A 288,358-nucleotide genomic window follows, 5' to 3' on the forward strand; every position below is an offset into this window, starting at 1 on the left:
TTCTGAACTTCTAGGTTTATTTGCCTAATTACTTCATGTTACATAGTTCCTTTCCAGTGATGGAATAGATTTATGTGGCTTGCTCTCTCCTGCTAACATATTAAACCATTTTGTGTTGTGGCTGTTAGTAAAGACTTGGTTTCCACACTGCCACTTTTGAATTAGGTCCTATGCACCAACAAATAGGACCAAAATGAGCATCTCTCATCCATCTTAAGTTTTTGCTTTATTTTGCTTTATCTAAAAAAGTCTTTAATGCATTTGTAATCAAGTTTAAAAGAAAAGTCTCTACTTGAGTAAGTAATCTATGAAAAACTAAGCTATACTGAGGACTGAATACTGCTTCTGTTGTCTTATATAACCAACAATATACTTTAGTTAACAGTTTCTTCCTGAAACAACAAAACTTCTAAATTATTTTATAAGGGTGTATACAAACTGCAGAAGTGCTATGTTCCGTAACATCATTTCATAGTACTTTATCTTTAGACCAAATCATTCCTGCATCTACAACCTGTAATTTAAAACCATTTACAATTCATTGTTAAAGATTCTTATTAAATATTCTACAAAAAGAACAGATCACTATAAATAACACATCCATATGTCTTTCAGAGCACAGTTTAAAAGGGAACAGCACAAAATGCTATAGAAAAGTAAAAGATATACTGATGCTTTCAGGACTGACTGTGAAAACAGAAAGTCAAGCACCAAATATGCCCAAAGAAGCTTCCACCTCTTTGATTTCTTTAGGAGGCTCTGTTCTTATGTCAATGAGCTGCAGACGTGTCCTTAGGGTTTCTGTGATTACCATGCTTTATTTGGCATCAAGTAAAAACAATTTACAATATACTTTTTCTCCTCAAAAAGGAAAATTAAACTTATATCCATGTGTTTCTTTATTTTCCATGCATTACAATTTAAAAAGTAAATATTTTATTTAAAATTCAATAAACACAATATAGTAAATTAAGATATTCAAAATTCTATCTCATATATATGAGGTTTATGTTATATAAATATGATGTTTCTATTTTATATAAATAAGATATAATATATTGAGATTTTAAATTGAGGTTTGTATCCATAGTACTATTTACTACCTTTGATATGTATAATGCAACAAAATGATTGTTTCAGAAAAGTCTCACCACCCTACAGGTACACTGAGTCATCTCTACAGAAGTTATTGTACTATATGAAGTAAACAAAAGAAATTATTAATTTTCTGAATAGAGTCTCAGCTGTCATATGAACTAGTATCCACTGAAGTAAGTTTCATTGCATTTTAGAAGGGGCTCCAGGCAAGATATCGATGCTTTTCTGACTCCACTTACAGAGTCTTTTCTAGTTGCAAAAGAATGTAAGAAACTTCTAATAAGAGCAGACTAATTGTTCCATCTTGTTCACAACTTTATATGCAGCTAATGACAGGTTTTGAAGGAAAATTAGCAAGCACTGGATCAAGTAACATTGTGATAAATTATCTTTTTTTTTTCTGTGCAAGGAGAGAAATACATATCTTAAAACCTCGTGATTGACAGATCTTATAATAAGTTTTGTCTTAGCTGCTGCTACTGCATTAGAATCATAGAATCTGTAGAGTTGGAAAGGACTCATCAGGGTCACCAAATCCAACTCCAGTCCCTGTGTAGGGCAGGCCAAGAATCACACCATGTGGCTGAGAGCATCATTCAAATGCTTCTTGAACTCAGGCAGGCTTGGTCATTATCCCTGTTGAGCTTATTTTTAATCAGCTTTTGCACCTATCAGAATAGCAGCCTGTGCCCGTCAATTTTATAGGCTAATTATATGCTGGCTGCAAGAATTTATTAGCCTTTTCAATGTTTAAAAATCAAAGGCCAGATTCCATTTCTGTGATATTAACTGCAGTGATCAAAAGGAAATGTAAAGCAATGCCAACTTTATTTACTCTGAGACAGAAACTGAACTGAATTGTTGTTACAGGAGCCACGGTAACTCACACAGGATCAAGCTCATAAACTCAACGTGTCTTTTCTAATGGGCAGATGCCATTTCCTCTGTTCAGTTAAAAAATCCCGCAATGTGGAAGCCTGCGGCCATTAGAGGTCAGTATTAGCAGGGAAATTGCTGAAGTGCCCAGGGCACAGGCAGACGGGGTTAACCGCGGCTGTCCTTGGGCTGTGGGAGCTGATAGGAGGCCGAGTGGTTTCGTCCCTTCCCCTGCCTGTACCGCCAGCACCCGGGGGGGCCCCGGGGGTGCCGAGCCACATCCACCCACTGCACGATTAACTTGTTAGGTGGGAGTTTATTTTAACATAAATAGAAAAAAGGCATTTACTCCCACTGCTTGATTCGGATTAACCTTTTGACTGTACTCTCAAACACTGCCTTTGTGATTATCTGAACAAATTGACACAGGCAGGGGTGCAGCAAGGATGAGTTCCTATAGGTTTGTATTGTTTATTTTTCTATTTTCTCATATTTAAAAATTGAATTTGCAATTTTGGAGGGTTTTTAACTTAGCTAGAGTCAGACAGTTGTGATTCTCTGTGTAAATTTGCATAGCTCATGCAGTCCATGAGTCCATGAATATTACTTCGAAATGAAGGAAAAGCGGGAGGGGAGGAGGGGAAAAAAAAAAAACCAGTTGGAGGCTGAACCAACAAAGAACTCATCTTTAGGAGTTCATGCAGCTGAAGAGGAGGTAGCAGGGACCTCCTTTACCATTAACTATTTTAACACTGAAGGCAATCTGTCATTTTGAGTAAATTCTCTTCTGCTTCTATAAACACAGCCGTAATCAATTAAAGACCTACTTGTGAAGGAGCTATTGTGTGCAGTTCCATTCAGACATTGCTGAGTTGTCTTTTAGACAGCCTGTGGGGAAACACTGGTAAGGTGATGGGAAAGTTCAAAGTGCCTAACTTTTCAATGTGGATTTTGTTATTGAGACTTCTCTCTTTCTCTTGTTTTCCTTAGTGCTTATCATAGAAAGGTTGAAAAATGTGTGATATCTCTCTCTTCATTTAACTTCATTTAACATGTTCTGCCTGGGAGGTCCTGCAAATATTTTAAAAGGTTCTCTAACATAATTTTTAGGGAACCTTTGCATTGCAGCAAATCAGTTACTAATTTGAAAGTACTAAAAGAACAAACAAACCTTATAGAAACTATACATACATATACACATATTTGTAATAGTGCACATGGGCTCAGTTCCTAACACATTGGACAGTAGTCCAATGCAATCTTGTGCAGTGAAATATAACCTGATATACAACAGTGTGAAGATGAGAATGAATTGCTCTGACGTAAGTCCTTAAAAAAGCCAGAGTTCAGTTTCTTACTGAAAAAAAACAGCCAGAGAGATCATTCCAATGGCTCAGATTAGTTTACTTTCTTATTATCCTTCTATAGCACTTGATCACCTGTGCATTGAGAGTCCATGAATGTTACCAATCATTGCTGAAGCAACCAAAATAAACAAGGAGATGAACTTAACCTTGGTTACTTTATTTTCTTTCACTTTTCTCAATGAGATAAAAGGTAAGGTTAAATAGAGAAGTGAGCATAAGGAGACAAAATTCTTACTTTTTTTTATTAGCTGTTTTTCCCTGAATATGGGCATGGATTTTAGGGATATAAGTGCAGACAGGAAAACTGAAACACAAAAAAAGCTAAACATTTTCCCCATTTCTTTGTGTTTGCATTAAAAAAATAAATGTTTTCACTGCATTGTCAGATAGGGTTAAGAGCCTCACAGAAAAATATATTTGCATCACTCTCTGGAAATCCATAAACACACTGCCTGGGAAGTTAAGAATGGCAGTGCCTTATTCCAAGAAAAGTCATTTAAAATTATCATTTGGCCAAGCAGGCTTTTGGTATGGTGTAAATTATTTGAAGGGATCATGAAAATAAAGAAGTGTGAAGATCATAAAGAAACTAAGTTTTTTAAAAATGTAGTGAAAAATCATGGATTATGTGATAGAGATTTCTCTTGTCACGTCTTAGCATCTACCAGTTAAAAGGAAAATGAACAGTAGCTTTTTCTAGAGCACACAGTGCAGACTGAAACCCAGCCTGTACTATATAGTAGTGCTAGCAAGCAAACTTTCTAAACTTCATTTTTCTTTGAATGGCAGCTTTTTGGAAGTTATACAGGAGAGCCTTGGTGCATATACCAGGCACTTTGTAGATGAGTCAGGACACCTTAACTAAATCTATTCATTACTCTGTCCCCACGGGGACAGGTAAAAGCTGCCAATTTGATGCTGGTAACGTGGATGCTGCATTAGGGAATTGGCTAAGCCTGCTGAATTCATTCCTGAACTTTAGCAGCCACAAAGAGTATTTCTCTGTCGTCTGTAATTGATTCAGAGCCAGGCTTCAAAAAGACAAGCTTCCTTTTGTGTGCCATCTATACCAGGGTCTGAGGACACTCAGAGCTACAACTCTTGCAGTTATTTATTTATTTTTTACTATTTCACAAGAAAAATCTTTAAAAAGGAAAGAAATAAAATCCAGAATGTCATAAAATCATACTCCTGAGCTTTCAAAGATGCATATTTATTAGCTTTATGATCAAATTCTGGTCTATAGTTTCAGAAAACACTCATAGTCAGTTTATTATAATCTGAGTACTTAATGTAAGTAGAGTGTCACTGTTTAGAGATTAAATGAGGTCTGCAACCAAAACAGAGAAGAAACATATTTGAACAAAACCAAAACAAAACAAAACAAAAAAAATTCCAGCACTTCAGCTGAGTACAGTATTTATTTTCATCGGTTCATAGTCAGGTTAGATTTCTCCTTCCTTTGAAAAACAGGTTGCAAAAACTTCTGAAGACTTCTCCCATCTTCCCCTTACCCATTTGGTGACAAAGTTACTAATATTACTCATCATTACTTTAGGTTTCATATTTGCATGTTCTTCATCTACTGTGCAATACATTAAAGATTTCATGACTCTCGATCAAATGTTTCTAATAAGGACTATGAAAAGTTAAACTCTTCATTATTATAATCAGTACATCCTGGCAACATTCTCAACCCATTCTGTTGAAAATATTCCAGAATTTACATGTAGACTCTTAGATAATAAAACTTCTGGCCACTCCCAGTACATTCTTGTAAAAGTGGTCTGCCTATATAAAAACAGTTTTAAAAATATCACAACACTGTCACAGCTTCTATTTCCAGTTTCCACCCTAGAAGTGACTTTTAATTTGTTGAAGCAGGTATCATCTATTTGAACATCAATATGTTCCTTTTGTCTTTTCCTTGTGTTCAAGTGTATCCTATTAGAAATGTATTTTTCAAAAGGCTCATTAAACATACAGGCTTATTCACATGAAAGCACATAAGTGCTACAAATGCTTCAGATAGAGTTAAGAACAGAGAAACCTGTGTGTGGAGGGCTAATCATAGTTCAAACCCAGTGGTTTTAGTGGTGAAGCCTTCCTTCTTCCCACCCACTCAGCAGGGGTAAGCAAAAGAACCCAGAAAGGGTGAGGCCCAGTCACTATAAATGTTCATATGTTTAATGAATGTGCCACAGCTTTCACCTTCTAACTGTAAGGCCTTCTCAAGCAGACCCCAAATTCCTGCTGAAATGAAGACTTTCTTTCCTGGACTAGGCCTGGCATTCCTGGGAAACAATGGCCCTTTTCAAGTAGTCTCTGAAATTTCACAGGTGAAGGGAACAGGGCAGCCATTTGATCCTATCCACAAGGAGCCTGCTAGCATTTTAAAAAGTGAAGACAGAGTCTATCATGGAAGTACTGGCAAAATTGGTTACTGACAGGAAAAGGCAACCAAGAGCTTGAACCTAGAGTTCAGGAGACCCCTGTGAAGGATCAGTTTGTCTTCTACCTTGTGCTATAACTTCTCACAAATTTTCTCAGACGAGGGCTACACAGCCCACAGAGCTCAGGAGACAGGTCTTCAAGTTCTATCACATGCCTTAGAACAGTGGATTTCATGGTTCCTTTAGCCAGAACTTCACCTTGAGAAAGTACAAATTAAAGCAAGCCACTGCTGGGATATATGCTGTGTATGAAAACACTTGTAAGTAATACATGAATTAAGGCTTTTGAAACATGCTTTAGTTGCCTTTTTTCAGAAAGACAAGCATATCACAGGAATTCCAGTTGATTGGTTATAACATTATCAAATTAATTAGAAAATATTCAGAAGTATATTTAGAAAACTTAGGGAAGGGATGCTACAAGTGCTAGGTGTACGTAGTTAACACTGCAGACTCAGAATGTAAAAAGATGAGATTTGTACTTAACATATGAAGGATAGTTTTTCTATTTTAAGTCCATATTAAGTCTGTGGTTTTACAACATAGGTATTTATAGCAATTTCATTGAGATGCTTAAGCCAAAGTGGACTGTAGTCACTGAGAAGAATTTCGGAAGGAAAGCAAACTTCATAACATGCTCTTTCCTATTTCCATGCTTCCTTTTCTCTTCTCTCACAGCCCACATGCATATGGTCTTTTTTGATTCTTGTTGGCAAAATCACTGGGGTGGAGGTGTTTTTTGGTGCTCATCGCTCTGTAAAGAGTATACTTTTCAGTAAACATGAATAAGCATACTGCCCTACCTCAGAACTGATAGTGAAGGCTAGAATATTTCTAAGCCTATGCTGCAAATTCTTAGCAGTGAGTTTTGCTGTGGTGAGGATATCAGCAACATCATCAGTGGTGCCTACATTACCACTGCTGAATACCTGGAAAATTATATATATTTGGATTTGTATTCCTTGAGCTCTTCTCAGCATATTCTGCCATTACTAGGAAACTGCATTTAGCTACCTGCCTAATTTCTCAGACACAAAAAAAGCTGAAAATCACACCCCAGGTTTCTTTCCCCATTATTGACAGCTGCTTACACTAAGGCTTAGCAGCAGCCCTGAGAGAGACGGTGCGTGCAGGCAGGGTAAAGCAGGGTGCAGACAGCTGCCAAGGAATTGCTTCTTGGGTGAACAAGAAACAAGGGAGCTCTGGAGTGTGCTCACAGGACTTGTGCTGAGGTGCTTTCCAAAGAAAGTGGGTCAGTTGTGCCACCCTCACAAAGCCTGGTACAGTGTCCTGCAGGGAGAAGATTGTTTTACACAGGGGCTCCACCCATACTGACAGAGACACAGGGCTTATTGGCACAGGGAAGGACTAGTTGGTGGCCAGCTCCCCTTGGGGCAAGTCTGACTGAAAAGTCTGGAAGCACTTGCAGAGGTATGTAAGGGAAAGAATGATGTTAGAATACTGGGGTTTTCTGTGGTATGGAATGGAATGTAATAACTACAATATTGGGAAACACAAAGGGCTTTAGAATGACCTGAATAGCTCTTTTGGTACTCTTGGTCTTGCTTGGTCTTGCACAAGAAATCCTCAAGATATTTCCATAACTGTCACACCTTGGAGATCCCTTTCAGTTTTTCTGCAAGCCTCCCTTTTAGTACTGACTTTGAACTGTTGATGCCTTGTGACTCTGAAGGCGGCAGAAGAAGTACCTTGCTATTTGGGGTATCGTTAGTACCATTCAGTGCCTTTTTTTGTACACACTGAAGTTGTTTTTTACTCATTTACTGGAACTCTGTTTCACCACACTGCTGTTTGAGTTGGCAGCATTATACTTTTTATTAGAACAAATGTAGGTCCAGAAACTGATGAAAGAGAAATAGAAGGTTCACTGTAGTCTACTCTTTTTAGAGAAAATAAACATCATAGGATGGTTTAAAAAAAATCCTTTATATATCTTCCTGATTAGCAGCTCAAATGTAAATGGCTCCTTCTTACAGGCCAGATTAACCAGAATGATTTTGCTGAGCTTCACTTAAAGAAACCTATTTATGTCTTTATTTTTATTGTTTCTACAAGTTCACACTACTTCAGAACATTTAATTGATTATATGTCATACTTTAATGCTATGTGTTTCTGTAAGCCTCATCAGAGAATTAAAGCCTAAGGATTTTAGAAATAAGCTTACTGCAAGCAGGTTTCCTTTTGCTTTCCCCTTTACCTTGAAAGTAGTGGAAAAAAGTGGGGGATTTTTCCTTAAAAGAAGGGAAAATAGTTTAAAACACTTAAAAGGCTACATTCATGGCTTTGCAGGAATTACATCTAGGAATAGTAACATTTGTGTATAATTGATGATATCAGTACTAACTTTGGAAAGTGTTGTGTATTGGTATTGGTGAGAAACACAATGTCTGTCTATTAGCAGATACTTTGGATATTTTTCCTTGCATCCAAATGCAGCTATTCTCATTTTTGAGGGCCAGCCACTAAGGGACTAGATTTGTGTGAACTGTAAATAGTACCAAAATAGCCCCATGAAACTCAGCCCACACAGAACTTCAAAATGCTGGGGATGGGAGTTTGCTGCTCAGACCTGAAATGTGCCCTCTCCTCCCCACCTCCTGTCCCCCTCTCCCCAACAACTGGAGAAGTAAATAGAGCCATTCATACAAGAGAAAGAGAAAGAATTTTTGAAAGTTATAAAAACCTCCCAGTATGTAATGCTACCTCCTACAGTGCTAACCACCATACCGATGATGAAAAAGCTGCACTCTGCATGTGCCTACTAGCAGCTTTTTTACTTTATATTAGTTTCTATACATCCATAGAGGGATATCCCTCCAAAGTCAGTGGTAAAACTAACATTGGATCTAGCTGCCATCAGGGTTCTCCAATCACATTTTAGAACTTAAACATATATAGTCATTTTTCAAACATATGACTAGATATGCTGCCAGTATATTGCACTTTGGTTGTCTCTCTCCCTTTCTCTTTGTATATTATTTGGTGTGTTATTCTAAAGGTACTTTGAATCATGGGATAGTGTTTGCCTGCATGTCTACATAGGCAGAGCTAGGCTTAATGTGAACAACAATGCGAATTTTAGTAACATTGTCTTGGAGAAGTGTCTAGTCTAAGATTGTATCAACCAGGGGTCATTACATGTTGTTTTGTTGGGGATGTTATAACATTTTAGCCATAAGCAAACAGAAACAGGTTCTGCTCACAAGACCTGCTCTTCCTACTGAGGTTCTTTAAAGCTTACACTGCCTATTTTTCCTTTACTGTTAATAATGCCCCATTATTTCCTTCCTTTCCTCAGTGGAAGCCATGCAAGAAATCACTGCTGATGCTGGTGAGGTAGCATCTAGGGTGAGTAATTAGGGTCCTATTAACATTTACCAGTTTTGCTGGATATCTCAAGATCATCCAAAACTAGATTTTTGATGACCTGTAGCAGAACACACAGGACTGGAGACTTTCCTAGTTAAGAACATATTTTTGAGGCAAGTAATTTTATTCCTCTTCACAGCAGATTCCATAATCTTAACCCAGCATAGTATTGGGTGGGAAAGGTAAGAAAATGTATGGTATCTCCTCAAGTAAGTGCTAAAGGAATGAAGTGCTCATTAACATGGAAGGAAGAGAAGGGAAGAATAATGCTTCCTTCCTGTCACACCTTCAGCATACAACCAGAGTAGGTATTATCAAGCACATATAAAATTACTTTTAATGACAGCATTTCATCAGGAATGAATATTTTTGTCCTGTTGACTAATTCCCATTCAGATTTGTACTGGTACATAACAAGTGGATTCCTATCCACAGGTCAGGGTTGGATATTGGAGCCTTGCAAAAACAATCCCCTCAGAAAACAACAAAAGGAAAGGGGAAGGAAAAAAAAAAAAAAAAAAAAAAAAAAAAAAAAAAAAAAAAAAAAGAGATAAGCATTTAATTACACCCTGCCCAGACAATAGGCCTAGAAAGGCACAAGCAGGATTCAGCTGATTCACAGAACACTTATCAGTTCCCAGCATAAAAGAAACTGCATGATAGTTAAGAGCCCCTCTCTTTCCAAAATATCTAGTATAAAATTTAATTATAAAGAAACTAAAAGGAAAATTGCATTACCAATAAAATAAGAAATTTGGAATCTTATTATATCACCAGTCATGCTTTTAGTAGGAATATAGTGGTAAAGGCTAAGCAAATGACAATCAATTACTACATTTCTTGCAAGCTTCATGGAACAAGAAGTACATTTTCCATATGACAAAGGTACCTTATTGTACAGTATTAACAAGATCCTACATTATGAGCAGTCCAGCACTGAATTATGGAGATCTGTAATGTACATCATCCTAATAGTCAAATACAACCCTATCATCAGCCATTTTGCTTGTTGAAAACAAAAAAGTGATTCTTTGTTAAGACTGAAAGCTTTCAAGGTTGAACAACAAAGAATTAAGAAACATGCGAACATATTTTCATTGTACAGAAGGCATCTCATTCACTGCTTTGTAAAATAGAATTCCATAGAAGTTAGCAGAGATATACCTAATTCAAATTTGTGCAAAGTTACTATACAAGTCGTATGTTATGGAGTTTATAATCTGCTTCTTTAAATAAATTTGTGATGTGGGTTAAGCGGAGTCCATGTAGCATCCCAGATTAATAATTCTGGTGTATGAATTCTCATTAAAGAGGAGTGACAAATATTCACAAAATGAAGTTTTTATCCAATATTCTCATTTAAATTTATGGTCAAATAATAACTCTGTTCTCAATAAGACTTTATTATGCTTTAATAAGATAATGGTGGTGGCTACTGTTTTTAAACGCCTGAAAATGAAGCAAAAAGCAATCAGAATTTTCAGATAAGGATTTTTCCATGAAACGTATTTGTTTTTTATATAAATATCATTCTTTTAATAGAATTTCAGCTATGTTTTTTATGACACATACTATGAAAGTTAGAATATCAGCTGTGGATGAACACTTAAGAGTGCCCTTAACTAGTTTTTGCTCTCTTAATACCATATTGGAAGGTTGCTGTAGTTTTGTAATCATGAATGACACCTTTTAAAGTAAACATTGTGTTGAGAGATAGACACATAATGTAACTCTGAAATGCATCTTCTGACATTCTGCAGATCAGGAATTCAAAATTAGGCTTGGAGTTTCTTCTGACTCAAATCAGTAACGTTTCTATTTGATTATCTCTCAAATTACATAATCTATATTAATAAAATATGGTAATTGGTTTCCAATAATGTATGTAGGAAGCAAGTTTCTAGAAAGATTATAATCCAAAATTTGCTATGTAATTACAGCACTTCTTTTGACTCAAAGTCAGAAGTCCATAGAGGATGGATTATATGCGCTGCCAGATACTTCAAATAAGAGAGTGGCAAAGAACCAAATACCCTAGTGCAGAGCAAATAAAAACTGAAGTGATGCATACCTTTCAACAAAAAAGAAACAGAGAGGCTTCAACATAGCACATTTGAAAGAAAACACATCATCATTATAACCTTTTGACCACATTTTTTTCTCTGTAGTTAAAAAAAGAAACAACAACTTTAGTTACTGAAAACTGCTGTCAGTAAATTGGAACTACACAGCTAGTGAAATAGAAGAAATGCCCCTCTATTGCTATTTTCCTGTGATATTTTTTTAACTATTCTATGTTATTCTCTGGAAGAGGTATTTTGTAGCTCTTGAACCCAATATTGTAATTTAATCTTAAAGTAATAGGACTTTCCAGGTTATGTTTGGCATCACCTTAAGAGCCACTGAAAACTGCAGAAAAGCATATGCCTAAACACTTTTATTCCATTCACTCTGAAAATTCACAAAGGTAATGTCATGCAACTTTAAAAAAAAATTTAAAAATGAGTGGGCAAAGGGAAATAACTGGAAGTCTGTTTGACCTCTGAAGCAAATGGGATTGCTGGCTCCAATCCACTGAATTATGACATCAAGCAACAAATGCCAGGGAAGAGGTTTTAACTGAGTGAGGACTGGGTAGCATGTTACTCATTCCTTTTCTCTCCTCTTCTTCATAAGTGTAAAGTATCCTCCCATCCCAGAAGGGAAAGCTAAAACCTGCTTTTCTAGAAATATAGCATGATTCCCACAGCCTCCTAGGTCTTGCAAAAACCCTTCAGGAACCATTCGCAAAGGTCAATTGAAATGGGAAATTCAATAAGCTTCTCCAGATTCACTTTTCTCCATACTTCTAAGGGAAAATAGAGCAGATGCCCTGGGAAATACTACTTTCTGATGCATTCTGTTCATTATGGAGTTCCCTTTAGGGAGCACTCTGTGGGCAGCCCAAGCTGTAGAAGAATTTAGATTCCTTTTCCTTTATCAAGTTCCCATCTGGGGCTTTTATAGAATTCTTTGTTAACAGTACTGCAAAGCTACACCAGGTTCTGGTACCTGGGAAACAGGAGAGTTGCTTGACATAGACAGGATCAGAACATTCCCTTAAAATCCATTTTAAAATGCCATAATCTCCCTTCCACCTTTGTCGCCCCATCCCCTTCATTCAGTTAATGAAAGTGGCCAGAATTAGAGAAGCCACAGATTTCACTGTGCAGTGTAATAAATGGCTTAGATGAGCAAAAACCTTCCTTTATTTTCACAGTACATGAATGAATTGCTGAGGATCTACTTGTGTCTGCACAAAGTGGGGAGATGTAAATGCATCTTCACTTATAGAGGTGATAAATCTGAACTTAGTCTTGTAGATTCACCTATTTTTACTGTTAGAATTTAAAATTGAAATTGGTACACTTTGAAATTCGTAAACTTTCAAGAGAAAAAGCAACCAAGAATTCAGAGAATATAATGGTAAAAAGGAATGTGAACTTTCCAAATTATTTTCCTAAATAAATTTTTCAGTATTTGAATGCAGAGGTAAAAGTGGAGTGACACTGAAATGCTCCAACAAAAGTTCATTTGTACAGCTTACTAGCCCACTATACCTTTGTAAAAGATATAAGTGTTTGTAAACCATGGATGCTTGAAGAGAATATGTATATTCAAGATTCATAATGAAAATAGACAAGATTCATAATGAAAATAGTTTAATATAAGGTCCTTGTACTCTGTCTTCTATGAAGTACCTGTTGGAGTGAGTCCAGAGAATGGCCACAAAGATGATCAGTGTACTTCTCCTGTGAAGACAGGATGAGGGAGAGGGGTTCTTCCCAGAGATGAGAAGCCTGCAGAGAGACCTTATAGAAGCCTTCCAGAACATGAGGGGCTAAAGAAAAGCTGGACAGGGACTTTGTAAAAAGGCATGTGAGGACAGGACAAGGCAGAATGGCTTCAAGATGAAAGAGGCTAGACTTAAATTAGACATTGGGAAGAAATTCTTCACTGTGAGGGTAGTGAGACACTGGTACATGTTGTCCAGGTAAATTGTGGCTGCCCCATCCCTGGAAGTCTTCAAGGCGAGGCTGGATGAGGCTTTGAGCAACCTGATCTAGTGGGAGGTGGCCCTGCCCTTGCAGAGGGGGTGGAACTAGATGATCTCTTCCAACCCAAACCATTCTATGATTCTATGGCTGTTTTGATTTTCTTCTGTATAAGATAACAGACGTTTGTCAGCACACATGCAAACACATGGACATGAGTGCATACTAAATAAACAGTCCTATAGGGAGGCAGAACAATATTTCCCTGGCTGTAGAATGAAGCCGAGTTTTACTGGCAAACTTCAATTATGCTAGACAATAAAACATTTGTAAGTTTTCCTGCAGACAGTCTGGCTGGCAGTTTCACCAGCTCTAATTTATTTTGAATAAATAATTTCCTGGAATCCCTGAGGAGTCATTTTAGTGCACTGGAAAAAAAAACCTGGCATGGCATTAAATTTGTTTTCCATTGTTTTGAACCAAAACTACTTAAAACGAAAGAATTAATAATGAAAACACAACCTGATTTCAAAGTTAGTACCTCATAATTGTCAAATCTCCTCCCAGTTTTACCCTTGTTTTAGGCATTAATAGCTTGTGTTTACTTCATCTTTATATTTAAAATCATGCCAAATACCATCTGTTTACAGTTTCTGTTTTGTGTATTATTTCTCAGGCAGAGAAACCATCCAGGCTAAAAACTCCCATATTTCTGCAAAGTATATTTAGGCTTTGTTTGTATTTCAATCCTACTGCACATGGATTATTACTTGTGATAATTACACGATGGTGATCAGATCATTTTCAAAGGCAGTACATACTTGAAGCAGAAACAGAATTTTAAAAAAGCAGTGTAAAAGCCAACTCTAGAATATGTTAGAAGCCAACTGTAAAAATATAGACAGAGTCAATTAGTTGAATCAGTTTTGCTGCCATCAGCAAAAAAAAAAGAAGCTCTAGTTTCCACAGTTGCTGAGTACATTTTCTCCATGATGCATGTCACAGTTTCTGCCAGTGGACTAATACATAAGTACCTATTGCACTTTTATGCAGTTCTTATTACTTTGAATAATAATATATAATAATAATAAATAATAATAATAATAAAATAAATTTATAAATTATATATTTATATATAAATAAGTAAATAAATAATAAATAAATATAAAATTTGGACTGGATTACAGGAAATTACAGTGGAGAACACTGAGTAAATTTAATTGTGCATCTCACTACCTGTATTGTCCAAAATATTTTCTACAAGTTAGTATCAATGTGAGGAAACAGCCTGTAAAACTGCAAGGTTACTTTGAGAAGCAGGAAAAGGCTTCACATACATTTTGTGTGCCTGGGTATTGTATATGAAGACTAGTTCAAAGAAACAGAGGATCTTCTTTGTGTAGAAAAATTGCATGGCCCTCTGTTTCCATGTGATCACTATTTCCTATTTGTTCCCAATAGGAAACTATTTCCTAGTTTCAAGTGCAAAATCAGCATTACTATCATCAGTGCTCTGGCAGAGTGAATGTTTTCAACACATTTGGATGAAGACGGATGACAAACAGTAATAGGCTTTTGCCTGTGCCCTAGTAAGAGAGCAGTTCACCTGCCATTGGATACTGCAACATCTCCGTCTTTTAGTTGGCACTAAGAGTGAAAAAAATATTAGTAATAGGAAAAGGTTCTTCCTTCTGACTACAGAAATCAGTCAATGGTTTGGCACCGTGCTGCTTCCAGTCCTTTACAGTCAGCGACCATTAATTCGATTTTAACTTCATATTAAATGTTATTTGCATAATAAGCTTGTATTTCTTTTAGGTTACAATTTAAATTTACTATATTCAAGCTTAATTAATCCTATAATTACTCAGGTGTGTTCCTGAGACAGCCAGAGTATTGAAATAGAATTTCCTCTCCCCATCCATGAAGTGGTCACCTCAAAAAACACCCAAGTAGCCTTCTTCTGTTGCAGCAGTTTTCAGAGTCAGTCGGAGATGTTTGTAAAGCAAACTTTGTACTCAGAATTTGTTCTCATCTTTGACCTGGCTCTATTAGCATCTTCCTTTGATCCACATTGCCTAATTTTCTGACTTTTCCACCCAAAATTCACATGTCTAAAGATGCATGACTTTTTTACAACTCCTGCAAAACTATAGTAGATCTTCTGGTAAAGAGATGATTTTATAAAAACATTTTCATTTTCTAAAAATTGCTTTTTTTCAGAAGTGTTAGTATCGATATTAGTTTATGATTAGGATTCTAAGTTTACACAAGTTCCTTGGGACTGAGAGTTCTTCAATTCTGAAACAACTCAAAGAGGTTTGTTGCCCTTTAAAAAAGATATTATTTTATTGTTTTATAATAAAACAAACAATTGTTAGGAAGAAAAGAAAAATAAAATGGTCTTCAAGATAAAGGCCTCCAAAGATGAAGGACAGAGAATTCTGGACAGTCTCTGACTAGGCAACAAACATACTTTTGAACCTGAAATCATAACTGCCAGAAAGGTCACAGGTTAAAGGCATAGTCTTATTGCCAGAATAAACATTTCCTTTCTTTTTTTTCTGCTCTGTGAGAAGAGTTTCTGAAATAGCTATGAACAAAAGCTTTTACTACAGTCTATGCGTTTCTATTAAGAAAACAAAGAATGCCATTAAAACAAAGGCCATTAAAAATGGCCTTGAAAAAAGCAGTTCTTCGATTTAGTTAAACCTTTAAAACCTCACTGGCATAGAATTTACTAAAATTTGGGTTGAAGTTTGTCTGAATTAGTAAGTCCATTTTCCAATTCAGGAGGATTCTTTTTTGTTCCCCCTCAGTTCACTGTTCTGTTATTTTTTCTTGTTTTGTTACTTCAGTCTATATAAGATATAATGCATATATAAGCCTATGTATTCTTTACCTTATAAGATTATTTTTTCACAGACAATAACTTTTTATCCCACATTGTTAGAACTTGTGTAACTTATACGTTCTGAGACCTAAAAATAGTTACGTATTGTAATCTTTATATTATATTCTGCTTGAACTGTGTCATTACCCAGATATTAAGAAAGGTTAGAATGCTGCTATGAAATAGTCTATTAAAAGAATCTGAGTTTCTTAGAAAAAAAAAGGATATATATATATTTATATATATACACGTCTGTGTGTGTGTATTTAACACTTTCCAGTTGGAAGCAATTCTTTTGCATTTACAACACAGTCCTAAGTACAGGGAATTCAATAAAAACATTCTCATCAACTTTAAATAGATTTTGGATTAGGCCTCTGAAAACAAAAAGAGATGCTAGGGAAGTCTAGCAGTGCTGTTTGGCTAAGTATGAAATCTTTTAGAAATAATTTTTGTTTGCCTGAATATGCATAGTTTTTTTTTATATTCCATGCAAAACTACAGAGACAGACAGCTAAAGCCGAAATTTTGAAAAATTCAAGACTAAATATTTGGATATAATTATCCTTATATACTATCCTTATATATTGTACTAGCTGTTTATTAGTAAATCTAAGATCTTTTTAAAATGCATTGCATTATATTCTAACTAGTGCTCAAAACTTTATTTTCTGGGCACCATGTATAAACTTTTGACAATTTTATTCTATTTTATGTTTCAAGAATTCTTTTGTGGAATAATACAAAGATATTCCATAAGTAATTAATAGAAAGGCTATTAATGGCAAAGATACCTGTTGTATTTTTTTCTGAGACAATGAACGTGCTTTGAGGCTCAATATCTCCTTGGGATTGTACAGAGGGAGAAAAAAACCCTCTACTGTTTATTCTTAGCCTTTTGGAAACAGTCAAGTACTTGATACACAGTGAAGTATATTATGTGTGCCATTTAATTGCTGATTGGGTAGAACAAAATTTCCTTCATTTCTATAGGCACAAAATCTATCACTGCTGTGATAAAAAACTAACCTAGAAGAAGGTGTTGAGACGTGGAATGGTGTTTCCTAGCATACATTGTGCAAGAGATGACACTGAAATTACAAAAATGTATAATCTTTGGCTGGATCTTTAATCTTTATAAAATTTTCTTTTTATCAGAAATGCAAAAATATTCAACAGAATTTACTTTGTCATACAATAAGCTCTCACCAGACTAGGTATTACTATGAGCTAAGCTGTGAGTTCTTCATGTTGTGTTAAACACTTTTACCAGAAATGGACAAGACAATAGAAAACCACTTAATTCATTTCACTTTTCAGAAAGGAAGATTTTGGTTAGATATTTGGGAAGATCATCAAGTTTTAAGAACTTAGAGAAATACCACATTTCCACCATAAGTAATCAATTAGATGGGCATTCCTTACCAATGAAATAAGTATTAAATCTCTTCTAGATTCCTCCCACCATATGGTAAACTTTCACATTGAGACTAGAGGGACAGAAAATATAGAAAATAATGAAAAGGCCAGTCATTAGCACAGAATGCTCTTCCCTGCTTCTTATTTGTGTAAGTACTTAAAGAATCTTTAAAAATAAAATGCTTTTCTTACAGGAATTAATTTGGGGACCTCTTTTGGCCTTTTTTTATGTGATGAGACAAATCATATGGATGGCAGACTCCCTTGTGGCTTTGCAGAACATAACAACCTCACTAGTAGCAAAAATGCCCCTGGCAGAAATGAGATTAGCAAAAGTTTCTCAGTTATGTAGCTAAAGAGGATGATGTACCTAGAAGTTCTGGTTGGGAATCTTTGGCAGATCTCTGAACTGAAGCCCCACTCCCTAATTTTCTAAGCAAGACCTTAACTGGAGATTTGCTGTCATCTTTCCATAATGCATAGTAAACATACCCAAAGGGAAATAAGCTAGCTAATATATCTTTGGAAGTATAAAACACATAAATTAGACAGCAGACCACAGTAGATGCTTCATTTAGTTATTATAGTTACTGAAATGCATTGTTTAAAACTGCAAAATAGAGACTTTGTACAGTTTGTTTAGTGGCAATGGTGCTTGTCACTCAGAAACAGAAACTGGGATCATGGTAAGATCTCTCCTCAGATGGATTTTACTGCAATGATGTACAAAGATGACAGAGATATTTCTGAAACTAAAAATTACAACCCACAGGAATGAGAGGGTTTAAAAACCCTGGTGAGATATAACATTTTTCAAGAACAACAGATTACAACATTTTCATTCTTTATTTCTTTGGATATTTCGTTCAATGTCAGCTTGTCATTCATGCATATAGTAAATTAATATGCATATTGTTTCCTTTTTCATTAAGTCTTTAAATTCAGCAGATGAAAATGTCTTTCCTCTAGAAATAAACTTGATTATAGATGACTGCTGATGAAAAGTAAATAGCCAGGTTCAATGAGGAAAAGTGCTGAAAGAACTTTTGAACTCTGAATCTTTATTTCCAGTTCCCAACCCTTATGGAATTAAACACATTTATAGTTTGTTAATTGCTTGCAGAAAGCAAGCTTGTTCATCCTCTTCTGCTCCACCTCTTTCATTTGCTGGTTTAGCTACTGAGTAGAATCTAATAAAAAGATTATATATAAAATAATAAAAGATTATATATCTGTGTATATCAAGCAGATGTTCACTGGCAGCAGAAAATCACTGTCTGGTGTGCAGAGTTTTATTGTGTTTATAGACTGCACTGAGAACACTTACTCTAAAAGCAATGTTTTGTGTCACTATATCTGTATTTCATAATAAAGAACAAGTGCCCATTTCAAGTTATGGATTACCTCTATTGTCATTCCATAGCAATGTGTTTTACAGATGTCTGCAAATTAATTTTAGCCTCAACTCCTTTTGCTTCTGAATCATAAGGAAGTACGATATGTTATCTGTCTGGTATTTAGATATTAAATTTTGTCTGAAGAGCAGTTAGAATCCCTCTGAATTTATTTAAAATTCTGGTATAAAATAAAATCTCTGGCAGATGAAGACTGACTGATGGGTCTGATAGGCTTTCAGCATGTTACTTTTAGCTGGTGGTGATGTAGTAATGGCACTTTATTTGCTGTGAAGCCAACATCTGACTCTTAACTCCATGTGAAAACTTAGAGTTTATCAGCTCCTCTATAGCACTTCATAGCATTCTGCCCCTCTGGGATCATGGTGTCTGTTATTATTGAGAGGGACAGTAATGAAACAGTGGTAGCACTGGGAACCATCCTTTCAGACTGTCTGACACAAGCACTGAGTTTTACATTATCTGCTTCAGTGAAGCAGAAAGAGGAGACCATCAGGGAGCTGGCTGTGCTCCCTGATTTTCTGTTCTTTGTTTTTGGATGCACTAGTGCAACCTCTAGACTGCTCTAACCTCTGCCAGCTGACAAGACTTCCCAAAAGATTGTCCATTAGGACAGCTACAAAAGAACATGATATGTCTTAACCTTTCTCTCACCTGTCCTGTGTCTGCACTGCCTGTGATGGGAGGGCTGGTAGCCAGAGGCAGTGTCATGTTGACACCCATGAAGGAGTCTTTCTCAATGCTGGAGTAATCATCAGCATGGGAAAATGGGACCCCCATCATGTCTCTGTTTAACACTCCAAATTGTATTGAAGCTGAGATGCTCTGTAGTGTATAGCTGAGTATATAAAGTTTAAATCCAAGCATTTTTTCCATCGAATTATTTACCATGCTTATTGTAAACAGAAACACTATGTTCCATCACACAAATTCCAGTGAGCTGCTCCTTTAAACAATGGACATTGCCTTTATTTTATCTTATTCATTACAATTGAATACTTTGTCAACCACAAAAAACCCAAACCCTAGCCAAACAAAACAAGCAAACAATTGAGAGAGTGATCACCAGAGAAGTGGAAGATCGATATATGGAAATAAAAATCTGTGACGTTCTGCTTTAACAACTAACATGTTGAGTTCGTATTTTGAAACCCATCTTGCTAGGCTATCAAGCCTGTACTCAAAGCTTGGTATAAATGAACTGCAGACACTGCAAAATGCACTCCTACAAGAGATGCTTGAGAAACAGTCTGCTGAAAGATGCCCAGCACAGTTATTCACAAGTGCACGTGGAATCTTCAGCTGACTGGAAGTGCCAATTTACAATCTAGTCTTATTCAGTGGTTTAGCATGTGAGTTGATAAGCTATTGGGGCTGTGAATGTGCTCTCCTTACTACTACCAAATGACACAGAAAATATATTTGAGGCGTACCTTGGCAAATGAAATAGAAATGTCCTATCCCAGATATCTAAGTAGTGGCCAGATTAGTTCCTTATTAAGCACTGATGTCTCTATTGCAACCACTTCTTAAATCAAGACAGTTTTATTGACTGTCCAGAACCTGGGCTTCAAGCTCAGCTCTACCAAGATCTTTTTCAGCATATCTAAGCAGTATCACAGACAACAATGGTTCAGGGCTGCTGTGCCCTGGATCAGCTTTAACTCTTTCACCAATGTTATACGTACTCTGGTACGAATGTTTTCTCTCCTTTCAGTCTAAGCTCCCAAGTGCCCTTTACAATGAATAGGGTAGCTAATGAGAATAACAGCTGGCATAAACTAACTTAGAATCATAGAATCATAGAATCATAGAATCATAGAATCATAGTATCGACTGGGTTGGAAGGGACCTCAGAGATCATCAAGTCCAACCCTTGATCCACTACCATTGCAGTTACTAGACCATGGCACTGAGTGCCACATCCAGTCTCTTTTGAAATATCTCCAGACACGGAGAATCCACTACTTCCCTGGGCAGCCCATTCCAATGTCTGATCACCCTCTCGGTAAAGAAATTCTTTCTAATATCCAACCTAAACTTCATGCTACCTACAAGCTAACTTTAGCTAAGGGACTTGTTTTAGTACAACCACTGTATTTTCCTTATTGAGGCAGTATGGTAAACACTTTTTACTCACATCAAGTATCAAGGAATAGTTACCTCTTAATTCTTCTTGGCAGAGATTTTTAGAAGATTTGTAGGAAATCATTTTCATAGCCTAGATTTTATTTCACTTAGTGAAATCACAGAAAGATAAACTGTCATCTACTTTATACTGTGATGTTTCAGTTTTACCTAAGCCCTCAATTTATAACAACAGCTGGATTTATTCCTCAAACTCATTTGTCTTGATAATGACAACTCTTTCTCACCTCTTTCCTTTGTAGAGATGAGAGAAAAAATTGTCAGATGGACACAGAACAAACACCGGTTTCTTAACAAAAGAATAGAAACACTCCCTCCCCCCCCCCCCAAAAAAAAAAGCTTATAAAGACATATAACCTCTAAACAAGAGTCTTCTGCACAAAGCAGAAGTGCAGGAAATAGACATAGCCTTTGGATTCCATTCCTTTCCAGGGCAGAGATAATTTTTTTCATAAGCTAAGCAGGAAACTCTAGAAATAAGTGTTTTTATATTCAAGTGGATTTTGAAGTTTTTCCTCAGTGAAGGGCAGATTTCATCTTATTAGGCTGCTCAGCCACTGCCAAGACCTTATTTTAACTTCTGCTTCTAATTCTATGTGCTCCGACAGGATTTCTGCAGAGCTAATGGGTAGAATGGAGTTGTGGACCTGCTTTTTAACTCATCTTACTTCAGAAAAGCATTGCTGGGAGCCCTGGCCACATGTTCTCTACCATGTCCATGATTCCATATGAAGAGGATACTGAAGAGCATGTCTCAACTTAGACCCAGAAGATCAACTTTAGGGATTGGTGATTCACACAGAATTCCTGGCTCAGCTTAAAACATGTTTCATGAATTAGCAGGCACTTCAACTTGTTGCTGCAACCAATGGAGGATGCATGGTCTAATGACTGAAGTCATGTGGAACTACCTTTTCCAGTGATTTATTGCAATAGCTCATTACAGCAAGGAACAGTATAAGAGATGATAGATGTATTTTTATAACCTATTACTCAGAGCAAATCCCACATTATCCTCCTGTAGCTACTCCCTCTGGCCATTATTTTGGTGTTTTGGCTACTGTTCTCTTTTGTTCCCACCTGGTGACCTGTTTAATTTCTGCCACCAAAATACCTTGGATAATTTACCTTTCCAGCTGGCTGACAAACAAGCAAGGGTTTCTCTTCTCCCTCACTGTCCTTTTAGAAAGGATAGAAAGTGTGGCAATTAGGTACAATGGTAAATAAAAAGAAACTTCAGAAAAATGTGCAAAGTCTTCATTTGTCTTTTTCATGGCATTTCAGAGAAGCAAGAATTGAATCCAAAAAGAAAAAATAAATATAAGGGGGAGCATCTAAAAGTTTCCTAAAGTACTCTATTCAAAGTTATGTTAAAACAGCAAACTGTCATTGGGTAGTGTAAAAAATCTCACTATAAAATTAAACAGCTGCTGCTTTTTTCTCATATGCCTTTTCTGTCCTGGCTGCCCATCCAAATTTGAGTGCTTCAGAGTGGGATTTTTTATACTTGGCACATTTTGGGAACACTGACGCATAAACTGAATTGTTGCTATGGTGGAAGACATCCTTGACTTCTCTCTGCTAAAACAATAGCTCTGTGATGCTGACACTACCTCATGGCTGGCTTATGATGAGATCAGCAGGTTTTACTTTGGGTTAAATGATTAAGATTTTGGGAGTGCTGAAGTGGAAAGTTTGCTTTACCTTTTTGAAATTACACATAGGGAATCTCTGCCAGGCTGTATGCTAGACCACTGACATGGAGTCCTTGCAGCCAAAGAATCACTTCACTGCATCCCACCACTTACCACATACAGTTTCCCACCCTGTCTGATTAATAGTGTGCCAGCACTACAGGGCAGCCTTGTTCTTCTCCAAAGTTGTTACACTCCAGTGGTTGCAAGTTTCTTTCAAAAGTGTCAGAGTATAAGACACTATAAATGCCACAATTTGTTTTGCTACAGGAGTCGATCCTGTTGATGTGTTATCCAAGAGGCATATCAAAGCTGAAAGACAAACTTCTTTAGCCAGGTTTCTTTCGCTCTTTCTGTCCTTCTCCATCAACATCCGTGATTTCTCCTTTCAGGACTTGTAACCTAAATATATCAGCAAGTACAGGATTAGCCCAGACAACACCTTTAGCTGTTCAGTGGCTTTTATTCTCCCTCTCTCTTTCACCTAGCTCATTATTCAGTTTTGTATTCCACTGTTGTCTCTGTTACTGATCTTGTCCCTTTATGCTGTTTTTGACAGTTATCCATGGGCATTCCTTCTACTATCTTGCTGTTCAGGACTTGGCAAATGTTAAAGCAGCCCTCTTTCTGCCCAGTTTCCATGCAATACCAGCTGTGCCTCAGATGAATTAGCCAGGTGAAACCAAAAGCTCCAAAATACACCAAGCTTTCTGCTAGCATTCACACCCCACTGTAATTTGCATCCCACAATAATAGTAAAAAGGAACACAAAGTAAAAATCACTAAATTTAGAGAGAATACTAAGCTTTTATACAATGAAGAGCATTAAAACTATTTATTACATTGTATGACACCCTATGTAAATTTGTTACCAAAAGAATTAATAAATAAAATAATCACTAAAACTCAAGTACAGACCATGAGGGAGCCTCTCATAAATTCAGCATTTACATTATTGACTTCTAATTATGCTTTTTAAAAAATAAATACAGTAAGATTTTATAATTTATATAATTTATATAATTTTTATAGTAAAATTTATAAATTAACTGGGAAGAAGGAATTCTTTCTTTTGCTTTTAAATCAAAGATGAGGAATGTTCTGGAGAAATACAGTACTGATTAATACTGTGGTTCTTTTTCATAAATTAAATCTGAGCATGTAGGAATTGTAGTTTGAAATACATCATAAAGAATGTTACCCTACTGTGGACTGCAGCTGCTGTATTTTTCTGCATATTTGCAGCTTCCGTAAATTTTCAGCTTCTCCCAGTCAGTTTGGAGATCCTAGGGTTCCACATGAGGCTGCAAAATAGTTAAATACAAAAAGTGACATTACTTTCCATAGAAAAGCAGACTTGAATATAAAGCAATAAATAATGCAAACTGTGTATATAGCGTATGGAGCTGATGATGATCCAAAAGACATTGCTGCTGAAGTTAGAGCTGTCTGAAAAATTGCAGTTAGTGTCCTCTGATCATATAATGATCTAGGAGTAAATTTGAAAAGAAAATATAAATTCTTCATTGACAGCCCAGTTCAAATACATGAATATGGCACATGGGACAGCAATTAGTGAACAGAGTCACTATTATCCTCTGCAATCGTTTCCAAACAAATGAAGAAAGAAGGCTGAGAAAACATATGGCACATATATTATAAAGTAACCTGTTCCATTCTTTAGACTTACTATTACTGCTTTTGACACAGCTACAGGAAATAAAAAGTTACTGGAATGCAGACCAGGAAAATGTATTCCCAGAAGGCTTTGCAAAACTAGAGGCTGGAATCCTTGAGTGGAAACAGACTTTGCAAAGCAGTCTCCCATTCACTGCAGCTTGGATAATCAGCTCAAATGCAAAATGCATTCCACAAATGTGGCCATGCTTAGTAGCTGTGCTTTTGAGATACTTACAGAAAGAAAGAGAAAGGAAAAAAAAAAAAAAGAAAAAGAAAAATATTCTAAAAAGAGGGAAGTATTCTTATGCAGGACTGGAGTGTAGACTAGCAAAAACTGTTTTTCAAAAGAGAAAGCACAAAGTCAAATAATTTCATTCAAGATTTGATTAATTTCTTTACCTTATTAGTGCACTGGTAACCTGAATATAATATAATATAAAATAAAATAATATAATATATAATCTATAATAATAATATATAATCATATATAACTGTATATTATATATAATTATATATTATATATAATTATATATTATATAATATATACAATAATATAATATATAGTATAATATAATAATTTTTGCAAATTATTACTATTCTAGCAAAATTAAAGTTCTTTATATGGTCTCACACTGAAGCATATATGAAGACTTGTTAAACACATCAGCAAATATATATCTGAATTCTTTAAAGGTATCAGTGGTCTGCTGAACAGCTACACATGGCTGTGTTATGCTTAAAAGAACCAGTCCAAAAGAGGAGATACCTAAGGGCAGCTGTAGGATATTCTATGAACAGCTCTATTGGCTGAAGAGAGCAACCCTCAGTGGCTGGTCCCAGCTATGCTTTATCAGGAGGCTTCTGCTCCCCAGGAGAGTATCACAAAATGTCTAACTTTGCCAGAACTGATCTTGTCTTTATACTGGAAATTCTATCTCAGTACAAATTGTGGCCCTGATGCTAATTACTCTTCAATTCATACATACAGGATTATGAAGTTGTTCAGACACAGAGTAAAACAAACAGATGATAGAATTTGCTGTATGCATTTCCTATCCTGCTAATGTGGCTCAAAAAGTCGAATGAAACTGGTTTGTTGTGATTACTGTATGCACAGACTTAACCTTTCCTCTAGAAACAAAAGGAGAAACAGTGACAAAAGTATACTGACAAAAGTAACAAATCTTCAAGGTATTGTATCAAAGATGTGGTCACATCGAGTTCTGCTGACAGAGAAAATCACTGCAGGTGTTGCACTCCAAACCCAAGCCAAAGTGGCTGAACACCAAGTAGGGCACTGCAGGAAGGTGATCTCAGCGAGCCAGGGGCAATGAGCTCTGCCAAGGGCATAAGCTCTCCCCTGAGATCATCTGCATCTGGACCAGGGGACACAACCACAGACTGGTATTCCCTTAACTGGCATCTCCAGCATCTCTTTAGTCATCTTACTGGAAATCTGCCTGATATACTTTGATGTGAGAGATAGGCTGCCAGGCTCACTGTTACTTTGCAGTGATGGCCTATGAAATAAGATCAAGATAAAAACCTGCCGAATTTAAACACAGTCTATCATCTTGCATTCATCACCTTTGCTTCCGAGATCTCTGTGGTATCATAAATACACACAGAAGTATTCACAACTTTAAAGCAAAAGTCCCAAAGATCCTACAATGGAGGAGGCCAGACAAAAAGCCCAGGAAGTTCAGTTACTAGAGGGTGAAGATTGATAACATTAGGTTTCCTTAGGAGGATTGTAAAAAATAATTGATTTTAAAAACATGTATATGGCACAGAAATTCAGGTATTCTTTCCATTGTATTTCAGTGCATTACCGTGAGGTAGGTGTGTTAAACAGAAAAGCTAAGACAGGGAATTGTGGTCAAAGGGAGCAGTAATGAGAGATATTAAAGAATAGAAAACAGAATGGAAGAAAAGGAGGGTGTAGGTGAAAGCAAATTTGGTTTTGAAGAGAAAACCAGGGGGAATGATATGGAGGGAGGTGGGAAGTCATTAAATGGTTTCAGAATGAAGAAAGGAAAAGTAGTTAGAATAGAATATTATGGTGATTATTTTGGCAGGAACACCTTAGACTGAAACAGGAAAGAACCTTGCCAGAGCTGTCAAGGGTATTATGAGGATGAAGCAACAGCACAGGAAAACAAAAGAGAGCAATAAGACCAAGTCTCCAGAAACCCATCACACTGGACATAGTTTAGAATGCTTTACTGACATGTATCCTGTGTCTTCTGTGGCTAATGTGAATTTATGTCAGAGCAAAAAACATTCTTCAGTTATATTCAGATTTATGCTTTTATAAAAGAAAAAAAATGTCATTTTAGTCCCACTGCAACACTTTTGAAAATGGAAAGAAAGACCTGGAAAAGTGTGTATTTCTGCAGTTAGTGGACTAACTGCCAACAGGATAGATATATATAGGTTTCCTAATTGTTTAAAGGGACAAAATGTGACCATGAAATACAACAAAATATTTTTTGGAAAAAAAGTGGTGAAATTTCACTTGTTTGAAATTGAGGAATGCTAGTGACAACATTACATATTTTGCCACTGCATCAAAATTAGTAGGTTAGAAAATCTGATGCTTTTGCCTGTATTTCTTCCATAATTTTAGCCAGTGCAGCTGCAGAAGCAGCCTTTCTGTCTAAAAATTGAAAGTCTGCAGGAAGAAAAAACTACAAAAACTCACAGCCAATAATGAACATGTTGGACATAATCCTAAAAACATGCATGCAGGTAATTTTAGTTGCACAGTGAATGGAAGTTACTTTCTGGGATTGTTTCTGTTGCTGAAATTCCTCCTAATGTACGAAGGAGTTTAGAATCTGTTCGTTTTTTCTGCTGTGTGCTGGCAGTGTTTTAGTAAGGGAGACACTTAAGAAAGATTTGAGACAGGAGCATAGGAATCCCAAAGGCGTAATTAAGAAATGGCCAAAGTACTGTAACAATTAGGATAGCAAGGTTTGTTCTATAACTAAAGCTGGTGACTTCTGCAGCAGCTACATAAATGCAGAGAGCCCTTTTAAAATGTTGCTCAGTCCTTTCCCTCCTTTTTGCAAATGAATAGAGCTATTCATTTCAATGGAACTTTTGTCTGTGTGGGTCTAGAAGGCTGTTTGAGCAACTCATACAGCTCCAGGTAGTAAATGTTTGTAGAATCCCAAATGTTAGACAGCCTGTAATACTAATCTGAATGGCCTCTGTACAAAATAAAGTGTCTGAGTTGAGATAATCTGCTTCAAAGACTAAACCAAATTAAATGATTTGCCATACCGAATGATTGGAGATTTTTAATAGATTAGAAAAAAGAATCAAGGAAGAATTCATCTCCCTTTGCCTGAGCCAATGTACAGCAGTAGTGGCAGAGGTGGAAAAAGGCTTATGACTTCTAAGTGTCAATGTCAAAAAAACAAAATTAATGTAAGGAAGTCAGTCATTAAAGGTCTGATATGGTCTTCACTGAAACAAAGGAAGTTATTAAACTATATGCTTGTACACTGTCAGATGCACACTCAAATGGACAATCTAACCCTTTTGTCAGATTATGCACTTTATTTCTAAAGCTTCAGTATCACTTATATACAGGATTTGGTTAAAAATGCTTTAGCAATCTGAAAAGACATGCCAAGGATTAACACAGGACACCTGTAAATGTATGACATTTATTTGTCTAATGGTATGCTCCTCACAAACTCTGCCTCTCTCTCATCTAGTAAAGGTTTCTTCATGTTTTCAGGGCTTTGGATAACTCTCTCCCATCTATCCATCATTACCTTTATTCATTTTGTGCCTTTCTGGCTCCATCTCTTTTGGAAGCTTCTACACAATATTTTCCACTTCAGTTCAGGCTAGGCAGGGGTTTTTGGTTTTGTTTTTCTTTTTATAAGAAATGCATTTTCCAATTTTTAGGAGTTATCCATGAGAATAGTTCCTCCCTGATATACGCTTCAATAAAGCTGATAATTAGTGAAGAAGCAGAGACAACTAAGGAATAATTTTAAAATTGAAAACAAAATCCCATGACAAACCATAGCAAGGTCTGCTTAGTCATTCAACTCATATGTTGAATGAACTTTTTCTTTCTGCTATCTCTAGTTCCTAATACAGTGCTACTCTTACCAAGAAAAGTATTAAGAGTACATTTTGGAATTAATACAACTCTTGAGATATTCCTTTGCATAGAAATAATCCCCCTGATACTTGATTGCCCCCTAAGGAGGTATATTTAAGACCCATGGAGTACAAGATTTGATATCTGCATGGAAATAGCAAAAAGTAAATAAGAATTTTGGGTTTTTTACTGGATCTTGATTACATCGGTACTGTATGTGGCCACCTCTTTCCAGTTTAAGAAGGTACCTCTTTGCAGTGAGAAATAACACTTTTTATTTGCAACTGGATTGCTGGATTGTAATGAAAAAGGTTTAACAAGTTTAAGTTTCTTCCAGCTGTCTTCATAAGGACTTGTCAGAACATTCCTTGAAAAGAATCTAGAGAAATTCAGGAAATAGAAATAGCTTTAATAAATCATAGACTGAAATCTATGAAAGCTGAAACTACCCAATAATATACAGCTGATGGAGGAGAGGGAGAGAGAGTGAAGCAAAGGACAGTGTATGATTTGGGTCAAAAAAGCTTTTTGGAATATAACACCTCTTGTGCAAAATGATTCAGAAATGCAACAATTATTTCAAAAATTGTTCTATAGCACAAAGCTGACAACACAAAACATCCATACTTGCCACAGGTGATCAGGTCATGTTTTGCCTGACACCTCTCACAATGAATTACAGCTTCTTTGGCTGTGTACACTTTCATACACATCTGTTTGTACTGGAGAAGATATACCTATTTACAGAAATGTACTTTAAAAAAAAACAGAACAGTTTTGTTATAAAAATAATAACTTGTATCTTTTAGGGATGCATTTTGCCTGAAGTTCTTGCTTTCAAATTTCCTCATTCTCTTGTTGGCTCAAGAACATCTTACAAAACAGGAAACATCAATAGTTCCTAGTGAGAAGCCGAAGCTAGCTCACAGGGTACATAAGAAGTGTGAGTGCTACAGGTTTTTCTGGACCTTGTTAGTCCCATTTGCACATTACTGAGGGAAAAGCAATTTGTTGCTGGAGCACTTCAGAATATCTGCTCATATTGAGAACGTACTTTTCAGATTCTCTACAGGTATGCTCAGAATATGAGTAAAGTTCTTAAGATGTAGCTTTAAAAAAAAGACTCAGTAAAAAAAGGCTCTTTATAAACCTAGTAAGAAAACAAAACTCAATTTGTTAGTCAGTCAGATTCAGTTATCCCCACATAACCCCACTGAACTTGCTCCATAGGGTCACAGTGCTGCAAGTCAGGGCAGAGCTTAGCCCGATGTGTAAATTTCAGGAAGAACAAACCTTCACTAGAGAGCTCAAAAGAATCCTTGTGCTCTCTAAAGGAAAAATATAAAGGGGTGCTTGTTAATACTAGTCAACACAGTCGACTTTCTGGAAAAAGAAGGGAGAATTGGAAAGAACCTGTGGCCTTCATACTCAGTAAAATGAAATTTCTTCAAGAGAAAAAAATAGCCAACTAGAATTTTAAAAAACACTACGTGCTCTGTACATCTTTATAATTGTACAATACATTCCTATGGGATATACTTGCTGCAGGAAAAATCAACAACTTAGTAACTGACGCTATGGTGTAGTGCTCTTAACTCTTCAGCATATTTTTCCTCTTTAATACAAAATTTAATCTTTTCAGAAATGGACTTGCAGGGTAGGGGTTTTTTTATTTATTTTTTGTCTGTTTCTTAACCAAGCCTTACTTTGTGCTCATATTATGTCTCATTATCTGTGTGAGTCCTGTTTATTCCAAATCCTAGAAATTACTTTAAACTGCCTCCTGGTACCCATCATCACTCCAGAGGAAGAAACAAGCATCCTGCTTGTGTGTATGTGAGAAAGACAGAAAAAATGAAGAGAGGTCTTTCATATGGCATTGAGAAAAAAAATCAAATGTGTTTAAAGAATATTGAAGTCTTTTTTGTAGGTATCTGAAGGTGCGACATAAAATCACAATGAATGGTATCCTATTGGATTTAGTAATTAGCTACCCTCAGAAAGAAAGCCCATGCTCTCACCATATCAGTCATTTGGTCTTGATTACTGCCTGGAAAATATTCAGGTGAGATCCCTTCCTAGGTTAAATAGTACAGTCCCTGGGCAACCACGGATTTACTGTGCAGGACACTGGACCATGGACAGAGGTTCCCATTTGTTGCAGGTGCTGCCCTTGCTCCTGTTTGGCTGGGAGGGCTTGCTGGCAGGAGCTCTGCAGCCTCACTCCCTCCTCCTGTTCATCTGCACCGGGTCAATAGCCTCCACAGTGTTGTAACATGCAGAACGTAGCTGGGTTTCTACACTCACGTGGAGATTCTTTTCTTTCCCTTCGCCATTTTGTCTCAGTGTAATCATAGCATGACGTTTGTGAGTACTGCAGAGAGGGCCAGAGAATTTAGCAGTCCCTGACTGCCTAATTGCAGTGAATGTCTCATTTTTAAAGAAACTGTGAAGTATACAATACATACATAGACCTTGGACTGGCCAGGCAAAGCAGAATGTGACCCAGTGTTTTGTTAAAGTGTTGCTCTCTAAGGCAGCGTTCTGTTTTCACTTTAGTAATTCTTAGGTAATTCACTATCCAGTTTCAGTGCTCCTGGCTCTGAAAAAAAAGCCACCTGATTTTTTTTTTTATTATCAGTAGTTTGTCACTTTAGCTTTTGTAGAATGTGTACCAAGAAAGACTTAATGATCTGTGTACTTTTAAAGAATTTTGTCCAAAGTGCAATATGACTTTTACAAAAACAGTATACTGTTTACAAAACAGTATATAGAGAAATCATAATCCATCTGTAAACACTTTGTGTAAACACAGCCATTTATTACTTCATACTGAAATTTGAAATATGAGAACAAAGCAAAGCCAAATAAAATAGCCACACCAGAAAAGAACATCTGGAAAATTCTGTGAAAAGATTCCCAAATATTATGAATTAAGCATTTTATGGCTTTCCTTACAGCTGCACAACCTCACACTCAGCAAGACAGGAAGGACGATATAAATATTTCCTATTCAATCTTAAGAAGCAGAAGCCTATGCCATTTACTGGAAACATTAAATGAAATTCTGCAAGATGGCATACTCAAGAAAGTTTAACAGCTTATAAAGACTAAAAATAGGAATAATAAAAAGCAATATAGAGTGGAAGTAATTTTAACTCTCATTTTTAACACCTTCTTCACTATGGCGACAGATGATTTTGCTAACAAGTGGTAAAGACCTGTGGAGAAGATGATGCATTTCATACTGAGACGTCATAGAGACACTTTTGCAAAAAGTGATTTTTTAAAATTGGGAATCATAGAATTGGCTGGGTTGGAAGGGACCTCAGAGATCATCGAGTCCAACCCTTGAACCACCGTTGCGGTTGCTAGACCATGGCACTGAGTGCCACATCAAGTCTCTATCACTAGCTTGTGGAAAATGAAAGTATTCATAAAGATGAGGAATATTTCTGTGACTTTTAGTTTTGGTAAAAAACCCTGTGGAATTAAAAAAATAATGACATATACCTTCTCCAACACTTCTTTAAACAAACCATGTCAATATTATAGGAAAAGAAAAAAAATAAACAAACCACCAAAGAAAAAACTAGGTTGAAATAGTAAAAATGCAGAAGTCATTTACATTCATCAGTGAACTCTTTCAGTCAGTTGGGTTATGGACCTCTTCCAAAGTTAAAGTTTGTAATGTTTAGGAAAGAAAACCTTAAAAATGTAATGAAATAGCCCAGATAAACTGCTTCACAATCAGTAACTGGCTGCTTACACTAAAATATGGTCTGAACCCCTGAAGCCACTGTGAGAAAGATTGAGACTCAAAGGCAAAAATTTCTAGCTAGAGAGCAGACACTACAGGGTGAAGCATATTTCAGGAAGATTTTTGTTGATAAAATTCTAGCTTACAGACTTGCTGATTTGTGGATTAGTTAAGTAAATTAATAGAGATAATTAATAAGATAATTCTCTTATCACGCACATAACATTCCTCAATGCACTTCCTAATATCAGCACAATAATTATTTTCTTTCTACAGAATCTGATTTGAAGTTTTTCTTGTTCAATGCGTTGCTTACTTCTATAATGTAGGATTTTGTAGTTAGGTATTGTGCAAATTCTATAGCCACAGTCTACATTCAGAGAAAGGAGCTGGAGCTTAAACCAAATATGATATCAATGAAGGATGCTGTGAAGCCTCTCTCTGCAGTGGAGAATGAAGAGTTGCTCATGAAAACTGTTCTTCTAGAGGACCCCTTAGACATCACAAATGTCATAGCATTTCCCATGTGAAATGCCATATGCAACTGCACTTTGAGTTCTCCTTCATTACTTCATGAAGTGTCCTTCCATACTTAAGGGACACTTAAGCAAGTACATACTTGTTTCAAATAATTGTCTGGAAACTGGAATGACATCTACAATCTTTCCAGGCTGATGCACAGTCTCTAAGAAAAACTATAATGGAAAACAAATGCTAATGCTAGGGAGATGTTCACCAGCAGACAAAAACCTTTCCTTATGCTAATGTATACTCTCACCTATAATTTTGCAGGTGTAATTTACTTATAAGTAAAATACATCACTTTTTCCTCAATATAAAGCTATTCTGTAATATATTGGTGTTTCTAGAGGTGACACTAAAATGACAAGCAACAAGAAGAAAATTCCGAACTATCAGAAAGTCCCAACTTGTAAAGCAAAGGATGGATATTGCATTTACAAAAACTATCCTATTACCAACACCACAAACACACATCCCTGCCAGAGAATAAGAATCTTTCTTGAAAAATGAAACTGATGAGAGATTCACAAAAGTATACATCAAGCAAAATCAAAGATCAGCAGGATCAAAATAATTAAATGCACAGTGCACCAAGTATTTTTCACTGCATATTAAAAGCGTTCATATAAATGAACTGCCTGACATGACACAAGCTGGGCTGGGTCACTGTCCTTTTCATCACAGAAAGGTGGGAGAGAACATTCATAAGCGGTTACCAACACACCAAGAAAACCCAGCCTTTGCTTCCTACCTCTGACTTACTCTTCCTTGTTATTGAGGTACAGCAGCACAGTTTCTGTGTCATTTATCCCACAGGAGGAATGGAAACACTGTCAGTGACAGTTATATTTAAGCCTACAAAGAACCATTTGTCAAAGATGCAGATAATCATGACACCTTTGTCACCAGTGCTTCATTACATTCCCTTTAAATCTTTATACATATAGCATGGGTTGCAGTTTCATGATACTGAAATATTTCAAATATCCAAGGTGAGAATTCTATACAACGTACACAGGACAATGTATATAGACTATATAAATTGAAATTTTCATGTTTTCAAAAATAGGGACTTCCCTTAGCTGGCTCCAAGATTTTTAATACTTCGTGGTCAGGGTAGAGAGAATCACTGTCTGTATTTGCAGTTCAGCTCAGCTCTGAAGTAGCAAATAAACTTTGCTTGTGGCTGCTTTCCAAAGCAAACAGAGCTTTTATCTCTAATTGAAATTTTTATTGAAGCGATAAATATCACATCTAGTATTTATAAATGCCTTCTTTCCTGCACTAAAATGGACTATACAGAAGGATAATTTGGGTAATTAGCTCAAAGCAAAAACCAGAACCGAGGAAAATTTGTACATAGTACATGGGTTGGAGAGGTGATCAGATCTTGTGCTCTTCTGTTCACCCTCTTAACTCTACAGTCTCCAGAAAATGAAACTTGACTCATCTACAGTTCCCCTGGGAACCTTCCTCTGGCATGGCTCCTTTTCTTCCATTCATGGTGAATCTCCTTGTTAAAAGTTGTAATCTGTCCTGGGATCTGGTTTCATATATTTGAGTCAGAAAAATACTACTACATTCTTCTATTTAATCCACAATATGTGATGTACTATTTTTGTGATCCTATCAAATATATTTAACACCCTAAGAAAGGTATTGAGATCAACTTTTTGAATGTTTAACACTTACATAATGCTTGAACTCTTTTGTATATAGAAAGAGCATTTAGTTGTATCCTTGATACTCCACACTGGTAATACACAGTTCACTGTTTCCAGACATTCATGGATGGGTTCCAGATATTTCTCTGACACATAAAAGAATTTTATTTTATTGGAGTACCCGCATAGTAGCTGGAAGCATTTTTCAACAAAGGACTTCACTCAGGATGATATATTTGGTGAACAGGCTTTCCACATAATCCTTCACAAGCCTGTACTGTACTACTGTATACTGATAACATACATGTGAGAGCTGCTGGACTCAGCACAGATGTTCTACCAGCAGAAGTATTTCAAGCTGAGAAACATATTGCGATTAATTGTGTATTATTAAAAAAGAAAAGTTTTATCTATCAAACCACTGAAAAGTGTGTTAATGTGTCTACTGTTACTGTGAGACGGTAGTGAAGTTGACATAAATGTTACTGTACTATGAAACTAAAAAGCAAAATCCATGTTTTGCGGACAAAGAAAAAAGATTTTAGAGAATGCCAACTAGAACTTCTTGGTATCTGTTTCTTTAACGAAACAAAACCAGGCAGTTCATATGCAGGCAGGCATTGATTTGCTTGGGGAGACAGATTGTCTGAGCATATTTAATTTTGCAGTATACCTGTTCTCTCACTTGGGAGAAGAGCTGTCTAACCAGCAGTCCTGTCACACTACAGCAGTATCAGCCCCTGCCAAACCACAGCATCCAGGAAATTAAGTACAGAAAGATACTCTAGATCTGTTTGTCAGTGACCTTATCCAGGTCATTTACAAGGGCAAGAAAATTTTCAGAATCCTAGGATTTGGAAAATCCTAAGATGTTCCAGCCCTTTGGGTCTCAGTTGAAAATAACTAAAGATTCAGAGAATGGGACATAGTATAGTAGTGACACAGCTTTCCAATAGAAAACTTTAACAAAGAACATTAATGAAAAGAGGGATTCTCCTTCTACTAACAGAGCAAATCACATCTCTTTCGTCATCCTGTGATTAATGAAATAAGAAATTATCATTGAATGTCCTACATGGATACACAGAAAGTACAAAAGGCATTGGCTCATTTCCTCTCTTTTTTGCAGAATGTACAGTTCTGTTGTCTTTTTTGTCTTTTTTATTATGGTATTGCCAATTTTGAATGAAAGAGCTTAAAGATATATAAAAAGATTTGGATGGAAATATAATACCTGCACTTCTTGTAATTTGGTATTTCTAAAAACCCAGACTACCATGCTTAGCCTTTTTTAATTGAAATCTTCAGTTAAGCTCCAACCACAAAAACATGCCTATACTATCATGTGGATCCTAGCAATTACAGTTTGTTCCTATGATCTTAACTGTATAAAATCTCCTAACAGTTACTTTAGACAAAACATATTTCTATGTTTCTATTAAACCTTTTTAGATTGCTTATTATAAATTTTATTATTTCAAATAAACAGGTTGTTATTTTAGAAGATGTTAAAAAGCAGGTAATTCTAATAAGTTGATAATATTTTATTGGCTTTGTTTTGAAGAATGCATTAGTATTCTTAAATTCTTAAATTAATGCAAGTGTCTGAGTGAGACCCAGCCAGTCCAGGCTGTTTACGTCCTGCCCATATAGGTATTTCCTCTCTATGCTGCTCTAGAAGTGAATACTTAGTGCTGTGAAGTATATAAAGCTCCACTGTCTCTGGATTCAGCTTGTATGCATTGAGATTTGTTGTCCTTCTGCCAGCAAATATTACAGACCTCTGTTGTTAGGCATTTAATAGTATATGTTATATTTCCTTGGTGCTTACACTTATTCCTTACAGAGAACTGAGCTGAATTAATAAAGCATTAAAGAAAACCAGAAAATTGTAATTCATTCATGCCACCATGCTTTGCTAGGTCACGATTCCAAGTTAAAATTGAATCAAAATTAAAATTAGTACCACTCCAACATTGGATTAGTGTTCACAGGTCCAAAAGCAGAATGTTGTGTCAATACAGAAGATACCCAGGGCCTCTTCCAACAACATTAATTCTAATATTTATGACAGAAACTTACCTTTCTTATGAAATTTGTATCTACTCACCCCATTTTTCCCTCAGGGAACCTATTCTCTTGTTGATGACAGAGTTGTTTAAAGAGAGATTTTACCTCAGAGTAAGTAAACACAATCTGCACTTGATAGCTGTAATCCAAGAAAGTAGGGAAGGTTTCTTGGTTTTGGCAGTCATCTTTTTAGAGGAAAAATGCATATATTTTTCTTTGACAAGGGTGCTTGTATTATCATTGCTTACACAAGGAAGTGCTTGAAAAAACATGAATATCAATGAACAAACCTAGGAAAAATAAAGCCATACTTTCTCATTCAGAGTAATATTTTCATTTGCTAACTTGTATTCTTTTTTTCAGTTTAACCACTGTTCACATTTTTTTTTTGAGTGTTCAGAGCTGTTTAACCAGATGTCCACGTGTCATCCTAATAATTTTTTTACTTGTATTACCATAAATCAATCTGGATGTATTTATTTAGACAAGACTAATCTGTAATGCTTTCTTATCGCTCCAAATGACAGGCCTGAATTTTGCTTCAGTATTGTAAATAAATTCAGTTTAATGTTATACTTTAACAGGATAAAATTCCATACATGACAAAGTGTATGTTGCAACACATGAAGGAAATTATTTTGAAATAGCAATGTATTATTTCACACACCTGTTTAAAGGTTTTCAAAGTATTGCCTTCTGTTTGAAGTTGATTCCTGCCAAAATGAATTCAGTTTCTGTTTTTTACTTTGGTGTAAAGATCACAGAGGTAGAATTCCATTGTCCCATCCCACTAAAGACTGGCTACTGGAAACTCCAATTTCCTGACTACTAGTGAAATCATTCTGATCCCAGAATGTATTCTGGGTCAGTCTCTTTTCTTAGGACAGAAAGAAGAAACAGAGGTCTGTACAAAATTATGGTGAACTTTTTTGTGACTGTGATTTCTTATTCCAGCTGAATTATGGATCCATGCCTAACAGCAGCTTTCACATGTTTAAATGAAGATTTATGAAACTGGCTGAGTTATGTAGGAACATAAATATATATTTAATTTCCAGTATCAGAAAGCTCATCAAATGGAAGTGCATTCTGTTGGTTTCTGATTCTAGGAGTTTCTGAGTTCCAAGTAATTATATCTGATTTCTAGGGCAATCATGTTTAAACATTATGGACTGTGTTGATAAACAGCTGAAAATAATTAATTTATATGCAAATAGGAAGCAGTTTTTCTGAAATTTTCATGGTTCTGACTCAGATGGTTTTGACTGAGAATTTTGTTGTCCTCATTCTTTAAGCAACAAATCCCATTAAAAATACTAGGCATTTGGTGACACTTGAATTCAGTTGTCTGACATGTTTGAGACAGAGAGACAAATGTAGTGGTAGTCCCAGAGTACTGCAGCACAGTAATGACCTATCCAGTCAAGAATGCTGCAAGAACACTGTATGATAAAGTAGGCACAAGAGATTTATTAGGCCAGATCCTAAATGCAGTTTACCTCTTAAGAAATAGCTCTGTTTTCCTCATTAAGCAAAGTCAGGAGAAGCAGTTTCAGATGGTAATTTGGTTAAAACATACTTTCCCACTGTAGTAGCTGTTCTCTTTCCTGTCATGAGGAAAAATGTATTTCATTTTGTCACTCTAGTCGAAACAGAGCAATAGGGGTGTTCTGTTTTCACGTTTTCCTTTTATAAGAAAAAGGAGCTCTAAATAAACTGCAGAACAGAAAATTTTAAATACATTTCTCTTAACCTTTGACACGTAGTCTACATATTTCTCATTTTCAAAGAGAGATTTAATCAATAGTCTTCTTTGCCATGTACTGGTAAATGTCTGCATAATTTGTAAGCCACAGGCATCCAGGATGGACTGAAGGAACAAGCAGTACCTGGTTAAGACAGAAAATAGCAAGTGTTTATAAAAGCTACGATGAAGGTTTTCATGCAGCATAGCTTATCAAACTGTGAAAATATGAATGGGTGCTCCAAGTTTTTTTGGCTGCTGACCAGGATAAATTGTCCACGCAGAGGAGCTGACTGCAGGTTAGATATGTATAGATAAGAGAAACATGACTCAAGAGAGACCAGCATGTGGCTTGAGAGATTAATCCAGCATTTCCTGAGTTATTTGCCCCTGTGCTCTGCTCCTCAGTGAACTCTACTTTTTTCTACTACCTTCTCAGTTAACCCCATGTTGTGCTGTCCTATGGGTTTCCACCATCTACAGCTGCAAATGTTAGCACATCCCTTTCTTCAAAATGCTCTCTTGTTTGAAAGACATTGTTGTAATTGCTAAGAAAAAAACCCTATCAGAACAAAAGGAGGGAAAAAGGTTCAACTATATAATCACATTTTTCACTAAAAATATTCCCTTGGAATCCCAAACAAAAATATATAATGTCTCCCTCAAGCACGCTTCCACGAGTTATTCCACACAATTCTCACATTTGATCCAATTAGTGGTCAGTTTGCATCTTGGATGATCTTTCTGCATTCATCAATTCTTCACACCCTCCACTGAATGCCCCCTGTGACCTTGGCAATCAACCCATTGCTGTTCCACACTGTTCTCAAAGAATAACTTGAATGAAATTCATTTCAGATGAATAAATTCATTCAGTGAGAATGAGTTTGTTGAGCTATCCTGAAAGGCTTCAAAGGCTCTGTTCTCAAGGATACTCCTTGGTATATTAGCTTTTCTCCCTGCTTGAGTATGACTGAATACCTTTATATGAAGAAAGTATTTTGGCACAATCTAGTAAGAAACTGATTTTTTAAAAATACCATGGCAAAATTATATCCTAAAACAAAATAAGCAAACTGTTTGGGTACCATTCATGGTACAGTAACATGACACACGAGGTACTGGTGGGTTATTTTCATTGTCATATATTTAAGTTGTTCTTTTATTGTTTATAATTTCAGAAGCTAGTTGGCAATCATCCATTACTGCTTCCAATCCATTAAACATCTCTAGAATATTATATATAGCATCCTTAAAGGCTGCAGTACTGTTGCACAGAAAGCACTAAAAAATAACACTACCATAAAGTTTTGCAGCATTCAGGACATGATCTACTCAGTGCTTTTGATATTACAGGTATACAGAATTGCAAGAGATCTTCCTTGTAGAACTCACCCCTCCTTAGTGTAATGAAGCATTATGAGCTACAAAAAAGGAGATTTTGTGAGGTCTTATCTCCAAATGTGAAGGATTACACTGACTTGAAGTCTAGCCTGCTGTACTGGTTATTTTCCATTAAGGTATTCTTAACAACTTTCCTAATTGGAATTTCCTACTTATTTTTCCTGACATAAATTAAATATTCTTCTTGTAAATTAGAGAGGGATGGTCTTATGATTTTACAGTCAAAGTATATAAAAACAATGAACTCTCTAATGAACTTTAGTACACTGAAAAGAACTTTATTTACACTTTAACATAATATTTGATGACCTTTTCCACAAATCTTTAATTTTGACTTTTCTTACATATAATTCCATTTTCAGCTGGGCCAAATGCAATATTTTTTCTCAGCATCTTCTAATGTTAACCTGTGGAAAGTCTGATTTATGGGTTTTTATATCTGGTTAAACTCAATTTATTAATGCTAACATTTGCATGTACATTAACTATACACTGGTATCTCCATCAGTGTGACATGCTGTCCCCTTACTATCACATCTTTTACATAGTCTATAAAGTAATTATCAAAGTGACAACCTGCTCCACACACCTCCACTTACATGCCTGTGTCATCGCACATATTGTCACTATACACTCAAAGCCTTCTGATCTGTGAAAGAAACTTATCCTTTTCAAATCCACTGCATCTGTTTCTTTCTGCTACTTAATTCTCAAAACAGTACAGTTGCAAGGCACTTTGACTCCATCAAGGATTTTTTGTTATGCATTTGTACTTTATATGTTTTTTTTTTTAAATTTGTAGAAACAATAAACAAATCTCATTTTATTAGCATCAGAACCAATTACTGCTACTTAACATATTTTTAGTGTAGTTCTGTCTTTCAGAGTTCATGCTAATAACATGGTTTTGTAGATGGCTGCTTTGCCATATGCCTGCTGTGCTTCACACAGCCATTTTAAAATGCTGGTTTTATTACAAACAAATCTGTTGTCTGATGAGCACTTTTCACTTGTTTTTATGATCAGTTCATATTTCTTAAGGAGGTGCTTTTTTATCTCATCAGATGCAAAACAGTATTTTAAGATACCCTTCAGAACTGGCATTCCTCTGTTGTTGCAGTAATGATCACAAAAAAAAAAAAAAAAAAAAAAAAGAAATTAAAAAAGGAATTGTAATCCCCTGTCAGAAGGACAAGTAAAAAGGAAAGGATTTCAGTAGGACTGTCACTATTAAAGCTCTATTTTGTTTCCCATATTAGCTCATCCACTTCAATTTCAAATATTTGTTTTAAACCAAAAAGGGTTTAAACCGAAGTATTGTTCTAACCCATTATGGTTAATATACTCCCCTGTGGAGCATGTGTAGAAGATATGTTATACCTTTCTCACACAGTTTTGGGTGGCCTTCCCAAGTGACAGAAAATTGCAGGTTTGACAGGTTAGAATGATAGAATCATAGAATGTTAGGTTACTGTTTAGATACAATGGTTTGCTTACTCTGTGCTTTCCAAGCACTAAATTTTTAATTTCATGAAGATATTATAATAAAGATACCACTTAGTAGAGGACTGGTAAGAAATAATCTTTCAGCTAGCATGATTATATTGTTCTTAATGAAAACCACGATGAAGTTTTTTGTATGGCTACATCAAATGGGTCTTTTTTTATTCGAAGAGGCAGGAGTTTTTTTGATGGTTTTGCTTGTTTGTGGGGTTTTTTTTGTTTTGTGTGTGTTTGGTTGGTTTGGTTTGGTTTTTAGAGAGAGAGATGTCCACAGCACCTTGAATTCCTGCAGGCTTATTTAAATTACTGGTTACTAAACATTAAACTTCAAAAAGGATGTCCTTTATTTTAGCTAAGGTTAGTTGGTGAAAATTATACATTTGAAAGGTGTGGAGTTCTATATTTATTTTGAGCTGAATCCACTAAACCACAAACAAATGGTTTTCTAGTTTCCTGCTTCTAGAAAATCAAATACAAGCTTGCAACTACTTGAATTATGCACCATCTGCTAGAAAATACATTTGCTTACAACCTTCAGCAGGGGTAAGAGGAGCTACAAGTGGTCTGTGAAGTAGAACAGCTTTCTTTAAGCTTAAATTATTTCCAAGTTATTCTTCTTAAAAATAGTCTTCATGGTGGTATATTGAGGAATAGAAAAGCATTCATGATGTGCTCCCACTATCAAAAAATTTGGCATACAGCAAGAATAGGGAATCATTCTATTAATATGTTTGATTTGGAGCACATCTTTGGGGAAAACAAATTTTGATTTTGTTATAGCAGTTTATTTATCTCATTGAAAGTTCATGGAAACAGTCAAACCACATAAAATTGAGAACAAGCACTGTTATTTGTTAGCAGTTGTTTTCTTAGCTCGGAAAGTTGAGAAAAGAGTATTGAATGTGAGAGAGTATTTCATGCTTATTTCAGCAAGTCGGAGGAAGCATTCTCAACAGCACAAAAAGGCAGAAAAATATCCCATCATATCTAGAAAAGCAGTTGTATGCTTGTTTTCTGTTGGACACTACTGAAAACCTTCATTTCTATTTCCCATGTGATTAGCTTCCAATATGAAAACTGGAAAGAGCAACTTTTCTCTCAGTAAGAAATATATTTTTATCAGAAAAATATTTTTACTTACAAGTAAAATGTTTCAGGACCTTTTTGCAATCCTTTTAGATAAAGTACAGGAAGTAGATTATATTGCTAGAAACACTGTAGGCAAAATTATTTTTTAAGTAAATACAAAATCCTGATATTTTCAAAGTGGTTAAAATAAAAGGCTGAACTCAAAATGCACTATACTTTCTTTAATTAGTCTAGTGTATATATTTAGGATGTACATATCCTTCGGTTGATGTGTACTGTAGCTAATGGATGATTATTTCTGTCTGTCATACCACTTGGATATATATCTATATTCAGATTTAACTGCCATCAAAATAAAAGTAAAAACTGAGAAAAATAACAGATTTGGAAGCAAAACTAATGAAAGCTAGATCTTCTTTTTTTTCCTTTTCCTTTTTTTTTTTTTTCTTCTCCCAGAATACACAGCTATAAACATTCATGGAAGGATTAGTAGAAATAAGCACTATTCTTACCACATGCTTGATTTTCTGTTACTGTGATTACATCCTATTTCTTTTATTCCAATGAATATATTTAATGTCACCAAATTTATGGGACTGTCTCATACAGATACCATCAAAATGGTTGAGGCAATTTACATTTTCTCTTCAACTAAATTTTTGCAATCTTGCATATTAGTAAAAATTAGTAAAAATATTCAGAAATCAGAGACAAGGAATATTGATCATGGACACTGGAACTGAATGCACCCTCAACAAGTTCTCTGACTGTGTGGTGAAGTCAACATGCTGGAGGGAAGGGATGCCATCCAGAGGGACCTTGACAGGCTCAAGAAGTGGGCTTATGGACTTCAGCAAGGCCACTTGCAAGGTTCTGCACCTGGGTCAAGGCAATCCTATGCACCTACAGGCTGGGAGGAGAAGGGATTGAGTACAGTCCTGAGGAGAACAATTTGAGGGTGATGGTAGACCAGAAGCTTAACATGAACCACCAGCATCCACTTCTAACCAAGAAAGCCAACCATGTCATGGGCTGTAGCAAATGAAACGTAAGCAGTGAAGGGAGGTGATTCTGCCCCTCTATTCTGCTCCTGTGATATCTTACCTGGAGTACTGTGTCCAGTTCTGAAGTCCCCAGAATAAGGACATAGAGGTCCTTGGGCATGTCCAGAGTAGAGCCATTAAAATGATCAGAGGGCTGGAGCAGCTCCCCTATAAAGATAGGCTGAGGAAGTTGGGGTTGTTTGGCCTCAAGAAGAGGAGACGCTGAGGTGACCCTACAGCAGCTTTTCAATATCTGAAGGGGGCCTACAAGAAAGTTGGGGTAGGGTTTTTTGCAAGGGTGTGTATCGAGAGGACAAGGGGCAATAGTTTAAAACTCAAAAAGGGGACATTTAGACTAGGTATTAGGAGGCAATTCTTTAGTATGAGGGTGGTGAGACACTGGAACAGCTTGCTGAAGGCAGCTGTGGCTGCCCTCTCCCTGGAAGTGTTCAAGGCCAGGTTGCATGGGGCCTTGAGAAACCTGATCCAAGGTGTCCCTGCCCATGTAGTGGGGTTGAAACTAGGTGATCCCTAAGGTCCCTTCCAACCCAACGATTCTATGATTCTATGATCATCTGAGAAACTCCAGCATTTTAAATTAGTCTGTTCATGTTATTTAATGTCATTCATGGAATTTAATGTTTTGCGGTTTTTTTAGCTTGTGAAAGGACCGAAAATTCTTTGATTTTATTAAACTTATTTTTAAACTAATAAATTAATATTGTATCGTTATATCTGTCGTAATACTGTAGCTCCAGATCTTGCAAGTCTTAATTATTGCAAAATACAAGCCACCAAGTGGTCCTGTTCAAGATGAGAGACTCAAAGTAATGCACTGAGAGAACAAAACAGTTATGTATTAGTGTTTTGAAACAATAGTTTAATTCAGAGAAGAGTTGAATTAGTTTATTCATCTGAAAAATCCTGAAAAAAATGACATCTATTAAAAAGTCTTGTTTGTAGAAACTGCATTATCAATTGAGAATATGCTGTCACATGAAATTTCAAACCATTTCTAGTTTGCATAAAATGCTGCCTCTGCCAATTAGATGTGTGTCAGTCCTTCAGCACAAAGACATTATACCATGTGAGGTTCTAAAGCAGAAGACAAGACATTTCATGAAAAGAGCACTGGGTTTGCCAGAATGAATATTTAGTTATTCTTTAGGTTATCATTTGTGGGCTTTTGAAATAACAGATGTTAAAAAAGACAGAAAGGCCTTCTCTTGGAATTAGAGAGGGATACAGATGATTACAACACAAAGTACAACAAAATCATATATTTACTGCTCAAAACCAGCCACAGAAATATATAACAAATATATACATCCATTTTGAGAGTTACAGCAGATGTTCACCCATTTGAAGACTAACAGCTTTCGCCAATCCCTTAAAGCTGTGCCTAAGGAAAAAAACAAACCAACAACAAGAAAACCCACAACCAAACAATAAAGTCAAAACACATAAAGGAATTTTTTCTATATAGATGGATCCCAATTCCCCAGCTACTTCACCTGTGGCTTTTGGGTTATAGAATGACCTAAAAGAGCTGAAATTGTTCACAAGATGAAGGTAACAGCTTTTTAATTTATTCCAACCATTTTATTACAAGACTTTCCAAAATTACCAAGCTGCAGGAAAAGCCACCTCCACCCCATCTTCTTTTTAAATGTCACTTCCAGGGAAAAAAAAAAAAAAGAACAATTGTTCCAACCAGGTTCCTCTCCAACCTGACAAGATTCAGACATACATTCCCAAGTGAGAGCTGTGGACATTGGAGCCCATTGTTGTGACTAGATGTGAATTTTCCATTAAACAGACATTAGCTAAAATTCAGAAAACCATCTGGAGAGGGAAAAAGTTGAGAAAGGACAGCACAGAACAGGTTATTAACTGGCAGGGCATTCTCTGCAAGGCAGTCAAGGTGATGAATGCACTCAGGAAAAGAGGGGGAAAGCACCCCCTTCCTAGGTGAATACTACTAACATTTTGTATTTCATCTGCAAAAATGATGGTCTAGCTAAATCCCAAATCACCCCAGGAACCTCTCTGCACCTTCAAGTAAAGTGTCTGCAAGGCAGGAATTAAGATTTTATAGACTCATAGGCTGCTTTGAGTTGGAAGGGACTTTAAGTATCATCTAGCTGGGCTACATGACAGCTTCAGGAGGAAAATATTTGCCTAACTATTCCAAAGATAAATACTGACAGATTTTAAGAATTAAATCTAGTTATCCCAATGTTACTGTGTGGTAAAACAATAATGAGGGAGTCCACTAGTGTTTCATTTCTTGCCACCTTTTCACTGAGCTTATCCCTCCCTTGTAAGAAGGAAGCCCTGAAATTAATGAAAGTATTTCAGGAATTAGGTAAAACTTGACATACAGAGTGGCAAAGCTGTACCTATTCTATACATACTGCATGCACACCATGGAAAACATATTTGTAATCATATTTGTAATTTCTTTCATTCAGCTATTCTTCCATGTCCCTGCTTCTCTGACTCTAGTGCTCAAGTGTGCTGAAGCAGTCACTTTGATGCCTGTTCATACTAAAGGCTGGCTATACAGAGGACAAAACAACCATCCACAGAATTTAGCCAACAATCCTCTTCAAATTTTTAGAGACAAAGAGCCATTTAAAGAAATGGATTTAGTGTTGATAGTGTCAACAAAATCAATAAATAGATTCTCAGAAATGAAAATATGGCAGTAACCTCAAGGAGAGAAAAGAGTTTTTAAATCTTTCTATTATCATTTAAACATATTCAAATTAAACATGATAGGTAGGTTAAAATGTGCTTTAGATTTAATTGATGTCTAGTCACAATATGCTGTATAAATCCAATTCCAGTCTCACTTCCCTCCTCCCCCCCTCCAAAAATCTTCAATTTCTCAATGCTCAATGCTCCTGTTCAACTTGTTCTTGGATATCTAAAATAGTGACAATTGAATGACTTGAAAATTATCTGCTTTACAGCTGAATATGAGAAAATTACTTAAATAACTTAAGAGCAATAAATTTTTTCAAGAAAGAAAAAAAGGAACTTTTGGAGATGTAGCTCTAGGAATACTGATGGAATTTTCTTATTAAATATATTTATATGTTTGGATTTGTACTTAACTAGATTAAGCTATCTTGCCACAATTGGTTATTTTAAAGGTCAAGGAGCAATACATTTCCATCTACAGAAGTGAATAATGATTGAATAATTTTTAAGCTGTTGCTGTTTGGCTGTTTTAGTGCCTCAATGCTGGAATTTCTTAAAGGGACAGAAGAATCTTCAACAGAACCTGAGCACCACCCTGCCATCTTGTATATTCCTCAGACTCCACACTAATGCACTCCTTAGCATTTGAGTGCTAAGGAAAATATCTCTAAAGAGTTGCATTTCAGTATAATTTAAATTTCATCTTGATACTGTGTCATCTTGGCCTAACAATAGAATTGTCTTCTGTGACTAAACTGCAAAGTGCCTATCTCTAGTGAGACAGCTGTTTGGTCAAAAAACAACTGGAAATTTGATTCACACCCTACTTTTACTTTATATGAAATCCTGTCCCCTCTGGAAATTAAGGGAAGCTTGACTCTATCAGGTAGAATTTAATATCTGTTATTAAAAGACAGCTTTCTTATTGTATGCTGTTGTCTGACACCTTTTTATAAAATTTATGAGATACATTCACAGTTCTCAGTTTTACAACGCTCAGAGGGACCAATTAGAAATATAGAGAGTTAAACAGTAGTATTTTGCCACTTAACCAAGGAAAACTATTTTGTACTAGATGTATTAAAAAAGAACTTTATGACAATGAATCTGCCAGTGTGAAGGAAGGCAAAGTAGGATGGTTAAAATATAAAATCTCTGATACAGTACTGTTCAGTTTTGTGTGGTTTTAAACTCCTAGCTAAACTATTCATATTATCTAACTCAACCATATAATAATTTATCATTATTTCCCTTTCTAGGTAGTGAAAGAAACAGCTATATTTGTTTATACTTTTTCTACTGATTTACCTATGAGATTAACTGTGCAGTCCAACAGAATTTCACCACTTAATGACTGACATAGAACACTGTAAAGCATTTAATTATTCTTTGTGCTGGAGATCTTCTAATTTACAAAAGAAAACAAGTCCAGTGCTATTATTTAGTTACATCCTAAAATGGTTCTTATACTCCCTGCAATTACTTTATTCTCATAGAATGGATGAAGTCTCCAGCAGGGTCCATGCTGAAGATGCACACTCTCGTGACAGTAACAAGTACAGGTCACCTACCAAATTCAACTTGCTAGGGCTTCATCTACGCTGTAATTGCAATGGAAAAAAATGGGTTTCCTAAGCCAAGAGTTTGCTACAGAAAAACAAACAAAACTCAGGAAGTAGCCAGTAAAGGCTCTTAAAAAGTGCCACAGACTTTTAGGGGGAAAGCTCAGATGAGATAGAGTTCAGAATATAGCAAAAAGTTAAAGACAAAATTCATCAAACATCTTGTCACTTGTCAAGTGGGTCTATTTGTAATGTGCCCATACCTGGCACAAATTCCTGTACTACATACCTGTACTACAAATTCTCTTGCTTCATTTTTTAAGTGTGACAAGCCAAAATCAGAGATCAGTATCAGTTTTGGTCACCAGTGGCACTGGCTTAACACATCATAGGCATTAGACAGCTCAGCTACCCTAGATAAGCATTTGTAATGTACCCATACCTGGCAGATTGCTTTCCTCCCAGGAGAAAAATGCAAGATGTTAGTATTTCTACTAAACAGGAAAAAAAAAAAATTCCTAGAGAAGTAAGCTTTTGGACATGATCACTAGCATAGTTCACTTCTCTCAGATCCTCCTTGTGCTAATGTTCTTATCAGGTTAGTTTTGTAAAGTCAAATATTCAAAGAACTGTAGAAAGTATTTTTTCAAGCTCACTTTTCCTCAGAATGATTCCTCCAAAGGGGTTATGAAACCTCATCATTCACCACTTATCTACACTTCCCGGTTTCTTTCTCTGCTATAAAACCTGCTTCAACCATTTTGCCATAGTGCGGTACAAGAAATGTAAAAGTAACGATCACTGAAGTGTGTGAATATTTACACAAGCTGTTTCATGCTGATTAATTACATTTTTCTTTTTCTTAATTAAAAAATCAGGAATTTATGTGGTAACTTTTCTGCCAATAGAGAATGTTGATTCATTGGTTTAAGTTTCCATGAAAAAAAAAGCAGTTGGCTCAAACTCAGGCATTAGATGAAAACAGGTAACCTCTCAGTGAGAAAAAAATAAAAACTCCTCTCTCTTCCTTCATGAAACCTTAATTCAGACAAGTAAGACATGTCAAAACAGAAGTCATGGAAATAAGCAGTACTAAGTCCAGTGGCCAAGCATGTCAGTATATACTGTCGTGCTTGTGCACTTCTCTCAGCAGTCTGATCTGGGCTAAGTATAACAGCCCAGCATGCAGCACTGGGACAAAGCAGAAATAACAAAGTGTTACAGCCCAGTAGGGAATGTAGTTTAAGGATTCATATAAGAGAAGTAGAAAAATGGGAAGGACTGACACAGAACAGTCTATGTGCCAGAAAACGGAGTAGTCAAGAGGAAAGGTACCTACAGTGTTCATGTCAGAAGAGGCTAGCCAGGCCTCCAGTCAGCATGGTGGCTGATTGTTCATTAGCATCTTGAAATATGATTTCAGTTTAAAATTCAGTAAAGCCAAGCTAACAAATTCTTTTCACTGAATTGAACAGTGAGTTTGAAAACTCTGAAGTAATTTGAAAAAGTAAAAGAAAATGTGGAGCTGTGGATATCCCACAGGAAACTTAAGATAGCAATACAGTGACAACAAAACAACAAAACAGATCAATTTATCTTCTATAAAACTGCATAAGAATTTCTTATATCCTGTTAAAATTACTTCATATTATTCAAACACCTATAATAATAATTATGCAAATCCAGCACAGGGTAGTTAAAGGAACGAAAACCAGTTTACAGTAACACCTTTAAACACAGAAACACAAAGGGTATGAAAATATTTGTCTTTGGGTCATTTAATCTTTGGAATTATTTCCTTCCTTCCAGTTAGAAATATAATACTGGTCTGAATGAAGCCCTGATGCAAAACTGAAAGCAAAGGAAGCTGGAAGGAAATTAAGACCCCAAAGGTAAATGACTGCAATGTAGAGAAGAAAACATAAGATTTAGATTTACTTCTTACTCTCCAGTCAACAGAAGGAAGTGCATGGGTTTTTTCTACTTTTAGCCCTCAGATTTAAATTGCATACCTGATAAGCAAAAAAAAAAAAAAAGTTTGATATGATTAATATTAAGTTTCTTCAGAATCTAAAGAAGGTGGTTATGCTTGAGAGTAGTGGCTGTTAAGTATACTAAAAACATCACACAAAAATTTAGGCATACACAGAGGATAGCATGAACAGTGAAGAAAAATGCAAAATAAAGGAAGTGTTGTACTACAAATTCTCTTGCTTCATTTTTTAAGTGTGACGAGCCAAAATCAGAGATCAGTATCAGTTTTGGTCACCAGTGGCACTGGCTCAACACATCATAGGCATCAGACAGCTCAGCTACCGTAGATAAGCATATTCTGCTGTGAAGTCCAAGAGGAAAAAATGAAAAAGGTATGTGCTCCAGAGGTAGCAGGAGGTAGCCTGCCAGATTAACTTGTAGAAAAGCTAGGAAAAAATTAACAGGATAATGATAAAGTTATATATAATTGTGTATGGAAGCTGGGATTTAACTAAAGCACTTGGGATTTGTGAGCCTAGCAGTGTTCTTAGAAAAAATACTCTCTCAGTACACTAAAACTAAAGATAGAATTGGCTGTTGTAAGAGAATATAAACCCCCACCCTCAGCTTTTTGTTATGAGCATTATTTTCATAAGTTTGCTTGCTGCATTTATATCTCAAAAACGGAGATACTGGTATAGTCATACTGATACATATATATGTGATCAATTGCACTAATTAGAAGGGTACCCTGTAATTAAGATTTTAATAAAAAAAGAACACAAATATTCAGCTGTTGAGAGCAGTCCAAGAAGTAGGTCTTATTACAGAAGTAATTCAAATATTTTGCTACTGTCCTGGAACACCAGAAGTGTAAGTACTTTCTGTTCAACTTTCATATCTTCCAAATAGTCCAGCATACAGACATTTTCTGGTTTTAATATTGTTTCCAGATGTATTCTTGGCTAGCTTTCTTCTTCTATTTGGAAAGATCTGAATGACCTGAACCTTGGGAACACAATTATATGCTGAGATAAAGAAAATGTTATTCTCTGAATAAAAAACAAAGGATTGTGAAACAAAGATACACAGTGACTTTACATCTAAGTTGCTCTTCATCCACAAATTAAGAGCAGCAGGAATTATTCCACTCATATTTTAATTTCTATGCATGAACACACTCCAATATATTCTAGGGGTTAATTAGATGGCTTCTGATTCAGTCTCACAGTAACGAGCATCCACTGAATCACAGATTAGCAGTTGTCTTATTATAATGTTCTATTTTCTTGGAGAAAAATAGACTAATTGGAAAAAATACAGTTGAAGTAAATAATGACATCAAAGCAAAAGGCTTTCCCTTTCAACCATGGTAACTAATCTCTTTAGTAGAGCAAGAAGGAAATATTCATATTATTAATGTGTATACTATAGCCCCAGTATGATGCTAGTGTGTGTGACACAAGCTGTTCTGTGAGTAATGAAATCAGTCTGCAACAGATCTACCTGGAGTCTGCTTTCAGCCCAAACCCATAATTCTTTGGACCAATGACAGAAGCTGGAAGTGGGCAGCAGGAGCCAGGACAACTAAACATGGCAGCTCCCAACAGCTGCCATTCCCCAGAGCCCCACAGGAGCCTCCTGGCCAACCTGCCTCCACCACAGTCCCTTCATTAATGATCTGGATCTGAGTGTACTCTCAGTAAATTTGCAGATGACATCAAACTAGGTGGCTTTGTCAATCTGCTGGAAGGTAGGGAAGCCTTTCAGCGGGACGTGGACAGGTTAGACCAATGGACCAATGTTAATTGTATGAGGTTTAACAAGGACAAATGCCAGGTCTTGCAGCTGGGTCATAACAATCCCATGGTTGCCCAAGCTACTTGGGGAAGGGTGGCTAGAGAGCTGTAAATTGGAAAGTGATCTGGGGATCTTGGTTGACAGTCGACTTGACATGAATCAACAGAGTGCGCTAGTGGCCAAAAAGGCCAATGGCATCCTGGCTTATATTAGGAACACCGTGGCCAGCAGTAATAAGGAGGTGATCATCAGATCTGTACTTGGCTTTAGTGAGGCCATATCTTGAGTACTGTGTTCAGTTCTGGGAACCTCACTTTAAGAGAGAAGTGCTGGAGTGTGCCCAGAAAAGGGCAACAAAGCTCATGAAGGGCTTGGAGCACAAGTCCTAAGAGGAGCAGCTGAGGAAGCTGGGGGTGTTCAGTTTGGAGAAGAGAAGGCTGAGAGGAGACCTTATGGCTCTCTTTATCTACCTCAAGGGAGGTTAGAGCGAGGAGGGAAACAGCCTCTTCTCCTTAGTAAACTGTGATAGGACCAGAGGAAATGGATATAAGCCAGGGGAGGTTTCGGTTAGATGTTAGGAAATATTTTTTCACTGAGAGAGTAGTCAGGCATTAGAATGGCCTGCCCAGGACAGAAGTGAAGTCACCATCCCTCGAAGAATTTAAAAGGACCTGGTCTTTAAGGACATGGTTTAGTAGATCATGGTGTTGGTCATTCTGTGATACTTCTCATTCAGCAGTGCCTCAAGCCTTAACAGTGGCTATTTTCAAGATTATTTGTACCATTCATATTTCAGTTGCCATTTTATGATTACTTTTATTTTATGCCTTTTCCTTCATTATTTGGGCAATCTATTCCAAACAAAATTAATTCAAGATAAATTACCTATGGATGAACTGAGTTTGAGCCACTTGGTGTATTAGAGGAATAAAATTCTGAGAACAGGTTTCATCTTCCTGATGGATACCAGGTTGTTTTTCAGAATGAGTGTTCACTGGGAAGAAACTAGTCCCTCATTGCTCTGGAACCAGCAGTCTTGCAGTGATCTCAGAGGCAATTTGAGTCTCTAGAATGATTGTTCTTAAAACTCAAAATTTCTTCCTCTTTTGATGATGGAGTCTATGGGTCGGTTCTTCACAAAAGAACCATTCATGTGCACCTCTCAGAAAATTGTAACTATTTAGATCACTGACTAGTTTTCAGCTTCCCTTATACATGACCAAATATGAATTCAGTGTTACATAAACATCTAAACTGGACCCTCCTCAGCATTCACAAGTGGAATATTAAAATTACTTGATCTCTTCAATTTACAACTCGAGACACCAGGTTTTTAAAATTAACTTGAAAACTTACAGCAATTTTACTTTAAGTGCATCCAATTACATTATTAAATTACCCTATGTATCACTGATTTTAATTGATTCAAACAAATATATTGCTACTTCTAGTGGAAGGCTACTAAGGAGTCAAATACAAAATACAGATTTTCACATCTCATTTAGCAATTAATGTTTTCTTTTCCTTAAGGGCAAACATTAGCATTTGAACACCATAAAGGTAGTTTCCAAGCACTATTACAGTAATACAAGCAGTATTTAGCTAATTAGCAAAATTCACAGAATTTGCTTTTCCATGCACTTGAAAACAAATCAACTCAGATAATACTGCTGATGAAAGTGAGCATCATTATTCAACTTGCTATACAAATAGAGTTGCATTGGTCAGGTAGAATTTGAGAATTGCCATGCAGAAATCAGACATGAAGAGGGAAAACATTTTTTTTCATTCTTGAGAAGGTAAATCTGAAAAAAACATGAGCTACCCACCCATATGGAATCTTTGTCCCACCAAGAAAAAGGTCAGCAGTCTACAGTAGCAGCCTCAAGTACAGCTCATTCAGAAATGCTTCTCAAGTATTTTTTGTTTGTTTGTTAGTTGGCTTGTTGATTGCTCTGGGTTCTTGGAGTCACTTTGGCATGGGGAACAATCTTTTCAGAAGTCAAGAAAGAAACATTTACATCCCCATAAGGAGTTGTACATACTAGGAACTACAGTCTGTCTCCTTTTTTTGATAGCAACTAAGACAACCTTTCACACCCACCACATCACTGCGTCAAGAAAAGTTCAGCAAGAGTTTGAGATGATAGGAATATTTGTCATAGCACTGCACTTCAAACCAGATGCAGGGACCGATAATAACTGAGGTCACGTATCAGCCAGGTCCTGTAGCATTTCATCTGGCTGTCTGAATTATTGATGCCAAAAAGAGAAGCATAAAGAAGCAAGGAGAGTGGTCTGCATTGGTTGTTTCCTGCACTTGCAGCTAGGGTGTTATTTTGGTTTGTCTTCAGAAATGAAATAGGTTGATGTATTTTCAGTAGGGTAGGAATCAAACATGCTAGACCAAAAAGTCAAAAGTGAGTTAGATATGTAATACATCAACGGTACTTGATATACATTTCCTTGGTAGTAGGTACCAGTGGGTTCTAGTGGAGCCTGTGTCTGGAAAATTTGACTCCAGGGGATTAATTTTTCATACTTATTTTACTTTCCTGTTGCAGAAGTTTATGCTTTCGATTCTCTCACTCACTTTATTTATTCCTCTAAAATATCCAGATAGCAGGTCAGGAAAAAAATGTTAGAAACACATACTAATTATGTAGTACTTTGGAAGACTCCCTTTCAATTTTCTGCTATAAACAGGACAACAAATGAAGCTATTTGCATTATTCATTATCAGAAAGGAAATAATTTCTGTAATTATTCCACATATACTGTTTTTCCAAAGTTGCATTTTAACTGCATAAAGTTACTACAATATATGAGTTAATAATTTGGTCACATGACTTCTGTAATGTTATTTCACAGCATTGTAAGAGTAGTTACAATCATTCTTAAAGAGAGAATGTGAGCCCTTACAGTAAGGCCTGTAAACAACACCCTTCTGGGACACAGCCCATTGTTTTGGGAAACTAGTAATCTTAAATTCCAACTCTAAGTTACAATGGCTGTTGGCATTCCATCAAAGTGAAGATTTTGTCTACAAGCATAGCTATTTTAGCTTTGTCTTGGATTATCAGAACAAACAAACTGTTTATCATCTGCACAAAAGTTAATGGGAACAACTTTCATCTTGACAATGTTTAGAGAAATATGTAAGCTTTTTAATCTTTTATTTGAATGTCTGGGTTTCTTCAGGTCTTAAAGTGGAGTTTTATAGCTAAAAATAATCTCTAGTCATTTTGTAGAACAACAAAAAGGTTTTGGTTGGAAGACCTTAGTGATCATATAGTTCCAACCCCTCTTGCCATAGGCAGGGATACCTCCCATTAGATCAGATTTTTCATATTCAAAAATAGATAAAGAAGCTAGAACCTCCAAAATAATTTTTTCTTTTTAAGGAATTCATTCATCTCATCTAAAGCAAAGGGAAAAATCTTCCTTTAGTTATTTATATCCTGAATATAGCTCTAAACATGTGCAAGTCGGTAGATTAAAGTCAAATAACACCTCATAGTAAACACAGTCAAAATCCTACAGATTACTCACATGCATATTTGTATTTTTTTAACTCAAGCATGATTTTTAAGTTGATTTCAGTGAAATTTTGAAAAAGAAACAGTGAAAATTTGCAGACAGCTTTAAATCATTAATGGTATTTTAAGGCAACACACATTATGCAAATTTTCTGTCACAGACAGGGTTTATTCTGATTTGACTGAATCACTCTCTGGGCATTCCACTTCATATCAGATATCTGAAAAGAATCCAGAAGAGATTAAAAGAACAGGCTTTTCAGGTGTGTGGAAAGCTTTAAAGAACTGGATTTATTATCTAAAGAGAAGACTGAGGAAAGAAGCAATAAAGCTCTCTCTAAAATTCGCTGAAAGAGCAAGGGAGTAAGTTGCTCCACATATCCACAAAGCTTTTACAATGCGCAAACAAACTGCAGAAACAAAGTTAACTTTGTTTCACAAATCTGAAACTTCCACTTGCTTATTCAAGATGGCCATAATAGTATGCTCCCTGTGTCTTATGACTTATTAACAAAAGTTAGCAGAGCTGAATTAGCATGAAACCTATTCAGTTTCTTTGCCTGGTTAACAGGCTAACACACCTCCTACCCATGCACACCCATCCTGGAAATTTTATAAAGAGTGATATTTATCTCCATTACTTGACTGTGTACACCCATACTCCTGATTATTAGAGATGTTTCCTGCATTGTCTCTGAACTCTTATATTTCTGTAAACTAGAAAAGTACACTCTTGTAAAGGTAAAAATAAGCATCTTGTAAAATATATACTTCACTGCCAACTTTATAGACCAATGTACTCACTAGTAAAGCAAAACAATAAAAAAGAGCTAAGTCCAGAAAAGATTTTTTTTCATTAGCTTTATTCTGTACCAAACACATCATCGTGCCATTCCAAAAGAGAAAGTATGGATTCTAATGGATTCCCATGGGGGGAAAATGACAGAAGCATAAGTGAAGGAACTAAATAACCTTCATTCCTAGAATTCTTATTTCTTTACTTCTGTTCTAAAGAGAAAAATGAAGGATAACTAAGGTCATACACTTTGTCTACCTGAAATCTCTTAGTGCTTGTTGAAATGAGATACACTACAGACACTACAGTCTTCAACAGACTTGAAATAGCAAACTATGGAAAATTAATTTTTAAGTACCAGATTTTGTTCATACATTTTTCTTTCAGTGATTTATTTAAAGTAGTTGAAAGACATAGCAGTGGTTTTGTAGTAATGAAAATTCCACTTCTTGTAGCACTTGTGTCTTGGCTCAAGAGTTGCTGATTTGCTCCAAAATATATTACATAATAAAATGGAATTTCCAGACAGAAGTCAGTACTTTGCAGCTAACCATGTATCAGGGGAAATCTCGTCTACACTTTGGCTGCTAATTATATGCCATTGGTTCTGGACAGAAATTCTTTATGGGTTATATTTATTTTTTGTTCCTGTGAAGACAATTTAGAGAAGACTCTATAGCATACTTCAATTTTATTTTCCACATAGTTGCCATTGTAAAAATCTATCTTCTACTGAGACAAACTGTTTCCTAATGGAGATGTTTCAAGTGGTTTTCCTCAAGGGTCAGTACTTCGACTAGTGCTATTTAACATCTTTGTTGGAGACATGGCCACTGGAATCAAGAGCACCCTCAGCAAGTTTGCTGACAAGACCAAACTATGGTGAAGTCAACATGCTGGAGGTAAGGGATGCCATCCAGAGAGACCTTGACAGGCTTCAAAATTGGGCTCATGCAAACTGCCTGGAGTTAAACAATGCCAAATGCAAGGTCCTGCACCTGGGTAGAGGCAGTCCCATACACAAATACAGGTTGGGAGCAGCCTTGAGCAACCTGATCTAGTAGATGTCTCTGCCTGTCGCAGGGGAGTTGCAACTAGGTGATCTTTAAGGTCCCTTCCAACCCAAACCATTCTATGATAATTAAAATATCTAGCTACATGTGCACGGTCATGGTGGCTTTCAAACAAACCAGAATGATATTATTGTAGATATAATTGTTCATTCACATTATGTTTACTTTTGCAATTCTTTACTTATGAATTTCTATTAAAAGAAAAAAAAAAAAAAAGAACAAAAAAAAGTACCTCAGGGTCTTTATGTATGAAACTAAGGCATGATATTCTGAAAAACTTCATTTTCACTTGTAATTAAACTTAAAAGGTCTTCTAAAACTCTGATAAGTTTTTGAAAGCTTCCTTTTTTTATAACCAGAATCCTGTATTTGCTCTCCCCAGAAGTGTAAACCAAGTGGAAGAATTTTATTTATCTCAACTCTAATCCTTCCTCACATCTGAGAAATCTATTAAGCAGTCCACATGGTGTTGCCTGAAAAAGGTGAACTTTTAAACAACTTTACTGGACCAAAATATTTAACTATAAACTTTACTTAAAAGTAAAAAGCCCACAAACCTACAGATTTTCCATACATGTTTCCAATCTGTCTTTTTCTCTCTTGTTCCACCATAAAGCTCCACTGGAAGAGCAATTATGCTGACAGCAGTGCAGAGAAGAATAAAATGCCTATACTTAGTATTTGGTCATGAATTTTAAACCTGAACTGAGCAAGTGGTGTCATCTCAGGAGGACGAAAAGCCACCATTCCCTCCTGGCCATTTCATGTTTTTCTGTCCCCCGGAGCCTACTCCATAGACCATCAACCTACATCTATATTGAGATCTGAGAAAGAGATTCCACAGATTTTGTTTAGTCAACAGGCCATCTTCTGGGCAACTAATTCAAGAATATCAACGCAATTCCTCCATGAACAGTCCTGTCAGTACATGAGCAAGCTTCCCAAAAAAGAATCACACAAAACTTTTCATATTTTTTCTTTAAAAAACCTTTCAAAACCATTTCAAGAAGGTTTATCAAATATTGAGACTGAGTTCAATTACTGAGTGAAAAAATGAATCTATAACTATTTTTGAACAGCAAATTAACTACTGATATTTTCATAAACTAAACTATAAAGACCACACAACTTCTTAACTGCATATAAATGATTACATTTCTTTTTGATTTAGCTATGTTTTTTCAATAGCTAAAATGTTAACGCCATCTTGAAATACAAATTCTGTGATGTAATATTTTGAGACAGATAACTAGCCAGTCCAATTATGGGACATTTCTTAAGTGGACAACAAGTGAAGTGAACTTGTTATTTTTTCAGATGTGACAAAGTGAATACCAGGTATCCAAAGTCAGTCTACTGTTGTGTAAACATTAAAATCATCTGGAAGCCCAATGGGAAATAAAAGTTAGTCTGCTGCAAAGAAGCTTGTTTCTGAGGACCCTGACATTCATTGTTTCCATGACCAACAATTAAATAATCAGGGTAGTGCTTTATACATTTATATTTCTAAGTACAGGGAATGCTTTCAGCTGAAGATTAGACTTTTAAATAAGCTTTCTTTTCCAGTACCATTTGAGAGCATAATTTATTGTGAAATAGCAACTTTTTATAGTGTATTCAAAATCTATAATTTGATAATATTTTTTTTAAAACTCAAATTCTGACTTGCTTCACAGGCGCATGTATGCAAGCAAGCTGTAATATTCACAGCTATATTTAGCAAGACGTACAAAACCTTACTAGGACATATCTTTACACGAGTTTCTACCTAATATGTCTCTACACAAGGTGGTTTTGCTGCTTTTATAATGGAAAACTGATGAAATAATGTCGCTGTCTTGATGCTATTTATCTCATCTAGATATGATGTTTAATTTCTGTAGTAGAGACTTGGATCAACTGCCATTATTTTTTTCCTGTATTTCACATCTGTATTGTTTTCAAAGATTTAACTTCTGTTTCGAGGATTAAGAAACCTCTCAATGTTTGTTTTTTTTAATGATAGCCCACTATGATTCCTGAAATTGTTACATAAAATTACATATGATGTTTTCAATTATCCATTTTGAATTAAATCATTAGAAAGTGTTTATTTCTAATGTTAACTTTTGATGAAGCAGAAAGCAAGAATAGAGGAGTTGGGTTCATACATCATACCTCGTCTCTACTGGAGGTATAATCAATCTTTCCACATGGTTCCAAAGAGAGGTTATTAATGTTGATGGAAAAATAGCAAGTTTCACTAGAAATTAAACTGACCTTGCTATCCTATGCTCTTAAGTTATTATATTTTTTTCTTCTGAATTCTCTCACTGAACAGTCAGCTTCATTGCAAGTAATAAAGACACATGTGTAGCATCCTTGTAGAAATTATCTGCATTAGCTCTCATTCGACTTAAAGCTGCATAACTTTATCTGTTTTGCATTCTGTTTATCCTTGTGAGAGCTGTGGTATCTGCCATCTAAACTTGTCTGTCAAATCCTCTCAGCTACTCCTTGTATGAGCTTGCTAGAGACATCTTAATGTACTATGTCCTAGCAAGCTCCTCCTCTGGTCCAGGCAAGCTTCCAACTTTTGCCTCACTATCCAAGTAGAGATCTGCCTATACAGCTCTGTTTCATTATTAATACCACCACTTTACATCATCCCACTAATCCAAACCCATTTACTTAAATAAAACAAAATATAAACCTAATAGCATACCACTCTTCTAGTCACAAAGAAAAGTTCAACTTAAGAAACCTGCAGAAATAGCTACAAATAGAATTTACCAGTGTTCTGATAAAAGAAACATGAAATAAACATAGCAGGATAACTTTACACTCCTTCACAATGAAGTTTCTAATAGCCAGATTTTAGTTTTATTCATGCTGATGTGAGTCTTCAGCAATTCTACTGTTCACAGATAGCTGCTCTGGATTGTCCCTGCTGTAGCCAAGATCAGCATAGAGCCTTTGAACTCCACTCTCTGGCTTAAAGTGGATGATAGGAAGAATGAAGTTCTGTTATTCTAAGCTTTACGCCTTTTATTAAGTCTATCTTTTTGGGGAAATTTATTCCTTGGATATCACTTAAATTACTACTATTCCTTTCCTTGGTAATTAAGATTTACACCTAGCAAGGGAAACAAGCAGTGTGCTGAAACAGCTCTTTAAAATATTGGAGGTAGTAGATGTTTAATTTTTAGAGGCTCAAGAGTACAAATGTTTCCCTTCCTAATGTTTCCCTGACATTCCTGTTGGGTTTACTACAGCCACATGGTCTACACAGCCATTTACTGTACACTGCAATATCTATTGAAGCTGATAGACAGTTCTATCACTTAAAGAAGTCTGCAGAAGAAAACATATCTGCATCTGGGACCACACGGCTACTTTCAGTTTTTCATCTCTTTACTACAATCAGACAGACTCAATTGCAAGAAAATTTTCCTTCTCTTGTTGAAATTCAGAAACATTTAAGTCAGCACCACTGTGGTTCTAAACTCAGCTTTCTGCTTGGTTATTTGTTCTCTGTAACTACTGGATAATTCAGGAAAAATGTGAAGATCAAATGCCTTCTCAAGGGCAAGTAACTTGCATGCCAGTGTGCTGAGCCATCACCAATGAATGCTCTGGATTCTATTAACACAGAGGCCATTTTGTAGCATTTTCTCTAAGTATGTAGCCTTACAAAAAAGCCTTATTTCATGGAGCCACATTTTCCACTGTGTGGAAACTACTAAAAACTTAGTAGTTAAGCATAAAAACTTTAGCTTGGAAAAATGAAGAATTATTGTAAAGCTTATAATTTAGGGATTGCTAGTTAGATCATAGAGTATGCTGCTGGTAAACAATAAATATTAAGGATTACAATAATGCATATTTCTTTGTTACTGACACCATGAAACCAATTTGGTGCTTGCAGTATGGATGCACAAAATGATTAGACTATAGGATTCCATTTTGACGCATGGCTTCATTAACTGGGTATTCATTAATGTTTTAAAAAATAAAATTGGTCTTCCTTACATGAATGTGTGACAAATATGGAATAAAGGATGTAACACCATATTGGTTTTAGGATAACAGTATATAACAAGCTCTTGAAGAAAGCAGACTTTATAAGCTTGTGTCAGCTCATAGTAAATGTTTTGACAGAAAGCTTCCAAACTTATTTCTCAACAGCTTACTTTCACATAAATGCATAAAAAAATCTATTATATAAAATAATTTACATAAGGAACCACTCCCAGGTTAACTGCACATTATACCAATACATCTTTGGGCTGACCCAAACTTGAAAGCAGTTGTAGTAAATCTGCAGCACATACAAGATGTTTCAAACTGTTCATCTAGAAAAGCCTAGTTCCCATTTACAAATCAAACTCTGTAGCGTTCACAAGAACTGTAACAGAGGAGATCTAACAGGTCAAATAGCAGCCCTCTCCTACTACACAGAGTTATGGCACAATTTCTTTGTGTAAAGGTGACAGAACACTTAAGTCTCTGTAAAGAGACTTGCATTTCTCAGACTGAACATACAACGTTAAGTATGCACATAAAACATTGGAATCTACTGAATAGTTTTCTGATGGCTATTGTTCAGTCACTACTCATATGCTGACAAAAAGACAAATACAAGCTAAAACCTAATAGGAATGAGATAACAAATGATAAAATCCAAAAACACTGACTAGATCTCTAGCACACACATCTGAACACTGCTATTAGTGATCACTTTTAGAAATTATAGTTGCTTGTATTCATTAGTCCTTGAGTTAGATGGCTGTTGGATCTGACACTGTGCTTGTTTTTTAGAAGTCCATATGAATGTTACAAAAGCATTCTAGTTCTTTCAAAAGATACTAGAAAAGGAATATTATTGATCAGTGATCATACAGTATTTAAACTGTAAGCCCTTAAGTTAAGTTGCTCTGCCTCTGGCTACTGCATGCTTCCTCAATAGACAGGAAATCTCTAGTTCCCAAGTAGACACAAATGGTCCTGATAGTAGACAGAGTTTCAGAATGAAAAAAGACCACCTGAGAATTACCAGTTCAAGCAATCAGTTTTCTGCCTATTGTGCCTTGCTGTATAATACAATATAAACATGACTTCTCTTTTCTCTTAGCATTTACATTTCAGTTCATAGTAAAATCTGTTTCCTTATTATGAAAAAATCTTATTAAGATGAATTTAACACATTACTTTGGAAGTGCTATATGTGAGTGATAAAAGTAGATCCAAACCATGTGCTGTTCTTCTTTCTGTTATATTGTTTAAAAGAGCAATCGTGTTTTAACCACTGAAGCCAACATTTTTTTTTTTTTTTATTTTTTTTTTTCTCTTTTCCGGGTTGGAAGGGACCTCAGAGATCATCTAGTCCAACCCTTGACCCACCGGAGCAGTTGCTAGACCATGGCACTGAGTGCCACATCCAGTCTTTTTTTAAATGTCTCCAGGGACGGAGAATCTACCACCTCACCGGGCAGTCCATTCCATAGCCTAATCACCCGCTCCGTGAAGAAATTCTTTCTAATATCTAACCTAAACCTCCCCTGGCACAACTTAAGACTGTGTCCTCTTGTCTTGTTGATGGTCGTCTGTGAAAAGAGTCCAGTTCCCACCTCGCTACAGCCTCCTTTCAGGTAGTTGTAGACAGCAATGAGGTCTCCCCTGAGCCTCCTCTTCTTCAGGCTGAACAGCCCCAGCTCTCTCAGCCTCTCCTCATAGGGCCTGTGCTCGAGTCCCTTCACCAGCCTGGTTGCCCTCCTTTGGACCTGTTCCAGGACCTCTACATCCTTCTTAAACTGAGGGGCCCAGAACTGGACACAGTACTCGAGGTGTGGCCTAACCAGTGCTGAGTACAGGGGAAGAATCACCTCCCTGGACCTGCTGGTGACGCTGTTTTTGATACAGGCCAGGATGCCATTGGCCTTCTTGGCCACCTGGGCACACTGCTGGCTCATGTTCAGTTTCTTGTCAATGCAGACTCCCAAGTCCCTTTCTGCCTGGCTGCTCTCCAGCCACTCTGTCCCCAGCCTGTAGCGCTGCATGGGGTTGTTGTGGCCAAAGTGCAGGACCCGGCACTTGGCCTTGTTGAACCTCATCCCGTTGGAATCGGCCCAGCTCTCTAGTCTGTCCAGGTCCCTCTGCAGAGCCCTCCTGCCTTCGAGTTGGTCCACACTTCCTCCCACCTTGGTGTCATCTGCAAATTTGCTGATGATGGACTCAATCCCTTCGTCTAAGTCGTCGATAAAGATATTAAACAGAACCGGGCCCAATACTGATCCCTGGGGGACACCACTAGTGACCGGCTGCCAACTGGATGCAGCCCCGTTCACCACCACTCTCTGGGCCCGGCCCTCCAGCCAGTTCCTAACCCAGCACAGGGTGCTCCTGTCCAAGCTGTGGGCTGACAGCTTTTTCAGGAGAATGCTATGGGGGACGGTGTCAAAGGCTTTGCTGAAATCCAGGTAGAGCACATCCACCACCTTCCCCTCATCCACCAGACGGGTCACCTGATCATAAAAGGAGATCAGGTTGGTCAGGCAGGACCTGCCCTTCCTAAACCCGTGCTGGCTGGGTCTGATCCCTTGCCCATCCTGCAGGTGTTGTGTGATTGCACTGAGGATGATCTGCTCCATAACCCTGCCAGGCACTGAGGTCAGGCTGACGGGCCTGTAGTTTCCCGGGTCCTCCTTCCGGCCCTTTTTGTGGATTGGCGTGACATTCGCCAACTTCCAATCGTCTGGGATGTCCCCCGTGAGCCAGGACTGTTGGTAGATGATAGAGAGAGGCTTGGCGAGCTCTTCTGCCAGCTCCCTCATCACTCTTGGGTGGATCCCATCCGGTCCCATAGACTTGTGGGGGTCCAAGCAGCTCAAGAGGTCACTGACTGTGTCCTTCAATATTACAGGGGGGCTGTTTAGATTTTTATCACCTTCTATAGGCTCCAGAAGCCTGCTGTCAACAGGATAACCTGTCTTTCTGTTGAAAACTGAGGTAAAGAAGGTGTTAAATACCTCAGCCTTTTCCTCATCTTTGATAACTATATTCCCACCCATGTCCAGTACAGAATGAATGTTTCCTTGCCTCTTCTTTTGCTATTGATGTATCTGTAGAAGCATTTCTTATTGTCCTTCACAGAGGTAGCAAGATTCAGTTCATGTTGTGCTTTTGTCTCTCTGATTTTCTTTCTACATGACCTGACTATATTCCTAAATTCCTCTTGAGAAGTTAGCCCTTTTTTCCATAATTGATAGGCCCTCTTCTTAATCCTAATTTCTTTCAGAGTCTCCCAACATTACAGAAACTGGCAGAAATTTGTTATTTCTAAACTGGCGCTGTTCTGTCCCATCTCACATGCTGTGCCTGCTGCTCTAGGAGATGACCACAGCCCCCAGCATAGCTGCAGAGAGCCTCTAAGAAAAAAACCCAGCCTGGGACTTGGGTGTCTTACCAATTCAGATAGCCAGGCTGCTTAAGACTAGAGAAGTTTGAGTTAGTAATAAAAGATGACCTTTGGCACTATGTGGGCCAGTAATCAGGAATGCGGTATTTTCAGTTGATTTCCTATGGAAGGACTACATGGTCATGCTACACATAAGTGTTCAGCAGAGGGGTTTTGCTCAGTTCCTTCTCTCCCTGGGAACAATGGCTAGAAGCTGGAACAGGCAGCTTTAGAATGCAAAGCCCTAACAGGACATACTGAAATTGTTGCTGGCAGAGGACAAAGGAACTTAGCAGCTGGTTGAAGGGAAGATGCTTGCTTATATTGTGAAACCTGAACTAAAAATAAAAAATAAAAAATAGACTTTCAGAAGTCATAACTCCCATCAGTCCACACTGAAAAGCTTCTGTTAGTAAGGAGTTCTAACTCTTCCTCATCATCTTTCTCCCTCTCTCCTATCCTGGGAGCAGGAGTTTCTCATCCCTCATTCTTTATTCTATCCTGAAGAAGGAAGGTTACCTACCTTCCCCACAGGAATAATTCCAGCTTAACATTTTGCTCTATCATTGGGCTTTTTGCAGTTATTCTAATGAATTATGCTTATCACTACCAAAGCAACACGAAGTATCCACTTTCTCCAAAAACCAGAGAACTGGAAAATGGGATAAGCCACTTCATACTTTAAGATTTAAAAACCCTTTAGAGATTTTGGAATTTAATGTGTTTGCATTCCTCCTTAGATACAGTTAAATATAAAAAATAATTGATGGTTAGGAGACACCTATGCTTGAGAGATTCTTTCAGTAGGACTTACCCCTGCTAGAAAATATTTCTCCTAAATTGTACAGTTTTCTTATTATTCAGGGATTTATATGCCTAAGATATTTTATTCTCCTTTCAATGTTCCTTTCACAAATTTTTCCACAGTTCATGTTGAGATTACTGCAAATACTGGAGCTTTGCCAGCACTTTTCGTCTTTTCTTTAAAATGAATGCTTCTATCTTTGGTTATTTTTCGTTTGGTTTGGGTGGGGGGGGTTGGGTGTGGGTTTTGGGGGGTTTTTTTTTTTTGTTAATTGAATGAATTCAGCATATTCAGACTGTCACTAAAGGAGCTAAGCAGCCTTAGGACTGGACTATAGTGCTTGCCCAGACAAATTCACATTCCTGTCTGTAAAGACCTAGCTGGAATGTCTAGCATCAGAATTTCACATTTTGTGCAGTCAATTCTATTTCACGTACTAAGCCACAAACCCATTATAGTTGAAAACAGCAGAAAGTCTGTTTTAAATTAGGTGATGCTAATACAGTAGTAGCAGAAGCCACAGAAAAAGCACAGATGTATAGAATATAAGTACATGCAAGGCAATCATGAGTTGAAATGCATTCTAAAGAATTAAGTCACAGTTTTTACCGAGGAATACTAATAAAGCAATATATTAATTGAACAAAAAGGCAAGGTGGTGATTTACATTTCCTATTTGCTGAAGTTCTACCAAATATGAAAGTAAAAGAAACAGGTAATCCCAGGACACATACTAGAAAGACATGCTATATTAGAGCAAGATATGTCTTCCTTTGTACAACTGGAAGAGACAGTACAATAAAAGCTGCTAAAGAAAGTAAATGAGGCTCACAAGAAACATGCTCATTTGCCACAAATAAAGCAAAAAAAAAAATTATGTACAAAATTAGACAGTACTGCATTTTGTACCTTAAATCTTAACTGTTTAGGAGAGTAAAATTACAGTCTAGATCAATCTTGGTTTTATGAATGCTAGCATCTTCACAATTTAAGTCTGCTGCAGTTTCAGAATTTTTATGTCAATAATAATTGGGCTACTGAGGTACTAAAAATTTGATTACATTAAGGAAGTTCAAGAGGATCTAGCAAAGTCTAAAGAAGCTGTAGCTAATAAAAAAAATCTTGATGAAATATTGGAGAAAAGACCATTTGCAGTTTTAAAATAATTTTTGAAAATCCTAAAAAGGTAAATGTATCATGCACATTATGAAATACTACCACCAATGATGCAGTATGTTAAATTACATTGTACAGTCACCAGATGGCTCAGAAACATTTGAGAAATGAAATGTTTTTGTTGAAAAAAGTTGGTTACATAAAGCCAGTATCTACTTCACTCCTTGAAAGGTGCCATAAGGTATTTATCATAAGTACTGACACTATAGACAGCACACTTTGCATTAACATCTTTTTCACATCCTACTATGGAAAAGTCAAAGGAAGAATTCTCAAAATGGTTCATTTCTTATTCTGTATCCATCATCCAGTTCTTTCCTCCTCATGTCTCTCCCTTCTAGTAATTTATTTTACTTCTATTTTTTCCCAGTTTTTTCTCCAATATTTGCTTCTACACAAATATTTTCTCTAATATTTCCTTCTATACTGCACAATGTATTTTAAAATCAGTTCTTTTCATAGAAATATCTATTGCAGACTTTTCACATCCACATACCAATGTAGTATGTTTATTTCAAATTCATGTGAGACTTTAAAGACAGCCTGCCTTATGATATGACTAAAAGTCAACATAGCTGTCCTGGTTTGGGCCAGGATAAAGGTGGTTTTCTGTTTCTGTACTTTTGCTTTTAGCTAAGTCCCTTGTAAGTAGTTGCATTTGCTGAAATTAACAGCAAGTTTCTCAGACAGTGTATGTGCTTCTAGGACTGATAACACTTGATGTTTATAGTTACTGCTAGAGACTGGTATGCAGGGCCAAGGACACTGCCTTCCTCAGCTCTGAGGAAAATATTTTACTGTCCAGGAGGACACAGAGGCCCCACCTGAGCCCTCCTTTGGGGAGGAACAGACAAGATAGATGCCAGAATTGACCAAACAGAGTATTCCATCCCATATACGTCACACTCACTATAAATTTGAGGCATCACGTGGGCCGAGCCAGATCTTTTCCTGCTTCCCTTCCTTCACCCGGCATCCTGGAAGGATCCTGTCCATTCGTCTGCCTGTGCTCCTGATCCGTGCCAGCCCATATCTGTGTGTTCCTGCCTCCGGTTCCCAACTGCTGCCGACTCCAGGAGTCCAGCCTGGACTTTCCCAGGGCTGCCCTACAGCCTCGGTGGTGACGTGAGAGTTATTGGGGAAAGGAGGGAGGAATGTGGTTTCCATTTTCCTGTATATTTGTATATATTTAGTAATTTTACCTATTTATCACTACTGTTTCATTAAAGTTGTGTAGTTTAGTTTCCAACCCATAAGTCTCTCTCCCTTATTCTCTCTCCTTTCTCTATCAAGGAGAGACAGATTAATAGAGAGCGTCTGTTATTCGGTTTAATTGCCGGGCCAGTGTTAAACCGTGACAGATTTATTGGCGCCCAACGTGGGGCCCGAGCTAATTGGCTCGAGTCCAGTTTAAATTTTGACTAAATTGCCTGAACAGTTTGAATTCCAACTCCAGTGAAAGAATGGCTTTCCTGAGCTGGAATCAGACCTTGTTCTTTGGAAATTTCACAGGGTTGGAGATTAAACCAATCGTGCCATATCTTTGGTATTTAGGGTATGCAATCTGTCTTTTTGCAGCTGGAATTGCTGTTACTTTGTGGTTTGTCTTTCGTAAGAGCTGCTTAAGAACCATCATTGCAATACTGTCCTCAATACTGGTGTATATCATGGTGCATGGTGCAGTAGTGTTTCATACAGAGATAAAAAACTTGGTTGGTAATTACACTCCCAGTTTTAATTTGGAAAATTACACCATTCCATCGTATTTTGGGCTGACTCCACCTGATTTTAGTAACAGTAGCATTTCATCTCTCAATCTTTTAGTGGGTGTTGTTAATCTCTCTCATATATTGGTGAGGAGTAACACAAAAACCACAGTAATGAGATTGAGTATGCCTTTTCGGAGGCCGAGAGTTGCTGTTCGGAGAGTGAGAGCTGCTCCTCGTACAGAGAGCACCCCCACTCCTGCCTCCCCAGCCGCTTCTTGCCCCCCCTCACGCAAGGGCACAACTCAGATAAGGCCGGCCAGCATCGCCAGTGTTTCTGCTTCAGCTCCAGTTGCTGTCTCTACTCCCACAGACACTGCTGCTGCTCAGAAAGCAAGCCCTGCTGCTGTTACTGCTGCAGATGCCTCAGCCTCTCCCCCTCAGCCCACACAGTTACTTGTTAATCCTGTAACTAGGAGAAAAGGAAAACAAGGGAAATCAGAAACGAGCCGTAACCCTTCCAAGTCTGAACAAGATGACCAGGTGATAGAGGAAATAGAGGATAATGGCTCTCCTCCCAGACCAGGTAGAGCAGCTAGTGCAGAGTCAGATGAGGACTCAGACTCAGAATCTGCTCAGCTCTATTCCATGAGAGACTTGCGTACTCTGAGAAAAGATTTCAGCCGTTTTCCAGGTGAACCACTTCTCTCTTGGTTACTCCGATGCTGGAATGAGGGGGCTGCTACCATAACATTAACTCAGAAGGAAGCCAGGCAGTTGGGATCCCTGGCCAAAGATGCAGGTATTGATCGGGCATTTGGGGAAAAGGCTGGAACTACCAGCCTGTGGAAACGACTCTTGTCAGCTGTAAAGGAGAGATATCCCTATAAAGAGGAAATAGACTGCCCACAGATCAAAGCACGCAACCTTGGAAAAGCTATCAGGTATCTCGAAGAATTGGCTGTGCGAGATCTGATCTATAATAATGATGACATTGAAGATCCCTATCACGTACCATGCCCTAAACCTATGATGCAAAGGTTTGTGCATGCTGCACCACCACCTTTTAATCATACACTATCAGTAATGCTATGGGTTCCTGCAGAGACAGATACAACTGTGGGTGATGTGATTAAAACTGTACGAGAGTGTGAAGATGCTGTCATAGCCCCTTGTCGGGCCTGGGTCTCAGCTATTAAGAGAGCATCTGAGGAATGGCATTCACCCCCTTCTCCTCAGACAGACGGAGGACGCCGCATTGCAGCCATTAAGAGGAGACGCCCTCCTATGAGACAGAATCGAGAGAAACAGAAATCAGCAAGAGGGACCCTATGGGTAATCCTGTGTGAGTGTGGGGAGGACATGAAAAAGTGGGACAAAAAACCTACTGCTGCCCTACAGGACCGAGTGATTGAGTTGATAAGTAAGCCGAAGGCAAAAGGAGGTCCTTCTAAAAAGATGGCTGCTCAAGTGTCCAGTGTGGAGTTACCCAACCCAAAAATGCTGGTGACTCAAGATCCATGCACATCAGGTGTGAGTACTGGGGATGCAAGCTCCAGTAATGCACATACTGACAATGCTGTATGTGCTCAAGCTTAGAGGTGCCCTGCCTCCAGCCAGGTGGAGGAGAGGGACAACCGAATCTATTGGATTGTGTGGATTCGATGGCCTGGCACATTAGAGCCACAAAAGTATAAAGCCTTGGTGGACACTGGTGCACAGTGCACCCTAATGCCATCGAATCAGAAAGGCACAGACTCCGTCACTATTTCTGGAGTGACGGGGGGATCTAAAGAACTGACTATTGTGAAGGCTGATGTGAGCCTCACTGGAATAAAGTGGCATAAACACCCAATAGTGACTGGTCCAGATGCTCCGTGCATCCTTGGCATAGACTACCTCAAGGGAGGTGATTTCGAGGACCCGAAAGGGTACCGCTGGTCCTTTGGTACTGCAGCTATTAAGACTGAGAATGCAGAATGGCTGCATACTTTGTTTGGCCTTTCAGATAAATCCTTTGTAGTGGGATTGCTGAGGACTACAAACCAGCGTCTGCCAACTGCTACTTCAGTAGTGCATCGTAGACAATATCGTGTCAACAGAGATGCTGTGGTCCCCATTCACAAGCTGATCCGGCAATTAGAGAGCCAAGGAGTGATCAGCAAGACTCATTCGCCCTTCAACAGTCCTGTATGGCCAGTGAAAAAGCCAAATGGAGAGTGGAGGCTGACAGTGGACTATCGTGCCCTGAATGAGGTTACACCACCACTAAGCGCTGCTGTGCCGGACATACTAGAACTTCAGTACGAGCTGGAGTCAAAGGCAGCCAGGTGGTATGCTACTATTGATATTGCTAATGCATTTTTTGCTATTCCTATAGCACCAGAATGCAGAGCACAGTTTGCCTTCACCTGGAGAGGTGTCCAGTACACTTGGAATCGACTGCCCCAGGGGTGGAAACACAGTCCTACCATCTGCCATGGACTGATCCATGATACCTTGGAAAAGGGTGGAGCTCCAGAACATCTACAATACATCGATGACATCATTGTATGGGGTGACTCAGCAAAGGAAGTCTACGAGAAAGGTAAAAAGATAATTGAAATCCTTCTAGAGGCTGGTTTTGCTATTAAAAGGAGCAAGGTCAAGGGACCTGCACAAGAGATACAGTTTCTGGGAGTTAAGTGGCAAGATGGACGTCGCCACATCCCAATGGACGTGATTAACAAAATAACTGCTATGGCCCCACCAACTACCAAAAAGGAAACTCAGTCCTTTTTAGGAACTGTTGGTTTCTGGAGAATGCATATTCCTCTTTATAATCAGATTGTGAAACCTCTCTATGAGGTTACTCGGAAGAAGAAAGACTTTAAATGGGGCTCAGAACAACAAGCTGCTTTTGAGAATATTAAACAGGAGATTGTGCAGGCAATGGCCCTTGGACCAATTCGAACAGGGCCAGACATCAAAAATATTCTTTACACCGGAGATGGAGGTGATGGTCCTTCATGGAGCCTCTGGCAAAAAGCTCCAGGAGAGACTCGAGGCCGACCTCTAGGATTTTGGGGTCGAAACTACAAAGGCTCTGAAGCCAACTACACAGCTGCTGAAAAAGAGATACTGGCCGCATACGAAGGAGTTAGAGCTGCTTCGGAAGTGATTGGTACTGAAGCACAGCTCCTCCTAGTGCCACGATTACCTGTACTAGGTTTTATGTACACAGGTAGAGAATCTTCCCATCATGCTACCGATGCTACCTGGAGTAAATGGATTGCTTTACTCTCACAGAGAGCTAGGATAGGAAGACTTAATCGTCCAGGAATTGTAGAAGCAATAACACATTGGCCAGAAGGCAAACACTTTGGAATGCCACCAGGAAAAGTGGTAAAACGGGCTGAAGAAGCCCCACCATACGACCAGCTACCAGAGAATGAAAAACAATATGCTCTTTTCACTGATGGATCCTGTCGTCTGGTAGGAGGCCATCGAAGGTGGAAAGCTGCTGTATGGAATCCTACACGACTAGTTGCAAAAACAGATGAAGGAGATGGTGAATCAAGTCAATTTGCAGAGGTAAAAGCCATCCAATTGGCTTTGGACATTGCTGAACAAGAAAAGTGGCCGAGACTTTATCTCTATACTGACTCATGGATGGTAGCAAATGCCTTATGGGGTTGGTTAAAGCAGTGGAAGCAAAACAACTGGCAACGTAGAGATAAACCTATCTGGGCTGCTGAACTCTGGAAAGATATTGCTACTAGGTTAGAGAAACTTGATGTAAAAGTGCGTCACGTAGATGCCCACGTACCTTCATATCGAGCTACCGAGGAACATCGAAACAACCAACGAGCAGATGAGGCTGCTCAAGTGTTCCAAATAGATCTGGACTGGGACCATAAAGGTGAACTGTTTTTGGCCAAATGGGCCCACAATGCTTCAGGTCATCAAGGCAGGGATGGAACATATCGATGGGCTCGTGACCGAGGGGTGGATTTATCTTTGGACTCTATTTCGCAGGTTATCCACGATTGTGACATATGTGCTGCAATTAAGCAAGCTAAAAGGTTGAAACCTCTATGGTATGAAGGGAGATGGTCAAAATATAGGTATGGGGAGGCCTGGCAAGTCGACTACATCACATTGCCTCAAACTCGCCAGGGTAAGCGCTATGTGCTTACAATGGTGGAGGCAAGTACAGGATGGCTGGAAACATATCCTGTGCCTCATGCCACAGCCCGGAACACTATCCTGGGCCTAGAGAAACAAGTCTTGTGGAGACATGGTACACCAGAGAGAATTGAGTCAGATAATGGAACTCATTTCAAAAATAATCTCATAAATAATTGGGCCAAAGAACATGGTATTGAGTGGATATACCATATCCCCTATCATGCACCAGCCTCAGGTAAAATTGAAAGGTACAATGGTCTGTTAAAAACTACCTTAAAGGCAATGGGTGGTGGAACTTTCAAAAATTGGGACAAGCACTTGGCAAAAGCCACCTGGTTAGTTAATACCAGGGGTTCCATCAATCGAGCTGGTCCTGCTCAGTCAGATCTTCTACACACAGTAGATGGAGACAAAGTGCCTGTGGTGCATGAGAAGAATCTGCTAGGGAAAACAGTTTGGATTTATCCTGCCTCGGGCAAAGGTAAACCCATTCGTGGGGTTGCTTTCGCTCAAGGGCCTGGACACACTTGGTGGGTGATGATGAAAGATGGAGAAGTACAATGTGTACCACAAGGGAATCTAACACTAGGTGAGAATTCCTAATTTCTGTTTGTCTAGTTTAATCAGTAATGCATGGACTCTTTGGGAGTCATGAACTTGTATCCCACCATAACTACTGTTATGTGAACTGTTGCATAAACTAACAGTGTTCTATGAGTGTTTTTCAGGATGATTTTGTGGTGATGAAACCAGAACTAGGTTCATCGTCTGGCATCCAGTAACTTCCTTGAAATTACCATCTGCAACCTGCAACTTGTGGACCATGGACATGAACTGTGAAGACTGGTCCTTCTTTTGAGAATCTGCTACAATAGATGAACATCTGCAATTGTAGACTGAATTACTTAGTGAATTTTAGCACTGAGAGATAGTAATAATTTGTGTATAGATATGTTTAAGGATAAGAGTTAGTAATGATTAGAGTATGACGCAAATGGTATGGAATAAGGGGTGGAATGTCCTGGTTTGGGCCAGGATAAAGGTGGTTTTCTGTTTCTGTACTTTTGCTTTTAGCTAAGTCCCTTGTAAGTAGTTGCATTTGCTGAAATTAACAGCAAGTTTCTCAGACAGTGTATGTGCTTCTAGGACTGATAACACTTGATGTTTATAGTTACTGCTAGAGACTGGTATGCAGGGCCAAGGACACTGCTTTCCTCAGCTCTGAGGAAAATATTTTACTGTCCAGGAGGACACAGAGGCCCCACCTGAGCCCTCCTTTGGGGAGGAACAGACAAGATAGATGCCAGAATTGACCAAACAGAGTATTCCATCCCATATACGTCACACTCACTATAAATTTGAGGCATCACGTGGGCCGAGCCAGATCTTTTCCTGCTTCCCTTCCTTCACCCGGCATCCTGGAAGGATCCTGTCCATTCGTCTGCCTGTGCTCCTGATCCGTGCCAGCCCATATCTGTGTGTTCCTGCCTCCGGTTCCCAACTGCTGCCGACTCCAGGAGTCCAGCCTGGACTTTCCCAGGGCTGCCCTACAGCCTCGGTGGTGACGTGAGAGTTATTGGGGGAAAGGAGGGAGGAATGTGGTTTCCATTTTCCTGTATATTTGTATATATTTAGTAATTTTACCTATTTATCACTACTGTTTCATTAAAGTTGTGTAGTTTAGTTTCCAACCCATAAGTCTCTCTCCCTTATTCTCTCTCCTTTCTCTATCAAGGAGAGACAGATTAATAGAGAGCGTCTGTTATTCGGTTTAATTGCCGGGCCAGTGTTAAACCGTGACAATAGCAAATGAGACAACAATATATTATTCTTAAAACTGGTGTATACTGGTCAAGGAGCAATGGTTTTCAGCTGGAAGAAGGTATATTTTGACTACATATTAGTAAGAAGTTTCATAGTGTGAAGATAGTAAGGCACTGGCCAGTGGAACTGTGAAAGCCCCCTCCCTGGCAGTGTTCAAGGCCTGGTTGGATGGATGTTTCAGCAACCTGGTCTAGTGGAAGTGTCCCTGCCCATGCAGGGGGGAAGGAACTAGATGATCCTTAGGGTCCCTTCCAACCATTTCATGTTTTTCAGTAAATTCGGTAAATGAAAAATATTTCCTTTACAAATATCACCATCATACATCCATTACATAGTTTATCCTTGCTCATTAATCATTCTACCAAAATAAATCTTTAAGAAAAGTGTAGGTGAAGCTAGAATTTGAAATTAATTAGTCTTTGATGTTAAGAAGAACATGTCAGTAATAAATTTATCAAGCACAGCCTAAAACAGTCAAAAAGCAAAGTCTGTAGCATACTAAAGGACTAATAGAACAATGGAATATATTTTTACTACCTGCCATTTTTCACTTTCTGTCAGCTGCCTCAAACTGTCAGCTGGGGTAGTTTGGTAATAGCAATGATGAAAAAGTGTCCTTTCCTCCATCCCCTTTAAAGTATCAGCTATTTAGTAATCTCATAGTAAGACAATACACAGGTAATGTCTCCCAACACACCTGTAAATAATCACTGGAAGCAGAATGTATCCATATAATTTTTAACATGGCAAAGCAAGCATCCTAGCATCCTTATTTCATACACATTGAAATAAGAAAACAACCTAATAGTACATATTAATCAAACTACTTATAAGGCACAGGTATTGCAAATAAATGTGTTAAACTAGAGACCCAAAGCATTCATTCTAAAAGATGCATTCATAATTAAATGGATGCAAAAAAGAATAATGTTTTTTTTTTCAAGATGTAATTAAAAATACAACCCAATTGAGTCTGCAAAAGCTGATGCTAACAGAGAATACAATAACTTTCTATTAGTACACTACGTGAGTGAATGGCTGAAGGCAAAAAGACTACCTAGGCATTTGCTTGGGAAAAAAAAAAAAAAAAAAAAAGTATTTGCCATGAATAAATGTAGAATGTAGTCCAGAAAATTAAATGGTTTTATTATTTATTTTTTACACCAGAGGATGGACTTCTGGAACAATCTTTCCATTAAGGTAAGAATTTAACTTATCCAAGGTAAGGCTTGATAAAATTCACAAAAAAAGACTACTTTAAATGTTGCCTGAGACACCAGAGTAGACTTTGGGAAGTTCCCTCTTGTAATCTTGTGGTTTGTGATCCGTGTTATCCTGACTTCTATGCATTCAAACATTTCGCTTGCCTTTTGAAGGCTATAAAGGCCCTTTATAAATTATTTTAACTGTACAAATCTAAATGCCAACAGTTCTTCACGCCTCAAATGACTAAGATGCCTACAGTAGCTGGAGGAAGCAATTGTCTCCAAAAAGAGGACAGTAAGATGGCTATCCTGTAGTTGTTGATTGTTGTCCCTGACTTGGTGTAACTGTGACAATTATGACCTTTTATAGCACCGCCAGCAGGAAGAGATGAATGAGGTTTTGCCCAGTCCTATTTCCACACCCCAGTTTCCCCTCAAAACCGTCTGTGAAAACTACACTGCATCTCATTTTGGTTCTTTAACGAGGGAAACTTGCTATGTTGGAATTTGTGGACTGCTGTCATACTCTTTCTCCCACATGACACTTCTGTGGGATAGGGCTTTATCAAAATACACAGTGAGAAGGAATTAAAAATGTCCCTGATGTGTTATTAAGAACACATGCCAGCTGGTGAACAGTATTCAAGCCCTTACACTAGCTGACAAGTGTCACCTGCTTTTCCATACTCAGCTAGACTGAGAAATACAGGGAATCAGTAACAACCTAACTTAGTTACAACTACTGTGTAAAGTTGCTTTACTTTCATGCCAGGCATTAGATATATTTAATTTGGAATATATTAACATTTCTTGATTCTCATTTCTACAAACAGAAATTAGCATTTTAAAGAAAGATTGCTAAAAATACTTATCAAACTTAAAATTTTCTTGAGGTTTTCAAATTTCTTTACCTCTCATGGTCAGAAATACTTTCCTAATGTTTTAATATTTGTCCTGGTTAATCTGCTTTTAAGCATTCATTTTACGTTTCATGGCAGTATAAAGTAAATGCAGGAAACAGTACATAAAGACACAATTCTGGTACTGTAATTTTTTGTCTTAAGCATCTCAATGACCACATTCCTTTGATATGCTACAGTAAGTTTTAAAATGCTGCATTTAATACTAAGTCTGGCAAGCCACAATTGTAGGGCTTGGTAGTGTTCATTCTGGCTTTGCAAAGTGAGATATCAGTGGTATAAGACCAATTTGCCATATTTAGCACAAGTTAAACTTGCATCCTAGGTGAATGGATAGTCATATAAAACCACCTTTCTGGAAATAGAAGGATACTGTTTACAAACTAGAATTACTGGTTTTAAAGCAGTCTGTGCTGAATATAACAAACTCAGCTGGCTTTTGCTCAGGGAGATGGCTTTTTTGCTTCATAACAGAGCTTTTGTTTCAGAAGCTGGAGACCCTACCCTTAGCTTACCAATAAATTAAATGAAGCAACTATGTGTAGATTTGGTAGCGTGTTTGGCCACATACCTTATACAGTATGGTGTGGCTACCTGCGTACTACCCTACAGTAAAGATTTTTAAAAAATCAAAGCATTCCCTTTAAAATATATACAAACTCCAATTGTTCCATAAAACACATCTAGTCATCCAGAAGGCAGATCTGTACCATACTATCTTTCATAAAATGGCTTGTCTATCCCATTCTAAAGCAAATCATTGGGGGGTTTTCTTCTTTTCTTGTTGGTAAATGGGTCATACTCTCTATTCTTAATGCCATATTTCAGTTACTAACATTTCCCATCTCCCGCAATAATTTTAATCTTTCAGGGACTAAACTTCTTTATACTAGAGAAGTTTCCCATTTCAAGTCATTACTATCATTTTAAGTCACTTTGCAGTTTAAATATATATACCCACCCTGGGAATACATGTAACTATTTGAATGGGGAAGTATAAGTCAATGTGAGGAAAGGTTATGGAAACAGTCCTTTGACATTCAAGTTTCAGCCAGTGTTCCACCAATATAACATCTGTGAAATCATTATCTTGGAGATGAAATAGCATAATGCTTGAAGCATTCAGCTTATTCAATCTTACAGTCTGAATTTATGATTTATAACAATTACTGATACTAGTAAATCTAAATAGATGCTCCACACTGAAAACCTTTTGTAATAGAAATAGCATCTTTACCAAAATATTATTTTGGTAGATATATAATTTTTTTGCTTCCTTCTCCCTTTCTCCATCACAAACCATTTTTCAAATGACAAATAAGAAAAACAGCACAAGCAAAACTAAGTAAGAGCTCAAGAACAACTTCCATTTTCTCACCAAATTGTTTTTTTTCTTCAAAAAATAGTGATAAACTTTATGGATAATTGGTATTGGTTTGCTTTCAACTTAGAAAAAAATAGAATTGAAGTACTAGAAAATTATGAAGAGTTTACCTGCAGCTTTCCACTACCCTGGCCAATGTAAAATGGCAATGATTTATTTAAATGATAACACCAGTATGCTTTAAGAAAATATAACTGAAAACATAGAATATAAATGTACAGAATTCACTTAAGATTGGAGTTGAATAATACAGCACTGAACCAGTAATGAAGGATTCATTTTTCCTGTCAAAAAGTGTGAAGTTTATCACATTGCTCCATAATTCACCATAAGGATACCAAGAGCCATATGCTAACAAGAAGGCAAAGGCTTTTAAGAAAAATGGCCTTCACCTCTCTTAGAATTAGCATTTCAAAAGCAGATAGAGAGTTTAAATGCCTAAACTACACTTCAGCTTTTCAAACAGACAAAACACAAATCTGTTGAAACAGACAGGTGCAACATTTCTAAACAACCTCATTCTTCCCCTTGGTGGCTGTACATCCAAACCCTGCTCATAGGTCCAGCCTTTTTTACAACTAAGATCAGCTATAAACTCAGCATTCTTTTTTTTAAATCCTAAGGAAACAGTCTTTCTTCCTTCAGTTATAATTATATGGCTGTTCATTGCCTCTTATAGCAATTTTTCAGGTCCTCTGCAAACTCCCCAGCTGTTAGCACTGAGCTGCAAAACTTTTACCACCTGCATATGGCCGCTATAATTCAGAAACTAATTCCAGAGAAGACCCACCAGCACTTCCCTTCAGAAGAGTTCAGCTGAACCAAGTAAGTCCCTCATCAGGCCTATTACCACCTTTTTATAAAGCATAGCACACAATAATTTGTGATCAAACAAATGACACAATGCACCTTTCATCACACCATGGGTGAAAGACAGTGCTCAGCTGTTGTTAACTTTAAAACGATGTGGCTGCTGAATTTAGTTTGCTTTCATAGTGCAGCAGGATGTTTGATACCACTCAGCCCCCCTGGATGTGCTTCCTGGCAGTACCACAATAGTGCAGAATCCTTTGAAGTTCTCATATGTGGAGCTCTGCAAGGCTTTTCTTCAACATGTGCTTAATCAAGCCGAGCTCACTGATCTCTGTTCTTTTCACTTAAAATGAGGCTTTTTAAATGTCATGTTCAAATATTTGCTGGATGAATATAAGAGCATGCTTCTGTTGCAGGCAACAATGCTTTAATGCAGAATGAATTCCAGGGCAGAGTTTTCTTCTTGAGACAGGTCATATTTTCCCAAGACATGGCCTTTACCAGTTTAAGACTGTTTTCTGGATTTCTGTGTTTTTTTTAAACTTTTAAACTCCCCAGACATAGGTTTGGCATAGACCTGTGGAAGGTTGGCAAGAGCTTTAATTTTTATTAATTCTTGACACTTAAATTTTTTTCAGACAAGTTATTGAAAGCTTTGGATCTGACATAGCCACTAAATTACACGGAATACACAGTTTTAATCTGATTAAATTAAAGTAGCAAATATTTAAGAAATTAGGAGAAACACATTTTTTTAAAGTGAGAAACCTAAAAGCGAGAGAGGAATAACTGAATATCTATTTTTAATGGCAATTTTTCAGAAACAAAATAATTCCTGCATTTTTTCCTGCTGCCTTCTCCATAGAAAGAAGGCACTGTTTTACAAGCCAGACCACTGTGCCTTTGGGGACAGGAAGTCAGAAACAGGGAAACTCCCTGTTGAAGGGACAGCAGCAGCATTCCTATGCCTGCAGCCCATTCCTGTGGCTCCCACAGCTGGAAATTAAGCAGAAAAAGTGGGCAATACAAACTTGAGGTCAGGTTTCAAAGTTAGTGGGCTGTACTAGCTTGACATGTTTGAAACCAAACTGTGCCTTTTTTTCATTACATTTTTGATTGTTTAATAGTTGTAGGTGTTTCATATTTTATAAGTATCTGCTGTGATAGTGTACTACAGCTCTCTCAGCTTTTTAAGCCTTGTTTGTGTTCCTATTTCTCCATGCACTATTATATTAAATTTCACAACGTGACCAGTAGTGTAAGGGCAACTAATATTTCATATTGTTCATATGGTTATTATATTTCTAAATAAATAATGAGATGCCAAGATATCATCTATTTCCCATTAATTTTTATAATAAAGAAACAGATCCAGAGTTTTCTTGGGCATTGAAGACAATCAAAGCAGATAACATGTAAATTCCTTACAACCTAAGGTAAGCCATGGGGGAAATGACACATTGGAGTCAAAATAGTTCTGAAAAATCAACCCAACAGACATGAACAAAATGACAGACCCACAGGCAACTCCAAAGCCAGCAGCTCTACTGCTTGTGAAGTCTGCCAAGAAGCATAACATGCTGAGGTATTTCCAGCTGCCTGTTCATTATTCTCATTCCTGTCAAAATGAATATTTCTTGCAACACCATCATTCGCAAACATTCACTTTAGGCTCCAGAGGTAAACAGGCCAAATTCAGAGCTCTAATAATCTGACAGAAGTCCACTGAAGTCAATAGTTATGCTTGTTTATATTCATGACAAAATTTGTCTCAAGATCTTAAAATGTGGGAAATCCTGATCCTATTCAGTCAGGTGCAATTTACCATGGGTTTGTATGAATTGAAGGGATTATGTCAGAAGTCAAAGCTGCAAGATGGAAGCTCATCTTAGATACTATCTGAGATTGTTCTGATGGATTTAAGCATCAACATTTCATCAGTCTTTTTCCCTGGGCATTATCAGCACAGGCATAACTGACTGCTGGAGACTGAATGTCCATTTTCATTTATTAGTTCTTCTTCCTCAAAGCAGGGCACTGCAGATAAGCTTTTCTCACTCCCTTCTTCCTATAGCTCTTTTCAGTTTTTTCAATACCATGATTATTTTGGGTCCAACAGAGGAGTATCTACAATGAACTTATCCGGGTTTTTTTCAGCCACTTCAACTCTTATCCAACTCAAAATAATAGTAACATCTTTATGGTTTATCTTTGTCTTAGCTACCATAGAGATGGCCAAGAAATATATATTGTTTCTACTTTTCATATATAAAAAACACCACTTAAAATAATTTCAGAAATGTCTAGCTACCCTGTAGTAGCTGGAACTATCCCTGGGGAGGAAAAGATACATGTATGTGCACACACAAATACCCCAATGAGGTTCACAGATACAGTTATATACCTGAAAATTAAGCACCTGCCAAAATACTGGTAGGATCAGAGTCATAGATGGCTTGCAGATGTCGGAATAAATACAGAATCAAAACGGTGTGTATGGTCATGATAGGCTAGATGTTCTATCCTAGGGGAAAGTAAAAGACAAGATTGCTATATATCATCTGAAATGAATTTTGATTTTTTTACATACCTAAAATAAAAACAGATCTATAAAATCCCATTGGTATAACAAAGCTCAATTTTGAAAAGGCTTTTGTCTGTAAAAGTGTTGATCACTAAGATGTATCTTCTGGAAGACTGAAGGATCATGAGCAATCTAGGGATGACAGCAATGTAGCTAAATAATCAGCATTTGGAGTTTAATATATTTTTTTATCTCCATTTCCTGGTCTCACTCTCATATTTGATTATAATTTGATAAAGAATTTGTAGACTAAGCCACATAATAAATTTTATAAAATTGCTACAGTTATCATCTGGAATCAATCTGGATATATATAAATTAGCATAAATAAAATAAACATTGTTTCCTAGCCTTTTCAGATTCTGCAAAAATAAAGTGCAGATGCTATAAGCATATCTGAATCTAATAAGACACCTGTGGGTGTCTTATGATGATCTCTGGTTTCAATATTTGAGCGCAGCACAAATAAATAGGCATATTTCAACTTTCATTATTTTGCCCACTGTATTTCAGAATTCTGCAATTTGTTTTATAGTCATTTGACAGTACTACATTTTGAAATGTTCAGATTTCATTCAGATCCATTGTTTGCTCGAGCAGTCTAATCTCAAGGCATTACGTATAAATTAATAAAATATATTTCATTATACCCATAGAGATTACAGTGCAATAATAATAATAATAATAATAATAATAATAATAATAATAATAATAATATTTACATCCTCATATTCTGTATTAAAATTTCCATGACAAGTTTAATACACATGTAATTGAATTATGGACTCAAAAGCATCTGCTAGAGATTTTTATCTGGTAAAAAATTTCCTTATTGCTGTGATAATTTAATAATCAGTAGCCTAGTACTTTAATCTTGAGAGTCTGGATCACATAACTCATGAAATAGTATTGTAGTGGAAGAAGCAATGTAATAGAGCTTGCATTTCTTAAACTAGGAATCCAAACATGAACTTTCATACTCCTATCTTTTTATTGCCAGTTTTACAGTACCTAATTAAATTAATACTTACAAATGGATGCATTTTAATCTGGAGTTCTACATTTTGTTTCTAAGGATCTATTCTATCTTTTTCCAGTTTATTGTTTCAATCTTTCTCAACTATCACTATGCTAGTAGACCTCATTACTATTTGCTTCAGTCCAGACTGGTTAGAAATGAATCTAATTATTTTTTAGTTTGGGCAGTGTGCCTGGCAGACAGCAGGGTTTGGACACCCACTGCTGCTTTGAAGATACATGCTGAAAGAAAAACTTGTCATTTTTCTGAGAAAGTTAATAATTTTCATGGCATTGACTGAAAAATAATCACTTTCTCTATAAAAAAAAACCTGAACAAATCAAAACCCAAACAAAACATAAGCAAAATATGGGCAGTTGAGATTATTACAGGCTGCAATAGAGTTATTGAAGCATTGTGAGCACCCGTTCAATATGTTTTTTAAAGTGTTAAGGGGAAATAAATGCCACTAAGAGTGAATGAAGTAGCAATCAACATATTGATCATTTAGTATAACACACATCATTGGGAACAAAAATGGAATAACAATTTCAAGAATTCATCAAATAGGACAAAGTATATGCAGAGATGTTCTGGTGGTCCTGTATTTACTTATTATTTTGTGACTCTCACAAAGCTGCTATATTCCCCTCTGTTTGTCCTAGTATCAGAAGCATATACTCACATTTTATTACATTAAACAAGATTAAAATAACATTTTCAGGAGACTTGCCTTTAACATCCATACACATGTACAAAAACATGTAAATGTACTGCCTTTGAGAGAGGAACTTCATGGTCTGCAGAATTCTGTGCCTGTGGACAAGAAGATCAAGGCAGTTTGGCAGGTTTAGTGCAATCCTGGTTTCATTATTTCCTGTCACATGAACTACTCAGTGCCTTCTGGGAACTGCTGTTAACATGCACAAACCATTGCCCTCCTGGAACTGTTCCCCAAGACTTTGGTAGGGATTATGTACTGAAAGCAGACTCACATTTCAAAAGGGCATGGACAGCCCTAAACAGGATTTTCAAAGCTTAAATAATTAAAAGGCATCAAATAAAATAAAAAAGTTTGCTGTGTCTGTTTTGAAGCAACCACACATAACCACTTTTTTCAAAGAAGTTACTTTTTTCTTTTTTTTTTCTCTTTTTTTTTCTGTGATTTTACAGAATTACGTCCAACAAAAAATTTTTATATGGCACGGTAATGCATGTAATTCAGTTTCCATCCCCAAGTACTTTTAAAATGGACATTATTTTATAAACTGAGGTGGATAATGAGAAATACTTGAGCAAGTCGGCCAGCATTCTCATATTCCAAGGCAGTTGTCATTTGACAGCCCCGTGAGTCCTTTGACAGAATGTGATACTTTGGAGGAATATGAGTTAAATATAATGGAGCTTAAATATTTATTGAACAATAAAATACTAATGCATTTTTTCTTTTATTTTTATTTATTTATATGCATATAGTGTTTTAGTCCTCATCTTCTCAAACTTGGGCAAGTGAGAGGGCAGGCATGAGACAGGGAGCTACCTGGGCCAGGCCTCCCTGAAATGTTCCTATTTTTTTTTCCAGTGCACTTACCTACAGAACAGAATAAACTTTTTTTCTACTCTGGAGTACTTTCAGAACTGATTTACTTGTGACGTGTCTATGAGTAGGAAGAGGAAGTACAGGACTGCCATGACTAGGCATAAATTAATTTGCTGTTAGCTATTCACTTTCTTAGTTCTCTCACTGTCTTAATTTCCCCCACTTAAAAGCAACTGTGCGGGTGGTAGCATCGGTGTTGCCAGAAACTAATAAGCATATGACAAGTGTGTGACGCATGCAGACCATTAGTCTGTGCCTGCACTGCCTCCTTGTGTATAAATAGGCCACCAGGACTACCCCAGTACAAAAAGCCACAAAACAATGCAGAACGAGGACTGTAAGAGGCCTTTTATACTTAAACAGCTGCGTTCTTAATTTGTCACAAATCATAATTACAAATGGACTGTGGTATGTAGATATTGGCCCACTGCTTCAAGAACTGATTAAAGCAGAACTGATCAGGGAGACTCTGTCTGATACAAGATAAACAGTTGGCAATGAGAGTAGCTGAGCCTGTCCAAGCTGCCCCCTGCTAGTTCCCCCAGCCCACATATCTGTTTCAACTGATCTGCAGCAAAACAAAGCCTCAGATAAACCATAAAAACAAATGAATGGAAGAATGAGATAGGTATCAGTAAAGGCAAATATTTGAAAGCTTTGTGTTGCAAAACCATGACAGACTTATAATTAAAGGTAAGATTTAGTTGGCTGTTAAATAAATTCAGAAACGGCAATCAGTATGTAGATTTTGACAGTTCTGGTGTGTAATGGCAATAGTTAAAAACTAGACAGAAACTGAGAAACTAATCCCTACATCAAATAAGCATGTCTCGTTTTCAGTTGTCTTGAATGAGGAAATTCTGGTAAATGGACTATAACACCTTAGTATGTCATATTTTAGGAGACATATTACACATTATTCTCGTTGCTTCTTTTAATTTTTTTTCTCTTGAATTATAATTATGTTTATAACAGATTATGATCCCAAGAATAAATTCATGGAAATGAAAAAGCAACGGTAGGTTGCTGTATCAATTACACTGTGCTATTCTATAAAATGCCTGTAGGTGAGCCTTGAAAGATGAGGGAGTTTGTCTGAAATTAGCTCCAAGAACTTCAGCCGAATTACCAAGCTGAGCTGGCAATGCTTCATGATACTTGATACTTCCTGCTGCTTGCTGAAAAGGATGGAAATGTGCTGTTTATATGCTGTAAAATGCTACTTCAGCAATATTTTTCATTCTACTAAGGGAGGTACAGGAAGATCAAGCTATTCTATGAGACAGTCATGAATAAAATCCAACAAAGTCAGTGAGGCCAGAAAAAATGGCAATTGCTGCTTTTCTTCAATGAACTTCCTAGGCTGACAGTGTTAACATTTTTTAACCAGAGGCTAAACACATAGCACATTCCCAGAACAATTCCAGTCAGAAAATTTTCTGTTCACAAATGTGTGGTACTTCAGATCCACAGACCAAAAAGAAACTAATGTCCTAGTCTTACTGTATGTTGCAGCTCCTCAAATAGATAAACTGTACCAGCATCATAACAGAGATCACTTTTATGTATATTAAATCTCTGTAAAGCAAGAAAGAACTTCATAGATAATTAAAATTTTGTGCAATTATATTTATCAATGAAAAGAACAAAGCTAATGAAATGTGCTCCTTAATTGCAGCAAGATTTGACATAAATGCAGGTCAATTACTTCTCTCATATAACACCATAGATGGACACCAATAAAAAGGAGGGCTGGGAAGTAGAACACACAAAAAAAGAAGACAGCTGTGTGATACGGAGATGTGCATCAAAGTAGCAAAGGGTTAGGAGGCTAAAGGACAGAACACAGCCTCATCTTGAGGCAGAAGAGAGACTGGACATAAACAAGCAATAATTTTTTTTTTTCCAATGATCTTGACCTCCATTATGACTAAGTAAACAAAACCAAGAGAAAACCTGAAAACAATGCATTAGCTTCTGATATAACCAGATTCTTTACCCTACCTCTGATGCACAGAGTATCTGTGAAGGTTTTTTATCCTTGTTTTCCTAAATCACAACCATAACCAGACCAGGAACCAAAGCAAACATGAAACAAAGAGACTGACCCGTATCTCTGTGGCTCATAAAAATTCAACTGAAAATTCAGGCTCTCCAAGTGAATTCCTCTCAAGTCCAAATGTAACACATAGATAGGTAACCAGTACTTATAACAAACCAAAAGATGGTGCATTCTTACAACAATAGCAAGCTGTGCAGTGTCTGTAAAAAGCAAGACTCTTGAATTTTTTTTGCCTTAAACACTGAATATAAACCCAATCCTAAACATTGCTTTCATTGCAGCAAGGTGATGGATCCGTACAAACAGATTGCCTAAGCTGTAAGGTAACACTTTGCACCATATCTGAATGAATACAATGGCCCATGAAAAATTCAGAGCAATTCTCATCCTAATGAGCTATGCAGAATCCAACAATTATCCAGCATGCTCAGGTTTTCATTTCCCAAATGATACCTCTTAACTCAGCCCCAACCCCTTATTTCACATGCATACATATGGTTATTAAAAAGAATGGTAGGCTCATGATGCCATTAAACATCCTATTCCTACAAGCTTTGCCAAATCCTGATATAAGTGTGGGTCTTGAAAATACTATTTTTCTACCCTGATATTCAAGCCAATCTTATCCCTAGCCTTCACTGTATTTAGTACTAAAAAAGGCATTGGCCACTGATAAGTTGCTTTGTATTACCCAGCAACATGCCAATCTCCTGAATTCATCTGCTTTAGTGTAACCTTAATGACAACTGTGTGTAGACTTGGCAGATGAAAAAGATAGAAAACTGAAAATAACATACTAGATCTTGATGATACCAAGTCACTTTGTACCATGATCAGATCATCTGAGTTGTATATGAAATATATCGCTGAGTCCTCACATAAACCTCTCCTGTTGACAGCAACATTCCTAACACTGTAAAAATTATGGGTGAGCCAGGGTTTTGACACTTCTCTAAACCTAATCTCAAAACCAGTAAATCATTACAGAAAGAGAACAAATTACATCAGTTTGTGGCATTGCTAGTCTCTTTCATGCCCCTAAAAGCCTTTCAGAGATTGGCAACAAACTGGATTCTAGATTGTAAATCTGACCTCAACCCTATTCAGAAGACCAGACACTTCAGGGACAAAGAACAGTCCCTGGCCCATTTTATTGATCAGAGTCAGTCTAAATATTCCCAAACATTAATCCTGAATTCCTATACCTCCAATTCTAGCTCTTGCATTATTAATAGCTGCAGGATCAATTACTAAGGGAAACCCCAACAGCTTCTATTCATATTCATATTCAGATTTTTTTCTTTATGGAAACACTGTAGATTATACTGTACGTTATGTTCTTTATACTAAGTGATCTCTTCCCAGAACCCTACCCTTAACCTGTTTAAACAGTAAGAACACTCTCCTAGGGCAAATATTCCTACAGAGTCTGGCAGAGAAAAAGACAATACAAGGCTTCTAGCAGTATCTGCCCAATTCTGTACCTTCTGCAGAGTCCAGCACTAATTTGTAATTTATATGTTGGTATCTACTGACATAATATAAGACAGTATAAGTGTCCGATTTACATTTGTACTGTTTCTGTGCTTACCTATGGGGTACCCTGTAGAACTGAACTTTACTCAGGGCTGCAAAAACATTATATTAAATAACCTAACCTCAAGTGTATCAGAAGCCCTATTTAGATCTACAGAATGAATTCCAACTGTAAATAAATAAATATATCTATATATCTATATATATATACCACTATCTTATAAGAAATTAATTTTACCTGTTGATGCATTACTTTCCTAACCCTTTAGCACTGAACTTATTCTCAGCCTATAGGAGGCTAAAGCATTGATTTCTGCCAATTGGTATACAGCACTGTCTTCTACCAATGCATAATTCCTTCTTATCTTTTTAGAAGAAGAAGCTTCTCATAGGTTCAAAATGCAAATGGAAAATGCAGCAATTTAGAATTCAAGTATCACCATTTAACTAATTTCTAATAATAGCTTTCATTTTAGGAAGGACACCAACTTCTGCAGGAAACTGCAACACAGTACATCAAATTCTATTAATACCTCCCTCCTACTCGTCTTTGGCAGTCTTGCATAGTTGAGCATTACTCTGTGTTTAGGACAGTTACGAATCTCAGAGCATAAAGGTGTAACTTGAACACTGGCTATAACTTGAATGAACTAGCACCTAAGGTAGTAGCCTGCCTAGTTAAAGGCAATTTTAGTCAATGATTTCTGCTAACACACTTCACTTTGGGGAAAATTTTACAAAGGTATCATACCCTGAGCTCTTTGCTAAAACCTTCAGCCTAAAACTGTCATATCTACATCCAAAACAGATAGCCTACAAGTTTCCATAGGACTGATAGAGCTGAAGGCACAGGCTTCTATCAACACAATTACTGTCTCCAAGGGTCAGCGGGGTCCAGGAACAACCTAGTTTCTTAAGACTTCAAAACCCTCTGCCCTAATCCTGTCTCAATTCTTTTTTGATTTCCTTACTGTTAATAGTGACATGAATGCCTACAGGGAGAGACTTAATTAGGTATCAGTTTCTATCAACAGCAATCTCAGAAGAGTCAAAAAATTCAAATTAAAAAATAATTTCGCAGACTGTGACAAAACCTCATATATAATTATGGGAAAATAAAGGCTAATTACTGTAGTATAATGCTATAAAGAGTAATGGGTTTTCTGACTGAGACCTCTTCAAGCTTCTGGGAGGATGTGTCAGATCCACATCAAAAGTTCTTGATAATACATGAGTGTTAAACCTTGACAATGAAATAAAATATGGCATGATTGCAAGACATCCAAAGAACATCTCATTTACAGTTACATTTCATTATGGTGGACATGGTCTGAAGAAGGTGAAAGCACTGCTGGTGCGAGTTTCTTGTAAGCTACAGTGGCCCAAGGAAACATTCCCTTCTCCACAGTTCCTAACCCCTCCCCCTCTCTGCCCCAAAATACAACAATGACCCATCTGTGCACATACAAGAGAGTTATTCCTAATATTTAAACATGGACTAATCTGCCAACGTTGACATAACAGGGACAGAACATAATGAATGTCACAGTGCTTAGTCTTTCTTTTCAGTAAAACTGTCTTGAAGAGTAATGAGGAGCAAGAAAGAACAAACCGCTGTGGATCACAGCTGATTTTAAAAATAACATTATTCACTTCTGCTTTTGTCTGAAAATGTTTTCATGTTTTAACCCTCTTTCAGATTGAAGAACAAACATATTTCTCTTGAAAGTACATCTAAGTACTGAAATTTTCTACCAAAAATATCCTAAGAATAACTTCATGGGATTCATAAAGCTTATCTATGATCTAAATCGTTATCTATTCTTTGGCATAATTTCATTGCACCTGGTCAAAATTACTTCCCTCTGAAACACCGTCATGCAATTAAAAAGATTACAAAAAATAATTAAGAAAATCAGTTAAATGAAAATCTGTAGTCCTTAAGCATGGACTTTGACAAGCTGCAACATATGGATCTTCACTTAAGCAATATGTAACTTTTCTCTTTTAAATGAACATTCTGATGGTAATTTATTACATGTTTGTGTGGCTTGATATGGCAACACATGAAAATGAGCTAATGTTAAAAAATGTAGTTATTCTACTACAATTAACAATTAGCATTATGCAGAATTGTATATTAGTATAAGCATACTACTGCACCTGGATTAATATATTTTCCTTCTGCTGCCTTGCAGGGATCTAAAATTCTGCCAAATAGTTAGGATTTTGTCCTGTTTGTTCTGCTTCAGGTTGATGTAGGACCACAACAATCAGGGATATATTTCCACAGACACTTTGGGGGCTGAACCGCATCTAATAAATTTAAGTAACCATAAAGGCACTGTATTAAAATAATATTATCTACGTAGCTCTTTTTAACCACCTATCTGAAATGCTTACAATTTCTCTCGTGGGCAGAGCCAGAAATGCTTCTTTTCACTAGGATGCAGTTTAGCTGTATTCATTTAGGCTAACAGGAACGGTAAAAAAAAAATAATTGTCAGAGAGGAACTGTGTGATAGGAGACTGGAAATTTCAAGAGTGCTGGTGACAGAAAGATGTGTAATTTGAAAGCATCAAGGGGAAACTTAAAACTTCATAGCATGAGATTTTCCAAGGATAAATTACTAAGTAAAAAGAATAAATTGCCCTTGGGGTTGTCTAGTGACAATGTAACAAAGGAAGATGAAACATCAAGGAATTAACTTGATCTGTTCTAGGCAGACTACAGTAAACGACTGGGGACAACACAGACTGCTTTGGCAACAATAATAGTAATAAAAATGAGTTCTTGAGAATGAGGTTATGGTTTAAGACAGACAAAATAGTAAGAGCAGTTCTGCAGGAGTACACTTTGATACAGAACAGCAAGACAGCCGTGGAGCTTTGCTGTTCCACAGCTGTACAATGGCTACTGCTTCAAGTGCCAGAGCAACTCTGTGTATCTCTTGAAAGGGCTAAAAATTGGTTCAAAAAATCCAGGACGTATCTATTAATACAGGGCAGTAAAACAACATATTGTAGGAAAGGATAAGACTTCTAAAATGTAACCTATAAAAGTAAAATCTAAACTTCGTGTTTATTGATTGCTGTAAGACATTCAAGGAGACAGATCTCAATGAAAGCAAATTTTAAAAATTTCTATGAAAATCTGACCATAGTTTTCCTTATTTCCTGAAGGACCTGCGGGTCTGTCCCCGTCACTGACTGCTGCACAAATGGGACAGCAGGACAGGAGGGTACTCGGGGAGGAGCTGTGAAACCTTGGTCCCCCCATTTCCAGGATGTAGTATGGCAGGAAATGGGGACGGCTGTTTGGTGGCGGACTCCATCACTCCGCTCTCTCCTTTCGTAAGAAGCCACCTTAAAGTGAAGTCCCCGGAGGTCCCTCAAGGGTGTGTGAGAACAAGTTGCGCCCGGGAGCGGGTGTGAGGTGGTCAAGTCCTCGGGGTCGGACCTGCCACCGCACCCACGCCAGCAGGCAGACTTTCGGGATGCCCGAAGGGCCACCCTGCAGCAGGCCCTCACCTCAGCGCCCCAGTTCCTCTAACGCATATTTCTCCCCTCAACCATTCCCCTCTCTCCCCCACCCGGCGTCCCCCACCCCCGCTTCCCTCCCGTCCCCCGACTCCGTCCCCACTCTGATGGGAGCCGCAACGCCGAGACGGCAACTGCGCACGCGCCGTGGCGCGGGGCCCGCTGTACTGCGGAGGGGCGCGCAGGGGGCGGCGGTGGGACTGAGGGAGGTTCGGCGACCCAGTGCCGGGAAATCCCGGCGCAGTCTCCCGCACTGCTTCCATCCTGAAGCTCCCTTAGAGAATAAGGGAGGGCCGGAGGTACCGCGAAATGCCGACGGGCGCCGAGCGGCCGGTGTCCCGCCGCCGGGGCGGAGGGCGGTGCTGTGGCCGGCCGGGGGAGCCGTGCGATTGGCCTCCGCCCGGCGGCTGGCTTGTCAGTTGGGCTCTAGGGGTGGCCCTGGGAGCGTCTCGCCCAGCCCTCTGACGGTATGAAGCCTTTAGGGGGAATGTGGCGCTCTTTGCATTTTGACTGAAGCCCCTCATCTCCCTTCAGTCTGAAGGCAGGGCATCGGGGAGGACGGGTCGGAGGGACCTGCACAAGGCCGGGCAGAGAGGGAGGGGTTTGTGAGAGAGAAAACCCCCTCTTGGCATACCACGTATGGCTCTATAGGAAAAGTAATCTCTGGGAATATAGTGGAAAGGACGGAGCCGGTATAAACTGAAGGCGCCCGGGTTTAATTCACACTTGTGGGTGCCTAACATGGAGATGCAGAAATGGTCCACAAGGTGGAAAACGAGACGATGGCCCTGGGACTCGGCTGTAACTGTGCTCGTCACCTTCGTTATCTTTCGGGCTGCAGAGGTCAAGGGAGGTAAGAAAGCAATGGGGAGCTGGGGAGTCCATTCGCCTCTCTCCTTCTCTTGGGGAAAAGGACCCAGGTCACGGCTGTGGGCGCGTTTCAGAGGAAACCTGTCAGAGCGGCTCCTGATGCTGAAAAGCCGAGAGAAGGCGCGGAGGCGCTTGGGGCCGTCTCGAGGCGCGGAGACCCGCTGGGAGCCCCCGGCAGCGGGGCAGGAGACGTCTCTCCCAGGTGCCGCGGAGGGATGGGCTCTCGTTCAGCCTCAGTGCTAGATTTTGGATGTGGCATTAGTGCAGTAAAGGGGATGCACTGGCGGGGTGAGAAGATGAAAGAAATACTTGTTGAACCGAGTGGTTTCTTCTCTTTCACCGCTAGTTTTGTGGAGTGTGTGTCTGATTTTCAGATTTGTTGAGTTTACGGAGTCCTTACTATACTAAAGTTCACCAAGAGAACCTAAATGGTTCTAGTGTCTACAAGTGTCTACATCTCGGAGGGGCGAGGGAAAGGGAAAGTTGTAGAGTGGAGACTGGGAGGTGGAGGCTCTCCGCTCTGATTTTCGCCATTCTCTCTCTCTTTCTCTCTCTTTTTTTTTTTTTTTTTTTTTTTTTTTTTTTCTTCTTTTTTTTTCTTTTTTTTTCCCCCTTCTTTTCTCTCTTGAGGAGAAAATATATTTGAAGGGCCCTTTGCCAGCCGTTGAGGAAAGCACAGCTCCTCCCGGCAGCGGCGCCCCGCAGGTGGTGTGCGCAGCGCCGCGCCTGGGATGCACTGGCGGGGGTCGGGGTGGGGGGCTCGGGGGGCTCGGCCTGACGGTCGTTGCGGTCCACACGGGCAGTGTCGGCGCTGGGTCTCCTACCGAAACTTCGTTCCCGTTTATCAGCCTCCCCGTGAGGATCGAGTGGTCCTTTAGGCGACCGTGGACCTACTGGGCAGGGTGCAGCCCGCGGGAACGAGAGCCAGGCAGCTGCGCGGCAGCTTCAGCAGAAAGGAATCGCTGCCCCCCTCAGCACCACCTCTCTCGTCCCCCACACTTCTCCGCTCCACACCACTCCCCGGCACGACTCAGCTCTCGGCAGCCCGCCGCTCTGTCCCATCCGGGCGCCGGCGAGGCCCTCCGGCTTTTTTGAGATGTGCTCGGACATTCGCGGAGCTGCAGTGCATAATCGCCGTGGCGGGAGCGCTTTCCCCTCCTACCGAGGGTGCAAATTTTGCCTCTTTCCCCCTCCCTGCATCCCTCCCTCCCACCGGAGCCCCAGGGACCATCTACGGTCCAATCTGGCCGGGACTGAAGTTTTTGTTTTTTCTGTGGGTCTGACATCAATGAGGGGCTTAATTCTCGGGCAAGAAAGGTTTAATTTTTATGTAATGGCTATTTTATGGAGGTGTTTCTTGATCTGAAATCCCACTTTATGAATCATCAGGCGTTCTAGAGGGAGCACAGTGAGGTGATCAGTTTCCCATTCAAGCCCTTCATACCTAGGCACAACCTTGACGGTATCAGATCAGTCAGGGCTTCTGCCCCCTTCTGGCGTCATTTCTGACAGGGATTGGAAAGGGTCAAATTTCATTCCAGTTGCAATTCCACAGAGTCCAGTGGAGTTGCACCCAGATTAAATTAACCTCGAAGACCTTAAAGGACTCGTCTCCTCGTTAGTATGTCGAAACCAAGTTTCTTTGGGAAGCAATACTGTTCACAATAAGCATGGTGCATTTCTTATGCCACTTTTCATGTGACCATTCACAGTAGAAGTGACTTAACTAAGTAGGATTTCTACAGATTGTCTTTACGTTATGGGTTGGATGAGAATTAAAAAGTTAACAGAGTTTTTAAACCTAGGCTGCCCAGAAAAAATCAACTGAATTTATCTGGTGCTTACTGAGATAGCAACATTAGCAGAGTAATCTGGTTTTAGTAATTATTAAAAATTAAAAAGCTGTATTAAAAATGTTTTCCTCTGGTCTTATGTACAAAGGACATTTCAGAAACATAAAACTGCAGGCTCTGTGTAGGTGCATGCTGAAAAGAACTTAGTTCCTGAACTTCTCTGAAAGTTGCTTAGAAGCTACAGGGAGCTGTGTGTTTAAGGCTTCATCTGTTATTGAAGTCAGTAAGAGTTTTTCCATTAACTATGGAGGGAGTAGAATTTGACCTAATTTCCCTAATGGAGCAGAAGGAAGATATTTCTAAATCATCTTTTATGTACTCTAATTCTGTTTAAAGTAGTTAAAAGATAAAATGGGACATAATTATTCACATTTGAAAGTAGGAGAGGGAAAATACCAAGGAATAACATAAAATATATAGCTGCTACAGCAGCTCAAAAGTATAATTAAATAAAAATGCTGGGTAAAATAAGAATCGTTGCCCTTATAAACTGTGGTACATTAAATCCTATGTTATTCAGTTGTTTTATTTCTCAAACTATCCATATGTAAAGAAAATTACATGGTGTATTCATATGAAGTGTTAGTCATATAGCAGTATAGCAGTGTCTTCTTTTTAAGACAGCAGAATACAGTCCATGTACAGAAACCTCAAAAGATTCCTAAAATTCCTGACTGTTTTTCAAGTCTCTTTATTTAACACAAAAAAAAAAAAAAAAAAAAAAAAAAAAAAAGAGAGAGAGAGAGAAGTCTGAGGTGCTTTTCATAGTACCAAGAAAGGCACTGTGAAGATCTGAATGAGCTCCTGAGTTATTTCTTCTTTAGACAGAAAAAGTTACAGAAGTGAGAAGCAACTGAATGGTACAACTAGTGACTGTGTCAGCTCACTGCCGCCAGCTCTTAAGGAGCTCTTTTTAGAAAATATTTTTGCTTTATGACTTGGCTAAAGTAAACAATTTTCAGTTTTTTAAAAGACATCCTTTGATTTCCTTTCCCTTTCCTCACCTTAAATACTAAATCTCTTGGTAATGTATTTGGAATGAATAAACTCATTTAGACAAAATGGCATGGCTTCAACACTATAAATTTTTTTTTGTAAGGGCCTGGCATCAATGCACTATTGTGATGCTGATTTAAATTTCATGAGCAAGAAATGAAAAATCAATCTTTTTCTTATTTATAAGCCTTTTCCAGAAAACAAAAATCCAGTTCTTAGTCTGTGTGCAAAAAGATTTAAGAGTCATTACTGAACACCAGGCTGTGAAGCTATATATAGAAAACACACTTCGGAATTTATGTGTAAGTAGCAAGTAGATTTGTTTTTAATATAGCATAGATACTTTATACAGTCATCTTAGGAAATACAAAGGTTGCTTGTGCTTCCCACACACAGGTTTGGAAACTAGTGGTCAGAAGGAATGCAAACTGGGCTCACTAGTGATGGCAAAAGGAGGGTTTTCTTTGTGGGTATACACTTAATACTGTTACTTATTTGTAGTTGCTCTGGTAAGTTACAGTGGGAAAATACTGATCTTTTTCTTTAATGAAAACTGTTTAATGTATCCAGCTAGTCTGAACCTGTACAAAAAGGTGTTTTAAACTAGAAAAGTTTTAATCTCTTCTCAGAACTGATAGTGATGCAGACGATTTCAACTGATCAATTAGCTTCCAAGGTTTTCAAGGTTCCTTTAATTTAGAGTGAAATAATCTTGCATGTTAGTTTTAGTTTAACAAAATGCCATTGATCTTCAGAAACAGGTGTTTCTGATATTAAATGTTCATCAAATGATCAAAAATTATTTAATTTTACTAGATTCAGCTAGTGGTCTTTGCTGAAGTTTTTCTGAGTCTCAGGGTTCAGCAGGTGAAGTGGTTCAGTCTTCCAGTTTAGTGCAAGAGACACCTGTGTGTAAATGTCCAGTTTGCTTTACAGTTTAGTTTTGGGGTCTTTTAAAATGGTTCTAAGATAAAATTGTTTCACTTCAGCAGCAGACACATGACACAGAAAAATGACTGGGATTTGTTTTAGATTCTCGAGAGAGAATTCTAGTGAATCTTTGCATTTATTGGAAGGAGACTTCACAAGAATCCCAGAAAGGACCATTCAGGCTGCAGGAAACTGTATTTTTACTAGCTTTCAAGAAAAGAAATTTCTCAACTTCATTTTTATGTATATATTAGCAAATGTAAATGTATGTAAGTAGATGTAGAATGCCCACAAATATTGAGTGCTTTTTTTGGATTTAAATGATGTCTGTGCCTAGCACCTATTATTGGAATGTCACTAGAAAAAATAACTTTTCATATAATACCTTTCCGGATGCTTGGGTACTTAATTGTATCAAGGTTGAATCATAATTAAAAAACCCTATGACATTACTACTAAAGTGAAGTTATACTTAAAACAAACTGGAGCAATTATCTCTCCCAAATTTGTTTTGTACAGTGGTGAACAGTAGGGTTTCTATCTGCCAGCAAGATTAGGAAGCTGCTTTTCTTTTCTTTGTAGAGCTCTCTACTTCTTTTCAGAAGAAATCCTTCCAGTACTGGTTAATTTATCATTGTTCTAAGTATTTGTTGGTAATAGAGGAGAATAAATTATGCAGAACTTGAGACAAATCTCTAAAGTGCTAAGAATGTAGTCTCATGCAGTGATAAAAATTTGCCCTCTGGATGGATACAATAGAGAGCAGGGACTTAAAAGGAATTAGGTGAACACATGTGCCTGTTGCAAGGGTTCATAACTGTACTATTCTCTTAAATACTACGTTTACAGACTGTAAATGTAAGGATTAATTGTTGGCCCTGTTATTAAAATAGTAGTAGCACCTGGCAGAACTTTAATTATTTTAGCACATTATCACACATTAGGGATTGTAAAACCTTTGCAAATTCTAGGTCTGGGACTTCACTGTATGTCCAAGTGTTAATGCATGCAGTATGTGAAATAGAAGTTATTTGGCAGAGCTGATCTTATGGAAGTAAAGTGATTTCTACAAAGTGAATTGAAAGATGTCTTGTAAAATATGATTTAAAAAATTAAGATCCTGATCCTGCTATTAATTAATTATGTCACTGACAGCTATGGTATGAGTTAACTTAGTTATGAGTCGTAGCATGGTAATATTGTTAAAGTATTGCTGTATTCCTAAATTTTACCTGCTCAGTTCCTTATCTGTGCATTTACTCAAATTATTTTAGTACTCTGATAGGTTATCATATAGATTATTCATAGTTTGAAAAAAAAATTCAAGGTTTTACAACCTTTCTGTCTGCCTTGGTAGAATTTCTGCTAGTATCAGTTGGATGTAGAATTGGGTCTGATATCCTCACATTGCTCCCAAAAGGGAGGTAATACCTTTAACATCAGTTAGTACAGTGAGTTTTAACATCAGTTAGTACAGTGAGTTTTTAATTGTTTTTCTCTCAAATTAAATAAGGTTACTTTAAATGGCACCATTTGTAAATTTTGTCCTTAGCTGTGTTTTGCTTTTTTTCTGTTCTTATAGCTGAAAAATATTCAAATGTTGCACATTGAAAACTCTTATTTGTTAGAAGATATTTTTGATGGTATTATTTCTGAGTAAATACCTTGATTGACAAAGCTTTTAAGTGAGCTTAATTTCTTTCATGTTTAATTGCCAAAGGAACACATTGTCTCTTGCGGTAGCAGTGACCATTTTTAGTTCATGGGTTTTTTTAGATACAGTAATAGAGACAGGATACTCCAAGAATTTAATACTTGTTTTACTGATTTTCACAGTTGGAAGTTCTGTCTCTACAAAAACAACTTTTTGAATCTTTAGCAGAGGTCTCAGCATAGACAGTTGGTCTGCATTTTTAATATAATCTGCTGTGGTGTAAAAAAGGAATAATTGCACAGAAATATAGAGACAGTTGTTAAAATATTGTAAACTGATGGGTCAGTACAGGTCTTTACCAGCTGATGAGCTAACCCAATCTTTTGTGGGTAACAAGTGAAACATTTTATGGAATCATGATTAGGTCTTTAGTGTCTGGTTGTAGTCAGTGTTGCTGAACAAGTGATGAAAGTATAGCCTATCTAGTCTGAAAGGTTTTAAGTAAAAAAAAATCACAATTTGTCGTAAAATATATAAAGCAAATATGAAAAGTCAGTCTCAAAATCTTACTAAAGATCTGACTGTGTAGCTGCATATAGACAAGTTTTCCACTGGTTTCTGTATGGGCTTTAAGTGTTTTTTCTGGTGTTTGTTTTTCTTTTACCCTGCAAGAGTGTTTGAGATTGGTCTTTAAAATAAGATACATTAAGCAGTTGGTGGGTATCAAATTTTTGCCCCGTATATGCACAGACTGTCTTTATTGTCTTTGAAATACTATTACACATTTAGTAGGTTTTGCATCATAAGGAGTCAGTGAAAGATTTCCAAATAACTGGTGTGGAAACAGAAGCAGCCAGTTCTGAGCAGTTCCACTCAAGTTCTTTTGTGGTGACACAGTCAGTCCTGCATGCATCTGGATAATCTCTAGTTCTTGTAATCATGAAATATGAAAGCACAATAATAACAGATTCTGAAAATGTCATCAGCCAAGATCCCCATTAACTAATTAATCTAAAAGCTAAAATGGAAGAAAATGTATAAGACAAAATGATCTAGAAGTTTCTCTCTATAAATATATACATGGGCAATATATATTCAGTCAATCTAAAAATTTTGTATTTAGGTACCAAGAAAAAAAACTACAACAAATAGCTTGATTTTCAGGATAACTATGTAATTAGTTTAGGAAGCTTAATCAATTTCATTTTTGAACTTGGAAGATGCTCTGTAGCTCAGTTTTGCAGCCCACAAAACAGAGTTCATATTACCTAGTTCTGTAAAGTTCTTTGGTTAACATCTATGAAAGGAACTGGAACCTTCACAAAGGAGACTGCAGAACCAATGCTTTTGAAGCTTGCTCCCATAACAGTCTTCTGTTACATGTCTGGGCTCAGTTGAGAGTTGGGAGGCAGGGAAGTCTCCCACTGCCAGTCTCAAAAGCCTATGAGATAGTGCAGATTTGCCCTAAAGCTAGAGTAGGAAATGCTAAGGGTGGAAGAGTGTCTGAACCTTTTCTGGTGTTCAGACACTTATAGCAGAACTGGAGAGAATCATTGCTTGGGGTACAGAGACTGGAGCCTGCAGTGGAAAGGCATCATAATCCTTTCTAAGAACTGGAAAGTCATTGAAGCATTTTGGAGATAACATGCTTTTGAATTCTCACTCTTGGATTTTTACTCCTGTATTAATGCTTAACAGATGAAGAACACAGTAAAATAATAATTACAGATAATAATAATAATTATATATATTTCTATTTTAAGAACAAAAATACTCCTACCACATTAGAAATTGATTTCCAGTAATAGATGCATCTTCTACTGTGCCCTGAAGGTCAACAGACTAACAGTTTCATAAATCCAGATTCTAATTCTGCTTTTAAAGACTTCCTTATTGATAATTTGGCAAAGTGACATCATTTATTACTCTTTCAGCTCTAACAAACTTTGGTCTAGCCAGTAAACTAAACTGCTTGCTAAATGTTGATAGAATGAGAAACCGGACTAAGAATGGGAGAAGGAATGCAAGGAAGGGAGAAGTTGCTGAATCAGCTTGACATGGTATCTAAAATAAGCTTACACAGAAGAACTTTGACACAATCTGTATTTATTACTGTTTCTTGTTTATTATTTGGGTTTTTAAAACAAAGCAAACAAACCAGCAAAAAACCCCTCAAAACCCCCCAAAAACCAACAAAACAAAATGAAAAAAAACCAACCCAAAACTAAAACTAAACCACAATACTACAAACCAAACCAACCAACCAGCCAAAAACAAAACCCAGAAGAACCCTCTCAAAACATTTATTCCTTTTTCTGGTCTGGTAGGTCTGTTCTGAGTGGTCAACAGCAGAAGCTGAAGACTAGTTAGCTCGTCATATGAGTTCTTGTTTATGAAAATATTTAAACCTTTTAAATTCATTAAGCTTTAGAGAGCCTAATAATTTCAGCTAGAAACTTTCATAATGGTAGTTTTTTATCTTTACCCCACTATGGAATACATGGAGTGTCCTTGGAATAAGCACGTACACCTGTGAAGAATGAAAATTTTAAGTAGTGTAAATAAACTATACAATGGTAGACTATTATGCCTTTAATAGGTAACATAGTTGCAGAAAGCTGTGGAATAAGCCAATACCTTCTATTTAAGTTCCTAAATATATAGCTAGAAACCTAACCATAGATACCCTATTTTAAAAGTCTTGAACACAAAGAGTCCCTTCATCAGTATCCACCAAATATGCACATTTTAGCCTCCCAGGATATAATAGTTTCTATTCTTTACATCATCTGTCAGAGTGAAATAAGACTGGATTGAACTTAGAAAAAACTCTCCATTTAGAATTGAAGATTAATTTTTCAACACTCTTAAGTTTTAGTTTTGCAGTGGTTCCATTGGAACAGATTACTGGCAAATGAAGCATATTTCTATGGAAAAATATGAAGTAAAATAATAGCAACTTAGAAACATCAGTCTTCCTAAGTTTCTCAAACAGTTCTTTTTACTGGTGAAAATTAAGTGCTTTTCTACCCTATGGTTGTATCTCACCAGTTATGAGTTATTGATTTTAACTCTTACAGACTATTTGTGGTCTTCACTGATAAATTTCACTTTCACATTAATTAGAAAAAGGGCATTGATGAAGAATTATGATAACTCTAGAAGTTATCTGTTTATTAAATCTGAAAAATGTATAATACTTTTATAATTTTTATTATATAGTACTGTTTATTATATCTGAAAAAGGAAAAGCCACAGTTCCAAAGTTATTAACAATGTAGAGAGGAGTTGCACACTCAGTTTGCTAAGGTAGATCTATAGTGTAAAGAATACTGTCTCTTTTTTCCCCTCAGGTTTTGTTACTATTTGCATTTAAAGTATGCCCCCAGCATGTAATGTTGTAGAGAAACAAGACATCCAGGTGCCTCGAGTTGCCAAAGAGTGGGTGTGAGTCCACCTGTGCCTGGTTAGGGCAGGCCCCCTATTGGGCATGAGCAAGACCAGGGGGCCAATAAAGGTGGGACACACACCCACAGAGGAAGCTCACTCTTGTGCGAGGCAATGGACAGATCAGCAGCTCATCAAGCCTTAGGAGCAAGAAAGGCTCTTCCTGCTACATAATGTGGGGCCGTCTTGTAAATTATGTATGGCAAAATGGCCTTTAAATAGGGAAGGATCATTGTGTCTGAGCTCTCTCATAAAATTAAGAAGCTGAGATTGAGGAGTTACCATACTAAAATATAAATAGGATTTCAAATTATATGCTGTATTAGGTGTCTGAACAGAAAAAAAAAATATTTCAGTCTAAGTGAGTCATCCCCTGAACACTTTCTATGGGAAGTTGCCTCCACAGTCACTTTCCTGTCCATCCTGCAGTTTCACTTTGAGGCCTGACAGCAAAGTCCTTCCTTCTGAAAATAGAGATGACTGTTTCCTCCATATACCCGTTCTACAATAAAAGTCTGTCTTGAACTATTTAGTCCTTGGCCACTAGCACCTTTAACTGCTGCTAAAAATGCTTCACTGAATTGCTTCACAATTCATAGAAAGAGAGAAGATTTCATGTTTGTATAGTCTATCTAAAAAGTTTCAGGGCTATGTTTGTTTTTCACTGCAGCTTCTAAGTGGCTTTCAGCATGTTTTGTGTAGAAGAAAACTCAAGGTGTGGGAAATTCTAGGTAAGGACAGTTTATGACTTCCTTGGTCATTATGACCATTATGACTTCCTTGGTTATCTCTCAAATTCACTTAAAAGATCTCTCAATTCAATTAATAATATATTCTCAATCTGCATAATCTGAACTCTACTGAGGACTGTGCAATCCCCTGCTACTGTGAATCTCAGCATTCCATGTATTATTCAGATCTTAAGAGGTTAAACATTTGCCTATACTATTGCTGTAAATTAACTGCTTAGGGTGCTACAGGACACAACATTCTACTTACATGAAAAAAATACAGCTTTATTGTCAGTGTATGTTAATGGCCTAACATTATACCTAACATTTACATTAATGTCACTGTCTAGATTGATTTGAGTAAAATTGTGTGATTTAAGTAAACTTGTTATATAAAACTTCTTTTGGTTTTGGACCATCTCTACACTTGGTCAGTAGCTAAAAAATAGTTAAAAAGCATCTATTGTGAATCAAAATGTTTTCATAAATGCAAAGTCATTAAAATAATTAGCCTCCAATGGGATTGTAGGTGGAAGGATAATGTGTATAGATTTTATCTTTTTATCCAAAATTATTGCTGATGGTGTAATCTCAAATGGTAATGCACTGTTGATCCATCATTTTTTGTGTTTATTTTTGATGGGCTTTATCACAATGCAGAATTTTAATGGTGGCAGCTGATGCACAAAGGAAAAATTTTATTGGCTCTCATTAAGATATCAAGTTTTCCGTGATCTTAGTTACAGATAGGATACTGTCTGTACATGAACTGAGAAGATAGGAATAAACACAATTTGGTTGCCATCAGCAGTTAAAAAAATATGTTAGGAACCAGACCTGACCATTCCACTGCAGATTTTCTTGCATCTGATACAACTTGTCTGTGTTTTATAAGGTATATCCTTTTACCTGAAGTTATGTGGTCATATGCAAGAAGCATTCCTTAGCATATGGAAATGCTAAGTATTTATACTGAAACAAAGGTCATCTTTAAGGCGAGGAGGCTTGCTATTACATATTGAGTACGTCATCAGGACAGACTGAAGTCCGAAGGACTTCAGTTTCTGTATTGTTGTAGAACTTCTCAGTCCCTCTTTTCTTAGATATCATAACTTGCATTTTTATGGTACTGGTGAGCCTCCTCCATGGGCAGTTTCCACCAAGAGAAAGGGAGAGGCACATTATGTAATAGATTTCCGTATGTCAGGAAGTTGAAGTGAAGGAAGTCCTCTGATCTTGGATAATAAATGGTGGTTATATTTATAACATTATAACATATCAGAAATGAATCTGCTGTTTTCACCAGCTTCTACTGAATTCCAGATAAAGTCACATTGAATAATTGTAGTAGTTGTTCGGCCTAATGCAATATAAAAGAATCAGAATTTGATCCCTATGTATAATATCAACATCAGTATTAATAGAATGATAAATTACAGATTTTATTTCAATTTAGAGATTGTCAAATGAAATGAAAGCTATGGTGTTTTAAACTGTGAATATATGATCAGAATGTCTAGATTTTTACAGAGGTCCTTTACTAATCTATAAATGCAGTTTAAAAATATATATTTTTAACAGATGTGTTTTTTTCATTGAATAAAATGCATTGTCATAGCCTTTAAAATACATGTATCATTGTATATTTAAGAAATATGGGCTTGGAAATGCTAACCAAAATTTGAAGTAAATTTTTAAATGCATTTTCCTCCTTTCTAAACAAAAAGAAAACATATGAAGTGTTCCTCATCTAGTTCACTTCTGCTGTTCTGTCCTGACCTAGAAGTGTAAAAGTGGCATCTAGCATCCAGTTTACAACTACTTAACTCCACTGAATTCTTTTAATTTCCAGTAAAGATACACTGACAGAAGTTAGGTGTTTCTGTTTTGTTTTACATATTTTTTTTCTCTTTATAATTAATATGCTTTCACATGTATTTTAATACCATTGAAATCAGCTTATATTTTAAGCTTCTGCCAATCCGTCTCCACCCTTCCCTCTGATTTCTACTTAGTTCCTATGTAAGAAAGCTATAGGTAAAGCAAAAGAAGCTAAAATACCACTTTGGAGTTAAATTTACTATTGAATGCTACAGATCAAATCCATACCAGTATAAACATTGAAAGCTCATTGGGTGAATGGATGTACTTCAGTAATATCACAGTAATGAAGACCATATTTGACTACAATTTTAAATTTTGCAAGTTACAAGTTATTTCAAGTTTTAAGGTATCACACCACTAAATTTTTTTGTGCTTTACCTTCTTTATTTTTGAAAATCAGGAACTAGCAATGGAGCTAAATGACTAGCAATTCAGATATCTTTGAAAGGCAGTAGGATGATCAGGCTCCTGTCTCTCACAGTTCTGTTTTCTAAAGAGATATTTTTTAAGAATTTTCCTTTGCTGTTCCAGAAATCCCAGCACTTTTAAACCCTTCTTTGGCTACAATTGTATAGTCTGCTAGAGGCACTGAAAGTCTCACAGATTTCTGAAGTTTTTTTTGAATCATTTGAATTATCTGAACATTTTGAATAGGCTGTTAACCTTTGCAATATAACATTTGGTGGGAAAAATGATCCCCTGCAGTTGATTCTCTATCAGTGGAAAAGTAGCATCATGGAAACTTGCTTTTTTATAGTAGACTGAAAGTCAGGAGAGCTTAGTAGGAAAAATGCTGGTGTACATATTCTTCTTTTCAAAAGGCTATCTTGTGGCCACCTCTGGCCTTCAGGAGATGGCCTTCAAGCAGCCGCACAATGTAGCCATAAACATCTGCAATGTAGTGACCCACTTTCAGGGTCTGGATCTTATATTTTGGCAAGTTTGCGATGACAAAGAGGCCTGAGTTTTCAAAGATGTCTGAGTTTCATAAGGAGAATTAACAGCACACGAGAACTGTTTGCACGATGCTTATTTTTGGTTGCTTCCTTGCCATCCTAAATCATAGTACCAAATCGGAGGAATGTAAAAGCTGATTGATTAAAGAGAAACTTGGAATTTTCTAGTGACTGGTTCTACATCACTGGTTTGCATTATTTTAGGTACTACAAAAACAGCCATCTGTTACCAGAAAAAAGAATATGGCAGTTCCTTCAATACAGGAGTAACTTTAGAATGGTGTGTAATACCTATCAAAAATAAATTATATTAATTATAATCATATAGTCAGTAATTAACACAGACGTAAGACCAATAGTTTAGATTTTGCACACTATTGAAACTTTACTTTTGAGGATGTTCTGGCTGACTGGAAAAGGTGAAATATATCCCCATTTTTGAAAAGGGAAAAAGTAAAGACCCATGGAAGTACAGGGCAGTCAATCTCTCTTGTGTGCCCAGCGAGGTCATGGATCAGATAGTCTTGAAGGCTTTGCTAAGGCCCACAGAAAATGTGGAGGTCGTTGGTGGCAACCAGAATGGCTTTACCAGGGGCAAATTGTTCCTGGCAAATTTGCTGGCCTTTTACGATGTTGGTCACACTGTTGGTGGACAAGGGGAAAACAACAGACGTCATCTACCCAGACTTGTGCAAAGCATTCAGCACGGCCTCAGGTGACATCCTGATCCCTAAATAGGAAAGATCTGAATTCCATGGATGGACCACTTTGTGAATAAGGAATTGGCTAGATGGTTACACTCAGTCAACATCTTAGTGGTCAACAGCTCAATGTTCAAACTGAAACCAGTGATAAGTGGCGTTCCTCAGGGATCAGTACTGGGACCGGTGCTGTTCAACATTTTTGTCAGTGACATGGACAGTGGAACTGAGTGCACTCTCAGCAAGTTTGCTATTGACACCAAGCTGTATGGTTTGGTCAATGTGCTGAAGGGAAGGGAGGCCATCCAGAGGAACCCATGTTAACCTCACAGAGTTCAGTAAGTTCATGTGCAAGGTCCTGCACTTGGGATAATGCAATCCCAAGCACAATGTCAGGTTAGTCAGAGAATGGATTGAGAACAATAATGAGGAAAAGGACTTGGGGGTGTTGATTGGCGAGAAGCTCATCATGAGCCAGAAAAGTACGCTTGCTGCCCAGAAAGTCAACTGTACCATGGTCTACATCAAAAGAAGTGTGGCCAGCAGGTCAAGAGAAGTGATTCTCCCTCTCTTTTCCACTCTCTTGAGACCCCACATGGAGTATTGTGTCCAGTTCTAGAGCCCCCAACACAGGAAGGACAGGGAACTGTTGAAGTAAGTCCAGAGGAGGGCTGCAAAGATGATCAGAGGGCTGGAACACCTCTCCTATGGAAACAGACTGAGAAAATTGATGTTATTCATCCTGGAGAAGAGAGGCTTCACTACCTAGTGGGCTTTCGGTACCTGAAGGGAGCCTACAGGAAAGCTGGGGATGGACTTCTTGTAAGAGCACATAGCAACTGATTGAGGGGGAATGGTTTTAAGCTGGAAGAGGGTAGATTTAGATTAGATATTAGGAAGAATTTATTTCCTGTGAAGGTGGTGAGACACTGGTATAGGTGTCCCAGGGAAATTGTGGATGCCCCCTCCCTGTCAATTTTCAAGACTAGATTTGTGTGTTTGGGCTACCTGTGCTGGTGGGAGGTGTCCCTGCTTATGCAGGGGATTTAGAACTAGAATATCTTTAAGGTCCCTTACAACCCAAACTATTTGAATCTGTGATGCTTGAATATAATTTTTTGAATCTGCAGGATATGGTAAATACTGTAGCTGTCATTCAAAATGTGTTAGTTTGTAGCAAACATTGTCTACCTGGCTTATATTTTATAATACAAATAACTGGAAAGAATGAGAAATCAGGAAATGAGAAGTTGCGTGATCTGAAAAAAATAAAAGAATATATTTAAGACAGAAGAAGGTTTGTGCATTGTAAGCTGATTGATAAAACCTTAGGGTTTTTTTTAAAGACTGTACTTGGTGTTATTCTAAGATAGATAGGTTTAACCACAATATTGAGATCTTTGTATTTAGAAAGACCTAAAATGGCTAGGAAGTACTAGTTAAACTTCGTACCTGTTATAGACAGTGAAAATACTAAAGTGACTTCTGAGGTACTACAGTTGCAAAAAATAGTACCACTGCCTAGAATTGTATAAATAGTAAGAAATGAAGGCTGTTTTCAGGAGTGGTTGCAGTTAAGAGTATCGCTTTCTCTATATTTTTACAGTCTCTTTGTTTACAAAGATTTGTTCAAATAGTTGAATACCCACACACAGTGGATTTTGGACCTTAAATTGATATTTGTTGACACTTAAAATGAATGCTAACAGAAAATAAGTTAGCTAATGTTAATGCCACAGTGCAGTTCAAAGACATGAAAAAGGGTCAGACATACTAAACATGCTTATCAACCTTGACAGTGAAAGTAACGTAAAACTTTGTCTTTCTGGATAAAGTGCTCATGAGTTTGCTAGTATAAAAACAGCATAATAGTCCAAAAGAAAAAAATGTCTCTGAAAAGTCTTTTTACAGATGTGGTCTGTAGGGAGTATCATAATGAACACCTTAATTTTTTCTAAGAGAAAAAGGCAACCTGTGTTCTCACGCTGGCTCTGTTTAAGTGCTTGTCCATTCAGTACTTGGCCCTTTTGTTCTGGTGAACTTTCATGGATTAAAACTTTGTTGTTGAGTGTATATCCATATATACACACGTATGTTGTGGGGGGAGGCGACCTTAGGGGTTTGGCACAAAGTCAAAGATGAGTCCTCACAGAGGTATGATCGATGCTTTGAGACCTTATTATCTACAAAACCCATTTATATACTGTTTCAGTGTCCACGCCCCCTCCACCGCACTCCCAAAACTACCTGCTACAGGTCACCTGGTGCCGTTCACACGCAGCAAAAGTGAATCCTATTGGTGCAGGGGTGGGAGCCACTTGTTTTTCACTTCGTGCCTCTTCCTAATCTAGCGTCCAGGGCAGGGACTTGTAACTCTGATCAGTCTCAAACATGGGGTTGTGCATGCAGCAGTGCAGCACGCCCCTGCCTTTCAAGCCATCCCCCTACACACACACACAAAACCTTCTATCAATATCAGTGCAGTAGCAGCTCTGGATTTCAGGTTTGAACTGTTAGACACTGAGCATAAATGCACCTGGTTGTACTTGGGTTATAAAGTACAAAACAAGTTATTTTAATTTAACTTGGAAAGCATGAAAGACTGTGATTCAGTGCATTTAGTCTTAGCTGGCAAAGCAGTTATATTTTTTCTTTTCTAATTGGATAAGAAATGAGAGTAGCTTCTTCCCTATAACTTTGAGAAAGAAATCATATATAATCCAAATACATTTTAATATCATCAACAGATGAGTTTGTGATAGCAGATTATCAATAACTGAATGCTTCTGAATTTTTTGTGCAAACTTTTAAAAACAGTTCCCCTTCTTGGGAGTCACCCATTAAAATAATGTTTTGTAAGTTTCAGTTACCAATCTTCTTTGCATTTGGGAAGCAATGGTTTTCAGTAATTTGTAGTGCAGTAATCTGAAAATCTGTTCATTACTGGTACACTGGATGGGGTGAACTATTACATATTTAAAATAAATTATCCTGTTAAAATAGTACTCAGGTGTAGGAGAAATGTTCAATAAATCAAAATGTGATAGAGCTACTGCTATGACTACACACACTCTTTTGCAATTAAATGAATATCCCTTTTTATAGGCTGCATTCTGTAGAGATGCAGGATGAGTAATTTCTTTTTTATATTTTCTTCTTTGTCAGCTGAACCCGTTGATGTGCTGAAAGCATTAGAATTCCACAATTCACCCGAAGGAGTGTCAAGAACAGCAGGATTTTGCACAAACAGAAGGGGTTCAAAAGGATCAGATGTTGCCTATAGAGTTTCAAAAACTGCACAGCTGAGTGCCCCAACACAGCAGCTGTACCCAGGTAAGATTGAAAAGCTATTACTTTGGTAAATTATCTTACTGCCTATGCTTTTATGGTTTCTAAAGAACCACATGTAGTCCATCAGCAGTACTACAAAACACCTCTGTTTTCCCTTGAGTTGAGCCTCCATACGAACGACAGGATGTGCTCTTTACCTATGAAATGAATAATTTTTCATTGGCTTCTATCAGCAGCAGAATTGGCCTTTAAGTCATATGACCTGTTCTTTCATTATGCTATCTGATGGAAAACTTTTTTTGTGGTTTGGCAAGTATCCTCCAATTTCAGTATTCCATTTAAAAGCAGTACTTTCTGGAGCAGTAGGAATTTTGAGTGTAGCACTGTGGCATTGTTTCATTTCCGTGGACATGACAAAACAAAAAATTTAAATAGACATTCAGATACAATGGGATAGAAGAATAAACTGACTTGGAATCACTGATATTTTCAAATTTTAGAACAGTACTTACACCCTCTGCTAAAGTCTGCTGAAGTCTGAAAGGCTGGAGCTTTATGTCTGAAAGCTTGTGTACAACTGCACTTCCTGATGAATGAAATTGTTGCATAGAGAGGAGGTCTGGGAGCCACAGTAATAACAATATGATTCTTGAATGCCAGAACAGATAAACACCTCATGTTGATTGGTGATATCTAAATTTCTGTAGCCTTCTGTAGCCTTTCTATAGCCTAAATTTCTGTCTGCCTGTCTAAATTTAGGTACTTTTCCTAGTAATGCTTTAAGTTTCTACTTCACAACTGGAATGCATTTGATTTTTATTACCAGGCTGTTGCAACACTTCCGTGTGCAGCAGACAAATAAAAAGAATTGCTCAGTCAGAGAATAAAAAGAAGACACCATGAAGATTTGCTTACTACAGGAAAATGTCATGCTATCCTCTAGTTCAGTAAAGGACCTAGAAGTTTTTATTATTATATAGGTTATTATGGGGCTGACTTCCTTTTGAATCTTGTGAAACAGGTATCCTCTTCCCACCGCATCTTCCCACCCTCTTCCCACCATTCATCTTTCGCGGAGATTATTCTGAATGACTTTTGGGTGATAACGTCCCTTTTTCTTAGTGCTCTTTGGCAGTGGAAAAACTAAAGATGATATCCAAAACAGGACCAGTTTGTGACCATATGCTAGAACTAATTAGGAAGTATAGGTATTTTTTTAGCTACTGTAGCATAAAGAGAGCTATGAATGGGAAAAGCTGGGAGAATCAACATCTCTGTCTTTTAAAAGTGGATCTAATAATATGTACTAACAGAATAATATGTGTTGATTTCACTGATTGGAAGGAATTGTGTAAATGTGAAGATAACTGCTTAAATTTTCCTTGTTCAATGTGCATATATGCCTCTAGTTATCTTTTACAGAAACATATAGGAATGGCAACTCAGATACACACAAAATTTTTCTGGTGATTTTTATTGTAATTTTTTGGTTTTGTTCAACAAGAAATTTAAAAGTAGGTGAGAAGATTTTGATTCCAGTTATGTGTTCAAGAACATACACATAGCAATAACTATAATAAAGTTTTACATCTTAGAATGTAATTAATTTTTTACTTTTTCAATCAAAAGTGTGTTTGGAGGAAATTTACTTATAATTGCACAGTGTAGCTGCAAGATAAAACATTTGGGAATATTATGTCATAGCCATGATAATAGAAACTACTTACCTGAGGCACGTTACTGATTTTCAGTAATGTCTTAGAAAGCTTTCAAATTTTTCTTTTATAGGATGTTATCTCTGGGAAGAGCACATAGCCAGGCTAGCTTAACTAGTGTCACCTGCCTTAAGCATTTTCAACATACCTTTCAGATTAACAGTGCAGACAGGGCACTGTTCAGTGCCTTTAAAATGCTTTATTTGGCTTTTGTTGACAGTCATCTTTCTTCTTTTTATGTCATCTTATGTCAGTTGTGTTTATTGTGACATTAGAAGGCATAATGTACACTTTGATTCAGCCTCTGACCTATCAGCTTTCCTTTGACATAGCAAAGCTTGACCAAAGGCTCAAAAGAGTAGACGAAATGCTTCCTATTTTTTGGTCTTTGATCCCTTCAAAATAAGATGTCAAAACAAGCCTTACATCGTCTATATTACTACAGTGTTTCAACAACATTCTAAAAAAAAAAAAAAAAAAAGTTAAGGCACATAAAACAAAGTTGCAGATAGTAAGTGTTAGACCATCTGGTTTAGAAGAGTAGTATGTCATTTAAAGAGCAAGTATTTTAGCTAGATTTTACACATTTTTTTTCTGAAGACTTAATGCCATGAATCTCTTGTCTTCATGGAAGACTAGAAAATCCTGAAAGAGTTTTCCCACAAGACCTACCTCGGAAACAATCATATTTTCTCCACAAGAAGCAAATCCCAAATAATTTTTGATTTTGAAGTCTTACATATATTTATTCATTAGAAAAAATGTTATGTATATCATATTAATACTTACTGGATTATATTATTAAAATATTTAAGACTTTCACATCTAATGAAATGCAGTTTTGCCACCAGATTCAACAGGAGCTGTACAAACCTCAGGCTTTCTTTTATAAACAAATTATATCCATTTTTAATTTTGTTTCTTTTTCTTAGAAAACCTCTGTAACTGTTGAAACAATTATTAATATATATTAATACATATTATTATATAATTATTAATACCTCAAAGAGAAAGCATCAGGGAATAAATGAAAATTAAATGTTCTTTGATTTTGCCTAAAGCTCCTATTAAATAAAACTAGTTACATTTTTTTTTAATATTATGCAGAGTATTATTCTAGAAAGACTCAAATACATATTCTGAGATACTAAATGAGGGGTTTATGAAGGATGATGAAGTACCTGGAAATATTTTCTATAATACAGATACTTATTTTGTTTAGTGAAATTGTAATGCACAATTTTAAACAAGAAGATTGATAGAAAAAAGATTAATAGAAAAAACTAGATAATTTCAGAAATTAGAGTAAGAATAGAAAGAAAAACAGGGATAAAAACTTTTCCTAGTGTCATTTTTAAAAATTATTTTTTGAGAATTAAAAAAACCAAACCAACAGTTTTTATGTGCTTATGGAAAAATGTAAACCTTTAAAGAACGGTTTCATCTTTTCTGAATTTGTAACCTTATTCACAGGTGGAGATTTCCCAGAAGATTTTTCAATATTAATGACAGTAAAACCTAAAAAGGGTATCCAGTCCTTCCTTCTGTCAATCTACAATGAGCAAGGAATACAGCAAGTGGGTGTTGAAGTTGGTAGATCCCCTGTCTTCCTGTTTGAAGACCAAAATGGAAAACCTGCCCCAGAAGACTATCCTCTTTTCAGAACAGTCAACATTGCTGATGGCAAGTAAGTATTAAATTTTAAGATAAAAAATTATACTGCAGACCACAATGTAAGTGGTTATGTTTTTCACAAACAGTTATCTTAAATATTTAAACAAATCAATAACAATTTCCAGCTATTTGGACTGCTGTGGTACAAAACTGAAGAATCTTTGCAGCAAAAACAGTTCCAGCTTCAAGTGTTATATACAACTACAAATAAAGCCAAGCCAGCTTTCTTTTTTGCCATTTCTATACATCAATAGAGAAGAATCATCACAGAAGTTAAACCCACCAAAACTAAACCTATTAGGATTCTTCCTGTGAAATATGTAGAGAAGCTGTTTTCAAAAACGACTCAATGATAGAAGGGCTGTCCAGTCAGAAGGTGATAAACAGAGTGAAGACAAGTTGACAAGACAGCATAGAATTTTTCCTATCGTGAACCAAAACAGCAGATAAATAAGATGTTTTGAGTTGTCTATATATACGGAAGTCAGGGAAGAATAAACTGGATAGTTATTCTGAAGTGTCGTAAGGATCTATACAGCACCCTCAGTAAAGGCAATTAATCTCAAACACCTGTTAATTCATTATTGCAGTTGTTATTTTTTGTACCTAACTTACCTTTTTATGAATGCAATCATTCTCTGGGAATGTGTTTGTAAATTCTTCCAAAGGCTTTTAATTTATTTGCTACAGTCCAGGGAAAACAGCCACAGTCTTCAGAGATGCGCAAAATGTAAACTTATTAAAGAAAAAGAAAACATATAAGTAGAGAAGGAAGTTCAAAAAATCAGCTACAATGAAAAATTTTTATAAAGCATCAAAGGATTAAAAAAAAAAAAGAAATAATTGTCTTCTAGCCCAGATAAAGATTTCTTAGATAAAGAAAATTTTTTTGTTGTTGTGCATTTACTTTTTCTAAATAACAACATGGATTTCAGAATTTCACCTAAAATGTTGATGAACTGATAAAAATGAAGAAATTAAAAAGAAACTTGGTTTGTTAGAATTTCTTGGAGGGAGATTATACAGCTTCTAAATCAAATGAAATCAATCCTATTCCTGAAAGAGGAAGTATGTTCCAGTTACTGGAAATAGTAATAAGTGAGATAAACAATACAAGAACAATAGAAGAGATTAATTTTAATCCTATTTTATATCTCCACAGTGAGCTATGTTTTCATGTTTTCATTTTATACATTCTTTGAAAAGGTAAGATGAAAAATTTCTTCAGACTCATCTATTTTATAAAGGAACTAGGACAAAAATCTTCATCTCAACATGAGTTATAATTAAAAAGTGTAAACAATGTCATGTGCCTGAGGATGCATGGACACTTTGCTTTTATAATGATAATGTTTAACCATGTTCCAGAGAAAATATGGAATTAGAGTTCTGTCTCAGGGATACTGTTTAGCAGTCAGATTGCATTAGCTTTCACGTGTTCCTTCTGATATACAGAAGCTCTTTGTAACAATAATCTAAGCTGTCTCTCTGATTTAGACAATCTCATTTCCACAAATGCCAACTAAAATAATTTTATTCCAGCCTTTATTCTTACCAGTCACTAATATGACATACTTTGACACTTTTTGCCCTGGTCTATCAAAGATTCTTTGATGTTTTGTTCCATATTAAGCTACAGAGTGACTTGCTTTTACTGTTTGATAGTTTAGTTGTCATAACAAAGAGAGACACTAAATTAATGTGGTCTGTTATGATAAAATCTCATAAGGAACATTGCATAGTTGGGCAAATAGTACAATACTCTCAGTAAAAGTACAATAGTACTTTACTCTCAGATGTGAAAAGAACATGGTAAAGTTTTGGGGATTGATCACAGAGCAAATAGTAATATAGTAAATAACAAAGTATAAACTGCTGGTTTAAATATATTTGCACAAGCAGTTCCTTATATAATCTGGAAAATCAAACCTATTCATAAGATGAAAATTGCCTGTCAGACTGTTCAATCTTATGAAATGTAAACAGTGCACTTGGGTCTAATTTGGGTTTACTAATACTCTCTGAGTAAAAGCGTCGGAGGTGGTCAGGTTGAACTTCATCTTATATAGGATACTTATAATGAGCTATGGATCTGATTCTTCTGTACTAAGAGACATATGTATTGAATAGTCAAAACATTATGTCCACTTGTGTATATATGAAAGAAGGAAATAAATGGAGACATTCAATCTTTGTGACCTGATTGGTGCACAATCTGCAATAAACTGTCTTGGTAAGAAAACAATGACTTAGCTTAAAAAACATACCTTTCTTAAAATTATGGTTTTTTAATAGGTGGCATCGAGTAGCTATTAGTCTGGAGAAAAAAAGTGTTACAATGATTGTTGACTGTAACAAAAAAACTACTAAGCCACTGGATAGAAGTGACAGAACAGTTGTGGACACCAATGGCATCACTGTCTTTGGAACCAGGATTCTGGATGAAGAAGTTTTTGAGGTAAAGATCAATACTGAACAAATGGAACTGAGTGATTTCGTGTTAAGTGCTTAATGCAAGTCAGAATAATTTCTTTAGGGCAGAACCTGGTCTAATGTAGTAACTTGGATTTTTAGAGTGTTTCTATTTTTGGAAGATATGAAACACTGTTATTTAACTTATGTTGTATCTGGAAGGTGCTTGCTTTTTTTTTTTTTTTCTGCCTAAAATTGAGTTACTTGAGATATTTAACATAATTAATCTGGGAAAGTTGGATAGCAGGATACTAAGTAATTTTAATTCTACCTCTCTTAAACATTTACAGGTATTGTGCATGCTACCCGTATTTTAGAGAGAGGGGAGAAGGATCTGGAAAGTTTTCAGTGTATTATAAATCTCTTATATTGTTTATCCCACTTACTACTCTTTCCAGTAACTGGAGCATACTTTGGCAATAAGGACATATGTTTCCATCACTTAGTGGCCAAGAAGTACATACAGAAAGGGTGAAACGCCTCTAAGGAAGTATGTGACCGCCAATCATGAGGCCTCTCTAGGTGGAATCCTTATGTCAACCATTATTTTTACAGGCTAATAATGAAGCTTCTTTAAATCTACACTATTAAGCTTCCTTTATAATATTGTTATACAACAGTCAAAAATGCTAAATTTAAATTTAAATTAAAACTGAAAAAAAAAATACAGACCAGTAGGTAACTTAATTTATATGCTGAACATTTGTGCTCCATAAATGTTCAGAGTTAAATGTCCTAACTTTAAGCAGGGTTTAAGCAGATTGAGAAGCTATGAACTTTGAGTGTAACACTGGCATTGTTATCTTTCTTTTCCATGGACATGACAAAACTTGAGACTTTTGAATGGGATGATTTAATGTGTCAACCAGTATGGTATGATTGGAATTCACAGCTTAATTTATATGTAGTCTCCAATACAGCTTGCACGTCTAAGGGACATTATCTTCCATTTGAAGATGAATTCCACAGATGCCATATTTCACAGATGAAGTGGTGTGGGACAAGGATTTTCGGTCTCTGTGTGGGATAACTAGTTACTTTCAATTTTCAATTGTATTTATTAGGGCAGAAAACAAGTTCCATGATACATGTGTTTGGCAATAAATGGTCAAAATTTGTGTAATATGAATATACATATGTAAAAATAATTCAGAAAAAAAAAGAAAGAAAATTAGATAAGCTGATATTTGGTTAATGTTTTACAGGTGTTTTTAGAATCTAAAAGATTGCCCAGAAATGTGGGTAAGATACCCAGGTTTGTTCTTGCTAAGTTTGTAACCATTTTAAAAGTTGCCAAGGAGAGAAGTGCATAATAACTGAATAACCGGTGTTTGGCTTGTACTCAGTGATATTGCCAACTAAAAAGATGTGTCTGGAGTTTCAGAGGTGCTGAAATGGATGTACAAGGCTGTTTGGAAATAAGGACTGTGGTTGATGACTCCTGCATGAAGAGAGATAATTGATTTTAATCATTTGCACTGAGTAACACATTGAATAAAAGAGAAGCATTCTAGGGGGCTTTCATCTCAGTTTTTGACTACTATTTGACAATGAATTTATTTTTTTTTTAATTTTTCTTAATATCCAATCTTATCCTCCCCTGGTACAACTTAATGGCATTTCCTCCTATTTTATTGCTTGTTATGTGGGAGAACAGACTGATATCCAGCTCACTGATACCTCCTTTCATGTAATTGTAGAGAGCAATAAGGTCTCTCCTCAACCTTCTCATCTCGAAAGTAAAGAAACCCAGCTACCTCAGCCAATTCCCATAAGACTTGTGCTCCAGTACCTGCTCTTTTGCCCTTCTTTAGACATGCAAAGAAATCATACAGCTGTCTGTAAAGTCAGTTCACAGGCTGTATCTTGATGTTCAGCACTGAGAACAACAACATTTCTACCACTTGTAACATCGCTGCACATTTCTGTATTCCTTCAGTGATTAGGTTTTCTTTATTTAGAACTCTCCAAGACAGATTTTCCCTATGACAGTTCATGCCTTTATTAGCTTACATGTAGGAAGCACATAAAAAGAAATGCCTAAGTGTATAAGTGACCCACTGGATTTTGCAGCATATTGCATCCATGCATCAGAAAGGCTTGCTTTTCTCTTGTGTAGTAATGATGGTTTTAGTCATGGTGAGCCAATGATTTGATCCAGGAACTGTGGAGCACTCTTCAATCTCCTTAAACTGAATGGAAATTACGAACACGTAGATAAATATAATGAAGTCTTAGGCTTCAGTGACCTACTAGTTGAAGGTGCCAGAGTTTTTTCTGGTCCTGAGCCATTCATACAGCATAACACAACTACACAAAAACCAGCACTGACAGTCTCAGCACTGTAGGAAATTAGGTAGTTCCTTTTCCCTTAGAGAGCACATCTAAGCCTGTAATTAGTTTTTGTATTCTCACATGAGTCATAAAGAAATACTGCTGCACAACATTATCCTGACCTCATGACAAACTGATTGTATCTTTGGAAAAAATAATTACTTCTTCAGTCATATTGCTCTAATATATTTGCATGGATTATTCACTTAGAATCCTTACAACAAATCTTGCTCTTACGAAAAATATTTCACACTTTAAAATACTGTTACATCGCAAAGGATAAAATATTATTCTTTCTGTGTTACTGTAAATTTTGAATACAGCAAAATTTAATGAAATTAAATTCTTGGCCTAATACTTGTTCTTTTTTTCCATTCCTGATATTAACTTCTGTTTTCTAGGCAGTTCTCTCACCTGTGTTCAGATTCTGGCACTCTGACTGTGGCCAACAGAAAAATATATTTCAGTACACTGGGGAATTTTAAATGCACACATTGTAGTCAGTTTGACATGACTGCTTTGGTATGACTTTCCTGTGCTGGGGATCAATAATGTCTAAGTATTCTAGGTGTCCAGAGATCAGGTAGATCACCACTGAAAGAAGGAATGGGCTAATTAGTGTCTAATTTGCTGTCTGTATATTCACAAACATGGTATTACTGGTTAAGTTCACCTACTAGTGCTAAAGCTGAGAGACGATTTTTAGTAATGCTCTCAGAGAGTTATTCTGGTTTTGCTTTAAAAACAAGAAAAATAAAATTATAAGTATTTTTCCACATCTTGTTTTATATGAGAAGATTCTACTTTGCAGCTGTCTGCTGCTCATTGCTGAATGTAATTGCTAATATGAAATTTTATGATATTGTGCTCAGTTAAGAGGGAAATCAATATGGTGTTACAAACAAGATATTGAATGCAAGCAAGCATTAAGCATCAGCTACGTACAAATGCTTGAGAGGCAAATGATAAACTGTGAATGTGTCTTTAATAAAACTACGCTGTCTGTATTAATAACCACCAAATTATGAAACCTTCATTTGCAATTCTAAGCACTTGCTCACTAAAGTGGATCTATTAATATCAGTAAGACAATTTGTGAGTGGTTATTTATGAAAGACTGACAGTGTACCTCAAACTTTCACATATGTAATCTGAAATTAATATTTTCCGTGTTTTCAAATACATTGTGCAAGAATGGTTGGTTTGCAAGAGCTTGCTTCAAAAAAGGGAATTACTAAAATGACATAACAAAATTAAGAAAAAAAAAAAAGAAGACAAAGTTGCTCAGATACTAGTACATGGCACCTAGGAAAAGAATTTCAAATTGTAATGTTTTTAGCTTAAATGTTTGTTAAATAGCACGGATCTTTTTATTCTTTGTCAGTTTTAAGGATTTTTCAGTCCTCATCTAGTACTGTTGGTGCGAACAATACAACAGTTATTTGTAATAACTATTTTATAAGTCAATAACTAACAGACCCTTTACGCAGATATTTCCCTGTAGAGATTTTTTCCTTTAGAATTCTCATCATACCAATACAATGTTTTTTAGGCACTATGCAGTAAATAACTGTAACAAGGCAAAACCTCATGTATATAAGACTCTCATTTAAAGCCAATGAAAACTTTAACTGCACACAATTTATGAGATTAAATCTGTGCAGTAATTCTTGTTAATAAACAGTATCAGTTTTGATACTGTGCATTATCCCATTTACATGAGAAAAGCATTTACACACTTACATGCAACATAGGATTCCTTTCAATAGTCTGAGCGAGCGACTAAAGGTGGAGTAATAGTACCTTCACCCCATATGATTTAGTTTATAGATCCCTTCAGATGAATTACCATCCCTCATACATCTGTAAGCATGGGAAGTCCAAGTGTACAGATGCAGAAAGGCCATTCATCTATATGCATACTCCATGAAGAAGGATGGGAAGAGTTTTTACTGACTGACCAAAATTACTTTATGGATAGAGTAGAATAAGGAAGCTTGACCAAGGGCACATAGTGTGAATGATGTGTCTTCAGTATCCTGTTTCATACTATCCTGTTGAGTTGTGCTACTGTCTAATGCAGAGAGAGACAAAATGGTTCCCATTGTAATTGTTAGTGTCCCACTGAATCTTTAGTGTGGGTCAGACCAAAAGTAATGTTTAAAACAAATGGGACAGAAACAAACTAGTTTCCAGGCAAAAATATTTAGAAGTAACCTCATAACTGTCAACACCAGAGAAGTGGCCAACTTGCAGCACTGTGTGGAAAAAAAGAACCCTCAAAAACAAAAACAAAGATTCACATCCAATAAACAGTCTTTCCATTTCAGAGGCACCTGATATAAATCCAGAATTTTTACAAGAGCTTTCTATTTGCTTCATCTTGCTTTTTTTTTTTAATCTGAAAGAATGTTTTTTTGTTTTTTTATTGTTTTGTAGTATTTCCAAACTTATGCTCAGTGAAAAAAAAGTAAATAAATCTGTTTTCTTTATTTCCCTTCCTTATTTATGAAAGCAAGAAGGGAGAAAAAGAGCAAAGCTCTGGTAATTCACTGGAGTTCAGGTTCACTTTCAGGGAATAATCCCATGAAACAAAGGAATGGTCATTTAACTAATCTGTTTGTAAGTACATTTAGAATTAACAGCCTGGGCTCAAAAAATACTGCCTGTTATTTTAGCCCCAGCAAATTTTAAAATAGGATTTATTATTACCTTATTTAATATTGTGTGTGATACATTTAAGTGTTAATGAACAGGTTTAAAGAATGAGGTTTCAGAGATAAATGACAATGAAACAGATTTACAGGTCTTTTACCAAGAATATAGGATGTTCTTAGTCACACGTGTGTGTGTCTGTGTCTGTGTGTTATGCACGTGTGCTGTATATAAGGGCATTGTCATAGGAAATAATCTCAGACAAGAATTGGAGTAGACTTTGGTCTGTGAACAGGTATGCTCCGAAGGTTAAAAATTATAATTGATAAATCAACGTATTTCTTAATCAAGCTCAATATATAGTAGTTTCAATGAATGAATAAGACATTGGTTTATATGGAAACTTTAACTTGTACAGATTCTGCTTTCACAATTTATTACTTTTACAGTGCTTCAGATTGGCAGGCTTTAAATATCTTTTTCTGTTTATATTATGAAATGAGCCTGGGTTATGAAATATTGGATTAAAGGCCCCTGAAATTCTTCAATATATTAAACATATTTTGCAGCATTTCTTTTCTAAATTCTATAACAATAATATCCAGGCTGTCTAGACTTTTGTTCTTTGGAGTCTATGGTTGTACTATAGCATAACTAATTAGAAAATGTTGGCACAAATACTCAGGTTGGGGTTTCTGCTGATTTACTGGAGAATCTGCTCTGTAATCCTTAGGGTGTAGCCATCATATGAAAATGAAGGATACTGATAGTGTGCTCCTGAGGTGATACAGTGCATGGCAATGGTTTAGAGATGCTTTAACGCCATCTAGGTAGTCATATTTTAAGCCTTATTATCCTTATAAACACATAAGAGGTACTTACTTTATCCAGAATATGAATCAGAAGGATGGTATTTTGATAATATTAACTCTCCCACTCTAGCTGCGGCAAGTCTTTCTGAACCTCTAATATATAAACTTGGTATTGCAGTAATTGCTGCATTTTTTTTTTTTTTTTTTTTGGTCAAGCTGAAAGCAGCACAATAAGCTTTCTCCTAATAAAATCATTCTAGAAAATCTCAGTAGCATCCCAGTTGTGCAACTACCAAGATCATTTGTTCTTTAAAATTATAATTTTTTTTTCAAATGTTTTAAATTATTTGTGAAGTTTGTTTCTATGGAGAGGGTCCTGCAGAGTTTCTTGTGTGATGTCTGTCTGCTGTTCCCTGAAAAAAAATCACTAGATCACTTTCACCTGGCACAGTTATTTTATTAAGATTTTTTGAAAGTGATAACCCAAGAACTTGTCTCTACAGCTGTCTGAGGTTCTTGTAGAACCTTATGGAGCTAGGCCATACAATTTAAAAACTGGAAAAAAAATCATTAATTTCAGCACTTATTCCTGCATATTGTGTGGTATATTCCTGCATATGTATTGTACAACCTTGTAGAGATTCATGCTTTTTAACAATGCCGGCACGTGGTAATAGAGATGTCCTTAATCATAGAAACTGGTAGTCGAAAAAGAGACTGTCCATGGACCACTTTATGGATTCTTCTCTGGTATATTATATCTGAAAGCATTAGTAAAATTACATAGTTAAAAGCGAAAGAGAATGTTTCAAAAAGAGAATGTTTAAGAGTTTTTATAAAGTCACAGTTAATAACAGTAACATTTATCATTAACATTTATTGCTTAAGATATAATAAATTAGTTAATTCCTTAATTCTCAGGCTCTCAATTATTGACATAATTGAGAAAAATCTGATACCATGTTTAACAGGAGGTTTTCCCTATTCCAATTTCTGCTGTGTAATTTCAGAAATGCTATAAATACATGGAATCAAATAAAAAAATGCTACTACAAGGCTAACTAAAGTAATCATTACTTCAAAAGAAAATCTGTAAAACTGGAAAGAGAGCTTGGTAGTCTACTGCTTTTCTGCAAATTTGGTCTCCATTTCCTTTTTTTTTTTTCTTAGTCAGCACTGTATTTTTTCAGTTTTGAAAAACTTCTTAAATCAAGAGGCTATATATTCAGTGCAGATGCCCCACCTTGTGTGTTACTACTCAGTGGGGTATTTTTTTCAACAAAAGCTGGAAGTGTACATACAGAAACCTTGTTCTAGAATGTCACTGGGGAAGATCTGTGAGATTCTCAGAGGAATTTTCAATGACTGAATTCACTACACGCTTCTCTTTCATAGCTGGGCTGTTCCTTGCTGTAGAACAGTTAATTTGAGTGAATGTCTGTGCAGCTGTTCATAGCCAGGTATTCATCTGATTTGAGCGTATTTTCCTTGCAGCTCTGTAGCTTGGTTCTCTCCATTTGCTGTGGCATGATACAAAACAACACAAATGTTTCCTCAGATCTAATTAGCTCCTTTTAATAGTCCAACAGGGTTCTATGAAGTGTAGCTTATTTGGCAGAGTACCTTTTAAGACAGTGCTACAGAAGTAGTCCTCCTGTACAGTGTGACTTAGATGCACACACTCTTCAATGGATAAAAAACTGATTGAATGCCCAGGTCCAAAAAGTTGCGTTATATGGAGCTGAATCCAACTGGGAGCCTGAGAAGTCTTTTCCAACCATGGTGGTCATAACAATTTCATAGGGAAGGAAATAGAACTAATCTATATAAACAGCTGCTGTTTGTATTTGTTTGTTTGTTTGTTTGGTTGGTTTTTTTGTTTGTTTGTTTGTTTTCCCCTCTTTGTGTACTTTACAGAGTACTTCTGCGATGCTCTAATGTATCTGTAAATTTTACTCTTTTCTCCTATTTCCTTCCCCCTTTTCTCTCACCCTTTTCCTTTCATAATTTTATCCTGGAAGACTTCCTTTTTTCCTGCAGTTTTAATATAAGCATAACATTATGCACATGTTCATATATGTATAGATAACTCAGTGCTGTTTTAGAGACTGATTATTAGAGTTACTATTAACCTGTTACTCTGCAGTCATTTGAGGTTCTTAGGACTTGTGCTGGTAGATCATTAAGAGCCTAATTTATGACTCAAAATTGTTAAGCATGGCTGGATTAAGGCCATGTAGTTTATTTGTGAAGAACTTTATATAATTCTTTTCAAGTCTCACAAAGTCAAGCAATTAAAATCAAAGAATGGGTTTGTGAAGACTTAAGTCATTCTGTGAAAAGTTCCCAAAGAGAAATAATGTAAACTTATCTCACATATACCTTGATAACTGAATCACAATAAAGTAATCCATAATAATATATGTGGGATTTCATGTGCTGAAATGATTGACCTGATCGGAAATAAAGTCTCTTCACTGGTAAGTGAAACAGCACTTGCTGCCAATAACTCACATAAAAATACACAAAGAAACCATTTCATTAGCAAAGATAAAAAATAGAAAATCACTAATTTACTGGAAATATTTTTATAGCAAGTTTTTAAGGATAAAGAAGAAAATCAACATTGTGAAGCCAAATGTAAAATCAATCTCTTCCGTAGTAAACTTCACACACGAGTAGCCAGTAGCAATTTATGCATTCTGTGCAAGACCTTTGAGGGCCTCCCTCTCTGTGGGCCCATGAGAGGCAAATGGGTGGGGCTGGGAAGTGCAGTCAATGGATCAGGAAAAGCTTTAGCCAATTTAGGGGCATTTAAGCCAAGTGGTAACAGCATGCTGAGTGCTTCTTGCAAGCACACAGTCCAACCAAACCCAGTGCCAAAATTCCATGGCTTTCAACATCAGCACAAAGCTAGCTCCAGAGTACTGGCAGTGTTCCCCCACCTGGCTTCTCTCAGCAGATCATAATTGACAGCAGTAGTTGCAGGAGCAGATCTGTATGGACATCTCAGAAAGCCATATATGTCCAGATTCATATAGCAAGACAATAATCTGAGCTCAACAAGGTGAGGACAGAGTTCCACACATCTACCTCTAATGGTTACTCCAAAAGACTTGCCTCTTTTGTCTTTTATTTGTTAATTCTTTCTAATTTATTTCTCTGCTTCACCAAGTCTTAATTTGGATGGTAAAAGAGGAAGGGCAAAGCAATTTGAAAACACTTTTGGGGGACATGGCTAATGCATAGCCCAGGCTGACAATGACTGTAAGCACTCGAACTCTCAAAGCACTCAAACTCTTGAGGGAGTCATACAATGAATCAAAAGGGGGATTTCTCCATATACATAGCAGATTTTGTAAGAAGGTGCCCAAATCAGGAAGTATTAGTGAGCTAAAGAAAATAGAAGAGAAGGTCCAGAAGTACTGGCAGAGAAACTTCCAGTAATTCTGGAATCTGAAATAAAAACATTCCAACTCTACATTTATCTGAGACACACCTGAGTCTATAAAGTAAAATGACTTGAGAGTACTGCAAAAAACACCAGATAGTTGTTAAAAATATATTCTAGAACTAGAAAAATTATATAATTTTAAAATATTTTTTTAAGTTTGAGGGGTTTTTCTTCTGCGATCCTTCTTTTGGAAAGAATAAGCATTACAGATTATTCTTTACCAATTAAAAATAGTCAATAATTTTGTTAATTTGTTAAAGGATTCTTTTCTGAGAGATGTAAAACACTTTTTAAAATATTGAAATGATTGTGAATTTTCCCATCTGTATGTTTCCATCAGTTATAATATTTTCTCTTTAAAGACAGAGCATGCATAGGTATACTTACAAAGTTACTCCTTTGTAACCATTTCAGTAGAAACCAAGTAAAATTAGAATGAAAGTACATAAGCTTTCCTCTCTTTCTGGAGAAATAGTATGAGATTGAAGTCAGTGGGTTTTGACCAAGAACAAGTGCTAAAATTTTAATTTCAACATACTCTATAGCAGGTATTTACATGGTTCGGTTTTTTTTATTCCAATAACTCTGTCTCTGATACAATCTTAATTTATTTTATTTTCTCCCGTCTTTGAGAGTACAGATGTGATGCAAACTCTTAGAATTATACTGTTGATTACTTGCATACTGCTGCATGCTGGTAATAACAAGTGCCCTGACTTGAGTCTTAGGAATTTAGACTGGTTCCCAGTGAAGAAATAAACAAATAGTATGAAAATGACAAAATGGAATTATATCTTTCCACCCTTCATTTCCAAACTAACTAGACAGCATTTTAAATCAGAATTTAGCATCTAGTTCATTTGGTATATATTTGCATTGTTTTGCCATGTGAACAATAGTTAGGATGTTCTGCAAAATAATGGGAGAAATGAAGAATATTGTTTATAACCATGAATGTTAATATAATATCTAATAATGTAATATCTAAGTATTATGTGCCTTTTTTTTTTTTTTTTCTGAATGAAAATTCTTTACTTCTGATGAACTGTATACAATCTTGGGTTTTGTTACTTAATCTGGTTATTCTTTCCTGCAGGGTGAGATTCAGCAGCTGTTGATTATAGCAGACCCCAGAGCTGCATATGAGTACTGTGACCATTATAGCCCAGATTGTGATTCCCCAGTCCCCAATGCTGCTCAGGCTCAAGATCCTCAAGTTGGTGAGGTGAGTACTCATCACATATTACTAGATTTATAGCACATATCTATATGAAAGATATGGGAGCTATGAGTATTCTGCAACTGTAAACTTCTGCTGGAAATGACATTTATTCTAATGAGCTGTATGTGATCTGACTGGTTATTGTTACTAATTGCTCAGATCACCATTAGAAATGTACTGAATTATTATCAGATGCCTGATTTGAGGCAATTTTGAGACAAGTTTTCCTAACTACATTATCCTTTCACTTCTTTTTACTGTTTATTCTACTGACTGAAATTATTTCATCAAGTAACTAAGGTCTGTAGGGCCCAGAATTATTTCAAGGGGCCTCTCACACCCATTGTATTAGAGATATAGTTCAAGATGTGCCAAGTCATTATACGTTGGCCTCTGTCATTAGGCAGAGGTCTTTACACCAAAATACACTTTGGAGTCTGGTCTCTTCTTAAGGACCCTGTTGGACTCTCTCTGTCTCTTTGCCTGGCTATGTATGTCAGAACAGAGCAGGCTGAAAGAATATTTTTTATATTTTCTAGGAACGAAATAAAAGACTGTAAAATCATAATATTTGTTTTCTCATTGAATTTGGAAGAATTTTGAACTTTTTCTTGGAAGCTTCCCCAGGCTTTGCTGCTATGGGAATCTGCGATCTGATTGTTTTTGTTTCCTGTGTGAAGACCTGGGAAGTTTGAATAGGCTAGTGCTTTTCTACTTTGAAATAAGATTGAAGAGTAATCAATCTAATAAACTCATCTTTGTGGGAAAAAGTTGTTAAAATCCTTGGTCTCTTTCTTGAAGAGGAATATATCTAAATACTTAAAACAGTTTTAATAAGTTGGGACTTCTGCCATGTCCATACTCATATTGACTCTAAAGCAGAAGACAACCTGGCTTAGAGAGATTGGGAATATTTGTTTGCTCTGGCCATTTCTGATGGCAGTGTTGATTTCTGAGCATTAGTGTAATGCATGTGGAACAAAGCTTGGAGTCCAAAGAAATTAGCTGGGGTCAGAGTGTAGATTAAATATCTCTTAAAGATGTTGAGGAATTAATGCTTATGCTTGATTATTAGCAGGTACTATGTGGACTATTAAAGTGTATTTCAATGTTTCTAAAGGGTGTAGAATAGGAATAAAATATCCCAGGGATTACATAATGAAGTACCAAATCTCCTGCTGTCAAAGACTATGCGCTCTGGTGGCACAGCCGGCTAAGACACAGTACTACAATGCCGAGGCCCTGGGTTCGAGACTCCTCAGAGCCTCACCTTGAGGGCAATGAGAGCTAGTGGCACAATGAAGGTAATACAGTGCTCCAAGATCAAAGCACGCTCAGGACTGAGCTGAGCCTCTGCTTCAGGACTCACCTTTTATTGGCCCCCTGGTCCTGCTCATGTGCAGTGGGGGCCCACCCTAATTAGGCACAGGTGGGCTTGACACAAGCTCATGCTCACTCCCTGGCAATTAGGGGCACCTGGTTGCCTTGTTACACTACATGTGATAACAGTTTGTGGGAGGATGTAATGAGAATAAAAAGTAAAATAAGTAAAATCAAATTTCTTAATTTGTAATGAAACATTTAAAATTAATTTGAAAGAAATTTAAATGAGCTAAAAGATTAAAAAAAGAATTAAGAACTGCTGTTTCTGTTTGCTTCCATTTATTACTCTAAATGGTGATTGAGTTACTTTGCTTTCTGAACTAAGACACAATTTCCTCATCGCTATCTGTGGATTTATATGTGTAACTTTGTGTGAATATTCTCAGTAAAGTCGATGGATCTCTTTAACATGTTATCCAATATTACTCTGAAAGAATCAGCAATAGTACCGGTATGATGACTTTGCAGTAGAATAAGTGACAGGCTGAATTGCCCAGAATGGAATTTTTTGCTAAATGCTAAAAAAGCAACTTGTTAAAACAGGCTGCTTCGTTATCTTTTGACATGCTGCCTATCAAATTGCATAGATAATTCGCTTTAAGGAAATAAGTTTTAAAAGTCTTATTTAGGTGCTGAAGGAGGTTACAGATGGTAGCAATGCTGATTTTTCAGGATTGACTGCAAAACTAAATAAACCATTGAAAGATAAAAATATAATTCCATATTCCATATTCCATACATAAACATATTCCATAGGGCAAAAAAGTAATTTAAAAATTCCTGATTGCATATTATGAATACATTTCAGGCTTGGTAGTGATATCTGATAGAATTTGGAGACTTGGGTCTTCATAAAGTTTCTGCTTTCTCAACATATTATATTTGAATGAAAGAAGAGGTGTTGTATTGCAAAGATAAAGTACCTGACAAACAGATTCAAATCTGGCTACCCTATTTCAGAAATCACTATAAATCAAGAGCTAACACTGAATTAGCTTTTTAGTAGTTTTTTTGGAATTTTGCTAGCAACACAGAATGAGTGTAAAATGAATGCTATTAAAATTTGTCCTTCATGATATTGCAGAGTAGTAAAATGATTATAACACAACTAAAGGCAAAATTAAACACTACAAGTAAAAGAACAAGATGCAGAAGAAACACAGAGGACTATGAAAATACACACTGCAATCCAGCCTTCTGTATAAAAGAAAAGCCTTTTGTTTGCAGCAGATTGTCCTCATCAATAGGCTTCATCTGCTTCTGTATCAGTGAAAACAATTTCGGGGGTACATGGTTTACCAAACTGGGATACTAATCAAGCTGAAAACCAACATGAAAAGATTACTTTTTAGCTAAATTGTTTTCCTGGTTTGGCGTCCCATGTTTACTCAAACTCTTGTGATAGAAAGAGTGAGAACAGTGGCCTAAAGCTAGGCAGGATTGTGTCTTTTGGTGTCAGCTTTGGTCTAAACCAGCAGAAGCTGAAAATATTATTGAACAGTAGCCTCAAAAATTTCATGTTATTAAAGTAGGGACAGAGTTTGTATAGTGAGAGTCAAAGTAAAACTGGCAAAAAATATGCAGTGCATGTTTTTAAACAAAGGAATAAGAATACAGATGTGATGTTCTTCTCTGTATGAAGCTCTTTGAAACATACACTGGAACATTACATACCTTCTTGGTGTTTTGTCACTAAACCAAACATTGCAAAAATGGAAATCAATCAAATTTGGGTTTGTCTCAAGACATGAAAGTTGCTTCAGAAAGCAACTGTTGCTTAAAGAAATTGCTTCAAAAACTTGCACTGAATATGTAGTTGCTTCTGGAGGAAAAAGAAAGTGTATCTGATTTTAGAAAATGCTCAAATTTGAATACAGCAAGGGAAAATGAGTTCTTCCTAAATGGAAGTCATTACTTGATGAGCACAACTTTCAGTTCTCAGTAATTCCAACCAAAGAAAAGTAATTGAATGTGATTTACAAGAATGAGGAGGCTGACAGATCTTTTATGGAACATATTGTATCCTGAAATACATTCATAAGGTGTTGCATGTTATTGTCTTATGTCAGAAGAGGATTACTAGAGAGTTCAGAATATTTGGTGCATTAAAATAGCTTTTGAATAAGGATAATTAATTGGGGAACAAACTGTCCAGGAACTTTAGAAAAGAACTAGAACAGTACATTAGCATGATTTAAGCCTAGTGTAAAACTCATTTTATCAAGAAAAATCTTCCTATGGCCAGCAAATTTTGTAGAGAAAGCAGAAAAACTAAGGGGCAAAGAGCTACAAATAAAATGGTAGGAAGCAGGGAGAGGAAAGAACAAGAAATACAAGTTCTTGTACTAGGTTGTTAAGTTTCCCTACAACGTAACTCAATGACTGGCACCAGTGGCTTCAAAGAACTAATTTGTAGGATGAATTATCATGGAGCTACTGGTGCTAGCCATTCAGATACATTGTAGAGTTCATGAAAGTAGTGGCAAATTAGCCATTTGCCCTAACAATGTATTTGAGAGGAAATGGTGTTTTATTTTGTTTATGTTGTTTAGGTTTTTTGCTCTGTTCTGCTAGTTTTTTCAGAGTTGTTTTTTTTATTATTATTTATACTGAGCTTTAGGGTTAATTCAGTAATAATTAATTTTTTTCATGCTAAATATATAATTAGGTTTTAGGGGTCAAACGTGGGAATGAAGTTATATTCTGAAATTGTCAGGATTACTTTTCCTAAGGGAGTTATGTACCTGTGCTTTACTTATAAATGCCTTGTGAATGGTCCGACCTCTATCTCGTTTTCAAAACCCTTTCTATTATAAATGGAAATGTGTTGAATTCAGCCTCAGTTCAGTCACATCTGCTTGTCTAGTCCCAGATAAATCACATATGCTTCACAGAAATTAGAGCAGGGAAAGATGTAGCCAGTGTTCATTTTTCTTGATGTTGGGCAGTATGTTTTCTGGAGTATCGTAAGGTCTAGTTTTCAGTGAATCCAGCTAGCAGGTTTTCAAGTCTTCTCTTAGAAAATTCTTGTGCAAAAAATAAATCACACTTTGATTAAATGAACTTACTAAAGGTGCAGTGGCCCCCAAAATATATGGACCTGGAGGCCTCATGCATCTGTTCAGATTAGTATGGTGTCCTTTCAGGTGTTTGAGTGATCAGAAAGACTAGCTTTCTGAAGAATACAGGAAGATAATTAGTTGCCTACTTAATGTTTAATGTCCTGTTTAGAGATGTACTTAGCTAACTTGGCAGGTTTTAAAAATAGTGAACTTCCTATCTTTATTTTTCTTTGCATAGATATATAGATCTTTTTTAAAGCAATTAAATTAATAAAGAACTTTAAGTGTCTTGTTCACCTTTTGACAGAGGCTGTCTTTGGAAGTTTTTGTTCTTAAGTCCTTTTATCTCCTTCTTTTAACACTTTTATGAACACTATAAGGGCTATGAGGTAGCAGAGGCTGTGTTTTTAACCTCTTAATTTTCTTTGATATCTACTACCATTATTTATTTGTATTTCTGCATGTGCTTTTTAAAACCCTTATTTTACCTGGCATCCTTTATTTTCTTGCATTTTGTGGAATTTTAGTGGGCCCTGAATGTTTCAAACTCATCTTTGTCTCTTTAGCTAGATAGATGATTTAGCATAACCTGTAGTAACCTCTTCAGAATATTTAAGTCATTCCACAGTTGAAATAGGTCTTGCATGCTGCTGATCTTGTGCTTCAAAATTCATCTGATGAAGAAAACAGTTCATCTCTTCAATTGGAATTGCATGATGATCTGGTAGTGTAATATAATCACTCTGGTAAAGAAAGCATGAGGTCATAGTGGAAAGATTTTTCCCATAAAGAAACAGCAGGTTTTATTCTTCTTTTTATTTGTAAGAAAACAGACTTATGCAATATTCATTACAAGAATGGCTGTTCAGTAACTATTGGTGGTCTTACAAGAGAAGAAAGAAAAAATATTGCATCACATTTGAACTATGTGTTACCTGATGTTTCTTACCTGAAATTTTTCACCAAGTTCCAGCTGTTGTCCAAGTTGTAGGTATAATTTTGGTTCAGTCTTTTTTATATTCATGTAAAATCACAGGGAAATTTAATACAGTTGTAAATATTTTGCTCTGAACTCTTTGTCAATGTCAAATTGCTTGTCTCAGATCTGTAACTATTCCATTTCCTAGCAGTAATAGGATTAGGTGAACTTTCATGGACAGACCTCTTGAGTAGGACTGAAGTAACAATGCACAGCTGTTGTAGGTATATTTTGCACTTGACAAAGTCGGTACCTGTAGAAAGATAATCAGAATGATCCATAAGCTGGGTGCTCCTTTTAACCCCATTCCAGCTTCTTGATTTTCTGTCTGCATTCCTGGCCAGTAGAATGTTCCTGTGTATATTGCTAACAAATCATGCCCACTTCAACTACCACTGTTCATCTCTGTCTTGCTTACTGTCATTCCTTGCTTTGATTTTTTCCTAGAGTTGATAGTCTTGAATAAATTTAGAAAGTGCCAGAAGATACTTTTCCATTTGCATTAATTAATTTTGAAGTTCTGCATGCTTTCTTCTATACTTTCAAGTCTTCTTGTTTGCATTTCTTTCATTAGCAGTGCAACCATGACATATTTCTATGAACTCCCCAAATGCTGTGAACTAATAGAAATGCCCGAGATAGTGTGAGTTACACACTCAGAAACGGTGGCAACCAAAATGTGGAGGCACTTTTCTTAAGGTTTCTTGAGGCCTCAAGATGAGTGGGTCATATCTCTGTCTGTGGTCATCTGATAGCCTTGTAGTTGTGTATCTGCAGAAAAAGAGGGGATTCGTGCCACATTTCCAATCTTGATTGTTCACAGCAGGTGATTAAATCCCCATTATTCTCTCCATTAAATCTATTCTTGGTGTTTGTGAATTTAGTCCTCATTTAACTGGCCAGTCATTCACCAGTCCTGTTGTCTCATCTTAAAAATGGGAAAGAGCCTTCATCAGCTTGAGATGATAAAAATCATGCTGTGGAGTAAATCACATTTCTAAAGTACATTTTTACACGATCTAGGGATGTAGAGATGCATTCCTCCATCTGGAAAAATTGTGCCTGAAGAAATACACCTGGAAGATTTTGCATCTCTGCTGCACAAGTTGCAACAGGACCTGTGCAGTGCAGTACAAAACATATTCTTTCTATGGTGGTGTGAAAGACTAAGGTTTCTGGTCTTTCAGAAAGAAACATCTAGAAAGGAAGGATTGCTAGTAGTAACATTTTTCTATGTGTGAAGTTTAGGGCTACTACATATTTCCACTTGTTCCCTTTGTACCATGGGGACTACAAAGTCCTGCCAGTTAGAAACTTCTTGAATATGTTTTCAGCATGGTGGCCACATTTTCTAGCTTGTTGGTCCAAGAATTTTCCTACTACCTCTCTGTTACTGCGCTCTTAAAGAGAAAAGAAAAAACATCCATGGAGATCTTCATTTGCTTCGCAGCAGTTTGATTCCAGCATGGAAGCTGGCATTCCCTGTTTCTCATCCATTTCTGTGCTTTTTTTCTCTGTGCCTGAATATCATTGCAGCCACTATGTTTAAGATAATACTTTGCTTATTTCAAGAAAAAATAATTTTCTTTAATAGAAATAAATGAAAACCAATGCATAGAAGTATTTTGTGTGTGATTGTGCATATTGCATTGATCTCTCCACATAGTCATGTGCATTTGTATGAGTATTTTCTAGTTCTCATTCATAAATCAATGGTTTCCCAAAGTATGCCTCTGGTGGATCTTAGCGTAAATATCAATTTATTCACCACTTTCTCTTTTAGTACTAACATACTTGGCACAGATATTTTTAATTACTTTTTTTCCAGTCAACATTTCTACTTGGTATATGGCCTCTGAAGACCTTTTTGTAACCCACTGTTGTAATTTTATTAGACACATAGTTGGCACAGTTCAGCACTGCCATTCAGCTGCTTTGAGGGAAGCCATACTACTGAGATTTGAAAAACAGTTCCGAGTAACAGAGTTATGTTTTCAGTGTTAATTGGTTAAAAATGAATACTGGAAGGAATTCTTCCAGTTTCAGAATAGGCATACAGTGCTTTCTAAAAAGGAATCTGTAGGTCTGGAAATTTTTAAACTTCTAACAGCATATTTGAAGTTAAATCCAGCAAATGAAGGCATAATTGTCTCCAAAATGTTCCTCCACTTATCTCTTAAAATATTGGATAATATTTAATATGGGTAGTGTTTATTTGTGCCAGTAAAAATTATGTATCAGAGTCTGATTCAGGTTATTTGGCTGACGAAGCATTTAACTGTAATAGTTGTCACTGATTATGTGGAATGACTGAATCTGGAGGTATATTCCTCTAAAGACTGTTTTCTTTTTATTGTAGACCAACCTAGTATGCATAGACTTCTTGACAAAAGATAAGCAAATTCGATTTTATGCATTTGGACACATTTTCAGGATTTCCAAAGAAGTACAACAGTTTCAGTGTTACTCGCTAACAATTTCAAGCCAACTGTTGTTATCCATGTGGTTATTTCTTTTCTTTGTGTTGTTTTTGTGGCTGTTCATGGTCTCCTAGAAACTTGTCACTTTGTTTTCTTTTCTGGATGTCAGTGGCATTCTTCATTAGAAACTAATTGTATTGAGTTGCATTTCTAGAACTGAACAAGCCAGAAAATATTTTCTTATGCATTTGTACATCTCTAGAAATGGATTATCACTGCTCATAATGCAGTGATGATTGGAAAATACCATTTACATGGAAAAGTTGTCTCATTGACTTCACTGGGATTAGGACTGAATCTTAATTTACTGAACAGGGGGATAATCATCAATAATCACTTTACTCACAAGTTTTAAGTCTAAAATGTTGCTGATTTTGAAAAAAATCAACTTATTTCTGTAACACCAGTGATAGCACTGATGAAATCTAACCATAGCTTACAGTGCCAATATTCTTCACAGAGAGGATAGTCCCCACCAAAATTGATAAATTTTTTGTTATTTAAGAGCAGTTTATTCTTTTCTTACAAATGTGTAATATAGTTTTAGGCAATTATCAAAAGCATGTTACATTCTTTCTTTATCAAAACTCATGACTAACCAACTTATATTGGCATGGATGTAGAAATAGTCAAAAGGACAATAAAATAAAAAGCATTCAGCTTCTTAAAAAATCTGGATGTTCTTTTAAGAAAAGATGGTGGTCATAGTAGGACTCTGAGGAGTCACAGAAGTGAAATAAGAGAAATGCATGTAAAGGGATTTTTAAGTGATTAAAGCCTTTCAGTTAGTCTCAGGCATCCTGAGGAAATCAGCTTCTCCATGTTTTCTGTACACTAAAAGTTTAAGTAGAAGAATTCTATCAAAAGGCTTTGCCAGAGAAAACATTTAAACCAGTCATCTTGTTACATAGTAGAATATATTTTGGAATATAGATACCTCTTTTGATCTAGTTTATAATTTCTTCTAAAATGTCAATTTCTTTCTGATACTGATGATCTTTATAACTTCTATGAATCCTCAGAGCCATTTAGAAGTGTAATGTTCTGGCCATAATTCCACTTTTCTTTGTCTCTGGGGATGTACAGAGAATTGGTAGCAGCCATAAACTGATCTAATTTACAGGATCAGCAAGTTTCTGTAGCTTCAGGCATGATAGGAGTGGAAAGAGTTTAAACCTGCCCTTTCTTCTCTGCTGTGATGATTAGTACTTGGTGCATGTAATATCTAGACTAGTATCTTCATGGCACAGCCAAGATTACAGCTCAGGAGTTCCTGGCTCTCTAGGTCATGTTTGCAACATTGCACAAACCAATTCTAAATCCATTTTCTCTTGTAAGAATTAGACAAATATTCATTTTATACTAGTTATTATAAATACAGAGCTATGGAGGAATATACAGCAGCTGAGGATCTGAACTTTAAATGAAGTTATACCAGAGAAGCACTTGTTTAGGCAGTGTTTACCATGGATCTTCCCTAGTTTTGAGAACTCTCTGGCAAACAAGTGGAAGATAGCCATGGTTATTTGTGAGTTGTGGCTTCTTTCCTGTATTTAAATTATTTACACTATTCAAGTGAGATATTGGCATCTCTCCAATCTTCTGTTCACATGAAAAAATACAGGTAAGAGGTATAGGTAAAAGGAGGCATTAATTGCAATTTAGAGATAAAATTATATAAGGTTTCAAAAAGTCAGTTGGTGCTCCCACTACTCAAAATTATAGTTGATTTTTTTGTGCAGTACAGTAAAAGAAAGGGGGTTTTCTGATGCTACTACTTGCGTTTTTATTATTTTTATATTGTGTTTTGGCTGAAATAAAAAAATTGTATTTTTTCCTAAAGATTATTAACTGTTACTGAATTATTCATGCTACCTTATTTTTCTTAAGTTTTACTCCTAAGTAAAGGTTAAGATGCTTTCCAGTATTGCTAATCTAGTTTGCTACCACTAACATGGGAATGCCTGATATTTTTCCATTTGCAATGTAGTACCCACCAGAAGATTTTATCGAATATGACTATGAGTATGGGGATGCAGATTATAAAGAAACTGATTCTATAACAGAGGGACCACCACTGTTTGAAGAGACAATAGCACAAACAGAGGTAATGGAATCTGATCTGTTTGTTGTGTGGTGTCCAGCTGTCTCCTACCACGTGGTTTGTCAATTTGTGTCTTCTGAATATAAGCTTAATGATTTCCTTTCACTCATTTCTTCACTCTAGCTGTAACACTTCCTTCCAGTTGGAGATGAAAGGTCTCACAGCTGGCAGCATTCATCTCACATTTGGTTACCCTTCTTTCATCCATGTTTTCTCAGTTTTCATTTTATTTGTTTTTTTCCATTCCATCTTTCATAACATTTGCAGAAAAAGAAAGCCATGGTCAAAAAGAAGAAGAGGACAGTGGCTGCTAGCTCAAAGGACAAACCCCAAAAGGCCACAACAAAAAAATCTGAAAAATATGCAGCCAAGAAGAAGAAAAGTTACCAAGCAGCAACAAAAGACAAACTAGGGGTAAAGGTAGCCCAGAAGCAATCAAGATCTTTCCCAGGCCAAGACTGGAAGATCTCTGATAATAAGAAAAAATATACCTAACCCCACTAGATGAATACATCTGGCTAATACCGTAACCTGAATAAAAGTGATACCTCTTGAATTTTCTTACAGGAGTTTTTTTCTTTTAATAATGCACCTTTTCCTTAATACTAGGGAAACGTTGTTGATGGATTTCAAGAGTATAGCATTGCTGAAAATTACTATGGCCCCCAGACAGAAGCTCCCTCCAGAACTACCGAAGCAAATGAGGTAATATGGGGACTATTGAGAAAATAATAGGCAAAAAATACTTGCTCGTCAGGTGCCAGTGATAAAAAAAGCACAAACATCTTGTAAAAGAATGAATGTTCATCTTTGTAAATGTACAAATCTGTACTTAACAGCAATTAATGCAATTTTATGCTTTCTCAGTAGAGATCTGATGAATCTTTAGACTGCTGAGTTCATTCTTCTGAAAATCATTCAGTGATATATACTGTGTAAATGCAGGGTTGATGCATTCAGCGTGGATGTGACTGGAGCTATGTCTAGTGTAAACTAGGTTAAATACTATATATACATAGTACTCCTAAACTAAGAGGAAGTGAGTTCTCTGATTTTTCCTGTAACTTTCAAGACACAGCATAAAATGCCTAACACAAGACAAAGAATTGCTGCAACTACAGCAGCATATTAAGTGGAGTCAGAAGCCATTATTCCCTTTTAATAGATCTTCAGCTAACAAAACGACCTTATTTCTTTTTCACTAAAGTCCTATAAAGCATTGTATTTTGAACTGTCAAAAAAGATGAAATTATTATTTTGCTTTATGTTAGAAACTACATTTTTAGAAGGACATAAGGGCAAACCTAAACATTATTTTGTCAAGATTACTACACCTAAAGCCAGTTTTGGTTAATATATCTGCATATTAATTAATGCCAGTGTTAGAAAAAATGATGGCTGGCTGTAAGAAACATTGTTTTCATTTTTATTTTACACTTTCATTTTAAAATGAAGAGATGTTGCTTGAAAAATGTACAAAACTGCACCTCCTCAGCCCTTACAAACATTTGAAAAGAGAAAAAGAGTCCCTGTTTGTTTTTCTGTTTTCCTCATTTTTCTGTTTTGAATTAAGATGTTGTACTCATTCCTCTGTAAACTGTTCATTTCATTCATTACTGTAAACTATTATTCATGTTTACTTCTCACATGTTGATCAACAGAGGCATATTTAAATAATTCTATTTCTCAGGCAATTATAGGCCAATTATACAATAGTACAGTTATGAGGTAAATCCAAAGTGCTAAACGCTTTCCTTAGTGAGAGCAGCCTTGCATAAAGGCAAAATTTTCCTTAGAATTGGTTCAGATCTGCATTTACTCTTGCTGTAAGGCAAAAGTCACTGTCCTATAACTAACTGAATGAGGCAACTGTTAAATTTGAATCTGACCTTCTATTTTAATTCTAATATATTTCAATATCATGGCTAGATAAAGAAATTTTTACTACTCTGGATGTTGATTAGCATCTTAATATATATTTTAAGATCGTACTAGCTGCTAAATATATCCTGTCTATCTGTCTCATATTAGCAAGATCTGAACTTTGGTTTCTTTCAAAATTGTTCTTTCAGGAGACCTCTGTAACAGAATAAAGCAATCCTCTTTTTTTCACAAATGGTTTTGTACATCTCAAATATAGCATTCTTTTAAACTGCTTTGGTGCTTGTAAGTTGGTTGCTTGGTTTTACAGTTTACATACTTGAAGGTGAAAGCTTAGATTTCAGAAACTGAATTTGACTCAGACCAAAAGTATATAAATTACCATGGCAGAAATGAACCATGACTTTTTGAGTCATAACTGAACTGTCAAATCATTAACAAGAGAAAAGTTGAAACTTTTAAATAAAATAATAAAGAAGGTTGGGCTTAACTTACGATAAAATGGACTGAATTTATTCACTGCTCATGGCAGTGCACACATTCGTTCATGAGCGCTTGTAATTGCAAAACCAAGCAATAGGGAAGTTTAGCTATATTTGACATTAAAGTAACATTATGCAAGCAGTACACGTAGCGTACTAGATATATTGAAATAAATGTTTTCAGAAATGAAAAAAAAGTATAGGAAACGATTACCTCTTTGTACTACTTATATAAAGATCTTTTAATTACTCTGAAAGGCTGAACTTCTATTCCTTCAGACTCTAATTAAAAGATCATATGCTGCAGTTCTACAGTTCTTTCCACTTTTGACAAGTGATCATGGTGGATCAGCATATGCTTACATTGCTTTACTAACAATAACTCACGTATTCCTCCTATTCCCAAATCTTTGCTACTGATATGAATAGCAAAATCCTGTTGAAGAACTATTTGCTGAAGAATACATAACTGGAGAGGATTATGATAAAAAAACTGAGGAAACTGAATATGGAAGCAGAGGAGTAGACTTCAGTGAATCTGATCTGCTGGTAGATGGAGATTTAGGCGAATATGATTTTTATGAATATAAAGAATATGAAGAGAAACCAACTGATTCCACTAATGAAGAGTTTGGTCCAGGTGTTCCTGCAGAGACTGATATCACAGAAACAAGCGTAAGTTGATTGAAGGCATAATGCAGATTAATTTAGTAGGTTTTTTATAGTTCTACAGTCTCAGAATGGTACAGAGCCTGATCCAGAGCTTGTTGTACATACTAGGTGTTTATTCTCTTTTTGATAAAGTTCATCTTTGTGTTTTAGTAATTCTGAACTTTTATTTTTATTACATTCAGGTGTTTGGTCTCTTTTGGTGAAGGGAGTAAGGGAGGGTTCAAAACGGGAGGGAAAGTAAAGAAGAGGTGGAATTCCAAAACTAAATGATGAAACAAACAGTTATAAAAATCTTTCTTAACCAGAACTAAAGCTGGAGAGAATGTAAGTTCTAATGGAGGTGCAAGTACAGTAATTAATATTTTTATATGATTACCCTAAGAGGATGAAATGTATAGAAGTGTCTAGAATCCTGTGGCTTCTGTTATCTTCCAAGGACAAAATTCATGAGTGGGAATGAGAAGGTCTGAAGCCTTTCATGAAAATAAACGTAGTCAATGGTGACAGATTTATGACTTTGCAGGAGTGATTTAGCAGCTCAGTATGTATAAAGATAGGATGACATGATGGATCCTCTGAATCATGGACTTTTTTGTGTGTGTTTCATAGTTCTCTCTTTTCCTCTGACTTACAATCACAGGCTTAACAGCAAGGCTTTAATTTTCCTTCAGGTGTGCCAAGATCCTCATTTACCAGTTTATTGGATTGTAGAAGCAGCAAAGAAAACTAATATGACTAAGACTGGAAGTAAAATTAATTCCCACTTGGATTTTTAATCAGGAAGGTGCTGAAAGTGGGAAAGGAGAATTTTGTTTGCTGTATTTTCTCATTTTTTATTTTCTCCTTACAGTCTTCAAACTTCAGTTTACAAAGGATCAAAGAAATAAAAACAAATGCTGTGAGGTTGCTTTTCTCTGCCAGCCTTGAAACCCATACTTCTGTATTTCATTTATCACTCCTTTCTAAACCCAGTTTGGGGTCTTTGTAATTTTTAATGATCCTTATCAATGCAATTGGATACAACCTTACTTCTTCCCTTCTAGCACAGATGGGGACAGTAGCAGAGTGAATCAAAAAAGGTCATATTATCTGCAAAGCAAATAAAGCTTTAAGGCACCCATAAGGTGCCCATAAGGCACCATTTGTGCCCTTATTAAGTGAATGACTGTGTAGACTGTATCCCCTGAGTTTAAAATGCCTTGCTACAAAGCTGAAGGAGTCAGGCAACTTGCTCTTTGTTATGACTCTCATCTGCTGAACCAAATATATCATTTTCCTGTGAATGTATTTGGAACAAGTTCTACCTCTGATAAAAAATGGCAAGATGAAAATTGCTCAGTACCTGGAAACTTTCAAAAAGGGTGCAGTATTTCCAAAGATGGAGACCTGAGTAATTTTTTACAAACAATTTTCACTAATATAATGAAACAAATACCTTTGTGATACTTGATTTTTATGAACTACTGCATTGCTACTAGTAAGATCTGTGCCTTTATAAATCAATAAAAAAATGCACAAACCATGAAGCTATATATGTTTTTCCTTTCCATAATATTTCATATTGAAATTTCATATGAAATACTGAAACATCATCCTTAATATTTTCAAATCCCAAGCTATTTTAATGTAAATGTGGAATCACTCTTCTGAAATGAAAAAAGCATTTCTAATCTTCATCTAATCAGAGATGAATTTATTTTCCAGTTTTCAGTGTTAGCAATAAAGAGAGGCACTTCAGAAGAAAAACACATAACTCTCGGTTTGCAGTTTGAATCTATGTTCTGTCACTTGCACATGTTATTGACCTATTGGTTTTGGTACTAACGTTATCTTAATCCTGATCCCAAAACTCCCCACAGAGCTGATCCTAAAAGAATTTTGCAGTTGATGCTGATTCACGTAGTTAGCAGGCATAACTGGCTAATCACAAAATAGTATTTAATGCCACTTAATTCCTTTCCCATTTATGCCATGAAGTCAAATCCTGGGACTAATTTACATGTGGATGTCTAATGAATGAAATTAGAATCTTGAAGGATATTGTCCATATGGGACCAGGGGATCTATCTCAGAAACTAACTCAGAAAGCCATGAAGAATCGCTGTTAATTGCCAAGAATGTCTGCTAAAATACAATAAGAAACAACTTTGTGACTTGCACATCAAAGTTTTAAATTCTTAGTCCAAAGTCCTAATGCAAAGTATGGGATGCATCTCATTGGAAGTCTACAAATGGACAATATCCAACAATCTTAACAGTATTCATGCAGATTTTGCATTTTCAGTTCCTCATGTACTAAATATTTTGATTGATATGACTTGAGCCTGTGATGTTGTTTTTATACCACAGAACAAGTCCAGCCTTAGCTTTCAGTTACAGTTTGATGCAGTTCTTTGTTGTACCATGTTCTTAGGTCTTCTATTTTTGGCACTGTTTTTGCTGGTTAGGTGGCTGGACATGGTGCTTATGGAGAGAAAGGCCAAAAAGGAGAACCAGCTGTGATTGAACCTGTAAGTATAGATGTGGGTGAGGGGTTTTTTTAGCACTATAAAACATATGTACATTGTTGAGGCATCACTATTTTTGTTGTTCATGGTAGGCGACAGTAACCTTATCCATGATCTCTGAAACAATCACTTGCAGTGTGAACCATGTAAAATTGATAAAAGGACCTTCAGCCTTCTCTTTTGGTTGCACAAAGGCCTATACACGTTCCTTAAAACAATAAACAGGAGAATTTATTTGTGCAGAGGAAAACAGAGGATAGGTCTTCTCTTCAGGCAAATATAGTAACTACAGCTTGGACAGACCTACAGTGGTAGCTTCCAGGTTAGGCACAGGTAACACTGAAGCTATGAGTTTTTACAAGGGTAACAAAGTACCTCTGAGAGATTAAATAAATGCTTGAATGTATAAACTTTGCTGGTGAAATTAAATTGCTAACCCTTAATTAAATACTTTCTTTGTTACAGCTTTGTCATAAGCTCAGTAATGAATCAGCAGCTTAGAGAATTTTTGTCTTTTTGAAATAAGTTGTGGGGCTATACTTCTGCCACTGTAATTGGCCTTTACAGTAGGACAAAGTTTACGATAGCATCATGCTTGACAGCTATAAACTAAAATGTAACTGAATTTAAAAGGCATAGATTATAAAAAAATACTAATTTTATAAAATGTAACAGGTGTAGTTATTCCAGTGTGGTTTACTTTTCTAGAATTTTCAAGGACTGATTTCAGAAATGTTTTCAACCCAAACAGAAATTAAAGTTTAATCTAGTTTTTGTTCTCCCCTTTAAAGCCACACAGCAATTCAGATTACATTTCTAGTAAATGTGAAGAGGAGATCCCCTGAATAGTTAAATGAAACACTAAGAAATATTAACTCCAGTAGTTCAGCTGAAAAGGAGTTTTATATTTTTCTCCAAGACACAATGAATTCAGTACCTTTTTTCATCCCTCTCTAGGGTATGCTCATTGAAGGACCACCGGGACCAAGAGGCCCTGCCGTAAGTAGATTAAGCACAATTTCTTTTTACTACCTTTGATTTATCCACTGTGCTTTGCTATTCATGAGTTAACACAATTAATATTGGCCTTATCATAGTTCCCAAACGGTATAGTGGGATTAGTAGTATTAGAAGGGAGTAAAAAAGGCTTATCTCCAGCATTTTCAGTGACAGCATGGTACAACCTGAGTGTACATGAAAATCAAAATTTTGAAAGTCGACTATAAATCTTTCTAAGAAAAAAAAGTATGCTGCCTCATAAATCATTCTATCCAAATACATGTTCAACATGACTTTCCTTAGAAAACATCATTCAAAAATACTGCAAGCTGTAATTCAGCATAATAATGTAATTCATTTTCCATAGGGTCTTACAGGTCCCCCAGGTCTACAAGGTCCTGTTGGTCCTCCAGGTGACCCTGGTGAAAGGGTAAGTCAGTATATAAATTGTTTTGGGTATTCATTGTATGTCTTGCACTGATTCTTCTAAGAGTAAATGCATTAGATCCTGATCTGAAATATATACACATAAGAAAACTCGGTGTAATTGGGGTTGCTACACTCAGCTGATCAAATCAGCTGAGAATCTGGGCCAACATTTCCTTAGTGTTAGAAGTATATACTTTAAAAAGAGGGGAAAAAAAAGTTCCTATTTGTCCATATTTATCTATTTTTATTGTGAATTATTTTAAAATATAATAAAGCAATAGGTACAATAATTTCACATGGATTTGAATGAGCTTTTTAAAAATCAGTACATGCAGGCATACACGCGTGGAGATATGAGAAGAACAAGCTCTGCAGAATCAAAATACACATGGAAATACTGAAAGTGATGGGTAACATTTAGATGATCTAGGCAGAAGTTACTTGCCATATTAAATAGCAGAGTGCATGAGCACCCTATCCAGTTATTAATATAATAAAAATTTAAGCTATTACTTAAGCCTGACATGTTTGTACATGCCTTTTCTTACTGCCACAAGGAACACAATTTTGAAACAGCCTAAATATATATATTTGAGGAAAATATGCTACAGAAAGCATTAGCTTACTGATGAGTGTAGCATTTTCATGCTGTATTTATGTATAGAAGTTTCTGAGAAGATGCTGTTGCTTCACTGAATAATGGGATAGTTTTAAAATCCCAGCAATGCTGCACAGTAAGTCAGCACGCACACTTTTTTTTGTATTTCTTCCCTGTAGATCAACTCAATGACGTATTTTGGAATTTAAACATATAAAATGGGAATTTTAAAACATTATAGTGGAATAACTCCTGCTAATACTATTTTTTAACTAACTCCGTACAAAATTAACCAGAAGGAAATTCTTGTTTAAACACATAATTTGTCTGTCATAGAATAGAATTAATGTTTTGTATAAATTGTAAAAACATTGCACAAATAAATAATTGTAGAAATAGGTTACCAAACTCATGAGAATATGAATTTCTTCAACCAAATTGTTCTGCCAGGTTCTATCCTGATGCAATAATAAGTCTTTAAATTTTTAACATTCGTTCACAATTTTTTTTTACTTAAACAGCAGTGCATACGAGTGAAGGCTTTAGCTCTTGCAGCAGTTATTCTGACAAATTTTCATCTTTAGAAAAAAATTTAGAAAAGTAGCACTCTGAGAAGATTGCCACACAAGAAAAGCACATTGTTTCATTTTAAAAAGCCTTCAATTATAACTAGGATAATTGAGAATGTTGTCTAAGCATGTAACTACAGAAGATAAACCTACCACTTTTTGTAGTTCCTCATGATGCTTCAGCTTTTTAATGAAATTATTATATAATTGTAATCCTAATAATAAGTATTACACAATTGAAAAATTAATAAATATACCATTTTGCAGAGGGTCATAAGTTTTACTTACTGTAGAGATTAATTTCTCTGACATAAAATGGTGCAATGGAAGAAAGTGAAAAATTATCTAATCTTCAGTTTCATTTTCAATAACCTGATATTCATCTTCAAATCAAATCTTCCAGTGCTAATCTTTACAAAATATCATTATCATATGGCATAAAGTCACTGCTGGTCAGAGTGAAGGTTCTTTAGGTGCTTTTCAAGTTTATTTAATGATTTTAACCTTCACTCAAAATTGTCTGAGTGGCTGCTTTAACAAATGGTTTAAAATGGTTCTTTTTAACAATTACAATTTTTTTTCCATATTTTACATCTGATTTAGTAATTTTCCAAGATTTACCTGTAGTTTTTTTTGTTTCAAAAGCTTTTTTTTTTTTTTAGTAGCCCATTCACAGTAATAGACTACTGATCTTAATTCTTGAAGAAAGGAAAAAATACCAATATTTTTTGGATAAGCTTTCTCATTGTTTTGCTTTTTTTAACTACTGAGCAGCAGAAAGAACCAATTAAGACAGTTTGACACTTGCTGGTCTGTCATTGCAACCCTGCAGAGAGTCATTGGGGTGAATGAGTACTTTCTTTGGCAGACATGCAGCAGGCAAATTAGCACACCTGATGCACATCCTTCCTGGCTTTGACAGCTTCAGCTGGTAAAAATAAAGAATGCAAACTACTAGGAGAAAAAGTGCAATTATAAATTGTAACTTGTCACAACAGCAATATTTATCTATGCAGCACATTAGATGAATAATAATGAGCATTATGTACACACACTGGTACCTTTCTTGAACTCCAGCTTACACAACAAGTTTAGCTCTTTTTAAATAGTAAGAGAGAAATGGATCTCATAAAAATACATTTCAAGCCATAGCTGCGGGACTTAGGTAGTCTTTGAAGCTTAAACCTACTCAGAAGATTTAAAGATTAATCATAGTTAGTTCTTTATATCAAATAAAGGGAACAGTGAAACACAGTGCAAATCTCTACTCAACCCAACCTATGAAATAATGAGCAGAGCCTCTGTAATTAGGTACTCCATATGACATTTTAAAATATTATTTGTAAGTAAGATAGAGAATAGCTTTCTTGTCTTCCCCAAACTCAGTTCTTTAATTATCTCACTAATAAAGAATAAAATTCCCAAACCGCTTGCAAAGAGACTATTAAACTTACAAGTGTGTCCTTATGAATATAAGTGTGTGTGTGAGTGACCCCAAGGCTTTCTTTTACAAAAATGTCTTTTTTTTCTCACCCCTTTTTCTCTCATCTCTTTGTTCTCTTAGGGTCCACCTGGTCGCCCTGGTCTCCCTGGTGCTGATGGGTTAGCAGGTCCCCCTGGTACCATGTTAATGTTGCCTGTAAGTTATATAAAGATTACAGGGTAGCCAACCTCTAAAAAGAAGTGTATTTCAAGACATGTATAGTTGTTTTGGTTTTTGATCTGTTTTTGTCTTTGGAATGAGAGATGATGTAGAATTTCTCATATGGTGTAAGCATGGTACCATATTATCCTCAAACAAAGCATGCTTTAGCTCCTGCATAGCTGACAGATTGGAACCTACATGAATGTTTTACACTCACTGAAATGCTTCTTATACTTTCAACAGTAACTATTATTTTCTAGTATATGTCCTAAACAAGGAGTTTGCTTTTGCACAAAAAGCAGGTACTCACATGGCATGTGTGCTTTGAGGTCTCCTTGACACAAAGAATTTTACACATTCCATGCTTAAAACTTGACTTCAATGTGTTCTTTGAAGATTCAGTGCATCCTTTCAATAGAAATACATGCACATAGCCAGCTCTGCTCCCACTGGAGTGAAAGCAAAACACCATCTGGTTTAGCAAGTGGAAGAACAAGCCCAAAGCTGTTCAAGTATCTTGGAACTTTGTGGTATGAAAAGTACTAAATCAATGCAATCCCTTATTCTTAAGTGTGTGGTGTGTGTGTTTGTGTGTGTGTGTACATGTCTATGAGAAACCTCTAGTGAGTACTACCACCCCAAGAATCGATTAACCAGCTGCAAATGAAGGGGCAGTATTTTTGGTAAGCAAAGCAAAATAAACAGTCTTGGAGTTGAGGCTTCTGCAGTTCTGATACTTACTACCTCCATTAGAGGTAGTAAGTGTGGACTAATACTTAACCAATCATCCCTTTTGGAAAATCTCACTAGCTTTCTTTTAAATGGTAAGGGTCCTCACCTCAAGTGATCTACCAAGACATGCATTCAAAACACCAAGTAGCATGCGGGAGACCCCTTTTGTGGGATTTGTGACTCGTCATCATCATGCATAGTGCTTAAATTCATCAAAATTGGTTCACCTTTTCAGTGCTTGCCAGACAATGAATTTAGGCAGTTTTGCTTAGAAAAATTTAAAATACGATTGATTCCACATTATGTGTATCCCTACAAACCACCAGGACTTCTTCCAAATGATAGAAGGCTTGGTAGTTCTAATTTTATGAAAAGTCAGGTGCTTATTCATGAGAGCTTAAAGCAATAAGTTTTCCATCCCTTTCAAAAAAAATCCTTCCATTATGATAATAATATGACTGCAGGAGAAAGACCTGAGTTATAGCATCAAGTCTAGATGTATGCAGACTGAACAAACTGTTGTGGGCAGTGAAAATTCCTGGCTAATATTCCTGGATATTAGTATCCAGTGTGCCTATGCCATTCCTTTCAGAAAGCTGTTCCTCCTCTTGCAGCTCAGTGCCTTGACAACATTGCAAAGCTTCTGCTAGAAGTTTCATGAGCAATAACAGTCCAGAACTGCAGCAATGAGGACTTAAATTTTACTCTGTAATATGTTTTAAAACTGTCAGAAATTAAAAAAACTGTTTCATTTTAGATACCAAGCATTTTTCAAATTCAAGTCTGCCTTTAGTTGAATTTAATTTTTCTGTCGCTAAAATTGTACAGAGAATTAATTCATTTTGATACATATTTTAAAGGAGGTTTTGCAAATAATCAGTCTATTTCTGACTCTTTTAAAACAAGAAAACAAAAATACAACCAAAGTCCTATGAAATCAAGAAACTGGTTGCTCATTAGGAATTATCTGCACTTCAGTTTTAACCTATTACTAATGACTGAATATTCATGCTGAATCCAGTGGCCTCAGTTCAGCAGTCTTCTAAAGTTATTTGAATGAACTAAAGACTAAACTAAACCCAGAGTCTTTGAAGTGATTTACACAGTCACAGTGAGTAACAAGTATGGCTTTAATTTGGTAAATTCTGAATGCTTTTCTTATTTTGATACTTGCAGTTCCGCTTTGGTGGAGACGGTGAGAAAGGCCCAACAATCTCAGCTCAGGAAGCTCAAGCACAAGCTATTCTTCAGCAGGCTAGGGTGAGCAAAAGGAGCCTACAAACAAAACTGCTCCAAAAATCTTCACTTGATATCACAAAAGATGTGAAGAACTCGAAGGATTTGTATGCTACCTGGCAGCTTTTTTTTTTTTTTTTTTTTTTTTTTTTTTTTTTTTTTAATACCTGTTGTTTTGTTTTGTTTGTTTTCTCAGATTGCTATGAGAGGTCCACCTGGACCCATGGGACTCACTGGAAGACCAGGTCCTGTGGTATGTAAGCTAAACAGAGGCACAGGTTAAAGAACCCAGTAACACAAATCCATGGATCTCATTCTGGCCTTCCCTACACCTCTATATTTGTACTGATATTGTTTGAAAAGAAACTAACACAATTAAAGGCAGACCTGAAAACGGAATCAGTTTTTATTGTAGATTTTGGGGTGTGTGGATAGAACACACTGGTAGACTGAAAAAACTAACATATAGTTTTACATAAATAATTACATATATCTCTACATACAGTCATTTAAGTAATCATATTTACAAAATTTCTTTTGGTGAATATGCAACTCTACAGGAGATAATAAAGAAAGAGTTTGCAGAATGACCTCAGCTCACTATTTAGGCTAAATCTGGAAAGCTCTTAAGAGGCTTTTCTGTAAGCAATTAAAACCTATATAGATTTGTAAAAGAACTGTACTTTTTTACTGCAGTCTTTAATTTGGCTTAATTGCTAATACTGAATGATCTGGAAAATGACTTTGTGGATGTTGAAAAGCTTAATATTTTTGTGAAGTCTATGCATGGAACACAACAGTTTTTCTGATGACATGCAAAACAACTTTTTTATCACAAATAGGTTTGGCTTTTTAATCCCTACAAACACTTTAAAAGGACAGTAATCAAAATGAAAAAGTGAAAACAGATAGGAACATAAGAAAGCCAAAACTACCTAATCGGTCTTGTAATTGCAATTTTCTCTTTTAGGAAGGGAGGCTTTTCAGATTCAGTAGTCCACTAGTAATGTAACTTAGCATTTAAAATATTCCAAAAAGCTATTACAAAGGATGTGTACCATGATATAAAATAACAAGTACTGTAGCCCCAGCTTTTTCTAAATTTCTCCACTTCTCTAAAAATGATTGTATTTATCCTCTTCAACAGTACAGCATCTGTATTCAAAAGATCACTTATTTTGGAAACTTTTTATTTTGTCTGCTTTGGTGGCACAGCTAGGTTGGCAAATATTTGGCCTCTTAAATTTTGATCTAAGTCTGCTTGTTTATATTGTTATTTTTGTTTATATTGTCATTATGGTGATGGATACAAAGAGTAATGCTATCAGTTTGCATTGGATCAGACAAGCATAAAATGCATACAAGACTACAATTTTGCTATTGAGAAATGAAAACGAGTGATTACTGGGTAACCAGGAAAAAATGAAGCAAATTCTTCCTGGTTTATTATGTAAAGAAAAAGTGATTGCTGAGATATGCCAGTCACAAGTATAGCAGCATGCATAGAAGACAGCAGAGTAAGTTGCTGCGGGTCACCTGGTTTTCCCCTTGCCTCAGAATGCAATAGCATTTTCCTCCAAAGTAGTTTCCTTCCACTCATCCCAGTTGAGGAAATTAGAAATACGGTTTCTTTCCCTTCTTTTGCTCTTCTTTCCTTCTTTAATGTGATGCAGCAGCAACAGCCTGTTCCTTAACAGTAACAATCAAGTCCTCCCCTTCCAACATCCTCTTTTTCCATCTCTTCCTCATCTTCCTTTAACATACAGTATCTTTTATTTTGAAAGCAGGAGAAGCAGCTGGACAACATGAGTATAGCATCCTACTACTACCAACAGAAGATAGCAGACAGATTGTCTGTCTGCATGCAGAAATATGTCCTTAGAAATCCAGCTCTTTGATCTGGCAATGCTTTTGTTGCATTTCCGGAAGCAACTACAAAATTTTGGTCTGGCAGATGCTTGTGTCCTTAGCTTATTTTAAGACAGAAATAGTTGGATCTTTTGCTCTAAATTTGAATTTTATTTTTGTTAGCTTATTTGTAGCCAAGAAAATACATTTAGCAACACTTTAGTTACTAAAAGTTTTAGAGTTTTAAATGCAGCAGTGTCAAGCCCCCAGTCTGGCTTCAACTGAGTCTGGAGATCATAATAAATTAAATGTGATACATTAGGTTAATTAAAAGCAGAGCGTACTTCAAGGAAAGCCAGACTGTCACCACCTACCAAAACCACTGTTCTCTCCACTGCCAGGATCAGCTCCATATCTGATTTTCAGTTTGCTTAGGACTGAACGGAATCCTTCCACACCAGGGTGCTAGACTCAACTTCCCATGGTCTGTAAGATTTGTTTCATATTAATTACCTACATTTGGTCATGACCTATTTCAGAGGTCAGAAATGCTAAAATTGTTTTGCCCATAAGAGTAAATTCCAGTATGTTCCTTCCCTGAGCCTGTATTCTGTGTGAACATATTGAAATTTTTTTGTTTGATTTGCCTATTTTTTAAGACCACTATTCAGAAAACACAAACTTTGATTTGTTCTGCCCCAGATTCCATATACTGTATCTTACCCCAGATGAAGATCTGTTTAATAAAGTCAGTTTATGACTGAAACTTAGTCTGAAATTCTATATTTTAATGATAGTCAAGGGTTGCAGTTACATAGATTTGCCACTTCTTCAGGGGCAGATGCACAAAGACCATGATTAAAGCATTACTGACATTCATTACAAGATTAGACAGGGTATTTTTCATTGGCTATAATGATCTTTGGATTGAATTCAAAGACTGCTATTTTCTGTACAACACATAAAGGTTAAAAGGGGTGACTTTCATTTCTGCTGTCTTCTGCTGAAGTGGATGCACTTCTGTTTGTATATGTTCATACTGTGCTCATATTTAGCTCTCAAATATTAGTATAGGACAAAGGGTCAAATCCATAGGAGTTTTCTTTGAAAGTGGAAAGATGTTTTACCCACTTCAGCCCAACGTCTGAGCAATATATTGGGGTATATCTGCAGATTCAAATGGTGAATTCACACTCACTAATGAAAAGGAGTTTGTTTGTTTTTATTATTTTCTCTGAAATTAATGTATAGAATAGAAAGTAAAATTAATATAAAGCAGTTTTGGTATATTTAAACAATATGTTTTGCTTTTTTCATCAAGGGTGGACCTGGAGCTGCAGGTGCTAAGGGTGAAAGTGGTGAACCAGGTCCACAGGTACGATAGTATTGCCTGTTATGTTTGAACTTTTTTACCTTTAAGAAAATGCATTCATATCACTTAGAAGAAAACAGTCAGTTCTATGCTTTTCACATGCAATTGAAGAAAAATAGCTTCTGCAATAACATCCTAATTCAATGCAATAGCTTGATTTTTCATTTTGAAATATGAAACTAATGTATCTATGTTACAGAGCAGTTGTCATAGGTAGAGTGTCATCACTTTAAAACCGGTTTTAATATTGTCACTTCAGGCTCTTTTTGCTGTTAAATAATGATATGTCAGTCTAAGCTTGTATGACCTTGGTTTCTGATCTTACCAGATCTCATAAAGAGAGAGAGGTTGAATTTAGCTGGCAATTAAACAAGATATTTTCTAGGAGGACATGACATAGCAAGAATAAGTCTTCAGGAATCAATGCATGCTTTTCTTCTCAGTTTACTATTCTATCAGCTACTATGCAGTTATTTATAGTGCCAAAACATGGAACACTTTCAGCTTAAATCTAAAAGTAATAAGGGGTTCTTAAAGAAGTCATCATAGGAATCTCTGAAACAATGATTTTTGTCAGCTGTCAAGTGATGTCATGAATTTGCTTCATTATTAAGCACCTCTCTTAAAACTCCACATGAATGTTTGCAGAAGAAAAATAAAGCAACTAAACAAAAAAATTCACAACTGCTCAATCTTCCAGTTTGCTTACCTAAAATTTTAATATTTTTTCTCTTTCTGTTCAGTATTTTTGGGTTTCTAGTCCTTACCACTGCTGTTTTCACCTAAAGATGCATTTGGATGGGGAATGAGAAAGCTTCCACAGAAATACATTTCCAGACAATGATCAAGGCTTACATGTATTTGAGAAGTGCAATTAGATTTTTCAGTCTGGGCTAATTTGGTCTCCCTCTAAGTAAAACTGTGCTGTGTAAAGCTAAGACATTATGTGAGCTGTTTACCAGCACAGCTTATTTTTGTGTCTGAGTTAGGAATCTGAAATAAGCACTCGTTGCTTTTCATAAATAGTTATGTGACTACAGTAATTTTGGCATGAGAGGAGGAAGGGATTTCAAACCACAGGACTGAGACCTTCAAAGTTATGAAAAGAATTAAGAAGCTTTTATGCTAAAAGGATGAGTTATGCCAGGTGTAGTGTCATCTCATGAAAACTAGTTTTAAAATTGGTAGTGCTCAGGAAAATTTAGATGTTCATGTGCTATCAAACTAGTGGGAATTTGGAAACCAGCAGGAATTTGGAAGCCAGTATCCATCTCCTAGGGAATGATGATGCTTTGTATATAAAAAACTCGTTGTCTTGTTCTTGAAGTGAGATGCTTAATTAGCTTTTTACTGACATGACTATAATTCAAAGAATTATAATCTTTAAATTCAGGGTCCTCGTGGTGTTCAAGGTGCCCCTGGTCCAAGTGGAAAAGCTGGCAAAAGGGTAGGTAGCATATGGATCACTCCTGCTCTAGGTAAATAATTTCTATTTAAATCTATCCAAATATTAAAGTTCCACTGCATTTTCAAATGTTTAACCCTTTGGTTTTTTTCAGGGACGTCCTGGAGCTGATGGTGCCAGAGGAATGCCAGGAGAACCTGGTGCAAAGGTAAATAATAAGGAGGATTGAGGCTTTATGTCAGTCTTGGAATGGACTAGAGGGATTTCATATAGGTACCACAGTGGGCTTCCCGGCCAACCCAAAATTATTCTTTCAAGTGAAAATACTTAGGTTTCAGATAGCTGGGTCAGATGAAAGTGCTGAGAATGAATCATCCGTTTAAACTATGGTAATTAATGGTAAGGGCTAGTAATCTGACCTTGAAGTAACTTTATTCTTCGGGCATGATTCCTATTCCTCTGAGTCAGCTTTAGTTAGTATTGATAATGGTAGTCAGTTTTGTAATTACAAAGTGCAGCTAGAAACAAGCTTTTCCTTTAATTGTAGACTTCTTTTTTAAAAAAAGCATAATTACAGCACAGTGAAAACGTTGGTTGGCATCTTCTCTTGCTTTAATGCATTGAAGCAAATTTTGTGATTTTGATCCATGTGTTTCATTCAATTAAAAAGTGTACATATAAACAAGGGTAGAAATTAACTTTTAGAAGGAAGGCACAATTTATGGAGTAATATAGAATGTAATAGTAATTTACTAAAGCTGTGATTTCTTTTTTCCTAGGGTGACAGAGGATTTGATGGGCTTCCTGGCCTCCCTGGTGACAAAGGTAACAGGGTAAGAAGAATGTAAATATTTATTCAACAAACTGATATCATCACAGAAACAATGGAGTGTTCACTAAGAATAGCATTAAGGACTATGGGGAAGGTTAAAGCAGAATGTTTCTTTTTTATGCTACAGAATATTATCTATACTGTCAGGTAATGTATTCCTCATGAATAATTTTATTCATATAAATCAGTAGACAACAATTCATATATACCTTAATGATTTAAATATAATATCAGAATTCAGATCATATCTTCAGCAAAGTTTTACTGAAATTTTTCTTCTTTAAGGAATTTAAAGTGATTAATAAAGGAAATAGTAATAGGAAAAGTAAATTAGCATGGAGTAAAAAGCATGACAAATTTTAACCTGTTGAGAAGCTTGCTCAAAAAATGCATTTTAATATTTGAATTGCAAATGGAATAATTTAGTTTGGCTTACTCCAAAATCTTCAGCTTAAAGGAAGATCAGGGTCAGGTAATATGCATTAGGAAAACCTGAAGTAATATTTAAAACAACTAATGTACTTGCTCATTATATTGTTATGATACTTGCTCTGTAGGATGAGACTGCATCTTTCCCCACATAGTGTAGAAATAATCAAAGTTGGGGATTTCTGCTTTAAATTATACTCCTAATATAAATGCTAATAACAACATGCTCTACTGAATGTATCTCCCTTACTACTGTTCTGGTAAGTGCAATGCACCTTAAAAGACACAGTGATTGGAAATGTCAGCAGATTCATTCCCACATCTGCCAAAGTTCTCACCCTTCAGTGGGTTAGCACTGTTCCTGCACTTTCCAGAAAATCTCAGGATACTCTTTTGAGTTCTTTTGGGAATGGGAAAAGAACTTCTGATGTCATACAGAGATGTCTTGATCCTCTTTCATCATTGCCTTTTACTTAATGAGTTTAAAGCAATCCATGCATCACGTAATTGAAATCCAGATTCATCAGTGGGTGCCCAGCAGAGGGGGCTAAACATTAAGCTCTTGACACTACTTTGGTGTAGGCTGAGCAGAAACTGGCGCTTGGAATCCGTGGCTGCTTTCCAACCTGGCATACTACAGTTGTGTCTGTAGGACCTTCCAAGTCCTGAGGAAATTTATTTTAGGGTATTCTGTTTGTTTCATATTTCCTAAACAAATAAGCACTAATATAAAAGAACAAGTTTGGTGGAAATTTGCAAAATAGCAATGAAAATAATGACTTTTCATAATTTTCTCACCCCACTATTTAAAAATCAATGCATTTTTGTGTTTCTGTGGAAATCCATAAATGTAAAAACTCTGATCTTTCTGAAAGAAGCTCAGTTCAAAGCCAGATCAGATAGCTGTAGCTATCAGATTCATATACACTGACAACATATAATGCAAATACTCAGATCTCTTTGGCTTGCAATAAAGAGTACAGAAAAGGAAGACAAAAGTCACATTTCTTCCGTTTTAGCTATATTTCAGCTGTAAGAGAATTGATGGTGAAAATCCACAACTTTAGAGTAGAAGATTTAAGACTACTTTTAGGCTTAGTCAGGTTTGAACTATGAGTTGCAAATTCGCTGTCTGTCTGAAATTATTCCTTTGTCCAACACAGGCTGTCAGAGACGAGATACTGGATGAAATTCTCTGACTTACAATGCAGTGGAGATCAGACCACATGGCCTCAAAATCCACCTTTCTTATTTAAGGTATACATCTTATACAAGATGTATAACACTTCTCCAGTAGAAAAGCAGGACACTATATAATAAAAGAAAAGATTCAAAGAAAAAGAAAATTCAGACTTTAACAGAATATTTGAAGGAAAAAATTAGAGACTTGAATAACTGAGAATGCTGATAATAATAGGTTTTGTTCTCACTGTATGATGATACCAGGACACTGAATGCAACTTTCTAATCTAAATCTAAGTGTTATATAATTACACAGGAAAGGTAGCCCTTGAGGGAATGAACTATCTCAATATTTGAAAGCTTAAGTCAGTCTTCACCTGAATATTAGTTGCAAGCCAGAGCAGAGATTGTGTGAATTCTGTGTCATCTTTCAGGAGTGTCATTGAGCATGTAGAAAAAAATATGCTCCAGCAGCACATTATAGAATCATCATAGAATGGTTAGTGCTTGAAAGGGACATTAAAGATCATCTAGTTTTGACAGCCCTGCACTACATGCGCAGAGATTTCTCCCACTAGACAAGATAGCTCAAAAACCTATCCAGTCTGGCCTTGAATACTTCTAGGGCATGCATGAGTTCCCTGGGAAACCTATGCCAGTGTCTCACCACTGACACAGTGAAGAATTTCTTCCTGTCTAACCTAACTCTACTCTCTTCCAGTGTAATGCCATTATCCTTTGTCCTGTTGCTACATGCCCTTGTGAAAAGTTCCTCCCCAGCTTTCCTATAGGCTTCTTCAGATACTGGAAGGCTGCTTTAAGGTCTATCCAGAGCCTTCTCTTCTGCAGGTCTCATCCTGTCTTCATATCAGAGGTGCTCCAGCCTTCTGATCATCTTTATTGCCCTCTTCTGGACTCACTCCAACAGCTCCATGTCTTTCTTAAGTCAACTTAAGACTCCAGAACTGGACACAATACACCAGATAGGGTCTCGTGGCAATGGAGTAGAGGAGGAGTATCACCTCCCTTGATCCGCTGTCCATGCTTTTGATGCAGACCAAGATATGGTTGGCTTTCTGGGCTGCAGCACACATTACTGGCTCATGCTGAGCTTCTCTTCAGCCAACACCCTCGAGTCCTTCTCCTTGGGGCTGCTCTCAATCCATTCTCCACCCAACCTGTCATTGTGCTTGGGATTGTCTTGACCGAGGTGCAGGAGCTGCACTTGGCCTTATTAAAGATAAAGTTCAGTAACAAAACTTAGCAAAATACAAAAAACTGCTGTATTCATTCATCTTAGAGAAATGAAATTGCATTTCTTAGAATTTCTTTCTCTCCCATGCCATTTCCAAATTATAAAAGACAGAAATGCTGTAGAATGAAATCATTACATCCCTAAAATTAGATAGCGCTGGCGTAAGAAACCAAGTTACCTAAAATTCCCTAAAAAGCTTGAAAGAGTAAAGAATGGAGCTACTAAATAGTGACTCCTTATGTCTCTGCTAGGATCCACAGCAGTGGTCAGGCTCCTTGGAGACACTGATAAAATTAAGGACAACAGCATGAATACTTGGTTCTTGTCCAGTGCCAGAAGGAAGTCACAGTCTTAAAAATCCACTACCCAGAAAGAGTTCAGTCAGTGGTGTTTGAGCTATGCAGCAGCTTAGTTCTCTTTAGAAATGGGGAAAGAAAAAATAAATCCTAAAAGCATGGTACAGAATCTACTAAGACACTGCATATATGGGCTTGAAAAGTCCATATCTGAGGGGAAGTGTGGAAGTCTGGCTGCCTTCCAAAGCCTCAGACAAATCAGTCCCAAGGCTCTCAATGACTGGTGCCAGGGCGCATGGCTCTGATAGGTCTTTAGAGCACTTCACCAGGGCCTGTTTTACTGACCGTAATACATCTTGGAAGGGGAAGATGCCTATGAGACAAACTAAAATGTGGGTGACATTACCTTTTGTAGTTTGTGTGTGTTCTGATGCCAAGCATCAGAGTGAAATTTTACAAACATAAATTGTTTCAGTAATGCTAATTTGTTTTTCTATAACCTACAGATTTGTATCATTGTGTCAAGATGTTTTGACATATCAGACGCCAGCTAACTCTCTTTTATTTCCCTTCCCATGCATTATTGTTTCCAATAACTGATGTATTACTTTAATGACTTTCTTTTTTCTACAGGGAGACCGTGGCCCACAGGGACCTCCAGGCTTACCTGGTGAAGATGGATCAAGAGTAAGTTGCTCTTTATACAGTAAAATCTAAAGTAAATCCCCATGTAATGGGAACAGGGTCACGATACATGTTCTCTTTTTTTCTAAAACTTCTATTCCCTTTGTACAAAACCAGGGAGAAGATGGGGAAGTTGGACCAAGAGGTCTCCCAGGTGAAGCTGTAAGCAGTGCTTTCTTATTATTCTGTTTTCGTTAGAAACAAAAAAAATCACTCAAGATTTTTTTTCCTTCCTATTGATTTGTTCTGAATGTCAGAACACACTCTGTGTGTGTTTATAGATAGCACTGATCCTGGCTGAAGAGCAAAGAAATGTACAGTTTTGTTAGGGGTGAAACACTACTTAAAGGATTAGAATTAAGTAGAGATATATTCAGTCAGGCATACACATTTTTCAGAATCACAAAAGCTGTTTTCTGTCCTATTGTGTAAAGTGAATCACTGCAGTCCTTGATACATTAGAATATAACCAAGCCCATGTTGCTCTGAAAATATTTTCCAAGTATGTGTTTATGAGAAAATAAGGCTTGGCTTTTCTTCTTTTTTTTTTTTTTTTTTTTTTTTTTTTTTTTTTTTTTTGTGGTACTGTGCTTCATTTTGTATTTTCACACTTGTGTCACATACAGAATTCCCACTACTGACAGACAGCTGGGCTTCTGCAGGTGCTATCACTGCAGAGCAGGATTATGCATTGCAGGAAAGAAATAAAGCTTCAGAAAAGGGAATTTTACCCTAAATGTACAATATACTGCTGCCTACTTGCAAAATAGGAAGAACTTACCACAGAGTCAGACTGTTAGTTTTTTACTATATCATACACGAGGAGACTGGAGACTCAGTCCTACCTCCTTTAGCAGTGTGACATGGTATGAAGGATGAAAACTAATATTAATTTTAATAGTATAAAGTAAAAAAATTAAGTTGCAGACAAAATCTTGCATTTATTTTAATAACATTATTAGTAATCTTTAATTATGTACTGAATCTTCCCTACAGAATAAAATCAGTGTTTTACATTCAGGATAGTACTAGAGAGTGGGAAAGACCACACATTTCTCTAAAGACAGGTGTAGTGTAACAAGGCAACCAGGTGCCCCTAATTGCCAGGGAGTGAGCATGAGCTTTTGTCAAGCCCACCCTGTGCCTAATTAGGGTGGGCCCCCACTGCGCATGAGCAGGACTGGGGGCCAATAAAAGGTGAGGCCTAAGACACAAGCGGTGCTCCGTCCCGAGCTAGCCAGCAGAGAGGCCTGTTGCTCTTCCAGTAGCAGCACCGATCTGGGTTAGTCAACTCTGAGAGCCATAGGCTTGGAGCATTGCTTGTGAGTCTCTGCTGGAACACCTGGTTGGACCTTGAAGCGCCGTTCCCTGAAAGAGGTTCATCTTGCTACAAACAGGAATAAAAACATTTATGCTACTATTCAGGTCAGACCTAAGACTGAAAGTTTAGTGCAAGATGCTGTGCCAGTATTCTGCGCAAGGAAATATAAATAATCTCCTACCATTCTCTCAAATCACCATACAGTGACTAAATCAAAACTTGCCCTTCACTAACATCCTGTTCAGGCATATGTTGGCCTCCAGGAGAATCTGTTATTAGTGGATTTTTTTCCTCTCTTTTTTTATTTGTTTCCTTTTTTGCTTTTCCTTCTCCTTTTTTCCCTCTCCCTCTCCCTTTCCATTTCCTTTTCCCCTTCCTCTTCCCTTGCCCCTTCCCCTTTCCAATCCCCTTTCCTTTGCCCTTTCCATTCCCCTTCCCAATCCCCTTGCCTTCTACCTCTTCACCTTCCCCTTCCCTTTCCCCTTAATATCATGCAGATATTAATAAGAGTTTCTCTTGCAGGGTCCGCGGGGGTTACTGGGCCCCAGAGGGACACCTGGTCCCCCTGGACAACCAGTACGTATGAACTGTTTTGTATCCTGTAATTTACAGGAGGAAAATGAATATCCACTGACATTTATATTTTTTGCTTTCAGGGTATTGCAGGTATTGATGGACCTTCCGGCCCAAAAGGAAACATGGTAAGTAAACTGAAAATTAAAAATTGTATAGAGTCTAAGAATCCTTTTCACGTTCTCTTGTCCCTGCTACTGTGCCATCCCTTCTATAGAATTTTCAATCAAAATATTCAGATTCAGTATAATCTTGCATACAAAGTGGAAAACTTCTATTACTTCTACTCTTACTTCTACTCTTACTTCTACTCTTACTTCTACTCTTACTTCTACTCTTACTTCTACTCTTACTTCTACTCTTACTTCTACTACTTCCTTCTACTACTTCCTTCTACTACTTCCTTCTACTACTTCCTTCTACTACTTCCTTCTACTACTTCCTTCTACTACTTCCTTCTACTACTTCCTTCTACTACTTCCTTCTACTACTTCCTTCTACCGTTACTTCTACCGTTACTTCTACCGTTACTTCTACCGTTACTTCTACCGTTACTTCTACCGTTACTTCTACCGTTACTTCTACCGTTACTTCTACTACTTACTTCTACTACTTACTTCTACTACTTACTTCTACTACTTACTTCTACTACTTACTTCTACTACTTACTTCTACTACTTACTTCTACTACTTACTTCTACTACTTACTTCTACTACTTACTTCTACTACTTACTTCTACTACTTACTTCTACTACTTACTTCTACTACTTACTTCTACTACTTACTTCTACTACTTACTTCTACTACTTACTTCTACTACTTACTTCTACTACTTACTTCTACTACTTACTTCTACTACTTACTTCTACTACTTACTTCTACTACTTACTTCTACTATTCTACTACTTACTTCTACTATTCTACTACTTACTTCTACTATTCTACTACTTACTTCTACTATTCTACTACTTACTTCTACTATTCTACTACTTACTTTTCCTGCAAAAGGCCTAACTGTGCTTTCTCTCAAGCCCCTTTAGCACCATGGACTCCAGTGTTTAGGTCCTATGTGTGAGCTGTTACTCTCTATTGAAAAAAAGGCTGTGATATTCATTAGCATGAAAAAATATACTGGATGGTGGTACACCATGGGAGGAACAAAGTTCAGTTTATACTCCTTTTCATCCTGACAATGAAGATCTGTAGTGCAGAAATACAAACCTAATGCCCTGGTATTTTTTTGCATGATAGGGTCCTCAAGGGGAACCAGGACCTCCTGGTCAGCAAGGAATCCCAGGCCCACAAGTAAGTGTAAAATAACTCTCAAGAAATACTCTGTAATATGCAGCAAATGTTTAATGAATGGAAATTACCAAAAATTTGGTTTTTCATGTGCAATATTGATAAAGCCTCAGTGATTTCATAAATAATTCTGCAAATGAGCCGAGGGAAGGGGGAACAGAGTTTTCAAGGAAGCTTTCAGAAGCGTTTTTCATTCAGGAGAAAAATGACTCATTCAGAATTCCTGGAATGCAGCAGAAATGGCCACACCTGGAGGAGGGTTCTGAATAGGATCTTGTTACAGACCTACTGCCAGAATAGTGGCTTGTGCAAAAGTTTCACACAAAACTCCTGATATATCTTGTAAGGGGGAAAAAAAAACACTTGTATTTGCCAATGTGTTTAAACAGATGAATGAGGGACCTTTAGTAAGGTGAATGTATGTATATTGTTCTCCCTGTTTTCTCACACTGGTTACTTTTTAATAGGGGCTTCCTGGTCCACAAGGTCCTATTGGACCTCCTGGTGAAAAAGTAAGTTACAGCATCATTCTGGTATTTCACAGTCAGTTCTGTGCAACAACCTTGCTTATGTGCTTAAGGGCTTTGCTATGTTTTCCAGAATAGTATTTCCAGAATATAGTATGATATAAAAATTACCAGATTTTCCTGAAATCATCAGGTAAATTAATAGCCAATGGAGGCCTGGATTTCCTCTTATATACACTTTTTCACAAGAATAATTTCTTCCCTTTATTTGGGATTAATTTTCTGTTATTAGCCTCAGAATCCTATCCACAATATTACACTGTGTATACTTCAATGTTAATTTCACAGCAAGATGAGTAAATTATTTTTATTCATCTCTTTTTATAACAACGTTTTAGCTGCTCAAGTCTGATTCTGTTCCCTGTTTTCAAGGATTATATTTTTACATACCTCTACAGTGTAGTTAATACTGTAGTGTCACTTGGAGTTCTTTTTCTTGATCTGTTTGTACATGTTCTGGTGGTTTGATATCTTCTTTTAATTTCAAAAACTGATTTTCACACTGATTTTACTTTTCTCCCCTCTTTACTGAAGTCGTACTCCTGATTATTCTTCAGTGTTGCTCCCCTTCAGTGTTTGGTACACTCTCCAGAAAAAAATTGAAGGGAATTTTAAACTATATACATACTTTTTACCTAACTGTGTGTCTGTGCTAGAACTATGCTGTGTACTATGCTAGCAAATTGGACCAGTTCCACAATGTGTGTATTCCAGAGGCTTTCACAAAGAAGTACTATGCCTTTCAGTTTTGAGTACTAGGGTTCTATGAATGTTGGTATCTTTCATATGGTGAATCCTCTTATTCCTTAAATTCTAAACATTAGTTTTATTTTGTGCAATGGAAAATTTTTCCCCATCCTGTCTTGTGTGTGTGCATGTTCGTAGGGTAATTCCTGAAGCCTGTTCTCAGGAAAGTGCTTTATTGGCAAACACAGTTGATTTGTATCAGCTAAAGATTATAAGAAATGGCCTTGTGCTTTTATGTTGCGTGATAGTGTCTTTCTGGGTTTAGTTTTGTTATATTTTTGGTTTATCCCTGATATTCGTATGAAGGGATTTAAGTATAACTACACATATAATTTAGTTTAGATTTATATATTTATAATTCAATACATTTAAATATATTTATATTTAAGTATTGCTACACTACATATCCTTAGCTCTTAGAGTAAAGTGTATTTGATATGGGCAGGGTTTGTTCTTTCCTGTTTGTTGGTTTTGGGGTTTTTTTCCATTATTATTATTTTTCTTATAGCTACTCTGCTCTTTTATAACTATTCTGCACCTAGAGTTGGCTGTTGTTTCAACAGAGATTAAAATAGTAAAAAGATTTAAAGTGGTTTGCTGGTTTAGGACGCACCAGCCCTCAGCCGGTATGACCCTCCGTTATCCTGGCAAATGATAGAATACTTGCTTTTGGTTTTGAGATGTGTTTCTGTTACTGCATGTAGGGACCTCAAGGCAAGTCTGGCCTTCCTGGCCTTCCTGGTTCCGATGGGCCTCCTGTAAGTAATGGAATTTTTCATCCCTTGAATATCTAAACACTTATCGAGTAATAAATATTTTGGGATACCTATGTTGCAAAAAGGCAATGTATAGAGTGAAAGAGTGGTAGTAGAAGTGGTAGTCCTAGTTGTGAAAATTATATAATCAATCTAAAACCACTGTACGATTTGAGATGTTAAAACTAACAATTACATTTTGAAGCAGCTGTTAAACATGACCGTGGGCTTTTAAAATATGTCTCCAGATTAAATGCATCCAAAACATCTGCAGGGATTTGTAAATAACTTAATTGACACTCAGGTCAGATATTGTTTCACTGTAGTCCTACTATGTCAACATGGGAAAGCAAATCATCTGTAAAAATGGTATCTTGTTTTCTAAGGAAACAAAGAACTGACTAGATCTTTCTCTGCCTCCTGACCTAAGGTGCATATTACATGTTTGGGCTACTTCTTTCCTTGTTTGCCCGAGGACAAGGCAAACTTTAGAATCTTGTGATTACTCTGGAATAAAGCTTAGCTCAGTGTGAAAGTTGTTTTCACTCATGTAGACAGACAGTGTGACCACCTGAGTAGCATTGCCTACAGTTTGGGCATTAAAATAAATGGAATCATTATTCATAATCACATTTATATACACAGGTTTTCTTGCAAAGACATCTTTTTCATACCACCAAGATCCATTAGACAGTCTGTGACTTCTAGGAATATCTCTCTCCTCCTCATGCTATTTTCCCTTACAATTTTTCTCTTAGGTAAAACTTGCATTTTTTTAATGCTGACTTTCAGTAGGATTTTGCTACAATAAGAACAACAGAACTGACTGCAGAAGTTTCACGTATAGATGCTTATATTACAAATACAAAATTGTTCCCATGGCTCTTACAGTATCTCTTCTACCTTCCAAAGTACCATTTTCGTGGAGAATGTTAGATATGCAATCGTAGTTCACCTGGAAGTCTGTATCTTGAATAATTTTCTAAATGGAGCAATTAACAATTTATAAACATAAGCATTATTTTAAAACTGCATTTTACTAAGCCTTAAAAGCAGGGGGGAAATGCTATGAGAGATAATCAGGTCTTACCACAGGCCTGTACCTTATATACATGCCTACTGTGGTGGGATGACCCCAGTCAGCATCTAAGAACTCACCCAGTCAATAGACTAGATCAGCATTCTGTTAGCCTCTGCAATAACTTCCAGAATCTTTTAAATAATTTTTAGAAATATCTATCTTCATGCTGTAATATTAATCTCCTTGCTTGTTTGAGAGCCTCTTGCTCTCAAAACCTTTATCCTTTTGTTACGTAAATCAAATAGGTATCGAAAGGAAAATATTTCCTCAAAATGGTGTGTGTGTATTCTAATACAGAAGAAGGGTGATTGCTGACCTTAAAATCAAATGTTTAAATAATTGTGGTTTTATAGTAAAATGCCACAGCTGTAAAATGAGTATTTTTGAAATCAGATACTTTTCTTTTAAATCAGGGTCATCCGGGTAAAGAGGGTCAGTCTGGAGATAAAGGTGCATTGGTGAGTTTTAAAACTTTTTCATTTATTTGCATAGTTTTTCAGCTTTTTGATACATTTGTTGCTCAAAAAAAATATTTACTAAACTAATAGAGAACCCATCATATATTCAAAGTGTCTGTGTGCATACAAACATTTCTATTATATTCTAAGTATTATAGACATTTGAAATAATAATAGGATTACTCTTTTAAATTGAAACTGATTGTGGAGTTGACAGAATGGCAGTTAGTAGAAGTTGCATACATTTTTTAAAGATAACTGGCAAATAGTTTGAATTTTACAATTCCATTTGTATAGATTGCCTGTTAGGGTTCTTCAGATCCTTGTTTTTGCAGATTTAAAAATGTGTGCATGCCCATTGTATTTTGTAGGTAACCTTCAACCAGTGAAAAATAATTTATTTCTTTATGAAGCACTGAAGGGTTTTGGGACTCTTTAGAGTGTTCTACTTCCTCAGTATTGACCCTTATTTATCAAGAATAGCAGCCCTTATAGCACCTGAAATCAGTTTGAGTTGCAGTACTGATTTCAGTGGCAATATTAATGGTTACATTCTGGATAAGTAGGATGAAAGAATAAATTAATGAATATAATATTTCAGAAAGTGTAGTTCCACTGACAGCAGCATATTACTCTTTGTCTAAAATATAATTTTCTGTTAGAGGCTTGTAGATTTTATCCTGATTTCTTAAGAAAATAATGTTTATACAACTATGTTTTGAAAGTACAGGTCACTTCTTCCTTATGCCTTTTGAATTTATTGATCAATTTCAGCCAAATTTGATAGAATATTTTATTTCTCAGAGATGTAAAGAGTCTAAATATTTTGTGAAAAGACACAGTTGGAAAGGGGAAAAGACCTTATCAATGGTCCAACTGGGGAAAGACTTTGTTTTTTGTTCATCTCAGACATCAGAGAATCAGCAAAGCAGCTCAGACTCGGATACATATATATATATTTCAAGGCTTCCTTGCATTCACTATTTACAAAACGCACACTGCCGGTGCATTTCATATTAGTGAAGTTAAACAACTTAAAAATGCTTGTCAAACAGTAAATAACAGCATCCTTACACCAACCAATTGTGATAGCACCATGAGCCTTCTAGATTTCTGGTTTTTAATATCTTTTTTATTTTATCATAATTTTTCTTATTAATATTATTTTGATCTCTATTTTTGGCTTGCGTCATTGATTAACAAAAAAACATTTCTATGGTAAGACACCACTGCCTTCTAATTGGTGTCGTTTTGTATGTGGGGTTTTGTTACATTTTTCAGTTACTTATATTTTTGACATTTATATCGTGAATAGAGGCTTCACAAATATACAAATAGAGCCAAGTTCATAATTTTATTAATAGTTTTATAGTGACATTGAAGCACATACCACATGGCTTTTTGGTACCATGACTTTTCTTAGTGGCAACCAGCCCAGTGCTATTTTGATGTCTCACACAAGACCTCTGCACAATAGTGAAAGAACAAGGCTTAGATTCAGAAGAGAACTGCTTGCTAACTAAGTACTTGACAAAAAAAGGTTTTTTGCTCTAATATATTTTAGGGGCCTCCAGGTCCTCAGGGTCCCATTGGCTATCCAGGTCCCCGTGGTGTAAAGGTAAGACAATTACTGTATTTCTCCCCCACCCCTTTTTGGGATATAAGTATGTGAGTAATTCTTTATTCTCTTTCTTTAGGGAGCTGATGGTGTGCGTGGTCTCAAGGGATCCAAAGGTGAAAAGGTAAATTTTACTGCATTTATTTCCTTTCCTTTTTTTCTGTGTTCCTAATTTCACTGCAACACCTGTTGCCTTCATTGCAGTGAGTTTTCTCTTGCAGCAGTTTGAAGTTGATTTTTGCCTTACCCTGAGTACCCAGTTCATCAATTAGTGACCTCCATGGTTATTTACAGTGATACAAAGTAAATATAAAACCTTCAGTAATTAGAATGGTTTCCCACCAGTTTAAGTAACTTCCTCTAAGGTGCTTTTAAGCAGAGATTTAGACATTCCCTCTCTTTTTTGTAGATATTGTTGTGAATACTGAGGAGTTTGTGCATCAGAGAGATTTGTAATATTAGTGTTATTTTAACTATTTTGATAGTGCCTGAGGCTGGAGTTATTTTCTGTGTACATCTTCCAAGTGCTTTCTGGGCTCCAAGTGGTTTTGTCCCAAGAATTCGGTTTTGCCAAAGTGATGGACAACCCCCATCAGAAGCATATATGTGAACATAAAGAAAGAGTTGACATCCCGGTGATACTCTTACTAAAGCAAATGCCAAGTACCAGAGTCTCTACTTACTTCTGATGGTCTGCAATGGCTGAATCTATAGCCAGAATTGGTTTAAATTCCCATTTTCCTCAGTACTCAGAGTGGGAGACAAATTAAAAATACTATTAGTTCTATCTCCTAACCACACAGGCAAATTCAGTTGTGTGGCTCTAGTGGCTACTGTGTATATATTTATAGCTATTTTTAAAGCAGAAGAATCACTCGCCAAAAATCCTTGATTGCAGCACTAGAGATCAGTTTTTCAGGCCTAGATGCCAAGAGCGGCTGTACATCTCCAGATTTTCCAGTTTGTCTGGTCTGCATACTCATTTTAGAGTTGCTCATTAAATCTAAACTGGAAAAGAGTGCATTTAATACCTGTGGAGACTGGAGAGTTCAAAAAACCAATTTGCTTTTGCCTTTTTGAGTGATATCCAGCTAGGTCTCACGTATAATCTTAATATATGTGTGCATATATATTTGTGTGTCAATTGATACTGGTTAGTATAATTTTCACAAAATTTATGTTCTTAAAAGCTGATCTCACAGTTGCATTAAGACACTGAACTGTACTGAATACCTCAAAAGATCACACAAATATATTTTAGAGACTGTCATGAGAGTGCTTTGAAGTGCCTTTTCTACTCAAATTATTCAGATTCCACTGGGGAGAAAGCATTGTAAGAGACAGAAATAAATTGATCATTCAGAAAATCATCTGTAGGTCTGGAAGAGTCCCAGTCCATCTCTGTACTGACCAGTAAATGTCACTAGAACTCTTTAGCAATTTTTTATTTTTTTAACAGCAAAAGAGGGAATAGAGCATTAATCTCCTTCTTCCTACATGGAATAAAATCATGTTTTTGTAGATCTCCATAGCTGGAACCTCACCATGAAAGCTGAAGGAGAGTTTCAGTTTATTTGGCAGTCATTTGTTCAGTACTGTCACATAGTCCTTTTTTATATGCTGCAAAGTGTTCTCATATAGTTGTTACTGTCCATGGCCATAACTGAGCAACTAAATCTTTTTCCATGTGTTCTGTAATCTATCTTTTTCACCTCACTCTGAATTTAAGAAAGCCTACCCTGAAATTTTAATTTTGCAATATAAGATGACAATATAACATTCAGTTTCACCATCTAGAAATCATTCTGCTTTTAGAATGTTTTTAAAATATTTATTTTCAACTTCTGGGTTACTTCATCTTTTTTTACATTAACAAATATATATTTGATTTTTTTTAAAATTTCAATTTCTCCTCACCTTTTTTTTTAGCTGCTTACCATTAGCAAATCCATAGCCATCACCCTTTTCAGGATTAGTGGTTACATGCAGCATGACTGAACGGACTCAGAATTACTTTAGCCTTCCAATCTACCCCAGCTGCTTATCAAGGAAAAGATAAGGGTTTTGTGGGCCCAGGAATGCAATATTCAAACTTCTCTTCCAAGTGAGAATGAAACAGAAAGAACAGAAAGCCTTTTTTTTTTTTTCTCCTGGCTTTATTGATGGTCCAACTATTACTCAGATTCCAAGTCAGCAATATTACTTCAGCATATAAAAAAACCTAACACCGTAGTAAAACATTTTACTTGGTGCTCATTCATCACAAAGATTTTTGCTAACATGTTATAATTAAGCATCAGGTAAAAATGGATATTGAATAAAAATTAAGTCCATAATCTTTCTTGTCTGGGTATTGGAATAGTAGTTGTATGATGGGTTAGATTAAGAAAGAGGGAAACCAAAGCTGATCAGTTACGCTACTGCAATTCATGAACAACCTCACTGAACAGCTCTGAAGTTTTCTCTTTGTATCTAAAACTAACTACAGGTGTAAATTAAGGTGTCAAAGTACTGTTGGCTTGCACTTCAGCATGGAGACCTATTAAAATTCTTGAAGTAAATTCTCTGCCAGAATCTACTAGGCAGTAAATAAGTAGTTCTCACTACAAATAACAAGAATGCGCACCTGTATGCAAATTATTACTTTTTCTTTTAGGTTATGAACATTAAGATAGGTCTTTTATTAAGATGTCGCCATTAAGACAAGCTTTTTATATATAAAAATTGCACGATGCTATTAATATTAATGTAAAATAAAAATTAAATAAAAGGTAGTTTCTGCTATCAAAAAGGAATAACACTGAATAATTTGTCACAATTTTTTTTGTTAACTGAATGAATTACCTTTTTAAAAAGAATAATAGCAAAGAAAAAAAAGCTTGGGAGTTGAGAAAGGACTTCACAAATTGATTCATGTTAGATCAGAATAATTGTTTTGTCTCTGGCACTAGAAATTGTCAAACTAAAAAGACATTGTCTGTAGTGTACCTGATACATTTTCTCTAAAATAGCAATAGACACATTAAATTTTCTCTTGTTTGAAGTTCTCACTCTTCTATTCAAATTCTTTGGTTTTTATTCTGTCTGCAGAAAAAAAATTTCCTTTCTATCACTAAAAGTCATTACATGTATTTCTGCCTTTTTAGGGTGAAGATGGCTTTCCAGGATTTAAAGGTGACATGGGTCTTAAAGGTGATAGGGTAAGTGTTTACTCACAGCCCATATGTTCTTCAAAAATTTAAGTATTATTTTGAAAGGATTACTGAAGTCAACAAATAAATTTAAACAAAGAGTAAAATACAAGCTAGTAGCTTAAAATATTTCAATTCTCTGAGCATTCACAGTTTTGAGCCAGAGATTTGGTTCTTGCGAATTAACTGTGGCACACATTTAGTTAAGGATATCCAAGATTGACATTCTCTTCTTTTTATAAGTGTGCCACAGTTAATTCTTCCTAGGGGAAATTCTTCTAAGGGAATATTTTTTCCACACTCCTAGGTCTCCAGTATTTTCCTGAAGAAAATTAATTTATCCAGGATAAAGGTGTTTCCATACCAACACAGTATCTTGAAAATATCTGCCAAAATATTGTATATTCAGCCCAACAAGCACATATTTACTTTCATGGGGACAGTTGTATAGGTTGTCTGTATACATAAATAACTGGGGTTATGGTATCCACACAAGTATTTGGAGGCAGTCATTTTTCTTTCTGTGGACTGTCAGAATGCCTTCACAAAAATTTCAGGGAGGAAAAATAAGAACACAATTCAAAAACACTTCTCTCTTCAGGCAAGGTGACTGAGCTCTTACACTTGTGCAAGTAAAATTCAGTGCCTCATTTAAATGTATTTGCATTTATACAACGAACATAAGCAGTGCTATTCCTAATTGGAAACTTAACAGGGCTTTCAGTAGCTTGATGTGGTTGAAGATATCCCTGTACTTTTCAGGTTGGTTGGTCTTGATAACATTTTAATGTCCCTTCCAATCCAAACTGTTACATGGTTCTATCATCCTGATTCTAATTTACATTTACTGAAAACTTATTTTTTAGGTAATTGTAGTTAGCCTTTCCAATACATAAATAAAGGCAACTTTTTCCATATTTATAAGGTGGTTGTTATTTTAGGGAGAAGTTGGTCAGCCAGGCCCACGAGGAGAAGATGGTCCAGAAGGTCCAAAAGGTCGAGCAGGTCCATCTGGGGACCCAGGTGCTGCTGGTCCAGCTGGGGAGAAGGTCAGTAGCCAGATATCAACATAAAATAGATGGAGCCCATGATCTTTATCACTGAAAACAAGCCACCAGATCTGCAAAATCTTTATCTACCTAACAATAGATTTTTTGAGCTACAAAAGACCAGTGGAGTTGAAGAAGTATTGGGAATGACTATTTTGCACGTATATAAAAGGGCAGTCTCAAATCTAGAATCTGAAGCCCAATTAAAGGAAGAGATTTGAAAAAAATATTGGTGTTGATAACACTGTTAGCTGGGCTTGGAACTGGAGATACAAAATGTTCCCTTTTCGTACAAAAATTTATATTTTTCTTGCCCTCTGAAAGTTGGACAGGTTCTGTGGATATTCTGTGGATACTTGGCCAGAATATCAGAGGAGAATCCTATGATGTTGGTCCTATACTAGTTATTTAAGTGAAAAGACTGCAATAATCTTTGTTAACTCCCACAATATTAGGAAAGTGCCTGTAAGACCAGTTATCAATGTCCTATTTCCTTGACATTTTTGTGATTTATTTAATGCAGCGGTACTGCTCTTCCACAGTAATGGCAGTACCAGAGTAGTCTCCTATTCTCTATGTTCAACTTATCCCATGACAAGAAAATTCTCTTCCCTAAGTAGATCTAGGGCTGGGTTTGCTTAGTAAAGAAGATTCTTCTGCATATTTCCATCTTTCAAAGACTGAAACTACTTTGAAAGTGCCTTTGAAAGTTTCAAACCACCACTCAACCTTCAGCAGTCTAAAGAGGTCAACTTAATGGGACAGAGTACTGTATTTCATTTGTAAGAATGGTTAATGTCAGTGTTGATCTGACTAGTCATCCTGTTGTTTTTTCTGAATATAGCAATGTGGTAATGTTTGTTGACAAATCTATTATCAGCAAATAGTGGGATATATTTATCATATTCTCAAATAGCTTAAAACTGTTCAAGAAAAAAGTTGATTCTTCAAATGTGTATTCATGAAAAATCTGTGGAAAATGTAGCAGCTGTCACTCAAATTAAAAGGATTTACTCTGTTAAACTTATTAACACCTTGATTTTCAAGACAGTATTTGTAGTTTAATGACCTGAGCACCACACAACCTTTCAGGGAGTGCAAAAAAAAGACACTGTGGTTTGCTGAAAACATTCATTGGGGTGGGATTTCAAGTTTAGAGAACTAAGCCCACTTGTTATTAACAGTTAAAATGGTAAATTTATTTAATTGAATAGTATATACCATAAAATATCATCACTAGGTTGCGGAAAAAATGTTTTCTAGAGAAGTTTTCTGAACCACTAAGGAGAATAGAATAAAATCTGACACTTCATTCTTATTGCAGGGTAAGCTTGGTGTACCTGGATTGCCAGGATATCCAGGAAGACAAGGACCAAAGGTGAGCTGTAAATGAGCTGTACATCTTGTGATTCGACATTAGTTACATTGCTAGTTATTTTATTTGTGTGCTGGAGTAACCAGGGTGTAGACATCAAGGCAAGGGTTATTTTCCATTTTCTTTCTTGGCAATCAAGTTCTAAAGTAAAATCTTCAAAATTTTTGGGACCCTAAGGCAAGCTTTTTAAGGAGTACTGTCCTTCCTCTTCTTTACTGCTTTCATATCTTTGCCATCCTCTTGTGAGTTGTGGTTTTGTGCAGACATCAGACTGGCATACATTAAACAATTTGAAAATGAAGGAAGTGCTGATATGAGTATGAGCATTATATTGATCACTTAGTGGATGCTGATTAGCAATGGTAATTTCCCCTGTAGTTCGAGGATTCCATTTCTTTGAAACATGTAATTTTCAAGTTTCAACATGTTTTCCTTTTGCTTCTGTCACAACCAACATGACAAAACCCTACCCTTGGCTGATTTATATGCCTACATCTATCCTTCAGCTGTTTTATGTTTTGATTGCAATACAAAACTACATAGGAAAGGAGCACACTAAATTTACTGCAAACTCTCTTTTCTGAGATTAGTGAGCAAGAAAACGTGGAATAAAAAAGTAATTCTATTGACATTTCCCAGTGTAGAGGAGGGCATTAGGGTGACATTGCATTTTCAGGCTGTCTCAAAGATTACTGATCTAGGGAAATAGTGCTATTAAGAGAATCCCTTAGCCCTTCTACAAAACTGAACCTGCAGTAAAATAATTGACTTTGCTCTACTTTGCGACCTACTTTTATTATAAAATCTGAAATGATGGTTTTTTGGAAGAAATACAACTTCATGTCTGGCTAAGCAAAGTGTTTTTCTGACTCTGGCCTATCCTTTGGCCCTTCTCAGTCAAGTGACTGAACTATCTGAACAATTGCATATTCATTGAACACTCTGTGTTCAAAACAATCTATAGAAAATATTAATGAAAACTATTTGCCTTGACAAACATAGTTTTTTGCTGTTTCTTTTCTCAAATGTCTTAAGATTTCAGTCTCTTTTTGTTCTCCTTTAGAACTGTCTTTTAAAAAGGATATGATCAAAGAGATTTTACATTATTCAGTTTTAAGAACAAAAATGATGTGACACATCAAATAAAAACTGCTTATTTCTTTTTTAGCAAAGAATTGATCAAGAATTTCATTACATTAAATTTGTAATCACATTAAAGTTGAAAAATAGTTGGCAAATTGAATTCACTGTTTGCTCTTCTAATTTGTCACTTTAACTTCGATGAAGGCTAATAACAGCCACAATGTACCAAGTCACTACAGACTTATTTAGAAACTTATTCACAGTCCAGTTCAAATTAACATAACAGAGAAAAAGAAGCAGCAGAAAAACATAGGAGCTGTGTAAAGCAAATAAGAAATCTTGTTCCAGTATTGTCAAGAAGGTTCACAGTGTTCTTTTTGTCAGTTACATGCTTTTCATTATTTTTTTTTCTCTGAGAAGGGTTCTTAGGGTAGTGCTATTATATGATAATTTTCACCATATATTTTTCTCCTCTCCCATCCCTATTAGCACAGCAAAAAGTAATGTATATAGAAGATACTACAATCAACTCATATTAGTGCTGTCATTAGAGGTTGTAAAGGACAAGCTTGGGCTTCATGGAGAATTTTCACAGTTTTGCTTACATTTTAAGTTGTAACCAGTGTCAAATTGGGAAGGGAAGGGAAATGGAAAGGAAGGAAAGAGGAAAGCGAAAGGAAAAAGAGAGGAGGGGAGGGGAAAGGGAAGGAAGAAGAGAGGAGAGGGAAGGTGAAAGGATCTCTTACCTTTCTCTCACCAGTATTAGTCAGGTTTTCATTAGAATCAGTGTCAGTGAAGTTATACTGCCATTAAATTATTAGTGGATAATTGCAATGGTTCTGTGTAATAAGACTCATTACAGGAAAACATAAATAAGAAAAAGAAAAGAAAGAAAAATAGTGCCGTTTCAAAGAAGAACACCAAGAAATTATCATTTAAGTTTTTGTTATATCCAAATTATTTTCCACTAAAATGCTAATAGCAAGCTGCACAGATATAGATACTATCACAGCTGGGAGTATGGCCAGTAGTTTTCGTGGATGACCAAACCAAACAAACACTTTTTTGATTTTTATCGATCACTTAAGCATATTTCATCAACTCTATCACCTCCTTGGCCCCAAGTCCTTTATGACAAGTTAGCACCATGGCAGGTACTAAGACTCCTGTCTCTCTGGACCTGTATATCAGAAATAAAGAAGAAATTTCAGATTAGGCTGAGTAGCTAGCAGGAAGAAAGCTAACAAAACAGACATACAAATTGCATTTATCAGAAATGAAACTGGCCAGTGGTCAGCCTGCAATGAATAAAGCACCTGATGTAATTTATAGCTCAGTAAAGTGAATAGAGGACCACTGTTCAGTTATGGCAACACCTTACAATCATTTAGTATGAAGTTTTATAAAAGAATTAATTTACTGTGAGACAACAGGCCCTTGTTTGTTTGTTTTCATTATGATACTTATTTCTAGTGGACTGTTACTGATAATTTCTTTCCTACTGTTGCAGATTTAATTTATGCTATATTGCCTAGTAAGATGACTAATAATATGCATTCTATACATTGATTTTTTTTAATGTACTCTGGACTTGAGGCATTACGGTAAGTTAATTTACAGCTATTTATCAGAGCTGTCACACTTGCAAGTTTGATGTGTACAGTGTACATGACTTTGAAGGTATACTTTACATACAAAAAAAATATTGGCTATACTATTGTTTTACTATTGATATCCTCTGATTTTTGCATTAATTTCTTACATAGGGTTCAACTGGTTTCCCAGGATTTCCAGGTGCCAATGGAGAGAAAGGTGCAAGGGTATGATAATTCATGCTTGCATAACAATTTTTGTACTTAGTATTATGGAAAGACACTGAAACCTAAGGATACAAGCTACTATCTTAAGAACTATAAAAATAGACTTTTCACACTTAAAATCAGCCTCTACGGTTTTATAAAACAGGACATACTAAGACAGCTTTTCTCATTCTTTAAGGTTTTAATCTAAACATACAGGAACTCAGACATTTTGTCACTTTGTAGATATACTTTGTATATATAAACACAGTTATATATTTGAAGCAGTGATGAGGAACTACCTTTGCAGCATCACTTTTGACTATTTTCTGGTATGCCATGAATTACCAGTCTACCATGCAATTTACCCTCAAGAAAACTGAACTTGTATTTCATAAGGATTCTGGTTTTCCATGAGCTTTTTTATAGGCTGAGCTTTAAAGTGCAAAATATACCAGAGAAAATGAAGAATGTGTACTATTAGATATATTAAAAATAGATGTAACATGATAACTTTTGTTGCCTCATTTACTTGAAGGAGGTGAGAAAAAATCTGTTATGCATACTCTTCAAACTGTCAAAAGTAAATATACTTTAGAAACAAGGTCACTGTGCTCCTGTCTCTGTAGCTCAGTTTTATGTTGCAGAACATTTTAGGATGATGGTATTAAAAGGAGTCAACACTCGTAGATGATGACAACTTAAAGTCAACTGAAGTAATACATATTAGTGTTCCTAAGAATCCATTTTAATTTGAAGCAGGAAAGCAAGCAGAAATTCATTATTTTAAGATGAAACATATGAAATCCAATTGTGTTTGCATTGCTCATATATGGTTTAAATTATCATGGTATTATTTTAGCTGAGGTAAAGTATGCTGTTTTGGACAGGCACAAGCAATGAAATAATGTTCAGTTCATCCTTTTTGGGGAAAGTGAGATATGACTGCTGATTAAGATATCAGTGAAAAAATAAATGAAATTATAACATCAAAGACTAGACTTAAAATTATTGAAATCTAATTATATTGCTCCATTATCAGGCCTTCATAAGGTTTTGAATTAAGCTACAGTTCTAACTACATAATTAATAACTTCATGCATACTTAAGTATTATGTTGATCATCAGTGAGATAGTAAGTGCTGGTTTTGTAATGTGAATCAGATACTATTATTGAACTTCCCCAAAGGTGTATCATTGTGTTTTATGCTACCACACACTGGTATCAGGAATAACAGTCATAGTTGCTGAGAAGTCCATAAGTTCTTTAGCACTTTTAAGAGCACATTTTTTTTTAATTTTAAAAACTGAAGTAAAATCAGTATTAAGAAACAACACAAGAAGACCTCCAAGAAAACAGATGTGTACATTATCCTAAAATATATCTTCTGATTTTCTGTTGATCTTTTACCTGTCATCAGGTTCTTTTTTCTACCTGACAAACACCTCACTGAATTTAAAAATTTTTCATTACAATATGCATATCAATACTAAAGCTAAAGAAAGAAATCTGTTGAGTATGATTAGGAGATATATGGAAGCAAAAGTTAAGGGCCAGTATTCTGGCAAATTCTGCATTTCTGTGAAAGCATGCAGGATCTTGGCTGGTTCTACAGTCCCTGTTTCTATTATAAAATAGAGATTTGCCCATTCAGTGCTCTGTTAACCTGTGGAGCTGTTCATGGGAACCTGGGAACTTTGTCTTCAAGGCTATTATTACACTGAAAATCATCCTTTATACTGCTGCAGAGCCACTGTGCTCATTGTGTTCCATCTTCACTACTATTTTAAACTCATTTAAAATATTCTAATGTCTTATGACAGAGTATGACTCTGGGGCAAAGTTGATGCATTTATCTAGAAGTCCCGGTGAGTTCAGAAAGATAATTTCATTGACAATGATTCTGTAAATTGAAATGCAAAATAAATACTTAAAGATAACATTTAAACCTAAGAGAGTTGCAATCTGCCCCCACTTCAGTAAAAAAACCCCAAACTTTTATCTCACAAATACAGTGTCTGCTAAGATAATTTCTGTGAACTTTTCTCTGCAGGGATTACATGGCAAACCAGGCCCCAGGGGACAGCGAGGACCAACAGTATGTATTTTTGCTTTGTAATTTAGAGGCTTTCCTATATTAATTGCCTATGCTATACTGTGAAGAACTATTTTGATTTGATTATATTAAGCAGTATTTACCCTCAAGCTCATCTGTGTTAAATTGACAGGGTCCGAGAGGCTCAAGAGGCCCCAGAGGCCCCACTGGCAAACCTGGTCCAAAGGTAATAGTCAAGCACGCTGCGTAGATTGCCTGCAGGATGTTTCTTTTACATAAAATAGAAGTGTAATCTTTGAACGTCTTGTCTTTCCTTCCTAGGGTACTTCAGGCAACGATGGTCCTCCTGGCCCACCAGGTGAAAGGGTATGTGAAAAACTATTTATGTGAATGTTGTTTTTCCCACTATGTGGGAGTATTATTTGGGTGGTAGGGCTGTTCTATTTTTAGCTCTCCCTCTGGTGTCTTTGCCTTTCTTCAACAAGAGTAAGTAGAACTAACAAAACCTGTTCCAACGATGCTTTTTACAAAGTTATGAATGGGGAAGCTGAAATTTCCTGAAAGCTTCTTCCATATGTAACTCAGTTTTGTATGAACAGGACACAGTGAACACAAACACACTTCATGTTATATCCATGCACTGTGTATATATCCATGCAAACTACAGTTGTGGTTATCAGGATATTCTCTCAAGAATGACACCTTAACTGCAGCATAATGTTTGTTTATGAGTTTTAAAAATACCTCAGGCCACTTCCAGAAGCTTTGTAGTTGAAGGAGCTGATTTCTTTTTGTTCATTTCAGCTAAAATTCTCTTCAACCTACTTTATGTGTGCTTGAGAAATCCTACTGTGCCTGTTGAAATTTTCTGCTTGCTATTGTATTCCCAATCAATACAAAAATTCAATATACAGTCAGTCCATTGCACAGCAGTATACAGAAAAACAATATGAATAAATTAAATTTATAATAGCAGCACTTGAAAACCAAGTTGGATAGCTTAAGTGGACATGCTCTCTATTTTTGCAAAGATTAAGAACAAACTTTCCTTTTTTAGTCATATTTCATTAAAATGCTACCCTTTTTAATAGAAATCTGTAATTCCTTTCCCAGCACCCACACAATGATCTCCATAAGTCTTACTCTTCAGGAGGGAGCTCCTTGTGCGTTTTTCACCATTCCATAATTTCACCTTATTACACTCTTTCCTTGTGGAATACATGCATACTTGCTGTAACCATACCAGCAGGACAACAGGAAACTGTTTTTGCTAGAATGACTAAGCAAAAGGAAAAAGGCCATAGAATGAGACCACTTGGTTTGATTGAGTTGATTATTGAGACAGGGACATCCATAAGACTACTGATAAAATGAGTGTGGTGTGAGTGTGTTCTCGAAATCTAAAATTTTCAGTTTGTGTGTCTACAGAAAGCAGTTAAGGTTAGTTTTGCTGGGTTTACCCTTAGAAGTTGCAAGCTGAGTATTAATAAATATTTTTCTGTTGCAGATACCTAAAGAAATGCACATATGCATATTTAATGTCACATTTTTCTGCTTAAAAATTCCTTTTTTTTAACTGAAAGCCATTAAAGCATATGCCAAAAAATTAATACCAAGTACACTGGAAACAAAAGTTTTAGTTTACTAAAAACCTTCCACGCTCATTGTTTTAGCTCTTTCACTTGTGAAGCAGAATATTACTTAACTATCCTAAGACAGTAATTACTCGAGCAGGACAACAGTCTTTGCAGGAAAGAGGAGAAGCAGAGTAGAACAGGCAGGAAGTTGAGGTGTGGTGGGTAGACTGTAGCCAGGATATATGGAAGGAAACACTTCAAGGGAGGCTTCCATAAGAATTTGGAAGTATCACTATATATAGCTAAACACAATGTGAAAACAATGTGGAAGGTTTGAGTGAAGCAGCAAGGATGTGACACATAAGAGAGATGCAGTGGCAGGAAGCTGAGATTCAAGAGTTGAGTGAATAAACTACAATGTTGTATATAGAGAACTAGGCACAGCCCAAGAAAGGAGCAGTAGATTGTTTTATACTGAGGGGGAACCTCAGAGGCAGCCTTCCAGAAGGTGACTAGCAGAGCTGTGCAAAGCAGGACTTTTCTGGCAGCTCCAAAAGGTTATGAGGAAGACAAGCTGTGGGGGGGACTGAAAACAATGAGCAGATCAATCCAAAATGAAGGCATCCCTGGAGAGAAACTGATTAGAGCAAACAGATGAAGAATTGCAGAGCACCACATCTCAGATCACTTGTGTAATACAAGTGTGAGGAATCTGCTTCCCTATGGGATGAATTTCACACAAAAAACCCCTGTCATTTCCACTCTGCTGAGACTACTTCAAGTACCAAATGTGTAAACATTAAATAGTCTGTTCTATCTACTGTTAAAATGAAATGTAATGATAAAAAGGAAAATGTAATTGTGATAACATGCTGTTACTAGTCTAGCACTTTTTTCACACAATCCATTAGCCCACTGGCTTGAAATTTGCAAGCCACATTGCAAATAAAAATAAAAAAAATTAATTTAAAGAAGCATCTTATTTCTTTAAAAAAGCCTCAGGGTGAGAGGATCAAAGTAGAGTGGAAATTTATGAGAAAGGTGCAGCATCAGTTGCATTAAAATGCAATTCCTGAAAGGGACCATATTCTTTCATATCTTTTGTACAGTGACTCTGTCAGTTTTAATAGTTTTCCTTTATAAAACTGCTCCCTCTTTTTTTGAAACTTTATGCTTTATTTTATACCTGGAGGCAAATGAAATAAGGTTTTGTGCACAGACACCAGAATGAAAAGAAAAAAACACTGACCATAGAACATAGAACATTGTTGTCTGCTGCAGAGCTTTCAGAAACAACTTTACACCTGTTTTGGAGGAGGGAAAAATAAAAAATTTTAAAAAGTGCAATAAGATCATAAAGATTTCTCTCTTTACCTAGCACTTCCTTCACTCATATTTAATTTTACAGTATCATAAAGGTCTGCCCTGGAATAAGATTCATTTTGGTGTGAATTCTTCTAGGTTGAGAACATGAGATCCTCTCCCACAGATACATTTACTTCACCCACTGCAGAGTCTGGAAGTGATCCTGAGCTTTAATGAATCAGGCTTATGGACACAAAAGCAGTGCTTTATCAGAGGAGAAAAAGGGTAGCATAATTTTGCAGCTCCAGCCTGCTTCTTCAAGGCCTTTTCATCAGACTTCAAATTATTTCTAACTTATTTTGACAGCTAATGTCTTAGCAAAACTAGACATCATATACCAAGGAGAACAGAATAAAAACTTGGACTAGAATGACTAGGGTACATGGCTCTACCATGTGGAATAAAAAAGATTTTCCAGGTTTCTACTCTTTTACTTAGCACACTAGAAACTAAACAGGAAAAATACTTTCAATAAGCGGCTATAATCCTTTCCAGCAGTGATAAATTTTAAAAGCTGACCTCTGTTTTGTTTGGTGACAACTTTAGGAACAGTCATCTAAGCTAGCACTTTGTATAAATAATAGTGTGTGTAGATGAATTTGGATATATGTGCATGCATACATGTATATGTGCATACACATACATACACAATGCACTCACATATCTTTAACTAAATATGTAAAACCATGTTGCATGAAAATTTTCTCATTCTGTATATGTGTGTGGGTACAAAAGTATATAAGTAAAAAGCTCATGCATCATTATTTTTTTCCAGCTATCTCAACTGTTTTTCATGATAGCAAGAATGTTGTATTTAGTCCCTGGTAACTCTGAAAGCGTCTATTTTTAAGTGTGTACTGTTGTACTGGCTAGAAGTACTGTCACATTGTAAGAATGTTGGACTCAAAAAGAACACCAGACTATATATAAATTAATTCCCATGTCTTATGCAACAAAGAAAACAATGCTTCTTAGTCACCATTAATTGCTACTTTATTATGCACAGTTTCAGGGATCAGATGGAGGCATTCTTTATATAAGTAATATTTAGTTTTTCTTATTCCATTCCTACACAAGACACCATTGGCTTCAGGAAATCCCCTCCAATGTCTACCCATGGGATTTGGTGTTACCAGTATTTATTGCTACCAATATCCATGGCAACAGAGATGAGGCTTTATACTTACAACTAGAAATTATCTGCTAAGTTCATATATATATTATAATTGAAGTTCATATATTTTATATTTGAAGCAAACTTTTCAATCCAGTGTCATGACAGCTAGAGTAAAACTTCACATGTTTGGATGCCTTTGTGCTAGGGACCACAAGGGCCCCAGGGACCTGTTGGATTCACTGGACCAAAGGGACCTCCAGTAAGTATCTTTATAATTATGTGCAACATCAGGAATATTATTTTTCATATTATGTTTCTGAACTCAGTATTTGAAGATCTATTTAAGGGATTGTTTATGTATAGATTACAAATGTGCTTATTGAACTTCAAAGCTAAGACAAGAACTCGCATATGTTCAAAATGATTATTGGCGTAGCTTGTATGAGATTCAGCATAATATACTAAATTGCAAACCAGTATGTTGATGCCAGTGTCCATATCCATACTGAATTTACACAAAATGTGTGTATATTGTCTTCTAACAATTGATTATTTAGGAAAATAAAGAGGAAAGAGACATTCATTAGCAGTAGAAATTTATAGAAGGAACAGCACATTTGAGCTGCAGCCTGAATTAATTATACTGTTAGTCAAGTGTATTTCTGCTCACATGGACTAAGTACAAAAGCATCAAACCACCTGTGATTTTTTGACCCATGCATTGGTTATTTTTGTTTCTATTGCCAAAATTTGAAATTTCAGCTGATATTACTGTAATTCTTAGCTACCTGAATCATTGAGCAAAGAAACATTGAAGGGAAGCATAGGGACTTTTCATGCTTTCTGTATTTATAGAAATCCGTTTTGAACATACATGCATTTGACAACCTAACAGTCACACTTCAAGCAATTGCTAGCACACATCAGAAATGATTCAAGAAAATTTATTATTAAAATCATAGCTGGCTGATTCAAGAGCAGTTAAGCTGTACTGAAGAATAATTTAGAAAAAAATAAGGAGATCAGAGATTCTTACAGATAATTGCATAGGTTTTTGGTGTGATTTTCTTTGTTGTTGTTGTTTGTTTGTTTTCAGAATTAAGGGTGGCTAAGAAATGTTTCGATTTATGTATTTTACAATTTCAGGGGCCACCTGGAAAAGACGGCTTGCCTGGGCACCCAGGACAGAGGGGTGAGACTGTAAGTAAATGTAATCTACTATGTTAGTGCTATAAACCTTCCAAGGCCAAGATTGTGTGAGCAAAAATAAAGAAACAGAGGCAATAGAAAAATGGGGAAGAGGCTAAGTGGTTATATAGTTTTCTTATGATTAGTAGGTTAGGCATGAGAAACCTTTATGTTGTTTCCATGCTACAAGAGTGAGGTTATTCTTTGCTATGACTGGTTAGTAAGATCACAATCAGCTTAAAATGTCAATAGAAGTAAATAGAAGTAAAAGAATACTCCAGTCTCAGTTTTACTAAAGATTTTTCAGGAAATTACATTATGGTTCTTTTATCACTGAATGCCTTGCTACATAAATAATAACATAATAAAAAGTCTTATTAATGGGAAGCAGCTGGGAAACTCAGAAGCTGACACCTTTAAAAAGTAGGATCCAGATGGTTCAGCCTGTGAAAAATATCTTAATTTTGAAACTATATCCTATGTAATCCCCTTAAGAATCACAGTGAGTAAATTTTGGAAGCAACATTTAAAAAATTATGTAGCAATTTTAATGGATTTATTTTAAACAAAAATCTATTTCTGTGGTGAAAAGAACCTGACTCATACCCCCTAAAATAAAATAAAATTCTTACTCAGATTTTTCAAAAGTAGTGGAAGGCATAAATTAGAGGTAAATTTTCTCATGTAGAATGTGTTTTGGGTTCCAACTTCACTGGAAATCTATCAGTGGCTGCTGAATCACACTGCTGGAAGGGAGAGCACAGTATGTAGAGTAACAATAGTTCTGGAAAACTGTATTTCCTTCTGCTGGTACTGTAGCATTGTAATGCTTTGCAATTATAGTGAGTTTGTTGTGTGTGAGAGAAAAATTATTGACTACTTCTTAGGTTTTTTTCTTTTTAATTATGCAAAAACCAGTCTTGTGTAACTTAAGAGTGAATTTGAATAATTTTTTAGAATGTGGGAAGCTCAAAATTGTTTTTTAGACTTATAAGAAAAATCACAGGTTTTTTTTTTTTCTCTTTATTCTTATTTACTTGAATGTGAGACAGTAATGTGCCACTCAAGCAAAGAATGATAATAGTATTCTGATCTGCAGTAGGGCGATTTTTTCCTTTTTTGCAGCTCTGCTGAGTCCAGTAATATTGTGTCCAGTTCTGATCCCCTTAATGCAAGAGAGAGAGTGAGCTACTGGAAAGAGGCCAGCAAAGGGCCTGTAAGATGATTGAGGGACTGGTGCATCTTCCCTATGAGTAAAACTTGATAGACTTGGGACTGTTTAGCCTAAAGGAGAGAAGGTCCAAGTCAAATCTTACTAAAGGATATAAATACCTGAAGGGACGGTCTGAAAAATATGGAACCTGGCTCTTTTCAGTGGTGCCCAGTGACATTATGAGAGGAAAGTGTCATAAAATGGAGATTAATCAGGCACTTAGAAACAGAGGCATGAGATAATAGTGTAAATTTTAAAAATTCTAAATACTTTAGATGAACTCATGGGGTGCTGAGGTCATCTTGAACATCTGCTTCTGAAATCTCATTTCTTATTACTTTTTTTTTACAACTTTGAATCTGTAGGAATATATAAGCTGGTGACATAAGAGCAAAAGCAGAATAGTAAAACCATCATTAACATCAAGAATCATTGAATATACTGCAAAGTATCAATGCATTCTGCAAACCTGGGCATATCAGATTTTTTTTTTTTACTTTCAGGAAATGGGTAATATTCAACATTCTTTTGTCTTTTCTTACAATAGGCTTCAGAAGAAGCTTTAACTGAGTAAAGGAAGGGACACATCTGTAGCAGTTCTGATTTTCAGTGATTAGAGAAAAGGGGTGCTTTTGTATTTGTTTTCATTCTGGATCATTTCAGAGGTCTGAGAGAGAGTGCCAGTTATGTGCCAGACTGAATCATAGTAACGTCTGGCTGGCAGCAAGAAGAGATTGAGGAAGGTAAAAAAAACATGAACTGGATCTGGTGGAATAGGGCAACTGTCAGTGAGACTGTGCCCAGAGGAATGCTAAGAAGGGCCCAACATTTCTAAGAAATATGGGCCTAATGATGACACCTGTGGTGATACACAGATGAGCAGAATAGGAGGCAGATATATGCTGTTAAGCAGGGGATGCTATATGGAACCCTAGATGTGATACAGGAGTGAATGCACTATCCTTACTTCATGGAACAACATACTTCCAATATTTGAAAGAAATAATTTAGCATGTTGCAAAGGCACATAATATAGTACTACTAAAAACTGAGGTTGTCATTCAATTTAGTGACTAATTTGGGGAAGAAGTCTGGAGCCACTGATTAGAGATTTAAAATCCTGTAATTTGACAGTGTTCTGAAAACTGTCCCAAAGCCATTTCCTTTCTTTCTATGCTTTTTTTTTTTTCCCCTCATCAAATCAATTTCTCATTAACTTTATACTTTTTGTGGCACTCATCCTGCCTTTTTATCATCTCTGTAAAACATTAATCTTCCCTAGATGTCTATTTCTTTTCATTTCCTTCCTGTCTAACCTCCCGTATATTAAAGCCCCTCCAAATTAATCCACCATCTGTGTTTTTCTCTAATTAGCATTAGTCTGGCTTATCGATTCATAATATATATGTATAAATGTATTTTCAGCTGCTTATAGCTGCATCACTTATGCATTCAGACCTATCTAATAAAGTTCACCCATCCAGATTTGTAAAATGGACTGGAATTTTGGTGCTGTACCACCTCAAAGAGCTGATATGGAGGAGGAAGATTAATCAGTATTTCACTTCTAAGTATACATAGGAAATAATAATTTCTCATTTTTATTTCATGAAGAGAAGGAATGTGTGAATAGGAATTTCTCTTTCATCTCTCCAGCACAGGTATCAATTTTGCTCTACTACATTTTCTTCTGGGTAACAGTATTCTGTAATCATTCCACAGGGTTTTCAAGGAAAAACTGGTCCTCCAGGTCCTGGTGGTGTTGTTGGCCCTCAGGTATATAGTTAACTTTCATAGTAATGTCATAGTAGCAAAGTTTAAAGATTGCATTATGGCTAAAGAAGTTGCTTTTGTTGTATTGAATGGACTGTATTGATGACTATATTAACTTTTGTAACAACTTATGCAAAACAATTTTACAAAAGTCTACTCAATAATCATTAGGGATTACACAAATTATGCAGAAGTTTGGGTTACCTTTTAGCTTCCTTTTAGATGTGTTTTCTTAACATGATTATGAAGCTGGTGGTTTACAGAAAAAGGCAGAGTTCTCTACTATGAAATGGCTTAGAAAGAACAATACAACATGGGATTTTCTTGTCAGGGGCTGAATTTTAGTCACTTAGATTTTGGAGAGATTCACTGTCAAAATTCAATTTAAACTAATCTTACTTGTCTGTAGCAAAATCAAGCATTTGGATTGCATGGGCTTTCTTAGGTAATTTCCTAAGAGAAAATTTTCTTCTAGTGAACCTGAAGAGATATCGTTCAACTCTCCTGCCCTTCATATTATTCAGAAAAAAACAACATTACAGATGGTGTTTCAGGACAAACATAGTACATGGATTTCCTTCCTTTTGTCCCTTTTTTGTAAACTCCTCCCATATATGTGCTGTGTTTTAAAGCAAAGTCAGGATTTCACTCTTTGGAAGGTGTACAGAGACATCTGCAGACAGAATAAAATGCAAGATTTATTTTATAGAACAAAGATATTTTGTAAGCCAGCATTGCCTGGAGAGAAGGTGAGGAATGTAGGCTGATCAGTGGCATTATTATTTTGCAACAGGTACTCGTAACAGATACTAAGAATCTGCTTCTCCTCACCCACCCTAACTCAAGAGATTACCTTGGGGTGACTGAAGTTTTTCTTTTGTGCTTAGGGTCCTACTGGTGAGACTGGTCCAGTTGGTGAAAGAGGTCACCCAGGTCCTCCTGGTCCACCAGGTGAACAGGGCCTCCCAGGTGCTGCAGGAAAAGAAGGTGCTAAGGTATGGTGTGACTGTGGGGAAGAAACTGATAGATAAATTGCTGACAGTCTCACATTACAAATCATCAGAATCAGAACATACAATATAAAATCATGATTAGCACATTTCACCAAGAAGGATTTTGAAGACCAGAAGACCAGTTTTAGAGCTCTCTCTGCTTGCATTGAAATGATGAGAATTCTCTTGTGACAATTTTTCACTATTTATATTCTCTAACACTGAATTTTGTGAAAGCTTGTTATAAATTTAACCATATCAATAGACTAACACTGAAAATCTTAAGAGATTAAGTGGGTAGAGGACTAGGTGGGGTCATAATCTTTTTTTGTCATTATTAACTAGGATCTGGTATTTCATTTTCATCACTTGTTTAATGACTAACCTTTTAAACTTTTTCAAAATGTGATGTATTTCCAAGGGTGACCCAGGCCCTCAAGGCATTCCTGGCAAAGATGGGCCAGCAGGTCTGCGTGGCTTCCCTGGAGAGAGAGGCCTTCCAGGTGCTCAGGTATGATATAAACGCTTGGACAATTGACATGATGTTTCTAAATACAAGAAACAATGGGTCAACTCTTATTTTTTTTGGATCTCCTACTGTGCTTAAAAATAAATGCAATAAAACAGCAATCAAGCATCAAACATTTTTCAATGTTATAGGCTATATAAGCAAAAATTAATTTCTTCTGTTTTTTGTCTCGGGATTTTTGCATTTTTCCTATTACACATGTTGCAAAAATAGCTCTTGAACTTTCCAGAGTAAGCAATAAGCTTTTTTTTCCTTTTCTTTTTTTCATTTGTTAGGGTCCATCTGGTCTGAAAGGAGGGGAAGGCCCGCAAGGCCCACCTGGCCCAATTGTAAGTAAACATACTAATTTTATGGAAATATAAACAGTATTACATAGTAACTTTTTTTTTCTTTACATGCTTTACACGCATGTGATGTTTTCATCAATGCAGTCCATAAAACACTACACAGATGTCATTCAGAGCAATTAATAATTATCTACTAATCATGAATACTAATTAACATTCAAAGAATGTGAAGGCTCTGAATATCTGAAGCCTCCTGCTATCAGTAGGTATGAGATTACCTTGTTGCATAATAGTTGCCACTTTAAAAAGTTATTCTTGAGATGAAATAGGTTGTCCATAGTGGAAAATCTTGGTAGTGGATAGTAGACTCACACTGTTGTGGTGGATTGACCTTAGCTGGGTGCCAGATGCCCATCAAGCTGCTCAATCATTTCCTGTCCTCAGCTGGGCAGGGGGAGAAAAAAATGCAATGAAAAGGCTCTGGGGCTGAGGTAACAACAGGTAGATTATTCAACAATTGCTATCATAGACAAAACAGTGCTGGTGTTCTGCATAGCCTTAAATATGTGACATCACTACTTCTGTGACTTTACTGCTGCATATTCCAGCCTATGTGTAAGTTTTGATTCACTTTAAATCATTGTGAAACAGACTTTCTGTTTAGATTGGGATAGCAGAATGTTATATACGTACAGCATAAAGCTGATACATTTTTCTACTCAGCTTCAGTAATTTCTGTATAATTGGTAAATATCATTTCGCCTATTTCTTTCCACCACTGCTTTAAAATCTTTTATTTATTTGCTATCTTAAATAAGAAAAAGCTTTGAAGATAGTCCTCTCAGAATTTATTGAGATTTTGCAGTACTATTTCTTCTCCAAATTTAAAAGCAGCGATAAGTATTCATTCTTCAAAAAGAGTGAATTATTCCCCCTTGAGTAGCTTTATTAGACTTTTTCTATATGGTCCTGCCCTCAAAAATTGTTTAAATGTAGTGTTTTGTTTCATGTTTAGACTTCTACTATTTATACCTTTGCCTCTTTAACTTCAGTTTCTGGTAGTTATCCACTGAAAGGTGGATATGAAGTAGTATATGCTAACACTTACTTGTTTTGTTTTCATTTCTTATGCAAAGTAGTTCTACAAGGATGCACTGGTATTTAAAACATAGAATCATAGAATTACTAAGGTTTGAAAAGACCTCGAAGATCATGAAGTCCAACCATTAATCCAACACCATGGTGACTCCACCACTACCCTGGTCAGCCTATTCCAATGCCTGACCACTCCTTCTCTAAATAAATTTTTCCTGATATCCAATCTGAATCTGCCCTGGAGCAGCTTGAGTCCATTTTCTCTCATCCAATCACCAGATAGATGGGAGAAGAGACCAACCTCTACGTCACTGCAAACTCCTCTCAGGTAGCTGTAGAGAGAAATAAGATAATGTGCCAAACCCTTCATCAACTTTGTTGGTCTTACCTGGACATGCTCCAGTAACTCAGTGTCCTTCTTTTAGTGAGGAGCCCCAAACTGAACACAGTACTCAAAGTGTGGCCTCACCAGTGCTAAGTACAGGGGGTAGAACATGGTACAGTTATTCCAAAATGTGAATTGTAGAGATTTTGACAGTCATCTTGTCAACTTAGTTCTTTCATTCATTGTAATTGAAGAAGAAAACCCATAGCCAACAACATAGTCATTCCTGTCAGAATGAAAAGTAATGGAGGAGCTGAAATTCTTTACATTTCAACAATCTCTCTTTTGTCCTTGCAATCCATATTGAGATTAGAATGCATTAATCAGGGAGAAAAAATACCAGCATAATGTAAGGTTCTTTCTTTTGGATTATTTCTACATTGTTGGAAAAGATCTGATGTAGCACACTTTAAAGTTTTAGTTCCTGATTTCTTAATACTTTATACTTGAATTTGTAAATTTAATTATTAAATTCTTCATGGCTATAAGCTTCTGTTCTTTAAATCAAGAATTTGCATTTGTGATTTACAATATACCATCTTAAGAACCTGAACAGTTAGAATAAAAGATGAATCAAATCAAAAAAGCATAGACCAGAACAGTCTCTTCAATCTAAATGTCATATTTTCATTTTTGTGAAAGGAGGCCCTAAGGCTGGACCAACCCCCTCAAGCAGACAGTTAGTTCAGGTGCAATGAACCACAATTCTTCTGAGCATTCAGAAAGCAGAGAGTAGAAGCATACCTGACATTTAACACACCCCACTTTCCCAGACAGGATTCCCATACAGTAACTGTGCCATTACTATTGTAGTTTCTTCCAAATACACATCATGTAAGGCTTTGAGGTGAAAACTTGTAGTTGGCCGTATTCTGAAATATACGTGTTTGAATTTAAATTCAGATGACGCATGTTCGACTGGATAGTCTTACAGTTCTTTCCAAGTGGATGATTCTGTGATTCTATGTTTTTCTAATTCTTTGAGGATGTATATACATCAGATCAAAGACATCAGAGCCTTTTTTAGGTGAAAGTCCCAGTCATCCCTATTTACCATCCTTTGTTTCAAATCATGGAGTCCTCCTGGTGTTCATGAACAGTATTCCTTTCAGGTGAAGCTAAATTACAAGAGAAATTCCAGGAGTACTTCTAATATGATTCAGCTAATGGGAAGAGTTATCAGGAAGTGTAGTCCAGAAATACACGGAGTATCGGTGTTAGGAGCACAGTACCAATTGTTTCTTCTGTTTATAATATAAACAGGGGCCACACTCACGCACATATATATGTATATATTAGTAGTAGTAGTAGATATATAATACATATTGGGCCCACACTTCCTGCTAAGATAGACATAGAAAGAATCACTTAGGAAGCTAAGAATTTTTAACATATTGTTTTATTTTTATTGTTTGAGAATGAGATGTGCTGATAGATGGAATTGTGGACAGAGTGGAAACAGAGTTTGAAGGGTAAACGTTTTCTTTTTTTAAATATACTTTAACTTCACTGTAGTGCAAGCAGGCCAGCTGAGGCACAAGTAGCACCAAGCTCACTTGAGAGTATTCCAGATGTGCTCAGTGGGACTTTTTTCTATTTCATCTTCAATTACGAACTTGTTAACCTGAAAGTGGTTTTCAATGAAAGAAGATGTCCTTAATACAGGTTTTCTATGCATTTCCAAGGACTGCAATTAAACCACAATTTGCTTTTTTTCACAGTCGCTCATAGCAGACCATGCGTATCAAACAGTCCTAAAATATTTTCCCATCTATTTTTAGGCAACACAGGGTATGTGCAGAAGTGGAATTATAATGAAGTCTTCATTTACCATTTGTAAAAGGAAGAGAATTCATGCCACTATATTATTTTCCTCTGATTCTCTGCCAATACCAATTGCTTCTAACTAGCATATATAGTCAATTATAAGCTTTATTTGGATGGTGCATATATATGCAAATATACCAAACAAATGACTGTTCCAAATATTGTGCATGCCATTTACTGTGCTTAGAGGGATTTGGACAAAAGAAAGAGATGCATAAATTCACTGCAGGGTAAGGTTTTTCCCTGGTGGTTTGATGTCTTTTTGTTTGTTTGTTTGGGGATTTTTGCTGAGTTGTTGGGTTTTTCTTTTGTGTTGTTCATTTTGTGGAGTTTCTTTGTGGGGTTGTTTGTTTTTTATAAAGAGTTCTCTCTTATCTGCTATTTTTGTCTTCTATTTGTTTTCTTCCCTTCTCATACTACTCTGTGGAATGCTGAAGAGAGAAAGCTCTTAGGAATGTCAATCAGTCATTTTTCATTAGACCATTTAGGAACAGGATGCTCAAATAGGACTCATAATAAGCCAGCTGTAGACTACCCAGTTATCAGTTCTGAACTATCTGGAACAATTTTCCTCTATCTGATATCATTTTTCAGTCATGAGGATCTTCACTTGTTGAGCATTTTGTTAATTATCAGTAAAAAGTATCACTAGTACTATGTAATATATATGACATCTATAATTGCATATCTCTTCACAGAAAGAAGATAAAAACAAGGTTACTATTGCTTATAGTCTGTATAAGAGAAATACAAGACAAAGCATGAGACTTCTGCTCTGTAGAAAAGTTTTGACACACACACCCATTTGAATAAAAATTATGGCCACTGTTGGTGTCTGCTGTCTGATACAGGAAAGATCTATGAGTTGTTTGGGGGTTTTTTGCCTCTCTATTATTGCATCCCACTGATGAGATGACCTAAAATTATTTAGCTTATGAGATCTGACAAGATCAGAGACCATGATAGCATGGCTGCAGGGTGGTGATTTTTTCTTGTTGACTTTTAGTTCTTTGAAGTCTTAGGAAGCAAAATAACAGAAATAGGTCTGAAAAATAGGCACCCATCCAGACATAAAAAAACCAAAAAAAACCAAACTTGGAAGGATAAAATTACTCCTGCACTTTGGTATTTGTACTTTATTTGAATAATCATGCAAAATTAGATCTTCTTGACATAATTTGCAAAAAGTATTTGGAGCAACCACTTAGCACTCTCTTCATCCACAGTTATCTGATGGAAAAGCACATTATGGAACTAGGACCAGTTATATTGATGGGGTCAGTCCAGGAAAAGTACTCCATGAACAACAGCAAAAAATGGGCCCTCGTAGATGAGAATCTTAAAATTACAGTGGTCCACAAGCCAGCAAAATTGGTCTTGCTTAAACATGCAAAAAAACCCTGGCAATTCAGAGCGTTAGGCTACACTACCTATTACTTATCCATTCCATGATGTAACCTTCCACTTTCAATATATCAGTTGGAAAAGTGAAATTATCAGTTACTTTAAAGTGTTACAAACTATCATATAGGCATCAAGATGAAAAGCTGGGTAAATATTTTTTGCCCAGTTTTTTACAGGTGAATTGATATACAGAATGTACAGCACAAAACTTAACCAAAAATTTGGGTTGTGGTGTGGTTTAGTTCTATATTTTAATATTTGGATATTCTTTCATCAAAGTGGTATATTAATGTATTTTGGAAAAAAAAAAAAAAGAGGAAAAATAGTCTGAAGCAAACTCCAATTATAATGAACAAGTACAGGAAGGGGTATGTATAAAAAAAAGTTTAAGTTACTATTGAATACAAACTATTGAAAGTGCCCTGCAGATTAATTCTTTCAGCCTTTTTCTTTACTTGTACACATGCTGAATTCATACCCTTTTACCAGCTGGAATCTCTCTGGATAACAGGTATCTTCTCTGTTTACCTGGGTCATGAAAACAACTAACAGTTATCAGGGCAATATCAGAATTACTTTAATTTTTAAATTTTTTTCCAGGGTTCACCAGGGGAACGTGGAGCAGCAGGCACTGCTGGCCCAATAGGTCTGCCAGGTCGTCCTGGACCTCAGGGTCCTCCAGGCCCTGCAGGGGAGAAAGGTGCTCCTGTGAGTAATCAGTCACATAAAATTATCACAGCAAAGAATTTTATTTAGAATGTTGCTTTTCCCTACTGTTATTCACCTATTAAATATATCTTCAGAATACCTGACCAACTCATTTTGTATTTACAAGTAAATAGTACAACTTTTCTTATCATACCCTCTAACACCCAAGAAGGGTTAAACCTGTGACAATATCATAGGAGGGAGTGAATATAACAAAAAAGTTTCTCAAGTCCCTAGCCACTGTACATTAGAATACAAGCATATTTGTTCATTAGAATACAAGCATATTTGTTGTTGGCTTCCACTACTACTTAGCATAATTTTGTGATACATTCTCTTACCTCTGTAGTTTGATTTTTTTAAAAAAAAAAACCTTTTTGTTGGTAGTATAACTCTCTGTTCTGAAATCTTCATTTCACTGTTATCACAGTCTCCTGTGATAGCACAGATCACTTCATTTCCTTCAAACAGGGTGAAAAAGGTCCTCAGGGTCCAGCTGGACGTGATGGAGTACAGGGTCCTGTAGGACTTCCTGGTCCCGCTGGTCCTAGTGGTTCTCCCGGAGAAGATGGTGACAAGGTGAATCAGTAGAATTGGTATTAGTGCATCCATGAGAAGGTCTGTCAGTCTGTCTGTGGTGGTAGCTTTCCTCATAAAAAATACGGTGACAAAGCAACTCCTAGCCCTCCCTCCCCCAGACTCCATCCACCACTGAAAAAACCTGAAAAACCCTCCTATAATCAAATGCCTGAGAGACAGATGCCATCGGACATTGGGATTTATGCTCAAGAACATTCTAGATATTACTAGACTGTTACTAGAATGTTATTAGACTAACACTTATCCTGCCAAAGAAACAAGGATGAAAGCATAGCAAAATCAGGACAAATGATATCATAATTGGTTTTGTGCCTATTTTAGAAACTTGGTTTTCTGAATGAATAAGATGAAATGTCAGTCCAGTGATTTGGACCCACTGTTGATAGACAGATGGCATCAAGTTAATATTCACGCCAGAGATATTCCGTTGATTTATGGCAGAATTTAGGACACATCCCTTTTCATAATCATCTTGCATGTTTGCTTGATGTAGCACTTCTAGTCAGCATAGAGTGAAGATAAAGACTTTGATGTCTGTTTTTATGATGCATGACTGTTATTGATAGCACAGTGTTTTCTCTGATTTAATTGTTATTATTACATAAAGAAAACATTTTTCTGACACAGTTTCCTGGTGATTTGAATAATTTACAAGTTTTGAAATATTATACACTACAGTGAGAAGCATTTTTTCAGTCACACATGGCTAGGTAGGTCTGTAAATTAGGGTGCTTTCATTATAAGTTCCTATTGAATGTGGCATAAGGAACACAATTTCCTTTATTTGAGGCTCAGTTGCTCTGTACTTCAAAACCCAATCTTGTTGCCCTTTGCAGTATAGTAATCAGTATCTGGGTTAATATGACATATAATTTATTGGATTGATTGATGCAGAATTGCTCCTTTTAGTCCTTCACACTTGAAGTGGCAGGATGAAATACAGAATAATACCCAAGGGAACATTTAAAGACACTGTTGGCTAAGTGTGAAGGAGACTGTTTTAAACAAGAAGTTTAAAAGAATTTTAAGACTGTTTTTAAACAAGAACTTTCAATTACAGGGTGAAATTGGTGAACCTGGTCAGAAAGGTAGTAAAGGTGACAAGGGAGAAAACGTGAGTAGCAAACTCCTTTCCTCATTACTTTCTTCATAAATAAAAAGTATTCGTGCATGAAGTATGCAGACAGCCATGCTACATCAAAGAACAGAAACAATTACACACTTCAAGAATATATCTTCAAAATAATGTTTTACCACAACACTAGAGGTCTGTACTTACAGAGTCATACATATATTCAGTATTTCTGATATTTCTTGAGCTTAAAGAATCATTATGAAATAGGTAAGATACATTCCTAAGCACCCTTTCTATATAATTTTAATTCATCTCTCCTATATTTGAACTGGGAGTGACTAAGAATATGCGTACATTCTCATTAATTTAACTTCACTGACTGGGTTGTGTGAACATACCCAACATATAAAGGAATGGGCAGAGGAAGCATACAAAGCAGGTCATGGTCCAGTTACTGTTACGGCTTTGCATGTTATCACATACATATCCTTCTGTTTTCCCTTCAACGTGCCTCTTTATTAAAGATGCTTTTGCATCAAAGAAATTCAGGGAAAAAAAAGACATGCTTTGCAGTTTTCTATTTCAGATCATTTTAGCATAGCTACTTATTATTATAGCTGAGCATTAGACTGTGACCATATTTCCTATGGCGAGTACTAATATATTTGGGCATGTTCCAGCAGACCTAGTTTACAAATGAAGGGTGTGCAGGATAATCATTTGAGAATGTATCCTCTACTATCAGTCTCAAGGTTTAAGGCATTTGGGAATGAAGTAGGTTTTTCTTGAAACACATGATGGAGTTTCAGGCCTGCTTAGGTGAAGTGAATGTTACCCCATTTGAAGTCATTTGTATGCTGAGTCATTAATCCCAACAATTTCAGAATGTGTTTATTTCTAAATCTGTTTTCCTTTTAACATGCTGACAGATGTATATTGGGGCAGGGAGGAAAGACCTTGTTCAGGTCACCTCTGAAAGATTCTGAAGAGGAAGTAAGTACCTAGTTCCAAAATCACAGGACATAAAGAACAGATATTCACTATATTTAGACATCCTTTATAAAAGACTTGGTGGGAATTTAGAGCTTTATCACAGCAAGGATCCCGAGCAAAGAAGAACTGATCGCTCTTTTCTATTTAAGAAGAGCTGGTTCCCATTTGGGCCTAACAAGGATTTATGCTTTGGAATTTAAATATACTGAGCCTAACCAAAACTGTTGTTATCATAATCTATATAGGGGCAGCAGAATTTTATTGCTTATGTATATATCATTTCTTGAACCTCAAAACCTCCACTGCTACTTCAGGTGCCTTAAGTAACTGAAGATTCTCTTCTGATGGTTTTGATCAGCCTCTCTCCATTTGTCTGGCAACACATTTGAGTAACTTCGCATTAATCAGTTGCTAAGTACCTTCCAATAGTTTCCATATAAAAGTTACTATTGAAATGCGATTAAAATGTGTACATCTTGTTCTGGGTCCTATAAGATGAAGCAGCAGGTAGAAGCATCCTACAGAGTGTAGAAGCAGTCCATTCTAATATAATTATTATTTTTTTAATTTATCCATGCAAATTTTCTTTCTCATGGTAATTCTCCCAATCAGTAGTTGAATTCCTGGGAGTCCTTTCATTAACACATATCACCAGAGTGGCTAAAAAGCTTCACCTATTGCCATCACGTATGTGATGAAAATTATAAAAGAGAAGAAATGCATAGCTTGACACTTCAAACCCCCTTGAAAATCAGATACTCTAAAATATACATAGAAGCCGAAGAAAGAAATAGACAAGATGTACCTTTTCCTACTCTCCCTATAAAGGGCAGAATAATCTCATTTTAGCCCTTGCAAGGTCTTTAAATCCAAGCAATATTCTGCACTGAATTAGAATTCCCTTCTTAGTGATTGCAGACAACTTCCTTGTCATCTGAAATAGACTAGAATTCAGCAGTTTCCAGTTGTAAAGTTTTATGGCATTTTAGCATCACTCTGCATTGGTTTAATCTCTCTAGATGCTGGAAAAAACAGATTCAACCCAGCACATAATTTTAACCGCATCATAAACTCATATCTTGCATCCCCACACTCTCAGTATTAAGTATCTTCATTGCATCGCATCTGCATCGCCAACTTCTAAATTATGCTATTAATAACCTAGAAAGTTGTTATTCTGTAAGGAGAATGAAAAAACTAAGAATTTCCTCTCAGAGACATATTCTTTTTCATTCTATTAAAAACAGACGGTACCAAATGTGACTCCCAGTGCTCAACAAGAACTTAGACTTTTTCATGTCTCCTGGGTGTCAATATAAGCTTTATGCTATTGCAAAAAAACATTTTCCATTAAAAAAAATAAACAGAAATAATTCCATTTAAACTTAGATTGTTATGTGATGCTTTAAATGTTAACTTCTGCTCAAATCTCATCGAAAGGTCTAATACTTGTATTTGTGAAAAAAAAAATTATTCATGCCTTTGTGGGACTCCATTTTAAGTATTCTGAAACATTCCAAATGTGTTTTCAACAAATTCCAGTACTAAGTGTATTATAGATTTGCAAATCTGAATCTTCAAGGCATAAACAAATAATGATTTTTTGTACTGAATGGAAAAGACTTGAGAATGCTACATTCTCTGTGGAGAATGGTAGACATGACTTGATTGTGCAAATAGGGTTATCTCTATATCTGCTTTTAATTTCATTCCAGATGCTACAATCACAGACTTCTGAATGTTTGTTTGTTTCAGGGTCCTCCAGGTCCACCAGGTCTCCAGGGTCCTGTTGGTGCCCCTGGTATAGCTGTAAGTAGTTTATTCAGAGCAAATCTCAATTTTGCCAAGATTTATCTGATATTACAAGTTCTTTGAACTACATTCTCTTTACTCAGCAATATGTAGCAAATCATTATTAACAGTTCTGTAATTGTCTTCTTACGTGCAGTTGTTTATTGTAAACAAGCCTGCATAGCTGTTACTTTATTTTGGATTTACAGATGGGTAATATTTTGAAGGAATTACTAAGAATGGATTAGTGTAATTAGTGAATAGGACCCACACTTTCAGTTAATTTGTTGGTTTGCATGACGGTGGTAAAAATCAACTCCACACGACATGCATTTTAAAGAGAGTATTTCTTAAAATCCACCTCATACCAGGAATGAATTTTACTTTGATATAGAAGGCTTTGAATTATGCTACTGTGAAGAATGGTACATGCTGCTCAAATTTAATAATATGTAGGTATGCAACCGTTAGAATGTTTATGCAGATGTGAAAGAAAAAAGGTATCCAGGGAAAAATTATGTGAGATATGCATCATTATTTGACCTACATTAAACTAGAACATATGCTGGTGTTCTATTTGTATAACAGATTTCATTCAATCAAGGTGGTGTACATGCATTTGTAAATACATTAGGAGTGATTCTGAGCCCTTCTGTAGTTGATTTCTAGTGATGTCAGTGGAACTTTTTCTGTTATTATGAGACCTGTGGAATTTTTGCTTTTTGCTGTTTCCAAATAGGGAGGTGATGGGGAGCCAGGCCCAAGAGGTCAGCAAGGGATGTTTGGGCAAAAAGGTGATGAAGGTCCTCGAGGCTTCCCTGGCCCTCCTGGCCCTATTGGTTTACAGGTAAATTTCTTCATTATTTTACCCTCTACCTGTAAAAACCTTGATTTTTCTGTCATAAAGTGAACTATTATTGTCTTCTATTCAATAAATTATAGTATCATTTATGAAGAACTAAAATATGCCATATTCCTATAATTCGTGCATGCATAAATAGCAGTTTTAATGCTGAAGGAGACTGGATAAGATGCTCTAAAGCTGAATTTCTGACTGTCAGGCTTTAGAAATTCATTCAGTAACTCATTGATTTATTGAGTCTAACAATTTCTGTTTTAACAGGAGCACTTCTTTTTACTGGAGATAGAAAGCTCAAGATTCAAACTAGAGGAGTATATAACACACCCTAGCCACCTATTGTACTTTCACAATAAGCTTTGGCAACAGAGTGTGTTGCTCAGTGACACCATCACATCACTACTTATGTCTGAAAGACAAGCAGGGCTCCATAATGCTAATATACTACTGCCATCATTGCCAGGTTCTTAGACTTTCATGGTTCTTCTTAAAACTGTTATTTTAAGCGTCAACACGATGCAAGCATACAGTAATATGCAGGCCTCTTACTGCTGCATTCAGAGAATTACAATTGAAAGATTCTGTTTTTTCAAAAATGTAGTTTGCTTAAATATAGCAAAGCAAAGAAAGAGACATTTAGGACCTTTTGTTTATTTCCATGTAATCAATATTAGAAGAAAGAGCACTTTGAAACTATTTCTAATTCATGCATTAAGCTGTAATATGAATCAGATATACTCCCTTTCGAAACCCAGAAAATTATAGCCGGGTGTTTTTGCATATATTAGATAGAATGTCTCCTTTCTCTCCACCCTCTGAACTGACTCATCTCTGTTGCTAAGCTGAACCTTAGCATGTACCTATCACTTTTTAAATTCTACTACATAATACAGTTCACAAAACTCACAGTGGTTTCTAAAAGATTTCAGTATACATGTATACATGTATACATGACCAGTATACATGACTTGTGTAGATTAATATTAGCTCTGAAATTGAAAACATCTTTGTTTTCAGAAATAATAAATCAGAAAACAAAAATTCTTATTAATTGTTCATTTTTTTACCATGCTACAGATAGCAAAATAAAATTAGCCTAGTTATATTTTTCAGATCTAGAATACTGTTTTAATTTATGTTTTTCAGTTAAGTTCACCACTTTTTAAACTTAATAAGCACTAAGTTAAATAAATGTAAAAATCAATCAGGTTGAAACTTAGGCAAATGAAATATTTCAAAAGAGGCATTCCCTGATTAGGATTTTATTTTAATATGTTGGTGCATGAACCAAGATCTTGTATATACTAATGATATTGAAATACCTTTGAGAAATCAGGAGTTTCTTCTACTCCATAATGCAATTCTTACAGTAATTATAAACTGCTGGTGAGTAAAAACTTTCTCTGTCTTATATATAATATGTCATGGTATCTATACCATACTTAACTCCAGTTAAATTTTACTGGTATTACTTCCATTGGAAATTAAGTAAAAAATATTTTTGTTCATAAAGTGAGCTCTGGCAGTTTTCAATATTTATTACTTTAATTGTGAATTTCCTTGCTATTTAATATTGGTGGTATTTTTAAAAATACAGAATTTTCTAACAAAAGATGCTAAAAGTAAAAAAATCTGAAAAAACCCATGAGGCTATCTAGGGTATTTTGTAGTTATGACAAATACCTCACTGACTTCTTACCAAAAAGAACTGAAATGATTTCTAAAATACCCTATCTGGTAATGCATGGAATACTGATTTAGTGAAACTAGTTGGAGTTTATTCAGTGTTGAAATAGGAGTTCACCAGATGGCTTTGGAAAGCCTTTTCAAGGACAGGAATATCAGGTTTCAATTACCTTTGCAGTTTCATTAATACCTACTCTGCAAGTGGTGGAATGAACTGTTTATGTTTTAGGTTTTATCATGACCCTGAATCATTATGGATAAGACATTCACCTTTTTAAGCTAAATGTCTTCATGTTTGTGAGGTAGAACTTAGTGGACTGTTGGCAACTGGAAAATCTAGTTCATTTGAGATGAGATTCATCTCTCAAAACACTAGACATCTAATCCAAGTCTCAGCTTCTGCTCTATAACAACATTTTAGAACAATTAGCTATTTAATTCTTATTTAAAACTCCACATAGTGAAGGAAAAAGTAAGAGTCAATTCAGATTTTATTTGCTGAAATTGTATATGGTTACAAAAGTACACACGAAGAAAGTTAGAATGTCATAAAACTGCCTGTTCTCCTAATCCTGGCATTACTACTCAGCATGTACTTTAATCAGTGCATCTTACTGAAGACCGCACTATCAGCTCTGGGCTTCCATTTTAATAGAATGCAGTAGAGTATTTTTTAAAAACAAGCACAGATTAAATAGAAAAACCAGTGTGTCATCACATGAACTAAGGCTGGCTTTTTTTCATGCTGATAGTAGACAGGCTTCAACCACAATCTTGATACATCAAGAGATCAGCCAACTACATACATAATTTTTAGAAAAGGTATATCTCTGAATTTTGACAAGACTTTCTACTGTTCAGATTGTGCCAAGTAGGACAGCTGCTGAATGGATATAATGATGAAGTTTATGCTTTCTTATACCACTTTGTAGCAAAAATTGCAAGTTGTGCTTTCCAATCTGGTTAGCTATAGTTTGATAAATACTTTGAAAGTAGCAGAACCCATGAAGTGAAACTTAGAACCAGAGCTTAATGTAATTTATATCAATATAATGCTATCCAAGGGATCTACATTTTACAGAAGCTGAGCTTTGATCTTACATTTAGGAATGTCGAGCTTAGTGGTCACAATGCTTCTGTCTGGGGTAATATTATACTTGATATCAGTATTAGCATCAACTAACTACAGTTTCTTTCTCTTGGTGTTTATTACTAATCAAATTTGGACACACTATTTCTGGGTAAATATTGTGTAACCAATGCAATGCCTCTCAGAAAGATTGATTCCCTCCACTGGACATGTTATTGGAGCAATTGTACAGCTTCCAGCACTCAGGTGGCTTTAATATGGTTGCATAGCACTTCATTTTGCTTCATTGATTGTTTTTCTCATATAGATATGTATTATAGCATAAGTCAAAGTATCCAAGGGGTCTGGGTAATGATGGCAGCGTTTTTCAATTCAGTCACCCTAGTATTACTGTGTCCCTTTTTTTATTGTTTTCAAACATTCCTACTTCACCTGGTTTAAACATCCAAGGGTTACCTATACATTTGTTGTAACATAAAAAAAAAAATAAAAAAAAACAACAAACAACCAACACTTTATTTTTTTGCTTTTTTTGTTTTGTTTTAATGCAAAGCAAAAACAAGTCATAATTTTTCTAGTTCCCTCACTCTTCCCCCAAATTTCCAAGCTTCATGTGCAGATCTGATTTATATTGTTCCGTATTGATTCATAACTCAGCATTCCAGGTACCCTACTGGCAGTTTTCTTTACTCTTCCATGTGTTTTAGGGTCTGCCTGGCCCACCAGGTGAAAAGGGTGAAAATGGTGACGTGGGCCCAATGGTAAGACTTCTTCATTGGTTACTGTGGGGACTGTAGATAGCTTCTGTGTATTATTGTCTTTTCTCTGTGGCTCACAATTTGATGAGCTGCTTCTGAATTTGGTGCCTGAGTATCTCAGAATCACAGAATGTAAGGGGTGGACCTCAAAAAATCATCGAATCCAAACCCCTTGCCAGAGCAGGATCACACAGTGTAGGTCACACCGGAACACATCCAGGTGGGTTTCAAATGTCTCCAGAGGAGACTTCACAACCTCACTGGGCAGCCTGTTCCAGTGCTCTGTCACCCTCACAGTGAAAAAGCTTTGCTTTATGTTTATGTGAAAGGTCCTGTGCTCCATCTTGCACCCCTTGTCCTATCACTGGACATCACTGAGAAAATCCTGACTCCTTCATCCTGACACTCACCCTTTATTTATTTATAAACATTAATGAGGTCACCCCTCTGTTTCCTCTTCTCCAAGACTGTTTCTGTAGCACTGTGAACATTAAAAGTCCTCTACAGATTGAGTATATTATTTTTCATTGGCCAAAAAACCCCACTAGATTTATGGTTTGTGATCATAACTATATCAAACTGTCTCTTTCATACAGGGTCCACCTGGCCCTCCAGGTCCAAGAGGTCCCCAGGGTCCTAATGGAGCTGATGTAAGAATTACCCTCTATTTTTTGGTCTCATTAATTCAGTAATAAGCAGTATATTTGGAATAACTAATATCTTTTATCATTGCAGGGTCCTCAAGGCCCTCCAGGCTCAATTGGCTCTGTTGGAGGTGTTGGTGAAAAGGTGAGTGGTAATATCCCCATAAGAAGGGAAAACATTAGAATAGGAATGTGAATATACATTTTGATTTTTCTTTGGACCTATGCAGATATATTACAGTACCCAAATATCCTTCATTGACCTAGTAATTGTTAATAATGGCTGACTTACCATGGTTAGTCTTTTTATTTCACACTTTACATCACTAAAATGCTAACTATAAGAGGGAAGAGATTTTAAGAGAAGAGGCAGTTTTCAACAGAAAGATAAAAATAAGGTCATGATCACTTCCTTAACTACATAGTTTGATCCCTACAGTAACATTACTGGCTTCAAGTATTTTTGATTTTTATTTTGGTGTAGCTTAGAATATCATATAGTTATCTCTCTCTGGTACATTAAGACTATAGGATATTATCTAATGTATCAGTGGTAAATATATATAAAAATTTTATATATATATATATATATATAAAAATATGTAAGATCTGACCCGATAAAAAGAGAGAAACATTTCAGAGGTGGAATAAATATATTACTGCATCATAAAATCTGTCTCATAACATGATATTTTTCCCATGAAAAAGGGTCATCAGATTCTGAGTTAAACCCAAAATACCCAAAATTACCAAAAATACAAAGAGAAGGGCAAATAACCTACAGATTGCGTACTTTTTAGTAGCTATAAAGATGAATTCTATATATATGTATCTGCTAGAGTCTTCTCTATAAAAACATTGCTCAATTTCCTTAACAGTTGCCTAAGTTAGATATAACCTTCCATAGTACCTAATTTTCAAAATACAAAAATGAGTGTCAGAAAGAATGCCTGCATGCAAGGGAGAGTCACATCTTTTAATGGAGCAGTGACTCAGATGTATTGATGTGAGATGAAACTTTAATTTATCTGATATTATACAGATGCCCTGTAAGGGAAACGTCTTAATGGTTTTCTAGCAGTTTTGCTGTCTTCCATGCTGCTGTTTATTGGGAAAGAGCTCTGATAGGCTGCCTGCACTGACCATTTTCAACATGCATGCTATAGCAAGGAGACCTGAGATCCCAGGAGCACAGGATCCCATTGTCCCCAAGTACAGATCAATATGTCAAGGAAAGCCTACCTTTTCTGCTGTTGCATAAAATCATAAAATGAAAATGTGTTTGTTAGCAGGAAGGATAAACTGAATTACTAATCAAATGTATCATCATAAATTACAATGTCATTTGGCAGAAAGACAGAAAAAGAACTTAATGTCTGAGCTTAGAAGGGGATTATATTGTGTAGATGCCTGGCAGGCAAGACTTGGCACAAGTAACATTGTTATGTCATTTAATTAGTCCTGCTGTATTGAAGGCCTCTGGATTGCTGGCTCTGTAAAATATATCTACTAAATTGAATGACACAATTTTTTTTGTTAATACCAGACCTCATTCTCTGTTTCTTCATAAATCTAATTTGACTAATAGTGAACATGGACAAAAAAGCATTACTAATGATGGTGCAGATTCAGTAAACCCTGTGCAGAGGATAAGGAATGAAGATTAATTTTCCCAGAAAACATATGTAATGCCCTGAAGAATCCACTAGACTTTTTTTGAAAAATAATGAATGGTGTATGACAGAAGCAGATTAATATTAAGAACTAAGAGGGATCATTAATTTTTAAAATTACTGAAAGTTTAAATATGTCTAATAAAACACACCACAGTTACTGAAGCTGTTTACCCTTTAAAAGTGCCATTTCTTAAGGAAAATAGAAGTAATTTGTTCAATTACTCTGTTCTTCAGTTTTTAGGGTACTTCTGTTCATTCGATGTAATATTTACATCGGGCCAAATTCTGGGCCTAGTGAGCTGATAGTGCTGCCCATTAGCTTCTATGAAGAAGATACAGTATACACACCACTAGTTTTGTTTAACATTCATACTTCATGATTTATACTCCTATAGTGTTAGTGTGGAAATGATAGACATGTATTAATTAAATTGCTGTAGAATTAAGAGGGCTGTGCAGGTCATAGAGGATATGAAGGATACAAAAATTTATTCCAAACGTGTTCAAGTTCACTAGAATGGATTGGGTAAAATGCATTTTTAGTGCTGATTTTAGTTCATTTGATTTAGAATAAATAATTAGCAGTTACACTGAGAAATTTTTTGGAATAAAAATACACAGTTCTTATCTCAGCACTCCATGACAATCACAAAACACAAAACCACATTTATCCTTACACAGTGTGTGTGTGTCTGTGATGCTAATGGCTAAATATTCCACATAGTAGTGACCACTGAGCTTAAAAATTATCAGGCATTATAAAATTTAAAATTAACAATTGCAAAGACTGTCTTGGAGCCAGTAATGTGTTTTAGTTCAAAACAAGACTAAACTTAAACATTCACTTACTAGTGTATAATCTTTGACTAACACCCATTTTCAGTATATTCCACCTTCTATACTGTCCAGTTCCTCTCACCAGTAAATGCATAGTGTAAGCACATTTGTGGCTTGTGGTAAAAGTTCTCCTAACAGTCATGCTATTATTTTATCTTTATGTTTTTCTTTATATAATTTTTATTCTAACAGTAGCTATAGCAGTAATTATTTCACTCAATTGAAATTACTATTGTCTCATTTGTAGATGCTTTCAGGCAAAATTTATGTTCTAGAATAAAAAAAACCACAATCAATATACTTCTTTGGGTTTTCTATGAGTAGAAAAAAAATTACAAACAGGAAATTTGTAATACATGGGATAATAAAGGGGAAGGTCTTCCAAAGCCCAAAGGGAAGGTTTGTTTCCCTGGTCACCGAAAACTGAGTTACATATATTCTGTCTAAGATTTCAGATTTTAGTTCTGCAAACCCTTAGGTAACTCAACCCCACTAGACAGGTCAAATAAAACACAGTCCTTGTAAGTTGCTTACATGAATAAGCATGAGAAGAATATGCAATAACAGAAGTGAATCAATAGAAATATTCTCCCTAATGACTTCTCAATTTATTGTCACTTTTACAGGGTGAACCTGGAGAAGCTGGTAACCCTGGACCTGCTGGAGAATCTGGAACATCTGTGAGTGTTTTGGTTTTATCTTATTACTAACCTTTATTATGGTGAACTAAGGTGTCTGGTACTGCTTACTTTTGAAAGCATTTCATTAAATTATTTGAGTGTTTGTGTATCTTTTCTTTAAATTTTCAGTGAAGAACTTATACCTTAAAAATGCATTTTGTTTCTTTATAATTATTAGCCTCATCTTTTACTAACAGCTAGAGGACAAAGCTGAAGACTTACTAGGAGAGTGCCTATTTTTATTTCTTAAAGCATGAACTTTGATGTTCTTGTTTTTCTATCCAAAGACAGTTCATTGATCCAAACCTGGTGCAGATGCTGGTGCTCAACATGAAATTTACAGATTTTCAAGTCTGCTGTCCTAATGTCCCATTCATATGCCAGCATTTATTGTTAAGTAACATTGCCCAGGTTTGAAGAACAATAATCTTTTTTTAGCCATTCAACTTCCAGGTGACATTTTTGTGTTCACATGTTTTCTACAGGGTCCTAAAGGTGAAAGGGGAGAAAAAGGTGAGGCTGGTCCACCTGGAGCAGCTGGACCACCAGGTGCTAAAGGACCTCCAGGTGATGATGGGCCTAAGGGTAACCCAGTAAGTGAATTTAATAATTTTAACACAAAGCACTATGAAGTGCTGCTGAAGTGCTATATATATGTACAACTATATATGATTTTCTATATTTGAACTAAATAAACTATAAGCTTCATAAAATATTTCTGATTATTCCTACTTTCCTATCAATGGATGACACATTCCTTGTTTTGTTTTGTCTTTTTCCTGATTTTTCTAGGGTCCAGTTGGTTTTCCTGGAGATCCTGGTCCCCCTGGGGAACCTGGTCCAGCTGTAAGCATACTTAAAATACAATTTTAGGTCCTAGTCTTGGTTTGCATTACATTCTAGTTAGTCCTGCCTCTCCATGTCTGGGGATGTAAGATCTTGCCTATAAGATCTGTTGCTTTTCTGTTCATAGATATCCTAAGGCTTATAAAGGGTTTCAAATTCTTTAAAATGCTTTGAAAACTAGTGTACTTAGGAAAATGCTCTAGAGAGAAATAATGCTCTTATATTTGTTTATGAAACTAAATTACTTAATTTATCTTTTTTTTTTTTATTTTTGACTCTAAAGGGTCAAGATGGTGTTGGTGGAGAGAAGGGTGAAGATGGTGATCCTGGTCAACCTGTGAGCTATTTTTGTTATTTTATTTCAGCTGTATGTTCTCACCAATGAGAAAACAGAAAATATCTTTTCCTGAATCAGTGGTTTCTATACATTCATGCAGTTAAAAATAATTTGTAAATGGATACTTTTTCTATTATAATGGAAAATACCTACTTAATTCCTTGTAGAGATGAAACTGTATTATAGTCACAATCAAAAGCAAGAGATCAGCTTCTTTTAGAAGAGGAAACAAATTATGTATTTAGGACAAAAAAAAAATGATGGTAAAACTTTCCAAACAACATCCTAAGAAAAGGATTTCTTGAAGAAGCAGTGTATCTATGGCATTTAATTTTTGCCCGTTGAAAAGGCCCAACATATTGCAGATGGATGTTGCATTTATAATGGAAATAACTTTTACTTTTATCAATGAGCTTATAATTTTCCATTGCAGGGTCCACCAGGTCCTTCAGGTGAAGCTGGCCCACCTGGTCCACCTGGAAAAAGAGTAATTTCTCATTTTCTCTTACATATTTCTCTTTGTAAGACACTATGTTCTAGAGAATTTAAGCTACTTATTTTCCATGTTGTGACACTCATATCTGATGACTGAAGTTTCTTTTAAGTAATCTAATGGTAGAAATGAAAAAATAGAAACCCATCAACATGGGTTATATGTAACATGAAAGAAAAATATATATGAAAATATGTATTCCTTATTGATAAATATGGTTTATCTTTTCACCAAGAGAATTCAGTGCCTGCTAGGCTAAGAATTCAGTGTCTGCTGAGTTAGTCTTCTAATAGAAGTACTCATGAGATGTCATACAAGACAACCTTAGGCACATGACTGCTGGCAGGGAGCAGGAATACTGTCTGCTTTTGTGCCTTTGGCCTCTGAAATAAAGGTCATTTCAGTGCAGCTTCTGTGCAAACCTATGTCAATCCCTCTGCACACAAAAACAAACAAAAACCAAACCCCCCCCAAAACCCACAAACCAAGTAAACAGACATTTCTGATACTTAAAAAGCCATTCCATTCTTTCTAAAGCCTTTGAAATTTCATAGGCTTTGCAAACACAACTAATCAAAACCAGTAAATTTCAATTAGCTTCAATTAGCAATTAGATGCAATATTTACATTTTAAAAACAAGGGAGGGGCATCACTGAATGTAACCTGAGAGCTATTTAACAAAATGTGTTAAATTGCTCTACTTAATAGGCTTAAGTGAACTGACACTAGTAGTGTTCTCTATTTTACACAGTAATCTATTAGCTCCATCACTTTACAAACCATTATAATACTGTGAATGATTATTGTAGCATTAGCAACATTATCACACAAACCAAAATATAGCTTGATTTAATATTCACAATTGTTTCGTACTAAATTAAACCTTCCTTTCTTTTTATACAGAAAAGCAGCAGTTCATTCCTAACAAATCAGATATTTGGCTTCTTATGGTACCTAGACAGAAAATATTTCAGAAACACAAATACCACATTACTTGTGATTTCCAATTTAGGGAAAATGTATTGCCAAGTAATCCTGATCCTGAATTCTGAGGAAAATGTTTTGCAGCATCAGAATATATGTTACACAAGTACCTGAATGTCTCAGATTTGTGGAGAGTCTGTATTCTATAGATATTATAGCTGAGAGAATCAGTGAAAGATTGAAAACTTTGTACTTCATTGGCAGAATGAGCATACAACTAATGAAAGCTAATGAAGAGCATTTTAATGGTAGAATCTACTTCCACAAAAAGCCCTAGCATGTTCTTTCTTCAGAATAAGGACCTACCATTTCAGGAGTAATTTCACTATGAAGTTGCAGCTCTGGCTGTACTACAAGAAAGCAACATTCTATCCCAGTTTTTTCTGCCTCTGAAACAACAAGGTAGCAGAGCCCACAATTCATACTTTTAAATCTAGTCTTTTGAACTCCTCAGCTATACAATCTCCTTTTTTATTGTCATTCATTTTCATTCTACTCTTCCTCTGTATTTTGGGACTGATAAGAACTCATTTTCACTGCTCAGACTTAGGAAATTGTTTATTGCCAGGTTTCAGGGTTTTCAGCAATCTGCATCTAGTATTGTTGGTTACAAAGAACTTCCCCAGGGAAGCAAATTTTAGTGAAAGACATGGACATAAGTACAGTTCTCCCATTGTATCTAAGACTTCAGCTACAGATACTTGCAGTGACATTCATGTTTTTTCTGGTTCTTGATGAGTAACAGTAATAGAATAAATATTCCTTGGTGAAATAAGGAAATACCAAAACTGTTTTGCTGTGGTGCTTAAAGGTTTTGACATTAAATACCAGAGCCTTGAAGATTGAGCAAGGGTCCTGTGGGCAAGCAGTATGGTGAATACCTATGAAGAAATACCACTTAGGAAGCACAGAACAATAAGCCTGCTCCAAATTCCTACTGTGAGGGGTAAAATGGACTAACATTCAATTCACAAGATGACCTCTAGAGGCCCCTTCTGACTGACAATTCTGTCATTCTGTGGTTAACAAATGGATGGACAGATTGTCTAGTTCAATGCAAGAGAGAACAAATGACCAGAACATCAACTGATTTTAAAATACATGTTAAATGGATCAGATTTTCAGGGGCTAGTTTAGTATTGACTAAGCTCTATTTTTAAATTCAATGATAGTCCTGAAATTAATTAGAAACAGTAATTATTTTAAAGATTACCTTGTCAATTAAATGAAAGACCATGGTCAAGGTTTCCTATTTAAAATATGTGTATGTGTATATATATATGCATAGACATTGCTTTACATGGGTTGTCAAAGACAGATTTTTATTCTGTATAAATTTTATCTTAGTTTATAACTTTTAGTAAGAGAAGATAGTAACAATAAAAATGCAGGAGTAAATGTAGGAAGTATTTGAAAAAACCACATATCCCTTACTTTAGAATAGTTTTCGTATACTCGATAATCCCCAAAAAGGATATAGTCTAAAATAAAAGGAATGTACTGAGAATTTGCTACCTTCTCATAGGCAAAAATAGTCAGCTAATGGAATGAATACTGATTTCAGAATGTGAATGGAAATAGTGTATGGGTAAAAGCATGCCATCATTTTTATTGAAGTCAAACAGAAAACGAAGTTATCAATTGCAATGCTATACACATATATATTCATATGTTCTTCAGTAACTATAGACAGGAAAACTTGAGCTATTAAACTACACTATTTTAGTGCTAAACTTAGCATTCTAGCTGGCCAACAGGTTTGGATCATGTTTCTGAAGAATGCTCAGCAGAAGTTAAATATAGTGTTTCCAATTACTGTATTTTTATTTTAAGCCATCATGATGCAAATGAAAGAACTTTTAAAGTTAACTTACACAATTTAAAGAAATTTGTTACACCCACTTGAAAAATTGATCAACTTTCCTGGTATTCCCGATTCAACATAGCATACAAGCTTGTTAGGAAACAGCTTACAGATTTCACATCTTGACAGATCAAGGCCTCAGAGTCTAAACACCATGGCTACCACTTAATTGTCTGTTCATACTTACTTTACATTTATAAAAATATTTAGCATACTTGGCTCTTTGGTAGAGATAGCCCATAGCAGATCACTGATGACTTCTTAACTATTCAGGACCCAACTCTAACCTTACCTGTTCTGTTGTCAGATTTGAGATAGCTGCTCTTCATCAGGACCTCTTCCTTGCACTGTGGGCTTACCATCATCAAATCCCTTGAACATGTTCTCCACTGATGGAAATCAGCCTAGATTCTCTAGAAAACCTGAGGCATGATATCTATGTAAATAATATTGAAATCTGAATTCAAACTCCAGTACAGCTTTGGGACTAGGAACCCCTTTTCTAGTTCTTTTCCCATTATATGCATGTTCAATATTTGTAATATTTCTGTCTGAATTTCTCTGTCTGCAAAGAGAACAGAATGAAACTTGCAAACGTCATGGAAGGATGGGGCTTCTTAAGTGTTCCTCAATGTTCTGAATAAAAAACTGTTTAAAATTAACTTTCTTGTTGGAACAATCTTAGACTACCAAGGAGTTCACAAATTGGCAGGGGCTTGTCAGTATGAGTTCTCAGCTGTATAATTTTGCTGTTGTTTATGATAGCATCATAGAATCATATCTTAGAACCATAGACTGTTTTTGGTTTGAAAGGGACTTCAAAGATCATCTAATGCCAACCCCCCTGCATGGACAGGGATGCCCCCACTAAGACCAGGCTGCTCAAAGCCCCATATAATTTGGCCTTAACACTTCCTGGGAGGGAGCATCCACAGCTTCCCAGGGCAACCTGTGCCAGTGTCTCACCACCCACACAGTGAAGAATTTCTTCCTAATTCTGTTTGAAGGCATTATCCTTTCTCCTCTGGCTACATGCCCTTAAGAAATGTTCCTTCTTTCTTGTAGGCTTTCTCAGGTACTAGAAGGCTGCTATAAGGTCTCCCTGGAGCCTTCTCTTCTCCAGGCTGAACAAACCCAGCTTTCTCAGCCTGTCTTTGCAGGAGAGGTGCTCCAGCCCTCTGATCATTTTCATTGCCCACCTCTGGACTCACTCCAACAGCTCTATATCCTTCTTGTGTTGAGGGTTCCAGAGCTGGACACAGTATTCCAGGTGGGGTCGCTCAAGAGCAGAGTAGAGAAGGAAAATTACCTCCCTTGTCCTGCTGGCTGTGCTTCTTTTGATGCAGAATACAGTTGGCTTTCTGAGCTACAAGGGACACATTGATGGCTCATAATGTGCCTTCTGGTTAAACAACACCCCTAAGTCCTTTTTTCCTCAGAACTGCTCTCAATCTGTTCTCCACCCAACCTTGTCACCCTCTATTTGCTGAGTAGCAGAAGTTTATGTGGTTAGTTGTCTTTATATGCAAACTGAGTAATTTAGAAAAAAAGGAAATGTTTCTAGAAAGGAGCTTGGGGTATTTTTCCATTTTGTCTATAGTATCATACCAGGTGCACAAATCACTAAAAATAAAGCAGATTTTCTCTCCTGATTAAAAATTCACAGAACAACCAATAATACACTAGGTTTCTTTCTTAACAAACTGAGAAATGTGGCAATGGCATTCTGTGTTGGAAATAATGTTTTTAGTCAGATGACAGACAGCTATAAAAGACAATTTAAATTATTTTAATGAAATTGTGATAAAAAAGCAGGCAAAAATGTCCAAAACATTCACATAACAAAAACTGGAAACAAGTTTGTTTCCATACAAGTTCTTTTGTCTTCTCTGCATGAAATGTAGCAGGGAACATGTTCCAACTTGAAGTACAATGAGTGTAAAAATCACCATGGTAGCTGGGGTGATGAGGGTTGGGAGCCATGCATTCATTTAAAATTATTGTTATTGAGATCTTTTCTGTCAGTTAAAATTTACCAGGCACTCCACCAACTCAAGTGTAGGAAGGTAAGATTAATAACTAGCAGTCTTTCTCTGTCAAAGCACCATCTGTGCCATGCCAGCAATCACAGCCTGTTAAAGAGCAATTCATTCATCTGCTTTGTGCTTGGTGCAGTACTGGCACTGTTTGATAACGAATGCACACCCTTTGTTTAGTAATCATGATTCATTGTTTTTATAATTTGAGATCACAGTGGTTTTAGTCCAGCTAATTCATGCTACAGCTGCATTTCTTGATTATTTAGAGACTATACTTCTCAAATAAAATTTACCATACTCAGCCCTCTTCAGTTTTTTAGATAGGGAAGACTGTGATCCAAAAGGGAACTTGAGTGAAAGGAATTTCCAAGCAGTAAAGATGATGGTCAAGTAAATTAAGAAAAAAATGTCCTGTTTCTAAAATATTCCCGAGTTTTAATAATTTTTCTTGTTATTTTTGCAAACAGCAATCCACCCAGCCAATTACAATCTACACAAAGAGGTATATGCAGAGATTATTAGTGGAACAGCAGTGATTTAAGTTCTTCTTTAAATAGTCAGCAATTGGACCATGTTGCCCAAGGATTCTTAGCTTCTCTATATTTTGAAGTGGTAAAACTGAGCACATTAGCACTTAAAGCTCTTAAAAATACCAAAAAGAACAACCTGTTGATACCCACAAAAAATTGCCAAAGATCAGATTGCCAAAGACAGAACTATCTCTGTTGGTCAAAAGTTTTATATAGTACTGCAGGTGTTCAGTTCCGCACAGGAGAAAGCTTGATGTCAGAAATAAAGGAATGATCTTAATATCACTTTATGTAAATAGTTGTACAATGAATGTAAATTTCCAGTAATTAATCTGTTAAAAAGTCACTCTAGATATGTGCCAGTAGTAGTGGATGGTGAAATATATCAGGCTATGAAGGACTAAATGCAGCTTTTGCATAAAAAAATTGCTATTAGGTCAAACTAATTTAAAGGTCTGAGCTCACAAAACATACGGGTATGCTTGACTAGAAAAACAGATCTTGTCTGTAAAATTAAGAATGTGTTTTAGTGTTTTACTTTCAGGGGCTTGCATTTTTTTGTCTATTATAAAGTAAAAGGTAAATAAATGGAAGCAATTGAATTTTTCTTGTTGCTGGTCTCTAGAATGTCTTTTGCTTAATTTTTAGATAAAAAAACTGCTTGTACCTTAATGAACATATGATTCTTAGGGACTACTTCTTATAGATTCAGAAAAACACCTTGTATTTGATAATAGTTTTTGCTATAAGCTGCTCAGTGGTTTGCAAGAAACAGCTATTTGTAATAAAGACATTTCCTAGGCTAAAAATTAACCTTGTAGGAAAACACTTGGTCCATTATCTTGAGTAGTCCTTTTCTAAACGAAGTACATATATGAGAACCATTTTCAAAGAGTACATTAGATTCTAGATACTGCTTCTGTTAATAATTCCCTCACCTGAAAATCAGTCCTTTATGTTTTGATGGAGAAAAATGTCTTTTTAGTTTTCTGAAACCTTAAGAAAATGAAAGATGGGTGATATCAGCAATAGGTAGTCACAGTTCTGCCAGATGACTGTGACTTATGTTTTGTGGCCATTGTCTGAACCTTATCCCTTTTCTACATCCTCCTGTGGTACTGAGTTCTATCTTCTTAGTCAATCAGAGCTTTTCTAAATCAATAGCAGGTAACCAATACCAAGAGGTATTTGGAGTCAGTGTCTTTAGTTCATTACTCTATTTTTTTTTTTCTCTCCTTTAGTATTTACTGGATAGTATTAAGGCACATACCAATTTTTGGCTGCTCAAATGTAATCAAAAGGCTTACTGAGCCATCTCTTACCTAGAAAATAACTATATGCCATTCTGTGCAATGTAGAAAGACCCTCTTTGAATCAGTGGATAAAAGACAATGAATAGATAAAAGCCAATGCTAAGGAAGTTTAAAATTGCTGTTGTGTATGTAAATTAGTATTGTTCTTTTCCTTTTATTTTTATATCTTGTTTTGACTTTTTCCAAGGTACTTGTTTTTAGAGTAATATATTTATATCAGAAGTGTTAGGTGATATATATTACTATAGGTATTCTAAAAGGCAAGAAAATTTATAAAGGGAAAAAGAGGTGATATGATGAATTGGGCTTTTTATCCTGTGAATAAAATTTCAAGAAAGAAATGTAATGTTCTTTTGTTAGCTTTTACTGCTTGTTAATACAGTGGAAATTGCAGTGGAAATTGGAATTTTTCCCTGGTAATATTTTAGAAAAGTGAGGTTATGAACTCAGTCTCCATCTTTTACAGGGACCTCCTGGAGCACCTGGTGCTGAAGGCAGACAAGGTGAAAAAGGTGCAAAGGTAATATATCAAATATTTTTTCCAGAAGCATTGAAATGTAAAGCATATATAAATGAAAAGTAAGTTGCTTATCATGCACTGAATGTGAAACTTCTCAAGTAATATAGTAGGTTAAAAAAAATCCAAATTAAGACCTATAATGAAATAGATGGGGGACCAGTGAAGGCCTAACTTAGCTCACCCCTGCAGAAAAGCAGGCTGAGCATGCTTTGTTGGCACATCTTTATATGAAACTATCAAAATTTTGTTTATGAAACTGCCATATGGAGAAAAGTGTTTTAATGTAGCTTTTGAAAAATGGAGTGAGGAAATTCTGGTCTGACTTTGCAGCTGTATATTCCTGCAGTGCCAAGCTCAATCACAAATTCCTCTTGGATGTGCTGCTTATGTTTTTTCTAGGGTGAACCTGGTACAGAAGGGGCTCCAGGAAAAACAGGTCCAGTTGGTCCACAAGGACCTGCAGGAAAACCCGGCCCAGAGGGTCTCCGGGGCATTCCCGGCCCTGTGGTAAGTAAGCAGAGCATATAGTAATATTTTAAGTGTCGCATTTCTTGTATATCCTTGATAAAGAAAAATTCATCTTTTTTCTAGGGAGAACAAGGTCTACCTGGAGCACCTGGCCAGGATGGCCCTCCTGGGCCTCTGGTGAGTACCCTTCCTTGCAGTGCCAAAACAGAAAAAGCACTTTTTAAAATACACCAATAATCTGTCTATGCATTTACAGAAAAATGAATGATCAAGTCAGTTCTTAGGACAAAGTCACTGTTTGTGCTGGTAAAACCTGATACGCAACTGCCTTGAATTTTTTGCTCTACTTTAGTAGACAGCTGTGCTGAACGCTGCTAAATTCTACCAGACAAAAAGTAGAATAAGGAAATGTAAAACAGAATTCTTGAAACCTCCTGAAAATAATTAAAAATAGAAATAAAATTAATGAAGCTTATAATAAAAAAATCTACTCCTTCATAGCTTTTTAAGCTTTGCTTAATATCTTAATATTGTTTCCTTAGCACTAATGAATTTTGTACATCCATTTGATTTTAATGACTGCTTGTTTAGTAAAATATTATTCATAAGGTAAAAGTTTAGATTGTATCTAATACTTAGAGAAATAAAAACGTTTATTGGAAGAGCCAAAAGGGGACCTCTGACAAAGAAGAAAACATGAGAGATTTATTAAAATGAACAACAGCATCGTGTCTGTTGTTTATTGTGGCAGTCCAAGGAAATACAAGCCATGACTAAAATGTTTAAAAGGGTCTAAATGAACCAAGATCCCAGTTTCTAGGGCATCTAAAGCATACCACAGTTTTGCTTTGTGTTAATAATATGATTAAAACAAAGGAATCATATAGATGACATATTATCAAGTTATATTGTTGCTTCTATTTACATTTGCTATGTCAGTGCATTTTTCTAACAAGACTGAACAAAACCAAAAAACTGTGAGCACAAATTGCATAATGTTGGTGTTCTTATTCAGCAGCATGTGCAGAAATTGAAATGTAAACTATATGGGCAGCAGGATAATTCTTCACATCTCAAGCCAAGATTATCCAATTTAGTGGAAAGATCTCATCCCTTGCCCACCAAACTCACTGAAGTGGAGGTCACCTCTGTTATGGCAGTTGAGTGACACTTAGGGAATAAAAGCTTTCAAACAAAACATGGACTGTTATAGTTTGATAAAAAAAAGAATAAACAAGTGTTACGCTCCCAAGGCAGTTTGCAAGCAGTGTTATCATATGCTAAGTAAAATCCACTCTGGTATTTTTCCTAGAAGATAATGCCAACATATACAATCAGATTACTTTAGGAGAATAGGGCAATAAGTAGGTACCCTCTAGTTCAGAAAATATGTTGTCCTTTAAGGAGAAAAGGAAGGCTGTGAATAGGAAGTGTGAAGAAAATGCTGTGTTCCTTTTCTTATATCAATTTAGAGGATACAAAGGTTATGAGTCCTTGGGTAGCCTTAATACTGAAAGCTTTTGCACTTCAGCTATAGACATGACCTCATCATCTTTCCAAAAAGCATTCCTACCTCCACAGTGAACACTTGGGGTCTGAACATCAGCTGTAAAAACTTCCGTATCAGTCTTTTCCAGTATATAAAAATGAAAGTGGAAAAAATGGGCAATTCAAAATGGGGAAAATTCAAAAAAATGGGGAAAAAATGATGCATAAATTGAGTTTTACTTTAAACCAGTCTTTCACATTCATGTGCAGATGTGAACATGAGCAATTGCCTTTTCCTGACTGAAACAAATTCATAGGTGAAAGTATTTGGCTATTTACATTTCCAAATTTTTTCCAGACGTGCAACTTCTTAACCCATAAGCAATGAGTTTCAGAACATATATTTTTATGACCCATGCACTAGATTCTTTCCAGTGAACAGTTGCATAGGCCTAACTATTTATCACTTCTGTGTGTATAATTACAGATGGTATTGCAGTTGCACCTACATATAATTTTATTGTTCTCTCTCCTTTACAAAACAATAAAGAGCAAATAATGTGCTGAGGAAGCCTTTCCCCATAGCTCTTTCTTGATCTTCATTTTAACATTCTAATTTTGCCTGAAGTAATGAATAAGATATTGCTTGTAAATCAGAGATTGGGAACAATGAATGCGAAGCTGCGAGGCAATGGACTCCTTTGTGCTAAGCCCACAGCCAAAACTTCTTGTCTCCAAACAAGAAGTTTATGATAGGACCACCAACAGAGTTTTTAAATGATTCACCCAATTTACAAATAAAATGCATCAGGGACAAACCAAGAAACTGAAAACTGGTCTCCTCAAGTACAATTCTGAGCTGAAAGCTGTAATCTAAAATGCAGCAAACAATTATTTAGCACTAGTATGCATCCATTTCCCACATGTCAGGCACCAGAAGCCTCAAAATACATCACCGAAAGAGCTCTCTTCCAACATTTGCAAGCTTAAACATTCATTTCAAATCTGAAACTGAGTATACAAGTTAACTGTATAATCCCAAATGCATAGGATTCCTGTCATCTCAGGAATTTTAGATGCATTGCTTCAACTTGAAATTTATTTTGGATTTTAAGAAAGTAAAGTTAAATGTAAAAGTTGCTAAGGTCAAGCCCCTCCCTCCCTCTGTAATACTTCACTATCAGGAAGAATATGAAAGCAGAATTGCAATAGAGCATAACACACTACAGGAAAAAATTATTTTGTATTCCAAAAGCTTAAAAATTTCACTTTTCATTCATAAATTATTTATTTTCCTAGGATTTTGCATCTAATGATATCCTGGAGTAGAGATGGAAAGAAAATGCAAAGAATTACATTTTGTATGTGAAGTGTTGTAGCACTTTCAATCTGTACCAGGCTGAAAAGGTCACTTACTACTGCTATCCATATCATAACTTCACAGATGTCTGCTGCCAGCAGGAGACCAGTAGTGATGAGATACTGACTTAGTCTAGCAGCTCTGTGCCTACTGCATACGTGTTCAGTGTGAGATTAATAGCCTCTGAGAAATCAATGTCTTTTCTGCACTTACACATGCACTGCATGGCCTGAATTTTTCACCTTATTCCACACAAATTACATAAAACCAGCACTGCTATTCTTACGAACCTCAGATTTCTCAGGTGCCTCAAAATTCTTCTAAAATTATAAAGATCAAAATAATACTACAAAAAAAAAGTGGAGAAAAAACAAAGATTTTAACAAGCTTCATGTATGGTTTTTTTCTGTGCAATCTATCCAGCAATATTTTTGACAATTGGTAAAATAGTATCTTTAACGTATTGCTCTTATGACCTGAGTAAAGATTTAAAAAAAGCACTGTCAGGGAAAAGAAGTTTGTGTCAAGTCATAAAAAGATTATTTTTTGGTTTTTGTAAGGGATTTGCACAAAATAAGACCTGTCCATGTGCATGTGTTTAGCTTTTGCAGCAGTTTCCCAGATAGCAAGACTGAAATGGAGTTTTCCAGCAGAGTCACTAAATATCAGCTTACGTTAGAACCTCCTGTAAAAACTAAGTGGTTTAGGTTGACCCCTTCCCACACGCACCCCCAAAATATGGAAGGGGTTGTGGAATGGTTCTGTTGACCCTGTGTTGGGTTGTTCATAGCTCCATCTCCAGCCCCAGAACATTTGTTTTCATAAATATAGCTGCACCAAGTAATGTTTAGGGACAACTGTAAATGAAATTTTGGATAAAGAACACGTCTTAGTTTCATAAAGTAATATATGTCTGTAATGTGCTGCAGAAAGTATGGCTCCTAAATGGAAATTGAAAATTTTAAGCTTCTTATATGATGTGAAAAGGTCCCAGTTTAACACCTTTGTAAGGCAGAGGTGTTATCACCACCCAAGGAGTGAGGAGCTGGGGCTCAAAGATACTAAGGCAATGCCTAAAAGCATTCAGGATTGCCCAGGTTAGTATTGCAAAACTTAGGTAATTTGTGTAACTAGTCACATTTACAGAAGTGACAAAGGACCATAAGCTTTTAGGTATCAGTGGAGCTAGCACACCTAGATTACATTGAGTAACCTTTCAATGTTGTGTATAAAAGACCCTACTCTTTAGAAAATATAGGTGTAAATGCATTATCCATGGTCATACAGGAATTTCCAGTGGCAAGTCAAGGCAACTATAATTCCAAGGAGATGTCCCAAGTGCTAAAACAAAATATGAAGTAGTTCTCTAACAAAACAATATTGAGGAGCCATTATTATAAATGACCTCATTTATATTCTGCAAAAATCTTACCAAGCTGTAATAAACTCAAAGAAAACAAATCAAGATGATACTTTCCACTGTCCTATGAAAGAAAGGGCTTTAATAAGCAACTAAAATAAGGTACAGCAATTAAGATGAAAGTAATAATTGAAAGAATGCAGTGTAACCACAAGCAAAATTAGGCTAAAACAAAAAAATATTCAAATTTTATTTAATTACCACTTGCTTCACTGGATGCTTTCAGTGCTTTTCTAAGAATTTAGCTAACTCTGCTTCATAGATTTCTAATCATACATCGCTTTATAGATTTCTAATTCTAAAATAATTGAAATACTCCAGTAGCATCACTGCGCCTTTTTAAACATACATTTTGGCTTCATTTTGGGCCCTAAATCATATGCTATCAATCACAACCACCAACCACTGAATGACTGTATTTTGACTTATGCTGCCTTAAAATTTGAAGAATATATGATCCATGCAGTATGTTAAAACTTATTTTTACATTACTTCTCTTGATTTATTTAGGGTCCACCTGGCTTGCCTGGTCTGAAGGGAGACCCAGGCTCCAAAGGAGAGAAGGTATTTTATTCCTTGTTAGTGGCTTTGAAGTTATGCTCCAATCTAAAAGTCTGTATAGAATTAGAAAAAAGAAACACTGGGGGATTTGTATTAGAAAGCAAGACAACCTACAGTGTCTGTCAGTCAGCTTCCACGAGTCCTAATGGTGGAAGTTTTAAGCCACATCTGATATTATGGTGATACATAGAAAAAGATGTGGTAATCTATAGACCATGTGATTCTTCCTTTCAATGAAAATCACAAAGACATTGGCATAAAGAGCACTGCTGGTTTCACAAAATCAAAGTAGAAATTAAAAGTATGCAAGATTTTTATATTAGACCAACAAAGTGTAAATGTTTAAACAGCTATACTACTTTATTTTAAAATAAAGGATGGAAACATCTGGAACAACATTCTCTAATGGAGTCCCAATAATTTATTGATTGCTTGTGTATAGTGAAAAACTGTATAGAGAAACGGATATGTATATCTTGTGACTTTTACTTTGCATGCTTGTATCACCTGCTTATAAAGTGAAAAAATGTGCAGCTCTATAATATGCCTATAGCATCTTGAAATTAAAGTTGTTCTGGAATTTGTACCCACAGGTATTGTTCTTTTTGTATTGGCTCTTTATCTGATCATGTTGCACTTAGATCTCTTTCACCTGAATAAGTGGTCACAGTTTGCAAATAATCTCCAAGTCTAACTATCAACTAACAATAACAAACTTACTTTCAGAATAATTTGTTCGCAGGTTGTTTTCTGGCAGCAATGATGACATTTGAAAGCTCTAATTTGTGTGTTTGCAAAGCATATTTACTTTATAGAATGCATTTTAACTCTTTTTGCATCTGTCTTGATTAGGGACATCCTGGTTTGATTGGCCTGATTGGACCTCCAGGAGAACAGGGAGAAAAAGGTGACAGGGGACTTCCTGGCCCACAAGGATCTCCTGGGGCTAAGGGTGATGCAGTGAGTAAAACTTGTATTTTCATTCAAGTTCCACACAAGAAAAGAGCACATATTCCAGTCTTTCTTTTGAGAAACAAAGTTGTTATAAACATTTAACACTCAGAGGCTCCTGCTAGAAGTTAAAACTTTCCTAGGCTTTGTGCAAATGCAGTGAAATTAAATTGCTTAAAATGTTTCAGAAGGTGAAGGAAATGCATGCACCTAAATTAGGGACAAGGTAAACTAGCAGCACTAGTTTCATCATCATGTTTATTAACTGAAATAGCTTCCTTTCTCTTAGTTGCTAAACAATGTTTTAATGCACTGTGTTAAACATGAGGTTTCCAACCCAGTCTGAAGGTGATCACAGTCATGACTGTAAGTAATGTAGCATAAGAACAACTACAAGTAACTCAAACTGTCAGATAACATTTTAAACTTACAAACCTTTTTGGACCCGAGCAAATGGCCTAAATCAAAATTCACAGGGTTGGATGTTTTGTAGGACTACGTTTTTCATAGATTCACATCTTTTAATATAGCCCAGTACTTTAGTTCTGTATTTATTATCTTATTCTTTCTTAGGGACTTTCAGGTCCTGCTGGACCACTTGGACCCCCTGGTCCTCCCGGTTTACCTGTAAGTAATTGAGTCCAGTCCTTTTGTTCAACACAATTCCATGTTTTGTTGAATATACTCCAACTATAGTTATATATTCTTGCCTGTAGGGTCCACAAGGTCCAAAAGGTTCTAAAGGATCCAACGTGAGTAACTCTCCTCTGTATTTCCTGTTTATTTTCTTAACTTTCCTGTGTGTTATTTTTTTAACATTTTGTAGCATGGTCAACAGTGTGTTTCTTTCATTGCTGTATAGGGTCCTACTGGTCAAAAGGGTGACAGTGGGTTACCTGGTCCACCTGGTCCTCCAGTAAGTAAGAGATCTTATTTGACATGCATGCACATTACAATGACACAATGATCCTGTTTTGACAAGGGTAGAAAAAAAATCTGTGAACTTCCAGATAAGGAAAATATTAATGATTTGTTTGAAAATTCCTTTTCCAGGAAATACAGATCTACCTGACACAGAAATACATTGTCTGCACTGAAAAAAAAGCTATTAGAAACCTTTTTTTTAAAAAAAAACAACAAACAACAAAAAAGCACCATAAAACCCCCACAAGCAAATAAAAAACCCTTTGCATAACTCTTTAATGGTGTATATTGAAACACAGCAAAAAATTATTTTGGTTCCCTCCTGTTAATACCCTTCTGTTTCTGCTATTTCTTTTTTGTATCATAATGATCTAAAATGGAAAAAAAAATTTCAAATCTGAATGAAGTGTTTCAGCTACTTGAAATGAGATATTGCTTTATAGACTAGAAGTGGAATTTTAAAGTTTTATTATAGGAAATAGCCTATAACAAATGAAAACTGGCTATGTCTGTGCTTGCTGGAATTGCCAAGGATAAAAAGATGATTGCAAGTCAGTTCTGTACACAATTTATGTGAGGGCAGCACACTCTTCCCCAAACAGCAATGTAGTGGGAAGATTTTAGAGCACAAGAATGATCTGGCCTTTTCTAATAATCTTTTTATGCAAGTAAATTAAAGCACATAAGCATAAATCAGAAGGAAATATGTTAAAGAAAGAAACTGAAGAAAGCCTGCTCAAACCATCTTCAAGCCACATTCTGTGGTCTTCCTCTGTGCATGTATGCAGATGAAAAAATGGCAGAAATGGTGCCCAGCTATGTTATTTTCCATTTAGGGTCCTCCGGGTGAGGTCATCCAGCCGTTGCCAATCCAGTCACCCAAAAAGACAAGAAGATCATCTGATTACATGCTATCTGATGCTGGTGATAATATCCTGGATTATTCTGATGGCATGGAAGAGATCTTTAGTTCACTGAATTCACTGAAACAAGACATTGAGCATATGAAGTATCCAATGGGCACTCAGAATAACCCAGCCCGAACTTGCAAAGACTTGCAGCTCTGCCACCCAGACTTCCCAGATGGTATGTTCATATTGCATGACAAAGGCAGACTAAGCTGAAGTTGTGATCTGATAAGCTACTTTGGCAGAATAATTAATTTTTGGTAGATGGCTTCTATATTTGCTCCACTAATTCAGTCTCATTAAATACATTTTTGCAGGTGTGACAGTTCATAAAATGTAACTAAGAGATGTCCTCTTGGTAAAAGCCAAAATTCTTTCACTACATAATATGAGCTCCTCTTACATTTAAAATCTTTTAACGTGCTAAATAAATAACAGTTGCTGTTTTGAAATGTTGGCCTTGCATTTCCAGACTATCCAAACAGGAGAGGGATGAAAGACTGATGGTGTAAAAAAAGTAAAATGACAAGTGTCATCATGCTGAGGATAGCTAACAGCTTCTTTTAAAAGAAAAGAGATTTATTTTGGTAGCTATATATCTAATCTTAGCATAATAATAAAAAATAGCTTTGATACTATGTGAGATTAATTATTGATTGTGACTCAAAAAAAAATTACTGTTCCCCGTTTGCTCTTTTCACCATTTGTTCTATATCATTTCGCAAATAGACATGGAAGTTTCTCTGATACTGTTTAATGCTACTAAGAACTAGCTTAATAAAATGAAGAGTAGTAGGAACAAGACACTGTATTCTGAAGAACTATATTGATTTAATTATTCTTTGTTGTTTTCTTCTTTCTTTTCTGAGTTTACCCCTCTGGAAAGGTTTAAATGAAAGCAAACCTTCACAGAGTTTTCATCTTTTCATATTTTTTTTATTGCAATGGATATTTTTCCTAGATGAAAGCAATATTTTTCCATTTTTAAATGGGAAAAAATAGATTTTGACAGTTAATAATATTTTATTGTTTTCATTCTAGATAGATAAAATTAGATTATTGCCTTGAGGAACAGTTAAATAATATATGTGCTAAAAGAAAAGTACATATTTTACAATTCAGTACCTCCATAATAATGAATGTTTTTAATAGAACACATTCACCTTCTTCATTTACCAGTACTTGCTTATTATTTGGAGCTTTTCTCATATCAAAATAAGCTTATTTATATTAAAATAAAAGTAAATGCCAAATAAAAGTAAATCACCAAATTTTCCAGGGCGAAGACTTACAGGTAGGAAAGATTCTTTTCAATAAGTACAGCCTGAATCAATAGAATTGTAAAATAACCTAAATATTTTCTCTACACCTCCTGTTCAGAAGATGGAACTGATGAAAGGATTTGTCATGCCAGTTTGAAACCTCCACTATTTGCATTAAATTGGATTAGAACAGTAGTGTCAGAAAATCACTTGTCACCCTGTGAAATTAGCTGGAGATAAGGACCCACCACAAGAATCAACATTCTCATTAGAAGGGTGGACTTTAAAAAGCCCTGATTTTTACTGGACCTTGAGCTGCAGCTCTCTTTCATCCCTGGCTTTTATTCATCCTAGCACTGTAGGGACTGAATTCTCAACCATGCCAGTCTACAAGGACTAGTGAAACTTTGGGAAGCCTCATGCAAGTTTTAACTGTCTTTCTCCCTATGTCTCTTAACCATTCATTAGTTAAGGTGATTTTATCAACTAAAGCTGCCTGAAGTTTCACTAGTCTAGCAGCTTGATAACCCAGCAGACATAAAACATCTTCACTTGAGGTATAACTCTCTCAAGGAAAGCTTTAGGTACCTGTGCCAGCTATAACCTCACCTAGCCCTTTGTGACCACCTTTTTATGTAGACAGATATTCAAATGATTTCAGATTTTGCTCTCTGAGATAAATGATAGCTTATTTCTGCCTAAGGATGCCTCTGCTCTGTTTTTGAGAGTGCTGTCACCACAGGTCCAAATTATTATTATTATACAAGGCTAATATCCTGGTGGGAGTCTGTTACAGACCACCCAATGAGGAGGATGAGGGTGATGAATTATTCTACGAGCGGTTGGCAGATGTTTCAAAATCGTCGTGCCTTGTTCTCGTGGGTGACTTTAACCTGCCGGACGTCTGCTGAGACCTCCACACAGCAGAGAAGAGGCAGTCTAGGAGATTCCTAGAGTGTATAGAAGACAATTTCCTGCTCCAGCTGGTAAATGAGCCTACCAGGGATGGAGTCCCGCTTGACCTTCTTTTCACAAACAGAGAGGGGCTGGTGAGAGATGTAGTGGTCAGTGGACATCTGGGACTCAGCGATCATGAAATAATAGAGTTTTCAATACTCAGGGATACAAGGAGGTTTGCCAATAAAACCTCTACGTTGGACTTCCAGAGGGCAGATTTTGGCCTATTCAGAAGACTAGTCCAGAGTATACCCCGGGAAACAGCCCTTGAAAACAAAGGTGTCCAGGAGGGATGGATGTACTGCAAGGAGCAAGTTTTGAAAGCACCGGAGCAGGCTGTCCCTGTGTGCCGAAAGGCAAGCCGGTGGGGAAGACAACCGGTCTGGCTGAACAGGGAGACTTTGAAAGAAGTTAGGGTTAAGAAGAAGGCCTACCAATTATGGAAAAAAAGGGCTAACTACTCAGGAGGAATTTAGGAATATAGTTAGGTTGTGTAGAAAGAAAATTAGAGAGACAAAGGCACAATGTGAACAGAATCTCGCCACCTCTGTGAAGGATAACAAAAAGTCCTTCTACAGATACATCAATGGCAAAAGGAAGGGCAAGGAAAACATCCATTCTTTACTGGACGTGGGCAGGAATATAGTTATCAAAGATGAAGAAAAGGCTGAGGTATTTAACACCTTTGCCTCAGTTTTCAACAGAAAGACAGGTTATCCTGAGGACAGCTGGCTTCTGGAGCTTATGGAAGGTGACAAGAGTCTAAACAGCCCCCCTGTAATCCAGAAGGAAACAGTCTATTGAAACCTATTGAACTGCTTGGATCTCCGCAAGTGTATGGGATCAGATGGGATCCACCCAGGGGTGATGAGGGAGCTGGCAGAAGAGCTCGCCAAACCTCTCTCTATCATCTACCAACAGTCCTGGCTCACTGGGGACATCCCAGATGATTGGAAGTTGGCGAATGTCACGCCAGTCCACAAAAAGGGCCGGAAGGAGAACCCAGAAAACTACAGGCCTGTCAGCCTGACCTCAGTGTCTGGCAGGGTTATGGAATAGATCATCCTCAGTGCAATCACACAGCACCTGCAGGATAGGCGAGGGATTAGACCCAGCCAGCATGGGTTTAGGAAGGGCAGGTCCTGTTTGACCAACCTGATCTCCTTTTACGATCAGGTAACTCGACTGGCGGATGAGGGGAAGGCTGTGGATGTGGTCTACCTGGACTTCAGCAAGGCCTTTGACACCATCTCCCACAGCATCCTCCTGAAAAAGCTGGCAGCCCACAGCTTGGACAGGAGCACCCTGTGCTGGGTTAGGAACTGGCTGGAGGGCCGAGCCCAGAGAGTGGTGCTGAACGGTCACTTAGTGGTGTCCCCCAGGGATCAGTGTTGGGCCCAGTTCTGTTTAATATCTTCATTGATGATTTAGATGAGGGGATTGAGTCCATCATCAGCAAATTTGCAGATGACACCAAGCTGGGGGGAAGTGTCGATCAACTGGAAGGCAGGAGGGCTCTGCAGAGGGACCTGGACAAACTAGAGATTTGGGCTGATTCCAGTGGGATGAGTTTCAACAAGGTCAAGTGCTGAGTCCTGCACTTTGGCCACAACAACCTCATGCAGCTACAAGCTGGGCACAGAGTGGTTGGAGAGCAGCCAGACAGAGAGCGACCTGGGAGTCTGGATTGCCAGGAAGCTGAACATGAGCCAGCAGTGTGCCCAGGTGGCCAAGAAGGCCAGTGGCATCCTGGCCTGTATCAGGAACAGTGTGGCCAGCAGGTCCAAGGAAGTGATTCTGCCCCTGTACTCAGCACTGGTGAGGCCACACCTCGAGTACTGTGTCCAGTTCTGGGCCCCTCAGTTCAGGAAGGATATTGAGGTGCTGGAGCGGGTCCAAAGGAGGGCAACTAGGCTGGTGAAGGGACTCGAGCACAGACCCTATGAGGAGAGGCTGAGGGAGCTGGGGCTGTTCAGCCTGGAGAAGAGGAGGCTCAGAGGAGACCTCATCACTCTCTACAACTACCTGAAAGGAGGTTGTAGCCAGGTGAGGGTTGGTCTCTTTTCCCAGGCAACTCTCAGCAAGACAAGAGGGCACGGTCTTAAGTTGTGCTGGGGGAGGTTTAGGTTGGACATTAGAAAGAATTTCTTTATCGAGAGGGTGATCAACCATTGCAATGGGCTGCCCTGGGAAGTAGTGGATTCTCCATCCCTGGAGATATTTAAAAAGAGACTGGATGTGGCACTCGGTGCCATAGTCTAGTAACTGCAGCGGTAGTGGATCAAGGGTTGGACTTGATGATCTCTGACGTCCCTTCCAACCCAGCCAATTTTATGATTCTATGATTATTCTAGCTGAAATGGCCATATTATTGAGACCTGCAATGTACGTTTCAAACATGGTCTTTCTACTCTAGGAGACAGAGGTACTCCACAGTTCCTCCAAAGCCTCAGCAGTATTCTGCAATAGAGTCATGATCTGAACTAAAATTAGACAAATACAAAAAGACACAGATAAAAATAGACTTTGATCCTGATATTTCCTTTCATAAACAATAATAACCACAACAAATAGCCAGGAAGAGAAGAAAGGATTATTTTCTCATCATACAAATAAAACAACTTTGCTTTGGGCTACCATTACATAGCAGTAAAATCTGGATCTTCCAAATACTATTTAACTGTATAAGATTAATATTTCATATTTTCTCATTTGTTTTAGGGGAATATTGGATTGATCCTAACCAGGGCTGTTCTGGAGACTCTTTTAAAGTTTACTGCAATTTCACAGCAGGTGGGGAAACTTGCATCTACCCAGAAAAGAAATCTGAAGGAGTAAGTACCAGTTTGTTTTTAAGTTGGCTGTTGATAAACCTACTATGTTATTGCAACTTTGACTTAAACAGGATAATTACACTACCACATTTTCATATACTTGTCTTTTTGATTACATTGCATAAATCTGAATGAAGTGTTAAAATCATACCTAAAGTTAACAAACAGCACTTTTAAGTCTTTCACTTAGATAAACAATGCACCTGCTTACTAACCTTTTACTGCATTTCAGAACACAACATAGCTCTGCAGCCAGTTAAAGTGCATAATACGGTGCTGTATATGTAAAAGCTAAAGTCTTATGGAATGAGAAATGCCATGTCAATTCTAGCCATGTCAAGTTGACATAAAACACCATATATTACCAGTGCCCTCTTTTTATAAATTGCCTCTGATGGAGCATATGATGTAGAGGAAACCTTTTTAAAAGCTTGTTTAAATGAGAGTGATCTATCAGCATCACCACCAGTGAAAATTTTAATTTATACTCTCTTTACAAGATCAATTTATACCAGCAGTTTACCTGAATCTTAACAGATAACAATAGTCTCCCTTATACAGAAATAGCTCTCTTTATAAGCTATCACCTTGAATTATATTTAAAGTTTTTAAATTTTAAGGCATGCTATACAAGAAAAGCATCCTACTCCAGAGCTGAGATCTTGGAAAGAAGAATCATTCTTTTCTATCTGTTGTAAAATTTGTCCCAGGTAATGTAAAACCTTAATCTGTTAATATGTTTTAAGTACTTCTCTCTCTGCTGTTTTACCACACAGGTTAGAATTTCATCATGGCCAAAGGAGAATCCAGGATCTTGGTTTAGTGAATTTAAGCGAGGCAAACTTGTAAGTTTTCACTGCAACATAACAGTTATTCACAAATCAAGTACATGTTATCAGTGATCCCAAATAATTTTAAAAGTATTTAGATGATGAAAATACTTTTCAGCCCCAGCCTTTTTGCCCTAAATATCAGAGCAGCTGAATGGCCTCTTGCCACTGGACAGCAGCACTGGACAGCTCTGTATGGTCCCATAATGATCCCAGTGGTCACTCACACAGCTGATAGCAAGGCTCTAGTTTCTGGCAGACCATCCATCACCACTGAGCCTTAGCAAAACAGCTGGAACACAGACCCCTCTGCCCCATTCTAGGTAACTGAAAATACATTTAGTATGCAGAGATGAGACATCATGCTGACATAATTTTATAATTATTTTAAAACAGGGTTTCTGCTGGTTTACTACTGGTAGGAATGATTATGTCTTTCCCATGAATTAATGAATAAGAAATTCAGAATGAAGCTAAAATATGTGGTTCTTCATCCTTCATACTGTCCTAGCTACAGCATGAAAAAATCTATTTCCTGAGTAATAACTTTACTGCTACCAATAAATTGTTTTATTGCTATCAAAAATTCAGGAAGTATATTCTGTTGGTAATATTTTTATTAAGGACAATTATGCAGTTCTTGTTTAACAATAATTTTGTTTTGTCTTTTAACAAAAGAAATGGATAAATATTGTTTTAACTTCCTTTATTTTCCAGCTTTCCTATTTGGATGTTGAAGGCAATTCTATTAATATGGTCCAAATGACATTTCTTAAACTACTGAGTGCCTCTGCCAGACAAAATTTCACTTACAACTGTCATCAGTCTGTAGCTTGGCATGATGCATCATCTGACAGCTATGGCAAAGCACTAAGGTTCTTAGGATCGAATGATGAAGAAATGTCTTATGACAACAATCCTTATATCAAAGCTCTTCACGACGGCTGTGCAGTAAGTAGAGGTTCAGAAGAGTCTTTACAAATCCAACCTGTCAATTAAAGTAGAAACCAAACAAATTAATTTCTTCATATCTTTCTTCTGAGAAAAGCTTTCTAAACACTTTATTTTTAATAGCCCGCCTTTTCATAGATTTTTAACCACAATACACTAGTCCCTTATTTTCATAAAAGTACAAAAAACAAAAAAAACAAAAAAAAACCCCCCAAAAAAACCAAAAAAAAGAAACACCCCCAAAAAAACAAAAAACAAAACACAAAACTCAAACATAAGCCATTAAACAGAAATGGAATAACCGTGCCATGGATACATGCTGCCAGCACCAATGTGCTGAAATCAGACTAGCTACTAGTATGAGCACAGTATAAGAGAACATAAGCAAAAAAGTATATTCAGGGGAGGCAGCCCATCAGCAGCATATGTTTCTACTCAAAATCAAGGTATACACAGACAGAATACTTAGTGGATGCAGTAAAAGCATATGTGAACTAAGCCATATGTACACAAGCATAGTAAATTGGCATAGTTGATACCTGATGTTCTTTCCTCATGTTTTGGTAGTCAAAGGTAGGCTAAGTTTTTGGGTTTATACCTTTCAGAGTCCTATCTTAGCTTGGCTAAAATTCCTGGAGCCATCCAAACAGGCATCAGCTCTCTGTCTAGCCTACAAAAGCAGGGCCTTTGTAAGCATAGCAACTATTACATTTTTCATAAGGAGAATGCTTTGTACTCAACACTTTGAAACTAAGATATCAAAGGAGCGAGCAACAGCTGAAGCCTCAATTATTTTGGGGTTTCATATGGGAGCATTTTGAAGGCAGTTCCTGAGACATCAGTGACAGAGAACTGGGAGACCTGAAAGTGCTAGGATACACTCCTGGCCCTGAAGCAGAGATGCAGCTCGGGTGGATGCAGAGTCTCCTGCCCTCAGTAATGAGATTCTGATATATAACTGCTTCATGCCACCCTTTCTGTATGGGCTGTATATTTCTTTTCCTTTTTTTATGCACAGTTAGCAACTGTAGAGCTCTACTGAGTACAGGAAATGATTTAGTGTGACTCTAGCAGTCAACTGAGAACACTGAGATCTACCAGCTTGGATGTTCATTGAAACTCCAAGACCTTGGTATAGCTGAAAGGGGTCTCAGCAAAATACAACAGACTGACCATCTTAGCAAAGTGCAGTCCTCATATCTAACATAATGACTCATCTGGACAATATTTAGAGGAGGTAGAGACCTTTTATGAGGAAGTAAGGGAATGCCTACAAACCTGGTTTCTAAGTGCATCAGTTGGCAGACCTGTAAGACTTTTTTACAAGTCCAAACGGCTACTATAATATTTTGTGAGATAGAACTAATGAGTGATTTCTTTCCAAGGAAGACACATGCCATGAGAAAATTGTAATTATTTACTGAATAGTACAGATGTGAAGTCAGAATTTTCTAAGAAATATTAAATGTCCCAGATAAAGTTTCATTTGTAGGTCTTTTTTAGTAAGTCAAAAAGCTACAGGATGATCTCTTTCTAAAATCAGAAACATTCCATGTCACATTATTAAAACATAATCCTAAGAAAACATAAACTTTATACTTTGTAATATCTGATGCATGAGGGGGCAATAATTTATAAATTCTACACTTCAAAGATAACCTGTGAAGATCTATAGAGCATACTTACTGCATGGGAACATAACCATGTTTGATTTTGGGTTTTTTTGTTTGTTTTTTTTTTTGCTTCTTTTTAACAGTCAAGGAAGGGCTACGCAAAGACAGTGATTGAAATCAACACACCCAAAATAGATCAAGTGCCTATAGTTGATGTGATGATCAATGACTTCGGTGATCAGAACCAGAAGTTTGGATTTGAGGTTGGTCCTGTCTGCTTCCTTGGTTAAGCTTAAGACAAAATTAGATCAACAAAAATGTTGCACTTTGGTGCTAACAACACACTTCATGCCACATGCGAGTTTTGAATACGGATGGCATAGTAAATATGTCTTGCTGTGTATGTATGTCTTACCTAGAAAGTAATCGTTGCCCTTGTAGGGCCAGAATCACATGACTTAAATTTATTTTGCCAAGATGCTGTGGCACAGACAGACAACATAGGGCTGACTGTAAGACTAACGCCCCTTTGGATTCTTTTGGTGCTGCAAAATAAATGAATGACATGGTGCTCCTTCCATTACAACAAAGAGGTGTTAAGAAAGTGTTTAATATACTGTAATTATTTTATGTACAGTATTATACTGTTATCTCTCTGTCCATTTCCAAAACTTGCATGTGTCTCTGAATTGCATCTGGCTCTTATTTTATAATTATAAAACTACATTCACTACTGTGTATGCATTCTGAAAAGATAAAGCTGTAACTGCCAGTGAAGCCAATTTAATTTCTGATTAATAATAAAATCCCTTTGTATATATTGCTGTTGAAAAGCTTTGTTATTTGAAGTCTCCAACAAAACTTAAGGTGGCAAAACTGGAAGATCTTGAGCAGCACATTCAAACAACTCTGTTCTGCTGCTATAATGCTGTGATGAAGAATTTCGGTAATGAAAGTACCTTCAAAGGTGCTGTGTCCCATGGTGCTATACCTCAGACTTCTTATTTTCTTTTCTAATTCCAGAATTTCATAAGATACCTGTATATACCTAAAATAAATAAGTTTATATTTTTGGGCAGGGAAAATATGTATGAAAAACAAACAAACCAACAAAACCACAAAAATTTCTGTGTAAGGGATCTGTTAAAAATCTGTGTGACATAAATTAGTTATATAGCTTTCCTTTTTTTTTCTTTTAAATCTTGTCTGAATTAGTTTCCGTTGTGCTTACTTGGTCTACACAAATATTAAAACTTGATTTTAACAGTTATTTATGAATTTTTGCTGTGTTTACTTAGATTTTTATGTAAGCCAAAGTGAATGCTTGCTTCCTGAATTGAATATTAAATTTTCCAGAGAATGGTCCTATACAATAGTTGTCCATCCCATTAATATGAATTATTTGATCCTATTATTTCACCTGAAGTCCAGGGATGCAATATGTCTAGGTCATGTGATTCTACATAGTTGCTAAGCAACACAGGAGAGGACTGCTTCCTACAAAGCTGTCTTTGACCCAAACTGTTACAATTCGCTATTCAAATCTCACCAAAAAAGTTGTTTTGGCCTATGAACATTTTATTCAGGTAGTTGGAAGTAGAAAATACATTTTAGCTTTACAACACAAATCCTTTCATAATTATTTTTCATAATATATGTAAGACTTGAAATGTTTTTTTTCTATGTCTTATAAACTGCTAAATTAAACAGTACTAGTTTCTTACCGGCTTGTTTCCAACTGGTATTTTCTTATGCACATTTATACATGTAAGAGTGAGATTTCAAAAGTCACTTTTTCCTGTTCATATGTTCTTTTATTTTGGAACCAAAGTTTGTAACTGTCACCTCAAAGAGGAAAATACAAATTTTATTAATAAAATCAAGTCTTGTCTATCTGGATTGATTCATTCTCTTTCTTCAGTGTACCACTGTTGCTATTTTAACTTCAGTCTGGTTCCAGACCACACAGACTCAAAAAAAAAAAAAAAAAAAAAAAAGGTAATCTTATTCCATGTCCTGGCAAGCACTGAGCATCAGCACTAAGAAGTGTTACAAGAAAAAATACTGATCTTACCACTGTCAGTATGCAGCAAGGCTGATAATTTCACAATTAATTTACGTGGATTTGTTGCTTCAGCAGTCCACATACTACTATCAAGCACAAGATAGGAACATGATATTCTTTTTCCAGCCTACAATGCCTTGTTTCTTGCAGCCCACAATGGTTCTTACAACTCCCGTGCTTATCCTTGTGGGATCCCATAATGTAGGCAAATGACTATTTATTGATAGGAAATGGAAGACTAGAACTAGACCAAGACCTAGAAGCACAAAACTTCCAGGGTCTTTTTTTACATAGTGGAACATAGAGACATATGTCACTTGGGGACTCCTCCAAACCAGTTTATATTGTCTTAATCTGCTAACTCTTCTTTATGAACTCTGGTTATATCCATGATGATAGTTGTAAAAGCAGCTCAAATAAGTTTGTCAGGGGAGCAGCTACTTTCTGCTGTGCAAGTGGTTTTAAGTTAAGTTAGGTGCTGAGCTGTTCAACCCCATCTAAAAAAACCCAAGACTTCTTAGTCAGGTACTTTAGGATTATTTGGGTAAAAACATAAAGATGGTTGTGATTTAGCAGAATCAAGATTAGGCTGTAGGACAATATTTTTAAGAGTGCCAGGGTGTATTCAAGAAGCCAAATGAACCCAGATACTTTCCAGAATCAGTCAAAGTATTTTGCCAAGGCTCAAACTTCTAACATTCCAAAGGACAAAATTAAACTTAACTCTTTTATATTTCTCAGGAAAGGACTCGTCAGGTTTATTGTTTAGTTCTTCTTAATTCCTTAGCCGGGTGCCTTACTATTCATCCTTGTCATGTAAGCAGTTCACCACCACTTAGTTTATTTTAACTACTATCATCCATTGAGTTTTAATGTGCTGTTCTTGTTCTCTCAAAGTTTCTGATTAAAGGGGAAAAATGGTTATTATATCTTCTTGCCTCCAAGCAAAATCTATGCTATTTATTTTTCTCTCAGTAGAAATCCAACATGATTAGTAGTGCTTATAAAAAAACCAAACACAAAAAAACAGAACAAGAAAATACCAAACAAAAGGAGCACTCTTCAGAACATAAAGAAATTTCACAGCAAAACTCAAAACTCACACATTAGCCTAAGAAATAAACTTCAGATTCTGTCATAAAATCCTGTTCCAAAATGATACGTACTAACCTCCTTACTCAATTAAACCTGTGAGAAACAAGCATCAGTATTTTTCGCACCACAAATTAAAAACTTTTGTAATTACAAGGACGTTTAAATTGCTACGTGACATCAGGATTCTCCCTCTAGAAACTGGCAAAACAAAATTTGGATGTTCTTTGATCTTAACGTTTTGCACTCCCTTAGAGCAAACTAACCATTTTTTTTTACAAGCTTTCTTCAAGACTCTCTCTGAACAGAGAAAGGCCAGACTGGAGATGGTGTATGTTTTCTTCACTGCAAATGCAGATGTTGCTGCATGTTGCATGGAAATGTAGTTAAGTAGACACACAGCAAATACAAGCCAACAAATAATATACATTGAGATAATATTCTCTCCCGAATAACATGGACATATGGGAGAGACTTAAATTACAAGCTGCGCCTGCAGAGGTATGAACTGTCATGTGTAGGAATAGACTTATCTTCTCTCTCTCCTCTTTCTAATCCACAAGAGGCCAGTATCAACTCGTCTAGATTGGCACATCTCTTGGAAAATATCAGAAAATCTAATTAAAATACTTTTTTCAGTCTAAATGGGCAGTCATTATGGCTAACATAAAAAGCTACAATCTGCTTCAAAAAATAAGTGCAGCTATTTGCTTCAGATTCTTCTGCTTGGAAACAGCTTTCTTAATTTTAAAATGAAGTTTCACATGTCAAAGACTGGTAGAAGATGCCTTAGTAGCAATTGATTTTCTGCTACAAGCACACTCATTTTCTGTGAATGAACACAGTCAAAAAACACCTTGAAAATTGCCAAGACAGGATACTAAATTTCACGTCTATTATATTTACCCAGAAAGTTGTCTTATATATGTTTATTTTCTAGACACATAAATTATCAAAGAAATTTGTTGATAATTGGGTAAAAAGCAATGCCAAAATTATTGCAAAGCAGTAGACTGCTCTAAATCCATTTATTCTTTTTGTTTTCATAAAGAACATTGAAGATTAATAAAGTGAAGCCTGCAAGCATATTCAGACCTGCCGCCCTAGCCAAAATTGCACTTGGTTTTATCTCAGCTATGTGAATCGAGGTTGTGTTCTGGGAGAGCGTGAAGCCAAAGCCTACAATGCTAATATGGACATATTTTCTCTAGGTTCTCTCAGGAGCTTGGCAGATCTTGAGTTTGTTTCTAGTCTCTCAAGGGTGGAGATGTGATCTCCATCAAAACACAGCTAACTTCAGTAAGACAGATGAGTTCCCAAGAATTCACCACCAGAACTGGGCTGCGAGTGTATTCTCTGCTTCCTGGTATCATCTAAGAAATTATTTATTATAACATCAGACGGACATTTTAATTAAATCTTGTTTAAGTAGAAAAAATGCTCTAGGTAACACAGTGATTAAAATGCAGTTCATCCCACATGCTGACATTACATTAAACGCTTCTAAAACATAACTTATATAAATATATGACCAAGAAATCGAAGACATCTCCTTAATGGGCTGTGACAAAATCTACAAATTGGAATTCAGTGCATCCACTTTCAATTTCTTGATGGTGCTAGTTCTCAAGTCTAGAGCTTACTCTTCAGGAAACACCTCAAGTTCAGTATCTGATTTCCTTTCGACATCATTTTGTAATTTTTAGTAGATGATCCCAACTACATTTTTGCCCTGCAATGTCTAGTATACATTTCATGAGCTACTACAATCTAAGACTAACAGTAGTTTTCAATTTCCTGGTTGTCAGCCATTTTACACTCAAGCAACAGTATTGCTTTTTTTCAGTTGGTATTTTCAGAGCCACATGATGCTCAGAAGAATCAACTCAACCTTCTTCATGACTTTAAAACAAAAAATTTCTGTCACAGTTTTAATAAGCGTGCAACAGATAACAAGAGGACATTAATAACTTTCCAAATGATACAGTAAGTAGAATAGCTGATGGATCCTTTATCTTTTCTTCTTGTACATTAAACATGACTAGATGGAAGTACCTGTCAGATCTCTTTAACAGCAGAATATTTCTAAAACTTTCTGAAATGGAGATACCAATTTGTTATTTTGTTAGTTTATTTCAGTATTTAGACATTAAAGCCCAGTGAAGTCAGCTAGGGTATTATTACTTTGGTAACTTCTAGAGCAAGTGTTGCTCATTACATCACATAAAGTACATTAAGTGACTAAGAAGTAGAGAGATTTAGAATGCAGTAATTTTATTGACGCTAAAGCTTCTTTCTGTCAAATATTTACAAAAAACTTCCTATTCATACAGTCTCTCAAGATTATGCCATCTTTTAATTAGATTATAAATTTCAGGTGAGAAAATAGATCTCCTTTCTGACCCTGCTACCCAAATCAGCTCACAAGATAACATCACAGTGTGAAGACAGGGTCTAGAGAATGCATAATCTTCATAACATTCACTATTCAGTAACATTTTTGTTTGATTTGTGTATATTAGGATCACTTCTCCCTTTGTTATTTCTCAGAAGGATTTACAAATATCTGGCTTTGTTCTAGGCCTGCACAGCTATTTACTATCAGAAAGGCACAAATTGTAAATTTGTAAAAAATTTCCACTGTACTCCAATTTTCTGAACAGAGCAATGTTTCACCTGCCACTGCTCCCTCTTTTTAAATTTTGATGTTTCCATTTGATAACACAAGGTGGTTTTTCTTCAAATTGATTGAAAATACTTGGTAGGAGGAAGTCCACTGGCATGCACACTGAGATTGTTTCCCTGAGTGCTGGGGGACAGGAGATAAATACTATATTGATGTAGCGGGAGGAGCCATTCTTGCTCCTGAAGCTCGACGAGCTGCTGGTCTCTTTCAGGACTCCAGCCACCACACAGCGCTTCCAGGGTAGAAGTGTAGTGGGAAGAGCCTTTCATGCTCCAGAGGCTCGACAAGCTGCTGGCCTCTCCATGCCTCACACCAGAGTGAGCTGTTTTTCTCTGTGGGTGTGTGTCCCACCTTTATTGTCCCCTGGCCTTGCTCATGCCCAATAGGGCCTGTCCTAATCAGGCACAGGTGGACTCACACCCACTCACTGGCAATTCAAGGCACCTGATTTATCTTTATTTCTCTACATATTGACAGTTGAAGAAAGGCATCTATATAATAAGAAACACAATAAAGACAACACAAGATGAAATAGTTCTCAATGTACAACAGAAAGAAGAAAAATGTATTGGGGCAGGAGAAATAAGAAAGTGATGGAGAAGTATATGGGAAAAGGGTGAGGGCAGCAGAATTTTGCTCCTTTCTCAACACAGATCAGAGGGTGTGAAAACTTTCTGACCCAGTTTGGGAACATTGTGTGATTGCTGTCATACAGCAGGTGTGAAGGTTTGTTTCTCACAGTCACTGCAAAGTGTGTGTGGTGTGTGTGTGTGTGTTGTGTGGTTGCACCACCCCCTAGTTAGGAGTGTAGCAGTGAAACTGGTTTATAAAAACCACACCTAAAAAGAGTAGCAAAGACTGGTAGGCTCCTTGGCAAATGCAGTGCCACTGTTAGCAGCACAGGGTGCAGCTATGCCCCTGTCCCTTGCTCTCTCTCTCCTTCCTAAGCACACCTCTGTCTGCAATAGATATTACTGAAGTTGCTTCCTTTGCTGGAGTGCTGTTCTCATGGCATATTTCATAGTAGCACTGAACACTACAAGACATCTAAAAAGGGGGATGAGAGGCTTACATTGTAAGGTCAGCACTTGAAGGAAGGAGAAAGAACAATGGGGGTGGGTGAGCAAGCTCAATCAATGTGGAGCCATACTAACATCCAGATTAGGAATAGGCAATGACAAGGGCAGCAGACCTTTTCTTTTTCAGCCCCAATTTCTTTTTCCAGCATACGGATCAGGCAGTGCTATAGTTATCCTAAAGACTATCTCTGCAGCAAAAGTCAGATGAAAACAATAGGAAGATTAGTTCACACTGATGACCATGTGAAAGCTCTTTCTGCATATTAAAGCTGGTATATCTCATTTCACAGACACATTAACCTCCAAAGACATACTATTCCGAGGAACCACATTTGTTATACTGTCACATATTTGCATGACAATTTCCCTGGAGAAAGCAGTAATAAATTTTAAAAGACAGTACACATGAATTGAAGATACCTGAAAAATATCCTGATTTAATGATTCTTTACTATTTCAACTCATTATGCAGTTTTGCATGTGTGCATTCATTTCTCATGTTTTGCATAATCTTTCTGATGACTGGATGCACCAGCTAGCCAGTGTGATTACTCATTAAATTTAAATTTAAATTAATTAATTTAATTTAAATTTAAATCTACTATAAAAATAAGAAAGTGAAACCAGTTGATGAAAGCCAACCAAGGGCTGAAACATATGCAAGAGCATTTAGTTAATACCATCAAATATGCACAACGATAAATACTTCATGTAGATATACAAAAAATTTGGATGCACGTTACCCAGATGGAACTCAGCTGTGATGGTGTATGAAATGATACATTTAATGAGACACATCAGGGTGCAAAAAGAGTGAAGTACTTAAGGGCTCTCTTGCTCCTGCAACACTGAAGTATTTTCATTCCATAAGTGCCAGACAGCAATCAGCCCTTTTGCGTTAAAGCACAATGAAGGAATACAGAGCTTGATGCACACTTGGAAAACTCTGTCAATAAGGGTGGGCAAAGTGCCACACATGGAGGACAGGGTAGTAACAAAGCAAAGAGCAGAATGGGGTAAAGCCTGGAGCCTGCAAACACTATGCATATGACAAGCGAGCTTTTCACATGGAGAGGAAGATAAGCAACTACACCTGAGGAAATAGTTACACTAAAGTCCTCTAATAACAGATGGCAGTAAGGAGACTCACTTGGATGATTTTTTCTGAGCAAAAATTTCATCTCCACCAAGGAGGGAGTTCAGGCTGCAAGGGGTAGATAGAGCTTGTTGTGGGCCAGCAACCACCTGCCTTGGCTCGTCTCGGGCAGGAGGGGAGAGAGAGCCTGAAGGTTATTGATGTTTTTTACATCATTTTTATGCAAAAATTTTTGCATCTTTGCATATGAAAGAGGTGGATTCAAGTTTCGTTAGTGCCTCTGCAGAGGCATAAGTAAGGTTAAGAAGAATAAAACTTCTTCCACACATGAACTCCTTGCACATCATCTGAATCCGTGTCAATGGTGCACATTGGCACCTCTCATTCATTTGTGGTTTTACCCTTGTCATGTCATACAAATGCTTCCCATGAGTTAAAACAAATTTGAGGACTGTTTTCTGAAGAGCTGCATTTCTAGGGTGAGAAACATTAAAGAGTAAAGGGGAAAATAAACAAATGGTTCATCTGTTTTCTTTGCTGTGGCAGAAGGTGCTGCACAGTTCCACAAAGCCCAGGGAGTGGTGGGACTTTTGGCAGTAGTTAGGCAAGCACTAAAACCACTTCAGCTCTATAAACTAATGAGAAATATGTGTCAGTAGTTTTGAAACACACTTAAAGAATTTCTACACTGGAATCTCTTCCATTGAGAAATGAGTCACATCATGCAGCTTTGTGGGAGACATGGTAGCTCCTCTTTCATGTAATCTCTTTCTCTAAAAGCTTTGATTGTAAAACAAAGCCACATTCAGGATTTTGTGGTTGAGCGTGGGAGCTTTCTTCAGTAAACTCATTCCTGAATTAATTGCTGCTGGCACTCATCACTCATAATAGTGTTTACAGAATCTTTCCCCTATTATTGTCATCTGTCACAGTAAATTAATCTTTTTCGACATGACACCCATTAAACAATGTAAAGGGAAATACAAGCTTCATGACACAAAAGGGAGAAAAAAGAAAACAGTGTAATTACTGTCCGCAGGTTTACTGAAATCAAATGGCATTTAGTCACAACTTTTAAACTGTTGAAAATAAAGAATCCTCTTGCCCCAGTCTGTTACCTTTAAGGACAATGGCAAAGATTCCTCTACATTCATGGTTCTAAGTTATCTCTATGTAACATGTACAACAAAGAGATCTGTACCAGTCCTACACACAGACAAGCCCCAAATTAAAAGCTGCAGTCTAGCCTGGGCTCTCTTCTAAGTTCTCCTTAGCTAGGAATTGTCATGGGCTGAGAGTGTTCTAGGCAAATATATGGAACGCGATAATTCTTGCCTTAGCTGCAAGACAAGCAGGTAGGGATTGTAAATTAAAACATTACTGAGCAGGGGAGAACTTAGAAATGCCTCAGTTAATGCATGTGCAAACCATACATTTTCCTTATTCTCATTGTTTCTATCTGGATTGCAAAAAAAAGTCATACCCCTTATCCTTGATGAGGTAGGATCCAGCTATGCAGAAAATAAGGACACATTTGAAACATCTACAGATGAAAAGAGAGGTTTTTAGGTAAGACAGTTTTGAGCTGTATTGCTCCCAAAAATAAATGCAAATTTTCCATCTGTTAGATTTTTCTGAAAAAAATACACATAAAGGGAAAAAACTGTAAACTTCCTGGATATGTTTTTATAAAAATACTATTGAAATGAAAAAAAAAAATGTTGAGTGAGTGCAGTCTTGTGAGTATGGCTCACAAGCTGCATTATCAGCTGCTGACACAGGTGCAATGAGTGTGTCCAGGCAGCTGTTGCTCGCTTTTTTCTTCTGATGATCCACTTTGTTTTGGACAAATTTGATATTTATTGACTCTTGTGAATATTAGGTAATCCAACACCCTTGAGAACAACCAGATCAATTAATTAGAAAACTGTTTCTGTGCTGCCTCCATAAATTAGAGGTCCAGTTGCTGGACAGGCCTTTTACAAGCTCCACAGGCCTTTTACAAATGCTACTGAAAAATCAATACTAATCTTTCAGTGCCTTCAAAAATTGTGGAATTGGGCTACAATTGTGATTGTTCCCAGAAGAAGACTGTTCAGTCATCATTCTGCAGTGGCCTCAAAATCCAAATTCCCCTCATATACTTTCAAAATTGACCCATTCTGAGAAATGGAAAAGCGTGTCTAGCAAACAGGCCAGTATCTACAGTATCTGGCTAATTAAGTACGTACTTACTTACGCCATAGTGTGTTCATTATTGGCCTAAGATTTTGGAGAAGGAAGTCTGCTAAAAAAAGTGAATTCCAAATAGCAGGTCATCATTTCAGATGTATTCTATGCACCACACATGAATCTAATGCCAGCTTCTCAGTTTGATTAATTTAGGGATTAGAAGTACACTAAGAAGAATAAATTTTAAAAGACTATGGCCACAGAAAAAAAAACAAAACTATTTCAAATCATAAATGAAGCAGTATTCATAGTTATGGTCTCTTATATTTATTCTCTGGGTAAATCAGCCTGCCTGCTTGGACTCAGTAGTAGGGACAGGGGAATATTTAGCAAAGTTTGAAGTAGCGTGGCAATTATTTTATCAAATTCCTTTATTGATAATACTATATATTTAATATATTGCATGGACCAGTTTTTAATGCATTTGCATCAGCATGAGGTGAACACAATAAAAATATCAAAATATATTTTACATTTCTTCAAAGCTCAGTGTTATTTTTACTGCAGCATAAACCAATGTTTCGTGTTAGTCCACATCAGTGAGAAAAAAAATCTGAATGTGACAGGCTTCCATTTATTGGCATATACACACACACTTTTCTTTTGTATCAGTTTATCAATAAGTTGCAGTATAAATAAGTTGCACGTTAGCCATGAAATGTAGCATTTTATTACTTATGATTAAAATTAACAAGAATGCCATTCAAAAATTCCCTTACTGGTGGATTCCCTCACTTCCCTCACTTTTCTACTGAACTTATATAAATAAGGGTCAATAAAAAATTAGAACACAACTCCAAAGAAATGGTGAAAGTGTTTTTCAAAAATGGTTTCTACAATGAATTAGTTTCTGATATGAGATATCATCTTTCAGAGTAACAACTTGTAAAGGTTTTCAAGGGTTGTGATTGTCAGATTAGCATTGTGGTTGATTTTACTGCCAAAAAAAAATGCACATTTTGTAACTCTTTCTAAGGAACCATCATGTAGGCAATCTTACTTTTACCATTCGAATGGAGGGCTTAGAGAGCAGGCAATACTTCAGAGTACATGTGGAAAAATATCTGAAGAAATTAATCATAGAAAAGACCAGTAATAAAGATGGACAAAGTAAAAAATGTCAGGTCTGGGACTCAATTTTGGGATATAGCAATGCGGTTTTTATAGAGATTTCTGCCTCCTTCAGCAGATCCCTTTTGGCATCCAGGGGACTTTCTTTTCCCTCTGTCCACAGGTTTAGTCTGTTCTGCCTGGTATCAAAGGGGACATCTGATAGCATGATCAAAGGGTGTTAATGGGGATATAGTTGACAGAGACAGAGGTTCTCTAAATACCTTCTTAACAACAATTTCCAGGGTGAGAATTTGTGGCCTATGCTGAGAAAATGGATTGAGAATTGCTTGCTTGCCAGCATCTCTGCACTTAACCAGAGATTTTTCTTCTTATTCTGGGGCAGGGGCTGACACACTGACAGCATGAGTGCAGTGTTTGCTGCAGCAGTGAATGTCTTGTGGGAGTGGGTACATGTGCTTTTCCCCACTGCACCTGTGAATTTTGTTGTCCTTGTTGTGCAGCTCAGTGACAGTCACTGTGAAGTTCTCAATAGCCCAGAGCTTGTCATGCTCATTTGTTATTCACAGTCCAAAGTGTTCACTCTTTGGTATGGGCTGTATCTGTGATTGTCTGCATGTCATATCCATCTGCTTTCTGCTAAGATTAAGGCTCCATGTATATCTGAATAACGTTCCATGCTCACTTCCCAACTGGCAGAAAGTTGCAGTCGTAGTTACAAGGGTCTTATCCCTTCTTATATTTGAACTTTGTACACAATACAAGATGCCATTTAAAATTCAGTCAGTTCAAGTAAAGTTCACTCAATGTGCCACAGAAAGTGGTCCAATGTATTTCCTATGGACTTGCTGGCTTGAATTATTTGCCTGTCCTCAAAGATACACAAAAGAGTCATTGTCAGTATCTCTTATGTTTGGTAAAAGGCCAGAATTTTCTTAAAGTCTCTCCTTTGGAGGAATCTGTGCTTGTCCAACATATGCAATTCACTAAATTGTATATTCGTCATGAAAGGCATGACAAAGACCTGTCTCACTCTGGAACTCTTGGAATACAAGTGTCCCAACTTTCATAAGAATGTTCTTGGGATACAGAACGGACATTCTTGCTAAATTTATTCTTAATCTTATCTTGACTTTTCAGTGAAAATATTAGGAAAAATTGTCCATATACATACACGGATGGTGTCACTTGCTAGAAGACACAACAAAGTAATGATTTAATAAGACAAATATTTCTGAAAGTAAAAAGTCAGTGATGGGGTTTATGTAAGCAGTAGAAGTAAAGATCTGAAAACTCAACTGTTCTTTTAATACTGCCTTGGATTAAAAGTATTTTATCCAACCATCTCTGTCAAGTATTATTTCCTTATAGTATTCCTTCCAAATTAACTGTCTTAGCAAGTTTAAGAAACCAGAAACCTTTGTGCAGACATGCTGTACCACCATATTGAAGTCTACTGCTCCGTTAACTATGATTTTATTTTTTTCTTTCTGCATAATTTAGTGTTTGTATGAATGCTTGTTGCAACTGGAAGTACATTGTGCCATGTAGCAGCTGACAGTACAAGTACAATGCATAAAGACTAGATCTGACCCAAATCTTACTGTGATTACACACTTAGTTTCATTGAAAACAGTTCTCAGATCTATCTGCTCTCTTTGTGACATCTGTTCTCTTAAGACATTCTGGTAGATTTGTTGTGGGTTTGTGTTTTTTTGTTGGGTTTTTTTGTTGTTGTTTTTTAAATTATTATATTTCAAAATACTTAACGAATAAATCTTAGGCCCAAATCTACTATCTGCAATAAGCAAGTTAGTGAAATAAATTAGACTAAGTACCTACTCAAGAGTAAAATTGGGTTTTACAGGTATGAGTGCTGCCAGAGCTCTGAGTCTCAGGGAACCCTTTACCATGTAGACCTTAGTGATATGGTAATAATGTGGTACTTTAAGCAAGCTGTTGGATGAATCAGTATGGTCCATCTCAGCTGTATGTTAGTGAAGTCATTTTATCCTCATAAACTGATTTCAGGCCAGTAAGATGGCCTTTTTGCTTCACAGTGTTTATAGTCATTCATTTTCCTCCATTCATTTGTCTTCATTCAAAGCAGCATTCAATCACCTTGGTGCTTATTAGTGCTGCTAACAAGAATGTGGTCTGCCTTAATACAGTGTCAAATGAAATCAGAAAGAGTCATGTGTTGCAAGAGAAACTGCATCAGCTTGCGCAACATTATAATGTAGATGAGAAACATAAATAAGGGATGAAATTCAATTTAAGAAAACACTCAGTTGGAAGACAGATGTGCCTTTACAGACAATTCCTGAAGCAGCTGTATAGGAATCCTCACTTGAAATTCTTGTTCTAAAACTGAAAATCAGAATAAATCAGATCTATTAAACGATGTCTGCAGGAAATAGCAGATACTTTCATTAGAAGTGGTTCTACTGTAATGAAATTCTTATCTTTCACTGACAAGACAGGCATTATAAAACATATAGGATTAACTGACTGGACATCCTAAAAGCTTTTGGATTAAAGCTGTTCTTCTGGCAGAGAGACTAATAGGCTTAGAAGCTTTCTAACTCATTTTAACATCTTCTGTTTTTCTTGTTAATTCAGGCACTGATATTCAGTTATTATTTTTGGAGCTGATCATATTTACAAAACCTTGCTACCTTTCCTTTTCAGAGATCACATCCGAATTACTTCTGAATATCTAGCAGTGTATCTCATACAGCATTACAAAGTCCATATGTTAAAGTTATCCACAGTCTTTACCATGTTAAACATTTTCAGTGCTGCTTTTGACAATACAGTCTTCTTTTACTACCAGTCCTAGGCTTAAATCCTAGAAGCATGACTACTGAGGCCAAAGAGTGTGCGCGGGAGAGGATAATTTTGCCTTTTACAGCACTGAGCTTTATAAGTTTAAAAATACACACCCAAAGAAATATAATAATTTGACTAACTATTCCTCACTTCACTAAAGAATCAAAATTTGTCAGCACATGAGGTTTGCTCCTCAAGTCTCATGAACAGTGTATTCATGATAGATAACATGGCTCTGCAGAGATTACATGGTTAATACTCTGAAAACAAAGTAGCTTGTCACTGTGCACCAGCAGATGGGCTTGAGAACCTGAAGCACCTGCTGAGACTATAATGGATGCAGGTGTGTTTGGAAAGACTTGTGTTTTTCATTTTCTCTGTAATACAGTTAAGAATAAAATGTCTGCAGTATAAGAAATATTTTCATTAAGAAAGGATGCCTGTATGCACTCCTTTCCTTTCTGTCCTACTCCTGCATTAGCTACAGGGGACTCAATAAGTGCTCAAAGTGCAACTTCATGAGAACATGAATAAGTTATAGATTAATGGCCTTTGATTTCTCTGAGTGGAAGATCACAGATCTCGGGTCGTAGTGGGGTCTGTACATGAGACAGAAACTTCTGGACACAGATTTTGTAACTGAACTTCAAAGCAGACACTGAAGTGGTTTGCCCTGACTTGATAAAGGCCATTTTTGTTCTAATGATTTGGTGTTTTGGGGTTGATGTTTTGTTTTGTGTGGTTTTGTTTCGTGGGGTGGGCGTTGGTTTGTTTTTGTTTGTTTGTGGTTTTGTTTTGGTTTTAATTTTTGTTTAAAACAAACAAAGTCAACCAGATACTCTTCTTTGTTGAAGTACATAAGTTAAGTTTCGTGAAAGAGTCTATGCTGTGAAGAAGTGTCCTTAAGCCATCAGTAATTAGTTCCCATAAGAATACTGTACTCACAAGAAGCAGTTAAGATTACTTAAGGTACTGCACTTTGAAGATGTAAAAATATTTCAAAGAGCTAATTGGTACTAGATTACCCATTACACAAGGATTTCTTTATCCTTGTTTTCAACTACATTACTTTAAATATAAAGTTAAAAATAGATACGCAGGTGAATTTTTGACATCTGTTTAGTTCTTGCATCTATTACTTGAAAACACAAAATGTAAGTTACCACTACTAATGTCCCTTGCATGTAAAGAAAGAAAAGGTTTTTTGTTTTTTTTTATGTAGAAAGGAGCATGAAAATATGCTCATTTTCCATTTTTTGTTCATTCTCCTTTACTTGTTTACTCCCTAAAAAGTTTGTGATCTGTATAAAAGAACAGACTTCCTAGTAGTAGCTAATGTTTAATTCCATGATTATACTGCAAGATTCACTGAAAAAAAAAAACCAAAAATAAACAGAACAAGATTTTTTCAGTTTTTTAGTAACAGGACAACAGAACCACAAGTAACTAACGAGAGGCCTTTTTTTCTTTTTTTTTTTTTTTTTAATCTCCCAAAGATCAAGATTAATATGAAATCAATAACTATCTTTCAACTTTTTTTTTATTGTGTAGGCATCACAATTTTTTTTTTCCTCAGGGAAGGTAATGCTGCACACAGACAGGTTGCTCAGCTAGAACACCTTGGAGGTGTTCAAGACAGCAAAACAAGGGCAGAGCTGGCTGGACAAAGTTCTAGTAACAGTATCACCTCAAGAAGTGTCCTCTCAAAAGTTCCTTCTAAGCTATAGTTCTGTGATTAGTGATTCCAATTATTAAAATTATACAAGAATCATCCGAGAAAATAGATGTTAGCATCCTAGTAAAACAAGTTAAATATAGTAAAAGCCCCAAATTTAGAACTAAACCCAAATAATGAAATGATAATGCAAAAAAATTAAAGAGAAGCCTCACATAAGGAAACATATGCTACATCTAATGTAGCTCAGAGCTACATTGTAATTGCAGTATTTCCATTGAATTGTACATACTAAATGGAGGCAAAGAAAGCCACACCTTTTTTCCTTGCAAGTCACCTTAATAGAACTCAGATATATTTACTTCTCACAGCAAAAGTCTGTGCACAGATTTAGTATTTAATAGAAGGTAATCACATCAAATGTCACCTGTATTTTGAAAATAATAATGTAATTTTATATAACAATTCCTTTAAGGATAAGTATTATCACTTTAACATACTTTTCTCCGCAAAATTTCACTCTCAGTTCTTTAAGCTATAACAAGAAGCTGACAGGGTTTGTAACTGGTTAAGATAGGCTGCCTGTTCTGCAGGTACAATTTTAAAATACATTAAATTCTTCTCTAATACTTGGCCCACGAGGCCAAGAAACTGAATCAGCCTGAGAGCACACCTTAACATAGACAAGCTAAAGAGACAACCCAGAATGAAACCTGCCTTTCCTCCTCATAAGCATATGGGCAACCAGCTCAAAAGCATGTTCTACTTCTTTAATGAATAAATAAGTCTTGAGTTCACTGCAGTTATAGCTACAGCACCTCCAAGAGACTTTGTTTTGTTGTATGGGCAAGGACTGGCTCAGGCTGCAGCTGTTCATGTTTTTCAAATCTGGAGATTTATTGTTCAACTTGTGTGCTGGCAAATACTGGCTTCACACATGTATCAGTAATCTTGTCCTTGCACAAGGATTTCCCCCTGTTTTTAGACAGGGCCTCAAAGAGAATGATGGTTGAATCATGGTGATTACACTGGGAAACAAGAAAACAGAAGCTATATTAACCAGACTCAGTATTCAGTGACTCTTATCAATTCCCTACATGAAATAAGTGACCACCTACTCCAGTTGTCCATAAGCAATACTAATATCTTCTTCTTGTGCCACCCTATTTCCTCTCCTTTACCTTTAAATCCTTCTCCTTCATATATCAGTATCCACATATTTTTAATTTATGTCTTCCAAATTATTGCTTGACTGTTTATCTCATTAATTATGGTAACTCTGGTTAATGTATGGTAGCTCTACAGGCTGGTGGCACAGATCTCATATCTGGGGACCAATTATGTACCAACTTGTAGTTGGCACAGTTATTTACATTTCTTAAACACAATTACTATTGTGTTTACTAAATTGTGTTTACTAAATATTCCTGCCTTGAAGTATCCTCATCGATAAAAAAGTTTTATCCAGAGTACTTAAAGAACTTGATCTTCATTTTTTTCACTCTGTAGTGGGTCATAATTTCAAAAGTTAAAATTAAGCTTGATGCTAAATCTGGCATTATCATTCTCATCCTCATCCTCCCATTCTGGACTTGAGTCTCCATCTGATCTGGAAATATCTCATATTCAATGGTAGGGATTTGTGAGATTAAAAAAAATCCTATTAAATTCTTATATTTTTTTCCCCACTAAAGAAAAGAAGTGGAATGATACATACCTACTCTTATTTTATTTTGAATACTAGATTACTTCTTTCAGATACCCAGTGAGAAAAGTGCACAGAACTCTTTCCCCTCAAGATCAAAGTCTAAGGATGTGTCTGAGTTTGGAGGATCTTTCTTGCTAAAGTTTGAGCCTTTAGTGATTATCCCACAGCTGTTCAAAAATGGTGTTGGGTTTTGTATAAATGTGGAGTCCTTCATGTACATAAGCTAAGAGACAATGCTAAGCTGCTCATCTGAGCAGTTTAAAAATTCTTGCAGATGGATTTGTAATAAAATTCTGTTAGCATTTTTTATGGTTGGCTCTTCAAACTAAGAAAAATAGATGGAGAAAAATAATGGAGAAAAATAAACCTGTAGTGAATATAGATGCAATATTATTGAAAACTCTAAATGTGGATGTTTTACTAGGAATTTAAAAAATAATCATAGTGTAATAATAATAAAGAGTATAGTAATCATAGTGTAATAATAATAAATAATCATAGTGTATTGACATATCAAGCAACCAGAACATATTTTGAAAATCAAATTTTATTGCCCAGAAAATTTGACCCTGCATTAGAATAAATTGAATTGAAATGCCAGTCAGCAAACTATAAGCAGCGGCTTTGTGTGATCACCTATATATTATTGCTTTGGTGATGATGTTTACCTAAGCTTCTCTTTGGATAGACTATAGAATCTGGACAACTTTTTAATCTTACTGGTAATCTCTAGGCTCTAAAATACTACAATACAACATATTGTACAATATATAATACAATAGCTGTCTTCTGGGATAGATTCCCTAATTAGACAGTCCAACTAAATTATTAAAGGCTAGTAGTTTTGATGTTGTTGTCTGTTTCATGTCTGTAAGCAAAAGTAAGAAAACAACATTACCAGGGGTATACTTTGTCATGTTCTACTACTTTGAAGAATGCCATATCATCTGTATGTAAAAACTGGTTAGAGAAACTCAGGTGATCTCTCTGAAAAATAAAACCAAACAGATAATAAAATGAAACAATACATTAAAATAACTGGTTCCAATGCTTCCAATACAGTTCTTTCTCTGGAGACATCAGATATTTTTGTCCTCAAATAGTTAGCAGTACTAATATGTAATGTTTAAACTGTTCCTGTCTCAGAGGTGAAACCTCCACTAAAATCAATTTTACTGTGCCAATATTAGTTCTTTTCTCCATTTTGTCCTTAATGTCAGGCTGTACCTAAAACAAATATCACCTAAAAAGGAAGTAATAATGGAGATGATTGCTTTAATTTACTATCATCTAGTTAATTACTTTGGCTTGCACTCACTTTCCCTTTTTCAATTTCCTTGACCAAAAGAATTCCTAAAGGAAAAGGAGAAAGTGAAAGGGAGAAGTGGAGAGAGAAAAGGAGAAAGTCTTCATTTGTCTGCATTTCTCTGCATCTCTCAAATTTTGCTTTGCATTTAGACACTTTTGGTGCTAAGTCCTCATTAATAAATAAAACCAGTCATTTTCTAACTCTGTTGGCTTTGGTCCTAAAGAAAATCAAATACTCATGCAAACCGAAACCAAAATTCAATTAATTATCAAGCTCTGGGAATCTTCCATGAAAGCAATTGATTTGGCATCACCACAGCAGCCACCCCTCCAACCCCTCATATCATCTTGTGTTGTTAAACCAACACACTCATAAAAAAAGGCAAAAAATAACCGCAGCATTTCTTACGTTTTCAGTCTTTCACTAGAAGATGACAGTTCAAATATTACCTTTATTTTTTTTTTTTAAAATCAGTACATAAATTTCTAGTATACTGACAAGAAATGTGTTATAAAAAGAAGAGAATCCAGCGGAAGATTTCAGACATTAGACTTGCTTAAGTTTCATTAAATATATATCGGGTTCTTCAATGACTGCAGCGAACAAGGATTTGGCGTTGTCACAAAACTTCATTTCTACTTCATAGAATGCTAGAAAATAGATTTCAGTAAGATGCAGGACTTTATTCACATGTGCACATCTTCCACCAGGGAAGATATTGTACCCAAGTGTCATACCAGTAGTCATATATGCAGGACTTTAAGGACTCTGATAGTTTATTTTGATAAAATAGAGAGCTCTGAGCTTGACAAGGGGTATTCCTCACCTTAGAAGAGAAGGAGACACTGTCTAAAATATCATGTCCAAAATAACACGTTCATTTTCTAGTGTCACCACACATATTTTGTTGTCTTTAACAAAGGTCTGAGTTTCTCTTTGCTTCATTACTCCCATGTGGTGAATGAGAAAATGATTCTTTTCCTTTGTCCCTCCCCACTCTTGGGCTAGGGCAACATCTTTCACTATATATTTAAAGAGAGAAATTTTTTGTTGATGTTGAAGCCCTCCTCACACTTCCTATACTAGCTATAAGTAAATCATTCCAGTTTTTTTTTAAAGTGCTGAAAAATCTGGAATTGCAATTGCCACTTGGCAAGTAACTCAACAATGTTTTCCTACTATGTCACTGGTTTTGTAGTTATATCAAATCATATAATTAACTTTTCATTTTAACCACTTATTGCCTCTTTAGAGATGATTCAATATGTGAATCATCTTTCTTGTATTCCCATGATAAAATATTCAACCTTAGTTTTAAAACTTAACTCTCTGAGAAACCATAATGCCAGGGACTAGTATCTCTGTCATGATTCATGGTTTCTGGAAGGGAGATCCAGCAAAGTGAATTCATTCATGCAAATGTATTAAATAAAGGAACATAAAAAAGCATAATATAGAAACAATGCTCTTTAAAAAAATTAGAAGACACCTAATTTCCAAAATAAATTATCAATGAGTAGATTTGTTCCATGACTTCAGGATTGTGCCTTTTTAACACTTGATGTGCTAAACATCAAGTTCTCTGGTGTTGGTTTACTGCTGGTGCCTGAGACAATGTCAACAATCACTCAGAAATATACTTTATAAGATACTATCTGTCCTGGTTTGGGCCAGGATAAAGGTGATTTTCTGTCTTGTACTTGTTGGGAAACTGTCTGGAAGAAAACAGACGTGAGCAATCCTGACTATTTAGCTTTAGCTAGAGTAAACTAAGGGCCTTGAGGCCTAGTTCCAAGCTTACTGAAAGATGAGCTATGGCAAAAAGATAAGAAAGCTGGCAGTAGAAAAGAAGAATAGCAGAGTAATGATCAGCCAGCAGAAGTTCTGTGAGAATAGAATTTGTGGCCAAGATATAGCCACCTGCAAGATATCATTATATAAACAAGGGCTCTATAAAAAGTGAGTGTGAATTGTTAATAGACGACTTCGCTTTAACCATATTGGTGACTACTTCTTGTCCTTAAGCCTCCACGGATTTTTTTCCACATGTACTTTTGCTTTCAGCTAAGTCTCTTGTAAGTAGTTGCACTTGCTGAAATTAACAGCAAGTTTCTCAGACAGTGTCTGCTTCTAGGACTGATAACTCTCGATGTTTATAGTTATAGTTTATAGCTAGAGACTGGTATGCAGAGCCAAGGACACTGCTTAGTTCTGTGGAACATTTTACCCTCCAGAAGGAATAAAGAACATCTATTACCTGGTTTAATTGCCAGGCCAGTGTTAAACTGTGACACTATCATGGCTGTCTGAATTCTTTCAGGCATTTTTCTTGAAAATGTCTTTTGCTCAAAAAGAAATTTTCTCCTTCCTTCCAGGCTTATTTTAATTCCCTCATATTTCTTTTTCTGCTTTCTTGCACAGACATGCAGAAATTTGTCTTCATACAGAATGATATTGTGCACATGTTTTCACATAGCCATTAGGATAAGCAATGGTGATTTCCATTACTACAGTATGATACACTTAATATCAGAAAACATTTTATAACCCAAGGAACAAACAATTTACCATCAGATTAGATTTCTGTATAAAACATTGTCTTCTGGGTCAAAATATCCCTTCATGTTGTATTTAAGGTGTTTAAGAATTTTTTTAGGTGATCTTAAAAAAAAAAAAATCAACCAAATATTTCTTGTACCTTTCATTAAGCATAGCATACATTATAGTTTTATATAAATACAGTAGTCAAAGGAGAGAGACTGCAAGGCATTCTGGACAACAATTGTCACAATTCCATCTTTTCATGTGAATTATGGATTTGGCACCAGGATTTCCCCCAAGAAAAGGAAACATAGAAGCTCCACATTTGTCTAGCTTGACCCCTTGAGTGGCAGGTCATAAAAATAAGCGACTCATAGGCACTCAGCAGATAGGCTAATTCTTCAGGGGAGTGGGAGTCAGTGAAAGAGAGGCCGCACAGAGTACATTGCCATCTTCCCAACCACCTTCCAAAAAACTTTCCAGGAAAAGTGTGTAAGTGAATGTTTTTCCACATGTATCACCACTATTTTGCAGAAATTTTCATGTCATGTGCCTTACTGCAGTTCCCTAAGATATTTCGATTTGCAACTCTTAATTTCCAGATCGCTCCTGCAAAAAAAACCTCTTGTATTCCTGGTCTAAACACTTCATGTATCCAGGAAGGAAACTAAGACTTGGACAATGAAATCGCTCGCTGGGTCGCTTGGCAGGGGGTTTGAAATGCCCTGGAGGAGTAAGGACAAGAGGAGAGAGCAAACAGGAAAGTTTTCAACAGGGAATTTTAAAAAGGGAAGTTTTCAGCAGGGAAGTCAACTGTATCATGTCCTGAAGTGCCACATCAACACATTTTTTGAACTCTATGACTTCCTGTTATGAAACATTGCAATAAACAGATAAAGGTGTATTGAAAAGGCAACAGCGTAGGTCAGCTGGCTCTTCTGAAAGAGATGAGGGGGATCTCAAATCAAACTAAGGTGACAAATTCTGCCTCAGTCAAAGTATTTACTATTGAGTCCTATGTCATAATAGGTAAGTGCTGGGTTTTTTACTTTTCATTTTCCTCTTCCTCCTCCAATCCCTTCATAAAGACCAGTTATATCTTAATTAATTGCTCTGAGATATAAAGTATCTGGCTTCTAGCTTGTGGACTAAGCATTGTTCTTACAGGCTTGGCCTGGCCTGTGCTCTGAATATTGTCTCCATTGTTGAGTACACTAGTCATTTCCTAGGGAAATAGGCCTTTTGAAATGCATAATATAAATAAAGTGCACAATACTAAACACAACAGGTGTTTTTTCAATAAACTACCAGAAACTACTATCTTGGCATTGTAGTCTACCTGTTTACAGTTTTGGTTCAATAAGATTGGCTTAAAGAACAAAAATCTATAGTGCAAATCAACCCTGTACATCTTGACATGAGAACTGTGTAAAATAAGGAGAGAAATATACTTTGGTTTTGAGCTTTTGATGTGGCACTTCTGTATCAACTCTTTAGTTCCAGTAGCAAGTAATTTTATTTGACTAGTATGTACTTAGATATTTATTTATTGCAATCAAAGACAGTATGTAAGAGAACATTTTCACTAGCATAAATGTCAGCTCAGTGGTTAATTCCTATTGAATGGTAAATGAAAGTGGATGTCCAAATGGTATTTTGTGCTACTGAAAATGTCTTCCATTTGTTAATACCTATTTTTTAAGTAGAAAACCTCTTATGCATGTGAAAATTATATAGATTAGAGAAAATTCGAGGTCTTAATATGCTAAAACTAGACACAGAAAGGGAGTTGTAAGTAACATGAGTCAAGTCTTTCTGGCCACTGGGTGTCAATGTTGATGCATATTTCTTCAAGAAAGAAGAATTTTTATAGGCTACAGGAAACAAATATTTCTAAGTAGGCACTATTTTTGCATAAAAGGGTATGAGTCTGTAGGGTGATGGGGAGGGTCCTCTCAGTGAGTCACAGGGTTCAGACTGTACCACATTGCTTTCTAAACTCCTTCTCAGAGTTCTAAGTGTAGCTGGACCCAATCTTAGTCCCTGACTCGTTCAAAGGTTATGTCTCAAGGATTATGTGTGTGCAGCCACCAATTAAAGTTGTTTGCCTGCTCAGAGCCCCGAAAAGAGTCGCACTGAGACAGTTGCACAAAGTTGTAAAGAAAGAGACTTTCTGAGGCAACAGATACAGTTTTGGGATTGCCATTGATAAATTCAGAGGCATCCCTGTTTGTGGAGGTGGGGGGAGGGAGGGGAGTGGAAGCAGATGCAAACTCCTCCTTAGGTTTTGTTGCTACAGACTGTGGCTAAGAGGCCTTCCTTCCAGCCTTGTTAATGCAACCTCAGGCCACGGGCCTCTTGCTCCATTCCAGCAATTCTACTAATTGCTGATCATAAAATCTGAAGTTGCAGGAACTGTCAGGTCCAGTCACTGTAGCCGTCAGATCATAAAACGTGCAACATCTGTGCTATGTCTTGGCCAGACAAGCAAGCTGCTCATCCTTCCACCCCTACTCATTGGCAGGTGAAAGATAACAATTGTCCAGCAGTCTTGTCCAAGGCTGATACAAGATAAACACACTAACTGTCTTGAATGAACAAAAAAATCTATGTTCCCACATGTACAAACGGATTACCTAGGCTGACTGCGCAAATTTGCTTATTCCTTACTTCACTTGCAGTGATTTCTTACTACAATATGTCTGTGACATGATTCCATTATAGAACTTGTTTCTTCCCCAGTGTTACTATGTTTCAGTTGCACTGCATTCACAAAAGAAGCTTGATTGCAAAGAAAAAAGCACTTTTAAAAAATGCAAAATTCAGCAACTGTTTGTAAAAGCATTTGAAGGCTGAGAAATACACATATTTGTTGATATTCCTCCTCAGATTTTACTATGTTCTTTAGCATTCATGTTTCTTCCCATTTTCTTCAAACAGAGCTATCTAGGCCTACTGATTTCTAGGTCAACAAGGAGCCTTTGCTTTGGTGCACAATGCTCATATCTCACATCTTTACATATCTGTACACTCATCCTTCTGTGGATGTGGATTTTGTTAAAAAGTGATTTAAAGCCATAATTTTCTACTGATTAGAAAGATACAAGAATTACACAAAAGGAAGTGGACTGGGGACATAATCCAAGACATAATGAAGTGTATGGAAATAGAAAAATTGAACAGTTAAACCTTACATAAGACTTGTAAAGAGAAAACAGGCCTAGAAGTACATTTTTACAAGTATTTCAAACATGCATTTCTTTAAAATTAAGCTTCTCTGTCAGTAGATGCCTAATTATCCATCTGAATTGGAAAAAAATGGTGGCAGACTTGTGAATGCACATCAGTCCTCTGTCATTCTGTTGAGAAGATACAATGTGGAACGGAGACACTAAAATTGTACTACCATATCTGTAAATGTTGACTTAAGTTACTTGCATAGATATCTTTTCTAACATGCTTTCAGATGGGTACTCATCACAAAGGAGAACAGAGTCATGACAGAATTCTATTCTTCTCCCTTGGGTAAAATTCTTTGTCACAGGGCATGAAGTGTGAATATTTGGTCATTGACTGCAGTGCTAATTTCTTTTTGGCATTAAAAATAAGTTTGAACTCAGGAAATAAGATTCTTAAATTAAATCCAAATTAAGGGTCAGGTCCTGAGCTGGCCCACAAACCTTTTCATCCCCCATGACAGTACAATAATTACCAGCATTTTATATCTGTATTGGGTAAAGTTCCACTTTTTTTCATGACAAAATCAGGAGGGTAGAAGATCATAGCATGTTAACTGAAGTCTAATGGCAGGAATGCATTTTGGAGAAAAGCTGGCTCTAGGAAAATACCTAAAAGACTTCTCTCAAGAGCTCTCTTTCATTGTTTGTCTAGTGGAGAGGACATATTGATGACTTCTCATATTCCTGGTACCTATCCTTGCTATCTATCCAGTTTCATTAATCATTCCATTAATCATTAATTCCATTCTGCTGAGTCCAAAACCTGCAGCATCATACTATTGCATGCCCTTGGTTTTGTGCCTTTTTTCCCCAGTGCTCTCCTCAGACACATAGTACCCTACATTTTAGATGGGCTTACTGTCCCTGTGATTGGTTCTAGCTTTGTTTCTTATAATCCCACTCTTTCAATTCAGGCAATTACCGTGGATATGCAGCAATGTTACAGATTTCACTGCTATTCCAGCTTTGCTTGTGTGTTTCTGCTGCCAATGACTTTTTTAGATAGGCCTTCCCAGTGTATTCTCTTTTGACAGCAGAAGATCAATCATCCTTTCATGCACAAGTATCAGAGACTGCAGTCATTCTGAGCCTGTGTTTGCTTAGATTTATAGCCTGTTCTTCTGGTACAACATGCTTAGATGTGAGACTGTTTTAGCTCTTCCTCACAGATTACTGGAATATTTTTCCTTAATACATCTTTTTACTCATTACTAAAAACTAAAATCAAACTGAGATTAATCTTTGTTCTTCATTGTTTGGCAGGAGATGTTATAATGCAGGAAAAAATATTGCATCCTAAAATGTTTTGAGCAAGCACGACATCTACTCTGACTGTCCACTTGAGGAACACAGGCTCTGTAAAAAAAAAAAAAATCACACACAAAAACCCTACTAAAACATTTCTGGATTTTACATAGGGTTCCTGCTGCAACCAAGGTACAAGCCATTCAGAATCATAGTGACATAGGAGAAAGGAGGTAGCATGGATGCAAAGGATGGGAGGGAGTCATGCTCACAGGGAAGAACATGTGCCCTCGTAGGAAATTAGCATACAGTAGATCTGCCTGTGCTTTTATAATACAGGTCCTACAAACTGCTATCATCAAGCAACTCTCTGAATTTGTTCTAATAGAGGCATAAATCTTTTTTCATGCGACAATATCTTTGCTGCATAGTCTTTCAAATGTATAGCATATCTGAAGTGCAAAATGGCCTGTACTGTGTGAAATGAACCTATGCTAAACTAGTAAGACAAAAATTCAGCAAAGCAGAAGGACAACAGAATTAGTAATCATGCAAAATACACCGAAATAATATGATATAGCAGCTATCCCAGACAGTAACTGTGGTTGAAAACCTGTAACAGTGACTTGTTGGCAGATAAATAATTACTCTGACAATAGCAGAACAGACTAAATCCTAGAATCATAATTAATCAACTACTTTAGAACATAATACATCACAATAAACAAATATGGAATCACTAGAACAAATGATCTTGTTCAAATGCCACCTTCCTACTCAATTCTTCCACTCTCTGCTTTGTAGTCCAGGTCTACTCTCTTTACTTGAAAAAAACCATACATTTTTGTATCGCATTAGCCTTAAGAGCCCATGAGAAAATGAGCTAAGTTTTCTTTTCTCTCAACAAGCATTGGCAGGCTTATGAACTGTGTGGCAGGTACAGAGAATAAATAAGAAAAACAAATCTAATACCTCCATCTCAGTATCAGCTGCATTCTGCAGTTAGTCAATGCAGTCAGGTCACAAAAATAATAGTTCCTCTTATTGTGGGCTGAACAGGAGACTGCCCAGTATGAGAAGTCCTGGATTGTAATGGAACTTTATTGAAAGGGAAAAACCTTTCCTTTCTATTGGAGGTGTATATATTTGTGAATCATTTTGGCATGAAAAGAGCAGGACTGCAGAGAGCTGTATCTGTTTTTCAGATCTACAATATAGATTTCCTAGGGTAGAGCTGACTCTAAGAGCTAGTATCAATCTGTGTAACTTCAGACATGCAGCTATATTAGCAACATCTAAACTAACATTACATTATGACCTAGGTTTAAGCATTTCCTCCATATACTGTGGTTAGTTTTAGCTTGGAATGCATCTAACCAACAATGAAGATAATAATCCGAATTTAGGGCTAGTCATGTATATGAGTACTCCAGTGATTTATTAGACTTAGATGAGAAAACCCATTTGTTTAGCTGGTAATACTTTTCTCAAGCACAGACATTTTTACTGTGATTGATAATCTGGGTCCTATGAATAATTTGAGTCATTAGTGTATAATGAAGCCTCTCAGAGAACATAAATTATACACTATTGGACATTATTGTTATTATTTACGAATAAGTTGGGGGTAGGTGTGGAAAGAACAGAAATTTTGGAAGTAATTTCCAAAAAACCTGCTGTGAACATATATTTGGTAAGTTTAGGTAAGACCATAAAATAAGGTAATGTTAAGTAGATTTGACAGAGTTATATAGAAGGTAATTTTTTTAAAGAAACAATTGGCATTTTCAGTAGGCATTTAAAAAGAATTTAAAATCCCTTAAGAGGTGAACACTGAAGTTCTTGTGCATGAAAGAGCCCCACATAACAACACAGGACCTGTCATTTGTACACAATACTGACCAGTCTTTATAAATGTTCTTCCAAATCCTTTCTGGTTTTGCTGTCCAAATTTCTTAACAGAAAGCACAACTGAAGCTATGCTCTTCCTTCTGTAGGGACAGTACTATCTCAGTACATGCAAAATTAACAATGTAAAATCTCACTTGATAGGACTTTTCAACAAAGCTCCAGATAATTTTTTCAGTGTATACTTAGAGTTTGACTGTAATACTTCACCTTTTGTCCTCTAGAAAAGTTGTTAGCTGTTGGGAGGTTTTTTTTTCCTTTGGGTTTTCTCCATTGTCTTTCACAGAATCTTTCAGAATTCTTTGTCTTTCAAACAGACCTTGTTCAAGAACTTTAGAAACCTGATCATAGCTGCAGCTAAAGTGATGCAGAAATACCCTCAAGCTATCTGCAGGGTTCTTCTGTTAGCAACCTGAATGCTGGTCCTCTCCAGAGAGACTTCTAACAAAGCTTTAGACAACTCACACAAGTTCAAAGGGAAAAGCTCTCTGCACAGGATAATTTTTACTTAGGGAATAAGCACTCCTTTGTCACACTGGGACCCAACATTTCAGAAGCAGATATATTCCATTAGGACAGGTTTTTCTCTGTTGTAATTTTTCTGAGCATACACAGCACAACTACAGTTCTCAATTTCCCTGTGGATGAATTATTAGAAAACAAACCAAAACAAAATAGATGCTATTGAAATATTTTATGATTTAATGTGTTTATTTAGTTATGATTTGAGATGTTTAAGGCATAAGGTATTTCTACTCAATCTTTTGAGCCTAATATGCTACTGACAATACAGGTCACAGTATCAGTACCTAAATCAAAACTACCTTAACAACAACTTACAGAGAATAAAGATAGCTTCTTAAGCTAATAAATATAGAAGACTAAAAAATTTCAGAAAATAAATACTAAGCATTATGAACAAACAGAGAGCAACAAGCAGAACAAATTAAATTTAATATGGACAGGTGTGGAAAAGCAAAAAAACCAACTAAGGCAGCAAACATGGATTCACTGTGGTCAAACAGAGGAGAAAGAGTTGGTTACATATAAAACTGGGACAAAATTTATACAGAATATACAACACTATCAGTAAAAAGATCTCTAGAAATATCTAATATAGAGAATAGACAACAGAAATAATAATAAAAAAGAAATGTGCTTTAGAAAATCTGCTTTATCTATATTGCCCTACATCCTCAATAAAATGCATGTTTATCAATCCATCTACAATGACAAGGAGTTTTAATATAAGAAGTGTAAATAAGACCTTCAACAGTTTCTAGTCAAAGCCTACTACATTTTATTCACGTTAAAATGTTTACACTTCATTAGTTTATTATGCCCAACATAATAGCTTAAAGATGGAAAATTCTATTTTCTAGTAAGAGTTCTGAGGGTGACATATTGGATAAAGAACATGAATGATGCTGACAGCAGTCCTTGTCAGAATCAGACCTGCTGTTCAGGTCAGTAATCAGCTTAGCAATTCAGCCTCCTAAGAAGATCTGTATTGGCCAACTGTGGAGAAGTTCTGACCAAGTGCTATGACAGATGGCCAGCAACTGAAGAGAACCTTGCCTCAGAAAAGACTCTGAACAGCTGAGATTCCTGGAAAAGAAGCTCAAATTATTTGGAAGATAATTTAAACATAATTATATGGGAACAGATCAAGGAGTGACATGAATTATTACTAAAAAAGTAGTTAAAAGAAGCAGGTAAAAGAAGAGGGAAGAATTTTGTTTCTCCTGCTGCATTACCATCCGTGCACAGTTAATAAACTACTTATTATTTTATTATAATAAGTTATAATTTATTAATTATGTGTTACATAATTGCACATTATATATGCAATAATCTTTTATAAACTGATTTTGTGTCTCTGAAATATAATAAAATTGTCCTAGGACTAGCTTTCTGAATGAATGTAACCTCAGTCTAGGAAGGAGGATGTCACTAATGCTATGCTGTCCAAAAGCACAAAATGCTATTCAAAAGAAATATGCCTCTTAAAGTCTGTATTTGGAGTAGGGTTCGAGGACCATCCAGAAGTCAGATGTCTGTTGAAGGCTAGTTATCTTAGCTACCTCTGTAATCAGTTGAATCAGATATGCACTTCAAGATGGTGATTCTTGTATCCCATGTTTGATTGGAAGAACAATGTCTCCTCTACCAGAAGCACTGTACTGGCTAATTGGGTTAGACTATATACCTGCTTTTTAAGGAAATAAATATAAGGTAGGCAAACTCCAGCCCAATGGTAAAGAATGTTCTGTTCATATTTGTAAGTTTCATTCCTCATGTAGAAAGTTTACAAACCAAACCTAGGTATCCCTGTTTTGAAACGTATTTGGTTGGTTTTGGTACATCTTACCTCAAAAAATGCCTCTTCTCCAAAGCTGAAGTCAAAGGTATTCCAAAAATTCCTGTAAATGCACACACACATTTCAAACCTGTTACAATCTGGTATTCAGAAAGTCGGAGTTTGCTGTTTATTTTCCATGCTTCTTGGACAACCCTCAAAGCACTCTTGACATAACTTGACATCCAGAAAGCATATATTCCTTTACTAGAAAAATACTGGGTTTTGTGCAGGGAGCCTGAAAAATTCCAATTGGTAAAGATTATTTTCTCATTAATTTAATGACACAAAAAAAGGAAAAAAATTTACTGTTGTTTCCATACAACAGAACATTCATTATGTTCTTGCTGTTAAGAATTTTTTCTATTACTTACCAAACTGAGTCAAATATTTACATATCGTAAACCACCCTCAAATGGTCAGTCTGGGTTTGGTTGCTGATAGTCCCCCAAAATGGCTCTAGAAAATGGTAAATCCCTTTCTATTAGGCATGAGGAATTTACTTCCCCTGGAATAGACATGGTTCACTTTCCTCAGCCTAGGTCAAGATTAAGTGTAAGAGCCTGAGTCATACCAAGGCACATACCTATGAGAACACATGTGGTTCAACAAAAACCACTAAGCAACAACAAAAACCACTAAAGCCAAAACTTAGAGATTTTGAATTGCCAATCTGAAAGCTTAATAAAATCCCTCCTTTTGGATTATTTGTATTTTTCTTTTAAAAAAACTAGTAAAAATATCTCTATACACATAAAAATGAAAATAACAGGTTATCAGTTTACTGTTAGAGGCAGGGAAAAAAAAACATAAAAAAAAAGTCTTTCAAATTTTCAGTGTGATTTCATTTAATCTCAGGAATTATATAGATCTTTATCTACAGAATTTGGAGAAACTATCAATCATTCTGTTTTAATTGTATAACAGAAATAAATTTAATTTTTAAACATATTTTTTCTCAACTCCAACTGTTGAATTATGATGAAAATATTGGAAGACCTGAAAAGAAAAAAAAAATCTCATTGCAATTTCCAGGTGCCATGAGCCTGACGGAGAACATTGCAATACCCGTATGTTTTTGGCAAGAATTTCTGCATTTTCATTGTCAGATAATAAGACTTCCAACCTACTGTAGATGAACTTTTAATAACAATGCCACCATATTGCTTCCAGAAACATTGGTTTCTCTAGATATCAAATAACTTTTAAAGTCAGATTTTATAATAATGCCAAAAAATTGTAACACAAAAAAAATAATTTACAAAACCACAAAGCTTGAATTTCTGTTTCTGATTAAAATCTGTCTTGCGTTTAATAGTGCACTATACAGACTAGTTTTGAGCTAGTCAAACACATCTGAACACATCATTACACGTCTAAATATGTATATAATGGAAATGGGGCAATCAGAGGCAAATAGTTTTTCAAAATCTTATAAATAGCAAGTTTAAATATATCAACAGATGTGTTAAGGAGTTGGGATTTTTTTATACAGTGATGCTGAAAATTAAAAAGAAGAATTAATGTATGACTTGCAAAGTATTTACAGTTAATTACATTGATATTGGTTCATTGGCTTTTTAAAATTATTTACTAGATCTCCAAACTGCCCTTTATTTCTAGTATATAACAAAATACTTGTTGGGAGTGTTGTTGGGATTTTCATTTGCTTTAATTTTATGGCAATGAAATATCTAAAATCATTGCATTTCTGCAGCTGGAATAGTTCTAATGCTTACAGAGACTTGTGCTTAATGAAACAGTAACTGGCATTGTATTATCCATGCAAGATGCTAGAATGAGTTTTTTGTTGACTGTGGCACATGAATCATAGAATCATAGAATCATAGAATTGGCTGGGTTGGAAGGGACCTCAGAGATCATCAAGTCCAACCCTTGAACCACCGTTGCGGTTGCTAGACTATGGCACTAAGTGCCACATGCAGAGTCGTGTATTTATTACTAAAGCTCTGTGGCCAAGACCTAACTCAAAGGAACTCATGAATCTATCACACCAGATACATGATTATTGCTATTATGTCCATACTATATGTCTTCTGCTAAAATGACTGCTGTACTTGTTTATATAGGAAACCAATTTTCCATTATTTACTTAATCTATAGATGTAATCTATAGAATAGACACAGAAAGTGACAGTGATTAGCACTACATTCACCAAGGCATAAACTGAAATAAAGTGAATTTTTAGATTTTTAAAAATCTGTTGTATTTCATAGTTAGGATATTTTATTCTAGTCACAAAATCACTATATAATTTCCTAAATTATAATATTGTTATAGTCATTTACAATGCTTACTTTGTAAAACTTGATTCGCATGACAAAAAATTTGTTATGGTGCTTTTATAGCAGCAACTCTAACAGCTGTAGAATTAATACTTAATTCAAGATTAGACAATAGCAATTTTTGACCAGGTTTTATTTGGAAGGGCCAAATCTCCCTTGCAAAATAATTATTAGACAACAGAGAACATTAGAAAGAAGAAGGTAGCCTCAGGAAGACAAATGTTTTTTAAAATGCCTTATGGAGGAACAGCATATTATGCTATGGCATATAAATAGCATAGCATATTTATCTTATCAAAAACTTGAGAAGGGATTTGGCTAGTGTGTGTAAGTACCATAATGAGAAGAAAATACAGAATCTTTAAGGAAGCAGAGAAAAGCTTCACGTACATCATTTGACTAGATATTTGGAATGTTCCTAAATCTGAAGGGTTAATTAATATACTAAATCGCTTAATGCATTCAGGATCTTTCTTCACCTAACCTGTCCTGTTAGAGAGAACCATCCATCCTCCTCCAAGATGACCTAAAATCAGGGGCTTGTCTACCAAGAGAAAGATTATGTCCTTTCTATGAAAAAATCAAACAACCAAGATCCTAGGTCCAGAATTATCTCATGACTTTTTATAAATACAGTTTTTAAAAAAAATATTTCAACTATTATTTCAACCAATTATTTCAACTATTTCATTACGCTGATTTGAGGGGTTTCATACTGGAAGCAGCACATTTTTTCTTGCAGTGTAAGACTTCTAAAGAACTGCAGTAAGACAATGCAATCAAGCAAGCAGGCTTAGTTTCTTAAGTCAGGAGATATAAACACCACTGTTTCTGATTTCAAATCTTGCCATATGGGAGTAAGTGAATCAAGCTGAAGACACTCTGCAGGGAACAGCATTGTAAGTATTCTGTTAAAACATTAAGGTACCCTCACTCAAAAAGCTAAGTCAAATACTAGTGTTAGTTCAGTGATAACAATTACTATTAAATTTTATCACAGTACAATTATAGAATATCCAGGAGTCTAGTAGAACAATGATACTGCATTTTTAAAAATCCAGACACTTTTTTCACCACATCATAGGTTTGTCTTTAGTACTTACATTCCTTAGGAGTATTAATGTCATTGATTTCAAGTGGTGTTTCTGCTTCTAAATCATTTCGATGCTTCCAGAAATCTCACTCCCTAGATAAGTGTCTTAAATATACATCTCATGTTTTAGATAATTATTCCACTCAAAGAGCTCCTGAAGATTGAAACTCACTTGTATAACAGCTGTCAGTGCAGTTGCTTTTGCTTCTGAAATATAACATGATTATATTCAATTTTACTCAGAAGTTTAAACACATTTTAGATGTCTAAAAAATGAAAAATCCTGGGTTCTCATGTCAAGGGTTTTATTTAACTCAAATACACTTGGAATAAATGTGTTACACACAGCAAAAACTAAAATCACACATTCTGTATATGATAAAACTGTAATTATCAGTTATTGTTTTTTTTTTTTTTTTAATGAACATGTTTGATTCAAAACTCAGTCATAAAGGAATTATGAATATGATTATTAAACTTTTGGCAGATTTTACAAGCTCCCATTTCCACTGGCATGTTTAACAGTACTCTTTAGCCTTAACAGAAAGTTAATTGATTCCCATAAGACCCAATTTGAGCAGCTCTAAGTAACTGTAATAAATAGACACTCTAACTGAATTTTCTAAATTTTTCAATGCAATCCCACTTTCCTAGACTATTACATTGTCAAAAAGTGCATTTGTGAAAAAAGTTATCTGAATTCTGCTGATAGAGCAGGAAAAAAATTAAGAAGGAATCCCTACAGCAGGTGAACGACCTCCTATGCATGGTGGCAGAGCTTAAGGAGGAAGTAGAGAGATTAAGAGGTATTAGAGACAGTGAACAGGAAATTGATTGGTGGAGTCACACCCTTTCGTCCGCAAAAGAAACCCAAAAGGAGTCAGTGAAGCCCTGCCCCTCCTCCCATCAGACAGTTGTTGCAAACCAGGTGGATAGTGGGGAATGGAAACAGGTCCCCCATCAGAAAGGTAAAAAAATCCCCTCCCAACCCCCACCATCCCCCCAGGTGCCCTTAAAGAACACATATGAGGCCCTGGATTCAGAAAATGAGGCAGAGGCCAGACAAGAGGAAGATCTCTCGGAAAGGTCTCCTACTCGCCCCCTGTCTACCAGATGGGTTACAACTACAGCTACAAAGAAAAGAAGAAGGGTAGTTGTAGTTGGTGACTCTCTTCTGAGGGGAACTGAGGGCCCTAATATGTCGACCTGACCCATCCCACAGAGAGGTCTGCTGCCTTCCCGGTGCCCGGGTGAGGGATATTAGTAGGAGACTCCCTCAACTAATTCAGCCCTCAGATTATTATCCACTGTTGGTAGTCCAGGCTGGCAGTAATGACATTGCTGGACGAAGTACAAAGGTGATTAAAAAGGACTTCAAGGCATTGGGTCATTTAGTTGATGCGTCAGGAGCACAGGTGGTGTTCGCCTCAGTTCCAGCAGTAGAAGACCTGAATGAGGAGAGAACTAGGAAAACTTATTTGATCAATAGGTGGCTAAGGGATTGGTGCCACCAGCGGAACTTTGGGTTTTCCGACCATGGACAACTTCCATACTACCTAGTGTCCTCAAATCAGATGGGCTTCATCTAACTAACAAGGGGAAAAGGACTCTTGATTTTAAGTTGGAGAGGCTGATAAGGAGTGCTTTAAACTAGGTTTGAAGGGGGATGGGGTTGAAACTGGGCTCTCCAGAAAGGATCCTAAGGGTGGTCTACCCAAGATAAGAGACAAACCAGCAGCCCAGCTGAAGTGCATGTACACCAATGCACGCAGCATGGGCAACAAACAGGAGGAGCTGGAAGCCATCGTGCATCAGGAAAGCTATGATATAGTCGCTATCACGGAAACATGGTGGGATGACTCCCATGCCTGGAGTTTTGCCATGGGTGGCTACAGGCTCTTCAGAAGGGACAGGCAGAGTAGGAGAGGTGGAGGGGTAGCTCTGTATGTTAGAGAGTCTCCTGACACTGTAGAAGTTGAGGTCAGCAATAATAAGGTGGAGTGCCTGTGGATTAGAATCAGAGGAAAAGCCAACAAGGCTGATATCGTGATGGGAGTCTGTTACAGATCACCCAATCAGGATGATGAGGATGATGAATTATTCTACAGGCAGCTGGTGGATGTCTCAAAATTTTCATCCCTTGTTCTTGTGGGTGACTTTAGCCTGCCAGACATCTGCTGGGAACTCCACACCACAGAGAGGAAGCAGTCTAGGAGATTCCTAGACTGTATAGAGGATAATCTCCTGCTCCAACTAGTAAATGAGCCCACCAGGAATGGAGCCCCGCTTGACCTTCTTTTCACAAACAGAGAGGAGATGGTGGGAGATGTGGTGGTCGGTGGACGCCTGGGACTTAGCGATCACGAAATAATAAAGTTTTCAATATTCAGGGATACAAGGAGGGTCGTCAATAAAACCTCTACATTGGACTTCCGGAGAGCAGATTTTGGCCTATTCAGAAGACTTGTTCAGAGTATACGCTGGGAAACAGCCCTTGAAAACAGAGGGGTTCAAGAAGGATGGTCGTTCTTCAAGGAGCAAGTTTTGAAAGCACAGGAGCAGGTTGTCCCAGTGTGCCGAAAGGCGAGTCGGCGGGGAAGACAACCAGTCTGGCTGAATTGGGAGACTCTGAAAGAAATTAGGGTTAAGAAGAGGGCCTACCAATTATGGAAAAAAGGGCTAACTACTCAGGAGGAATTTAGGAATACAGTTAAGTCATTTAGAAAGAAAATTAGAGAGACAAAGCCACAAAGTGAACAGAATCTCGCCACCTCTGTGAAGGATAACAAAAAGTCCTTCTACATCAGCAGCAAAAGAAGGGGCAAGGAAAACATCCATTCTTTACTGGACACGGGTGGGAATATAGTTGTCAAAGATGAAGAAAAGGCTGAGGTATTTAACACCTTCTTTACCTCAGTTTTCAACAGAAAGACAGGTTACCCTGAAGACAGATGGCTTCTGGAGCTTATAGAAGATGACAAGAATCTAAACAGCCCCCCTGTAATCCTGAAGGACACAGTCAGTGACCTACTGAGATGTTTGGATCCCCACAAGTCTATGGGACCAGATGGGATCCATCCAAGGGTGATGAGGGAGCTAGCAGACGACCTTGCCAAGCCTCTCTCTATCATCTACCAACAGTCCTGGCTCACTGGGGACATCCCAGATGATTGGAAGTTGGCGAATGTCACGCCAATCCACAAAAAGGGCCGGAAAGAGGACCCAGGAAACTACAGGCCCGTCAGCCTGACCTCAGTGTCTGGCAGGGTTATGGAACAGATCATCCTCAGTGCAATCACACAGCACCTGCAGGATGGGCAAGGGATTAGACCCAGCCAGCATGGGTTTAGAAAGGGCAGGTCATGCCCGACCAACCTGATCTCCTTTTATGATCAGGTGACCCGCCTGGTGGATGAGGGGAATGTGGTCTGGATGTGGTCTACCTGGACTTCAGCAAGGCCTTTGACACCATCTCCCACAGCATCCTCCTGAAAAAGCTGGCAGCCCACAGCTTCGACAGGAGCACCCTGTGCTGGGTTAAGAACTGGCTGGAGGGTTGGGCCCAGAGAGTGGTCCTGAATGGGGCTGCATCCAGTTGGCAGCCGGTCACTAGTGGTGTCCCCCAGGGATCAGTGTTGGGTCCAGTTCGGTTCAATATCTTCATAGATGATTTAGATGAGGGGATTGAGTCCATCATCAGCAAATTCGCAGACGACACTAAGATGGGGGGCAGTGTGGATCAGCTGGAAGGCAGGAGGGCTCTGCAGAGGGACCTGGACAGACTGGAGAGATGGGCTGATTCCAACAGGATGAGGTTCAACACGGCCAAGTGCCGGGTCCTGCACTTTGGCCACAACAACCCCATGCAGCGCTACAGGCTGGGGACAGAGTGGATGGAGAGCAGCCAGGCAGAAAGGGACCTGGGAGTCTGGACTGACAGGAAGCTGGACATGAGCCAGCAGTGTGCCCAGGTGGCCAAGAAGGCCAATGGCATCCTGGCCTGTATCCGGAACAGCGTCACCAGCAGGTCCAAGGAAGTGATTCTGCCCCTGTACTCAGCACTGGTGAGGCCACACCTCGAGTACTGTGTCCAGTTCTGGGCCCCTCAGTTCAGGAAGGATATCGAGGTCCTGGAGCAGGTCCAAAGGAGGGCAACCAGGCTGGTGAAGGGACTCGAGCACAGACCCTATGAGGAGAGGCTGAGGGAGCTGGGGCTGTTCAGCCTAAAGAAGAGGTGGCTCAGGGGAGACCTCATTGCTATCTACAACTACCTGAAAGGAGGTTGTAGCCACGTGGGGGTTGATCTCTTTTCCCAGGCAACTCTCAGCAAGACAAGAGGGCATGGTCTTAAGTTGTACCAGGGGAAGTTTAGGTTAGATATTAGAAAGAATTTCTTTGCAGAGAGTGATCAGGCATTGGAATGGGCTGCCCACTGAAGTGGTGGATTCTCCATCCCTGGAGATATTTCAAAAGAGACTGGATGTGGCACTCAGTGCCATAGTCTAGCAACCACAACAGCGGTTCAAGGGTTGGACTTGATGATCTCTGAGGTCCCTTCCAACCCAGCCAATTCTATGATTCTACTCCCTCCTAAATGCACATCTCCCCCCTTAAATATACTTAGGTAAGGAATAAACTGTAGCAGGAGGAGCCATTCTTGCTCCTGAAGCTCGACGAGCTGCTGGTCTCTTCCAGGACTCCAGCCACCACACAGCGCTTCCAGGGTAGAAGTGTAGCGGGAAGAGCCTTTCTTGCTCCAGAGTCTCGACGAGCTGCTGGCCTCTCCATGCCTCGCACCAGAGTGAGCTGAGCTCTGCTCCGTGGGTGTGTGTCCCACCTTTATTGGCCCCCTGGTCTTGCTCATGCCCAATAGGGGCCTGTCCTAATCAGGCACAGGTGGACTCACACCCACTCACTGGCAATTCAAGGCACCTGGTTTATCTGGTTTCTCTACAATAAACCAATGAATATGATTACTCAACTAAGAATATTTCTTAATTAGAGTATGTATTTTACCTAATGTGTAGTTTAACAGCTTTGTTATTAATCATGTTGTAATGTAAACACTAGTAACTGCTGCTACTTGCTAATGTTCCTTACAAAAGTCCCTGTGGGAATCACCACCTCATTTCATTAAAAATCCTGCCTGCTGTTAACTGCTTTTAGGAAAACATAAGCAAATTAACTATGTTTTAAGAGACAGAGATGTAAGCTTATATGCTTCTGTGGCTGATTTCTGAGGACTAGCAATGTTCCTGATAATCCTCTGTAGTTGCAGTGTGCTGTGACAGTTGGCAGTATTGGCCTGTTTTAATCAGTAACAGCTGATATTACAGAGATTTTTTAAAAATCAGTTTGTAAACCATAGTGTTTATCATGGCAGCTAAACAGCAGTATCATTCTGGGTCATGGACAATTAATTTTTAAGATCTAATGAATCTTTTGTGAGAAAGACATTATGCTTTCTAGCAGGAATGATTGATGAATATTAACTTAGCAAATATAAAAATCCAGGATTTTTTTGCTTTGATGGTTACATAAATAGGACACCTTGCTGTTTAAATCAAGAGTTCCATAATACAAAGAGGTATGTAACTTTGTGCAAATTGTAAAAAAATGCAGTTAAAATTGTGTAATGAAGAAAAGATCAATTAATTTATTGACATTGTGATTTTCATTAAACATTAATTAAACTTGTCATTAAACTTGTTCTCAACAATAATAATTAAAAAATAATTTTAAAAATAATAATTAAAAAAACAACCCAGTGGATAAGCAAGGACTGGAAAACTGAAAATGCCAGGACTGTTTATTTCAAAAAAGATAAATTGAAGCCTCTGTTTCAAAATCACAAAATAGATACTAAGAGGTATAAACGCTTAGGTAGATTAAACGGTTCTCTTTGTCTCATTAGGTAAGAACAAGGTAATACTCAAAACTAGATGAAAGCTATAGTACAGTACAAAAAATAGACTTTAAGAAGCATTGCCGTTAAACAGAGGACTATTCAATTATTAAGGTAGTGCTGACAAAGAAAAGATTTAGGATGGATGTAAAACTGGATATAAATATTGGTTCCTGTGAGGCTGAAAACAATTGCTACTTGTTAGACATTAGGATAAAACAAGCAGTTCTCTTAATTATTATGTTGAATGTTCTACTAACACATCTGTGGCTGCACTTGACGGTTGTCTGATCTCCAGATCTCATGCAGCACAGGCATTCTCTCAATTATAGCTGAACTGGAAAGAAAGGGGAAAAAAAGAAAAACGAAAAGAAAAAAAAAAAAAAAAAAAAAAAAAAAAAAAAGAAAAAAGAGGAAAAAAAAAACCGAAATTAAGTATCAGCTAAATTATGCATCTTAGATATGAAAATTGTTCTGGAGCTGCATTAAATCACGTTTTTTATGTTGTAATACTGACCTTGAAACATATTCCTCAGTTAATAAGTTGTCCTGCGGACTTGATTTAAACTAAAAATGTAAAATTAAGCAGCAGCAAGGGATGGGCTGAAAACAAATATGGTGTTTATATTCATGCTTAATTACATTAATACGTATACTGAATTATCTAAACTGGAAATTTTGGACTGTTCTGTGTCTAAATGATCATTCAATTTTTTAAAAACATATTTAACTACCTAAGTATAAATTAATTTTTAAAAGTATTTTGTAATTCTGTAAGTGAATACAAAGTATCCACTTTCTGTTATTAAATCAATAGGAACTAAGAGAACAAAAAGACTAATCTTCATAGACATGCTTGCATTAATTTACACATTTTATAGAGTCAAAAGTTTTTTCTTTGCAAAGAGAACTTGACTAAGCCATGCTATATCCAGGTTGATTTGACTGCTGCAACAAAAGCTTACAAAACTACAGAGTTTAATGTATACCAGAAACAGTTGGAAATGTGCAGTAAGTGTTCCAGTGTAAAGCATTACTGAAATATGAGTGAACAAAGTTCCATTTATTCTGCAACATCCTCTTTTTCACTGTTGTACTACTCAGATTTTCATTTCACTGCCCCAGCAGTAAGTGGGGCTGATACTAAGTAAACATGGAGAAAAGGGAATAAGTGAATGGGAATCATGATGCTGACAGATGTTGTATACCCCAATGATTCTATTGTACCAGAGCTAAATGAGAAGCATGCACAAGCCAGCCAGAAATGTCATTGCTCTCAATTAGAATCCAAGAGGCCTATCCTATACTCTTTCCTGCTGCAGTCACTTCTTTCACACCATACAGACTATTCTCCCCTTTTACTGACTTTAGCAAGTGAGAACAGCCAATTGCAAACATAACTTTAAATGCCCTTGCTAGTCATGGACTTCTAACATAGCAGCTCTCTATTTGAGATTCAAGGAATGAACAAAATTGCCTTACATCACACTTTGCAATAACTTAGATGATCACGTGGTACTGAATTAGGAACATGCAAAATAAACCCTATGTGGTTTATCACGTTTAAGTGAATTACTCATTAATATATGTATATTTCAAATATGAAGGCTAAACATGTTCTTTTGTCTGTGTTAAATTCAGTATTCATGCATGTAAAGGAAACAGTATCATGTAACTGAAAACTATTTTGGCTGAGAGAATATTCTTATAAAAGATCTGTGCTATGATACTATGTTCAATTCTGATCAATTCACAGCTCCAGCTATTAGAAGAAAAATGCAGATGAAACAACATTTGTTGCAAATGAGAGAATAAAGGCTCCCTTGGAAATTTTGCCTTGTTCCAGATGACTTGATATATATTTATTTTTAGAAACAGTCCTAAACCCCTTTGAAGTTAATAAATACTGCTTTCCAGTTTTGCTAGTCATTATTGTTATAGAAAAAATTTAAAATGCTTAGGAAAGAATTTACTTGTGACTGTTTTCTCTTTAGCTTGCTGAGCGCAAAGAGGTTCTGAGTTGAGTAGAAGAGAAGACTGGGAATGTGTCATTCTTCAAACTTATAATTCACAGATTATTTCAAATCAGTTAAAATAATGCTTCATATAAACTGAGCAGTTTCCCACATTTCCGCTGTATGTAAACCAGGTGCTATGAGCCAGTTGTAAAGATCAAACCATATTCCTAAAGCAGAGATTTTGTGGAAGTGTTTAAAAGTCTTTGTGGAGTTGGTAGTGTTAGGTTAATGGCTGGACTTGATGGGTCTTTTCAGAAGTAAATGATTCCATGAAAACCATAAAAAGTGAAGCTACAACTCCAACCCATCAATAAGTCGCTCAGATTACAAAGTGAAAAAATCTCCAGTCCAGCCTTTCTGAAAACCTTTCCTCAAGTAGCACACTCCCCAAACCGACACCACCATCATACTAACTGTTAGGAAAATGATGACAGTTTCATGTACTGTAATGAAGGTTAACAAGGGCATAGCAGATACAAACCTACTGTGTAGTCTTACTGATCCTGCTAGGAATGAAGGAAAAACTTGCTGACACTGCAGAAATTCTACACAGTCACCTGTACACAAAGTCAGTGGTGCTTGCAGAGGACTTCTCCTGTTGTTGCAGATGGAAAAAGAGAAAGAATAAATTCCTGAATATAAGCTGCATCAAAAAGCTGTAATGGACTTGTTTTAAAACAATGCAGGGAATTGGGTTTATACAACATATTACATGGGTTGAAGCAATGCAACCTGACAGGGTAATTGAGTTTTCTGGGATGTACACTGAATGAGCAGGTTTAGTGCATGTTTCACAGTTGAAACAAGTTAGATACTCTGTAGAAGAAAAATACTGTGGTCTGTTCGAAAGAACATCAAGGACAAAATATTCAGTGTATCTTCGCTACAAAAATTTGAAAATGCTAATGGATCTTGTGTCAAAGAAATAGTATAAGAAATTTGAGCATACACATGTATGCCAGAGTATATTTTTAATTCATCAGCATGTTTGGGCTACTGTATAGGCCAAGGAGGTTGCTAAAATGATTCCGTAACTGCCTAATTTGAAGGTAATTTAATTGTCTTGTTTGCCAGAAGGAGCCAAATGGAATAATAAATCCTCCATGGAGCTTGATATTTGGAAGCTGGGCTATCACAGAACAAGTCCAGAAAGTGATACTGCACAGAGTGTATGGAGTGTATGGAGTATGGACAGGAAAGCTTTGTCGCCTTACCTGATTTTGTGGTGTATGTAATACAGTACTGTACAGTAATGGACTCCATAAAGTGCAAATAATGAAAAAAGCAATAAATATCTGGATCTAAGGTGATTTAGAGATGGCATTAACTAGAAAGGCATCCACATCTCCAGATTTTTTGGGGTTTTTTTCTGTTTCTTTACCAAGAATAATAGCTTCATCTGCCTTATTACTTAGTACAAACATTTCCTCAACATGAACCTTGCTGAAACCTATCTGGAATGTAAAGTACATTAAAAAGGGACACATTGACTAAAATATATACAACTTGTCTTAATTTTACAGTTTAAGGTAAAGAACAGAATCTATGCAAGGTATGTCAGTGATTTCTGGGAGGATTATTTTAGGACATTGGTGGTTCACAGCATCAATATAACAGTTACAGCACCTACAGCACATTTTGAAATAATTTGAAAGATTCTTATAAGTTTGGTTTTGGGAGGGTTTTTTGATTATTTGGTGATTTTATATTTAGGGTTTTGTTAGGTGTTTTTTTGTTTGTTTGTTTGGTTGGTTTTTTATGTACTGTTGTAGAACACAAGGAAAAATATTTTCCCAAGATTCCAAGCATATTGGAATAATACATTATTAGTAGTACTGGATCTTCCATTAACCCTAAGAAAATTGTGGCCACAGTTCATTTGGTTACAGTAGCACTGTAAGTTCCAAGATACTTCAGTTTATATAGAGAGTTTATAGTTTTCAAGAAGCATGTGTTTTCTGCTACAGTATTCTGTCTGACCTCAGATAGTTCATGAACATCACAAAGTGTTGAAACTTTTGTTACAGCTTCTTGAACAGATTAGAAGTGACAGTGGAATTCAGTTAACATTTCAAGTTTCAACTGTTGATCAAAGTAAGTGTTGTTAAAAATCTCCTACCATCTCTTACAGACTCCCAGATTTAGATTACTAGAAAAATTGATCAGACACAAACATAAATTATGTTATAACCCCAAGACATTTTTCACATTAATTACAGAACTGCATCCCACACTACTATAACCAGACACTATCAATACTGTTTATAGAATGTTTGTTAGAGCCTGAGTGACCAAAAAATTCCCCCTGACCCCAAAGATGAGGAGCTTTTTCAGTGTATATTCAATGAGAAGTTCATCTGCAAATTGATGTTCTTGCTTATAAAACGGGGGTATTTACAAATCAGCATGTGTAGCCATGCTGCACTGCTCAGCTAAGTAGAAAAAAAAAATTCTTACGAGTAAAGTTTACTGTTACCACTAATCTAGGATAACTCAGGTTTGCTTCCAAACCCAGGACTTTCAGCTGACTTATCCTTGGCCTTGCTCTCCCACTGTTTTCCTTGCACTGGAAGTAATTAATGATCATGTAACCAACAAAGTGAGTTGGTGCAGCTCACTGATCTGACAGAAATCCACAGATTAATAGTTTTCTAACAAAGCTACAAACTGAATAGATTAACTGCAAAGGCACATGATAAGTAGACTCAGTGCAAAGAGAAGTAATAGGCTCAATGTTCAATTAAGAGTGACATTAAACCATGCTTTTGAAACGATAGAAACATTATAATGAAATTCTGTATTGATTGTGCCTAGTCATATACTTTGCAGAGACTGCACTGAAGTAGCACATGTAAATATGCAAACCAGCTTTCATGCACGTTCTGTAATCAGGATGTCTGATGAAAAAGCCAGCAATCAAACCACAGAGGGAAACTTGTGACAGTTCCCCATGAGTGTCTCCTTATATTTCTAAGGAGATACAGCGACCACTGATGCTTCTGAAAAAAATACTCTATTAGTAAAAAAAGTCACAATAGTGACAAAATCCAAAAGGTGTTTTTCACCACATTGATAAATGAAACAACTACATATTTTATCTCAGTCTAGCTTCTCCCAAATCCCAATGCTGTTTGCAGCAAAGTCTTTATGCATATGAATGCCCCAAAGGAAGTGTCCAGAGCAGAAACTTGTCTACTAAAACGACCATAAGCAGATTTTTTTACTAATTTAAGCATTCCAGAATAGACCAAACCAAACTAACCCAGTATTTTTAAGAAACTTGAAATCCTGCACTATATTGGAAGGAACCTGGGACTTAGAATTCCTGTATGCATTGTATTTTTCACTATCTTTAATCATAAGGGAAATGGTAAGCAAGCAATTCCTTAGTTTAGGTCATAATGATTTTTTTAGAGCAATCTGTATCTACTGCTATGTTCTATCAAAGACGTAGCAAGAAACACATCTATTTTGCTGGTTCCGGGGGAAAGCAGAGATCGATTTCTCAGTTAGTCTTTACACTTAAGTTTCACTATTAGTTCTTTTCAAATAAACACAAAAACGTACTCTGAGAATACAGCTGATTTCCAAAACACAGTAACAGTGCTTTTTTTAATGTATTTCCTCTAACTGTTTACTACAGTTACTCTTCTCACACAGTTCACCCAGGAATCAAGTTTACACAAACCCACATTTCTTCCATTCCTAGAACAGCCCTGTGCTAATGTGCCATCTGACGTCACATCCAGACTGCCTGGCAGATGTTGGTCAAGTGAGCAGTCAGGTTTTGCTCTTCCATTCATCACAGAAACCTGGTAAGAGTGTACAAGGTTTCTTTCCAAACATCAATATTCCCTACCCACAGCTGTTGCATACATATATTTTCTTCTGATAAAAATATAACAGAAAAGAGAACTGGAACATAAAGAGACCAGGCTGTCCTGCACATTCCCTGATTACATCTAGCCGGTGTGCTCTTTTTACCTAGCAGTGAAACTCATTTTCAAAAAAATCATATTAAATAAAAATCATTTGCCTTCTGCTATTGCAGCATTTAGCTGAACTACACTAGCAGAGATGCATACCCTTTCTCAAGGACATCATGCACTGATAGAAAAAGCCATGACAACCAGGTCTCAGTAAAAGTAGAGTAATAAAACAGTCATTGCACATAGATCATATGGGCATATCTGTGATTAGGCTTATGTAAACAAGATCAAATTCTGTTGTGCTGACATTCATGGCAACTTCTCATTTTATCCTCTTTGTAACTCACTGAGACATAGAACGTGCTTTATGACTTCAGTTACAGAATCAATTTTTCTTCCCAATGCATGTAACACATTTGTCCTCATAAAAAATAAAGAAGTGTCATGGGAAGTGAAATGCCTCCCAGAAAACCAGGAAAACCTAGGAGGAGCTGAAACCAGCATTAACTAAAAAATTGAGATACATTTTAATGGGAGAGCTTAAAGTCTTCTCTATCTTAAACTCTTCTGTAAACTCTTGTGTATTAAAAATAACAGCTACTGCTGTAGCTATTATTTTTACCCCAAAACTTGCCTCCATTGAGTAAAAACTGTGATATTATACAGTCTGCAGTATCTTGCATAAGCTACAGCAGCCTAGCAGCTTGTCAACATATCAGTTGAAACAGCAGGTTCCAAGTCATTAAATCGTGAAATCTGTTTATGTTTTACTCCAGAAATTCCTCGAGTAGCAAAATTGTATGTGTTAATGGCCATATAAGAGAGATGTTGTATTGATCTCTTCTTATTGGAATCTAGTACACTACACTATCTGCTGCACTTCATATGCCTCTGAAGTTGTATTGTGGACTCCACAATAATAAAACTAGAAGGTGAGTTTGCAAAGGTAGCACCACCTGATTCAAATCACAAAAAAAAAGTGTAAATCGAATTGAGGTCAGACATTTTTTGCTGGGAAAATGTTCTCAAGGGACAATTAGTATTGACCAAAATCACTGTCTGGAGTAACCAAATTAGTCCTGACCAATCCTAAAGAAGAAAAAGCAGAGAAGAAAAAAGAAATTGATATTCTAATTCGACATTCTGTAAATTATCTGGGGAACCATGCTGAAGAAGCTTCCATATTGAATTCAAGTCACACCAGAGAAATGTGCAGCTCAGCTTCAATTATTTTAAGTGTAATTAATATAGTTTGAAGCTTCTAGTATCTGAAGGAATTAGAAAGCCAAAACAGAAAAGGAATTTAATTTTTAATGTTTTGTATTATGTTATGTATTTAGGTTGAGTGAACACACATTTAATGCTGTCATTAAAAAAATTCCAAACTGAAGTAAGAAGAGGGAAGGTCACTTCCCACCTGAAATGTGAAGAAAATGATGGGTAAACAGGTCAGGTTAACAAATACTGGATGAATTTACATAACTACTGTCTTGTTATACTAGGGGCTCCATGATGGGAATTTCAGATGTTGAAAGCTGTTTCACAGCTCAGCAAATACCAAAGACTCTGTTCAGATGGAGAGTTCACCTCTGCAGCAAAGCTAATTAATGATATTAATAAAAAGACATGGCTGTAAATCTCCTAGGACACAGTAGTAAAGTGGTTTTGGATATAAGCATCTACATCTCTTCCACTCGCTTTTCTCCTTTTCAAAACTTCTAATGTAGAACCATTGTAGAACTGGTTAAAAATATTTCTGAGTCCTTTCATCCTTATTGTTGATTGCAAATTTTTGAAAGCTGATCCCAACAACATTCTTTTCAAGAATTCTATATTTTTCCAGTTTTCTCTTTTTGCAGAATAATTGTTGTGTTTTTTTTTTTAGGACAAAACAACAAACCAAGGTCTTTTTTGTAGTGACAAAGTTGAAGGAAAAACCCTAGTACACTGAAAGTGATCCACTTGAGAGGAAAACATAAGTATATGTATTCATATACATGAATAATGAAAAGATTAAAAGCCATTAGAAATTTATCTTACAATTCAAAGCAGAATATCCACATAAAACCAGCACAAAGATATCTAGTAGAAGAAAAGAAGAAACTTGTGTAAGTCTATCTACTTGTGTGAGTCTATTTAGCTGCCTACAATTATCTTATTTTAAACAGATGATTAAAACCAGTCATCTTCTCAATTATTACTGATCATCCATTATATGGTTCAAAATTAATATTGATTATTATGATCTTCAAACACAAATATAAGAACTTTTCTTTACAAACTACTTTTGTTCTTATTTATTGCAAATTTGGAAAAAAAAACCCAAACTATTAAAATAATGTTATTTTCAGATCTTTTGTTCTTTGACATTCTTCCTTCCTTTTTAGCATACTTTGACTTGTGATGGAAACACAATATATAAAATAACTCACCAAACTATGTACAGAGGAGGAATCTTGGGTGGAATGAAAGAAATAAAAGATCTGCACTGAGTACAGGGGAAAAAAGAACCTAAAAAACAGACTAACAAGCAAAATTAAAAAAACCCCACAAAACCAAAAAAAAACACCATAGCAGTGAAAATGAAGTGAAAATCCATAAATCATTGTTAAAGATCTCTCTGTTAGCACTGTGAAAATAGCAGCAGCATCTCATCTCAGTTAACAATTCTTCAACTTTTAAGCATATCTTTTGCATTTTTATTCTCTCCAGAATTTCCTTCCAAGTGTTGAGTATGTAGGTTTATAGGTAAAAGTAAAACCTACCTGCTGAAAGCATAGCAGTCTAATCAATTGCCTTGCCTACAAAAAAAAAAAAAAGTCTTAGAACAGTATGATTCATACATACCCTGAGGAAAAACTAAATACCCATCCAAAACTGATGTAAGACATTCTTATTGGATCATAATATGCAAATACACAACAACCCTGGCTGAAGTTTAATCAAATGTTTATAAACAAGCAAAATTTGACTGAATCTTCTGAAAGCTGGAGGTGAAAATTTTTTATTTCACTATACACTTGTAAACATTTTCTTTCTAACTCTTTGCTATTGCCATTTCAGCTTCAGAGCTGGAAAAGTCATGTGATTTCCAATGCAACAACTGTCAGAAAAGCCCACCATAATTTGTGCCAAAAAACCCACAACAGAATAGTATTCTTTATCTGGCTACTGATGCCAAGACAAGAAGAGTAGCATGAATGATGTCTATTTATTTTTTTTTAAACTTTGACTGTACCTTTAAAATTTGATGTACAAATATAATACAAGCAATAAAGCCTGTTGGGGGCAGGACAAATGCAGGAGATCCAGAGAAAATGAAAAGATGACAGATGAGAAGGCTATGATGAACAGCAATATTATTCGATGGTGTCTTATCTATAGTGCTTATTATACAGGGATAGGAATGGCTCAAGGCTCTCAAAAAGGTTTCTCAGTGGGACTAAACAACCTTTTGTTCTCCACATAGATACAGCTTCAGCCTGCAACCCTGCAGGATCCCCCCTTTCTGTATTCTAAATAAACATGCTGTTAGTTTCCCCATCATAGAATCATAGAATTGGCTGGGTTGGAAGGGACCTATGAGATCATCAAATCCAACCCTTGATCCACTATTGCTCCAGTTACTAGACCATGGCACTGAGTGCCACATCCAGTCTCTTTTTAAATATCTCCAGGGATGGAGAATCCACTACTTCCTGGGGCAGCCCATTCCAGTGTTTGATCACCCTCTCGATAAAGAAATTCTTTCTAATGTCCAACCTAAACCTCCCCTGGCACAACTTAAGACCGTGCCCTCTTGTCTTGCTGAGAGTTGCCTGGGAAAAGAGACCAACCCCCACCTGGCTACAACCTCCTTTCAGGTAGCTGCAGAGAGTGAGGAGGTCTCCTCTGAGCTGCCTCTTCTTTAGGCTGAACAGCCCCAGCTCCCTCAGCCTCTCCTCATAGGATCTGTGCTCGAGTCCTTTCACCAGGCTAGTTGCCCTCCTTTGGACCTGCTCCAGGACCTCAATATCCTTCCTAAACTGAGGGGCCCAGAACTGGAGGTGTGGCCTCACAAGGGCTGAGTACAGGGGCAAAATCACTTCCTTGGACCTGCTGGCCACGCTGTTCCTGATACAGGCCAGGGTGCCATTGGCCTTCTTGGCTACCTGGGCACACTGTTAACACACATCAAAGGATTTGTATGTGAGTTCTGTTCACATCTGTATCACACAAGTGACATTTCTAATAATTTACCATTCGTTAAAAAGAGACCAGTTAAAAGAGGCTTTCCTAGGGGAAAATATTTTGCCAGATTTTCTTTAGAAGGTACAAATTCATGTCTGTCCTAGATAAGTTTGAGTTGATTTGCTAAAGTTACAATCAAAGTTCTTCGGGAATTAAAAAGTTTGACTGAGAAAAGATTATTATTATGTTCATTTTTATGCCTGACAGTACACTTACAACTATGTCAATGCAAACCTTAGTTAAAAAGTTGTCAGTGAAAGTCATCCTGCTGAAAGCTACTTCTAGAATTGCAAGAGCCATGAAATCTGGAATCAACAGCTCCTGACACAGCATGCCAAATGGAGCATAAAAGCAATGGCATACAAATACATAGCTTATGTAGCTAATATTCTTGATGTAGAATTACTGTTAAGCTAATGCAAACAGCTTGAGTAGTTCATATCACTGCAAGACTGCAGTCTTGCTAATAATTCAACAAGCTGTTTTAATTGCTACAGGTCAGCATAGTGTTTCAGTTCAAGATCCCTTTAAACCCCAGCCATCTAACCTGATACCTTTCCACTGAGCTACTAAATAATGAAGGGCAGAGCAGAGGTTTGGTTTTGGTTGATGATGCTGATCTTTTTCATAGGGAGGTTACTTAAAAATGATGCTCCTTTTTAATTTATTATGCAATGATAGATTGGAAACCTCATTCAAAATAACTGGAGCCTCTTTTGTAAAACAAAATCTGCTCTGATAGGAACAGAAGTAGCTCTCCCAGGGTAGCTGCTGGGGGACTATCTTATGTGAGAGCAATATGTTTCAGCATTATATTATGAAACAGGATTCAGAGGCAAAATGATGACAGAGCTTGTCTGAAACATTATTTTGGGGGGGTTTGTTTTTCTCCCCCTGAGTTTAAAATAATAATAATATTAATAAATAAATAAGTAATAATAAATAATAATAATAATGGTATTTTTCTCAGAATAAAAAGCTTTGAAACAGTTAAGTCAATGTGCATTGCCATTTTAAAACTATATTGAGGAACAGCACAGCTGTAAGGAGTATATGGATGTTCCTATAAGCTGACTAATGATGGGGTTTCTTTATGACCTATATGAATCTATTATGAAGGTTTTTAATCACATAATGTTTGCATCACAATAACTAGTGTGATTATATAGGCTACAATATTTGGAAAAAATATTAGCTTAAAAATTATCAGAATATCAACATAAATACATACATAAATATCCTACAAACTTGCTATAAAATTTAAAAATAAAACCATCAATGAGTCATGCATCTCTAACTGGAGTATCATTCAGCTGACAAAAGAATTCCCTGCTTGAGAATCTTAACCCTTGCTTACACTAGAAATCATTCCTCCAAGATGATGAAAATTAAGTCAGGTTGAAGGCCATACTGAATATGTAGGTAGGTGATCTTGATTTTCTATTTCTTAAAAAAATAAATAAATAAATAAATAAAAGAGAGGGAGAGAGAGAGACCTAGGACTACAGAAAACCTTTAAAAGAACTTATAAACTGAAAAGAAGCTTCCTGACAAAAACACATTTTCAGTAGTTCAGCAGTTGAGCAGGTCTGGTTTCCTCGAACACAAGAAGCCTGATTGTTACATAAATGGAAGCAAAGCAAAAAATATTTCGGTAATGCTTCAGTGTACATTTCTTTAAAGACTAATTTGAAATACTGTATATTTAGTATTTGCAGATACACCATTAGCCTAACCATTTTAAACTAATAGTAATTAATAAAATTATTAATATTTTATCATTCTTTTAAATAAGTATAAAAGAACATTGAGGAACTCAAAGAAAAGAACAGAAAAACCCCATAAACACATAGAAAATGCATTTGTCCATTAAGTAGATGTTCCTAATACAGTGACTCTTGTTCCCCAACTGGTTATTTAAACAGTGGCATTTAAAGAGCTAGTTACTGTAAGCCAGAAAATAATTATCTCTGACCCAGATAACTGCTTTCTTGTGAGGGGTTAAAGAGTAACTGAGAAATTCCAAACTTTGGGTGAATCAATAGCTGGAGATGTAACAGGTTTAGAAAGATAGCCCCCAAAAATAGCATGCAATGTATTTTTTTTAAAATGCAAGATTCCTCTGCCTTTTTTCTACTATGTACTCTTCCAAGGCACACATGATGAGATTCTGGGCTTGATATTTTTTGCAGCTCTTTACACAAAGTGAAATAGATGAGTTAGATTATACCATCAAGAAAATAAAATTTAAAAAAAATAAATGAAATTTTAAAATCACCCTTAAATATGTTTTCTTCACTGAGAAATGTTTGTAGTGGAAAAGAAGTCTTTAAAGAAGACTTTACCCAATCTTAAATTCTTTCTTTCTCAGTCCCAAATGATTTTCCAGTTGAACGCTTTATATCTCCTAAAAATCTGTCTTTAGAAAACAGAACTATTTTAACTGAAAAAGGTAACAATGACGGTTGCCTAAGGAAATTAAAAACATTGCAAAATACAGTAAAGGAGTTTCTATGGTATTTTTGTTGGTGACAGCATTGAAATGACACCTGTGTGGTTTATTTTTTACATTAAGCTGATCTTTTTTCTATGTTTACTTTCCATGGATGGTCTTTTAATGATTATTCATGAAGGGTGTGGAACTGCAGATGTAATAAACGGAATATGTAATTGTAATTTACTTTTAGAAGGCAATGTCAGTAGGAACTACAGATACATCAAGACTAGCAACTTGGTTTTAATGATGGGCTCACGAGGAAGGCAGGTGAGTTACCCTTAGTAAAAGATGGGTATACACTGATGATTGAATTCTTATGCAAACCTAGATTTTTGGTACTGACTCAGCCTGTAGACAAGAACAGCAACCCAATAAATTTTAAATTAAAATTAGAAATTATTTGCAAAAGTTTTTTAGAATTACTTAAGAAGAATTCCTCTACTCCACCTTTAAGTGGTGGATAACGCAGTGAGAAAGTTGAAAAGAAAGCTACAGCAAAGGGTTTGCAGTAGTTTTGTAAGCATTCCAATTATAAATCTGGTCCTAGCAGTTTATCATCCCAAAACTCTATTTGGACTAATGAGACAATCAATCATATGCAACTTCCACAGATTTTTCACAAGCAAGCAATGAGAGCTAGAGTAATACTGGAGTATACTGCAAACTTTCAGAAAGCTGAGAGATCCAAATTTCCACAGATATACGTTTTTAACTGGCAAGCAGATTACTTCTTACACCATGAGTAGCATTTTCATCTCTTAGGTTTCAGTGCTGTGGGGAGGTATGAAGTATTCAGGAGAATGCAAATAACTGATATTGACCATGTATGCTTTATTTATTATAATATATACATGTTAGTGTACAACAGGAAGAAAGACCTAAATTCAAGCAAAGATTTTGTCTGGGTTTTATTTTATCCTTTTATCCTGTGGCACTTTACCAAATTCCTTTTTTTTTCCCTTCTTTTTTTTTCTTTAGTTTACTGTATAGTACATGCAGAAACAAAATCACAGAGCAAAACAATGCATGAATAAGAACTACCAGTGTCTAGATATTAATCGAATATGTATTCCAAGCCCTTTTCTAAACTGCTCATTTTGCTCTGTCCTAAAAAAATTTGAAAGTTAAGTTCTTTTATTTTCAGTCCCGGACAGGTTTTGGCTATTTGACCACCATAATTTAGGAGAGATTGAAAGAGACATCCTAATGAGGAATTCTGAACTGGCTGCTTGCCAAGAAACCAATCAAGTGATCTCTCTTAAAGTCTATCACTAACCTCATTAAACAAGAGAGAAACGAGGCTGTGACTTTCTCAACATCATTTCCTTCAGGCTTCTGAATGACTGATGCACTGAAGGGCTAATGATGAAGAACACTAATTGTGTATCCCCCAGACATGAGCTGACAGGTCACTGGCTAGGGTCTGAGGTACTATGGATCTAATGAAGTCAGAGAGATACATATGGCTGTGGGTTGATATATCTTCAATGACTTATATTACCTGCATGTAGTTTGCTACGTAAAAAAAATTGAGGGAACTCAAGAAAATATCAACTTTAAGTCTCCCAGCCTTTACCTGGATACCAGTTACTACTGTGATGATTTGTCCTAATGGGTAGTAAACAACTGTCCGTAGGTGCTGAATCACCTTAACAAGAGTCAAACAGGCTGGCAGAAGCCTTTGCTTGAAGCACAGCCACTGGACAAGATAAAGAAGCCCAAAGTAAGGGATAGTTATAATTCTATTTATCTGACATTGATATAGCTTGCTATTGCCTCTCATCTTCAGCGTAGCATTGTCTGATTGACTTCTGTTCTTCCCACAAAATCAAACATATATGACTTCTTTTTAAAACATCACACATGGTGCCCAGCTTCCAAGAGGAATAAGAGAACTTTCAAACTAGAGAAAAAAAGTTGTCAAACAATTGTTGCATACCAAAAATATTTGAAAAACCGACTTTTCTGAACCATATAGCACCATATGTCTGATATAATTATCACTGCTCTCTGAACTAAAAGATATTTCAACACATAAGTTATAAAATATTGGTCCTTCTACCAACTCTAAATCTACTGGAAAGGTTCCCTAACATACAGAGTCTTATTAATTTTGTTATAAATGAGGTCATAAGAAATTAAGAGTTAGTGATTTAATCAGAGACTTTCTATGATGAAAAAAGTTTTTTTGTTTTTTTTTTTTTTGTGTGACTACAATGGCCATTCCATATGGCATCCACTCACATGTTGATGTCCAGTGCAAGGCCATTGCACTGTTGAAGACATACTTAATCCCACAGGGCTCTCCTTGCATAAATCAGCTTGTTCTCCACATCATTAGCAGCACTAAATCATAAGCTAACATTGTTATCAAGAGTTAAGAATTAGACAACAATTCACTTAATGTTAACATCTAAACAGCAGTCAGAGAAATTTTATCAACTTATGACATCTGTGACATATTGTGAATCATACTGAAGATTCAAAGAACTTTTGTATATGCTCCCTGAGCCATAAATTCCTGACAGGTTTCTGAATATTTTGAATATATTCAAGATTACAAGAATCTGCCTGCTAACTATGCTGGTGTCCTGAGAAGACCATGTTAAATTCAGGAAGTTACAGAGAAGCTCTCCTAAAAAGTAGTAAAATGGTTTGACCCTTCAATGGGAGTATTTCCTCCTAAGGAGAATTCTAATTTTTTTATAATTAGACTAGAATATACAGGTGAGAATTCAATTTTCTTAGCATATGTTCATCTAGTAAACATTCACAAGAAACTTAAAATTTAATAAATATTAATGATTAAAAATATGTGTGAATGTGTGTGCTAAATTCACTTTTTATCAATTTCCCAATATAAGCAGTGTCTCCCACTGGTAATTTCGTAGCCCATTTACAGGCTCATCTATGGTCTGAGCAAAGAGCTGATTTGCCTCTCACTGTGTTACAGCACTCCACATTCCAGTGACTGTCTTCTTGAGGAACATCTCAACAGAAACAAGAACAGCTGAAAGAAGCAGATGCAGGAACCCACAAAATTGGAGAGATAATACTAGACAGCATGCTAAGCAGTGATCTCTCCTGCTGAACAGCTACTGCTGTCAAGCTTGTGGTGAGCCCTAAAGCAGAAGAAATCTGCAGTATAGGGCAAACCTTCCACTGATGGCAGCTGGAAGTACAGGCATGACCAGAAGGAAGGATACAGCCTGTGCTGAAAGAAAGCAACTAGTAATAATTAAAATAGTAGTATATAAAAATATTTAGTGAGTCACAGATAAACTTTACTAAATATGTCAGATTTTCCAATGTTAAAGTCCTGTCTAGTGTAATTATTACACTTCCCCTTCCGCTGTGCTTGGTTTTTTTAACATAGTTAATTTGTTTGTCCTAAATGCTTGCAGACACTGAGGATATTTAGTAAGATTTCAAATTAGTTCCTGTCCAACATAAGCCTTACTTCCTAAAATAAGCACGACTAGAGAGACAGGTGGTTAAAACCAAATCAAAGCCAGTTCAATCACATCAAGGCTTGTCTTGCCTTCAGAATGTAGCCTGGCTATCTGTAAAATTGATTCTAATTTAATTCCTAGTGGGAAACTAAGAATTAGAAATGGTTATCACTAACATGCTGTTCCTGTGTGGAATTTTATTTGGATTTGGACATGCAGCACTAAGATATAAAGGTGAAAGTGTACAAATATAGAAGTATCTTGCCTGCACTGATTTTACTTTTGCATCCTCTTGTTCATTCCTGACTTTACCCATGTAAATACACTGAAATCAAAGGGACTATTACTGTGATTAAGGTTAAGCAGATGCCAACATGATTTAGAAAATAGGAGTCTTAAAAAGCAGTTTCTAATGAGAAGGAGTAAAGCAAATCATTTCTCCTTTGTCTCTCCTCCCCGCATTTCTTTAGATTTTCTTTACTTTCAAAATCCCGTTTTGTAACAGCACCCATGACATCCATGCTGCATATGTGTTATTTTCTTTTTGAAAACCCACTGATTAAAATAAGGGCTGAACTTTGTACTATTACATGTGGAGAGTATCAGTTAAATGTGTTTAAATTTTGTAATTGTGAAAAATTCTGGGATTCATGGATAAGGCTGCCTATGTCTTAGCAGTTCTATCTTCATTTAACAAGGAATATATAAGCCTGTGAAAAATACTTATTCACTGCCTTTACCAATAGCTTCAAAAAAAGATGAAATATTTTGTGGTCCTCTCTGTGTGCCACACCTGTAACATGCAGTTATGTTCCAAGGTAACATTAAAATTTTTTTTTTGTTTTGGATCCGTCAAACAAAGACCAACTGTAGAAGGGTTGGGTGCAAGCAGACTTTATTTGACAATTGAAAAAGGGAAAATTATAGAGCCAGGCAAAAGAGGCAGAGAGGAAAAGAAGATATAAGAGAGAGAGAGAGAGAGAGAGAAAAGTGGAGAAAAAAAGGGTAGGAAAGTCAGAAAAAAGAATGAGAGAGAGAAAGAGTCACCACAAGGGGTGCAGCTGTCCAGCGAGTTTCTTCAAGATGGTGCTGATCCTGGACAGGGTTTGATGCGAGATGTCTGTGGGTCAAGTGACACCAAAACAGCCACAGCATGGACAGCCCCATATATATATATATGTATACATATATATGTATCTCGTGAAGGATAACAAAAAGTCCTTCTACAGATACATTAGCAGCAAAAGAAGGGGCAAGGAAAACATCTGTTCTTTACTGGATACCGGTGGGAATATAGTTGTCAAAGATGAAGAAAAGGCTGAGGTATTTAACACCTTCTTTACCTCAGTTTTCAACAGAAAGACAGGTTACCCTGAAGACAGATGGCTTCTGGAGCTTATAGAATGGGACAAGAATCTAAACAGCCCCCCTGTAATCCTGAAGGACACAGTCAGTGACCTACTGAGATGTTTGGATCCCCACAAGTCTATGGGACCAGATGGGATCCATCCAAGGGTGATGAGGGAGCTAGCAGATGACCTTGCCAAGCCTCTCTCTATCATCTACCAACAGTCCTGGCTCACTGGGGACATCCCAGATGATTGGAAGTTGGCGAATGTCACGCCAATCCACAAAAAGGGCCGGAAAGAGGACCCAGGAAACTACAGGCCCGTCAGCCTGACCTCAGTGTCTGGCAGGGTTATGGAACAGATCATCCTCAGTGCAATCACACAGCACCTGCAGGATGGGAAAGGGATTAGACCCAGCCAGCAAGGGTTTAGAAAGGGCAGGTCATGCCCGACCAACCTGATCTCCTTTTATGATCAGGTGACCCGCCTGGTGGATGAGGGGAAGGCTGTGGATGTGGTCTACCTGGACTTCAGCAAGGCCTTTGACACCATCTCCCACAGCATCCTCCTGAAAAAGCTGGCAGCCCACAGCTTCGACAGGAGCACCCTGTGCTGGGTTAAGAACTGGCTGGAGGGTTGGGCCCAGAGAGTGGTCCTGAACGGGGCTGCATCCAGTTGGCAGCCGGTCACTTAGTGGTGTCCCCCAGGGATCAGTGTTGGGCCCAGTTCTGTTCAATATTTTCATAGATGATTTAGATGAGGGGATTGAGTCCATCATCAGCAAATTCGCAGACGACACTAAGCTGGGGGGAAGTGTCAATCAGCTGGAAGGCAGGAGGGCTCTGCAGAGGGACCTGGACAGACTGGAGAGTTGGGCTGATTCCAACAGGATGAGGTTTAACACAGCCAAGTGCCAGGTCCTGCACTTTGGCCACAACAACCCCATGCAGCGCTACAGGCTAGGGACAGAGTGGCTGGAGAGCAGCCAGGCAGAAAGGGACTTTGGAGTCTGGATTGACAGGAAGCTGAACATGAGCCAGCAGTGTGCTCAGGTGGCCAAGAAGGCCAATGGCATCCTGGCCTGTATCAGGAACAGTGTTGCCAGCAGGTCCAAGGAAGTGATTCTGCCCCTGTACTCAGCACTGGTGAGGCCACACCTGAAGTACTGTGTCCAGTTCTGGGCCCCTCAGTTCAGGAAGGATATCGAGGTCCTGGAGCAGGTCCATAGGAGGGCAACTAGGCTGGTGAAGGGACTCCAGTACAAGTCCTATGAGGTGAGGCTGTTCAGCCTGGAGAAGAGGAGGCTCAGCAAGACAAGAGGGCATGGTCTTAAGTTGTACCAGGGGAAGTTTAGGTTTGATATTAGAAAGAATTTCTTTACCGAGAGGGTGATCACGCATTGGAATGGGCTGCCCAGGGAATTAGTGGATTCTCCGTCCCTGGAGATATTTAAAAAGAGACTGGATGTGGCACTCATTGCCATGGTCTAGTAACTGCAGCAGTAGTGGATCAAGGGTTGGACTTGATGATCTTCTAGGTCCCTTCCAACCCAGATGATTCTGTGATTCTATGATTGTCTTATGCTATGAATATGTTATTCTCTTTCTGTTAATATAGTTCAAAAAGAGCTTCCCATTTCAGAAGGAGTGTGTATGTGCAATAATACATGGAAACTTGTGGTGTGTGATTTACTTTCACATAGTTTCATATCTGGATAGAGGAACAAGAGAATGTTTTCTTCAAGCAATACAAGCAACATGTTCTTGAAAGAAAATTTACATTTTATAAAATCCCTGTGATGTGTTAAATTAGCAGTTAAATCCAATCCCATTAATAATTCTTAAGATAAAAGTAAATAGTTCTACTTCCCTTTTTTATGTGTATTTCTGAGAATCATAATTTTAATTTTGAGATAGTTTCATTTCAGACTGTATTATCCTTCAAAATCTGATGTACTATTAATAGAGATAGGCAAGCCAGCAGATAGCAACTAGAAACATCATTCGAAGCAGGCAGTTCTGCATACTTACCATAAATGTGCAGAAATTACAATAAACAATGTGCATGAAAAATATCTCCTCATTCATCTCTGCTACTGCAGGAATTGAGGCAAACACCGCCTGTGCTTCTGTCACATCAACTAATCGACCCAATACCTTGAAGAAAGGGTGGGAATTTATGGGATTATGCTGAACAGGTATAACAAACCAGAAGATCCCAATTATTTTGTCATGTATTTTGTATTCAATAGGATGGCCAAACAACCATTTTTGAAAAAGGAAGTCTATCCTGAAGAAAATTACCATGTATTAACATACTCATAATATTAACATATTAATTATGTATTAGCATATTTAGTGCCTTGTTTTCAAAGGTAATTATGATACAGATAAGCATCCAGTGGGATCTTCTAAATACCTGCCACTGTTTTCTACCTACAAACATTTCCTCTCTGTGTGGGGCAGAAAAGGAAGTAAAAGTTGGTTAGTTGTACCTCAAAAGTATCACCCTATCAGCTTAATTAGGAAGAATGTCTTTACTAAGACAGTAATCAGGCACTGGAACAGGTTACCCAGGGAGGTGATGGAGTCACCATTCCTCAAACTATATAAAAACCATGTAAATGAGGCACTTCAGGACATAATCTAGTGGGCATAGTATTATAGATATAGATATATGTATTATTTATCTTAGCAGGGGGAGGATGTTGACAGTTGAATGTGGTGATCTTAGAGGTCTTTCCCATCCATGACAATTCTGTGATTCCATGAATTAAATTAGCTACAATGAAAGAATACAACTTGAAACACAGAAATATATGTAACATTAAAATACATGAGTAAATTAATTCCTGCAATGAATTCTACAATAATCTAGATGGGTGAAAAGTATAAGGACATATGACAAGATACTGATATATATTTAATGTGGTCTTAGAAGCCAGCAGAATTAGACCTTTTACCTTATTTTCTGAAACGTGTCTTTTTCAGGGCAAGCTAAACATAAATCTTGAAGGCATAGAAATATAACAGCTCAGGGTTATGCAAGTATCAGACAACAGATTCTGAATTATAGTTCAAATTTCAAATAACTCAACCTGATTAGGTTATGATCTCTCATGTACATAAACCCAGAGCATCTAACATATATTTTTGAATTTAAAATACTGTCTATGTAACTATATGATACTAATGTTTCATAACACTCCTTGGTTGCCAACAATCTGCTATTCCCATCCATCTGCTATTCTGGCAGCATGCTCAGACACAGGGTGCTTGGAAATTTTCATTTTAGGCATCAGTGCCAGAGAAACACAAAAACTTTGAACTGACATTGTGGTACATTCAGAAAGTACCAGTTAAAAGCTATCTGGATGGGACAGCACAACATCAGGGACAAAACAGAAAGAATTTAATAACTCAAAGAAATGTCATATGTTTGCTTGAAGAAGTGAGCAAACATTGAAAACAGTCACTACTAGTCAACAATAATGCTTAATGATAGTTTCCAAGGGATACATGCTGGGAATAATAGAATTATTTCTTGTATTCCTTACACAGACCTC

At 36.5% G+C, this 288,358-nt stretch overlaps 1 protein-coding gene across 4 annotated transcripts; it reads left to right on the forward strand.

Moving 5' to 3' along the window:
* Positions 1-91,365: 91,365 nt before the first annotated feature.
* COL11A1 (collagen type XI alpha 1 chain) lies at positions 91,366-228,166 on the forward strand. Of its 4 annotated transcripts, none has more exons than XM_030455015.1 (67): positions 91,366-91,477; positions 107,812-107,979; positions 111,126-111,339; positions 113,622-113,784; positions 124,150-124,278; positions 134,170-134,286; positions 134,893-134,988; positions 137,076-137,321; positions 139,766-139,828; positions 140,783-140,824; positions 141,192-141,254; positions 143,985-144,059; positions 145,974-146,057; positions 146,230-146,286; positions 149,203-149,256; positions 150,647-150,700; positions 150,813-150,866; positions 151,438-151,491; positions 155,286-155,339; positions 155,454-155,498; positions 157,180-157,233; positions 157,314-157,358; positions 158,483-158,536; positions 159,001-159,045; positions 160,512-160,565; positions 162,057-162,101; positions 163,666-163,719; positions 163,799-163,843; positions 166,866-166,919; positions 167,852-167,959; positions 169,284-169,337; positions 172,184-172,237; positions 174,271-174,315; positions 174,446-174,499; positions 174,595-174,639; positions 178,538-178,591; positions 179,479-179,532; positions 182,456-182,509; positions 183,394-183,501; positions 183,920-184,009; positions 184,303-184,356; positions 189,626-189,733; positions 190,205-190,312; positions 191,394-191,447; positions 194,157-194,210; positions 194,932-195,039; positions 198,535-198,588; positions 199,182-199,235; positions 199,321-199,374; positions 202,369-202,422; positions 202,908-203,015; positions 203,215-203,268; positions 203,552-203,605; positions 204,039-204,092; positions 211,296-211,349; positions 211,749-211,856; positions 211,941-211,994; positions 216,596-216,649; positions 217,499-217,606; positions 218,171-218,224; positions 218,314-218,349; positions 218,460-218,513; positions 219,358-219,607; positions 224,370-224,482; positions 225,259-225,327; positions 226,030-226,263; positions 228,020-228,166. In XM_030455015.1, exons 1-67 carry the CDS (start codon positions 91,366-91,368, stop codon positions 228,164-228,166), a joined length of 5,421 nt encoding a protein of 1,806 aa, XP_030310875.1. The 4 variants fall into 4 exon arrangements, with proteins under 4 accessions (XP_030310875.1, XP_030310874.1, XP_030310876.1 ...); XM_030455014.1 differs by lacking the exon at positions 134,170-134,286 and adding an exon at positions 134,551-134,703 and having other exon boundaries at positions 91,372-91,477; XM_030455016.1 differs by lacking the exon at positions 134,170-134,286 and having other exon boundaries at positions 91,372-91,477.
* The last annotated feature ends 60,192 nt before the right edge of the window (positions 228,167-288,358 follow it).

Source organism: Calypte anna, chromosome 8 (genome assembly GCF_003957555.1).
Source record: "Calypte anna isolate BGI_N300 chromosome 8, bCalAnn1_v1.p, whole genome shotgun sequence".
NCBI classification, from domain to species: Eukaryota; Metazoa; Chordata; class Aves; order Apodiformes; family Trochilidae; genus Calypte; species Calypte anna.

Coding starts and splice junctions, on each gene's coding strand:
- COL11A1 (XM_030455014.1), top strand. CDS start 91,372: ATGCAGAAATGGTCCACAAGGTGGAAAACGAGACGATGGCCCTGGGAC. Junction 155,499..157,179: donor GAGGTCTCCCAGGTGAAGCT/GTAAGCAGTGCT, acceptor TTTCTCTTGCAG/GGTCCGCGGGGGTTACTGGG. Junction 158,537..159,000: donor AAGGAATCCCAGGCCCACAA/GTAAGTGTAAAA, acceptor ACTTTTTAATAG/GGGCTTCCTGGTCCACAAGG.